The sequence below is a fragment of the Somniosus microcephalus genome, chromosome 21 (genome assembly GCF_052327205.1).
Source record: "Somniosus microcephalus isolate GS21.2 chromosome 21, FLI_Smic_1.0, whole genome shotgun sequence".
In the NCBI taxonomy this organism is placed as follows: Eukaryota; Metazoa; Chordata; class Chondrichthyes; order Squaliformes; family Somniosidae; genus Somniosus; species Somniosus microcephalus.
In genome coordinates, this window is record NC_141007.1 from 16,852,956 (window position 1) to 17,088,833 (window position 235,878).

Genomic DNA, 235,878 nt, shown 5'->3' on the forward strand with positions numbered 1-235,878 from the left:
GGAAGGAGGGAGGGGAGAGGGAGAGGGAAGGAGGGAGGGGAGAGGGAGAGGGAAGGAGGGAGGGGAGAGGGAGAGGGAAGGAGGGAGGGGAGAGGGAAGGAGGGAGGAGAGGGACGGGGGAAGGAGGGAGGAGAGGGACAGGGGAAGAGGGGAGAGGGACGGGGAAAGGGACAGGGGAAGGAGGGAGGAGAGGGACAGGGGAAGGAGGGAGGGGAGAGGGAAGGAGGGAGGAGGGAGGAGAGGGACAGAGGGAGGAGGGAGGAGAGGGACAGGGGAAGGAGGGAGGAGAGGGACGGGAAGGAGGGGAGGGGAGAGGGAAGGAGGGAGGAGAGAGGGACGGGGGAAGGAGGGAGGGAGAGGGACAGGGGAAGGAGGGAGGGGAGAGGGACAGGGGAAGGAGGGAGGGGAGAGGGACAGGGGAAGGAGGGAGGGGAGAGGGACAGGGGAAGGAGGGAGGGGAGAGGGACAGGGGAAGGAGGGAGGGGAGAGGGACAGGGGAAGGAGGGAGGGGAGAGGGACAGGGGAAGGAGGGAGGGGAGAGGGACAGGGGAAGGAGGGAGGGGAGAGGGACAGGGGAAGGAGGGAGGGGAGAGGGACAGGGGAAGGAGGGAGGGGAGAGGGACAGGGGAAGGAGGGAGGGGAGAGGGACAGGGGAAGGAGGGAGGGGAGAGGGACAGGGGAAGGAGGGAGGGGAGAGGGACAGGGGAAGGAGGGAGGGGAGAGGGACAGGGGAAGGAGGGAGGGGAGAGGGACAGGGGAAGGAGGGAGGGGAGAGGGACAGGGGAAGGAGGGAGGGGAGAGGGACAGGGGAAGGAGGGAGGGGAGAGGGACAGGGGAAGGAGGGAGGGGAGAGGGACAGGGGAAGGAGGGAGGGGAGAGGGACAGGGGGAAGGAGGGAGGGGAGAGGGACGGGGGAAGGAGGGAGGGGAGAGGGACGGGGGAAGGAGGGAGGGGAGAGGGACGGGGGAAGGAGGGAGGGGAGAGGGACGGGGGAAGGAGGGAGGGGAGAGGGACGGGGGAAGGAGGGAGGGGAGGGGGAAGGAGGGAGGGGAGAGGGAAGGAGGGAGGGGAGAGGGACGGGAGGGAGGGAGGGGAGAGGGGCAGGGGAAGGAGGGAGGGGAGAGGGACGGAGGGAGGGGAGAGGGACGGGGGAAGGAGGGAGGGGAGAGGGACAGGGGAGAGGGACGGGGGAAGGAGGGAGGGGAGAGAAATGGGGGAAGGAGGGAGGGGAGGGATGAGGGAGGGCGAGGGAGAGGGACTGGACAATCACCTGCAGTACAGCAGCAGGATATTAAATCAAGACAAAATGTGCTGGTAAACTGGAGCGGGGATCCTGCCCGCTCCGGAGAACAGAGATTTCCCTGTGATCACAGCGGGGGCCAGGGAACAACACTGGCGATAAATCTTGAGGGAGAAGTTGTGAAACAGCACGAGAACCTGCCGCTCTCGTCCCTTGATCAACTGCTGCGATGTGTCGTAACCAAAAGTTTCCTTAGGTTCAACTTAAAAGAAAAATTGTATTTTTACAAATAGTTACGTTTTTAAATGTTGATGAGTGCAGCGCTCAGCGGACACTGACTGTAGATTCCTGTCGGCTTCACTTGTAAACGGCAACTGATGCTGCACGGGTTAGATACAGAGTAAAGTTCCCTCTACACTGTCCCATCAAACACTCCCAGGGCAGGTACAGCACGGGTTAGATACAGAGTAAAGCTCCCTCTACACTGTCCCATCAAACACTCCCAGGGCAGGTACAGCACGGGTTAGATACAGAGTAAAGTTCCCTCTACACTGTCCCATCAAACACTCCCAGGGCGGGTACAGCACGGGTTAGGTACAGAGTAAAGCTCCCTCTACACTGTCCAATCAAGCACTCCCAGGGCAGGTACAGCACGGGTTAGATACAGAGTAAAGCTCCCTCTGCACTGTCCCATCAAACACTCCCAGGGCAGGTACAGCACGGGTTAGATACAGAGTAAAGTTCCCTCTACACTGTCCCATCAAACACTCCCAGGGCAGGTACAGCACGGGTTAGATACAGAGTAAAGTTCCCTCTACACTGTCCCATCAAACACTCCCAGGGCAGGTACAGCACGGGTTAGATACAGAGTAAAGCTCCCTCGACACTGTCCCATCAAACACTCCCAGGGCAGGTACAGCACGGGTTAGATACAGAGTAAAGCTCCCTCTACACTGTCCGATCAAACACTCCCAGGGCAGGTACAGCACGGGTTAGATACAGAGTAAAGCACCCTCTACACTGTCCCATCAAACACTCCCAGGGCAGGTACAGCACGGGTTAGATACAGAGTAAAGTTCCCTCTACACTGTCCCATCAAACACTCCCAGGGCAGGTACAGCACGGGTTAGATACAGAGTAAAGCTCCCTCTACACTGTCCAATCAAGCACTCCCAGGGCAGGTACAGCACGGGTTAGATACAGAGTAAAGCTCCCTCTGCACTGTCCCATCAAACACTCCCAGGGCAGGTACAGCACGGGTTAGATACAGAGTAAAGTTCCCTCTACACTGTCCCATCAAACACTCCCAGGGCAGGTACAGCACGGGTTAGATACAGAGTAAAGCTCCCTCTACACCGTCCCATCAAACACTCCCAGGGCAGGTACAGCACGGGTTAGATACAGAGTAAAGCTCCCTCTACACCGTCCCATCAAACACTCCCAGGGCAGGTACAGCACGGGTTAGATACAGAGTAAAGCTCCCTCTACACTGTCCCATCAAACACTCCCAGGGCAGGTACAGCACGGGATAGATACAGAGTAAAGCTCCCTCTACACTGTCCCATCAAACAATCCCAGGGCAGGTACAGCACGGGTCAGATACAGAGTAAGGCTCCCTCTACACTGTCCCATCAAACACTCCCAGGGCAGGTACAGCACGGGTTAGATACAGAGTAAGGCTCCCTCTACACTGTCCCATCAAACACTCCCAGGGCAGGTACAGCACGGGATAGATACAGAGTAAAGCTCCCTCTACACTGTCCCATCAAACACTCCCAGGGCAGGTACAGCACGGGTTAGATACAGGGTAAAGCTCCCTCTACACTGTCCCATCAAACACTCCCATGGGAAGGTACAGCACGGGATAGATACAGAGTAAAGCTCCCTCTACACTGTCCCATCAAACAATCCCAGGGCAGGTACAGCACGGGTTAGATACAGAGTAAGGCTCCCTCTACACTGTCCCATCAAACACTCCCAGGGCAGGTACAGCACGGGTTAGATACAAAGTAAGGCTCCCCTCTACACTGTCCCATCAAACACTCCCAGGGCAGGTACAGCACGGGATAGATACAGAGTAAAGCTCCCTCTACATTGTCCCATCAAACACTCCCAGGGCAGGTACAGCACGGGTTAGATACAGAGTAAAGCTCCCTCTACACTGTCCCATCAAACACTCCCAGGGCAGGTACAGCACGGGTTAGATACAGAGTAAAGCTCCCTCTACACTGTCCCATCAAACACTCCCAGGGCAGGTACAGCACGGGATAGATACAGAGTAAAGCTCCCTCTACACTGTCCCATCAAACACTCCCAGGGCAGGTACAGCACGGGTTAGATACAGAGTAAAGCTCCCTCTACACTGTCCAATCAAGCACTCCCAGGGCAGGTACAGCACGGGTTAGATACAGAGTAAAGCTCCCTCTGCACTGTCCCATCAAACACTCCCAGGGCAGGTACAGCACGGGTTAGATACAGAGTAAAGTTCCCTCTACACTGTCCCATCAAACACTCCCAGGGCAGGTACAGCACGGGTTAGATACAGAGTAAAGTTCCCTCTACACTGTCCCATCAAACACTCCCAGGGCAGGTACAGCACGGGTTAGATACAGAGTAAAGCTCCCTCGACACTGTCCCATCAAACACTCCCAGGGCAGGTACAGCACGGGTTAGATACAGAGTAAAGCTCCCTCTACACTGTCCGATCAAACACTCCCAGGGCAGGTACAGCACGGGTTAGATACAGAGTAAAGCACCCTCTACACTGTCCCATCAAACACTCCCAGGGCAGGTACAGCACGGGTTAGATACAGAGTAAAGTTCCCTCTACACTGTCCCATCAAACACTCCCAGGGCAGGTACAGCACGGGTTAGATACAGAGTAAAGCTCCCTCTACACTGTCCAATCAAGCACTCCCAGGGCAGGTACAGCACGGGTTAGATACAGAGTAAAGCTCCCTCTGCACTGTCCCATCAAACACTCCCAGGGCAGGTACAGCACGGGTTAGATACAGAGTAAAGTTCCCTCTACACTGTCCCATCAAACACTCCCAGGGCAGGTACAGCACGGGTTAGATACAGAGTAAAGCTCCCTCTACACCGTCCCATCAAACACTCCCAGGGCAGGTACAGCACGGGTTAGATACAGAGTAAAGCTCCCTCTACACCGTCCCATCAAACACTCCCAGGGCAGGTACAGCACGGGTTAGATACAGAGTAAAGCTCCCTCTACACTGTCCCATCAAACACTCCCAGGGCAGGTACAGCACGGGATAGATACAGAGTAAAGCTCCCTCTACACTGTCCCATCAAACAATCCCAGGGCAGGTACAGCACGGGTCAGATACAGAGTAAGGCTCCCTCTACACTGTCCCATCAAACACTCCCAGGGCAGGTACAGCACGGGTTAGATACAGAGTAAGGCTCCCTCTACACTGTCCCATCAAACACTCCCAGGGCAGGTACAGCACGGGATAGATACAGAGTAAAGCTCCCTCTACACTGTCCCATCAAACACTCCCAGGGCAGGTACAGCACGGGTTAGATACAGGGTAAAGCTCCCTCTACACTGTCCCATCAAACACTCCCATGGGAAGGTACAGCACGGGATAGATACAGAGTAAAGCTCCCTCTACACTGTCCCATCAAACAATCCCAGGGCAGGTACAGCACGGGTTAGATACAGAGTAAGGCTCCCTCTACACTGTCCCATCAAACACTCCCAGGGCAGGTACAGCACGGGTTAGATACAAAGTAAGGCTCCCTCTACACTGTCCCATCAAACACTCCCAGGGCAGGTACAGCACGGGATAGATACAGAGTAAAGCTCCCTCTACATTGTCCCATCAAACACTCCCAGGGCAGGTACAGCACGGGTTAGATACAGAGTAAAGCTCCCTCTACACTGTCCCATCAAACACTCCCAGGGCAGGTACAGCACGGGTTAGATACAGAGTAAAGCTCCCTCTACACTGTCCCATCAAACACTCCCAGGGCAGGTACAGCACGGGATAGATACAGAGTAAAGCTCCCTCTACACTGTCCCATCAAACACTCCCAGGGCAGGTACAGCACGGGTTAGATACAGAGTAAAGCTCCCTCTACACTGTCCCATCAAACACTCCCAGGGCAGGTACAGCACGGGTTAGATACAGAGTAAAGCTCCCTCTACACTGTCCCATCAAACAATCCCAGGGCAGGTACAGCACGGGTTAGATACAGAGTAAGGCTCCCTCTACACTGTCCCATCAAACACTCCCAGGGCAGGTACAGCACGGGTTAGATACAGAGTAAAGCTCCCTCTACACTGTCCCATCAAACACTCCCAGGGCAGGTACAGCACGGGATAGATACAGAGTAAAGCTCCCTCTACATTGTCCCATCAAACACTCCCAGGGCAGGTACAGCATGGGTTAGATACAGAGTAAAGCTCCCTCTACACTGTCCCATCAAACACTCCCCGGCCGTACACACCAAGAAGATGGCGGGTGTCGTTTCTGGATTGTGGGTAAGGGTGATACAATTGACCTCACTGTCATTTCTTGTTGGGAAATCAGCCAGTGTTCCCACTGCTGAGCCCTGTCCAGCTACAGCTGTGGAAGTGTGTGCACTGCGTGTGTTGAGTGAGGCCGAGATCAGGCCCTGAGATCCCCATGACCAAGCAGCCTGTCATCATTCATTGCCCAGGCCTGCACTGACCAGAAATTCTGAAAGGAGTCGTTGAGGGGGAAAAAAACACTGACATGAATCTCCCAAAACACCAATTTGAAAACCCTGGAAAATCCTAAGCAACAGAAATTTGGTTTATTCAGGATTGTTAATCCAGTGGATTTTCATTATAAAAGGTTAGATTGAGTCTACAGCATAGAAACAGGCCATTCGGCCCCACAGGTCTGTGCTGGTGTTTATGCTCCAGATGTTTATGCCTCCTCCCATTTAAGACTGAGATGAGGAGAAATTTCTTCACTCCGAGGGTTGTGAATCTTTGGAATTCTCTGCCCCAGAGGGCTGTGGATGCTGAGTCTTTGAGTAGATTCAAGGCTGAGATAGATTTTTGGACTCTAGAGGAATCAAGAGATATGGAGATCGGGCGGGAAAGTGGAGTTGAGGTCGATGATCAGCCATGATCTTATTGAATGGCGGAGCAGGCTCGAGGGGCCGTGTGGCGGAGCAGGCTCGAGGGGCCGTGTGGCGGAGCAGGCTCGAGGGGTCGGTGGCGGAGCAGGCTCGAGGGGTCGTGTGGCGGAGCAGGCTCGATGGGGTCGTGTGGCGGAGCAGGCTCGAGGGGTCGTGTGGCGGAGCAGGCTCGAGGGGTCGTGTGGCGGAGCAGGCTCGAGGGGTCGTGTGGCGGAGCAGGCTCGAGGGGTCGTGTGGCGGACTCCTGCTCTTATTTCTTATGTTCTACCGCCCGACTTCATCTCAGCCTATCAGCTGTAATAGGATTCTCATATCACAGCTAAAATCCTGTTAGAAGAGCGGGAATTTGACTCATTCAGCTCACCATAAACCAGCAGCCCTCCGTCGCCTGGTGAGATACCAGCAGCCTGCTGGGGCCGGTATCCCAGCGAGGAGTTGGTGGTTTCGGGAGAGGGCAAATCAACTGAGACAGGGTGAAAAAAAAGGTGTATTTTATTTTGAAACAAAAATGGGAGTTAACGGTGCCGAGTCACAGACACTAACTGCGATCCTGGCATTGTTTCGACAGTTTGCTGTGGGTGTGGGTGTCTTTTCACAGCTTGTTTTCTGTATACCTGGTAATTAAAACATATTGGATAAATACTGGGATGTCCCCGCCGAGATTAATGGCCTTTAACATGTGCCAGAGTGTTCACTGTTTGCCTTTAAGCATTCCTTTTGTTAATCAGATTATCTGGCGTGTCCTTAACATTTTTGCTGAGTTGATGGGGGAGTTTGCACGCTGTGTGAGCGGGCAGGGTCTTTGAGTTTCTGTGGGCCATATATTCCGATCCGTACGGGCTGTGTCCTTGTGCACCAGTCGCTGAAGGTAAGCACGCAGGTGCAGCAGGCGGTTAAGAAGGCAAATGGTATGTTGGCCTTCATAGCGAGAGGGTTTGAGTACAGGAACAAGGATGTCTTGCTGCAGTTGTACAGGGCCTTGGTGAGACCACACCTTGAGTATTGTGTGCAGTTTTGGTCGCCTTATCTGAGGAAGGATGTTCTTGCCATGGAAGGAGTTCAGCGAAGATTCACCTGATACCTGGGATGGCAGGAATGATGTATGAGGAGAGATTGGATCGATTGGGTTTGTACTCGCTGGAGTTTAGAAGAATGAGAGGGGATCTCATTGAAACTTATAAAATTTTGGCAGGACTGGACAGACTAGATGCAGGAAGGATGTTCCCGATGGTCAGGGAGTCCAGAACCAGGGGTCACAGTCTAAGGATAAGGGGTAAGCCATTTAGGACAGAAATGAGGAGGAATTTCTTCACCCAGAGAGTGGTGAACCTGTGGAATTCTCTACCACAGAAGGCAGTAGAGGCCAATTCATTAAATATATTCAAGAAGGAGTTGGATATATTTCTCAAGGCTAAAGGGATCAAGGGATATGGGGAGAAAGCAGGGACAGGGTACTGAATTTGGATGATCAGCCATGATCTCATTAAATGGCAGAGCAGGCTCGAGGGGCCGAATGGCCTACTCCTGCTCCTATCTTCTATGTCTATGTGTACACACCCGTAGGGACACCGGAAATGCCGGTTTCAGGCATGCACAGCGCATGCGCTGGAAACCGGCATTTCCGATCTGTCAAGAATGCTCTCGACAGATCGGACGCCTGCCCTGGAGAAGGACCTCTGTGGGGGGAGAGTTCTGCTTTCTGGAGATCCTCCGCCCACAGAAAACCCTTAGAAATCTTACATCTGGTAAAAAGCAGGTGTAAGGCCTGCTTCTACCAGCATAAGAGTCGAAAAAAGTAAAAATAAAAAAAAAATTCACCCATTTATCATTTTAAAATACTTTAAAAAAGGTAAGTTTATTTTTAGCCCCGTAAAAAACTTTAATTAAGTTTTTCAAATATTACATTTTTGTTTAAAATATTTAATTTATTGTAATTTCAACTCATTTTAAAAATGTGATTTTTAAAAAATGTATTTAATGTTTTACTGTGTTTTTGGGGTGATCTCCATTCATATATTTGACAGGTCGATCTGTCAAGTGTATGAAGGGAGATTCCCTTCTCCTATTGGCTCCCCATGGCCCATGGGATCCCAGGGACATTTGCGAACCACCTGCGCCTCTGGGATACGTGGGCCCTGCGCATTTCGAGTTGGAGAGGCCCAGGATCGGAAGTATCCGGACCTCGGGAGCTGTTAAATCTGTGAGTTGTTCAAGTAATTAATACTCAGACTTAATCAGTAACAATAAAACAGGTCTTTACTGGTTGGAGGTAGGGACTATATGTAGGTCTTTACTTCATGCCCACAGGCGGGAACTGAGGGGAGATCAGTACCCACAGTACTATTTATACCCCTATGGCCAGGAGTGGTACTGCGTATCACTACGCCCTACAAGTAGTGCAGTCCTGTCCATAGGTTCAAAGTAGCACACATATTACATACACAACATTCCTCCCTTCTTAGCTTTACAGTCATCTCCCCATTTAACATAACGTAATAACATATATACATATATAACTTCAGGTTTACATAACAGAATAACATAGATACATAGATAACTTCATGTCAAAACAGATCACAGATTCAGTCTCTGCGGAAAACAGTTCACAGATTCAATCTCTGTGGTGTAGTCGGTTCACGTTGCTGGAGTGACTCATTCAATAGTCCTTCCATGGATTTAACAGTTTGAACTTCCGAACTGAATTGGCTCCGTTCGGAGGGACCACGTGTGTGATCTGGTAGAGGTAATAATGGTTCAGATGGGTCATCTTCTGTTTCGACTTTTCCTTTTCTGCTTCTTGGAGACTCTCTGGGCTCCGCTGTCAGCTGCCAGCTGCATGCGCAGTTCCTCCTTCTCTTCCTCCTTTTTCCGTAGTAGAGCCACCTTCTCCCGATGTTCCGTAGACTTTCGGTGCTCCTCCATGATTTCTGTATGGTGGGAGTCGAAGTTACAAGTTGGGCAGGACAGGACATAGTAATATTCGGTGTCGTCCTGATCTAGGCCAGCGAGAGGGTCTTCTATTTCCTCCATACCCAGCTGGGCGTTAGCCAGCTTTTGTTCCAAGTCCAGACATCTTTCCTGAAGAGACTTCTTCATGCGTACCTCTTCATCCAGCTTTTTCTGGGCTTTCAGCAAGTCGTTTACTAATGACCTCATTTGAGATTTTACTACTTCAACTTCTTTTGGAGATTGATTGATCGGACTATTCAATCCCTCTACCGGAGCAGCTGTTTCAGCGGTCTGTTGTTCTACGTTGACGTGAGTCAGCATACTTTTGGCATCCAAGGGCTGCTCTGTTGCAGTCATCTCAGTCTGTGTTGCCACCTCAGCTCTTCCAATAACCTTTGAGAGCTCCGAACCCCTTTCGTTTGAATATTGAAGTTCGTGTTCAAGTTTTTCCCATTTCAGAGTCCTGTCCTTCAGCATATGCAGGAGTTGGCTGACCGTTAACTCCTCTGACATCAGACGTTTTGTGTGCTCCTGCTCCATTTTCTCCATCAGCTGCTTCTGTTGTCTTTCCAGATTCTCCAACTCTATATCAAAGAACTCTTTCGTTGCATTCAACTCTTGCTCAAAACGGCGAAGCATTTGTTCTAATTGCTGTTGTAGTTTGAAATGGAGTTGAGTTCGAGCCCAGTGTCCCTCAAAAATGTGCATATCAGTAGACTTGACAGACTCAGAATTCTCTGTTAAACTATGTTGTTGTTGCTCAGTGGAATTCTGCGCTGAAACTTTGTCTTTTGCACATGGGTTGGTCTTACCATCATCAGTTCTAGAGTCTGGGCTGATTATCTGCACCGAGTTCTCACTCTTTATGGCTTTTAGCGAATGCCAGTCCATATTTATGTTTCTAAACCACTCCCGGCCTAGTAGTGGTGGACCTCCCTCCGGTAGCACATATAAGTCCATTATTTGACTTCCTTCGCCCTTGTTGGCCACTGCAACCTTTATTGTCCCGATGGGGTACACTCTCTGCCCCGTGTAGGTTGTCAATATAATCTCCGTATCCTGTAGGGGAATATGTTGGAATAACCTTCCATAATCTTTCTTATTTATGACCGACAATGCCGATCCAGTGTCCAATTCCATTTTTACTTGGACTCCTTCTATTTGAAGAGTGACCCAAATTGTCTGGAGGTCTGCACCCTTACCAACGTTGAGTACCCTTAAGCTAGCCAGTTCAATACTGCTTAAGCCAGCCAGTTCATTACTGCTAGCGTCTGAATCGGACTCCTGTTCGGCCACCTTGTGTACCTTTGCGTATTTCCCTTGCGGTGACTTCTTGTTGCTGGTCTTCTTCCCTGACCTGCATACTCTAGCTATATGTCCAAGCCTACCACATGTTCTACATTCTTGGTTTTTAAACCAACACTGGTTCTGATCATGCGTTGTCTTTCCACAACGATAACATTTGCCAGAACTCACACCCAATTTGTGTGCACTGAGCTCCGGTGACCGTAGCTGCATTACTGCCGTGCCTCTCGCTGCGGCTTCGTGTGCTGCTGCCATAGTGACCGCCTTCTCAAGCGTCAGCTCATTCTCCTCGAGCAGTCGCTTTTGTGTATCCTGTTTAAATAAACCACACACAAATTTGTCTCGTAGTGCATCTGTCAGTCCCGTTCCAAACTGGCAATATTTCGCTAATTTACGCAATTCCAGCAAATATTCAGCATTGCTTTCATGCTGTAGCTGCCTTCTGTCGTAAAATTTAAATCGTTCCGCTAGCATCAGCGGCGTGAGGTTTAGATGATCTTTCAGGACAGTAACAATCTCATCGAACGTCTTATCCGCCGGTTCATCTGGTGATAACAGGTGTTTCAATTGCCCGTATGTCTTCGCACCCATTAAATTTAATAATGTTAGAGCTTTATCTTGGTCACGAATTTTATTGGCCTTACAATAATTTTTTACTCTTTCAACATATATGGCCCAATCTTCGAGGTCACTATCAAAGGTGCTAATATTCCCGTGTTTAGGCATTGTAGATTTGCAATTTCTCAGATTTTTTTTTTTTTTTACTGCTATCCAAGATGGCGGCTTCCCGCTCTTGCCGTCGTCCTCCGCCCACAAAATGGCGGTTTTCCCACGCTTGGCGGTCTTCACCCGTCCCCCAACGCCGTCTCCCTTCAGCCCCCGAGTGCGGCCCTTATCTTCGCCGCGATCGCCCGAGTGCGGCCCTTATCAGCGGATGCGATCGCTGGATCGCGAAGCGGCTCTCGGCTCTTATCAGGAGATGCGATCGCTCTGTTGAAACGCCTCCCGCTCGAAGCGGCTCTCGCGCCCTATTCCTCCAGCTCCCCCAGCCCCGTTCGTGCGGCCAACGCGGTCGACTGCCTGTCGCGTCGCTGCCCGGCTCAGACAACGGCTTACCCACCACCAAGCTGGAGAAGAAGCTGACGGTCGCCGATGGAGGCTCCGAGGTCAGGATGTCTTCCAGTGGGGTGGAGAGGGTGGAAACCTCTCTGCAACGTCCTGGCTGTGGACGAAGCTGCCGTGGAGTGACTGCCGCAGGGTCCGAATCAGACTCGTCGCCAGTGTTAAATCTGTGAGTTGTTCAAGTAATTAATACTCAGACTTAATCAGTAACAATAAAACAGGTCTTTACTGGTTGGAGGTAGGGACTATATGTAGGTCTTTACTTCATGCCCACAGGCGGGAACTGAGGGGAGATCAGTACCCACAGTACTATTTATACCCCTATGGCCAGGAGTGGTACTGCGTATCACTACGCCCTACAAGTAGTGCAGTCCTGTCCATAGGTTCAAAGTAGCACACATATTACATACACAACAGGAGCCCTCCGGTAAGTCCGTAGATTTTTTCCAGATCAGAAGCCTCCGCACGCAGGAAGATATGGGCCAATGTGATACCGACCAGAGATCCTAGCTTCGATTCGCAGTCTGTGCCGAGTTGGCAGATGGCAGTCCAGGGTAGCGGCGGTGAGGGGGCTACACTTCCCCTCAGTGCCCGTGGGTGAGGTAGGGGCAGTAACCCAGCCAGGGATCCCTTTCCCGATCACTATCCAGTGCCATCTCTCCCCCGCCCCCGTTAGAGACTGCACGTGTGTGGATGTCAGCTGAAGTTGGGGAGCAGCTATGATTCCCTCAATGGCCAAATAATCCTGACAGTGTTTGTGGTACCGCACCTCACTACAGGTCAGTGCCTGCAGGAGTGGAGCAAGAACATTGGGGGAAAAACATTGAAAAAGGCAAGTGTCACGGGAAGTAACCAGTGCAAGACAGGACATGAGGGGAGAGTGGGAGCATGTACTGGATTGCCTGAAAATGCTCTCAGCCCTGGCTCACTCTCGGCTCTGAGTCAGAAGATTGTGGGTTCAAGTCCCGCTCCAGAGACTTGAGCACATAAATCTAGGCTGACACTCCCAGTGCAGTGCTGAGGGAGTGCTGCACTGTCAGAGGTGCCATCTTTCGGATGAGATGTCTGCTCTCTCAGGTGGATGTAAAAGATTCAACAGCACTATTCAAAGAGCGGGGGCGTTCTACCCCAGTGTCCAGGGCAATATTTATCCCTCAACATCACTAAAGCAGATTATCTGCTCATTATCTTGTTGTGGGATCTTGCTGTGTGCAAATTGTCTGGCCCATTTGTCTACACAAGTGACTACACCTCAAAAGTACTTGATTTGCTGCGAAGCCCCTTGGGGAACTTAGAAGATGTGAGAGGTGCTATATAAATGCAATTTATTTCTTTAAGGGTAGGGATGACGGCCAACATCCTTCCCAGCTGTCTGAGTGTCCGGCTCCCCGGAATAAGATCCAAGGAATTATGAGCCAAAAAAAAGTTCAAGGCTTGGATTGGACAGAGTACAGAACATCCAACTCCCTGTACCAAAGGCTGCAGCCAAAGACCCTTCTGTACCTAAAGCCTGTGTTATTTGAGTTAAAGGTTTATATGGACATTGCATCCTTAACAGCTGCTGACACTCAATCCATCCTTCAGTGACGTGACCCTGAGCCAAGTACATCCCCGAGTTCACTGTAGAATCATAAAATGACAGAAAAGAAAGACTTGCATTTATATCACAACCTCAGGACGTCCCAAAGCACTTTACAGCTGATAATGACCAGATCGACTTTTTTAGTGATGTGGGTTGAGGGATAAATATTGGCTCAGAACTCCGCATCTCTTCTTCGAATAGTGCCATGGGATCTTTTACATCCACCTGAGAGGGCAAACGTTTCACATCTCATCCCCTCCGACACTGCAGCACTCCGCATCTCTTCTTCGAATAGTGCCGTGGGATCTTTTACATCCACCCGAGAGGGCAAACGTTTAACATCTCATCCCCTCCGACACTGCAGCACTGCGCATAAAGCTAGGCTGACACTCCAGTGCAGTGCTGCACTGTCGAAGGTACCGTCTTTCAGATGAGACGTTAAACTGAGGCCCTGTCTGCTCTCTCAGGTGGATGTAAAAGATCCCAGGGCACTATTTCGAGGAACAGCAGGGGAGTTCTCCCTGGTGTCCTGGTTAAAATTTATCCCTCAATCAACATCACTAAAACAGATGATCTGGTCATTATCACATTGCTGTTTGTGGGACCTTGCTGTGCGCAAATTGGCTGCTGCGTTTCCCACATTACAACAGTGACTCCACTTCAAAAAAGTACTTCATTGGCTGTAAAGCACTTTGAGACATCGGTGGTCGTGAAAGGCGCTATATAAATGCAAGTCTTAATATATCTTAAACTTTTGCCCCCTCATTGACATCTCACCAACCAGAGGAAAAGAAAGACAGACAGACTTGCATTTACATCGAGCATTTCACGACTTCAGGACATCCCAAAGCGCTTCACGGCCAATGAAGTAGTTTTGAAGTTGTAATGTACGGAATGCAACAGCAAGATCCCACAAACAGCAAATCCCTCACTAACATTTTTCATAGTTGGTGCATCATCTGGAAGGTTCGGTGCTGGCTAGAATTCAGTCAAACGTAAGAGGCTTCCTGGAGGACAAACAATGAGCAGAGCTTCTGGCCCCATGAGGGCCTGTGCCAGCAAGAAGCCTCCTCCCAAACTGCTGATTGGAGGAGGTCTACAGAGAAGTACTTTCCCTATAATAGTTTATGTTGTGTCTCGAGACCATGCTGTGGATGCTTTCAACTCCTGATCCCACGCTGTGGATGCTTTCAACTCCTGATCCCACAAGACAGTGGGTCGTTGGAGTAAGGCTCATGGAGGGGAGGTGATGTAATGGCCTATAAGCTGAACTTGGTGATGAAGTGTGGGAGATCGAGGGTTAGCCACCCAGCAGCTCGAGCTCAGCAACGCAAGGTCTCCCGCAGCCTTTGCAGCGCTGTGTGTGTTCTCTGTGCGGATTAATTCCTTTAATAAAATCTGTACTATTGTGACTCTCCGATTAGAACCTGAATTGCTGGCATGGAGACAACAGATCCAAGCTGGTTCCTCCAACAGTACAAATCAACACTGGGCTGGGATGTCCTTCATTCTGCTAATGCATTCAGCTATTCACAATATATATTAATGATCTAGACGAGGGAACTAGATGTAATATCTCCAAATTTGCAGACGGCACAAAGCTGGGTGGGTGTGTGTGCTGTGAGGAGGATGCCGAGAAACTCCAGGATGATTTGGACAGGTTGGGTGATTGGGCAGAAGCATGGCAGATGCAGTATAACGTGGATAAATGTGAGGTTATCCACTTTGGTGGCAAAAACAGGAAGGCAGATTATTATCTGAATGGCAATAGATTGGGAGAAGGGGAAGTGCAACGAGACCTGGGTGTCCTTGTGCACCAGTCGCTGAAAGTAAGCATGCAGGTGCAGCAGGCGGTTAAGAAGGCAAATGGTATGTTGGCCTTCGTAGCGAGAGGGTTTGAGTACAGGAACAAGGATGTCTTGCTGCAGTTGTACAGGGCCTTGGTGAGACCACACCTTGAGTATTGTGTGCAGTTTTGGTCGCCTTATCTGAGGAAGGATGTTCTTGCCATGGAAGGAGTTCAGCAAAGATTCACCAGACTGGTACCTGGGATGGCAGGAATGACGTATGAGGAGATTGGGTCAATTGGGCTTATATTCGCTGGAGTTTAGAAGAATGAGAGGGGTCTCATTGAAACTTATAAAATTCTGACAGGACTGGACAGACTAGATGCAGGAAGGATGTTCCCGCTGGTCGGGGAGTCCAGAACCAGGGGTCACAGTCTAAGGATAAGGGGTAAGCCATTTAGGACAGAAATGAGGAGGAATTTCTTCACCCAGAGAGTGGTGAACCTGTGGAATTCTCTACCACAGAAGGCAGTAGAGGCCAATTCATTAAATATATTCAAGAAGGAGTTGGATATATTTCTTAAGGCTAAAGGGATCAAGGGGTATGGGGAGAAAGCAGGGACCGGGTACTGAATTTGGATGATCAGCCATGATCGCATTGAATGGCGGAGCAGGCTCGAGGGGCCGAATGGCCTACTCCTGCTCCTATCTTCTATGTTTCTATGTAATGCTCACAGTCCAGGCTCATGAAGAATGTTGCTTGGGTGAGGGGGCGGAGGGAACCTGCAGAGGTGTGAACCAGCCAGGGTCAGTGCCTCCAGAGGAGGGGAGGGAAGTGGAGGATAAAATCCTTAGCTTATATTAAAGACTCTTGTTTATCTTGTCATTCTGTAGTAGTAGAGCTGTAGCTTTATCTCACGTGCCAGTGTTGGTGGATCTGGGCTTTGTCCATTGAACGTGAGCTACACATCGTACTGCAGGCTGGAACTTTTAAGTGTCGGAAACTGTCCTACCACCACTCGGGGGAAGAGAGAGAATGTGGGATCCAGTCAGGTGAATGATGCAGGAGTCATGGGTTCAGGAGCCCAGCCTTTATAGGACAGTTATACCCTCAGAGCTCATGCACCTCCTGCTTAGTTTGGGCTGTTAGGTAATAGAGGAACAAAAAGCAGCTCAGTGAGAAATACAAATTCATCCGATTACAGCCAGCTTCGTCAGACCATTATTCCTGGATAATTTTCTTGTTACATACAAAGGATAATGGCACTTTTGTAGTTCGGCTCAGTGGGTCGCACTCGCTTTCGAGTCAGACGTTTGTGGGCGCAAGCCCCATTCCAGAGACTTAAGCACATAATCTAGGCCGACACCCCCAGTGCAGTGCTGAGGGAGTGCTGCACTGCCATCTTTCGGGCGAGACGTTAAATCGAGGCACCACCCGTCTGTGCTGGTGGTTCGCGGGAACAGGGCAGTGTTTGAAAGAACAGGGGTGTTCTCCTGGTGTCTTAGCCAACATTCCTCCCTCAAGCAACATCACCAAAAGTAGACTCGCGGGTCACACATCTTGCGTGTGGGATCATGCTGTGCATAAAATGGCTGCCTACATAAGATGTAGCTGTGATAAGGCCGCTAAAAACTCAACTTCATTCTAAATCAGAGAACAATGATAGACAGATAAATTCAAGCAAAAGAAAAAAAAAAACACAACTCAAACATTTCTTTTTTTTAATTAAAAATACATTGTGCTATAAATATTTGCGGTATGAACCATCCACACAACAGAGGCAATTCCAGTAGATACACAACCATACATAAAAGCTTTAGAAAGGATTCAAGGTGTTTCACTGATTCAGCATTCACCTCAAACCTCTTTTCCTGCCATTGTTCTCCTGTCTCCCGAGTTACTGACTGTTGCCGGGAGCCCCTTGTACCTCACTCCTGTCACCACTGATATGCAAGTCTCGACGCTAAGTGTCAGGAGGCTATTTGACCCAAGAGCATCACAGGCGAGCCTGGTCCTGTTGGCCTATGCCCAACAAGCAGCACTTCCCAGCAGGGGTGACTGAGTTTCCTCTGCTCCTGAGACTGGCTGCAGCCGCCATTACCTGATCCACTGGCTCCGCACCCACTGGGGTTCAGACCTGGGACCTTGTACCGCAGGTTGCCAGGGCTTGTGATCCAGAGGTAGTGGTTTGGACACCCCTGCATTACAGTACGTCGAATATACATCTGAACAGTGCGGTCAGTTAAAGACCTCCACCGCTCCCCAGAACTCTAGCTCTTCCTCCACCTCAAGTGGAAACTCCACAGCAGTACAGCACTGACCCAGAGAAAACTAAATAAATAGTGATGGGAGTTGGCAATCAGTAACCTCAAAAGCGTGACTTGCCAAGGATATATATATATTATATATACACACACGTTAACATAAAAATGCAGACAAAAAAATGGCAAGCAGGTTGCTAAATACGTGCATCTTTATAGAAAAATAAATATTAAAATAACCTCTCGAGCTTTGAGTTAAATCTGAGAATAAGGACTTTTTAAGCTTTCCATTTAAAGTAACAACTGAGCGTTCTTGGATTCTCACGAGGCACACTCCGAACCTCCGCTCACGACTGCGGGAGGTTCAGTCAGCTCCACTGACCCTGAAAGAGCAACAGTGCAAAGAGTCTCTGTGGAGCTTGAGGGGATCCCAAAGGGACATTATCTTTCCCAATGAATCGCAAGACGAGCAGCGCGCTCACACACTTGTGCGTGCACGCACGCGCACAATCAAAATAGAACACGGCGCCAAGTTTGGGCTAGTCAAGGAAAGGGAGCCGATTGTTTGAAAGGAGTCGGTTGAATGTCATTGTGAGGGAGTCTTGTGTTGGGGAGCTTTATTCAGATGCTGCTGGAGTCCCGAGCCTGTCCTCCGTTTATGGTCGCTCAAGATATCGCAGAACAGTTCATACCAGAAGAAGATGAATCCAGTGGAGATGGCTGCTTTCAGCATGCTGGGCGACAGGCCCTTGAAGAATCCGCTCAGTCCCTCGCCCCGAGCCACTTGAAACACACAGTCCAGGAACCCGTTGTAGGTCTGTACCTGGAACACAAAAACCACGAGGGGGGTTAGCTCTCTGGAGAACTTCTAACTTTGATTTATGCGGCGCACTTAATGAAATTAAATCCCCTGAAGCTTTCACAGGGACGGGGTCCCAAACACTGAGTATTGAGGGACCAGGGCAGGGGTGGGGAAAGAGCAGTATCTAGCTTTTTGACATGGTTGACCACACCATCCTCCTCCAACGCCTCTCCTCCGTTGTCCAGCTTGGTAGGATTGCCCTCTGCTTCATATCTATCCAGTCGTAACCAGAGAATCTCCTGCAGTGGCTTCTCTTCCTGTTCCCGCACCGTTCCCTTTGGAGTTCCCCATCGATTTCTCATCTCGGCGACATCATCCAAAAACACGTCAGGTTCCACATGTCGACCAACTCTCTCGACCCCTCCACTGCCTCTGATTTGTCACACTGCTTGTCCGACATCCAATATTGGATGAACAGAAGATTTCCTCCATTTAACTATCGGGAAGACTGAAGCCATTGTCTTCTGTCCCCACCACAAACTCCGTTCCCTAGTCACCGACTCCATCCCTCTCCCTGGCCACTGTCTGAGGCTGAACCACACTGTTCACAAACTTGGCATCCTATTTGACCCACAGCTGAGCTTCTGACCCCATATCCTCGCCATCACCAAGACCGCCTCCTTCCACCTCTGGCACTGCCTCAGCCCATCTTCTGCTGAAACCCTCAGCTATGCTTTTATTACCGCCAGACTTCACTGCTCTCCTGGCACTACACTCCTCTCCCACCTTCCACCCTCTGTAAACTTGAGTTCATCCAAACCTCTGCTGTCCGTGTCCTAACTCGCACCCAGTCCCGTTCACCCATCACCTCGTGCTCGCTGACCTACATTGGCTCCCAATCTGACAACGCCTTGATTTTAAAATTCTCATCCTCCTGCTGAAATCCCTCCATAGCCTCGCCCCTCCCTATCTCTGTAACCTCCTCCAGCTACATAACCCTCCTTGCATTCCTTCAATTCTGGCCTGTTATGCATGCCCCCCTTCGCTCTACCATTGGCGGCCCTGCAGCTCTCTGGGTCCCAAGCTCCGATATTCCCTTCCTAAACCTCTCCGCCTCTCTATCAGACACTCCTGCGAACCTATCTCTTTGACCAGGCTTTCCACATGTGTCCCAATATGTCCTTGTGGTTTGGTGTCAAATCCTGTCTGATAACACTCCTGTGAACCCCCTTGAAATGTCTTAGTACACTAAAGGCACTATATAAATGCAAATTGTTGTTGAGGGGCTTCCAGAAACTGAGACCAGGGTGGGGTGGCGGCAGGGGGGGGGAGCGGAGCAGTTTCTAGGGAGGGGATCCAGAGCAGTGAGGGGGAGCGAAAGAGGAGTATATAGGGAGGGGATCCAGAGCAGTGAGAGCAGGGGGGGGGCCGGGGGGGAAAGAGGAGTATATAGGAAGGGGATCCAGAGCAGTGAGAGCGGGGTGGGGTGGCGGCACGGGGAGGAAAGAGGAGTATATAGGGAGGGGATCCAGAGCAGTGAGAGCAGGGGGGGGGGGGAAAGAGGAGTATATAGGGAGGGGATCCAGAGCAGTGAGAGCAGGGGGGGGGGGGGGGGAAAGAGGAGTATATAGGGAGGGGATCCAGAGCAGTGAGAGCCGGGGGGGGGGGGGGGGGAAAGAGGAGTATATAGGGAGGGGATCCAGAGCAGTGAGAGCAGGGGGGGGGCCGGGGGGGAAAGAGGAGTATATAGGGAGGGGATCCAGAGCAGTGAGAGCAGGGGGGGGGGCCGGGGGGGAAAGAGGAGTATATAGGGAGGGGATCCAGAGCAGTGAGAGCAGGGGGGGGGGGGGGAAAAGAGGAGTATATAGGGAGGGGATCCAGAGCAGTGAGGGGGGGCCGGGGGGGGAAAAAGGAGTATATAGGGAGGGGATCCAGAGCAGTGAGAGCGGTGGGGGAGAGGAGTATATAGGGAGGGGATCCAGAGCAGTGAGAGCGGGGTGGGGGCCGGTGGGCGGGGGGGAAAGAGGAGTATATAGGGAGGGGATCCAGAATGCGAGGTGGAGTCTGTTTTGCTGCTCCACTTCTGGTTCGCTCAGAACAATTTTAGGCTTTATTGATAAAACAAATCATTCAGGACTTCGAAGCCAAGGTGCAGTGAGGTTTGCAGAGCAGTCTGACAATGGCGCGAACTTTATCGTGGTTTTTGATGTCATCTCAACTCCTCGAGGCGTTGTAGCCTCAACAGTTCCTGGTGTCAGCGGACTGCTGTGTGTACATACAGGCTGCTATAGCTGGGCCGGGTCATCACTGTGATCCTTTAAAAACATTTTATTTACTCATTTGAGATGTGGGCGTCGGCCTTTTCCTTGAAACATAGAAACATAGAGATAGGAACAGGAGTAGGCCATTCGGCCCTTCGAGCCTGCTCCGCCATTCAATGAGATCATGGCTGATCTTCGTCTGAGATCATAGCTGATCTTACCAGTTCAGTACCCCGTCCCCGCCTTTTCTCCGTAACCCTTAATCCCCTTAGCCTTCAGAAATATATCCAATTGAAGCACTGGTAGTGATTTTGACACAACCAAGTGGCTCGCTCGGCCACTTCAGTCAGCCATGTTGGTATGGGACCGGAGTTACATATCGACCCAGACCGAGCAAGGACGGCAGGTTTCTTGCCTAAAGCACATTGCTTAACCAGTTGGGTTTTTATGCCAATTCAACAACTTCACGGTTACTGTTACTGAGACCAGATATTTAAAAAACAAAAATCGAATTCAAATTCTCAAAGTGCCATGGTGGAATTTGAACTGACGTACTCTGGATTATTAGTGCAGTAACAGACGCACTGCAAACCTGACAAACTATTCCGTCATCATAACAGAACACGTATGAGAGAAGGAATGACTCAGTAGAGCATTAAAAAAAATTCGTTCATGGGATGTGGGCGTCGCCGGCAAGGCCAGCATTTATTGCCCATCCCTAGTTGCCCTTGAGAAGGTGGTGGTGAGCCGCCTTCTTGAACCGCTGCAGTCCGTGTGGTGAAGGTACTCCCACAGTGCTGTTAGGGAGGGAGTTCCAGGATTTTGACCCAGCGACGATGAAGGATCGGCCGATATATTTCTAAGTCGGGATGGTGTGTGAATTGGAGGGGAAATTGGAGGTGGTGGTGTTCCCATGCGCCTGCTGCCCTTGTCCTTCTAGGTGGAAGAGGTCGCGGGTTTGGGAGGTGCTGCCGAAGAAGCCTTGGCGAGTTGCTGCAGTGCATCTTGTAGATGGTACACACTGCAACCACGGTGCGCCGGTGGTGGAGGGAGTGAATGTTTACGGTGGTGGATGGGGTGCCAATCAAGTGGTGCCTGATCATGTATTGAATGGGAATGATCTCAGTATTATTCCTTATGCTGTATTGTGCCGTGAATATCCCCTTAACCACTATGTGTGTGTGCCATGGGAATTAAGGGTTACGGGGAGCGGGCAGGAAATTGGACATGAGTCTGGGTTCGGAATGGTCATGGCCCTGTGGGTAGTGGAGCGGGCCCAGGGGCCGTGTAGCCTTGTTCTGCTCCTACTGTGTTCTAATTCTGTTAGATTTCAGGAGATGGTTTTATTCCTGTTCCTGGCTGGGGTGGAGATCGCCTTTACAGAAGGTAAGTACTGTAGAAAATATAGGGACAGAGTGATCTCCTGGAAGAATTTCGATCGCCTAGATGGGTCGGAGAGGAATTTCCCAGATTTTTTTCTCCCAAATTGGCCATTGGGTCTTTATCTGGTTTTTTGCCTCTCCCGGGAGATCACATGGGTTCGGGTGGATGCAGAGTGATAGAAGATTTGAGGTTAGGATCAGATCAGCCATGATCTTATTGAATGGTGGAGCAGGCTCGAGGGGCCGATTGGCCTACTCCTGCTCCTATTTCTTATGTTCTTATGTGAGCAGATATGGTACAGACATGCAACGCCCTCACAGATCACTGGGATTGGACAGACTGCGATAGTGCCTGCCCTGGGTGCTGGTGGCTCTTACTTTGAAAACAAACGCTTGTACACATTGAACAGAAACCTGTAAGACCATGCAGGGTGTACAGTAATTGACAGACCCCCCCTCCTCCCCCTGCTGACCAGGGTGGGAAGAGCTGGCGTTCACACACCAGGCTGGTCAGACCCCAGCGGCTTTCCATATCCCAGTCGAGGGGTGCTCACACATACAATGGAGGCAAAGCTCCAGGGGTGCACGGCCCTGCCAAGCCCTCACCTGTCCAAAGGCAGCTCGTGCCTGCTCAAAGCCCTCCACCTGCAGTCTCTTCTTCAGGAGGTCGAAGGGGTACGTCAGGGTTTTACTGATGACCCCTGCACAGCTGCCACACACCAGATTCTGTATACTAGCTGACAAAAAAAGAACAAGTTAAAGTAGGTGAACAACACAATGGTCTTTCTCTTTACTTTCAATGCATCAGTCGTGGCTCAGTGGAGCACTCTCACCTCTCGAGTCAGCAGGTTATGGGTTCAAGTCCCACTCCAGAGACTTGAGCACAAAATCCAGGCCGACACTCCTGATGTAGTGCTGAGGGAGTGCAGCACTGTCGGCGGTGCCGTCTTTCAGATGAGACATTACACCGAGGCACCGTCTGCCCTCTCAGAAGAGATCCCATGGCACTGTTTGCAGAGTTGGGGAGACATCCCGGTGTCCTGGCCAATATTTATCCCTTAACCGACACCTAAAACAGATTATCTGGTCATTATCACACTGCTGTTTGTGGGAGCTTGCTGTGCACAAATTGGCTGCCGCGTTTCCTACATTACAGTGACTACACTTCAAAAAGTATTTCATTGGCTGTAAAGCGCTTTGTGATGGCCAGAGATCGTGAAAGGTGCTATATAAATGCAAGCTCTTTATTTTACTTTTACTGAGCCCGCCCTCCATCCAGAATAACACTCACTGGGAGACACATTATAAACATCGCTCTGTCAAGCTAGGTAAGGACGGAGGTGTTGAGACAGGACGAGAGTCCTAGTCTGTAATTCCTCACACGGAGAACTCCCAACCTCAGTCCGCCCGCACATACGCCGAGTGCCCTCTGACTGAGGGGACGAGAGGGAAATCAAGGCAGAGACAGCCACAGGGCTGGATCAAAAGCTGCTTTGCCAAAAGCAACTTGGCTACACTAGGGCACAGCGAGGAGATGCGGAGATAAAAAAATAAAAGCTTTAACATGTTTTTAATAAGTTAACACACAAAGGGACTGTTGCGTGGAAAAAATACAAAACCAGTGACATATCCCACTCATCTTTAAGGGAAACTTTGGTATGAGGAACAGCAGCAACTCCCCCCTCCTGCCTGTAGATGGTGGTTGACATAAGTCCTTTCTACATAAATGGCACGATTTATGAAATATACTGGGCGGCCTGCTGGTGGCGCTGTCCAGGGAGAGTATAAATACTCGGGCACGGGCCCAGCTTGCTCAGGGACATTTTGTATACAGGAACTAGTGAAGGATAACTAGACCTCCATGTCGTGAAACAGTCGATTAAAGCCTTGTTTAATACTCTGCCAAGTGCCTAGTAGTTTTCTTACGTCAGTGTGATACCTTTAAAGGAGGCAAGTGCCGGGGGCAGGTCGCGGTATGATCAGCCACAATGCGCAGCAACACCTGACCCACCAGCTCAGCAACCAGCCTGTTCTTTACGCAACAGTCTCAGTGTTGATTGACGGTTAAATACCTATAGCCTCCAGTGATTTCTTAGTTTCCCTGCCTGCCAAAGTCTCACAAAAAGAAAGAAGTTGCACTGGTCACCTTAGCACAGACTCGGGATGTCCCAGTGCGCTTCGCGTACAACGGGTTACTCTGAAGTGCAGTCATGGTTGTGATGCAGGCAAAAAGCAGCACAGTAAGATCCCACAAGCATGAGAGAGAGGATCAGTTAATCTGGTGTTGGTTGAGGGAGGAATGTCGCCCAGGACACTGGGAGAACTCCCCAGCTGTTCTTTGAATAGTGCCGTGGGATCTTTTACGTCCACCTGATCAGGCAGATAGATTCTTGATTTAACGCGTCTTCCAAAGGACCTCATTTCTGACAACACAAGCCTCCGTCAGTACTGTGGAACCGCAGAAAGCACAGGAGGAGGCCATTTGGCCCATCGCGTCTGTGCCGTCTCTTTGTTGGAACAATCCGACACTGCCCCCCCCCACCACCCCGCTCGCTCTCCATAGCTATGTACCTGCTTCAAATACTTAGCCTCCCTACACTAAACTGTCAGCCGAGGTTGTGTGCTCAAGTCGTGGAGCAGGAGCCCAGAATCCCAGCCAGGCCAAGCCAACAGCAAGATTGTTACAGAGACACAGACGGTGAAAGTATGGTCCTGTGCCCAGCAATCAACATGTGGCTGGCCAATGAATATGATTGAAATTGGGCCAGTGCTGGTCTTGGTCTGGATAGGACAGGTCAGGAAACAGGACCAACTTTCCCTCCCCTCTCCTCCAGGTTCAATTCCTGGTCTGTGCCATTCGCTGACCCCAATAGTAGGGACACTGTGACTGCGAGTGGTGAGGACCTAGAACTCGCTGCCGACGGAAGTGGTGGAAGCGGAGACACTCAATGTTTACAAGGGGAGACTGGATAGGCACTTGAGCGAAATAAACTTGCAGGGCTACGGGGATAGAGCGGGGGAATGGGACTGACTGGATTGCTCTACAGAGAGCCGGCGCGGACTCGATGGGCCTAATGGCCTCCTTCTGTGCCGTTATGACTTTATGACTGCTTCAGCATCTCTGAGACAGGGGGGAGAGAGCCAGTCAGGGACCCAGCTCCTGGCCAGTCTGCAGTGACTCCTGCCTGTGTGTGTGAGTGGATGCTGAATGAGGACTGGATTGAGTTTAGCTGTGATGCCCTCCCCAGTCAAATTGCTGGAGACGCTTACGGTCGGGGCTCACGCGGGAACAATGGTCATCTCGGCAAAGTACCGGCGCCGTGGAATCTGTACTCCAGCCAAGTATTCAGGATAGATGGGGTAAACCTGAAGTAAAAATAATCCCAGTATCTCTCAACATCACCAGTAATGTGTATTTATACCACACCATTAATCGTGAATGTCCCAAGGATATGACAGAATCACAGAAATTGCAAAAACAGATGGAGGCCGTTTGGCCCATTGTCTTGTACTAGCTCTTCAGCGAGTTGTCTAAACTAATCCCATCTCCCTGCCCTTTCAAACGATGTTCCCGTCTCTGCCTCAACAGCTCCTTGTGGAAGGCATGCCATGTACCAAAACCTTTTTCCTGGAATAATAAAACAGCTTCTAACTACCCACTCTGTGCTTCCAGCGATAATCCTCAATCTGTGTCCCACCGTTACAGATTCCCCAACTAGTGGGAACAAGCTTTCACTCTTTACCCGACACAATCCTTTCAGAATTTTGACACCCTCGATTAGATCCCCTTGGCCTTCTTGGTTCCAGTGAAGAAAGCCACAATTTTTTGAGCTTTTCTTCATATCTGTAACCGTCAGTGCAGTGAATCTTCCCTGGCCCCTCTCCAGAACTCCAGTATCCCTTCTAGAGCAGGGTGCCCAGAACTGCACACATTGCCAAACACATTCATGGCAGTGAGGAAGCAGGCGCTGAGCATCAGTAGCAGGAGGTGACTGAGGCAGGGTCAAAGAGATCAGTTTGATGGGGGGGCTTTTCAAGGTGGGGAAAGGGGTAACAAGGGGCTGGAATGGAAGTGCTGAGTGGGGCAAAGACAGCTGAAGGCAATAGCGATGTAAGAGACACGCAGGAGGCTAGAGTCAGGCGATCGGAGGGTGTGAGCTGGAATAGAGGGCTGGAGGAGGTTGCAGAGGGATGGAGGGAACAAGGCCACAGGGGGCCAGGGGCCTGTAAACAAGGACTTGGAATTCAAGGTGTTAGGGATTGGGGAGGCAGTGAAGGGCAGCGAAAAATAAGGGTGATGGATGAGTGGGAGCTAGTGTGGGAAAGGGCCGGGAGGTGTAGGGTGGAGCTTTGGAGATCAGTGAGTGGGGAGCTTGGTGAAGAGAGGACTGGAGGAGAGCAGTCTGGAGACAACAGAAGCACAGAGGACGGTTTAATCAGTGGCAGAGTGTGGTTGGGTGGAGATGGACGTAAGTAGTCGTGCTGATGGATAGGATGGGGGCTCTGAAGTTTAGCTCAAGGTCAAACAGGACACAGATGTTGCAGATCATTGGGTCCAAGCAAGCAAGCAAGAGACTGAGTCGAGGAAAGGATACGGAGAGTTTGGTGGGAGTCAAACAGGGTGGCTTCAAACTTGCCAATATGAAGATGCAGAAAGTTCTGGCTCAATCATGACTTGATGCCGGACAAGCGGTCAGACAACAATGTCTGAGGGGGTCTTGGGTCGAGGGTCAAGCCGGGTGGACGGTGGGGCCAAGCCGAGTGCTGTCGACGTACACATGGCACTGACCCCCCCCAAGCCTAATGCTGCCGAGGGGCAGTATGTAGGCAAGGAGTAGAGGGCAGGCAGAGGATGGGATCTTGATGCATTCCAAAGGTAACCAAACAGGATGAGGAGGAGAAGCCATTGCCGGAGAGGTGCTGCCTGGGCTGGAAGCGAGGGCTGTACCCCAACATGGACCGAGAGGGAGAGACAGTATAGGACAGAGTGCTAGGCCAGGTAGACCCAGCAGCCAGAAGGGGTGGCACACCTTGAATATCCAAAGGGTGACTGTGCCCTGGCCAATCCCGGTGCAATGGGTGGGAAGGAAACCATAACAAAGGTATTCGAATAAGGAATTATGGGGGAGGCGAGCACAGAGAGGTTTAGCAACGATGTGGTCAATGGCCTCAAAGAGGAATGGGGGTTAGAGTTGGGGCAGTGTTTGGAGAGGATGGCAGGGACAATAGGGTGGGCTTGTTGAGGTGGTGATGACGACCAGTTGTTTTGGGGATGTTGGGGGCACTACTGCTTGGTTAGAACTAGGGCAACACAGCTCCAGTAATAAAGAAAGCACAACTCTGCCTCCTGCTTAACCCGTGGCACTCGAGCAGTCGAGCCAAGAGGGAAGGGAGCGTGACCTCCTCCAATGCAGCTCTGGAAAGTCACCCACCGTCAGGAGCAGAGTGCGGCTTCCCCTTTTTGCCTGCTCCCTCTCTCAACTACCCAAGACCAGTGCCTTGCTATGAGCTTACATCTCCCCCACCACAGGGGCTCTCCTCTCCCGCTTGGCCAGCGTGCTTCAGCCGATACCCTCCCCCTGCCGCCGTTCACTCACCCGTGGCGGTGCTGCCCGGTGTCACAGCCCATTCGGAGATACGATGAAAGATGTTGTAAAAGGCAAACTGAAGCCCGGCGTAGGGGAAGACGGCTACGATCGTGGGAGTGAGGCCCCGGTAGAACGCCAGGGGTCCTTCTTTCCTGTACATGGTGACCACTGCGTGCCAGAAACTCCTGTAAACCTGCAAGACAAAAAGCTATAGCCTCACCACAGTCCGGGGACAACCAGCAACTCTTAAAGCAGCACACACATCGTTTTAACTACAAGAGAAAACTTCTCCATCTCTACAGCCATTCTTCATATACAAGCCTAATTATCAAGAGTTGGCATGCTTCTCGGCTATGGCGGCTTCACTTAAGCCCAATTCTGTCCCCCTCCCCCCCACACACTTTCTACATTGTAAAGGAATATAGGACAGTAAACAGGATAGAAAACGTAAACCCAGATAATGCAAACTAAATTGTAAGCATTGGACAAGGCAACACAGGTTTGAGCTAGTAAACAGTGAATATAGGCCTGACATCAAGAAGCTTGTGTGTACATAATTAGACAGCAATGCTTCAAGGCACTACCCCCCTCCCACATTAATCCCCCTCCCCGTGCTAGCGCTCAGTTCCACAGACGCCAGCCTCCCTTGCCCAAGCGTCCATCCTTCGTGTTAAGTGATGGCGGGGCCCTCGACTATGAGGGGCTGTGCACCCAGATCCCAATTCTGTCTCCAGCCAACATGCACAATCTCCACAGCAGGGATAGTGACCAGAAACAGAGGCCGACTTTCTCTTCCTTAGCCCAAAGGCCGAGGCCAACTGTAGCACCCCCGCCGCCCACCCCACCAGTCCGCAGACAACCAGGGGAACAGCTGCCTCGATGTCGGAGAGTAGCAGCTTCCTGCTGACCCTGATTCGACACTCGCTTCATACAGGATCTGGGCGCCTGTGTTTCGCTGCCGTGCCTCTTCCACCCCAGTTTACCACTGCAATCTCTCCCGGTATTGGCAGCCCTTCCTCAGCTGCCACCCACCCGTTTCTCCAAACCCCCACTTCCTCACCTTGGGCTCTCCCTGTGCCACGAATCGGGTGCGGAGTGTGTCGAGGGGCTGCACAGTAACCGTGGCCGAACACGCCGCCAGGCCCCCACACACAAAGTGCATCGAGGGATTCCTTGAGTCGTACAGCGTGGCATTGTGGACAAACTTCGTTAGAAACTCAAAACTCACAAACTGGAGGAGGAAGAAAAGAAAAAAATGTTAAGAGTAAATTAGCCACCTTGCAACAAAAAGAGGATCAAAAATGGAAGGAACTTGCATTTTAAATCCAGTGCTCCACAGCCAATGAAGTACTTTTTTTGAAGTGTGGTCACTGTTGTAATGTAGGAAACGCGGCAGCTAATTTGCGCACAGCAAGCTCCCACAAACGGCAATATGATAATGGCCGGATAATCTGTTTTAGTGATGTTGGTTGAGGGATAAATATTGACCAGGACACCGGGGAGAACGCCGCTGCTCTTCTTCAGATAGTGTCCTGCGCTCTTTTACGTCCACCTGAGAGGGCCCTGGTTTAACGTCTCATCTGAACACATTGGCACTCCCTCAGTACTGTACTGAAGTGTCAGTCTGGAGAATGTGTTCAGGGCCGTGAACCCACGACCTCCTGACTCAGAGGCCAGAGTGCTACCACTGAGCCACACTGGAGAATTTTCCAACCAAGTATAACAAATAGAAAATTTTTAGGATTTAAAAATCTGTCGATCACAAACTGCCATGGTGGGATCTGAACTCCTGTTCTCTGGATGACTAGTCCAGTAACGTAACCACTGCACTGTTGAAACCCCGTTCCATTCTCCAGCACTCACACCCCTCAGCTCAGTAAGAACAAAAATTCACACACAATAAGTTTTAAAAAAAACAAAGTAAGGGAAGTGATGCTTTGCCACATGTTAAGATGCTCTTAAAGGGTTCTGGGAGAGAGATGGAAACTTGCATCGCACCTGGACACCTCCGTAAGAGATGGAGAGTAGCTGGGCTGGGACGTGGCCTTTCCAGAACGCCCGCAGGCCCTCCTCTCCGAATATCGTTCTCGTTGCCTGCAGGATGCCGTGATACTTGGCCGTCGGCTCCAACAGTGACAAGCGCTCGATCTGAAGCTGGGAGAACAAAACCAGAGCAGCGGACATGAGAAGAGCCCTGGGATCAGCGGCCACACAACGCGGGTGGGTAACGCAGGAATCCGCTGCAGGCCAGTTTCCAAATCTCCATCAAACACAGGAGCGGGTTATCACCGTGATCCACGGCGCCTTCAATCTCTATACTGAAAAACGGCAAACCCATTTCAATTAAAACGATCAATCAAAGCCGGCCCCTGGCTGAACCCTACCTGACCCACCAATCGCCCCACACTGCAGGGGGCCACACAGACCCTACCCCCATCGCTGACCGACACTATTCCCAGTATCTCAGGCACCCTCTTCTCCTTCTCTGTCTCACACGCAAGTTCTACATTGCGCAGCCATTCTCTTTCACACTCTCTCCAGTCTCATACATCCTCACTATAGTGCATGATGCATGTCCATACGGGTGGGTGTCTGTTCAGCGTGCGTGTCTAATGCAAGGTGCGAGTATATATCTGATGCAATATCTAATAGAGGATGTGGGGTGTGTATATGCATGTCTGGTGCACACATCAGATACACGGTGTAGAGTCTGATAGAGGGTGTGTGTACACCCACCTAGTGCAGGTGTTTATGATACGGACTATATACACCATTGACTCCCACATGGGGTACATATACACATAACTTGTATCACACAACCAAACCCAAGACGCCCACAATCAGTATATACACACACAACCTGTAGGACACCTACACCAGAGTGGCTCCGGAATAACAACAGAAAACGCTGGAAAAACTCAGCAGGCCAGGGCAGCATCCGTGGAGAGAGAAACCGAGTCAACGTTTCAGGTCGATGACCTTTCGTCAGAACTGGAAACAAGCAGGAAATGGAAAGCAAGTTTAGGGGCTGGGAAAAGGGGGAGGGATGAAACAACAAAAGGGAAGGTCAGTGATGGGATAGAAAGCAGGAGTGACTCCAGACTTGTCCTGTGAATTATTTACCTGTCTGGTTCTGTGGCTATATTTGCCCAATGTTGAGTATATAGACCGACAATACTGGGTGTTTTGTGTGTATTCTTGGTTGTGCCTGTATTATTGGGTGTGTAAACATACTTTTGAAAATTCAAATACATTACATCTAACACTTTACACTTGCCTAATCTTTGTTACTTCTTCAAAGAATTCAACAAGGTTGGTCAAGCATAAACTTCCCTTTCAAAATCCATGCGGACTGCTCTTAGCTACCCCATTGCTGGGTAGATACCCGCTCCCTGTATGGTTACCCGGTATTACTCAAGAAGCTCGACACCATCCAGGACAAAGCAGCCCGCTTGATTGGCACCCCATCCACCACCTTAAACATTCACTCCCTCCACCACCGGCGTACCGTGGCTGCAGTCTGTACCATCTACAAGATGCACTGCAGCAACTCGCCCCAGCTTCTTCGGCAGCACCTCCCAAACCCGCGACCTGTTCCACCTAGAAGGACAAGGGCAGCAGACGCATGGGAACACCAACACCTCCAAGTCACACACCATCCTGACTTAGAAGTCTCTATCTTTTCTCCCCTTGTCCAGTCTCTTCCCACCTACATCCGCGACTCTTCGGACGCCCTCCGCCACTTGAACAGTTTCCTGGCCCCAACCGCCTCCTTTTCACCATGGACGTACAATCCCTCTACACCTCCATCCCCCACCAGGATGGCCTGAGGGCGCTCCGTTTCTTCCTTGAACAGAGGCCCGACCAGTCCCCATCCACCACCACCCTCCTCCGCCTGGCTGAGCTTGTTCTCACATTGAACAACTTCTCCTTTAACTCCACTCATTTCCTCCAAATCAAAGGTGTTGCTATGGGTTCCCGCATGGGTCCTAGCTATGCCTGCCTTTTCGTGGGATATGTGGAACACTCTTTGTTCCAGTCCTACTCAGGTCCCCTCCCTCACCTCTTTTTCCAGTACATTGATGACTGTATCGGTGCCGTTTCCTGCTCTCGCCCTGAACTAGACAATTTCATTCACTTTGCCTCCAATTTCCACCCTTCCCTCACCTTCACATGGTCCATCTCCGACTCTTCCCTTCCCTTCCTTGACTTCTCCGTCTCCATCTCTGGGGATAGGTTATTGACCAACATTCACTACAAGCCCACTGACTCCCACAGCTCCCTGGACTACATTTCCTCCCACCTCACCTCCTGTAAGGACTCTATTCCATTCTCCCAGTTTCTCCGTCTCCGCCGCAGCCACCTTCCACACCGGTGCTTCCGACATGTCTTCCTTTTTCCTCAACCGAGGATTCCCTCTACCGTGGTTGACACGGCCCGCGACCGTGTCCGTTCTCTCTCCCGCACTTCTGCCCTCACCCCTGCCCCTCCCTCCCAGAACCACGATAGGGTTCCCCTTGTCCTCACCTTTCACCCCACCAGCCTCCACATTCAACGGATCATCCTCCGCCATTTCCGCCACCTCCAACGTGATCCCACCACCAAACGCATCTTCCCCTCCCCTCTCAGCATTCCGTAAGGACCACTCCCTCCGAGACACCCTAATCCACTCCTCTATCACCCCCAGCACCCTTTCCCCTTCGCCCGGCACCTTCCCGTGCAAGCACAGGAAATGCAACACCTGCCCTTATAACTCCCCCCTTCCCACTGTCCAGGGCCCCAAACACCCCTTCCAGGCGAAACAGCGATTCACTTGTACTTCTTGCAATCTAGTATACTGTATTCGCTGCTCACGATGTGGTCTCCTCTACATCGGGGAGACCAAATGCAGCTTGGGTGACCGCTTTGCGGAACACCTCCGTTCAGTCCGTAAGGGTGATCCCGAGCTTCCGGTCGCCTGTCATTTTAATTCTCCGCCCCATTCCCACTCAGACCTCACTGTACTCGGGCTCTTGTATTGTTCCACGGAAGCTCGAGGAACAGCACCTCATCTTCCGATTAGGCACTTTACAGCCTTCCGGACTCAATATCGAGTTCAACAATTTCAGATCATAACATTTTTACTTATTTTTTATCCACACCTTTGTTTTGTGCCCTTCCCCCTTTTTCTCTCTCCCACATGGCAGCTGTCTCCCATTCTGCCAGCGCATTTCACACCTAATCTAGAGCCGTCTTTTGTCTCCACTAGTCCTATCACCATCTCATCTCGTTTTGAATACCTCTTAATGTCTCTTCACTTCTCTTTTGTTCTCTCCCAGCCTGGCCTTTTAATCTGTTTCATTTCCTGTGCTTTTCCAGTCTTGACAAAGGGTAGTGACCCGAAACATTGACTCTATTTTCTCTCCACAGATGTTGCCTGGCCTGCTGAGTTTTTCCAGCATTTTCTGTTGTTATTTCTGACTTAGAAGTATATCGCCGATCCTTCATCGTCGCTGGGTCAAAATCCTGGAACTCCCTCCCTAACAGCACTGTGGGAGTACTTTCACCACACGGACTGCAGCGGTTCAAGGCGAAGGCGGCTCACCACCACCTTCTCAAAGGGCAACTAGGGATGGGCAATAAATGCCGGCCTTGCCAGCAACGCCCACATCCCATGAATGAATAAATAAAACATTGATGGGTATTTACCCGGGGTCACTGGGCATTTACCCGGGATCACTGGGCATTTACCTGGGATCAGGGGTTATTTACCCGGGATCACTGGGCATTTACCCGGGATCGGGGGTTATTTACCCGGGGTCACTGGGCATTTACCCGGGATTGGGGGTTATTTACCCGGGATCGGAGGTTATTTACCCAGGGTCACTGGGCATTTACCCGGGGTCGGGGGTTATTTACCCGGGCCGCTGCTCTCCTTTACCTGGAACCGGATTTTGAGGACATCCAGCGGGTTGATGAGGATTCGGGTCAGGAGCCCGGACACCGACCCAGCCGCCGCCACCTCGATCGCAGACAGGCCGTGGCCCACTTCACTGGCCCGCGGGTCATAGCCGACCATCGTGGCCCGCGGACGGCTCCAGCCCCGCTCCCGCACTCACTCCGCCGCCACCATGGCAGCGACCTCACAAGGGCACGGCCCGCCACCGCCTTGATTGATATCCGATCCGACCAATTAACGAAGACCTTAGCCGACGGTCCCGCAGCTCGCGGCATGATTGACAGCTCTTTCAGCCACTCACAATTTAGTTCCCATGACAGATAGCCAATCATATTGTGAGGGGGCGGGAGACGTCAGGAGCCCAATCCGAGCGCGCACCGGACTTTCCCAACGCCCAAGATCTGGAGGGGAGGCAGAGATAATTATATAAATATTATTAGGCTCTAATTAGATAAGATATGGTAGAGTATTCATTAGATAAGGATTGAAATCAAAGTGCCAATTATTACTGTCAAAGCATACTGAGTTCTTATTTTACCTCAGCTGTTGCCAGCGCTACTTCATGGATTTCCCCCACCGGGTCAGTCGTGCAGTCTGAAAACATTTCCTGCCGTTTCTCACACGTGGTTTCTGCTGCGCGGCACCGTCTCTGCCGGGCCACAGGGGGCGCTGCGGGAACACAAACCGCACCACAAGTCCCAGGGGGCACTGCAGACAGCTGCGCATGCGTAGGGCCTCTGGGTCCCCAGTGCACTGGGGATAGAGGATAAGGGGGAGTCCCAGTATCAGTGAATGTTCTGGGGGGGAAGGGGTCCCAGTATTAGTGAATGTTCGGGCGGGGCGGGGCGGGGAGGAGGAGGAGGAGGGTCCCAGAAATAGGCCATTTGGTTCATGATGTGCTCAACTGGGTGTAAAAGATCCCATGGCACGGTTGGAAGAGCAGGGAGCTTCTGTTACCTGGTCAACTGTAATGATATCAGCAAATAGAGATGGTATTTGCCTGTTTGATTATGATGCCTTACCAGCATGTTTGCATGTATTGATTGCTTGTGCCTGACCAGCAGAGGCCATGTGACAGAGACAAGCAAGGCAGTCTAGTTTAGTTTCAGTTTTGTTCTAGATGCATCACTAGCCTGATGTCTCCTGTAAATGCTGTTAAAAGAGTTGAACAAGCTTTAGATTAAAAGACATTCTCTTTCATAAATGTCTCGTCATTGAACCCACAAAGAAATCAATACAGTCAACATCCCCCCTTCAACCAACACCACCATAAACAGAGTAGCTGGTCATATATCTCATTGCTGCTTGTGGGATCTTACTGGGCACTAACTGTCTGCAGCATTTGGCCACATTTACAAGTGTGACTGTGATTCACAAGTAATTCATTGGCAGTAAAGGGCCCTGATACATCCAGAGATGTGAAAGGCGGTATGTAAATGTAAGTTTATTCTTTTCTTAATGAATTTTCCTTTCCCACTTTAACAGTTGACAGATATTTTGATCTTAACATAATTATAGGAAAATAGGTAACGTAGTTAGCAAATTGACCAGACCCACACTTTCCCAAATGTGACAGCAGGAGTCACGAAATCTGGAACACTCCTCCAAAAAGCTGTTGAGTCAATCGAAAATGTCAAAAACAAGATCGATCGATTTTTATTAGGCAAGTGTACTAAAGGTTACAGAACCGAGTGGAGAATGGCCCACTCCTGATTTCTTGAGTATATTCAGGACAGTTTTCTGGAACAATATGTTCTTGAACTAACAGGAGAACAGACCATATTCGATTTAATATACAGATATGCACGCCGGGTGCGGGGGGGTCACCTGGTCATGCAGCCACCCATGGTTGAACAGCTTTGACATGCTAATTTTTGGCAAACATAAGATCGGGCACAACATTCAAATTTATAAACTTCACGAGCTCCACTCCGTGCTGGGTGCCCGCCTGATCCAGCCCATTTTGTTCACCATGCTGAGTGATGGGCTATTCCATGTCAGCCGTGCGTCAGCGAGTAACACTCTCACCTGTGTCAGAAGGTTGTGGGTTCAAGCCCCACTCGAGAGAATTGAGCACAAAATAGAGGCTGACACTCTAGTACAGTACTGAGGGAGTGCTGCATTGTTGGAGGTGCCGTCTTTCAGATGAGACATTAAACCAACTACGCTGTCACATGGACGTAAAAGATCCCATGGTACTATTTCGAAGAAGAGCAGGCGAGTTCTCCTCGGTGTCCTGGCCAATATTTATCCCTCAACCAACATCACTAAAACAGATTATCTGGTCATTATCACAGTGATGTTTGTGGGAGTTTGCTGTGCGCAAATTGGCTATTGCGTTTCCCACATTACAACACTTCAAAAGTACTTCATTGGCTGTAAAGTACTTTGGGAGGTCCTGAGGTCTTGAAAGGTGCCATAGAAATGCCTTTAACAGTTCTGAGGAATCTAGTTATTCTTCGAGTTATTCGCTACTGCCATCGTGTCATTTGCAAATAAGGCCATCTCTGACCATTTTCTCGTATCACTCTCCACCCACATCCCCCACCCAACCCTACTTCCTTCTGTGTCCGCCACTGGAAAAAACTCTCTCCCAACTGCACCTATGAAATCCCAACTGTCCAGCCTCTGGCCCTCCATTCACCATGACATTTTTGCAGCTACCGATCTGCTCAACCACATCCTCACTGCTATCTTTGATGCCCTAGTCCCATCTAAAACAATTACCCTCTCTCACCCTGGCCGCTCCCCCTGGTACGGCTGTCATCTTGGCTCCCTTAAGTCCAAGGGACGCAGACTTGAACGGATATGGCGGACAACTGGTTTAACCATCTGCTAACCGTCTTCTTAAACCACTCTCCTGTCTCCTCCACCCTCACCTCCGATAACAAATATGAGGAGCTCGTGGACTTTAGTCTCTGAGATTGAGACCATCCGTTGAGCTGCCTCTGCCACTTCCTTTCCTTCCACTAGCCCACTGGGCAAAACTTCCTCTAAGGCTCCCCCCCTGCCCTAGCCCTGAACTCATCTTTCTCCAGTTTCTCTCTGGTCTTCCCTCACGAGATCTCCGCACTCATCTTCTCCATGAGACCCACCTCCTGCTCCCTCGACCCTATTCCCACCAAACTACTGACCACCCAACTTTTTTGGCTCCCATGTTAGTTGATATTGTTAACGGTTCTCTCTCCTCAGGTACTGTCCCCCTCTCCCTCAAATCTACAGTTACCACCCCTCTCCTCAAAAAAAACAAACCTTGATCCCTCCGTCCCTGCAAACTACTGCCCCATCTCCAACCTCCCTTTCCTCTCCAAAGTCCTTGAACGTGTTGTTGCCTCCCAAATCCATGTTCATCTTTCCCGCAATTCCATGTTTGAATCCCTCCAATTAGGTTTCCGTGTTTGCCACAGTACCAAAACGGCTCTCATCAAAGTCACACATGACATCCTTTGTGACTGTGATAAAGGTAAACTCTCTCTCTTCGTCCTTCTTGACTTGTCTGCAGCCTTTGACACAGTTGACCACTCCATCCTTCTCCAACGCCTCTCCACCGTCATCCAGCTGGGTGGGACTGCACTTGACTGGTTCCATTCTTATCTAATCGTAGCCAGAGAATCACCTGCAATGGCTTCTCTTCCCGCTCTCGCATCGTTACCTCTGGGGTCCCCCAAGGATCTATCCTTGGCCCCCTCCTATTTCTCATCTACATGTTGGCCCTTGGCGACATCATCCGAAAACACAGCATCAGTTTCCACATGTACATTGACGACACCAAGCTCTACCTCACCACCACGTCTCTCGACCCCTCCACGGTGTCTAAATTGTCAAGACTGCTTGTCCGACATCCAGTTCTGGATGAGCAAAAATGTTCTCCAATTAAATATTGGGAAGACCGAAGCCATTGTTTTCAGTCCCCGCCACAAACTCCGTTCCCGAGCCACTGACTCCATCCCTCTCCCTAACATCTGTCTGAGGCTGAACCACACTGTTCGCAACCTTGGTGTTATATTTGACCCTGAAATGAGCTTCCGACCCCATATCCGCGACATCACAAAGACCGCCTATTTCCACCTCCGTAACATCGCCCGTCTCTGCCCTTGCCTCAGCTCATCCGCTGCTGAAACCCTCACCCATGCCTGTGTTACCTCTAGACTTGACTATTCCAACGCACTCCTGGCTGGCCTCCCACATTCCACCCTACGTAAACTTGAGGTCATCCAAAACTTGGCTGCCCGTGTCCTAACTCGCACCAAGTCCCGTTCACCCATCACCCCTGTGCTCACTGACCTACATTGTCTCCCGGTTAAGCAACGCCTCGATTTCAAAATTCTCATCCTTGTTTTCAAATCCCTCCATGACCTCGCCCTTTCCTATCTCTATAATCTCCTTCAGCCTCCCCCCCCCCCCACCCCCGAGATATTTGCGCTCCTCTAATTCTGCCCTCGAGGCTGATGATAATCGCTCCCCCATTGGTGGCCGTGCCTTCTGTTGCCTAGACCCTAAGCTCTGGAATTCCCTCCCTAAACCTCTCCGCCTCTCTTTCCTCCTTCAAGACGCTCCTTAAAACCTACCTCTTTGACCAAGCTTTTGGTCATCTGCCCTAATTTATCCTTATGTGGATCGGTGTCAAATTTTGTGTCTTAAAATACTCCTGTGAATAAATAATAAATCAAATAAATCAACTTTTATTGTCATTGTTAGTGCACAAGTGCAGTACAACGAAATGTAGGCTTGCGGCTCCCGAGAGTGTACATTTAGATTAAGACATTTAAACATTCAACATTCATTTGGCTTGTAATACATTAACATGAACATAACCATAATAAAGTGCATTGGCAGATGTGCAGACTTGAGTTTATTTGTGGAGTTCAGTAGGATGACAGCCCTGGGAAAGAAGCTGTTCCTAAATCTGGTCGTACGGGTGCGAATGCATCTGTAGCGTCTCCCAGATGGCAGGAGGGTGAACAGACTGTGGCTGGGGTGGGTAGGGTCTTTGATGGATCGACCGTGACCTCCGTAGACAGCGTTTCTGGTATATGTGCTCCATGGTCGGTAGCCGGGTGCCAGTAATGCGTTGGGCAGTTTTGACTACCCGCTGCAGGGCTTTCCGGTCATAGTAGCTACAGCTGCCATACCATACTGTGATACAGTTCGTCAGGATGCTCTCTATTGTGCAGCGGTAAAAGTTAGAGAGGATCAGGGGTGACAGGTTACATCCCTTCAGCCTCCTTAGGAGATATAGGCACTGCTGGGCCTTCTTCACCAGAGAGGAGGTATTGAGGGACCAGGAGAGGTCTTCCGCGATGTGGACTCCGAGGAACTTAAAGCTGTCTACCCTTTCCACCACAGTCCCATGGATGTGGATGGGGGTGTGACTTCCGCCTTTAGACTTCCTGAAGTCCACAATGATTTCTTTGGTTTTCTTGATGTTAAGGGCCAGGTTGTTATCGGCGCACCACTTCACGAGATGCTGGACCTCCTCCCTGTAGGCTGGCTCATCGTTGTTGGTGATCTGGCCTACTACCGTGGTATCATCCGCAAACTTGATGATGGTGTTGGAACCATGAACAGCCACACAGTCGTGGGTGAAGAGGGAGTAGAGGAGGGGGCTCAGCACACATCCTTGTGGGGCCCCCGTGTTCAGGGTCGGGGGGGGGGGGGGGGGGGGGGGGAAGGTGTGGTTACCTAATTTGACAGACCGGGGTCTGTTTGTTAGGAAGTCCAGGGTCCAGTTGCAGAGGGAACTGTTCAGGCCAAGAGTTAGGAGGCCAGCTTGTTGGGGACGATAGTGTTGAATGCTGAGCTGTAGTCTATGAACAGCATTCTGATGTAGGTCTCCTTACCATCTAAGTGATTCAGTGCCGAGTGTAGAGCAGTTGTGATTGCATCTTCAGTTGATCTGTTTGCACGATAGGCAAACTGGTGTTGGTCAAGAGAGGCGGGAATACTGGCTTTGATGTGAGCTAAGACCAGTCTCTCGAAACACTTCTAATGAGTGTGAGTGCGACAGGTCGATAGTCGTTCAGGCACGTCACAGCCGTTTGTTTTGGCACAGGAATAATGGTAGTGGTCTTGAAGCATGTAGGGACTACTGCCTGGGCCAATGACAGATTGAAGATGGCGGTGAAGACATCAGCCAGCTGATCAGCACATTCCTTGAGTACCCGTCCAGGGATGCTATCCGGTCCAGCAGCCTTTCGTGTGTTCACTCCGCGTAAAACACCCCTTACGTCGGAGGTCGACAGAGTGAGCACCTGGTCTTCCGGGGGTGGCAAGGCTTTGGTAGCCGGCTCCCTGTTGTCCCTGTCGAAGCGAGCGTAGAAGTTGTTAAGCTCCTCCGGAAGGGAGGCATCGCTAACCAGGGGGCTGGTGTTTTTGCCCTTGTAGTCAGTGATGGACTGGATGCCTTGCCACATGCGCCGGGGGTCCGAGTTGTTGTGGAAGTGATCCTCTATCCGCAGTGTCTGTTTCCTTTTGGCAGTCCTGATACCCTTTTTTAGGTTGGTCCTAGCTGCACTGTAAGCCGCCGTGTCACCAGATTTAAAAGCTGCGTCGCGTGCTTTCAACAGCGAGCGGACCTCTCCGTTCATCCAGGGTTTCTGGTTGGGGTATGTTCTGATATTTTTATGGGTCGTGACGACCTCGACGCAGCTGTTAATGTAGAATAGCACTGTGGATGTGTATTCCGTGGGACGTTTTACTACGTTAAAGGCGCTATATAAATACAAGTTGTTGTTGGTGTTGAGTTTAGTCTGAGGTGAAGAATGTGTTGGTCATCTTGCTGCAATGAGCTGGTGTGACCCCAACTGCAGAGTCCCTCAGTGACACTGAAATAGGAAGAAAACAAGAGGGGGATTAAACCCGATCTCAATCCAGTGACTTCTGCTGCCAAGTGTGTGCGCGTCGACATCAGGCAAGGACCGGATCGGGCTGAGCTGTGATGCCCTCCACGATCAAATAGCCTGCTGCCCCTCACTGTCCAGGCTCACACAGGAAGAGTGGTTGAGATGATGGCGGATCACCAATGCCCGTGGCACTGTACCCCAGTGAGAGTCAGCAAATTCAGGAGGAAGGGGGGGGGGGGGGGGTGGGAATGTTGTCAGGAAACAAGTTGAGTACAAATCTGATCAGCACGTGTTTCTGTAACAAGTACTCAATCCAGGTGTTTGTAAGAATCGGTGTCACCATCGGGTCCCCCTGAAATGTCTGTATAAAGGAAATGACCCAGGGGCCTACGTTCCTCCTCCGATCAGTCGTCGGAGTTGTGTTAGGAGACACTGAGATGCTGGAATGGCTGAGTTACGAATGGAATTGAATTAATGGAGTAAAGCTCCCTCTACACTGTCCCATCAAACACGCCCGGAGCAGGTACAGCACAGGTTAGATACAGAGTAAAGCTCCCTCTACACTGTCCCATCAAACACGCCCAGGGCAGGTACAGCACAGGTTAGATAGAGTAAAGCTCCCTCTACACTGTCCCATCAAACACGCCCGGAGCAGGTACAGCACAGGTTAGATACAGAGTAAAGCTCCCTCTACACTGTCCCATCAAACACGCCCAGGGCAGGTACAGCACGGGTTAGATACAGAGTAAAGCTCCCTCTACACTGTCCCATCAAACACTCCCAGGGCAGGTACAGCACGGGTTAGACACAGAGTAAAGCTCCCTCTACACTGTCCCATCAAACACTCCCAGGGCAGGTACAGCACGGATACGGTAGCATAATGATTATGTTACTGGACTAAAAATCTGGAGACGGGAGATCAAATCCTAAAATAGCAGTTTGTGAATTTGAATTCAGTTAATTAAATAAATATGAAATAAAAAGCTAGTATCAGTGACAATTAAGTTATCGGATTGTCTTAAAAACCCAACTGGGCGCAGCTCCAACAACACTCGAGAAGCTCGACACCATCCAGGACAAAGCAGCCCGCTTGACTGGCACCCCATCCACCACCTTAAACATTCACTCCCTCCACCACCGGCGCAGCGTGGACCATCTACAAGATGCACTGCAGCAACTCGCCAAGGCTTCTTCGGCAGCACCTCCCAAACCCACGACCTCTTCCACCTAGAAGGGCAAGGGCAGCAGGCACATGGGAACACCGCCACCTCCAAGTTCCCCTTCAAGTCACACACCATCCTGACTTGGAAATATATCGCCGATCCTTCATTGTCGCTGGGTCAAAATCCTGGAACTCCCTCCCGAACATCACTGTGGGAGTACCTTCATCACACGGACTGCACCACCACCTTCTCAAGGGCAACGAGGGAGGGGCAATAAATGCTGGCCTTGCCAGCGAAGCCCACATTCCGAGAATGAATTTAAAAAAAAGATAAAGTAAAGCTCCTTCTACACTGTCCTATCAAACTCTCCCAGTGCAGGTACAGCACGGGTTCGAGTAAAGCTCCACACTGTGCATCAAACACTGTCTGTAAAATCAGGCTCATTAACCTCAATTACTCCAATTCAGTTCAGACCCAAAAACAAAGAACATCTCTAAACAACACACACATGTTTAAAGTTATAGAACAGCACGTGCTTACAAATACCCAGTAACTTATAAGTCGTCCTCCTTTTGTTCTTACTTCAGGCGCCTTTCCAAATGACTGTAAAAGAAAACTGAATATAACTGAAGAAAAAGTTAGCTTTCACAGTTAAACAAACATTGAAATCTTTGTAACATTCTTAATGTGAACTAAAGTAAGGCTTGCACAAAAGGGGTTAACATCTGCAGGCTGAAACGTGGAGGACCCAGCTGCAGCTTGTAGGCTCCGAAAAAGTCATTACTCTCAGCACGGTTGAAGCAACAGTACACAGAAAACAAAAGAAACCCGCTGCCTTTTTATTTGTACTGTTTTCCTCCCCACAACTATTTTAATTTCTCATGCTGACTGTGAGGTTTAAACCTCTCTTTGTCCTAACTTTGGACAAAGGGAGGGCAATAAATGCTGGCCTTGCTCGCGAAGCCCACAGGGCACCGAAAACAGGATGATGGAGGCATTGGGGGCACCAGATGACAAGTCAAAGGTTACTGCATCTGTCACTGCTGTTTCAACCCGAAAACCATTGTGCCTTCCTCGAAAACATGCTTACACTCCTCACTGAATTTATTACAGTGTTGAGCACTGTTCTAACTGCTTGATCAAGACAGGACAGGTTGCTTGACCAACCTTATTGAATTTTTTGAAGCGGTAACAGAGAGAGTAGACAAGGGTAATGTAGAAGATGTAATTTATCTAGATTTTCCAAAAGGCCTTTGATAAGATACCCCATAATAGACTGCTCAACAAGGTCAGAGAATGCGGAGTCGGGGGACAAGTAGAATGGATGGATTGCTGGCTGGCTTCAGGACATAGCTATTCACAGTGGCAGAAGGTGGGTAGTGGTGTTCCACAAGGATCAGTGCTGGGACCACTGCTGTTTACAATTTACATTGATATAGACTTTGGAATTAAAAACACAATTTCTAAATTTGCAGATGACACCAAATTGGGGGGGGGGGATAGTCAATACTGAGGACTACAAGTTACAGGAGAACATTAATAAACTTGCAGAATGGGCATATAATTGGCAAATGAAGTTCAACAGAGATAAATGTGAGGTGTTACATTTTGGTAGGAAGAATAGGGAGGTTACTTATTACTTGGAGGGTGCGAGTCTGGGTGGGGTAGAGGAACAAAGGGATCTCGGAGAACAAATACACAAATCACAAAGTAGCGACACAGGTTAGCAAGGCCATAAAAAAGGCAAACCAAGCACTAGGGTTTATTTCTGGAGGATAGAATTGAAAAGTAGGGAAGTTATGCTAAACCTGTATCGAAACTTGGTTAGACCACACTTAGAGTACTGCGTACAGTTCTGGTTGCCATATTATAAAAAGGATATAGAGGCACTGGAGAGGGTGCAGAGATTTACAAGGATGATACCAGAAATGCGAGGGTTGGATGAACAGGCTGGGTGTCTCTTTTCTCTTGAAAAAAGGCAGAGGGGTGACATACTAGAGGTCTTTAAATTATGAAAAATTTTGATAGAGCGGATGCAGAGAGAATGTTTCCACTTGTGGGGAAGAGCATAACTAGAGGCCATCAATATAAGATAGGCACCAAGAAATCCAATAGGGAATTCAGAAGAAACTTCTTTCCCCAGAGAGTGGTGAGAATGTGGAACTCGCTACCACAGGGCGTGGTTGAGGCAAATAGTATAGATGCATTGAAGGGGAGGCTGGACAAACATATGAGGGAGAAGGGAATAGAGGGTTATGCTGATAGATTTAGATGAGGAAAGACGAGAGGAGGCTCGAGTGGAGCATAAACGCTGGCATGGACTGGTTGGGCCTGTTTCTGTGCTGTATATCCTATGTAAATAACCCTTGGGCCATCGGGCCCTTGTAGGTCTTAGGACCCCCCAACAAAGGGGGCTTTGACCCATTTAAACGAGTCTTTGTGTCCAAGGCAAATTGTGATCCTTGATGTAAGATATCACACAACACCAGGTTACAGTCCAACAGTTTTATTTGAAATCACAAGCTTTCGGAGCGCTGCTCCTTCGTCAGGTGAAGTGGAGAAATGCATAAAGACACAACTTATATCGTCAGAGAATAATGTCAGATGTTTACAGGTAATCTTTCCAACTGCCATTTATCGCACCTCGGCAGAGAGATAATCACAGCAGTCAAAGGTGTGAATGGTGTCCAAACAGGTCAGTCAGGAAAACATTACATCAAAGAACATGCAGATGCTGGGGTCTGTATGAAAAACAAAAAAAGACAGAAAACATTTTTTTTGCTGGAAATCACAGCAGGTCCGGCCGCATCTGTGTAGAGAGAACAAGCCAATGTCGACTCGAGTCTGGATGACCCTGCGTCAGGTGGGGTTACATGTAGCATGACATGAACCCTGGATCTCGGTTGAGGCCGTCCTCATGGGTGCGGAACTTGGCTATCAGTTTCTGCTCGACAATTTTGCGTTGTCGTGTGTCTCGAAGGCCGCCTTGGAGAATGCTTACCCGAAGATCGGAGGCTGAATGTCCTTGACTGCTGAAGTGTTCCCCGACTGGGAGGGAACACTCCTGCCTGGTGATTGTTGCGCGGTGTCCGTTCATCCGTTGTCGCAGTGTCTGCATGGTCTCGCCGATGTACCATGCTCCGGGGCATCCTTTCCTGCAACGTATGAGGTAGACAACGTTGGCCGAGTCACATGAGTATGTACCATGTACCTGGTGGGTGGTGTCCTCACGTGTGATGATGGTATCTGTGTTGATGATCTGGCATGTCTTGCAGAGGTTGCTGTGGCAGGGTTGTGTGGTGTCGTGGTCGCTGTTCTCCTGAAAGCTGGGTAATTTGCTGCGAACGATGGTCTGTTTGAAAGCGAGTAGTGGAGGCATGGGGATGGCCTTAGCGAGGTGTTCGTCGTCATCGATGACATGTTGAAGGCTGCGAAGAACATGGCGTAGTTTCTCCGTTCCGGCAAAGTACTGGACGACGAAGGGTACTCTGTTGGTTGTGTCCCGTGTTTGTCTTCCGAGGAGGTTTATGCGATTTTTCGCTGTGGCCCGTCGGAACTGTCGATCGACGAGTCGAGCGTCATATCCCGTTCTTACAAGGGGCATGGTACATCGGCGAGACCATGCAGACACTGCGACAACGGATGAACGGACACCGCGCAACAATCGCCAGGCAGGAGTGTTCCCTGCCAGTCGGGGAACACTTCAGCAGTCAAGGACATTCAGCCTCCGATCTTCGGGTAAGCATTCTCCAAGACGGCCTTCGAGACACACGACAATGCAAAATAGTCGAGCAGAAACTGATAGCCAAGTTCCGCACCCATGAGGACGGCCTCAACCGAGATCTTGGGTTCATGTCACGCTACATGTAACCCCACCTGACGCAGGGTCATCCAGACTCGAGTCGACATTGGCTTGTTCTCTCTACACATTTGTGATTTCCAGCAAAAAAAGTGTTTTCTGTCTGTTTTTTTGTTTTTCATACAGACCCCAGCATCTGCATGTTCTTTGATGTAATGTTTTCCTGACTGACCTGTTTGGACACCATTCACACCTTTGACTGCTGTGATTATCTCTCTGCCGAGGTGCGATAAATGGCAGTTGGAAAGATTACCTGTAAACATCTGACATTATTCTCTGACTATATAAGCTGTGTCTTTATGCATTTCTCCACTTCACCGGACGAAGGAGCAGCGCTCCGAAAGCTTGTGATTTCAAATAAAGCTGTTGGACTATAACCTGGTGTTGTGCGATATCTTACATTTGTCCACCCCAGTCCAACTCCAGCATCTCCACACCGTGATCCTTGATGTTCAAGGATAAGTGTCTCTAAACTTTCATTTAGTTTAGCGTTTGATTCTGCCGTGGCAGAATAATCTAGTGCAACGTGCCAGTGTTAAAAGTCAGTAGCTGGCTTGGAAGACTACTCTATCTAGCAGAGAGATCAGGTAACGATCTTCAAGCGTCTGTTCTATGACACATCCACATTATGCTCCATTATCTGGGTGTGCCAACTGTTAGAGGATGGGTGCTTATACTTACATGTTTATAAGTTACTCCTGAAAATAATAGGATTCAAAGCATTGAATGCTGACATCCATAGAATATTAAGCATCTAGTAATAACAATTATTGACAATTATTAAACATAATCTAACACTTACGGCAAAACCTTGAGTTCACCGGAGAATTCAAACACGTTAAACTTCGAGCTCGAAACTAATAGGCTCATCAGACCGTAGATAATTTGGAGGGCTCGCTCCGGACACCCATTTTACAACTGGTACGTTACAACAACAACTACTTGTATTTATATAGCACCTTTAACGTAGTAAAACATCCCAAGGCACTTCACAGGAGCGTTATAAAACAAAATCTGACACCGGATTTGACATAAGGAGATATTAGGGCAGATGACCAAAAGTTTGATCAAAGAGGTAGGTTTTAAGGAGCGTCTTAAAAGGAAGAGAAGTGGAGAGGTTAAGGGAGGGAATTCCAGAGCTTGGGGCCCAGGCAGCTGAAGGCACGGCTGCCAATGGTGGAACAATTAAAATTAGGGATGCTCAAGAGGGCAGAATTAGAGGAGCACAGATATCATGGAGGGTTGTGGTGCTGGGGTGGGGTTAGAGAGATAGGGAGGGGTGAGGCCAAGGAGGGATTTGAAAACAAGAATGAGAGTTTTAAAGTCGAGGTGTTGCTTAACCAGGAGCCAATGTAGGTCAGCGAGCACAAGTGTGCTGGGTGTACGGGACTTGGTGCGAGTTAGGACACGGGGGCAGTGAGCACAGAGGGTGATGGGTGTACGGGACTTGGTGCGAGTTAGGACACGGGGCAGCCGAGTTTTGGATGAGCTCAAGTTTACGTAGGGTAGAATGTGGGAGGCCAGCCAGGAGTGCGTTGGAATAGTCAAGTCTAGAGGTAACAAAGGCCTGGATGAGGGTTTCAGCAGCAGCTGAGCTGAGGCAAGGGTGGAGACAGGCGATGTTACGGAGGTGGAAATACGCGTTATTAGTGATGTCGCGGATATGTGGTCGGAAGCTCATCTCGGGGTCAAATATGACCCCAAGGTTGCGAACAGTGTGGTTCAGCCTCAGACAGTTGTCAGCGAGAGGGATGGAGTCAGTGGCTGGGGAACAGAGTTTGTGATGGGGACCAAAGGCAATTCGCATGCATCATTAACATTACCTAATCCCATTTCTCAGATCAATAACTTTAGTTTCAACGAGTACCATTCCCCAAACTTTGGTATGGTTGACTGAATTATTAATCCAATCAGTAAACGAGAGACAATTACAGAGAGATTAATGAACAAAGGCCCCCTACGGGCAATGTCATCATTTGTCCACATTCCTTACGCAGATGTGGCTGTGGGGGAGTTAAAGCCCCTAGAATATTTTTCTATCACACATGAATATTCAATTGAAATGATATTGCCTTGGCTTGATGGTGAAAATATGTCTTTGCTCAATATATCCTGGGGGGACATTTAGCTGCCATATAGATGTGGCACATCTTTCCCCTAACCCCTACAAAGCTGAAGGTATATGGGGCTAGAAACAGCTAATCTATCTCAATCCTCAACTGAACAAAGGATGCCTGTTTGCCCGATGTTGAATCTCTTATAACCTAAAGTTGCCTGACTTCCTTTGCCTGGCATAATTTTTAATTCCCAATGTCTGATCTGAAACATTGCTAAAATATACATTCATTCAAAATAAAGCAAACCTGTCTCATAAGTAATTTTCTGTTCGAAGAATGAAAATGTAATCAACAGTCAAAAGCTAAGAGTTATTATTACAATATAAGGAGACTTCAAGACAGTTTAACCCTTTCCTTACAGGGGGCACCGAGCGAGGAGGCGCGGGGGGGCACCGAGCGAGGAGGGGCACCGAGCGAGGAGAGGCGGGGGGGCACCGAGCGAGGAGAGGCGGGGGGGGCACCGAGCGAGGAGAGGCGGGGGGGGGCACCGAGCGAGGAGAGGCGGGGGGGCACCGAGCGAGGAGAGGCGGGGGGGCACCGAGCGAGGAGAGGCGGGGGGGCACCGAGCGAGGAGAGGCGGGGGGCACCGAGCGAGGAGAGGCGGGGGGGCACCGAGCGAGGAGAGGCGGGGGGGCACCGAGCGAGGAGAGGCGGGGGGGCACCGAGCGAGGAGAGGCGGGGGGGCACCGAGCGAGGAGAGGCGGGGGGGCACCGAGCGAGGAGAGGCGGGGGGGCACCGAGCGAGGAGAGGCGGGGGGGCACCGAGCGAGGAGAGGCGGGGGGCACCGAGCGAGGAGAGGCGGGGGGCACCGAGCGAGGAGAGGCGGGGGGCACCGAGCGAGGAGAGGCGGGGGGGCACCGAGCGAGGAGAGGCGGGGGGGCACCGAGCGAGGAGAGGCGGGGGGGCACCGAGCGAGGAGAGGCGGGGGGGCACCGAGCGAGGAGAGGCGGGGGGCACCGAGCGAGGAGAGGCGGGGGGCACCGAGCGAGGAGAGGCGGGGGGGCACCGAGCGAGGAGAGGCGGGGGGGCACCGAGCGAGGAGAGGCGGGGGGGGCACCGAGCGAGGAGAGGCGGGGGGGGCACCGAGCGAGGAGAGGCGGGGGGGCACCGAGCGAGGAGAGGCGGGGGGGCACCGAGCGAGGAGAGGCGGGGGGCACCGAGCGAGGAGAGGCGGGGGGCACCGAGCGAGGAGAGGCGGGGGGCACCGAGCGAGGAGGGGAGCAGGCACTTGCCAACGAAAGAAAGAGCCAGATCACTTCATGAAGAATACACAGCATTTTATTATTCAGTTAATTTCTACCTACCAAATGCATTGAGAGTCAAGGGATAAGTACACAGGCCTTTCCATTTTAACATTGATTTTTTTTATATATACATGAAATGTCTGCAAGGCTTATGATATACACCAATTCAAAAAAAAGTAAACAATCAAATGGTCCAGGTGCCGAATGCTCTTTCACACAGTTCAATAGTTCAGGTGACAGTGTGCAGAGGAAAGCTCAAACTCCCTAGTCTCATCGTTTCTTAGCAGTTTTCCCAGTGTAAGGCAAAAACAAACTCAAGGAAATTAAACTTAAAAATATATAACTGGACTGCAGGAACCAAAACTCCATTTCAGATCAAGCTGCAGCACTGTCAAACTTCCCAGCATCCAGTACTGCCCACACCCTGACCCCAGAGTATGGCTGGCATCACCAGACTTTGATCAGATCTGTGACCAGTCGGCAGGATCAGCTCCAAGAATTCTCCCCTCCTCCCCGTACACATTCTCCAGTGTGCACCAGACCCGGTGCTGCATTCCATGGACTGTACATGTGTACCGTTCACCAGCCAGTGTGTGTAACCATGTATTTTATCCCCTACTAGAGTTTCAGTGTAATGATGGACATATAAAGTGTTAATTGTCACTCAAAATGTGAAAACAGCCAGCAGTCCAATTAGTCTGTCTTACCAAAAGTGGGGCGGGTCTGTCGTTGCATAATATTAGGGTACAGTACTGGTGGATACAGGTCTGTCATTATTACATTGGGGTACAGTACTGGTGGGTACAGGTCTGTCAATGTACATTAGGTAACAGTACTGGTGGGTACAGATCTGTCACTATACGACATTAGGGTACAGGTCTGTCACTGTATAACGCTGGGGTACAGTACTGGTGGGTACAGGTCTGTCACTGTAACACTGGGGTACAGTACTGGTGGGTACAGGTCTGTCACTGTAACATTGGGGTACAGTACTGGTGGGTACAGGTCTGTCACTGTATAACACTGGGGTACAGTACTGGTGGGTACAGGTCTGTCACTGTAACATTGGGGTACAGTACTGGTGGGTACAGGTCTGTCACTGTATAACACTGGGGTACAGTACTGGTGGGTACAGGTCTGTCACTGTATAACACTGGGGTACAGTACTGGTGGGTACAGGTCCGTCACTGTGTAACACTGGGTTATAGTACTGGTGGGTACAGCTCTGTCGCTGTACAACACAGGATACAGTACTGATGGGTACAGGTCTGTCACTGTATAACACTGGGGTACAGTACTGGTGGGTACAGGTCCGTCACTGTGTAACACTGGGTTATAGTACTGGTGGGTACAGCTCTGTCGCTGTACAACACAGGATACAGTACTGATGGGTACAGATCTATTAGTGTATAACACGGGATGCAATACTGGTAGGTACAAGGCGGTCACTGTATAACACTGGAGTAACACAGCTTATTGCTGGTGACTGGGAGAAATTTGAGGGGATGAGTTACGATCACACAGAAAGTGCTTTACACAATATTAAAGTGTATTGACTGAAGGACAATTTCCTCTCTTCCCCCCCACCCCCCCCATTCCGGAATAGGATATTGGTACCAGAATATCTTAGCCAAGCCCAGTTGCAGTGTTGAACGCTGTGTTACTTACAGATTTATGCAGCTAAAAAATTTAACAAATTTGCACCACCTGTACATAATTCTGTATAACAGCCATGATTGTTGTGTCATTTGTTTCTAGTGCTGGTTATTTTATACACTGTTTGATACAACATATTCACGAGTAACAGGCTGGGGAACAGAACACGTGACATTACAGACACGCAGTGCTGGCATCAGTCACTCACAGACCGTCTCTGCCACACCGCGAACAGTACACCGTGTTCCCACACCAGGCATCCTCCTGCGAGTCTCTGAACGAGTGTGCCAATTTGCGGGTAGTTTTATGTGGTGAATCACATCGTCACATGGCATCCTTTCAGTTTATCAGTTCAGGCCAAATCTGGACCCAGCCCCCAGAGGTGACAGTCATAACCAATAGACCCAGTCCCCGGAGGTGACAGTCATAACCAATAGACCCAGTCCCCGGATGTAATGCTCAGCTGTTTCGGTCTGGGTTAGATGCCGTGCACCACGACAGTTGCTCTCTGATTCAACCACCGGGACTTGGCCAGTGGGTCCCGTCCCACTCGCCATTACTGAGGCTCAACTGATGAAACCGATGCCAATTGATGTGTGTGCTTCCACACAGTGGTTGCAAATGTTTGGGAACTCTATGATGCGGCACCACGTCCACCCCACCCCCACTAAATGGTATAACCCACCATTCGGCTCGTGGGCTTTCAATCACTACCGAGCATCAGTTCACTCATCAGAGCTCAAAACATTGGGTTCCCCATTAAAACAAGTGATATGCTGACGATCTTTAAGAGTGCACGCAGGAGATTGGACTGTGCTGGTGCCGAGCCAGATGCCTCCTTGCCCACGGACTTAACACATAGATGGTGCTTCCAGCTGGGCACATCAGCAACATTGAACAGAAAGCAAACAGCAATAAACAGACAAGCTGCCGTTCACAATTCATTACATACATTTTAATGTCAATGTGCTACATCACTTACAGGCATGGTAAGGGAGACGGGGGGAGAAACAGTCCACGACAGCCAACTACACAGGGGTCCTGGTCATATTATACCAGGACACGGATCAGAGGATGGCTTTAGTTACCACCTGTCTTGCTTTGGGGCCAGTCTCAGTGTGTATCCAGGCCTCTGTTGACTGCAGAACTGCTACCCGCCCCTCCCCTCCGCGTTTGGTGAATTATCTTGTCCGCTTGGATCCGCGAGTTTCTAATCCAGTCTGCTCTTCAAACAGTCGATGCATCTGCAAAAGGTTCTGAGGAATCGGTTTCCATCCTTGGCCTTCTCAATTGATGCCTGGAGCCATTCTTAACATTATTCAGGAACTAACCGTCACCCTGCGTCAGTGCAGAGACTGCATATACCACCATTAGCAAAACTGACCAGATGGGGGTCAGAGGTCCATAGCGACACCCTGGGAGGTACTAACTTCAACCCGATTCCTTATTTATAGTGGATGTCGATGGCAGTGGCTCCAGACTTGTCCGGAGTGAAAACTCTGTGGACATCCCTCTTTCCCTGGACTGGTAAATTCTGGTACCGATCTATCCTACGCTCACCATTTCTCTACCCAAAGTTCCTGCACATTCCCTTTATGTTGAATGAAAGCACGTCCACTCGTCCCCTAAGATCCCATTGCCAACACTGGTGGGCACTCAGCTAAGGCACGCCTTGTTATAGGGGTGACTGTGCCCATCTAGCCCGCCTGCCTGCCCCCTCCTCCCATGGCGAGATGCTCCTCTATTGCCAAGCATTAGCCACGCTGGCAGTTCCATGGCTGGCAGAATCGGACCGCTGGGTGGCCCTGGTTGGCACTCCGAACCATCGTGGGGGGTGGGCGGTCACGTTGGTGGCTTGAGTGCCGCGTTACCGGGACAGCAGGAAACGAATCCTGCAGATGACCAAGAACATGCCACCACCCCCAAAATACCAGGCTTGCAAATGGTGGCGGTTTTGGCAAAGTGTAACTGGGCTGGGGTCACCCAGCACAAGGAGCGGTAAAAGGCGTGGTATCCATGGAACTATGGCAACTGGCCAGGCCTGAACAGCAGTAACTTGTAACATCGGTTCAGTTCGAGCTAATCGCCATGATCAGTTGATCATCAACAGTCACGCGATCCCTCTCGCTTAAAGCAAAATTGCCAAAGAAATTGATTAAATTATTACAGTGTTCACTTGTGATAGAAACAAGCAACAAAAAAGGAGCATGTTTTTATTTAAAAAAAGCAAGACAGCTTTTAAAACAACCAAAGTTCATTAAGAACTAGAATTTCTCAGTTATGTCGTCAGATAGTGTGTTCAGTTCAAGATAAAAATCAAACTCCTATTGTTCAGGGTGGGCTGGGTGAGACTGCGCACAGTCCCGTCTAATACAGCAGAGCCACTGCTGTTGTATATAAATATACAAGTCTGGCTGGAGGGATGAGCTGGACTGAATGGTGCAATAACCAGCAGGACTACCACTGGCTGTGGAGAGAAAGGCGGGGTTACTGTACTTACCCCACTCCTCAGCAGAGCGTATTTGTGGCCCCAGAGACCACACACACCAGGAATTCCCTGCTGACAGAGGCCGAGGAATCGCCCCATTGTGTACTAATCTGCCGCCTTCAACGCGCATCAGTTACACAACCCCCTTCCAGTGCCGCCAAGGGTTTAACTTGCCAGGGCACCCATGGCTTATAAATAGAACGGACATAATCCACAAGAGCTGCTCTGTCACTCGATCCCAGCCTCAGCTTGCAGTGGAGAGCAGAGACAGAGGGCTGTTCTTTTTGCAGCGAGTGAGCAGAATACAAAAACCACGCTGCTGGATTCTCCGTGTCCAGTCTTTCATTCAACCAGCCAGCCACGGGACAGAAGGCCAATGGCACCGCAGCATGAATTGCCCAGAATCTGCCCGTCATCTCTGACCTAACCGCGGCTCGCAGTTATCACGGTGAATTGGAGCAAGGGATAAGTTATTAGCCAGGGTCTGTGTGTTGGTATATTAAACAAATAAAAAACCAGGAAATTAAAAAGGCACTATGAAGACAGAATTCAGAAAGTGCTCAGCCACACACCTTTAAGACCACAAGGAGCCCAAACTCCTGTATAAACTCCTAGAACATGCCGTTGATAAAAGCAGTCAAGTTATTCTCTGAAATTACAAGTCATCTTGACAATTTATACATGGTTCCTAAAGCTGCTAGCTGCTAAAGGAAACTTTAGGTTTATTTCCAAGGACAAGCTAAATTAACATAATTTGTACAAAAACGAGGGGGGAAAGAAACCAAAGCCGGAATTCCGTGTCTGAAACGCATAAGGCCAAGAATGAATTTTTTCTTTTAAAAAGACCCAAGGCAAGAACTGTTACTGACCTCCGGTCTGTGTTACATCGCTGATAAGATTATCCAATATTTGCATAGAGAAAAAACATTTATATTCTACAACAGGATTAGAGTAATGGAATTATAACCCATGCACAGATTGACAGGGGGAAGAGAGAAGGGGGGGGGGGGGGGGGGGGGGGAGGGTGGGGAGTAGCTTTGGAAACCTATTGGTAAAACCGCTCAGCTTTTCTGTTCCCCCCCCCCGTCCACCTGTAGAATTGGTTTTGGCGCTCTAGTTTGAAGTTCCATACAGACTGCGAAGTTCATGGGGGGGGGGGCTGCGACCGCCTTCAGGTATCAGCACAGCTGTCCATCAGATGCTCCTGTTGACCGGGGTGACGTAATTGCGGGGAAACATGCCCGACTGCCCGTGGCAGCTGCCCTTCCACCAGTTGGGGTCAGAGTTGTCGAGAACCTGGATGAAGTCGCCACGGCGGAATCCGAGCTCGCCTTCCTCCTGCGGATCGAAGTCGAAGAGCGCCTGCACGTATGTGGGTTGCTGCGGGGAGGGGGAGGGGAGGAAAAACGAAGGTGGAGTTAACCGGGCAGGCGGGATGCGTTTCAGTCCAGGTATTGGACACGGGCGGTCAACTCCACAACGGTGGGAAGGAGCTGGCCAGTTAATAGGCGACAGCCCTAGCTCAGTGGAACCACTCTCGCATCCGACTCCAAGATTTGGGATCATCCTTCCTCTCGTGGGTCGCAAACTGAGAGTGAAAGGGGCAAACCCCATCACACCATGTTGTGACCTAGACCTGTGTGGGTGCCATGCACCAGCAGAGACCCCCGCTACACTGCTCTGTGGCAGACAGTGTGCTACGTCTCCAAGCCATTCCAGACTGACCATAGTCTGGACTGGATCAGGTTTAAACTTCTTTTGAAGCGAGCTGGTTAGTGCTCAGACCCACTTCTCCTTTAGGAGTTGTTGGGTCAGAGAACACCAGCTGCAGTCCCTTGGAATGCAATTCCTTTTTAAAATGTACTATCATGCTCAAAGTGGTGAGAGATATTAGTGATAAACATTCTCAGCACGGGTTAGATACAAAGTAAAGCTCCCTCTACATTGTCCATCAAACACTCCCAGGGCAGGTACAGCACGGGTTAGATACAGAGTAAAGCTCCCTCTACACTGTCCCATCAAACACTCCCAGGGCAGGTACAGCACGGGTTAGATACAGAGTAAAGCTCCCTCTACACTGTCCATTCAAACACTCCCAGGGCAGGTACAACACGGGTTAGATACAGAGTAAAGCTCCCTCTACACTGTCCCATCCAACACTCCCAGGGCAGGGGTTAGATAGAGAGTAAAGCTCCCACTACACTGTCCCATCAAACACTCCCAGGGCAGGTACAACACGGGTTAGATAGAGATTAAAGCTCCCTCTACACTGTCCCATCAACACTCCCAGGGCAGGAACAGCACGGGTTAGATAGAGATTAAAGCTCCCTCTACACTGTCCCATCAAACAGTCCCAGGGCAGGAACAGCACAGGTTAGATACAGAGTAAAGCTCCCTCTACACTGCCCCATCAAACACTCCCAGGGCAGGAACAGCACAGGTTAGATACAGAGTAAAGCTCCCTCTACACTGTCCCATCAAACACTCCCAGGGCAGGTACAACACGGGTTAGATAGAGATTAAAGCTCCCTCTACACTGCCCCATCAAACACTCCCAGGGCAGGTACAGCATGGGTTAGATACAGAGTAAAGCTCCCTCTACACTGCCCCATCAAACACTCCCAGGGCAGGAACAGCACGGGTTAGATACAGAGTAAAGCTCCCTCTACACTGTCCCATCAAACACTCCCAGGGCAGGTACAGCACGGGTTAGAATAAAGCTCCCTGCCATCGCCTATGTGCTTTAGCCCCCAAACTCAAGAGCGCCCCCTGTTGTGCCAATGTGACATTTTCCATTTGCCACCTCTGATACCAGATGCCCTTTTGCACTGTGGACTGATGCTTGGAACTGGACTGAGAATGCCCAAAGCCCACTACATGTAGGACTGAGAGCCAGCAGACAGAGGGGCTTTTCATCTCGTTGATTGGATTTTAAGTCAGGTACAAGAGGTGAAAAGCCAGTGTCTAACACACGACACGACCTACTCCTGAAGTAATTGCTAACAATCCCTCAGACTCCTCTCTACCTCAGACATGTCCTTAATCGCACTGCAAGTTCCTGGTTTCAACTATACCAAGTGTGGGAAGCAGGGGTGCTGAAGCCAGTGTGCAAACACCGAGGGCTCCCCTCCGCTTCATCCCCCATTCAGTACACCCACCGAGAGCTGGAAACAAGAGACGGTCCTTCTCCACGTTGATATGAAATTTGCTTTCTCCTCACATCTTCCCCCTTATTTTTATTCCCTCGTCCCCCAAAGGTAGAACTCAATATCTCTCGAGGGTCAAATTGGACAAGTGCCTTGAAGAAACAGATCGATTACAACTGCAGGAAGGCCCATTAGAGGGACAAATGGTCTTTCCTGGTTGAAATTTGCCATGTTTCTAGGAGCTTACTATTGCTGCGGCCATTCTTTGTGTGAGCCGAGATAGTGACCATCTGCTGTTTATTCAACCATGTGGGTCATCACAGCTGAGCCGATCCTGACCTCGCCCAATGTCCACATGCCCAATGTCCCTCCTCCTCCCTTCTCCATCCTCACAATATCCCCATTTTCAACCCTTCCAACTCCGTAATGCTCAGGCCCTTTGGGACAGTCCGACCAGCAGCCAACAGTCCACACTGGGCAATTGGAGACACACCATCCCCTCGCCATTTAAGCAGCAGGGCTGAGCTCAGCCACGCAAGGGGACAAAGTGGGATTGGTGCTGAAGTGTGGGAGCTGAAGCAGCTCCTGCCCCAGTTCGTGGAGCATTCCGGCCTTCGAACTGGAAACGTTGCTGCAAAAAAAAATCAGCTGGAAATCTGCAGCAAGAGATGTGCAGCTCCATCGAGAACTGGGAGGAGCCAGTCCTTTAACCTTTGCTCCTTGGCCCGCCAGTGCGATCACTTCCCCCTCACCTGTGGGACCTGCTCGATGTCACGCAGGAAGATCTGTTGGTTCCGAGACACGGATGTGGATCTGTGATAGTCCACCAGTTCATTCAGAGAGTTAAACTTTACTACCCACAAGAAGTACTTCCCTGCTCCGTCGCGCAGTACTTTAAAATGCTGCACGTCATTCCCAAACCTGCAAGGAACAGAGAGAGGAAATCATTGTTTTTAAAAGCCACTTACACGGAGGACTGAAATTTCACGATTCAAGCTACACTCGGACTCTGCAGCGGCTTTAGTGATTTTCCTCCCCCTCCCCTCGTCTCCCAAAGGCACAGGCTACTGCTGGGCTGTATACCCAGAAGGACAGGTCACCCACTGGCCCCTCGGCCAAGTAACCAATCTTCACGCAGGTGGTGGTGGCCTCCAGGCTATTTGACCATGGGGAGCATCGCGGCTGTCCTCGCCTGGCATCGACGCACACTACTTTCCAGCGGGGCGGGGGGGGGGGGGGACCCTGGCCGATCACTGCCCTCCCCCCACCCTAGTCCTTAACCAAGCAGCGCAGAGGCCTAATGTAGTTCCCTTCACTGCTGCCCCAGCCTCAACATTTCTCTGATCGGTCTCCAGAATTAATGGGGCTTTTATCTCGGAGCAAAACTCTGCAATCAAAGGTTTCCAAATCCAACAGCCGCCTGTACTGTTCACACCGCTAGGGGGCAGCAGTGAGCTACAGTTGGTCATTCCTGCCCCGGTTACTCCAGAACCTAAATGTCCAGATTTGTCCACAGACATAACTAGGGGTTAAAAATTCCCTGGGTTGGTGAGGCCGGCTCGCAGTATCGAGACCGCAATGCTCTTGATCCCAGCCAGGCTATCCGAGGGGAGCCACAAAGAGAGGGGCTGAGAAAGTAATTCAGTCCTCGCCACAGAATAACGCACAATGACTCAAACTGGGGGGAAATTTGGTTGAAAGATGTACTTTGAGTTCTTTAAAATTAAATGAAAGACGCCAGGATAATTGAGCCTTTGTCCCACTTCCATACTTTTTATATCGAAAGGAGTAAAAGCCCCTGGCCGCAGAGACCTGGCCCACTGCACACGTAGAATCTCTCAGCACAGGAGGCCATTCAGCCCATCGTGCCTGTGCCAGCTCTTTGAAAGAGCGATCCAATTAGTCCCACTCCCCCACGTCTCCTTCCCCACAGCCCTGCAAATTTTTCCCCTTTAAGTATTTATCCAATTCCCTTTTGAAAGTTACTATTGAATCTGCTTCCACCACCCTCCCTTTCAGGCAGCGCATTCCAGATCATCATAACTCGCTGCATTAAAAAATTCTCATCTCCCCCCCTGGTTCTTTTGACAATTATCTTAAATCTGTGTCCTCCGACTCTGTTAAAGGGGCTTCAGGCATTTCAGTTGTTTCTTGATGGAGGGGTGTCCTTCGAGGAATCCCAGTGTGGGAGGAGAGCGGGGAGGAGGAGCAAGTGAAAGGAGGAGTATGCCCGAGGAATCCTTACTCTCTCTCTCGGGGCTGTCACAGTTGTGTTCACACCCAGCAGGAACAATTTGCCATCTCCCAAGCAAACTCCAAACTCTACTCGTACCAGACAACACCACGTGGTGGGAAGAGGACTGTACTGTCAAGCCCCCCAACCGTCAATCTGTTGTCACACGTTTGTGTAATAGACAGGACATGAATCGAGATAGCTGGTCAAAACAAAAACAGCTGCCCCGCCGCAGACCTGGGACAATGGCTCACAATTATCTCATTGAAACGCATAGAATTCTTCGAGGGCTTGACAGGTTAGATGCTGAAAGGCTGTTTCCCCCCCCCGGCCGGTGAGTCTAGAACTGGGGGACACAGTCCCCGTGTAGCCTGATCCTGCTCCTATTTCGTGTGTCTAATTCTGTTAGATTCAGGAGATGGTTCTGTGATAGTAGATTGGCGGTTAGGATCAGATCAGCCATGATCTTATTGAATGGCGGCGCAGACTCGAGGGGCCACATGGCCTACTCCTGCTCCTATTTCTTATGTTCTTATAAGACAGCCAGCAGATGGGAGTGCCCATGGAGTGAGGGGAGGGGGGGGGGGGGGCAATTCCCCCCTTGGACCCTCGGTGCCTGCTGATACTCACTTGACCGAGAGCGAGAAGTCGCCGGGGGCACTTTCACTTTCCCGTATGAGGAAGGCTCCGTCGTGCCTCTGTTTGCTGAGCAGCTCCTCTGCCTTTGCTCTGGAGATTTTCCCGAAGAACCATCTGTAAAAAAGGAGACAGAGGGGAATCACTCTGGTGCGCTGGGAGGTGCAGGTACTACCACACGTCTCACACCAAAATGATCACAACTGCTTGTATTTATACAGCGCCTTTAACGTAGCAAAACGTCCCAGGGCGCTTCACAGGCGCGATTATCAGACAGAAATCGACACTGAGCCAAAGGAGGAGACATTAGGGCAGGTGGCCAAAAGCTGGATCAAAGAGGGAGGTTTTAAGGAGCGTCTTGGAGGAGGAGAGAGAGGCGGAGAGGTTTAGGGAGGGAATTCCAGAGCTTAGGGCCCAGGCAGCTGAAGGCACGACCACCAAAGGCTGAGCGATTAAAATCAAGGAGGCCAAAATTGGAGGAGTGCAGAGATCTCAGAGGGTTGTGGGGCTGGAGGAGATTACAGAGATAGGGAGGGGCGAGGCCATGGAGGGATTTGAACACGAGGATGAGAATTTTAAATTTGAGGCATTTTAGGGCCGGGAGCCAATGTAGGTCAGCGAGCACAGGGGTGCTGGGTGAACGGGACTTGGTGCGAGTTAGGACACGGGCAGCAGAGATTTGGACAAGCGCAAGTTTAAGGAGGGTGGAAGGTGAGAAGCCGGCCAACAGAGCACTGGAAGAGTCGAGTCTAGAGGTAACAAAACATGGATGAGCGTTTCAGCAGCAGATGAGCTGAGGCAGGAAAGAAAGTAAGTTTGCTCACCCAGCCCCTCCCTCTTTCAGTGATCACACCCACCTCCTCACCATACCCCTCAATCTTTCCACAAACACACCCAATTGTCACTGTTGGCTTCAATGTCCTTGTTTGATCATTTCTTCCACAACTTTAACCCCTTGATTGAAGAAGTTCCCCGACTCCCTTCCTCAATCCAACTTCCTCATTTTTCACCCATGTCCCTGGGATTTGAACCTTTCGCCACAGAGTTTCACAAATTCACCTTAAGATTAACAACAGTGGTTGGCTTCACCGCGTTAGCCTCGTCTCCAGGCCCAGCATGGTCTACGCTATAGGCAGGCCTGCCTGTAGAGCGCTGCCACTGCTGTAGAACCAGCCAGCTGTTGCCACCTGGCAGCTACACGTCCCCACAAACAGCGACGGCTGCCCTTCAGCGAGTTTGGGGCAGTCGCCCATCGTGGGTGCTGCTGCCATCTCTTTAAGTGCCTGACCTCGGCAGTAAATGGCTGCTCTGCCACGTGATCTGCCCCAGCGGTTGCTCAGTCTGGGCCGTGCAGTCAAGAGGCAAAGCACTTTCCCCACAGGAAGGGAAACCAGAGAGCGAGAGGAGCCCAGGGCTGCACTTCCTTAGTGCCTACAATAATTGGCCCAGGGCTAGTCACGGCTCACCTACTCACTGTGGGAGGCCGAGCCAGGAGGAAGGAAACTCTTTTCACTGAACTAATCAAACAGTGTAAAATAATTAACAGATATTCTTCACCCAGAGTGTTCGGGGCAAAACAGCAGTGTTACTTCAGGGATTAAATCCTCAACTGTGAAGCAACCGACATCAGAACGAAGCCTGACTTCCCGATCTAAATGGCAGTTCAATAGGAACAGGAATCGCACAAGCCATAATTGAAGGTTTCCTCCTGCCTATGACAGCACTGAAGCTAAAAATACACGCTTTACAACTTCTGAAGAATCCTCGTGATAAGTGAAAGGATCTACATTTACCGAGCTGATTAGTTTAATTAGCCGTCACTCTTACTTTCCCTATAGCCCCGGTGCGGGTTACTGGGAACCAGCAGCACTACAGTACACAGCAGTCCTGACATTCATTATTCAGAGCCATTATTTAAACAAGTGCACACCTACTGAAGGAAGACTTAAAATAACTTGCATTGATAGAGCATCTTTCACCATCTCAGGACGTTCCAAAGCACTTTACAGCTAATTTAATACATTTGAAGTGTAGTCACTGCTGTAATGTAGGAAACGCGGCAGCCAATTTGCACACAGCAAGCCCCCACAAACAGCAATGTGATAAATGGCCAGATACATTTTTTTAATGATGTTGTTTGAGTGATAGATTTTGTCCAGGACACCGACCAGCACTGACAGTGAGGGGAGACACCATGAAAGCGACCTCTTAACCCTGGACACAAGAACCTAGTCTCGAGCGAGAAACAGCCACCAGCTGATCAAGCGTGTTCCAGAGTGCGTGTATGATTATTCCATCATTCTCTTCACCCCCACACCACCTGTGGATCCCCTACTTTACTGACTCACTTACTCCCCAACCTCTCGTGAATAAAAAAAACTCAAGCAGTGCTCTTAATATCTCTCTAACCTTGAACCGCACTTCACAAACTCTGGTCCAGCTCCTTTAAAGGGGCGCGAATTGACCCCAAATCAACTCCATTCTCAGTCTTTCCACACATCCACTGTCCTGTGAAGAGAACGGTCCCCCCCCCCATCTTGAACTGTGTTTGAGGCTTGTGAATGTCTCGCATTGTGGTATCACCCCCAGGCTGTGAGGCAGGGCCAATGGCATAACTACCGAAAACGTTGGAAATACTCAGCAGGCCAGGCAGCATCCGTGGAGAGAGAAACAGAGTTAACGTTTCAGGTCTGGGACCCTTCATCAGAACTGGAAAAAGCTGGAGATGTAACCGATAATAAGCAGGTGCAGAGACAGGAGGGGAGGAAGGAATTGAAAGAACATCCTGCACTTTTGTAAGAGGCAGGAAAGATAAAATGTTGCAAATGGGAATGGCAAAAATCATACTGCATGAAAAATGGGGGCAGGGATAATTATCTGAAATTGTTGAACTCTATGTTGAGTCCGGCAGGCTGTAAAGTGCCCAATCAAAAGATGAGGTGCTGTTCCTCGAGCTTACGTTGAGCTACATTGGAACAATGTAATAGCCCGAGGACAGAGAGATCAGAGTGGGAGTGAAGCGGTGAATTAAAGTGACAGGCGACCGGAAGCTCAGGGTCACCCGTACGGACTGAACGGAGGCGTTCCGCAAAGCGGTCACCCAATCTGCGTTTGGTCTCCCCAATGTAGAGGAGACCGCATCGTGAGCAGCGAATACAGTATATTAAATTGCAGGAAGTACAAGTAAATCACTGTTTCACCTGGAAGGGGTGTTTGGGGCCCTGGACAGTGGGAAGGGAGGAGGTAAAAGGGCATGTGTTGCATCTCCTGTGCTTGCACGGGAGGGTGCCAGGTGAAGGAGCAGGGCTGTTGGGGGTGATTGAGGAGTGGACCAGGGTGTCGCGGAGGTAGCCGTCCCTTCGGAATGCTGAAAGGGAAGGTGAGGGGAAGAGGTGTTTGGTGGTGGGATCACGTTTGAGGTGGCGGAAATGGCGGAGGATGATCCGTTGAATGTGGAGGCTGGCAGTCTGACTGATGGGCCAAAGGCAGGTTTAATCCCACATGCAGACAAAATTTCACTTAATTAACAGACGATTTTCAAGAAAATGATTTGCTGTAAAGGAAATGCCACGCGAGGTGGATGGAAGAAAAGGAGGACTCTGAGCGAAAGTCTTCAGAAAAGAATATTTTAACTCCCAATTTAAAAAAAAAAATCAGTATGTGTGTGAACCATGGTTTTTACACAATGACCGAGGAGCCCTTTTTCGTGGCTTTTAAGATATTGGTTCCCGTTTCCTCCAGAGTTATAGAAACATAGAAACACAGAAGATTCCTATTCCCATTCGGCCCTTCGAGCCTGCTCCACCATTCAATGTGATCATGTCTGATCATTCAAATTCAGTACCCTGTCCCTGCCTTCTCCCCATATCCCTTGATCCCTTCAGCCTCAAGAAATATATCCAACTCTTTCTTGAATATATTTAATGAACTGGCCTCCACCGCCCTCTGTGGCAGAGAATTCCACAGGTTCACCACTCTCTGGGTGAAGAAATTCCTCCTCATTTCAGTCCTAAATGACTTACCCCTTATCCTTAGACTATGACCCCTGGTTCTGGACTCCCCGGCCATCAGAAACATCCTTCCTGCATCTAGTCTGTCCAGACCTGACAGAATTTTATAGGTCTCGATGAGATCCCCTCTCAATCTTCTAAACTCCAGTGAGTATAAGCCCAATCGACACAATCTCTCCTCATACGTCATTCCTGCCATCCCAGGTATCAGCCTGGTGAATCTTCGCTGCACTCCCTCCATGGCAAGAACGTCCTTCCTCAGGTATGGTGACCAAAACTGCACACAATACTCAAGGTGCGGTCTCACCAAGGCCCTGTACAACTGTAGCAAGACATCCTTGTTCCTGTACTTGAACCCTCTTGCTACGAAGGCCAACATACCATTTGCCTTCTTAACCGCCTGCTGCACCTGCATGCTTACCTTCAGCGACTGGTGCACAAGGACACCCAGGTCTCTTTGCACTTCCCCCTTCTCCCAATCTATTGCCATTCAAATAATAATCTGCCTTCCTGTTTTTGCCACCAAAGTGGATAACCTCACATTTATCCACATTATAGTGCATTTGCCATGTTTCTGCCCAATCACCCAACCTGTCCAAATCGTACTTGATTTTCCCGACATCCTCCTTGCAGCTTACCCTCCCGCCCAGCTTTGTGTCATCTGCAAATTTGGAGATATTACATCCAATTCCCTCATCCAGATCATTAATATATATTGTGAACAGCTGGGGTCCTAGGACCGATCCTTGCGGTACCCCACTAGTCACTGCCTGCCACTCGGAAAACGACCCGTTTATTCCAACTCTTTGCTTTCTGTCCGCCAACCAGTTCTCTATCCAAGTCAATACCTTGCCCCCAATCCCATGTGCCTTAATTTTGCATGCTAATCTCTTGTGTGGGACCTTATCGAAAGCCTTCTGAAAGTCCAAATACACCACATCCACTGGTTCTCCCTTATCTATTTTACCAGTTACATCCTCAAAAAATTCCAGTAGATTAGTCAAGCATGATTTACCTTTTGTAAATCCATGTTGACTTTGTCCAATCCTGTCACTGCTTTCCAAGTGCTCTGCTATTACATCTTTTATAATAGACTCTAGCATTTTCCCCACTACCGATGTCAGGCTTACTGGTCTATAATTCCCCGCTTTTTCTCTACCACCTTTTTTGAATAGTGGGGTAACATTAGCTACCCTCCAATCCATGGGTACCGTTCCAGAGTCTATCGAGTTCTGGAAGATGATCAGTAGTGCATCTACTATCTCTAGGGCCACTTCCTTAAGTACCCTGGGATGTAGACCATCAGGCCCTGGGGATTTATCGGCCTTCAGTCCCATCAATTTTCCTAACACCATTTTCCTACAAATACTGATTTCTTTCAGTTCCTCGCTTTCATCAGACCCTATGTTCCCCGGCATCTCTGGGAGGTTATTTGTGTCCTCCTTTGTGAAGACAGAACCAAAGTATGCATTTAGTTGGTCTGCCATTTCCTTGTTTCCCATTATAAATTCCCCCGATTCTGACTGCAAGGGACCTACGCTTGACTTCACTAATCTTTTTCTCTTCACATATCTATAAAAGCTTTTACAGTCAGTTTTTATGTTCCCTGTTAGCTTACTCTCATATTCTATTTTCCCTTTCTTAATTAATCCCTTTGTCCTCCTTTGTTGACTCCTAAACTGCTCCCAATCCTCAGGATTATTGCTTTTTCTAGCCAATTTATATGTCCTCTCCTTGGATCTTATGCTATCCCTAATTTCCCTTGTTAGCCACGGTTGAGTCACCTTTTTTGTTTTATTTTTGCGCCAAACTGGGATGAACAAATTCTGTAGCTCATCCATTCGGTCTTTGAATGTTCGCCATTGCCTATCCACCGTCAACCCTTTGAGCGCCATTCCCCACTCAATCCTGCCCAACTCGCTCCTCAGACCATCGTAGTTTCCTTTATTTAAATTGAGGACCCTTGTCTCTGAGTCAACTACTTCATTCTCCATCTTAATGAAGAATTCGATCATATTATGATCGCTCCGACCCAAGGGGCCTCGTACAACAAGATTGCTAATTAATCCTTTCTCATTGCATAATACCCAGTCTAAGATGGCCTGATCTCTGGTTGGTTCCTTGACATATTGGTCCAGGAAACCATCCCGTAAACACTCCAGGAATTCCTCCTCCACAGTATTGTTACTAATTTGGTTGGCCCAATCTATATGTAAGTTAAAGTCACCCATGATGACTGCTGTGCCCTTATTGCACGCTTCTTTAATTTCCCTTTTAATGCCATCCCCAACCTCCACCTTACTGTTTGGAGGTCTATATACCACTCCCACTAATGTTTTTTTCCCCTTAGTATTTCTCAATTCTACCCATACAGATTCCACATCATCAGAGCTAATATCCTTCATTACAATTGTATTAATCCCTTCTTTAACCAGTAATGCTACCCCACCTCCCTTTCCTTTTTGCCTATCTTTCCTGAATATCGAATACCCCTGGATGTTGAGTTCCCAGTCTTGGCCATCCTTGAGCCTCGTTTCTGTAATCCCAACCAAATCGTATTTGTTTACCTCTATTTGCGCAGCCAATTCATCCACCTTATTACAAATGCTCCTCGCATTAAGACACAAAACCTTCAGGCTTGTTTTTTTAATGCTCTTAGACCTATTAGAATTATTATTTACTGTGGCCACGTTTGATTTAAACCATTGATTTCTCTGACTGCCACTTTTGTTTTTCTCCTTCCTATCTTTTGCTTTTATCCCTGTTTTCCTTTCCTCTGTCTCCCTGCTCAGGTTCCCAACCCCCTGCCATTTTAGTTTAAACCCCCCCGAACAGTGCTCGCAAACCTCCCCGCAAGGATATTTATCTCACTCTGGTTCAGGTGCAACCCGTCCGACTTGTACAAGTCCCACCTTTCCCAGAAGCAGGCCCAGTGATCCAGGAAACTAAAGCGCTCCCTCCTGCACCAACTCTTTAGCCACACATTCATCTGCTCTATCCTCCTATTCCTATACTCACTAGCACGTGGCACCGGGAGTAATCCAGAGATTAGAACCTTTGAGGTCCTGCTCTTTAATCTGTTACCTAGCTCCCTAAATTCTTGTTGCAGGACCTCATCCCTCTTCCTGCCTATGTCGTTGGTCCCAATGTGAACCACGACCTCTGCCTGTTCCCCCTCCCCCTTCAGAATGCCCTGCAGCCAGTGACATCCTTGACTCTGGCACCAGGGAGGCAACAAACCATCCTGGAGTCACGTCTATGGCCACAGAACCGTCTATCTGTTCCCCTTATGATAGAATCCCCTACCACTATTGCTCTCCCACTCTTTTTCCTCCCTTCCTGAGCAGCAGCAACACCCCCGGTGCCAGGAAGTTGGCTGCTGCTGCCTTCCCCTGGTGAGTCATCCCCCTCAACAGTATCCAAATTGGTATACCTGTTTAAAAGGGGGATGGCCACAGGGGTCTCCTGCACTACCTGCCTGCTTCTACTGCTCCGCCTGGTGGTCACCCATTTCCCTCCTGCCTGTGCAGCCCTACCCTGCGGCGTGACCAACTCATCAAACGTGTAATCCGCGACCCTCTCAGCATCGTGAATGCTCCACAACCCATCCATCCGCAGCTCCAGCGCCTCAATACGGCCCATTAGTAGCTGCAGCTGGATGCATTTCTGGCACACGTGGTCATCAGGGACACTGGCAGCATCCCTGAATTCCCACATAGAGCAAGAGGAGCATAACACGGGGCTGGGCTCTCCTGGCATGACTTACCCCTTTAATTAATTTAAATTCATTCAATACCACCAGTTAAAGATATACTCTAGGGCGCTTATTTACCAACTGTCCCCACTACACCACAGAGACCCAAGAAAATATAAACCGCAGAATTTAAGCTTGTAATAAAAGAGATACTCACCAACCAATCACTTACCTGCTTCCTGGTGACGTCACACTTGGATTACTTTTTACCTCTCTCCTCTGCTGTTGAATTGGTGCGCCTCACCTCGCAACTGCCGCCGCTTTTAAGCTCTGCCGCCGGTCACTGCCCCCTCACAGGTCCGATGCTCTGATCGGGCCTCACCTCGCAACTGCCGCCGCTTTCAAACTGCCGCCGGTCACTGCCCCCTCACAGGTCCGATGCTCTGATCGGGCCTCACCTCGCAACTGCCGCCGATTTCAAACTGCCGCCGCTTTTAAGCTCTGCCGCCGGTCACTGCCCCCTCACAGGTCCGATGCTCTGATCGGGCCTCACCTCGCAACTATTTACTGTGCTCAGTGACAGCTGCCAATCAATCTGAGGTACAGGTGTGTCAGTCATTGCTGCCGTCACTGATCGCAGTGTGTGTGCACTGTAGTGTGTGACTGCACACTCAGTCTAATGCTGTTCATTTAAAGTCATTTCTACTTAACGAATTTTAATTATCCAGTAATTCGAATTAAGCAATTTAAAAACAACACTGGGGCTTTATTTTGATGCGGGGCGGGGGGAGAGGGGGGTTGTTGCACGGTTTCAATTCAAATGAACAGATCATACGGATTAAGCAACTTCCTAATGGTGGGAGTGGAGTAGAAAGAGCAAGAGGAGGAAGAGGGGAGCCTGGCGCTCACTCCCAGAACTGGACCCAGCTGTATGCTGAGCAAGCTGGTCTGAGCTGTGGCCTTGGCAGGGGTACTACTAACCTTAGTGGCCCTGGGCTTGGGAAGTACACCCACTGCAATTTGCCCAGTGACCCATACTGGAAAATGCTTGTGTGGGAGGCATCCGGGGGTAACGCACAGTGACATGAATTTGGTCATTCATGTGGCAATGACTTATGAAATAATACTGGGCGGCCTGCTGGTGGCGCTGTCCAGGGAGAGTATAAATACTCAGGCATGGGCCCAGCTTGCTCAGGACATTCTTTAGCAGGAACTAGTGAAGGAGACAACTAGATCTCCATGTTGAAAAATAGTTGATTAAAGCCTTGTTTAATACTTAGACCAAGTGCCTAGTAGTTTTCTTACGTCACACAGGTTAACATGTTTCTGTATACACACACAGTCCATCAGCAGTTTAATTTAACCGGTTAACGGACATCTTCTAATACGGCCCAGAGGGATTGTACTCGCGCACATTAACCAATGCCCTACCAGAGAGCAGAGGATGGGACCAGGCTCATCCGTGCCGCCTCCACGGCTGAACAGCCTGTCCATTCTCACAGTGAAGGCCGCGTACGAGGAATGGCCACTATGGGTGAAGGTACCGATGGGCTGCCAGGGTCTGTGGCATTGTACCTGCTTGAATAATCTTCATTAGAACCAGGGAGCCAATAAGAAGGATGGGAGAGGAGGTAGGGTTGCAAAGGGGTGGAAAGTTTCCGGTAAATTTCCAGAAATTTTCCACGGGAAGTTTAGCTTGGGAATTTTGCCCAAAAAAGCACATGCTAGCATAATATTGTTTTTTTTGTATTTCTTTCTTTTTTTTCCCCCACAGGTCCTCTCTTAAAATTACTAACAGAGATGGAATCTTAATTATTAAGGAATTTATTAATCAATATATGTTTATCTTCTTACTTGGCTTGTTTTAATAATTACAAGTTTTGTGTGTGACTGTGAACAAATGTGTCCTGATTGGTTGGATGAGTGGATGAGCGATTAGCTCCCTCTATTTGTAATATTTGCATATCGAATTGTGATTGGCCTGCAGGCATCTGTAAGACTGCTATAGTTTTTTTAAGCTCCAGGTTAGGGGTCCTGAGGGAGGTCATTTTGTTTTCTGATGTTGTGATGATGCAGTAAGTAAATCAGACTTTATACCAAATAAACCAGTTACTTGTTGAACTCTGTTGTCCTTCAATTTAAAATATACAAAATAATACACTATTGGTGATGTAGCGTCGTGTGTGTACAGGTCATGCTTCCATCACATGGAGCATCAGCAAAAATGTACTCACCCTGTTGCAATCGTGCTGATCGACCGCAGTTCGACACAGAGATAAATGCCCTTTATTTCTCAGCATAGAACAATGCCACGTTTACCGTCGGATGTGTGGAAGCATTTTACCCCAGGCATTAAAGATGGAAAGACTGTGTACATGTGCAAACACTGTAGAAAGCCATATGTAAAGAATGCCACAAAGATGCAGCAGCATTTATCCAAATGCAACAACTTCACTCAAAGCTCACAGCAGTCAGCCCAGAGTTCCTCTGCTTCCATTCAAGAAGATGATGGTTCTCATTCAGCATCAGGCTCCTTATCATCAGCAACTCCTGACCCACTTGGAAGGTTCTTTGATACAATGGATAACCATAGCCAGAAGAATGCAGATGAGTGCCTTGCTCGAGCTGTATATTAGGGCAGCACGGTGGCATAGTGGTTAGCACTGTTGCCTCACAGCGCCAGGGACCCGGGTTCGAATCCGGCCTCGGGTAACTGTCTGTGTGGAGTTTGCACATTCTCCCCGTGTTTGCGTGGGTTTCCTCCGGGTGCTCCGGTTTCCTCCCACAGTCCAAAGATGTGCGGGTTAGGTTGATTGGCTATGATAAATTGACCCTTAGTGTTAGGGGGATTAAATACGTGGGGTTACGGGGATAGGGTGGGATATGTGTTGGTGTAGGGGTTACGGGGATCGGGTGGGATATGTGTCGGTGCAGGCTCGATGGGCCGAAATGGCCTCTATCTGCACTGTGGGGTTTCTGTGATTTCTGTGATATGCAACAGGCTCACCCCTCATGCTCACAGCCAATGTGTACTGGAAGAGATTTTTCAATGTTATTCGCCCTGCATACTGTCCTCCCACCAGACATGCTTTGTCTACTTATTTGCTGGAGGCTGAGTATAACAGAGTCCAAGGAAAGCTCAAAGAAACGATAGCGATGGCAGACTGTGGTGCAGTTATCTCAGATGGGTGGTCAAATGTACGAGGGGAGGGCATCATAAACTACATCGTCTCCACTCCTCTCCCAGTGTTCTTCAAGCGCACAGACACAAAGGACAACAGACACATACATTGCTGATGAGCTGAAAGCGGTCATCAACGATCTTGGATCACAAAAGGTCTTTGCAGTAGTTACTGACAATGCTGCAAATATGAAGGCTGCTTGGGCTCAAGTGGAGGAGGCCTACCCTCATATTACATCTATTGGGTGCGCAGCTCATGGGTTTAACCTGCTCCTTAAGGACATCATGGGTTTGAGAACCATGGAAGCACTGTACAAGAGAGCCAAGCAAGTTGTTAAGTATGTCAGGGGAAAACAGGTAGTTGCAGCAACCTACAACTCCAAGCAAATGACAAAGAACAAGAACACCACACTGAAGCTGCCCAACAACACTAGATGGGGTGGTGTTGTCATAATGTACAACAGCCTTCTGGAGGGTAAGGAGTCGCTGCAAGAAATGGCGATATCCCAGTCTGGGGATATGGAAACCACCATCAAGAAAATACTGCTGGATGATGTGTTTTGGGAGAGAGTGGTTAGCAGCCTTAAACTACTCTCACCAGTAGCATCTGCAATTGCTCAGATTGAAGGAGATGACGCTGTCTTGTCAGATGTTCTCAGGCTTTTTACTGATTTAAAAGAACAAATCAGCATTGCCCTACCCACATCCCTGCTGCTCAAAGCAGAGGAGAAGGCAATTGTTCAATTCATACAGACGCATCAAGAATTTTGCGTCAAGCCGATTCATGCTGCAGCATACATGCTGGACCCAAAGCATGTTGGGAGACCAATACTTTCTGGAGAACAGATCAACAGCGCTTACAGTGTGATTTCTACCCTCTCACACCATCTCAATCTGGATGTGGGCAAAGTTCTGGGAAGTCTGGCAAAGTTCTCTACCAAGCAAGGTCTTTGGAATGGGGATGGGATATGGGAATCATGCAAGCATATCAGTGCACATACCTGCTGGAAGGGACTTTGTGCATCTGAGGCCCTGTCACCTATTGCATCGGTGATACTCCAAATCCCACCTTCATCAGCGGCCTCTGAACGAAACTGGTCACTTTTTGGGAATACGCATACAAAGGTGCGCAACAGGCTGACTAACAAGAGAGTGGAGAAACTGGTGGCTATCCGGGCGAACCTACAACTTATTGAGCCAGATACAGAAGTGTCCACCACACAGCTAGACACTGACACAGAGGAGGAAATGGACACGTCAGAGCCAGAGTATCAGGAGGAGCAATGAGGAGTAGAATGTAAGATTCGAAATTTTCAGCAATAATCACGCAAGAAAACAGGATAAAATAAGACAGTTTATTAACCAAAGTAAGCTTGCACAGAAAAACCTTTGATAAAAGGTGATATACCTATCAATTCATCCAATGAAAAGCGACGAGTTAAGACAGTAACTATAGGTTTTTATTGGCTAAATAACAGAGCCCACCCTCGTGGGTGATCGGATCCAACAAGGAGGAATACCAGCCAGTCGACCACCTTTATACCTGGGCAAGTAGGTGGAGCCATGGGCGGAGTCAGCAGTGGTCAGCCCAGGTATAACAGCGTGACAAGAGGCGACCTCGTGTAGTGATACAACAGTGTAAACAGTGATAACCATAGTGTAACGATATAACAGTGATAACCATAGTGTAACGATATAACAGTGATAACCATAGTGTAACGATAGTGAACGATAAAAGTGGTTTACCACAAAAGGGCATACAAAATGGCCACCAGGCCTTGTGATCAGTTTCTGGACCATTTGATTTCTGTTACCGCAAGCCAGACAGGCTTGTGGATTGAAAACAGTAAGCCCGCGAAAGCCAGTATCGGGAAACCGAAACTCAGGGAAACAGCATACATATTCAATGGATTCTAAGTACAGGACGGTTTCAGGCAAACAGGATGGGGCCCATCAAGATATGGGCGGACAATGCATGAACACTTGTACCCATTTAATGTACAAAGGAGAAACCGTTTAACAGCCATCAAGGGAAATCTCCAGACCGATCAATATGCGAACCGAGTCACGGTGACAAAGTAAAAGACATTAAAGGACATTGTCGGCCAGGAAGGCCAGTTGGGTTATCACCGGCTCCCGTTACAAGACAAAGCGCCCCTGCAGAGATTTCTGCCCGCCAAAATTAATACAAAGACGGGACTATGATTTGGCGGGAGATAAGACTGTCCCAAAAGGGTATAACTATGGATTGAAAGTCCATCAAAGGGGCGGTTACGGTTACACAGATCCAGGATCAAGTTCACGTTTCACTTCTTCGGAATTCGACCAAGACGTTTCTTCTTTTCGAGGACGCTTCGGACGGACTTTTCAGTGTAAGGCAGCACTTCGATTTCGGGACACGATCGGTGTTCAGCCAGACAAGGCTCGGCCACGACGGGAAGACGACGAGGGTGGCCCGGGTGCTGTTGTCGGGAGATCGTCGACGACCCAGGCCGAAGGAGAAGACACCCTCGGGAAAAACCGACGATCCAGGTCGGATAAAAAGGACATTCCGAGCCTAGCCAGACAAGGCCTCGACACGTGCATCCATTTCTTCAATATCACATTGGTGGCAGGGACTGCTCCACGAACCCAAATCGAAACTAGTGGATCTCAACCTTGACGAGCGCTCATCGAGGCTGTATCTACCCTGCCGCCTTGAGAGAGGATATCGACTGCGCCAGAAGTTTCCAGATCCACGTGACGACGGAAAGCTGTGCTAAAAGATTGCGAACCCCTTTTTGCGATTCTGATAGCGGTGAGCATGATCCCGAGTTCCTCAAATCGAAACTTAGTTTAGGTATAGGGGAGGAAGGTTAAATCGTAATGTGTTTCCCCTTTTACGACGTGCCGTGTGTTCCCCATTTCCATAGAGTCAAGTTCATAAATTTGTGCATGATTGTAGTTACTTTAATCTGTGCCTATGACATGTATTTTGTAATGCTTCAAACTGTTTAAAAATAAAAGCATCCATTTCGTGCTATTCAACCTGGTCTATTGAGTCCTTTCTCTGCACTACTGTTCTCTGCATCTAAGTCCAAGGTCTAGAACCGTAGGGGAGAGTGGGTCGAACCACTCAAGGGTAATTATTGCACAAAGCCTGGCAGGAGACCAGAACGAGCAAGAGAAACCCCCTACAAGACTCAGAAGACTCATGAGTAGAAGACTCAAAGGGACAAAATAAGGACAAGTTACAGGCTAAATAAGCTGACGCTCTTTTTATTTTATTTTAGGTGGGTCTTTTTTGTGAGGGTTCAATAAAGTTCAAAATTATAACCTAAATAAAGTTTTGAAAGCCTGTTTTTATTTGTATGGAACAGTATGTCTATTTTGACGACAAAGATAATATAAGGGTCAGAGACAAAAACCATCAGTGTGCAAAAAAACTCTAAATTCCCAAAATTCCCATGGAAAGTTTCCTCTTTTAAAAATTCCCAGAATTTTGCAACCTTAAGAGGAGGCGTAAAAAATTGGTCAACAGCTCCCATCCTTAGTAATGTAGCCAAGACTCAGCCTAGGCGTGTGTTAGTGACTGATCCTATACAGCTTCTGGGGCAGTAAAATATCAACAGCAACTGAGAGAACTGGTTACCATAGTTTACAGAAGTGTATGTGACGAGAGAGGTTGGACTTTAAAAAAAAACTTTAGATGCAAACAGAACCAGACAATATTAATTCTTAAGCATTTTCTATTTCTATAAAACCAGTGAGAGGAGAAGCGGCGGGGTGGAGGCGAGGAAGAGGAGCGGCGTTAGCAGTGTGCTCGCCATCTTACCGCTGCCCATTAGGGCACTCACTTCCCGAGCCGTGGCTCAGTGGGTAGCACTCTCGCCTCGGAATCAGGTCGTGGGTTCAAGTCCCACTCCAGAGACTTGTGCACAAAATCTAGGTCGACACTCCCAGTACACTACTGAGGGAGTGCTGCACTGTCGGAGGTGCCGTCTTTTCGATGAGACGTTAAATTGAGGCTCCGTCTGCCCTCTCAGGTGGACTAAAAGATCCCATGGCACTATTCGAAGAAGAGCAGGGGAGTTATCCCCGGTGTCCTGGCCAATATTTATCCCTCAATCAACATCACTAAAATAGATTATCTGGTCATTATCTCATTGCTGTTTGTGGGAACTAGCTGTGCGCAAATTGGATGCCGCGTTTGCTAGGCTACAACCGCGGCTAGGCTACAACCGCGGCTAGGCTACAACCGCGGCTAGGCTACAACCGCGGCTAGGCTACAACCGCGACTAGGCTTCAAAAAGTACTTCATTTGCTGCAAAGTACTTTGGAATGTCCTGAGGTTGTAAAAGGTGCTATATCAATTCAAGTCTTTCTTTTTATCTCTGTGACATGCCTATGGAGCTCACAGCTCAGCAAGGGAAAGCTGGCTGGCCCTATACCAGTCTGGTATTCCTTACTCAGATCACCTGACAATCTGGGGGCAGCTCAGATGAGAAGTCAAGCAAGACTGTCTGAAAGAGAAATGAGCACTCAGCTCAGCTGTTCTTATAGTTCCACTCTGGATTTCAACGGGTCTTGGAATAACAAATGTTCCATACCTCGAACACTCTGCTGACATTTGGGATGGGTCAGATGAGATTGATAGGGGCAGTCCCAATCAGGTCACCACTGACCCATCACCAGTCTCAGGCCTCACCAAGTTACATCACGGCAATGTGTCGGAACGTATTAAAAACCCAACATGTTTTTAGTCACGTGCGCCAGCACCTGATTAGCGGAAAGCCTGGAATCATTTAACAGGCTGCTGCAGTGGGGGGTCTTTAGGGGCTTGCTGGATGGAAGGACTAAGATGGGCCGAATGGCTGGCCTCATCTGTCAATCTTGAGAACTTGCATTAGGCGGCCAGGTTGAAGGGACTTCAGGCTTTTTCTGCCTCTTCCACTTCCCTGCTGTTCAACCCATCAGGTGTCTCTTTGTAGAGGGAGTTAAGAGTACGTGCACTGTTCAACCTTCCCGCTGCTAGGGTCAGTTTTGTAAAGGGTCTCCCCGCCTCCTTTTTCCAGCTGTGACAAAACTTCCAACCAAAATATTAACCCATCTTTTCTCTTCCAGGCGCTGTGTATAGCTTGAGATAAGAGGCCTCGCAATGAAGAACGTACATCTTTAAAGGTAGCCTTCTGGTCACGGAAATGGGGCTGATGGGATTAGCCAGCAAGGTCAGAGGAAGGACAGTGCTGAAGAATCAATCACTGGCAGCTCAAACAGAACATTCTCCAAATTCAAGCATCAACTTGACCGTCCCAAATGTTCAGTAAAGTAGATAATGCACAAGATCAGTTTCAAAATTATCTTTGTCCATAAAAAAGGGAGTGGCAACCCTTTGTTTTGGGTCTAGAATTCAAAAGCAACACTTGAGTTGGGTCGCAGTTGGAGTAGTGTGCAGAGTTTTGGACACCCCTTTACAAGAAGGATGTTACCGGGGTGAGGGGGTTAGTTATGGAGAGGGGTTCGAAACAGTGGGGCTTTTTTCACTAGAACGGAGCAGGTTAAGGGTTGGCCTGATAGCGGTCTTGAAGATTCTGAAGGATTATGATAGGGTAAATGGTGATAGATTGTTTCCACTGGTCAGTGGGATGGTAACCCCTTACATTACAACAGCGACTACAGATCAAAAGTACTGCACTGGCTGTAAAGAGCATTGGGATATCCTGAGGTTATGAAGAACTCCAACCACACTCAAGAAGCTCGACACCATCCAGGACAAAGCAGCCCGCTTGATTGGCACCCCATCCACCACCTTAAACATTCACTCCCTCCACCACCGGCGTACCGTGGCTGCAGTGCGAACCATCTACAAGATGCACTGCAGCAACTCGCCAAGGCTTCTTCGGCAGCACCTCCCAAACCCGCGAACCCTTCCACCTACAAGGACAAGGGCAGCAGGCGCATGGGAACACCACCACCTCCAAGTTCCCCTCCAAGTCACACACCATCCTGACTTAGAAGTACATCACCGATCCTTCATCGTTGCTGGGTCAAAATCCTGGAACTCCCTCCCTAACAGCACTGTGGGAGTACCTTCACCACACGGACTGCAACGGTTCAAGAAGGTGGCTCACCACCACCTTAAGGGCAATCAATGCTGACCTTGCCTGAGACGCCCACATCCCATAAATGAATAAAAAAGGGCAGAAATTTGAGAGTCGCTAATAGAATTGAAGGAGAAGCTAGAACAAACTTGTTCACAGAGGGGATAGTTAGAATGAGATTCTCGACATGCTTGTTGAAGCAGAGTCAATGAGTTCTTTTAAAAGCCCAGCCTGTTCAATCTTTCTGGATTGTTATCACCTCCCATTTCTGGGATCATCCTTGTGAATCTTTTTTACACCTTCTCCAGTGCCTCTTTTTGTAACATGGAGACCAGAACTGATCACAGTACTAAGTGTGGTCTAACCAAGGTTCGATACAAGTTTAACAGAACTTCTCTACTTCCCAATTCTATCCCTCGAGAAATGAACCCCAGTGCTTTGTTTGCTTTTTTAATGACCTTATTAACCTGAGTCACTACTTTTAGTGATGTCTAAATGGGGTACAGATTCACACTCTTATTTTCTAAGGATTATGTGGCCTCCTTATGCTTTCTACCAAAATGCACCACTTCACAACTTAACTATCGTGAAATTCATTTCCACACCCATTCTGCAAGTTTATTAATGTTGATGTCAGAGTTGTATTGTGTATGTAGGGGAATCAGTGACAACCCTGGATAAAATATGGCCGGCGTGAAATGTCTCACACATCTGCTGCTCGCTCCTGGCATGTCCTTCGGTATGTCATTTGATGATCTAGTCAGGGCTTACCTTTCCCATTACTCCTGCAAAGGGACAAGAATGACCAAACAAATGACAGCAGTCCTCTCGCTCGACTACATGGTTCACATCCATCAATATCTTGAAGTGGGTAGCTTTTTTTTTTAAAAGGAGGGGAACTCCCTCTTTTAAGATATTACAGGTGACCAGGTAACTTACTCCTAGGCCTGTCCCTAATCCACTTCAGCATCAAGCACCCTTGGAAACACAGTAAAACTTCCTGGAACTCTCGCCTCACAACATTCCCCAACACCGACTTAACAGCACCGACTACACCAGCGTGAACTCTTCCAACTTCCCTCGGCATCCATTCTCAAGTCCCAAATGAGATTCCCAATTTAGCGCAATTAGTCCTGAATTCAGGGTAGTTTTGTGCTGTGGACTGGATTGAGATGGAACAAGCTCACTATGCAGGAGTTTTATAGATAGTAGAGGGGAGGGGGGGGGCGCGAGGGAGAGGGGGGGGGCGAGGGAGAGGGGGGGGGCGAGGGAGAGGGGGGGGCGAGGGAGGGGGGGGGCGAGGGAGGGGGGGGGGCGAGGGAGAGGGGGGGGCGAGGGAGAGGGGGGGCGAGGGAGAGGGGGGGCGAGGTGAGAGGGGGGGGGCGAGGGAGAGGGGGGGGCGAGGGAGAGGGGGGGCGAGGGAGAGGGGGGGCGAGGGAGAGGGGGGGCGAGGGAGGGGGGGGGCGAGGGAGAGGGGGGGGCGAGGGAGAGGGGGGGCGAGGAGAGGGGGGGAGAGAGGGGGGGCGAGGGGAGAGGGGGAGAGAGGGGGGGCGAGGGAGAGGGGGGCGAGGGAGAGAGGGGGGCGAGGGAGAGAGGGGGGGGCGAGAGAGGGGGAGAGAGGGGGGGGGCGAGGGAGAGGGGGGGAGAGGGGGGGGCGAGGCAGAGAGGGGGAGAGAGGGGAGGGGGGGCGAGGCAGAGAGAGGGGGAGAGAGGGGGGGGGGGGCGAGGCAGAGAGGGGGAGAGAGGGGGGGGACGAGGGCAGAGAGGGGGAGAGAGAGTGGGGGGGGCGAGGGAGAGTGAGGGGGGGCGAGGCAGAGAGGGGGAGGGGCGAGGGAGAGAGGGGGGGCGAGGGAGAGAGAGGGGGGTGAGGGAGAGACGGGGGGGGCGAGGGAGAGAGGGGGAGGGGGGGGGCGAGGGGAGAGTGGGGGGGCGAGGGAGAGAGAGGGGAAGAGAAAGAAAGAGAGCGAGGGGGTGGGGGTGGAGAAGAGAGAGACAGAACTTTAATCTATTAATCTAGACTAGAACTGTGGGACTTGGGTTAGGTGAAAGGGCGGTGTAGGAACTGACTCGCTGAGTACTTGCAATTCAAAGCCTCCCAACTATCGTCATGGCGGAGATCTTGGCCCTTGGCACATGCAGCATCCTCGGCATCAAGCTGTGCCCCACCCCTGCACGATACTGGGGGAGTTGCACATGTTACACACCAGGCCCATTAAAGTGGCTACTTGCTTGAGTAGAGGATACAATGAACACAGAGATCACGTCACAGAGCCAAGGTGGAATTTGATGAATGTGAACTCAAAGCCAGCACAGGATACGAGAGCAGTGAGGGCCCAGGCCTGGCCCCACTGACGATGATGTGTCAACAGCCAGACGAGGAAGGAATCATCCACTTCCTGTGCTCTTGGAGCGTTGGCACAGTGACACTGAGCAGCAGCATTGCAGCAACTGTACATTCTAACATACAACTGTGCAACGTGCAGATTTTAGGGCAGGAACATTTTGGGGAGAACATTTTGGGGGGCTGGATGGGGGAGGTGCGGAAAGAGAATGTCAGGGAGCTAAAAATAAAAACTTAGTGACTATTCTGAGTGACCGGCTGGGTTTGGAGGTAGCTTGCATACACACCCGTGTTCTGTTTGACACGTGCACATTTCAAAATACACAGCCCTGGGCCCTCTGGATTTGGGCTGGAGAACAGGGGTCAGCTCGACTTTCTTCTAACACGGCCCGCCCAAGATACTCTTCCTCATATCTCCCCCCAGGGGGAGGGGAGGCCACCCTGCTTTCCAGGAGCACTGCTTAGTGGGATATTCACGAGGTGACTCTCTTTCGCTCTCCTACTCCCCCCTTAGCCCCAAAGTCTTGGTTCTGTGTCTCCTTCGGCACCAACTCAGCAGGTGGCAGACTGAACTATATTAATAAGTCTATGGCACACGGGGCGGCAATTGTACCATCGCATCGGCAAACGTTAGGCCCGAGCCTTACGCTGGTTCTCCAGCCCTGCCCTGGGGCAGTTCCCCATTGGCAGGGGGTTTGCAGTTGTACAGGGTCTTGGTGAGACCACATCTCGAGTATTGTGTGCAGTTTTGGTCGCCTTATCTGAGGAAGGATGTTCTTGCCATGGAAGGAGTGCAGCGAAGATTCACCAGACTGATACCTGGGATGGCAGGAATGACGTAGGAGAGATTGGGTCGACTGGGCTTGTACTCGCTGGAGTTTAGAAGAATGAGAGGGGATCTCATTGAAACTTATAAAATTCTAACAGGACTGGACAGGCTAGATGCAGGAAGGATGTTCCCGATGGCAGGGTCAGTCTAAGGATAAGGGGTAAGCCATTTAGGACAGAGATGAGGAGGAATTTCTTCACCCAGAGAGTGGTGAACCTGTGGAATTCTCTACCACAGAAGGCAGTAGAGGCCAATTCATTAAATATATTCAAGAAGGAGTTGGATATATTTCTTAAGGCTAACGGGATCAAGGGATATGGAGAGAAGGCAGGAACAGGGTACTGAATTTGGATGATCAGCCATGATCTCATTGAATGGCGGAGCAGGCTCGAGGAACCGAATGGCCTCCTGCTCCTATCTTCTATGTTTCTATGTTTCCCTGCTGTGTTGCCCGGAGAGATGCCAAGCTGATGCACGTGGAACCACCACAAGGCAGGTTTGTCACCCTGGGCATGCTTGCAAGCATCATATTGGGTAGTTGAAGAGCTGGTGGGCAGCAGCTGCTTGGGTCGGGGTGGGGGGGGGGGGGGGAAGGAGGAGGGAGGAGATGATAACAGAGAGAGGAGAAGAACAACTAAATGATGGAAAATAGATTGAAGAAACACCCACTGACATAAATGCAAACAATTTTTGAAGTAGACAGGAAATGTTTATTAGCGTGATAGTGAATCGGAGAACACTTCAAAGAAATGCTATTTCCAACTACAAGGGAATCAGAGAGCTGATAAGTAAACAAGTAAAATGCAGAGCTTCAACGCTTCTGGCAGTCGGTCTAGTTATGTGAAGATCTTTCTGCGTCTATCCAAAAGGACCAATGCTGAGGTACAATCCCACACCTTCCCTGTACCTCGGCCAAGTGGCATTGTCGAGGTGTGAGCAGAGGTAGTGGGAGGTTATTATAGTGAGTGGGGACACGCACACACGCACATCACTTGGTAGTGACCAGTGGAACAGGAACCCTGGCTGATTTTCCTTTCTCCCCCTCAGGGGTAAGGAGACTATCTACAATGCCCCGACATCTGCCCCAGCGGAGGTCAGCTAACTCAGCAGAGATTGGGAACTGGAGCCTCCGACCGGTTTAGCTCAGTGCTACGCTCGGCCAGTGGAGGGAGCTGAGGCGAATGTCTGATTTCAGCAAAACTGCATTTCTCGAGAGGCCCTGCACTGTATATTCTTCAACATGGGTAAAATTCAACACTCTTCTGTTTAAAAACAGCTGCTGGAAAATCCTGCACACCAACACGCGGCTCCTAGGCCCCAAGCTCAAGAATTCCCTCCCTAAACCTCTCCACCTCCTGCTTCTCCTTTAAGGTACTCCTTAAAACCTACCTCTTTGACCCAGCTTTTGAGTATTTCCTTCTTTGGCTTGGTGTCAATGTTTGATTATGTTCCTGTGAACTTTTTCCTACATTAAAGACGCTATATAAATGCAATCTGATCTTGTAATCCTGACCCAGCCTAGGTGCAGGCCCAGCCGAGCTTCTTTTAAAAAGACACCAATCCACAACTTTTGTTGTCCGGTTTCCATCAGAATTGAAGTTATTTGGTTCAAAAACTAGCACAGTGCAGCCTCAACGCTAACATTAAAAAAAATTTGTTTACAGCCATCCCTAATTGGCCTTGAGAAGGTGCTGGTGAGCCACCTTCTTGAACCGCTGCAGTCCGTGTGGTGAAGGTACTCGCACAGTGCTGACTTTGTCGCAGCGGTTTGTTACAACGGAGTGGCTCGCTGGGCCATTTCAGAGAATAGTTCAGAGTCAACCACATTGCTGTGGGTCTGGAGTCGCATATAGGGACCGGGTAAGGTCGACAGATTTCCTTCCCCAAAGGACGTTAGTGGACGACGTTCAGGCTTGGGCCGATAAGTGGCAGGTAACATTCGCGCTACAGAAGTGCCAGGCAATGACTATCTCCAACAAGTGAGAGTCCAACCACCGCCCCTTGACATTCAACGGCATTACCATCGCCAAATCCCCCACCATCAACATCCTGGGGGGTCACCACTGACCAGAAACATAAATACTGTGGCAACAAGAGCAGGTCAGAGGCTGGGTATTCTGCGGCGAGTGTCTCACCTCCCGACTCCCCAAAGCCTTTCCACCACCTACAAGGCACAAGTCAGGAGTGTGATGGAATACTCCCCACTTGCCTGGATGAGTGCAACTCCAACACTCAAGAAGCTCAACACCATCCAGGACAAAGCAGCCCACATGATTGGCACCCCATCCACCACCTTAACATTCACTCCCTCCACCACCGGCGCACCGTGGCTGCAGTGTGTACCATCTACAAGATGCACTGCAGCAACTCACCAAGGCTTCTTCAGCAGCATCTCCCAAACCTGCGACCTCTTCCACCTAGAAGGACAAAGGCAGCAGGCGCATGGGAACACCACCACCTCCAAGTTCCCCTCCAAGTCACACAGCATCCTGACTTGGAAGTATATCGCCGTTCCTTCATCGTCGCTGGGTCAAAATCCTGGAACTCCCTCCCTAACAGCGCTGTGGGAGTATCATCACCACACGGACTGCAGCGGTTCAAGGCGGCTCACCACCACCTTCTCAAGGGCAATTAGGGATGGGCAATAAATGCTGGCCTTGCCAACGACGCCCACATCCCATAAACGAATAAAAAACAAGATGGGTTTTCATGACAATCCAGTAGTTTCATGGTCACCATCACTGATACTAGCTTCTTAATTCCAGGTTTTTTTTTAAAATTAACTGAATTTAAATCCCCAGCTGCCGTGGTGGGATTTGTACTCACGTCTCCGGATTATTACTCCGGGCCTCTGGATTACTAGTCTAGTAATATAACCACTATACTACCATAGCCTCAAGAAAAGCAATGCTTCAACCACTTTGCTGAACTCCCTTCCTGAAGGCACTGACTCTTGCACTGCCACAGGGCACCGACAGCCAGTGGCCAGTCATCGTGTGAAGTTAAGATTCACGAGCATGAAGAGCATCACAGCCGAGCCTGATGCTGTCCTCACCCCATGGTTGAACAGCCTCACTTTTCAGCAGGGGTCAGAGGGCAACAATCAGGAGCGGTGACCTTGGTTGATTTACCACCCCGGCCTAAGATCAACTTGACTGCTCAAATGGCTGAGTTCAGCTAACTCAAGGCGGACATGGGACCTTCTTGTCGGTCTAGTTTAGCCCTTCAGCTTTATCCACCAAGCTAATGGCAGGAATTAAGTTTGATTTTTCGTTTATAGAAATTTGTCTAAAGCAGTGAGTGATGGCATCAGCCAAACCGGCCTGGAGCCACTGTCTAGTGATACAGAGCAGCAGAATCAATATTAGTAGACAGAGTCATTAATCACAGGTTCAGCACGATTCAGATCCTGTGCACCATCTGACCCAAGGACTGATGATCACAACTTCCTGACTGATATTCAGAGCACCTCACTAATTAAAGTCATCCAGAAATGGACACACAAAAGAAATTTCAGTCTCAGCTCCTTGAAAATGGTGGTTTAACAGGGTCCCGACAGCAAGACCCCTGTCCTTAAGGCACTGCAGTGTGAAGCAAGTGGGGGCCCTGATCGATGGGCAGTGTCAGACCGCCTGTTAAGATCGCAGCGCAGTGACGCAAGAGGAGTTTCCTCAGTTGTGGTGGAAGTGATCCAACATCACCTCAGCATTGAAGTCACCGCCGTCACAGAGTCTCCATTACAGCCTACATTACTCTCGACTAGGAGGCTGTGACCCCCACTTCTGTTGAGATAGACGTAACAATTCCACAATCCTGTAATAACCCGGCTTTCATTGCAAGCTGCCAACGCGCCAATTATTCTCTCTCCTCACCCACTCTCAAAATAAGTCCGTGGTTGCTCCAAGTTAAAAGGTAAAGTCCATCACCTAGGCACTTTCATCCCATCTCCTCTCACCTTCACTAAATGTTACGCTATATTAAAAATAAGCCACCAAATTCAGCACAAATACAACAAATCTCTAATAGCCTTGTTATGTACATCACTCTTTGATTGCATGGCTGGCAAAGGTGGCATTTAACTGAGCCACATAGATCAGGAAAGCCCTGGGTTAGCTGATTTCAGCAAACGAGGTAGCTATAACTGAGCTTGGTGCTCTTGGTTGTGGGAGGGGTAAACCCCAGGGTCCCACTTCTGATGTGTACGTATGCGGACAAGCTCAGGCTTTGCTGTAATACCCCACCCAGAGTGGAATAGCCTACTGACACATCTAGGCTCACGCAGGAAGAATGAGCACGTAGGGGTATTAGAGGGTTGGCAGCACCTGCTGAGCCATCCCTCCGTCAGAACAGACAACTTACTGAGGGAGGGGATAGAGAAGAGAAAGAGAGAGAGAGAAAATTGGCCCAAAAAGCTAGTTACTAACTACATACTGAATAGCCAGATCTGACTGGATTACAAAGAACTTACACACAAGTCGTTCAGACTCGGCTTGTTTAAGAGTTGACTTGGAGGCAGCAACACTCTGGATAACTGATCAGCCCTATTCAGATCACATTACACGCCTATACAGAGAGTGGGCGAGAAACAGTACCTTACATGTGCCCTGCTTTTATTAGCTGGACTAGCAGACGGTGCCTGGTGGAAGTCTCGGTTGCTGTCATAAGCTCACTGCATCACACAGTATATCAGAACAATTCAGGATCGCCACCTTCGAGCAACTTTGAGAAAGAGCATGGTAGAGGTTTTAGGATCTTCAGCAAGCTTCTCACAAAGTTAGAGGCTTACCAAAATGAGCAGTGGTCTGCTTCCATCAGCAGTGCCTATGCACCTACTACAGTCCATGAACGATTGACCGGTCTACAGCCATCTCGAGGAAGCCACTGCAGTGGTTAAATGGGAGTGATGAGTGTGCAAGGTGGCACTGACATCACCCGTTCTGGATGGTTTAAGCCACAAAGGCAACACATCACTGCTGCCCAGCCAGTGCCAGAACACGAAAAACACAAGCTTTTGCCAACCTGTCAAGGATAAGATGTGTTGGGTGAATCCATGCTCAAAGCATTGGCCTCTCATTGGCTATGTCACAGTTTGACTGTGATAATCACGGGACACCAAAACCACCAGGACAGAGCCTGAAGACTACTGGACTGGTCCCTGCATGCTTAGGTCAACATTGCTGTTGCTCACGGTTCAACCTCATCAGGAAGTCCGCTGCGCTCCTTGATCAAGAAATGCTAGCTTGTCTCAGAGGCAGATTGGAGAGAGGGATTGTCTCTCTTGGGTCAGCATGGTGTCAGGTTTCACACTAAACTCGAAGTACCTGTATCACATAGTTGTGACCTCAACTCTATGTTGAATCTGGTCATAATATCCCTGTCACATCAAACAGCTCAAGTTGCACCTGGACCACTATTGACACAGATGACATAAGGAATAGGAGCAGGAGTCGGCCACGCGGCCCCTCGAGCCTGCTCCGCCATTCAATAAGATCATGGCTGATCATCTACCTCAACTCCACTTACCCGCTGTATCCCCATACCCCTCGATTCCCTTAGTATCCAAAAATCTCTCGATCTCTGTCTTGAATATACTCAACGACTGAGCCTCCACAGCCCTCTGAGGTAGAGAATTCCAAAGTTTCACCACCCTCTGAGTGAAGAAATTTCTCCTCATCTCAGTCCTAAATGGCCGACCCCTTATTCGGAGACTATGACCCCTATTTCTAGACTCCTCAGCCAGGGGAATCATCCTCCCAGCATCTACCCTGTCAAGCCCCTTAAGAATTTTATGTTTCAATGAGATCACCTCTCATTCTCCTAAACTCTAGGGAATACAAGCCTAGTCTATTCAATCTCTCCTCATAGGACAAACCCCAATTCCCAGAAATCAGTCTAGTGAACCTCATCGAATGCTTTCTGAAAATTCAAATACACTTCAATCAATACAAATAAGGACAGACTTCCCGTGGGTTTCTGTGAACTCAAACGCGCCAAGTGTTCACAGGGAGACAGAGGAAAGGTTTTAAGGACGTATTGAAGAGCAACCTGAATCGGTGCAGCACTGAAACAACAGCAAGCACGCCAGGCAGCTTTTATCGCAACGACAGTGGGCAATTCTGGAATGAAGCACCATAAACACCAGGAACAATTGCTGCAGAAACAACCAAGTAATGGAAACACTGCCAAAAGCCCTGCCCTTCACTGACTGGATACAATTCCAAGAATGGATCCATAGGGAGTCACTTGCAATCTTCCTGATTGAAGCCCTAATGACCATTTGGGGACAGGATAAAACATTTCCAGGATAAGTGAAGGAAACTACAGTATACAGTGCAAATGCAGATTGAAAAAAACCTGCAGTGTTAACAGAGTAGATCAATCAGGATAACACAGTGAGAGGTGTAGGGGAGAGCCAGAGTGCACTGTGGGGGGTGGGGGAGAAGAGAGAATACATGGGGGAGAACCCTCATTTGGAGTCCATCTCAGTCTGCCATACAAGCCAACGCTGACTTTGCTACGTGCCAGCCTGCAAAAATTAACATGCAGGTACTCTTCTCTCTTAGGCAGTCCCTCGGAACCGAGGATGACTTGCTTCCACATTAAAAATGAGTTCTCAGGTGACTGATGAGTCCAATGTGGTACCTACAGTCTCTGTCACAGGTAGGGCAGACGGTGGTTGAAGGGGCGGGTGGGTGGGGTGCTTGGGTTGACGTGCGCTCCTTCCGCTGTTTGCGCTTGGCTTCCGCTTGCTCCTGGCGAAGAGACTCAAGGTGTTCGGCGCCTTCCCGGATGTTTCTCCTCCACTTTGTGCGGTCTTGGGCCAGGGATTCCCAGGTGTCGGTGGGGATGTTACACTTTTTCAAGGAGGCTTTGAGGGTGTCCTTGAAGCGTTTCCTCTGCCCACCTGGGGCTCTCTTGCCGTGCCGGAGCGCCGAGTAGAGCGCTTGTTTTGGGAGTCTCGTATCGGGCATGCGGATGATGTGACCCGTCCATCGGAGCTGATCGAGCGTGGTCAAAGCTTCGATGCTGGGGATGTTGGCCTGAGCAAGAACACTGACGTTGGTGCGCCTATCCTGCCAATGGATTTGCAGGATCTTGCGGAGGCAGCGTTGGTGGTACCTCTCCAGTGCTTTGAGGTGCCTGCTGTACATGGTCCATGTCTCTGAAATATACAGGAGGGCAGGTATCACTACTGCTCTGTGGACCATGAGCTTAGTGCCGGGTTTGAGGTCCTGGTCTTCAAACACTCTCTTCCTCAGGCGACCGAAGGCTGCACTGGCACACTGAAGGCGGTGTTGGACTTCGTCGTCTGCCCTTGTTGACAGTAGGCTCCCGAGGTATGGAAAGTGGTCCACGTTGTCCAAGGCCTTGTCGTGGAGCACAGCAAGGCTTGTACAGCAAGTAATTAGGAAGGCAAATGGAGTGTTGGCCTTTATTGCAAAGGAAATGGTGTATAAAAGCAGGGAAGTCCTGTTACAACTGTACAGGGCGTTGGTGAGACCACACCTGGAGTACTGCGTACAGCTTTGGTCTCCTTATTTAAGGAGGGATATACTTGCATTGGAGGCAGTTCAGAGAAGGTTCACGAGGTTGATTCCTGAGATGAAGGGGGTTGTCTTATGAGGAAAGGCTGAGCAGGTTGGGTCTATACTCATTGGAGCTTAGAAGAATGAGAGGGGATCTTATTGAGGGGGATTGACAGGGTGGATGCCGAGAGGATGTTTCCCCTCGTGGGGGAATCTAGAACTAGGAGGCATAGTTTCAGGATAAGGGGTCGTCCATTTAAGACGGAGATGAGGAGGAATTTCTTGAGGGTGGTGAATCTTTGGAATTCTCTTCCCCAGAGAGCTGTGGAGGCTCAGTCGTTGAGTATATTCAAGGCTGAGAGACAGATATTTGTGCTACAGGGGAGTCGAGGATTATGGGGAAACAGGCGGGAAAGTGGAGTTGAGGCCAAGATCAGATCAGCCATGACCTTATTGAATGGCAGAGCAGGCTCGAAGGGCCGATTGGCTGACTCCTGCTCCTGGTTCTTATGTACAGACCTTCTCCTAATCATGGAATGTGCTGGCCAGAGTGGTAAATGCAATTTTGCCCAGCCGCATACGCCCAAGATTTGCATCATAGCAGTACTGTTACATCTGCCACCTTGCATAAGACTTGCACACGTGCAGTGTTCTCCTTATTGCCAAATCCACCCTCCCGGTATAAAGGGGGCAATTGTGCAGCGCAGGAAGCAATGGCTTAGAAGTGCTAACTGTTTGGAGTTTGAAACAGTTTGCCATTGCCTTCTGAGTGCAGTGTAATCAGTGTCTGATGCAGTGCAGAACAGGAGACAGGAAGTGTTTTCACCTTTGCAAAGGCTGCTTCCAAAACAAAGCCCTGTTGGACTGCACAAAGAGACACAGCTAAAGAAAGCCTGAAAATTAACCACAAGCAAATACACCTCTGATCAAATCACAGTAAGTGCAGCAGGAAGGTTTTAGTGGTGTTTGTAGCTGAAGTCTGAAACCGATATATATTTAAAAAGAACCTCCCTGTTGTTAGTGTGTACAACTCCAACTCCACCACACCAAGCACGCTCAGTTGGATCTGTTCAGTTGAGTCAAAACATCACATTTTCATTTTACTCTTCTTACCAGTTTCAACCCCTCCTCGCCTGAAGCTGTCAACTCCTTGCTGGGATGCAATTTAATGGGCCCTCCTCCTCCCCTCACAGGCTCCTTGCCTGAAAGAGCCTATACAGCCTTTCATGGACTCAAGATGCCCCAAAGTGCTTCGCAGCCAATGAAGTACTTTTTTTTTTTTTTTTTGAAGAGTAGTCACTGTTGAAACGTGCCACCTCTGTTGAAACAAGGAGGAATAGGCAATCCCGGCAGGTACACCAGAGAAGCAATGGAGAGCGGTGGAGTGGTTGACCATGTTGAATGCTGCGGAGGACAGGGAGGGATAATGCACCCTTGGTTGCATACACATGCCATCTGTGACTTTGACCAGGGCGGACTCTGTGCTCTGGGCAGGACGGAAGCAGACTGAAGGGATTTGAAATGGGAAATTAGGAGAAACGAGCACAGAGTTGAGTGCCAACAATGTGTTCAAGGACCTTAAAAAGGAAAGGGAGGCTAGAAATGAGACAGAAGTTGGAAACGATACAAGGGTTCACAAGAGGACACATCCAACACTCCCCAAAGGGAAACTTAGTAAAGCTGCAGCAGACAGGCTCAGACAATGCCAGCGCCTATGATATTTCAAAATAAAGAGATTCACTGCAAGTAGCAAAAAGATTAAGTTTACTTGACAGGATGCCGAGTACAAGCTCTAGACCTATCTAAAGGCCTGTTAATTTGTGGGAATTTGGCAGCAGAAACACAGCGCTCTTGCTTTCGACAGCTCCCAAGTATAATGGCGATGAACCCAGAGTTCTGACAGTTAAATGCTTACTCCTTATTCAAGGCTGCCTGGGTTCAAGCCCCGTGTGCCAATGGGGGGAATTTCTATTTTTTGGAAGCGTAATGTGTTGTAATATCAGGTCACAATCAGCCACAGTACACAATACAAGTGGGTGAGAGGAGGCAACTGTGCCGTTTCAGTGCTGCTGTCTCATGGTCCGATCAATATGGTAAAAGACAACAAAGTGTGGGGACTCAAGACAATTTTATTAAGTGATGATTTCGTTAATTATGTTAGGTCCTACGATCACACCAGTACAGGATCAAGTTGGCTGCATATAGTGACACCACTATTTCCGGGCAGAATGAAGATGATTGGGTAATTCCCCCGACAATCACGTTGCAAGTGGCTGGGATTGATTGTACGCACATCATTCGTATTGTGTAACTATCCTCCACTCACTGCATTTTGCTGGAGAAATCATCCTGCTTTTATTGGGAGATGTTGCGGTCATGAGTTTTGTTTGCTGTAATTCATAGAGATTCTTTTTAAATAGACTCTAGTCTGTTTGCTGAGTAAATAGACTTTGTTTGCTGTAAATTCCAACCCCTCCAAATCTGGCTGACACAGTGGTGTCAATAGACACTCTGGATCGGGCAAGTTACTGTCTGGTGACCATCAGTTCTGACCCATCACACCAAATGGGACTACTTAAATCTGTGATGTGCAACACCCTGCAGGTGAAGCTGATGTGATCAAGGGGAGTGATCATGCAATGGTAGGAAAGAACTTGCATTTATATAGGGCCTTTTGTCCCAAAATACTTCACAGCCAATCAATTACTTCTGAAATGCAGTCACTCACCGTCATTGGGTAAGCAAACACGGCAGCCAATTTCTGCTCAGCAAGGTCCCAAAAACAGCTAACTGAAAAAAATGACCAGATAATCTGCTTTTGGCGGTGTTGGTTGAAGTATGAATATTGGCCAAGACACCAGGAGAACTCCCTGCTCTTCTTCAAAAAGTACCATGGGATTTATCCCCACCCAAAGAGGCAAATGGGCCTCAGTTTAATATCTTACCCGAAAGACGGCACATCTGATAATTCAACACTCCCTCAGAGCTGCACTGAAATGCCAGGCTAGATTATGTGCTCCAGTACCTGGAATGGGGCTTGAATCCACAACCTTCTGAATCAGGAGGGAGAGCGTTACCACTTTCGGCGTAAGCCGACTTTCGGATGAGATGTTAAACAGAGAATGTTTAACGTTACATTGGTGACCCAACGATGTGAGTACGGGAGCTCATCAATTCCAACACTACAATTGGTGAACCCGTATCCGTGAATGATTTTCATGGTAGCAACGCGCGCCTGAACCTTATCTTCCCACAAGACGACCGACGCACAACCGACGAACAACCACGGAACAGCAACCGCCTAACACTGATTCCTCCAAAGGCGACCCCGTCTTTGCGAACGTATTCGCAAGGTAAGCGCAGCCTGGAGCAGATCCCGTTTGACACGGACAAAACTCAACCGGACCCTGTTTTTTTTTTTTGTGAGCAATTTTCACAGAAGAAGCACGCCATGGAAGCACCAGCCGTTTTGCTGTCGCTACCGCAATCCAGGGAGCCACAGTCTCCCTCGTGCTTTATACCGGTAGAAGCCCCGTTCGACGAGAACATCGATGCGGCGCCGACCACGCACTTGCTCACGGTCCCCGTACTCATCTTTCCTACCGTCACACGGATCGTCCGCCTCTACGTCTAAAGCAACAGCAAGTATACATCTCTCCAAGCGCAGGGTACAGCATGTTCGGGCCCACAAAATCGGAGCGTGCCCTGCGGGGATACCACGAGGACTCACCCCCGCGAACCACGAGGACCCATCCCTCGCAAACCACGAGGATCCATCCCTCGTGAACCACGAGGACCCTGCCCTCATGAAACACGAAGACTCGTTCCCCGCCGACGACGCACCAGCCCGTCAGCCTGCTGGTTGTGTTACCTGCTACACGTTTAAGTGCGAACGAAAAGCGTTGCCGCCCTCACGGCTGTTTTCTCCTAAATCTACAACAACTACAAGTGTTGCCGCCCTCCAGGCAGAGTTTACCCCTCCCGAAAGCAACAACAACCTGGACCGTTGCCGCCCTTTCTCCAGTTTTCCCTTTAACAAATGCGAACGTCTACTGAAGCTGCACACATCGAGGACGGGCCCAACGGGCATCCTGCGGCCGCGATCAGCCACGTGAAAGTTGCTGGCCTCACCGATCGCTGATCAACGCAGCAACTCTTCACCCTCCGTTGTGTTATTGTCATAGCACTATGGCACGCACCGTTCCGTGCGTTCCAGCCTCCCGAAGGTTTCGCTCACCTGTCGGCGAGTTCACCGACCTCGCCTGTCAAGTCCTTCTGGATCGCTCGTTTGGCATTCCTGCAGAGTTCGTCAGAACAAGGACTTGTTTCAACATCAACGGAGACATCGCCCGCGTCCGCCCAACCTGCCCGTCACTCTGACAAGGCCTGCTGTTTCGCACGTCTCCACGGTCCTTCGCCTGATGGATACGTTTTATTCGCCACGACGCGCGTAAGGATCCGCTCACGAGCAGCATCTTCAGACCTCGCCTACCAAGTCGAGACAGCACGACCGCCGTGACCACCAGCTCGTCAGACCATCTCATCCTTGGACTTTCGTTAAAGCGAATTCTGGGGGGGCCTATGTGGCGGTACCACCGGTTGTCCCTTACATTGAGATACATAATTCCCTTTAACTTACCTTACTGTATGTCTGTTACTATACTCAGGCTTCTCTCCTGTACTCTGACGTCAGAGCTCGGAACCTTCCAACAGTAGAGCTCGGAACCTGCTGGCAGTTGAGCTCGGAACCTGCTGGCAGTTGAGCTGGAAAACTTCTAGTTAGTCCTCGTGGCGTCCCTGCTGGGGAAAGACCTACACCACGGTGCTCCTACAGTCAGCCATCTTACCTGCTACCTTACCTGTTGTATTTAACCTGTTCCTGTAAATAAACAACTTATTTATAGTTCGTCGAAGTCCAACTCGATTATTTAGTGGTGATGCACTCGAACCGCTACAGATGTCTGCCCTCTCAGGTGGACCCCATGGCACTATTTCAAAGAAGAGCAGGAGAGTTCTCCCCGGCGTCCTGGCCAATATTTATCTCTCAACCAATATCACTAAAAATAGATTATCTGGTCACTATCACATTGCTGTTTGTGGGAGCTTGCTGTGCACAAATTGGCTGCCGCGTTTTCCACATTACAACAGTGACCACACTTCAAAAGTACTTCATTGGCTGTAAAGTGCTTTGGGACATCCTGAGGCTATGGAAGGTGTTGTATAAATGCAAGTCTTTCTTTAAAAAAAAATCCCGATCAATGAATGTACTTGCAGTTTTACACCGCCTTACTGCATCTCCAAGTCTTTCACATTCAATAAGCCAACTTTTCGAATTAGTCACTTACATAGGCAAACATGACCACGGTGAGGATTGTCTCCAAATCACATGGCTCAGAAGAGGAAACATGAATTGTATGGTTAGGGAAAACCCATCTATGTTTGGGTGACGTGAATCAGTCTGAGCTCTGCTGCTCCGCCTTCTTCCTCTTCCCTCTACCGAACTGCTCATGTGAATGTGAAGCTGGGGTTCTGCTTTAGTTGTACCAAGTGTGTTAAACACAAACACACAATCCCAGGCTGTGCATCGGATTCATTGCTGGTTTTTTGAACGGAATTCCAGCACCAGTTGTGACACCTTTTCCTGCAATGGTACCTTTATTGGTCTGCAGATTGACGGGTCACTCACTCAATCCAAAACATTTAGCAAGCGATACTTCAAGCATTCGACTTCATCACTGCTACACTTGAAAATAGCCTGTCACTCACTCGGGACAATAACCCAGCCCCCCTCCCACAAACAACAGGCCCCAAAGAGTTTGGGGTGGGGAGGGTGAAAGAAAAATAAAATCCTCTCAACGAACAGTAAACGATTACAGTCGACTCCTCTTAATTTAAAGTTGCTTAATTCAAATTACAATTCAATTTTTCCAACACGACATAACTAATTTGGGGTGTTATTTGTAATGAAGTTTACCCGTCTGGCTACACCTTTCACCACGTGCCTGCCCAAACAACCAACTCCACTGGCACCTTCTCCTTTGAGCATCTCACCTCGTTCCACCCCCCTCGCGCCTCATTTAAAATCCTCACTCTCTACCGCCCACTCACATTTCTCACCGAGATATCTTCACCGCTTTCCTCCCTCAACCTCTGCACCGAGCGACTTCTCGCCCTCGGTGATTTCAAGCTCCATCGCAACTCATGCTCATTCTCCTGCGTTCACTGCCTTCCTATCCTCTGTAAAGCTCTCCCTCAATATAAACTCCACTACCCATATTCACGGCCACCCCCTCGACTTCACCATCTCACGTGGCCTCGCTACTCCTGTTGTGGCAATCACAGATAAGGCCATCTCTGATCACTTCCTTGTATCACTCTCCATCCATATTCCCTTTCCGACCCCACTTCATTGCGTCTGCCCATGGAAAAAAAACTCTCCTGCAAGTCACTTACATCTGCACTTTCAAAATTCCAACTTTCTAGCCTTTGGCCCTCCATTCACCACAACATTTCTGCAGCTACCGATCTGCTCAACCACACCCTCACCTCCACGTTTGATGCCCTTGTCCCCATTCAAACCATTACTCTCCCTCATCCTGGTTGTTACTCCTGGTATAGCCCTCATCTCTGCTCCCTTAAGTCCAAGGGATGCAGACTTGAACGCATATGGTGGACAACTGGTTTAACCATTCATCGACAGATTTGGCTGGACCACACAACGCACTACCGGGGGCCCTGCTCTCTTTTGCCAAAAGCGTTCACTATTCCAGGTTCATCCAGGAATGCAGAGATAACCCCCGACTTCTCTTCTCCACTACAGTCTTCTCAAACCCCATTTCCCTGCCTCCTCCACCCTCATCTCCTACAAGGAGCTCATGGACTTTGTCACAAAGATAGAGGATCATCCGTTCAGTTGCCTCTGCTGCTTCCCTCCCTTCCACCGGGTCAAATTTCCCCTAAGGTTCCCTTCTGCCCTGGTCCTGAACTCGCATCTTTCTCTAGTTTCTCCCCTATCTCCCATCATGCCCTCTCCGAGTTCATCTCATCCATGAGACCCACCTCCTGCTCCCTTGACCCTATTCCCACCAAACTGCTGACCACCCAACTTCCCTCCCTAGCCCCCATGTTAGCTGATGTTGCTAACGGTTCCCTCTTTGAAGGTACTGTCCCCCTCCCCTTAAACTCTGCCATCATCACCCCTCTCAAAAAAAAAACCCTTCACCCCCTCTGTCCTTGCAAACTTCTGCCCCTGCAAACTACTGCCCCATCTCCAACCTCCCTTTCCTCTCCAAAATCCATATCCATCTTTCCCACAACTCCATGCATGAATTCCTCCAATCAGATTTTCGCCCCTGCCACAGTACTGAAACGGCCCTTATCAAAGTCACAAATGACATTCTATGTGACTGTGACCGTGGTAAACTATCCCTCCTCGTCCTTCTCGACCTGTCTGTAGCCTTTGGCACAGTTGACCACACCATCCTCCTCCAACGCCTCTCCACCATCGTCCAGCTGGGTGGGACTGCACTCGCCTGGTTCCATTCTTACCTATCCAGTGGCAGCCAGAGACTCACCTGCAACGGCTTCTCTTCCCGCTCCATTACCTCTGGTGTCCCCCAAGGATCTATCTTTAGCCCCCGCCTATTTCTCATCTACATGCTGCCCCTCGGTGACATCATCCAGAAACACATCAGGTTCCACATGTACAGTGACGACACTCAGCTCTACCTCACCACTACCTCTCTCGACCGTCGGCCGCCAAATACCCCCCACTGATTTGTCACACTGCTTATCCGACATCCAGTGCTGGATGAGCAGAAATTTCCTCCAACTAATTATTTTGAAGACCAAAGCCATTGGCTTCAGTCCTCGCAACAAACTCCGCTCCCTAGCCACCAACTCCATTCCTCTCCGTCAACTGTCTGAGGCTGAACCAGACCATTCGCAGCCTTGGTGTCGTATTTGACCCCGAGATGAGCTTCCAACCACATATCTGCTCCATCACCAAGACCGTCTGCTTCAACCACCATAACATCATGGATTCTGCCCCCACCTCAGCCCATCAGCTGCTGAAACCCTCATCCATGCCTCTGTTACCTCTCGAGTTGACTATTCCAACGCTCTCCTGGCCAGTCTCCCATCATCCACCCTACAGAAACTTGAGCTATCCAAAACTCTGCTGCCCATTTCCAAACTCGCACCAAGTCCCGTTCATCCATCACTCGTTGGCCTATATTTGCTCCCAGTTCAGCAACGGCTGAATTAAAAACATTTCATCCTGGTTTTCAAATCCCTCCATGGCCTTGCCCCTCCCTATCTCTGTAATCTCCTCCAGCCCTACAAGCCTTCAAGATTTCTGCACTCCTCCAATTCTGGCATGTTGCATATGCCCGGTTTTAATTGCTCCACCACTGGCGGCTGTGCCTTCAGCTGCCCAGGCCCTAAGCTCTGGAATTCCCTCCCTAAACATTTCCACCTCCCGCTCCTCCTTTAAGACGTTTCTTAAAACCTACCTTTTTGACCTAACTTTTGGTCACCTGTCCTATTATCTCATGTGGCTTAGTGTCAAATTATGTTTGATAATGTGTATAAAATTATGAGGGACCTAGATAGAGTGGATAGGAAGGACCTATTTCCTTCAGCAGAGGGGTCATTAACCAGGGGGCATAGATTTAAGGTAATTGGTAGAAGGATTAGAGGGGAGTTGAGGAGAACTGTTTTCACCCAGAGGGTGGTGAGGGTCTGGAACTCACTGCCTGAAAGGGTGGTCGAGGCAGAGACCCTCATCACATTTAAAAAGTACTTGGATATGCACTTGAAGTGCCGTAACCTCCAGGGCTACGAACCAAGAGCTGGAAAGTGGGATTAGGCTGGAGAGCTCTTTCTCAGCTGGCACAGACACGATGGGCTGAATGGCCTCCTTTAGTGCCGTAAACTTCTATGATTCTATGAGCACGCCTGTGAAGCACCATGGGATGTTTTACTATGTTAAAGGCGCTATAGAAATGCAAGTTATTGTTATTTATCTAGCTTCATTCAATTTATTGGATGATTCAAGTTCTTTCAGCACAAAGAGCTTCGAATTATCAGGAACGGACTGCAACAGTCTGCTTTTTCCCCCACTCCTAGTGCACGATTTGGAACCGTGCCCTTGGGCTGCGGTGTTGGCCAAACAGAGAAGCTGAGTTGGTACAGGGAAGTCACAAGTACAAAAATAGAACGCTGTTTTACCAGATCAGAAAGAAAATCCAAAGGGCAGGTTGAGAGGGAGCTTTGTACACGTAGGTAGCTCATTCAGAAATGCCTACGGCAGTTAAATTATATACTGCCTCAGACAACCTCTATAAAACAAATTACATCAAAATAGCTCAGCAAACTGAGGTTTGATGACTTAAAACCGAGGCTGGTTTGGAGCAATGCCCTGAAACGTTAACTCTGTTTTTCTTTCTCCGCGGATGCTGCCTGACCTGCTCAGTGTTTCCAGCATTTTCTGTTGTTATAACAAATCCCCTGGACCTGATGACCTGTATCCTAGGGTTTTAAAAGAGGTAGCTGCAGAGATAGTGGTTGCACTGGTTTTAATCTTCCAGAATTCCCTAGATTCTAGAACAGTCCCCAAGGATTGGAAGGTAGCAAACATAACCCCGCTATTTAAGAAAGGAGGAAGAGAAAAAATAGGGAACTCTAGGCCCGTTAGCCTGACATCAGTAGTAGGGAAAATGCTAGAATCTATTGTTAGGGATGTGGTAACAGGGCACTTCAAAAATTATAATATTAGGCAGAGTCATCATGGTTTTATAAAAGGGAAATAGTGTTTGACAAATCTGTTAAGAGTTTTTTGAAGATGTAATGAGTAGGATGCATAAGGGGGAACCAGTGTATGTGGTGTATTTGGATTTTCAAAAAGCATTCGATAAGGTGCCACAAGAGGTTACTATACAAAATTAGGACTCATGGATTGAGGCTTGGTTAATGGACAGAAAACACAGTAAGAATAAACAGGACTTTTTCAGGCTGGCATGCTGTAACTAGTGGGGTATCGCAAGGATCAGCGCTTGGGACTCCGCTATTTACAATCTATATTAATGACTTGGACACCTTACACTCAGACCCTTCATCCCCTTCATCTAAGTTTGCTGATGATACAAAGTTAGGTGGGAAAGTAACCCGTGAGGAGGACACAAAGAGGCTGCAGAGAGATATAGACAGGTTGACTGAGTGGGCAAGAACATGGCAAATGGAATACAATGAGAGGAAGCGTGGTGTTATCCACTTTGGTAGGAAAAAACTAAAAAGCAGAATATTTTTTGAATGGTGAGAGACTGGTAAATGTTTGCACTCAGAGGGACCTGGGTGTCCTTGTACATGAATCACAGAAAGTTAACATGCAGGTACAGCAAGCAATTAGGAAAGCAAATGGTATGTTAGTTTTTGTTACAAAGGGATTAGAGTATAAGAGTAAAGAAGTCTTACTACAGTTATACAGGGTATTGGTGAGGCCACACCTGGAGTACTGTGTACAGTTCTGGTCTCCGTACCTAAGGAAAGACATACTTGCCATAGAGGGAGTGCAACAAAGGTTCACCAGGCTGGTTCCTGGGATGGGGGGATTGTCCTATGAGGAGAGATTGAGTAGACTGGGCCTATATTCTCTAGAGTTTAGAAGAATGAGAGGTGATCTCATTGAAACATAAAATTCTTAAGGAGCTTGACAGGGTTAATGCTGGAAAAATGTTCCCCCTGGCTGGGGAATCTAGAACATGGGGTCGGCCATTTAGGACTGAGATGAGGAGAAATTTCTTAGAGGGTTGTGAATCTTTGGAATTCTCTAGCCCAGAGAGCTGTGGATGCTCAGTCATTGAGTATATTCGAGACTGAGGTCGATAAATTTTTGGGAACCAAAAGAATTATGGGATATGGGGATAGTGTGGGAAGGTGGAGTCGAGGTAGATCAGCCATGATCTCATTGAATGGCGGAGCAGGCTCCAAGGGCCAAATGGCCTCCTCCTATTTCTTATGTTCCACCCTACACACATCCAGGAAAAGGGCCAGAGCAACTACATAACTGCAGCCTGTGCACAACGAGACATGGAACTGCCAGCAAAAAAAAATCACACTAAAACAGTCCAACAGTGAGTGCGGCTGTGCCTTTAGACTGCACAAGTGAGGGTTCAGCCAGCAAAGACCCTTGAACCAACAGTAAGCTTAATGACAGAAGCTCACCTAAAATGCAAACCAATAGCCAAGAAATAATCATCTATTGCTGTGGGGTTTGGCGATGGTTGTAAAACATTGAAGGATTGTTAAAGGGAACCAGACACAGGAACTTGAACTGGTCAACTCACACACTTCCACTTACTGTGAAACCAACAGTCATTTCAGCCCTTTCCCACTTCACTGGCTACTCAGCAAACCAAATCCTCCTCTAGTCATCGGGCCTGGATGTTTGGAGCCTTGGGCACCGCCCTGAAGTCAACTAACCTCCATGGACTCCGGTTTTGATGAACAGACTGCCTATACTCTGTGGGCACACTGAGAAATCAACAGCTGATCCAGTGAGCTATACAGACCAGGATAGTCTAGTGCTGAGCTAACTGGTGGCAGAAGGGGCACTGCAATTGGTCTCAGTGACCCTGAGCAATGAGGAAAAGATTAGCCTGGGTTCCTGCTCCTAACTGCGATCAAGCAAACCCTACCGAAGTGTGTATGCGCAGATGTTAGGCAAGGACAACGCCCTCAAGAAATGACTCTGCTGCAATCACTGTCGAGGCTCACGTGAAGGGCCACATGGGCGAGACACTAAAGGGCACCCCACATTCATGGAACTATACTGCAGCAAAGAACTCATGCCTACAGCATGGGAGAAAATTAACAAGGGAAAAAAAAAAAATCGTGTGTCCAGGTTTAAACCACTTACACCTCTAATTCTGCACAGCCTAGCTAGAAGGGACTAGAAATTAACTGGTCCAGTCTAAACCCCGGCTACTTTTGTATGCAAATCAAATTGTATGCATGCAATTCCAATGTACCCTGAATACTTTTAAAGTGCATTCACCGAGTACTGTTTGGTCCTAAACTCCAACCTTCCACTCGCCCTACCCACTGCCCAACCGCCGCCCTCTCCGCCCACTGACCAAACTTCCGCCCTCTCTGCCCACTGACCAACCTTCCGCCCTCTCCGCCCACTGACCAACTGTTGTCTCTCAAGGGGTTTTATACCCTTACCTTTATAACAATTAAGGAGGACTCCGGAGTGGTGTCTTTAGTTAACGGCCATTTTATTTATAATGTGCTTCTTCACTCAATGCACTACATTTCCCATAGTGCATTGCAAATCACCACTACGGTATCCCCTGTGGACAATTCTAATACACATTCAAAATACACAACATATTTCCTCCCCCTTAAAATAGAATGTCCACAAAACAGAATAACTGAAAATGACTATAACTTTGGAAGAGAGGGTAGACTGCCTCTACATTCCGCTAACCCTGGGGATTATTCTGCCCCATGCACACAGGTTAGCACTAACTGTAACTAAGGCGCTCTGGAGGCTGCCTTTCTCTTTGGGGGGTAACGCCTAGTCTCAGGAGCTGGCTCTCCCGTGACCCTGCAGGCGTGGCTTCCTCCCTCGGTGGCACAAGAGTGGATGGTGCCACCGTCTCAGGGTCGAACGACCAGTCCCTGCTGGAGCCCCCAGCAGGTCCTTGATCCTCTGTTTCTTGGGTTACCTGTGGCGACTGTCTTGGCAGTAACTGGTCTACATGCCGTCTCCATGTTCGGTCGTCTCCGGTGCGGACTCGGTATGAAACGGGGCCCGTCTTTTGAATGACCGTAGCCGGGACCCACCGCTCCAGGGTGGTGTAGTTACGTGCGAGGACTTTGCCCTCCACCACAAAGTGTCGTTCTTTGGACCGTTGAGTTCGTCTGCTGACTTGATCCTACTGATTGGCATGCACCACTGCTTCTGTGGACGTTGGCCTCAGCGGGTCAAGGCGTGTCCGTAGCTGCCTTCCCATGAGTAGGTAAGCAGGAGATGCTCCAGTCATAGCATGAGGCGTGTTTCGGTATTTCAGCAAGAAAGCATTCAGGCGCTGCTTTAGAGGAGCATCACTTCTTGCCGCTTTCAACGCGTGTTTCAGCGTTCTGACAAATCTCTCCGCCAATCCATTCGTGGATGGATGATAAGGCGCGGAGAACGTGTGCTGGATTCCATTGCTCGAGGAACTCCTCCATCTCCTGGGATGTGAACTGTGTTCCATTGTCGGTTACGATCTGCTCCGGCAGACCAAATCGCCCGAACATCTCTCTGAGTCTCGATGGTTTTCTCCGTAGTGGTAGTGGACATTACTGCAACCTCCGGCCATTTGGAATGGGAGTCCACCGCGACCAGGAACATCGCTCCTTCCACTGGTCCCGCGAAGTCCAGATGGATCCGTTGCCACTGTGTCGCCGGCCATTCCCATGGATGCAGTGGCGCTCCTCTTGGCGTATCCCTGGTTGTCTCGCATGATGGGCATGATTTCGCTTCAACTTCAATTTCATGATCCAGACCGGGCCACCAGAAGTAGCTTCGTGCCAGCTCCTTCATCCGGACAATACCACAGTGTCCTGAGTGCAGCTCGTTGAGGACATGTTTCCGCAGCTTTGGTGGTATGATCACTCGCATGCCCCAAAGGAGGCATCCTGACGTGACAGACAACTCCTTCCCTCTTGACAGGTAAGGTAGGAGCTCAGGTGGTGCGTCTGACACCCGTGATCCGTCTCCTCGCATCACCCGATCCAGCACCTTGGATAGCGTAGGGTCCACTCTGGTCTCTTTCTTGACCTGCCGGGCCGTGACAGGGGCATTGCTCACCAATTCAAAGTAGAAAATCTTCTGCTCGCAGCCTTCGGAGGGCACAGGCAGCGGAAGTCTTGACAATCCGTCCGCATTGCCATGTGCTGCTGACCTCTGGTATTTGATGTTGTAATTGTGAGCGCTTAACATCAGGGTATTCCTGTGTGTGGACCAGAGATCGATGTCAGAGGACGATGATCCATCAGCAAGGTGAATTGCCTTCTGAACAAGTAGTGATGGAACTTTTTGATTCCAAAGATGATGCCCAAAGCCTCTTTTTCAATCTGCGGGTATTTCACCTCCGCCTTGCTCAGGGACCTTGACATGAATGCAATCGGCTTCTCTTCGCCTGAGGGAAAGATGTGGGACACGATCGCGCCGACGCCATAAGGCGACGCGTCACAGGCCAGCTGAATCTGCAACGACGGGTCAAAGTGCGTCAACACCCTGGGGTCAGTCAAAGCTGCTTTGGCTTTCTTGAATGCAGCTTCGCACTCCTTCGTCCACGCCCAGGCCTTGCCCTGACACAGCAACTCATGCAATGGCTTCAAAAGTGATGCCAGCTGTGGAATAAACTTTCTGTAATAGTTCAGGAGACCTAAGAATGACCGCAGCTGGCCGACATTTGTAGGTGCAGGAGCGTCAGCAATGGCTTTCGCTTTCGATGGTGCTGTGTGTAGGCCGTCCGCGTCGATGACATGGCCTAGGTACTCCACTGATGGCTTGAAAAATTCGCATTTGTCCTTGCGAACGCGTAAGCCATATTCTTCAAGTCTTCCCAGCGTCTTCGTCAGGTTCTGCAGATGCTCGTTGTCGTCCTTTCCTGTGACAAGGATATCGTCGAGATAACATTGTACCCCTGGAATGCCGCTTAAGATCTGGTCCATAGCCCGCTGAAACAATGCTGGTGCTGACGTTATACCAAAGGGTAGGCGGCAGTACCTGTAGAGGCCCTTGTGGGTGGTGATGGTGAGGTACTTCTGTGAGTCCTCTTCTACATGCATCTGCAAGTAGGCTTGGCATAGATCAATCTTGCTAAACTTCTGACCGCCTGCTAGACCCGCGAAAAGATCTTCAATGATGGGGAGGGGGTACTGTTCAGCTGAGAGCACAGGATTCAGTGTTACTTTGAAATCTCCACATAAGCGAACCGCGCCGTCACTCTTCATCCCTGGTACCACGGGCGTGGCCCACTCACTGTGCGAAACCGGCACCAGGACCCCGATCTTGACCAGACGCTCCAGGTCAGCCTCCACCTTTGGTCTGAGGGCGTAGGGAACATTCCTGGCCTTCAGGAATCGTGGCTGGCTGTCAGGCTTCACCTTGAGTTTGACCGTCATCCCCTTCATACTCCCCAATTCTCCGTCAAAGACAGCCGCATGCTTTGTCAACACTGCCGCTAGCCCCGCCTCTTCGACTGACACCGCATTCACTTTTTTCCAATCCAGATGAATTTTCTCCAACCATGGCCTGCCCATCAGGGATGGATAGGCACCCTTGACCACGTAAACTGGCAGCATCACGGTTTGTCCATTAAGCTCCACCTTGACCTCCGTCTTACCCAGCATTGGGACTGTTTCCCCAGTGTAGGTCTTTAAGATGAGCTTGGCCGGCGTCAGTGATAGGTGGTTCAGTTTTTCTTTGAATAGCTTCTCTGAAATCAAGTAGACAGCAGCCCCTGTATCCAGCTCCATTTTGACCGGTATGCCCTCTAGTAGTGGAGTGACTCCATAGCCTGATGAGCCTCCATTCACCGTTAACACATGGAGATTCAGCTCCCCATCAGAGTCTGTGTCACTGTCTTCCTGTTCTTGTTTCACCATGTGTAGGTTTTTCTTTTTAGAACGCCAGTTGGATGTGTTTCCTTGTTTGTTTTTGTGTGTCTCTGTGTAGGATTGTTTGCTTTGCCCTTTACACACACGGTCAATGTGTCCTTTCTTTTCACATTTCCGACAGGTCAGGTCTTTACACCAGCAGTCAGATGGCTGATGACCTGACCTTCCACATCTGTAACACTCTCTGGCGCATGTTTATCCGGTGTAGCTGCTACCCTGTGCACTCTTGTTGCAGCCCCCAACAGCTGTGCATCTTTAGCTGCTAACTCCATAGACACAGCGAGCTCCACTGCTGATTTAAGCGTCAGTTTGTCAGTCGTGAGCAAGTGCTTCTGTGTTGCTTCACATCTTAATCCACACACAAACCTATCACGGACAGTGTCATTTAGAGTTTCACCAAACTCACAATGCTCAGTTAGCTTCTTTAGCACTGCAACATATTCGGCTGTGGACTCACCCTCCCCTTGGTTTCGTTTGTGAAACCTGGACCTCTCGGCAATCAGCAGCGGCTTGGGTGCGAAATGTGTTTCCAATACTTCCACAATCTGATCATATGTCTTAGCGCCGGGCTTATCCGGGTGCATCAAACTCCGTAACAAGCCAAATGTTTTTGCTCTGATCACACTGAGGAACGTCGCCACTTTCACGTCATCTTTAATGCCATTTGCAGTCACGAAAATTCCGAAACGCTCTGTATAAGCACTCCATTGCTCCGCCGTTTCATCAAATGGTCCAAACGCTCCGGTTAGCATAGCCATTTTGTTATTTTTTTTTTTTTCTTTACAATCCTTTTCCTCCACTTTTTTAAAATTATTTTTACAGTCCTTTTCCTCCACTTCGTTTCACTGTATCGTTACTCTCCCCTTCTTATTTGTGTAACACACGAACCGCCACCTTTACGAGGCGATTGCATCAGCACTAAACTGCGGGCGCCATTAAGAAAAGACAGGAACTTCTTACTTTAAACATCGCCGATTCCAGTGCAAAGTGATGCGCAAGTCCGTCGTCCTCGTCGCCAGTTTTGTTGTGTCTCAAGGGGCTTTATACCCTTACCTATATAACAATTAAGGAGGACTCCGGGGTGGTGTGTTTAGTTAACGGCCATTTTATTTACAATGTGCTTCTTCACTCAATGCACATTTCCCATAGTGCATTGCAAATCACCACTACGGTATCCCCTGTGGGACAATTCTAATACACATTCAAAATACACAACACCAACCTTCCGCCCTCTCCACCCACTGACCAATCTCCAACCTTCCGCCCTCTCCACCCACTGACCAACCCTCCGCCCTCTCCACCCACTGACCAATCTCCAACCTTCCGCCCTCTCCACCCACTGACCAATCTCCAACCTTCCGCCCTCTCCACCCACTGACCAACCCTCCGCCCTCTCCACCCACTGACCAACCTTCCGCCCTCTCCACCCACTGACCAACCTTCCGCCCTCGCCACCCACTGACCAACCTTCCGCCCTCTCCACCCACTGACCAACCTTCCGCCCTCTCCACCCACTGACCAACCTTCCGCCCTCGCCACCCACTGACCAACCTTCCGCCCTCTCCACCCACTGACCAATCTCCAACCTTCCGCCCTCTCCACCCACTGACCAATCTCCAACCTTCCGCCCTCTCCACCCACTGACCAATCTCCGCCCTCTCCACCCACTGACCAACCTTCCGCCCTCTCCACCCACTGACCAACCTTCCGCCCTCTCCACCCACTGACCAATCTCCGCCCTCTCCACCCACTGACCAATCTCCAACCTTCCGCCCTCTCCACCCACTGACCAATCTCCGCCCTCTCCACCCACTGACCAACCTTCCGCCCTCTCCACCCACTGACCAACCTTCCGCCCTCTCCACCCACTGACCAACCTTCCGCCCTCTCCACCCACTGACCAACCTTCCGCCCTCTCCACCCACTGACCAACCTTCCGCCCCTCTCCACCCACTGACCAACCTTCCATCTCTCCACCCACTGGCTAATCTCCAACCTTCCGCCCTCTAGCATGGATTGAGGATTGGTTAACGGACAGAAAGCAGTGTATGAATAAACTGGTCATTTTCAAGTTGGCAGGCTGTAAACTAGTGACGTACCGCAAGGATCAGTGCTTGGGCCTCAGCTATTCACAATCTGTATCAATGATTTGGATGAGGGGACCAAATATAATATATCCAAGTTTGCTGATGATACAAAGCTGGGTGGGAATGTAAGTTGTGAGGAGGATGCAAGGAGGCTTCAAGGGGATATAGACAGGCTAAGTGAGTGAGCAAGAACATGGCGAAATGTGAAGTTATCCACTTTGGTAGGAAAAATAGAAAAGCCGATATTGGGACATGTTGGTGTTCAGAGGGGCCTGGTTGTACTTGTACACAAATTACAAAGTTAACATGCAGGTACAGCAAGCAATTAAGAAAGCAAGTGGTATGTTGGCCTTTATTACAAGAGGATTTGAGTACAAGAGTAAAGATGTCTTACTCCACACCTGGAGTATTGTGTACAGTTTTGGTCTCACCTAAGGAAAGATATACTTGTCATAGAGGGAGTGCAGCGAAGGTTCACCAGACTGGTTCCTGGATTGGGGGGATTGTCCTGAGGAGAGATTGAGTAGACTAGGCCTATATTCTCTAGAGTTTAGAAGAATGAGAGGTGATCTCATTGAAACATATAAAATTCTTACGGGGCTTGACAGGGTTAATGCTGGAAAAATGTTCCCCCTGGCTGGGGAATCTAGAACCAGGGGTCACAGTCTCAGAATAAGGGGTCGGCCATTTAGGACTGAGATGAGGAGAAATTTCTTCACTCAAAGGGTTTTGAATCTTTGGAATTCTCTAGCCCAGAGAGCTGTGGAGGCTCAGTCGTTGAGTATATTCAAGACAAAGAGCGATAGATTTTTGGATATTAAGAGAATCAAGAGATATGGAGCTAGTGCAGGAGGGTGGAGTTGAGGTAAAAGATCAGTCATGTTCTTATTGAATGGCGGAGCAGGTTCGAGGGGCCGAATGGCCTACTCCTGCTCCTATTTATGTTCTTTCTACCTACTGCCCAATCGCCAACCTTCCACCCACTGCCCAATCACCAACCATCCACCCTCTCCACCCACTGCCCAATCTCCAACCTTCCACCCACTGCCCAATCTCCAACCATCCACCCTCTCAAACATCCTGCCCAATCTACAACCTACTTGCTTTCTGAAGTGCGTGCCTCAACTCTGCTCTCATCGCTCCATGTTCCTAGCCCTTCTATTAGGCTTCCACCCAGTCACAACATCAAGAATGCACCAGTCACAACATCAAGAATGCACCAATCAATGTCGCCAATTACACTTTGTGACTGAATCAGCATCTCTCCTCAACTTCTCCACACTGTAAACCACTGCATTCACAGTGAACATTTCTCCTCTGTAGTCCACCTCCACCACACTGCTCTCGTCTGGCGCTACTCCTACTTGTCGCACTGCAGACATTACATTACTTCCAATAGCTTCTCCACCTGTGCCACACTTTACCTCTCTGTTGCCTCAGGACTCCATTCTTGGCCCTCGCCTCCATCATCATTTATATGTTGTCTTCTGTAATGTTATACTGGGTCAGCTTATGCTGATGACATTCAGCTCTACATCAGCACCTCCTCCATCGACCGACTGTTGTTGCCACCATCTCCAACTGCGATTTGATATCAAGACCAGGAGGAGCTAAAACTTACTTCAGCAAACCTGAAGCAATTTCTTGGCTCCTACAAACACCTATGTGCCTCCTGTCTCGACTCCATCCACCTCCGCGACTGTCACCTTAGGCTAAGTCTGAAGGTGTGGAACCCGGTTATGGTGCTCGACCGCGAGTTCTGCTTCTACCACCACATCCTTTCACTCATCGAGACTGCATGCTTTCACTTCCCTAAACTCACCCTCAACTGCTCCTGTACCAAAACCCTAATCCTATGCTTTCAGTAGCTCAGGGCTGGGATTCTGCAACACTCTCCATGCTAGCTTCCCTATTTCCTTCAGCCATAAACTGCAATTCATTCAGAATGCTGCAGCCTATGGCCCTCACACACAACTCATCACCCTGGTACTTGTCGAGCTTCACTGGCTTCCTGTGTCCCAAAGATCAAACAAGATTTCCGTCCTCGCCTTCAAGTCCTACCATGGCCTTGCCCCTCTCTATGTGACCTCCTCCAGCTCCATGGCCCTGTACGCACCAACTGGTCCTCCAGCCTATTTCTTGCTCCCCACTCAACTACTGGCTGTAAAAAGAAAAAAACAAAGACTTGCCTTTATATAGCGCGTCTCATGACCTTGGGACGTCCCACAGCCAATGAAGTACTTCTGAAACAGTCGTAATGTGGGAAACGTGACAGTCAATTTGCGCACAGCAAGGTCCCACGAACAGTAATGAGATAATGACCAGATAATCTGTTTTAGTGGTGTTGATTGAGGTATAAATATTGGCCAGGACACCTGGGCGATCTCCCCTGTTCTTCATCGAAATAGTGCCATGGGATCTTTTACGTCCACCCGAGAGCAGATGGGGCCTCGGTTTAACGTCTCATCCAAAAGATGGCATCGCCAACTGTACAGCACTCCCTCAGCACTGCACTGGAGTGTCAGTCTAGTTTTTTTTTTGCTCAAGTCTCTGGAGTGGGACTTGAACCCACAACCTTCTGGACTCAGGCAAGAGTGCTACCCACAGCTGTCCCTACTCAAGCCCTCGAAACTCCTCCCTCAGAATCTCTGCCTTACCACTCCCTTCTGACTTTCAAAAGCCTCGTAAGATGCCCCCATTGTTGGTCATGACTCCTGACCTTCTCTTTCCACATCCGTTTGGTGTCCACTTGCTATCCGTTGCCTTGTAAACTTCTGAGGAGCCTCCCTATGTAAGGAGCACTAGAGAAGTGCAAATTGTTGATCCATTTAACCACAGTGTCCAGGAGCACTCCTGACATTTTTCAACGTACAGGAAACTTTGGTTTATCCGGAGGTTAACTGTCCGGAATGCTCAATCCACCTGCAAAATTCAGGAGTCGGTTCAGTTAAGTTTTTTTCTTTTCGTTGCTTTTTTTCTTCCACCAGTCAGGCTCTGCAAGGTCTAGCTAAAGCTGTTGCTTAGCTACAGACACGCTTGCAAGCTACAGCCGACTGTTTAGAAGCTGTAAGCAACAGGGTTTGTTGCTAGATACGGAGCTCAAAAGCTTCCGTATGTTTTAACATTAGCTTTGGTTTGTCCGGCAGTTTTAACGGGACGGCAACAGCTCGGTCCCGTCGGTGCCGGATATCACAAAGTTTCCTGTACTTGCAACAGGAAAGGCCTCACACATACATCACAGAAATCACAGAAACCTCTCAGTGCAGATAGAGGCCATTTCAGCCCATCGAGCCTGCACCGACACATATCCCACCCGATCCCCGTAACCCCTACACCAACACATATCCCACCCTATCCCCGTAACCCCACGTATTTAATCCCCCTAACACTAAGGGTCAATTTATCATAGCCAATCAACCTAACCCGCACATCTTTGGACTGTGGGAGGAAACCGGAGCACCCGGAGGAAACCCACGCAAACACGGGGAGAATGTGCAAACTCCACACAGTCACCCGAGGCCGGATTCGAACCCGGGTCCCTGGCGCTGTGAGGCAACAGTGCTAACCACTATGCCACCGTGCTTGAGGAGTTTTGTCTTTTGGCTTCTCTTCACCTGGTTGCTGCTAAAGGTTGTCTCAAGAGTGAAGACACAGGAAGTGTGCAAAATGTCTGCACTGCTTTGCTTTGATTTGCCGATTTGCTGCAGTGTCGGGTGCATGGAACTTAAACTGGTGGGGTCAGATCAGTCCGGGCATGTGGAGCTTTCGTTTATCTGAATGGAAGACTAAAACCTTTCGGGGGTGGGGTGTGAGGGGAAAGAAAAAGTAGAGAAGCAGGGGAACGATGGAACAAAATATAAAATTTCAAAACTGCTTTGGAAGGGAGCGCCTAACCCTGCTGACATAGGCATAGGTAGAAAAACAAACTGCTAAAGGTTATTTCCTGAAATTAACACTTGATTGGCCAAATTAGCGATTAATTTGGATGCAGATTAAACAGATTATAAACCCAGTTTCATTCAATGAGTCAAATCCTTGATGCTTCACCAGTAACTGGAAATAATCCAGCCACAATGACATTTAAAGTGCCGAATCAGGCAGCAGGTCCCCACAGAAATGGAAGGAACATAGCATGCAATGCCTGGGTTATGAGTGAATATAAGAAATAGGAGCAGGAGTAGGCCATTCGGCCCCTCGAGCCTGCTCCACCATTCAATAGGAACATGTCTGATCTTCTACCTCAATTCCACTTTCCCGCCGTAGCCCCATAGCCCTTGATCCCCCTAGAGTCCAAAAATCTGGCCATGGGTTGCAACATGATCATAGAACCGTAGAGCACGGAAGGAGACCATTCGGCCCATCGTGCCTGTGCTGGCTCTGAGTTACCAATTAGCCGCACTCCCCTGCTCTTTCCCCATAGCCCTGCAATTTTTCTTTTTCAAGTATATATCCAATTCCCTTTAGAAAGTTACTAATGAATCTGCTTCCACCGCCCTTTCAGGTGGCGCGTTCCAGATCACAACTCGCAGCGTAAAAAAATTCTCATCTCCCCATGGCTTTTTTGTCAATTACCTCAAATCTGTGTCCTCTGGTTACCGACCCTCCTGCCAGTGGAAACATTTCTCCCTATTTAATCTATCAAAACCCCTGATAATTTTGAAAACCTCTATTAACTCTCCCCTTAACCGGCTCTGTTCTAAGGAGAACAATCCCAGCTTCTCTAATCTCTCCACATAACTGAAACCACTCAGCCCTGGTCCCTGATATGAGATAGCAAAGATCAAGATGGGTTGTAGAGAAATTTTAACAGGTGCAGTCGTGATGTTACTGGACTAGTAACCGGTGGGCTGGTCTAATAATCTGGAGAATGCAAGTTCAAATCCCACGGTTGCTGGCCAGGGAGTCACTGCCTGTGACAGTCCGCACTAATGACCAGGACCCACTTGCTTTAAGCTCATGCGGCGATATTAGGACTGTGAAGCCTATTTATCACACGGCACCACAGGGTGTCACAACCATGAACACTCTACAAACCATTACCTATCTGTGTGCAAACCGAATTTCAGCCTAATGCAATCTGAATGGTGTTCCTCTCCAGTGAATGTCTTACAGAATAAGTAGCTCTGCAATTAGAACTTCATAGCAGACATTGTGGGCTGCAAAGCCCAGCGGGCCAATCAAAGCTTCCACTGGCTCTGATCAAACTATTAAAGGAGAATATCTCAATACAGCCAGAACCCAGCCCATTGCCTCTGCAGTGTTTGACATCAGTGGATCCGAACTCCGTTATACGTGGACACAGGCACTGATTGTTTTTTTTATAAACAGGAGAAGTTTACTGTCCTTGGTGGATGTTACAGCTACATCTGCATTATAAAGGTAGACTAATGCAGAAGGACAGATGTCTCAGCTGATGACAGGCCTTCACTGACCTGCTGAAATGATAGCAACTGAAACAGACTGCGTGAAAGTAGCAGCGGCAGGTTTTCTACAGATATTAAACTAAAAGATGCATGCCAAGACAGAAAGTTGTCAACCTTCCGCTGAAAATGCAAAACCCATGAGTGCGTCTGTGACAGAGTGCATGGTATAAATAGGACTGCTATAAACAGTATCACCACAAGTGTACACAGAACTGGGTTGTCCCATGCAAACAACATCAGTGTACACAGAACAAACTGGACTGCCCTGTGCAAACAACAGTGTACACAGAACGAACTGGACTGCCCTGTGCAAACAACATCAGTGTACACAGAACGAACTGGACTGCCCTGTGCAAACAACATCAGTGTACACAGAACAAACTGGACTGCCCTGTGCAAACAACATCAGTGTACACAGAACGAACTGGACTGTCCAGCTCATTCTAGGGCACAGTTCCACACGTGCCTAAGGCTTGGGCTGATAAGTGGCAGGTAACATTCGTGCCACACAAGTGCCAGGCAATGACTATCTCCAACAAGCAAGGGTCTAACCACTGCCCCTTGACATTCAACAGCATTACCATCGCCGAATACCCCACCATCAACAACTTTTTGGGGGGGGGGGGGGGGGGGGGGGGGGGGGGGGGAGAGTCACCATTGACCAGAAACTTAACTGGACCAGCCACATAAATACTGTGGCAACAAGAGCAGGTCAGAGGCTGGGTATTCTGCGGCGAGTGTCTCACTTCCTGACTCCCCAAAGCCTTTCCACCATCTACAAGGCACAAGTAAGGAGCGTGATGGAATACTCTTGTCTGGATGAGTGCAGCTCCAATAACACTCAAGAAGCTCGACATCATCCAGGACAAAGCAGCCCGCTTGATTGGCACCCCATCCACCACCTTAAACATTCACTCCCTCCGCCACCGGCGCACCGTGGCTGCAGTGTGTACCATCTACAAGATGCACTGCAGCAACTCGCCAAGGCTTCTTCGGCAGCACCTCCCAAACCCGCGACCTCTACCACCCAGAAGGGCAGCAGGCGCATGGGAACACCACCACCTCTAAGTTCCCCTCCAAGTCTCACACCATCCTGACTTGGAAAGATATCGCTGTTCCTTCATCGTCACTGGGTCAAAATCCTGGAACTCCCTCCCTAACAGCACTGTGGAGCACCTTCACTACACGGACTGCAGCGGTTCAAGAAGGTGGCTCACCACCACCTTCTCAAGGGCAACTAGGGATGGGCAATAAATGCTGGCCTTGCCGGCGATGCCCAGATCCCATAAATAAATAAACAAACAAACAAATGCCAGTCTCCATGTGTAAGCCTAGACAGTGAATTAAGACCATGGGAGCCTCACAACCAAGCTCGATACTGCCCACCCTATTTACATGAGCCCAACTCATTTTTTATTTGCCCAAATGATCAGAGGCCTGCAGTGAATGACTGAATTTCAATGACTGAATGACTGAGTTACAATGAAGTACTGCCATCTTACTGGCCTGCTGCTGTGGGTAACCAGGAATTGCAACCATATTTACTTAATACTGAACAGATGCAAGAATGAATGATGTATGTCTTGCCACAACTCCTGGCTTGCATCACTCTACTCCCCAAGAATCAGCAATCTTGTTCAAACTCATCTGGTCCAATGGGACGAAGGCTTCCTCAGTGTGGCAGCTGTCGGGTCCTATTGGAGGGACTTTAGACAGCCTCAAGCCAGGCCCCAAAGAGCATGGATTCAGCACAACAACGCCCTAACTCGGGACTGATGGGCCAGCTCACTCAGTGTGGGTGGCTGGTACAGGAAATGGAATATCCAGTGCAGTAGGGGGGTACATGCTTGTAGATGGGACAGTGTAGAGGCATCGATTCCATGGTGGATGTGATCTGGGAATGCTTGAAGTGGAGTGTTCCATTGGATAACACCCATTATCTTCATAGGCACAAATAAACAAAAAGGATCAGGAATCTCGCCACTTGCAATGATGGACTGGAGCTTCCAATGCCTGAAGCCACAAATGGCGAGAAGTGACGTCCTCCCAAGATTGTTGCTGGGGCCCCAGTTTGTCCAATGCTTATGACCTGAATTGAGAATAGAGTGGAGTACATTGAAGTTTGCAGAGGATACTGAGCTAGGAGGGGCAGTGAACTGCAAAGGAGGGCAGGAACATGCAAAAATATAGATACATTAAGTGGGTAAAACAATAGCAAATGGAGTTTGTTATAACAATGCATGGGTTGAACACTTCGGACACAAGAATGGCAGAGGGAAATAGAGTGTAAGTGGGGAAACACTGGGACTGGGTGGCAATGAATACAGAGTAATTGAAAGTTATCTCACCGCAAAAGGTGTCACAGGTGGATGGGTTCCATCACAAGGGTACAGAATATAAATGTACGGAAATGTTGTTGACACCTCATCTGGAATAGAGTGTTCAGCTTTGGGCACCCTACTTTGGGAAGGATATTCCAGCCTTGGAGAAAGCCTAGGGATCAGGATGACAACTGGGATGGAGGGACTGAGCTGTGATGAGAGACTGGATGAACTTGGGTTATATCCCCCAGAGATGAGGAGGTTATGGGTCGATCTGATCAAGACGTTTAAAATAATTAAAAGGAATTGACGGGGTAGATAGGAAGCGATATCCCCTCTAATAGGGCCAGTTTTGTCCAATAGAAATCGCTGACCAGCCACAGGTGAGGCTACAGCGACGCCAACGTTCCCTCGAATTTTTTGGCGCAATTTTTGTATTGAAAAGCCGGCTGCGCGGGAGCCTTGGAGTGCTGCGTGGCCGCACAGCTTGCAGGGAACATTTAGCGACACCGTTTTAGCCACATGCACTAATTTTAGTAGAAAACACCTTACATACACTCTCACAATACAGGTAAATGCACATCACGTGTGTATATTTAACAAATATCTACCACCATTCAGTAGCCAAGGAAGTAAAGCACTCACAATGATCAAAACATTTTTTTTTAACCAACAAATGCACAAAAAGGTTATAGCTCATGTACATATACTGTGCGAATGAGTATTGAGATCACAGGCCCAATGACGGTATCTATTACTCATGTTTATTTACTAGTCAGAAATACAATTAGCCAGATCTGGCTCACCTAACATATTGGTCAACACTAGTAGGTGAATCCAGAAGGGACAGGATCTCAGAATTAGAGCTATATCAGGTTAAAAGCAAATCCAGGGGAATTCATTCTTCACCAAGGTTCTGAGCTTCTGAAACATACTGCCCCAGGAGGCCACAGATGAAAAATCAATTGAGCTGTTTAAAAGGGAGATCAGTGCTCACTTGAGAAGCAAGGGTACTTAGGGATACGGAGAATGGGCAGGGAATTAGGATCAGATAAAAGACCCTCTATGGTGACATGACGGAGCAGGTTTACTGGGCTAAATGGCCAACTCCTGTTCACATCACAAAACACAGATTGGTGCCAACTCTTGCCCACAGGGTCAGTTTCTAATCTCAGCTGTGCTATTCCAATCGAGTATACGTTCACCACTGACTGCTTCCAGTGGCAGAAGGGTCGGTAACCAGAGGACAGAGTGACGGTAACTGGTAAAAGAACCAGAAGAGGAGGAGAATTTTGTTTACAGCGAGTTGTGGTGATCTGGAATGCGCTGCCTGAAAGGGCGGTGGAAGCAGATTCAACAGTAACTTTCAAAAGAGAACTGGATAAATATTTGAAGGGGGAAATTTTGCAGGGCTATGGGGAAGGAGCAGGGAAGTGGGATTAATTGGATCGCTCTTTCAGAGAGCCGGCACAGGCATGATGGGCCTCCTGGCCTCCTATTGTGCCATACGATTCCACGACTGTCAGTCTATTCCAACTGAGTGTATTCACCACTCTGTCGGACTACCTCCAATCGAATCTGCATTCAACGCAGTCAGTCTATTCCAATCAAGTCTGTACTCAGATTGCGATGCAGTAGTTGCTGTTTAGGGGTCACGTAGCTCATGCTCTTAGCTGCCAAGCGTTCCAAGTTCCCTTCAGCTTATTTTGCCAGTTATTTTTCCTGAACTAGTAGAAAAGTTTGACCTGAAGATAGGAACAGGGGGAGGCCATTCAGCCCCTCGAGTCTGTCCTTCTATTAGATCTTTGCTGATCTGTATCTCAACTCCATTTACCAGTCATTGGTCCATATCCCTGGATACCCTTACCCAACAAAAGTCCGTCGACCTCAGCCGGGAAAATTTCAACTGTCCCCCAGCATCCACATCCTTTTGGGAGAGTGTTCCAGATTTCCACTACCCAGTGTGAGAAAAAGTGGGTCCTGATTTCACTCCTGACTGGCTCTAATTTTAAGTTGCGCCCCTCATTCTGGATTCCCCCAACCAGAGAAAGTAGTTTCTCTGTATCTCGCTTATTGAATCCCTTTATCATTTTAAACACCTCGATTAGATCACCCCTCAACCTTCTAAATACAAGAGAAAATGAACTGCAAAACACACCCAGAAATGAGCAGGCCCTTTAACCGTGCAATTACCTTAAACATGAGCAACAAAGTACCTTCCTAGCACCATCTGTTGAGGCGTTGGCCCTGGCTGGTTTGCACGTCGCCCAATAACCACTGGGCTCTACCTTGCAATTGTCAGGGAGATAGTGGAGCACACAAACTAATCATCATGGTGAACAGCACGAGGAAGAAAACTGAACAGCTCCAGATCCTACCTGAATGTCTCAAGATGCAGAATCTTCAAGATATGATATTCAAGTACAGCATTACACAGACAGGGTACACCAAACACCGCAGGTTCCAGTTAGAGACAAGAGCATTTCAACATACGGTTAAAAATGAGCAAGATATATTTTCACACAACAGAGGACATATACGTGTGCACCAACAAGCCCGCACCATGAAAGCTGCCAGTAAGTTACTTCTATTGAAACAGCTTTAAAGAAAGGAGAATGGAACTTTACTCCACAGAAATTAAGTGAAGCCATTTCCTGTAAGGGAGTTTTGATGGGGGACACGGTGTACAGGAATCACACCGTGCCAGTAAGTGCCACAAGATTACAGACAACCCAACACTACCCACCCCATGAGTGTTGGGGAAGGCTGGCCAAACACTCTCACTTACGGGTGTGGTTTCATTTCGATGTAGTTCTTGGGGATGAAGCCATCTTTTCCATTCAGCTCAGCCTTGTACCAGTTCTGATCACACTCCTCGTTTAAAACCTGCAGAGATAACACACAAAGTGACAGGTTACACTAGGCAATGGACAGTTACACTGCAGTTTACAATACACTTTGCTTTATTTGAAATAAAGCTTCAGATTCTGGCCTGACTGAAGGGTCCCGATCCCAGGAACACACACGTAAAAATAGTCAGGACAAATCAGGCAGAAACTTTTCACCCAAAAGGTTATAAGTAATCTGTCGAAATGGACAGTATAAATGGGATCGGGGGTTTGGATTGAGGGACATACTGTGAAGGTGAGGCTGATCGGAGAGAGGGAAGTGTTGGCTAGGCTAATTCCTATTGCTAAAAACTTTTGTACTCTCCTGCGCTCAGTTATTTGTCTCTCTCGGATACACGATAGCCCGAGCTCGGGTGGGCAGCCTGCTCCAAGGCAATGTTGCTCTTTACTGGGGCAGGGGGTGCAGAAAGCGAGCATTTCTGGTAATGCTGGCCCTCAATAATCATTGCCCTAGATGTGCTGGAGGAACAGTATTGTTCAGAAACCGAAGCTCCGTTTGTTACGTTATGCCCTTATAATAAGCACCTTTCATGTCCTCAGGACGCCCCAAAGTGCTTCACAGCCAACAACGTCCTTGTTTTTGGAAGCGTAGTGACTGTTGCAATGCAGGGATGCCAACAAACACGACAGCCAATTTGCACACAGCAAGATTCCACAATGAGATAAATGACCAGATGCTCTGCTTTAGTGATGTCAGCCGAGGGATAAGTATCGGCCAGGACACCGGGAGGATGACCCGGCCAGGACACCGGGAGGATGACCCGGCCAGGACACCGGGAGGATGACCCGGCCAGGACACCGGGAGGATGACCCGGCCAGGACACCGGGAGGATGACCCGGCCAGGACACCGGGAGGATGACCCGGCCAGGACACCGGGAGGATGACCCGGCCAGGACACCGGGAGGATGACCCGGCCAGGACACCGGGAGGATGACCCGGCCAGGACACCGGGAGGATGACCCGGCCAGGACACCGGGAGGATGACCCGGCCAGGACACCGGGAGGATGACCCGGCCAGGACACCGGGAGGATGACCCGGCCAGGACACCGGGAGAATTACCCGGCCATGTTATGTCCACCCGATGGGGCCTCAGTTAAATGTCTCACCTGAGAGACGGCACCTGACAGTGCAGTACTGCACTGGAGTGTCAGCCTAGTTTATGGTGCTCAAGTCCTAAAGTGGGGCTTGAACCCACCACCTTCTGGCTCAGAAGCACGTGTTCTGCCACTGACCCAAAAGGTTATGAAGCTGGTTCACGCTTGGCCCATTGGCCATGCAAACACAGGGCCTGGATCCATTACCCTGGCACAGCTCCCTTCCACCCACTCTCGTATCAAAGCCACAAGTAAAAAAGATGTCTGTGTATGCATTCGCAGAGTTATCTATTTTTTTTTTTTTTTTTTTTTTGAGTCCCACTTGTAGTGCAGCGCTATGGTTTCACGACATCTACTTTAAAAATCCAGGCCAGGTGGGCAGGTCAGGATACCAGCACCAGATCAACACAGAAAATTCAATCGGAGGAGTGAAGAGCGAGCTCTTCAGTTAATTCTCCTAGTGTCCTGGAGCCACCGACTCTTTCTGGGGACGGTTTCTCAGGTGCTGTACTCCAAGTGGTCAGTGTTATAAATCTCATCATTCATCAAGAAACTACTCGTGAAATAACGCTGGACGGTCAGCTGGTGGCGCCGTCCAAGGAGTATAAATACTCGGGCGTGGGCCCAGCTTGTCAGGGACATTTTGTAAGACGAGGAACTAGTGAAGTACAACTAGACCTCCATGTTCTGAAACAAGTTGATTAAAGCCTTGCTTTATGCTCAAACCAAGTGTGTGGTGAGTTTTATTACGTCAATCAGTCCCTATGCGAGGACCAAGGCAGTGAGTGCTGACAGGCTATTCACCCATTGAGGGGGGGGGCGGGGGGGGGGAATCAGCTCCAATTCACATCCTCACCCAATGCCCATTTTCCAGCAAGTCTCTTTGGATTGCGATCAAGCACGTGGGATCCTGGCTGACTTCCTAGCCCAGGGTGGCAGAGGCTAACTGCTGTGCCTGTGCTGCTGCCCGAGCTGATATTGGCCAACTCAGTACAGACAAGGGGTGAATTTCAGCCTGTCTACATATGGCTCAGTTCCTTACTAGAACTTGCACTTACTAACAAGCCATGGAGAGCTGCTGTCTTGGATTTCTGAAGTATGCAGAACACTGAACGCCTATCTGTAATGTTCCGTTTTAATTTTAAAAAACATCAAACTGTCATGGATTTTGATCGAGTGCGATTAAATTTTCTCAAATTGCTGGAAACACTATCCATTCAGTAACCGCAATGTTCACTCAAATCCAAGGCACAGTCACTCAACATTTCTTTACAAGAGTTTTTTTTGCGTCACAGATCTCCACAGCAGACACTGCGACTGTTCACCTCGCTTCAGGTTTAGCTCCGATTTATAACGGGCAAGTTCACCTGACTTTTTAACTGCTGTCCGTCATTCAAAGAGTACGTAGGTAGGCAGTGCAGTAGGAAAATGACTTGTAAATAGAGTAAAGGGACTGTGATCCAGTGGGTTAACCTGTCCTTTCACCACATTTGTGTTTCAATCTAGTTGACGCGTCTCCGGGTCTCTGATAGGATCACTGGGCTGCACTTGTGAGCTAGATGGGTGTCGGAACTTTACATGAAAGCGGTCTGGATAATTCCAACTCTGGTGCTGGTGGACATGATCCCAGAGCACGACCCCGCAACCCCCACCCTGCAATTTCAATTGGAGAGGCCATAGAACAGCTAGGGTGGGAACTGAAGATGCTGGACTTGTGCCTCGGAGATGTTTTGAGGTGACAAATGAGGCTCGGTGTCGGGGAAGAGCAGGGGGAGCTTTGTGAGACTTCACGAGTGCTTGGTATCAACCCGTAAACAATAAAAGCCTCCAAAATTTTCATTCCCAGGCATCAACATCCCTCCCTTAAGGGGGTGAACAAGCTATTAAAAAGGTACATGTCATCTGTCCACAGGCACTCACTCACTACACTGCTGTCAGCGTGTGCAACACGATTGAACAACAAAAACCTTCCAGCAACAAGCCGTGTGGGTATTTTTCCAGTCAGTTATTTTTAAATCGATGTTTGAAGCCAAGACTGGGGCCGGGGGGTGGGGGTGGTGGAGAGAAGAGGGGGTGACAGGGTGGCACCTCCCTTAAAGCTGTACTGCAAACATTTGTTCACTAGTTTATCGCCCCTATGTAATCCCCCTGTTCTCACACATAGCCCCATCTAATCATTACAATCCAGAGTGGGATGTTAAAAGACCTGTCAGAATACCAGAACAAAATGTTTTACTGCTAGAGGCTATGGAGGTGGAGACTATCATTTAAAAGGGATGCGGGTAAGTTTCTTGAAAGGAATATAAAAGGATACGGGGAAAGGGCAGCAAAATGGGCTGAGAGTAGACAGCTCCAGTTGAAGAGCTAGCACAGGCACGGGTGCATGGGGCCGAATGGCCTCTTTCTGCGCTGCAAATTCTACGATTCCAACATCTCCAACAAGCCTTGAGGCTAGAGTTTGATCCCATTTTACAGATAAATAGCTGGCAATAGTTGCTACTAACTTGGAGCAGTGTCCTCTCACCGAACCCATTGTCAGCTCGAGGTCACCAGTTCGAGGTCACAGCACTGCAGATACATTTGGAATCAATTTCACGTCTGAATTTTTTTTTTAATAACTTATTGCCTCCACCTCTTATGGGCAGGCATAGCAGGATACTATCCCAGTGACCAGCAGCCCTCTCATGCCTCATCCTAGTTGCCATTCATCGGGACAGTATAGGTTACTCAACCAAGGGTGTATCGCAGACTGGCCTGGCCTTCCTTCTTCAGCAGGTGCATAGCTGCACTTCTCGGCAGGAGTCAGCAGCCAGCAATCAGGTGCATGAACCCAAAACTCCCCACCCTCAACGCTTGAAGCCACCAGCGGCACATATTCAATCACCACAGTGCACAATAAATCTTCAACTTCGTAGAGGCATTAGAGCCAGAGCCGTTTCATTTGAAGGCTGACACAGAGTTGTGGTTTTGATACGAGACCGTCAGCGGAAGCCTGCATTCTCATATCTGCTTCATCGGTGGCTGTAACATTATCTTCACTCCTACTTAGGCACACAGCCCATCCCAAGTGGGGCTGGTGACAGCCATCTCCCACACACAAACCATTTTGAAACTGAACCCCTTGAACGACTGAAATCAGCAAGCTTAACCCCTCCTCCGCACATGTTCCTCCGCTGCCACTCCCACTCCCAAGGTGAACAAGATATTAGGCTCCGCTGCCAGGAGTCCAGCAACAAAGCTCCATTTATACTGGTTTAGATGAAGGTCACATTTGAAACATCAGACTATCTCTGCGGTTCTGATGCTGACCATGCCGCAGTGTTTTATTCTAGATTACCAGTGTTTCATGTTCCTATTTATTTCTATTTACAGTAGCAGGGAAAGAGACATCGAGGAAACTAGAAACAAGCTTTGGGTTCCGGTGGAGCTCAGTTAGTGCCAAGGGATCTTTCACATCTACTCGAGCAAGTAGACATGGCTTGTTTAACCCAGAGTTATAGACAAACCGGTCAGTACTGTACCCCAGTGTAATACAGCCACAGACCTGTACCCACCAGTACTATACCCCAGTGTTCTACAGTGACAGACCTGTACCCACCAGTACTGTACCCGTGTTCTACAGTGACAGACCTGTACCCACCAGTACTGTACCCGTGTTCTACAGTGACAGACCTGTACCCACCAGTACTGTACCCGTGTTCTACAGTGACAGACCTGTACCCACCAGTACTGTACCCATGTTATACAGCGACAGACCTGTACCCACCAGTACTCTACCCCAGTGATATACAGTGACAGACCTGTACCCACCAGTACTGTACCCATGTTATACAGCGACAGACCTGTACCCACCAGTACTCTACCCCAGTGATATACAGTGACAGACCTGTGCCCACCAGTACTCTACCCCAGTGATATACAGTGACAGACCTGTGCCCACCAGTACTGTACCCCAGTGTTACCGTGACAGACCTGTAGCCCACCAGTACTCAAAGTCAGAGTTATACAGCACAGAAAGAGGCCCTTCGGGCCATTGTGTCCATGCCGGCCATCAAGCCCTGTCTATTCTAATCCCATTTTCCAGCACTTGGTCCGTAGCCTTGTATGCTATGGCGTTACAAGTGCTCATCTAAATGCTTCTTGAAGGTTGAGGGTTCCTGCCTCTACCACCCTTTCAGGCAGTGAGTTCCAGAATCCAACCACCGTCTGGGTGAAAAAGATTTTCCTCAAATCCCCTCACCTTGAAACTACACCCCCTGGTTATTGACCCCTCTACTAAGGGGAAAAGTTCCTTTCTATCTACCCTATCTATGGCCCTCAAAATTTTGTACACCTCAATCAGGTCCCCCCTCAGCCTTCTCTGCTCTAAGGAAAACAACCCCAGCCTGTCCAATCTCTTTTCATAGCTGAAGCGCTCCAGCCCAGGTAACATCCTGGTGAATCTCCTCTGCACCCTCTCCAACGCAATCACACCCTTCCTATAGTGTGGCGACCAGAACTGCACACAGTATTCCAGCTGTGGCCTAACTAGCGTTTTGTACAGCTCCATCATAACCTCCCTGCTCTTATATTCTCTGCCTCGGCTAATGAAGGCAAGTATCCCATCTGCCTTTTTAACCACCTTATCTACCTGTCCTGCTGCCTTCAGGGATCTATGTAAATGCACACCAAGGTCCCTCTGATCCTCTGTCCTTCCTAGGGTCCTACCATTCATTGTGTATTCCCTTGCCTTGTTAGTCCTCCCAAAATGCATCACCTCACACTTTTCAGGGTTAAAATCCATTTGCCATTGTTCTGCTCATCTAACCAACCTGTCTATATTGTCCTGTAGCCTGAGGCTTCCCTCCTCACTATTTACCACTCCACCAATTTTCGTGTCATCTGCGAACTTACTGATCATACCTCCTACATTCATATCTAAATCATTAATGTACACTACAAACAGCAAAGGACCCAGCATCGATCCCTGCGGTACACCACTGGACACAGGCTTCTAGTCACAAAAACAACCTTCGACCATCACCCTCTGCCTCCTGCCACTAAGCCAATTTTGGATCCAATGTGCCAAATTGCCCTGGATCCCGTGGAATCTTACCTTCTTGACCAGTCGCCCATGCGGGACTTTGTCAAAAGCCTTACTGAAGTCCATGTAGACTAGATCAACTGCACTACCCTCATCCACACATCTAGTCACCCCCTCGAAAAATTCAATCAAATTGGTTAGACATGATCGCCCTCTGACAAAGCCATGCTGACTATCCTTGATTAATTCTCGCCTCTTCAAGTGGAGACTAATTCTGTCCCTCAGAATTTTTTCCAATAATTTCCCTACCACTGATGTTAGGCTCACTGGCCTGTAATTCCCTGGTTTATTCCTACTACCCTTCTTGAATAATGGTACTATGTTAGCTGTCCTCCAGTCCTCTGGCACCTCCCGTGGCCAGAGAGGTTCTGAAAAATTGTGTTAGAGCCCCTGCAATCTCCTCCCTTGCCTCACACAGCAGCCTGGGATACATCTCGTCTGGGCCTGGGGATTTATCCACTTTTAAGCCCGCTAAAACCGCTCGTACCTCCTCCCTCTCAATACTAATTTGTTCAAGTATATCACAATCCCCCTGCCTGATTTCTATGCCTACATCGTCCTTCTCCATAGTGAACACAGATGCAAAATATTCATTTAAAACCTCACCTGCATCTTCCGGCTCTACACACAGATTGCCATTTTGGTCCCTAATGGGCCCTACTCTTTCCCTGGTTATCCTCTTGCCCTTAATATACTTATAAAACACCTTGGGATTTTCCTTTATTTTGCCTGCCAGTGCTTTTTCGCTCTCCTAATTTCTTTAAGTACCCCCCCTGCACTTTCTATACCCCTCTAGGGCTTCCACTGTTTTTAGTCCATTGTATCTGCCAAAAGCCTCCCTTTTTTTCCTAATCCATTCTTGTATATCCCTTGACATCCAGATTCCCTGGGCTTGTTGGTCCCACCCTTGACCTTTACGGGAACATGTTGCCATTGTACTCTCTCTATTTCCTTTCTGAAAGACTCCCACCGCTCTGATGTGGATTTTCCTACAAGTAGCTGATCCCAGTCCACTTTGGCCAGATCCTGCCTTATCATATTAAAATCGGCCTTCCCCCAATTTAGAACCTTTATTTCTGGTCCATCTTTGTCCTTTTCCATGACTACCTTAAATCTCACCAAATTATGGTCACGGTCACCAAAATGCTCTCCTGACACTTCTACCACTTGCCCGGCTACATTCCCTAGAATTAGGTCCAGTACTGCCCCCTCTCTTGTAGGACTTTCTACATGCTGGCTCAAAAAGCTCTCCTGGATGCACTTTAAGAACTCTGCACCCTCTAAGCCTTTCACACTCTGACTATCCCAGTTAATATTGGGGAAGTTGAAATCTCCTACTATTATTACCCTATTATTTCTACACTTCTCTGAGATTTGCCTACATATCTGTTCCTCTATCTCCTCCCGACTGTTTGGGGGCCTATAGTACACTCCCAGCAAAGTGCTTGCCCCCTTTTTGTTTTTAAGTTCTCCCCATATGGCCTCATTAGAGGAACCTGCTAAGATATCATCCCTCCTTACAGCAGCAATTGACTCCTTGATTAATATTGCGACACCCCTCCTCTTTTACAACCCCCCACCCCCCCTCTGTCTCGCCTGAAGATTCTATACCCCGGAATATTGAGCTGCCTGTCCTGCCCCTCCCTCAACCATGTCTCTGTGATAGCAACAATACCATACTCCCATGTGTTCATCAACACCTTCAATTCATCTGCCTTACTCGCAAGACTCCTTGCATTAAAATAAATGCCATCCAGCCTTGCCATACTCCCTTGTGCCGTTACATATTTGTTCTGCCTTTCAGGCTGACTTGTTTTTTTCTCTATATGCGGCTGTGCATCACCCCCTACTATAGCTCCACTCTGTATCCCATCCCCCTGCCAAGTTAGCTTAAATCCCCCCAACAGCACTAGCAAACCTCCCTGCAAGGATGTTGGTCCCATTCCGGTTCAGGTGCAACTGTACTGTATCCAATGTGTTAGTGACAGACCTGTACCCACCACTACTGCACCCCAGTATTATACAGCTACAGACCTGTACCCACCAGTACTGTACCCCAGTGTTATACAGTGACAGACCTGTACCCACCAGTACTGTACCCCAGTGTTATACAGTGACAGACCTGTACCCACCAGTACTGTACCCCAGTGTTATACAGTGACAGACCTGTACCCACCACTACTGTACCCGTGTTATACACTGACAGACCTTTACCCACCAGTACTGTACCCCAGTGTTATACAGTGACAGACCTGTACCCACCAGTACTGTACCCCAGTGTTATACAGTGACAGACCTGTACCCACCAGTACTGTACCCGTTATACAGTGACAGACCTGCACCCACCATTACTGTACCCCAGCGTTAGAGACAGACCAGTACTGTACCCCAGTGTTATACACTGAGACCTGTCCCCACCAGTACTGTACCCCAGTATTAGAGACAGACCTGTACCCACCAGTACTGTACCCCAGTATTAGAGACAGACCTGTACCCACCAGTACTGTACCCCAGTGTTATACAGTGACAGACATGTACCCACCAGTGCTGTACCCCAGTGTTATACAGTGACAGACATGTACCCACCAGTGCTGTACCCCAGTGTTATACAGCGACAGACCTGGACCCACCAGTACTGTACCCGTGTTATACAGCGACAGACCTGTACCCACCAGTACTGTACCCGTGTTATACAGTGACAGACCTGTACCCACCAGTACTGTACCCGTGTTATACAGTGACAGACCTGTACCCACCAGTACTGTACCCGTGTTATACAGTGACAGACCTGGACCCACCAGTACTGTACCCGTGTTATACAGTGACAGACCTGGACCCACCAGTACTGTACCCGTGTTATACAGCGACAGACCTGTACCCACCAGTACTGTACCAGTGTTATACAGTGACAGACCTGGACCCACCAATGGTGCAGCCTGGTTTTATATAAGTTAACATTTGACAGAAAACCAAGATTTGGAAAGAGCACAATTTGGAATTGTACGGTTGGGTAACTGAGTTGAAGTGCTCATCTGGCAATTTCACAGGCACCGTGTCATACTTTTAACTGGCATCCTAGTGACAGCTCTGCTGATGCTCAGCTCTGGGCTGAATGCACTTTTCTCTGGCTCTTTCATCCCACTTATAACTGCGTCTTCCCCAAATTCAGCAGCTCTGTGACTGTTGCAGCAGCTCTTGCCCAGGGCAGGAAACCTTTATGCAAATTATTGTGAATGGGAGTCCTGACCCACGCTCAGTGCACAGCACTCGGCTGTACGTTAAAATTTAGGAGCCCAATAGAACACCCATGAATCCAGAGTTGCCCTACACACAAATAGTGCAATTCTGAGCGGACAGGGTTCACCTGCAGTGCAATCGTTGGGTTTCCTGCAACACAGGCTTTGCGGTTATCTGTAAAACCAAACCTGGCGACACCACCATGCATATCCTCACTGCTTCCATCTAAGAGGCCAGCTCAGGCATTGCAACTTGAGATTTGTGTTTGAAATGGCATTGTGCTTAAACATCTGAACTGTATCCCGTGGGACAGTCCAAATGAAGCATACTTTAAGCAAAACCAGGTTACGTGCACACAATCCAAGTTTCTCATTATGACCAAAAAATGGTACCGCTCTGGGGAAACTTCCCGAGGACCGTCATCGCCACTCTGATCAGCAAGCAGTACACATCAGACAGGCAACATCCCAAAATTAAACAGTCTAGACGCAAGGTTAGCTCTATCTATTCATATTTCCCAGTATTGCGAAGGTCTCAACAGTAACTTGCATTTATATAGAGCCTTTAATGTAGTAAAATGTCTAAAGGCACGTCACAGGAGCGTTATCAGACAAAGGCTGATAAGTGGCAGGTAACATTCGTGCCAGGCAATGACTATCTCCAACAAGCGAGAGTCTAAACACCGCCCCTTGACATTCAATGGCATTACCATCACCGAATCCCCCATCAACATCCTGGGGGGTCACCATTGACCAGAAACTTAGCTGGACCAGCCACATAAATACTGTGGCAACAAGAGCAGGTCAGAGGCTGGGTATTCTGCAGCGACTGTCTCACTGCCTGACTCCCCAAAGCCTTTCCACCATCTACAAGGCACAAGTAAGGAGTGTGATGGAATACTCTCCACTTACCTGGATGAACGCAGCTCCAACACTCAAGGAGCTCGACACCATCCAGTACAAAGCAGCCCGCATGATTGGCACCCCATCCACCACCTTAAACATTCACTCCCTCCACGCACTGTGGCTGCAGCGTACACCATCTACAAGATGCACTGCAGCAACTCGCCAAGGCTTCTTCGGCAGCACCTCCCAAACCCGCGACCTCTTCCACCTAGAAGGACAAGGGCAGCAGGCACCTGGGAACACCACCGCCTCCAAGTTCCCCTCCAAGTCACACACCATCCTGACTTAGAAGTATATCGCCGACCCTTCATCGTCGCTGGGTCAAAATCCTGGAACTCCCTCCCTAACAGCACTGTGAGAGTATCTTCACCACACGGACTGCAGCGGTTCACCACCACCTTCTCAAGGGCAACTAGGGATGGGCAATAAATGTTGGCCTTGCCAGCAACGCCCACATCCCATAAAAAAAACCAAATAAAATAAAAATATTGACAGAGTCAAAGAAGGAGATATTAGGTTGCCAATGGTGGAGTGAAGGAACTGGGGGATGGGCAAGAGGCCATGGAGGAACGCAGAGATCTTGGAAGGGTGTAGGGCTGGAGGAAGTTAGAGATAGGGAAAGGCAAGGCTATGGAGGGATTTGAGTATTTTAAAATTGAAGTGCTCGATGACTGGGAGTCAATGTCGGTCAGGAATCACAGGGGTGAACAGGCCTTGGTGCGAGTCAGGATACGGGCAGCAGAGTTTTGGACGAGCGCAAGGAGGGTGGAAGATGAGAGAACAGCCAGCAGAACATTGTAATAGTCAAGTCTAGAGGTAACAAAAGCATGGATGAGGGCTCCAGCAGCAGATGGGCTGAGGAGGCGGCGGCGACGTGCGATATTACGGAGGTGGAAGCAGGTGGTCTTAGTAATGGAGAGGATATGGAGGCGGAAGCTTAGCTCAGGGTCAAATCAAACGCTGAGGATGCAAACAGTTTGGTTCAGCCTGAGACAGTCGCTGGGGAGCGTGATGGAATGGAGTTTATGATGGGGACCAAAGACAATGGTTTTGGTCTTTCCAATGTTTAATGGGAGGAAATTTTGGCAAATCCAGCACTGGATGTCGCACAAGTTTGACAACACAGAGGCAGAGGAAGGCGCGAGAGAGAGAGACAGGTGGCGGTGAGGTAGAGCTGGGCGTCAACCACCGTCAACGGATATGATATAATTGGGATTACGGAGACATGGTTCCAGGGTGACCAAGACTGGGAATTCAACATCCAGGGGTATTCAATATTCAGGAAGGACAGGAAAAAAGGAAAAGGAGGTGGGGTAGCATTGCTGGTTAAAGAGGAGATTAACATAATAGTAAGGAAGGATATTAGCTCTGATGATGTGGAATCTGTATGGGCACAGCGGAGAAATACCAAGGGGCAGAAAACGTTAGTAGGAGTTGTATACAGACCCCCAAACAGTAATGCTGAGGTTGGGGATGGCGTTAAACGGGAAATTAGAGACACGTGCATTAAGGGCACAGCAGTTATCATGGGTGACTTTAATCTACATATAGATTGGGCTAACCAAATTAGTAACAATACTGTGGAGGAGGAATTCCTAGAGTGTATACGGGATGGTTTCCTGGACCAATATGTCGAGGAACCAACTAAAGATCAGGCCATCTTAGACTGGGTATTATGTAATGAGAAAGTATTAATTAGCAATCTTGTGCGAGGCCCCTTGGGGAGGAGCGATCATAATATGATCGAATTCTTCATTAAAATGGAGAGTGAAGTAGTTGACTCAGACACTAGGGTCCTGAATTTAAATAAAGGAAACTACGATGGTATGAGGCACGAGTTCGCTAGGATGGATTGGGGAACGTTACTTAAAGGGTTGACAGTGGATAGGCAATGGCAAACATTTAAAGGTTGCATGGATGAACTACAGAATTTGTTCATCCCTGTTTGGCATAAAAATAAAACAAAAAAGGTGACTCAACCGTGGCTAACCAGGGAAATTAGGGATAGCATAAGATCCAAGGAGAGGACATATAATTTGGCCAGAAAAAGCAGCAAATCTGAGGATTGGGAGCAGTTTAGGATTCAGCAAAGGAGGACAAAGGGATTAATTAAGAGGGGGCAAATAGATTATGAGAGTAAGCTTGCAGGGAACATAAAAACTGACTGTAAAAGCTTCTATAGATATGTGAAGAGAAAAAGATTGGTGAAGTCAAGCGTAGGTCCCTTGCAGTCAGAATCAAGGGAATTTATAATGGGGAACAAAGAAATGGCAGACCAATTAAATACATACTTTGGTTCTGTCTTCACAGAGGAGGACACATAACCTCCCAGAGATGTCAGGGAACATAGGGTCTAATGAGAGGGAGGAATTGAGTGAAATCAGTATTTGTAGGGAAATGGTGTTAGGGAAATTGACGGGATTGAAGGCCGATAAATCCCCAGGGCCTGATAATCTACATCCTAGGGTACTTAAGGAAGTGGCACTAGAAATAGTAGATGCATTGATGGTCATCTTCCAAAATTCGATCGACTCTGGAACAGTTCCCATGGATTGGAGGATAGCTAATGTAACCCCACTATTTAAAAAGGGTGGTAGAGAGAAAACGGGGAATTATAGATCGGTAAGCCTGACATCGGTAGTGGGGAAAATGCTAGAGTCCATTATAAGAGATGTTATAGCAGAGCACTTGGAAAACAGTGACAGGATCGGATAAAGTCAACATGGATTTACAAAAAGGTAAATCATGCTTGACTAATCTACTGGAATTTTTTGAGGATGTAACTGGTAGAATAGATAAGGGAGAACCAGTGGATGTGGGGTATTTGGACTTTCAGAAGGCTTTCGATAAGGTCCCGCATAAGAGATTAGCGTGTAAAGTTAAAGCACATGGGATTGGGGGTAAGGTACTGTCTTGGATAGAGAACTGGTTGGCAGACAGGAAGCAAAGAGTTGGAATAAACGGGTCTTTTTCTGAGTGGCAAGCAGTGACTAGTGCTAGGACCCCAGCTATTCACAATACAGGAAACTTTCTGGTATCCGGCACTGATGGGACCGAGCTGGTGCCGTTAGATCAAAACTGCTGTATAAACCAGCGCTAATGTTAAAACAGAGCTTTTCAGGTCCGTGTGAATCAACAAACCCTGTTAAACAGTCGGCTGCAGCTGCAAGCGTCTCTAACTGAAGCTGTTGCTTAGCTACAGGCCTTGCAGAGCCTGACTGGGAAAAAAAAAGCAACAAGTAAATAAACTTACAAAAAACGGCTCTTGAATTTTGGTGGTAAATAGGACTTTTAACCTCTGGTTAAACGAAAAAGTTTATATATATATATATGAGCTAGACGAGGGAACTAGATGTAATATCTCCAAGTTTGCAGACGACACAAAGATGGGTGGGCGTGTGTGCTGTGAGGAGGATAGAGAGAAATTCCAGTACGATTTGGACAGGTTGGGTGATTATACTGCATTTGCCATGCATCTGCCCAATGTGGATAAATGCGAGGTTATCCACTTCGGTGGTAAAAACAGGAAGACAGATTATTATCTGAACGGCAATAGATTGGGAAAAGGGGAAGTGCAACGAGACCTGGGTGTCCTTGTGCACCAGTCGCTGAAGGTAAGCATGCAGGTGCAGCAGGCGGTTAAGAAGGCAAATGGTATGTTGGCCTTCATAGCGAGGGGATTTGAGTACAGGAGCAAGGATGTCTTGCTGCAGTTGTACAGGGCCTTGGTGAGACCACACCTTGAGTATTGTGCGCAGTTTTGGTCGCCTTATCTGAGGAAGGATGTTCTTGCCATGGAGAGAGTGCAGCGAAGATTCACCAGACTGATACCTGGGATGGCAGGAATGACGTATGAGAGATTGGGTCGATTAGGCTTATATTCGCTAGAGTTTAGAAGAATGAGAGGGGATCTCATTGAAACTTATAAAATTCTAACAGGACTAGACAGACTAGATGCAGGAAGTGTTCCCGACAGCGGGGTAGTCCAGAACCAGGGGTCACAGTCTAAGCCATTTCGGACTGAGATGAGGAGGAATTTCTTCACCCAAAGAGTGGTGAACCTGTGGAATTCTCTGCCACACAGGGCAACTGAGTCCAATTCATTAAATATATTCAAGAAGGAGTTGGATATATTTCTTGAGGCTAAAGGGATCAAAGGATATGGGGAGAAAGCAGGGACAGGGTACTGAATTTGGATGATCAGCCATGATCTCATTAAATGGTGGAGTGGGCTCGAGGGGCTGAATGGCCTACTCCTGCTCCTATCTTCTAGGTTTCTATGTTTCTATGTAACCTGACGTCATGTTTTCGGATGATGTTGCCGAGGGGCAGCAAGTATACGAGAAATACCAGCTCGGTATCTACCCAAGTACTGAACAAACCATGTCTAATGGAAGTGAAGGAGCTTCACCGCATTCTTCTTATTCAAGTTCCACCTGTCCACACATGGCAATACCAACAGCTTGTAGTTTAAGGTTCATGGTCAGGTTCTTCGCTCTATTTTCCAATGCTCCATCTTAAAGGACAACTGATGTCACACAGCTTCAGCTCTTGTTCAAGTACAACACTAAACCCAATCTGACATAGGAACAACCACCTGGGGACAAGGGTGGGGAAGGAGATGAGAGACACCCATCTGTTCCACTTCAGAGACTTGAGCATGCAATTCAGGCCGACGCTCCAGTGCAGCACTGAGGGAGTGCTACACTGTCAGTGATGTCGTCTTTTGGATGAGATGTTAAACCGAAACCCCGTCTGTCCTCTCAGGCGAACGTAGTGGATCCCATGGCACTATTTTGAAGAGGAGCAGGGATGTTCGTCCCAGAGTCCTGGCCACTATTTATCCCTCAACCAACAACATAAACAGAGTATCTTGTTATTATCACACTGCCGTTTGTGGCAGCTTGCTGTGCGCAAATTGGCTGCCGTGTTTCCTACATTACAACAGTGACTGCACTTCAAAAATAAAAAAAGTACTTCATTGGCTGTAAAGTGCTTTGGAACATCCTGAGGTCGTGAAAGACGCTATATAAATGCAAGTCTTCTTTTCTTCAACAACATTTTTACTTCTTTATTCACATGCTCCAAATACTGGAACTGCCCTAACGGTTGCCACAACTGTACGTGTGGATGCACCTCTGAACGGTTAAATCAAACCGGGGAATGAGAGATTGAGAGAATACAAATACGAGAAAGGGCAAAGCAGATACTGACATGGTCCACAGAGACAGACAGCCCCGTGGGGCTCCAGCACAACACCGAGGGTAGAAGGAGCGGTGGTAACTTGGTGAAGGAAGACAGCTCATCAAATTGAAGTCAAATTAATAGACACAGACTTTCAAACTGCTGTGCAAAGGTTACTGCAAAATAAATCTGACAAATTTAAACAAGTTATATATACAGGAAGCAAAAAACAAACATGACAACCAGCAGGTGCAGCTCAAACATACGATCGACAGTACCCTGTAGTGAACTACACACTGCCAGAACAAGCCAGGAGTGGAATATTACCAGAGCCATGGTGATGTAAATAGACTACTGAGCACTTGGTTTGAGTTTAAAACAAGGCTTTAATCAACTGTTTCACAAACATGAGATTCTAGTTACATCACTAGTTCCTGGTTACAGAAACATCCTGAGCAAGCTGGGCCCACGCCCGAGTATTTATACTCCTTGGACGGCGCCACCAGCTGGCCGCCCAGTGTTACTTCATGAGTCATGATAAGATTCATGACACCTGGCATCTGCAACCTTTTCGAAGTGATAAGCTGTTAGCATTCCATTTAATAGTCGAATCTCTGATAAAACACTGCCCTGACAGCACCAGAGCAGAGAGCGGCAATAGTTGAGATATGGAGAATCTCTTTCCCACCACCAGTAACCCTTCCCAGATAACTTCCAGGTACAGTTTAAACACTGAGAAAACATAAAATCTGGTTCATTTTTCCTGACACTTGATCAATGTGAATCTAAGTCACCAAGGTATCTTGGCCAATGCATGACCCTTTGTGCATCTACACTAGTGAGCGACCGAATAATGCAAACCCACCGATTCCTAAGCTTCAAACGAAGCTGCTTGCCTGGCGCGGTTTACTGGTAAACACTTCAGGATGGTCACATTGTTGTGTTTATCTGTAAACATCGGTGATTATAGAGATACCAGTATCGGTCACTTCCGAACGGTTTGGATGGGATTTGACACGGGAGCGCATATTACTGCGACATCCAGGAGGAAGGCACGACATTCTTCCAGCAGAGGGGCTGGAAACCAGCCCACTGGGGGTGCGAGGAAAGTCATTTTGGAAAAGTAGAAAATTCAATATGTACAAGTTTTCCACGATTTAAGTGCTGCTCTTGGTCAACCACGGAAAATAGCAGGTGTCAAAATATTTCAAACCCCCCCCCCCCCCCCCCCCAAATATTGTGTATAAAAGCTACAGCAGAGTCTCACCCCGACAGCAAGTGAGTAACTAGTGAGTAAGATAGCAAAATACTGCGGATGCTGGAAATTTGAAATAACAACAGAAAATGCTGGAAAAACTCAGCAGGCCAGGCAACATCCGTGGCGAGAGAAACAGAGTTAACGTTTCAGGTCGAAACCCGTCGTCAGGACTGAAAAAACACAGGAAATGAAACAGATTAAAAGGCCAGTTTGGGGGCTGGGAAATGGGGATGAAAACAAAAGAGAAGTGAAGAGACATTAAGAGGTATTCAAAACCAGACGAGATGGTGACAGGACTAGTGGAGACAAAAGACGGCTCTAGATGAGGTGTGAAATGCGCTGGCAGAATGGGAGACAGCTGCCATGTGGGAGAGAAAAAAGGTGTGGATAAAAAATATGTAAAAATGTAATGGGGGCCGAGGTTATGATCTGAAATTGTTGAACTTTATATCAAGTCCGGAAGGCTAGTGAGTAACCCTGTCATTCAATCAGCTGGGGAAAGATTGGGTTACTGCTACGCTAAACTAGAAATGCTCCCTTAAATGTGGGCAACAAGCTGCTAAATAGTTTTTTTTTTTATAAAGTTAAAATTATAAAGGACAGTCAGATAGGTGGACTAGAGAAAACCTTGAATGCAGGGAATAACTGGTCAGATTAATGGACAGAAAACTGTGGCAGAGCGTGGAGCTCTGCACCAGGAGCACTGAAGATGAAAATGTAGTGCAGAGTTACAACCCGACCAAGTTGGAGCTCCATTCTGGGGACAGGAAGATCTCTTATTGACAACCTGCGTTTCCCAGAGCAAGTCCAGTAAGAGTTGCACTGAAGGCACTATATGAATGCAAGTTGTTGTTGCAGATGACCACACTGCAGGCAGTGCCCAGAGGCGCAGCCCGACACTATTTTTATTTCTCACACCAGGGAAATTCCCTCCACAGCCATCTTCAGATATCGGGGAAAGCTGCCTGATCTGGGTGGAATTCTGGAGAGGCTCTGCGCTGTTCCCACTGGGAGCTGGGTTGCTGCTGAGCAAATCCGCTTTACTTAAAATGCCGTGCATTTATACAACGCCGTTAGCCTGGCAAAAACGTCCCGAAGCACTTCACAGGAGTGCAATCGGACAAAACAACCGACACCAATCAAAGGAGGAGATATTAGGACAGGTGATCAAAAGTTTAGTCAGAGGTAGCTTTTAAGGAAGAGAGGTGGAGAGGTTTATGGAGGGAACCCCAGAATTTAAGGCCTAGATGTCTAAAGACATGGCCGCCAATGGGGGGGCGGGCAAAGGAAGTCGGGGAAAAAGAATGCCCACCTTGGGAGCTCAGGTTTCAATGCAGCCCACAACAAGGGAATGAAAGGACAGAGTTCCAACCCACTGCACCACCCAAAAGCGAGATAGAAAATAACTGGGAAGATAAAGGTTTTAAATGCACTGAAGGCAAGCATTTCAATTCCCTCTAATGTTGCATGACGCAGCAGCAGAGCCTCGCCGTGAAGGCTCGCAGTGACTGCACTATTTATATAAAAATGCAAATGTATTCTACGCGAGTGCTTTTCATGTTAATCGTCCTGTCCCGGGGGCCCGTCCCAGTCAAATGCAAAACCAAGAAAAACTTTCCTTTACGATCATTAAGTCGTCAGCCAGAGCTCCGTGGTAAGTGCGTCTGACATTATCAGCCCAGTCAGCCAGTTTACAGCACTGTGCACAATCCAATGCCAGTTACAGCAGTCCTGGCACAAACATACTACAGGAAACTCTCGTTTAAACGGCACCTAAATATCCAGAATTCTCTATTAACTAGCAAAATTCATACTCCGAAAACACCACCTCAATAACCGGCAATGTTGCCGAGTCCGAGTCTCCCGCGGTGGCCGAGTTAGTCAGTGGGGGTAGTTCTCCAAACTGCCACTACTTGGCTTCTTGGCGCTGTCGGAAGTCGGAACACCTCAATCCCCCTGTAACAGGAGTCTGACTCTCCCGCGCTGCCGGTAGTCTCTTCTGATCCGCCATTTTACAGGGGTACTGTGTGTCTCCCACGCTGCTGGTAGTCACTGCATTGCATTACCCTCAACTGGCAGTACTGTACTTAATCAAGCATCTTCCACCATCCATTTAACACAACATTCTGTAGGTGAGTACCCAATTACTGTATACTGCACATTTCGATTTTTTAATTTTTCTTAGCCTCGGTAGATAACCCTCCCAGTCATCCGGAATTTTTGATCAACCAGCAACATGCCGGTCCCGTCGGTGCCAGATACCAAAGAGTTTCCTGTACAACAAACCCTGCATGGACTCCTTGCTCTCCCCTCCCCCGCGGGGCCTGCACGGGGTTAGTAGAGTTCGGAGGCTGCCCGCCTCCTGCTTGACTGCTCAGATTATACACTGCCCGTGCTGAAAACAGACAGCAGCGACGCAGCATTCCTTCAATTTCAGTTCTCTTTCCTTTCCAAGTATTTAAAAATATTAAATCCAGCTGAAAAAGTCAGAGGAAACCGCGAGTATCACTGGATGAAAACTGGGGAACATTCATAGTGACAACGAAACTCAAAGTCTCCTACACACTCACTCAATTAGGGAGCACCAGCCCTGTAATTGAGGCAAGTCAGCATTGTACTTTCTGACAATGGACTGCAAACAACTCACTCAGGTTTTGATTGTTCGACAATTTCCACATCCCTTTATATAGAATTACAGAAATTACAGCACGGAAGCAGGCCGCTCGGCCCAACCAGTCCGTGCTGGCGTTTATCCTCCGCCGGAGCAGTAATCCTAATCCCATGCTTCCACTCTGTCCCATATCCCTTTTTTTCCCTTTTCCTTCAACCACCTAACATGTTCTTAAATGTTAACATGGTCTCTGCTTCAATCACTAACTCTGGTAGTGCATCCCATAGCCTCAAGCCTCTGTGGAACAACTTTCTCCTGCTGTCTGTCCTAAACCCCTTGCATTTAATTTTTTATCTATGTCCTCTCGCCCCAGACCATTCAATCACCATCAACAGCATGCGGGGAGGGGGGAAGACAAGGAAATGCCATTGTAAAATAACCTGGCACAATTAGTTTTCCATAAACCTGAATATAAAAAGCCTGTTTTTACAGGGCAGTCTATTCCTCTTTGTTCAAGAACGGATACCTCGAACCTTTGGGGTACATTTGGAAATATTGCATTGGTTCAGGTATACTCTATATTGCATCACCAGGTAAGACATTGCCACTCCGCTGTACTGCAGGGCACTACTTTCGAACAAAGTTGAAGATGTTCAAATACTGAGAGACTTGGACTCGTACCCAGCAGACACCAGCCTTTCATGGGATCAGTCTGGATGAAGAATGCCTTTCAGCTCACTTGTATCCAAATGACGGCACCTGTGACAATGCAGCATTCCCTCCGTACTGCATTGATGTGTGGGTCTACATTATATGCGGGGCCAGAGCTTGAGCCTATAACCTACTTACCCAAAGGTGAAACTGAGCCACGCTCAGACTGAGGGGACAGGGCCCCGTCAGCTGGCTGCAAGAGTCCAAAGTGAAAGAAGTTTGTGCCGTGTCCATCTGACTCAGTGGGCCTACAGCACAAAACCATTCCCAACTCAGCTGGCACCAAATTGGAACTCCAAATCAGAGAGGCCACATCCAACCCTGACCCGAGGGTTGGGTGCCTGAAAGAGTTCCATTCCCCAGCAGTGACATTGCTCAACAAAATGACCAGAAAAATGAATCAGTACTTTAGGGAATAAGCTCATCAGAAGCGCACCAACAAGTAAAAACAGGAGACTTCATTTGAAAAACCAAAGCCATCGTCTTTGGTCCCCGCCACGAACTCCCTACACTTGCCACTGCTTCCATCCCCCTCCCTGGCCACTCTCAGGTTGAACCAGACTGTTTGCAAACTCAGCAACCTGTCTGACCCCAAGCCGAGTTCTCGACCCCATCTCCTCTCCATCACCAAGACCATAAATAGCGCCGGTCTCCACCCTTGCCTCAGCCCATCTCCCTCTGTCAGTTCATCCAATTCTCTATTTTTATTCCATTGCTTGCCCTCCTCCCCCAAAAGTACTGACTCTTGCTGTGGTTCAGTTCCAGATGCCAACAACCCTCTGGTAGCTCATCGAAGCGGCCATTCTGCATGGGTGGCCCTCGGCAGCGAGTGTTGGGAGGCTAGTCAACCATAGAAGACGTCACATTTGAACCCAATCATTTCCTCACTCAAATGTCCACATAGGTGCTCTTCCCAGCAGGGACTAGACAGCAACTGGGAAATGGAATACTGCCCGATTTCCCAGCCCTATCCCTGAGATATGATGGTCAACTGTAACGCACATCAGCCAACGGTGACATCAGCTAACTCAGCAGAGACAGGGGATTGAACCTGGTACTTTCTGGTCTGTATTGCACTGGCAGTGTCTTTACCCACTGACACCCCTTGGTCCACTATCCGTATTACAATGGCATAGGAATTAGCTGGAAACCAACTGGGATTTAATTTGCTCTGAAGTAAATAATTAATGAGCTGGGAGATCCTAACTGAAATGCTTTTCACAATTTCCTCCATACTCAGGTTATGTCAGTCCACGGTGCTCCTGATAAAGGCGCGCTCTCTCACCAGCCCATCTAACTCAATGGCTACAGCTAACACGAAGCGTCACGATCTGCGGCATGATGTGACCGACTGTAACGACATGCTCAAAGTGCATGGCCTCACACCAGGAAAAAGCAGACTGCACAGGACCAGGAAATGCAATGAGTCGGGCGCCTCCTGGGAATTTTCCACAGCCAAGTGCACGCTCCGCTCTTCCCCTTCCTGCGTTTCCCCATACTCAGCCCTCCCCCTTCAGTCGGAATCTTCACCCCCGGGGGAGGGGAAGCAACAGCAGGCAGTGTTTGATATGGACTACATCTTTTAAAGAAGTCCGCATAATTCAATTCCAAAGACGGGCACATTGAAAATCTACCCAAATGCAGCGTTTTCCCACTAAACCGTGCTCGCCCCAAACATTTCCAGCGGATTATTGTGCCAGTGTACACTGCAAAACAAAGGTAGCCCTGCAGGTCACAGATTTTCAGTCGCTTTCTATGTGTGTTACTGCACCGCGCTCTGCTTTAATTCTCTCTTGTAATAGATCAGAGTAATATCACAAACAGTGATACGTTCTACACTAATCACCTGGGGAGAAGGAGGGGACGAGAAATGGATTTCTATTCTTCATTTACTCCCCCAGCGCAGACACATGTCCGAACCATTTCTAGCACATGACTTTCCATGCTTGAAAGAACTGTACTTTGGGTCAGTTGGTGTTGGCTGCTCCCAACAACACACTTCCAGTGCCAACCTGCTCACTTTCCAGATTTAGCCTGCTCAGTGGCCGTGTTGCTCCTTGCACATCTAACCCGCCAAGCCGGGCAGAGGGATTATGACCGTCCTGGAATAATCTGCATTGCAGGTGGCAATATTTTGGAGCTGCATTCAATTGCAGAAACCATTGTTGGAGGGATCCCAGGGAACATTAACAGAGTGGGGAATGTTTGTGTAAAAAATGGAGAGTTTGGTTTCTTTTTATTAATTTAAATGTTTTCACCCTCCCAAATGATTTCACCATGACAAAAATCTAGGCTGACACTCCAGTGCAGTGCTGAGGGAGTGCTGCACTGTCAGAGGTGCCGTATTTCGAATGAGACGTTAAAAATCGAGGCCTCGTCTGCCCTCAGGTGGACATAAAAAAATCTCATGGCACTATTTCGAAGAGGAGCAGGGGAGTTCTCCCCAGTGTCCTGGGGCCAATATTTATCCTTCAATCAACTTCACTAAAACAAATAATCTGGTCATTATCACATTGCTGTTTGTGGGAGCTTGCTGTGCGTAAATTGGCTGCCGTGTTTCTTACATTACAACAGAGACTACACTTCAAAAGTACTTCATTGGGTGCAAAGCGCTTTGGGATGTCCTGTGGTCATGAAAGGTGTTCTATAAATGCAAGTCTTTCTTTAAGGAAACTACTAATCTGTTTCTCTCTTTCCACCCCCCCCCCCCCCCCCCACACCAGCTGAAGCCGTGCCCTCAGTGGGCCAGGTCTCCGGTCATACACTCAAATGTGCAGCTGAGGGACATGTGGTACCAGAGCTAGACTGGGTATGGTACTGTAGTGGTTATGTTATTGGGCTAGTAATCCAGAGGCCTGGACTAATAATCCAGAGAATACAAGTTCAAATCCACCATCGCAGCGTGAGAATATGAATTTTGTTTTCAAAATCTGGAAATTAAAATGGCATCAGTAAAATTGACCATGATGTTGTTAGATTGTCGTAAAAATCCGTGCTTACCCGGTCTGGCCTTTGTGACTCCAGTCCCACACCAACGTGGTTGGCTCTTAATGGCCCTCTGAAGTGGCCTAACAAACCACTCAGTTTACTTACTACCTTCTCAGGGAAACTAAGGATGGACATTAAATGCCGGCCATGCCAGCAACGCACACATCCCGAGAATGATACAAGAAAATATATATTTACTGTATTATGGCCCAGCCCAGGCTCTGGCTGATTCCCTGCCACACGATCAGTTCTAGCCAAAATGCAGTCAGGAAACAGCCAATGGTTTCACCAATATTGGCCAGCAATGACTGTCCCTCGCCCAGTGTACCATCCATCTCCAGATGCTGGGACTTCCTTATTTTAATATCAGGTCTTTCTTCCTCTCATCCCCCCGCCATTTTCTCCTCCTAACCCCAACTGAGGGACACTCTTGACTGGCCTGAAGTGAAGTGAGGAAGTCTCAATGGCACGATGATTAAACTCCCCTGTCCTACCACCCTTGCAGGCTGTTAACCCACTGATGAACTGAGACACTATTGATTCATTATTACTCAAAATACTAGATCTCCCGTGGCAATGCTCAGAGTTGGGGGATACGCGAGTGTGACAGGAAGTGCGCGCTATGTACAAGAGTTAATATATTCAATAGGTAAAAGGTACTTTCATTTTAAAAACCACATTTGGGTCACCGACACCATATCCTCCTCCATGGCTGTTCTCAACAGCTGTGTTTCTGTGGTTTAGGCTATCTGCAGCCTTCAGTTAAATTACTGCCTCATTTCTTGCTCAGGTTATCAAAGGTGAGTATCAAGTACTTGCACTTATATTGCACCGCTCACGACTTTGAGACGTCTCAAAGTGTTTTGCAGCCAATGAAGTACTTTTGAAGTGTTAGTCACTGTTGTAATATAGGAAACGTGGCAGCCAATTTGTGCACCAACAGCAATGACCAGGTAATCTGTTTTGGGTGTTGGTTGAAGGTGTTGACCAGGATACCGGGGGGTGAACTCCCCTGCTCTTTGAAGTGCCATGGGATCTTTTACGTCCACCTGAGAGGGCAGAGGGGCCATTGGTTTTGTCTGAAAGCTGGCACCACTGGTGGTGCGGCACTCCCTCGGTGCTGCACTGGAGTATCAGCCTCGATTATGTGTTCAAGCCTCTGGGGTAGGGCTTGAACCCACGACCTTCTGACTCAAGAGGCGAGAATGCTACCAACCACTGGGCCAAGACTGACAACAGTGCACAAAATAGAACACGTTCTTCCCTCTTTGCCCAGAATCAACCTCAAGCACTCCCAGAACCACGGATGCTGAGCAGCAATCCTACTTGAATGGATGAGACATTGCCACTTCCTACACCAGACATCCTTGTAGCATCCGTATGAATAGGCTATCACTGTGAGCTTCTATATGCCAGGATCCGAACTGAGAATGCTGCAGACTCATTTGACACAGGATCCGCCCAACTAACCACACAAAGGAAAGTTTCAGCCCACCAGTCTACGTTCAATTTGAACCAAAATCCCAGAGGTGAGACAGCGCGCTAACACTACACCAACCAGCCCTTGTTTATAATCATACAAAAATGCTTCCAGTCACACTGCACTTTTTCTATGATGGGTCTTGGTGGTTGTGCACCAGCACTCTTGCCTCAGTCAAAAGGGCTTGAGGCCATAATCTGGGCTGACACTCCGGTGCAATACTGAGGGGAGTGCTGCACTGTCGGAGGTGCCGTTTTTTGGATGAGACGTGAAACCAAGGCCCCCCATCTGCCTGGTCATGTGAATGGAAAAGATCCCAAGGCACTATTGGAAGAGGAGCGTGCAAATTCTCCCAGTGTCATGGCCAACATTCCTCCCTCAATCAACATGCCAAAACAAATTCAGGGGTCATTCATTTACTGTTTGTTGGGGATCTTGCTGTGCACAAATGGATCGAGGTAGTTCAGCAGCAGCACTCGTGCCTCAGTCAAAAGGACTTGAGCCCATAATCTGGGCTGACATTCTAGTGCACTCCAATGGCAGCATTTGCCCACAGCCGTGACTGCAAAATCCGAAGTCATTTAATGGCCTGCTGTACCTTGGGACTTCCCGAGGAATTGAAAGGTGCATCCTAAACCCAAGTTTAGAAAGTATTCGCTACAGGTGGAATACATGTTAACAGCAGTTTTGCTTGCTTGGTTTTATTTCCCCTTGCAAACTGAAAAACGGGACATGCTTTCCAGCGTTCCCCAAACCCACCTTAAACAGGACATTCTTCGCCCTATGGTAACTTCAAATAAATGTGTAAAAAAAACACAAGGAAAAAGGCAACAGGAAATGGAATATCAAGTGAGGCTGGTCTAAAAATACATTTATGGCGGGGGGGGGGGGGGGGGGGCAAGCGATACTTCAGGAGGTTAGATTCAAGTCAAGAGCTATTCGTTCTGAAGCCAAGCCAGTCTTGCTCAACACAAGATAAAATCACCAGGGATGTTGCAGAGGAAACACTGCATGAAACATCCTTCCTCGAATGGATGAGTCTACATTCAACTGTCAAACAATGGAGCGAGCCTCACACTCAGCGCACAGCTCCAGCCTTCCAGCTGCAGCTCGCCGGGCTGAAGGAGAGAAACCTTGTTGACAAGGGAAAATAAAAAGGAACCTTCGATATTGCCTCCCCACCAGCCCCTCCCATTTTGCTCGGGCCCTGGCATGATTCTGCCGGGATCGTTTCATCAGAAGTACACTGAAGTTCCAGAACGTTACTCAACTTGTGCACTGATAAAACTCGAGGGTAAAATGGGTGGAGTTTGTCTCCTCGCTCCCCAGTGAGGGAGCTTCAATGAGTTATAAAACCCCCCCAAAAGATGAAAAAGTGTCAAGCTTGGCACACACAGTTGGTAGCACTCTCTTACATCACAAGGTCACAGGCCCGACTCCAGGACTTGTGTGTACAGTCTAGGCAGACACTTTAGTGTAGTACTGAAGGGGTGCTGCATTGTTGGAGGTGCTGTCTTTCAGATCAAGCTTTAAACTCGGGCCCCTTCTGCGTGTTAATCGCACTTGCTGTGCTGAAACTGCCTGCCAGGTTTGCCTATGTAGCAACAGTGGCTATGCTTCAAATAGCAAGTGCCTGAAAGATGTGATAAGGCGCTTTATAAGAAAGAGAAGAACTTGCATTTGTATAGCGCCTTTCACGACCTCGGGACATCCCAAAGTACTTCCCAGCCAATTAAGTACTTTTACAATTAAGTGTATGAAGTCTAGAAACTTGTAATAGAGAAAAGCGGCAGCCAATTTGCAAACAGCAAAGTCCCACAAACAGCAATGAGATTAGTGACCAGATAATCTGGTTTGGTGATGTTGGTTGCTGGATAAATGTTGGCCCAAGTGAGAGGGCAAAGCTACAGCAGATGGAGTTCAATGTGCAGATGTCAGAGTTCACCAACCGGATTGAGAAAGACAAATTGGAATACGTTAATGGCGAGAAGCTAGGAGCTGTGGTGGAGCAAAGGGATTGGAGTGTCCATGTACACAAAATCACTAAATGTTAGTGCCCGGGTACAAAAAGTAATTTAAAAAAGCTAATGGGATGTTGGTCTTCATCTCGAGGGGGCTGGAATACAAAAGGGGAGGACGTTGTGCTTCAGTTATACAGAGCCTTGGTCAGACCTGATCTGGAGCACTGCGTTCAGTTCTGGACACTGCACCGCAGGTGACACTTCCAAAGCAATTCACATTCAAACCACAAGGATGACTGCGACATTTGACCCTGCTTCAGCAGCATTTGGCCAATTTAAAACACAAGTTGGATTGACAGAGCACCTTTCATGTCCCAAAGCACTTCCGAGACATGGGGAAAATGGACTACGAGCCCAAGGATAAGAATTTTCAACTCGAGGCATTGAAGGGGTTGGGGGGTGAGGGGCTGGTGAAAGATGTGCAGGACGATACAGAATAAGATATGGACAGCAGAGTTTTGAATGACTTAGAATTTATGGGGTGGCAGCACGGAGAGCATTGGAGTCTGAATGTGGAGGTGGCAAAGGAGTGTTTCAGCAGCAGATGGGCCGAGGTAGGGGTGGAGGTTGAAGTAGGCAGTCTTTCTGAAGTAGTTCTAAGGTTGGAAACTCAGTTTCGGGTACTAACCCCTAATCCATCCAATTTAGAATTTTTGCTTCTTAGTCAACAATCCAGTTTGACGTGTTTGCGGTCCATTCGGCAAGGGACGAGCGGTGGGATGGCATTCCCACTGATTTTCAGGAAAGCTCCGCACGCATCGCCCATTGGCGATTTTGAGGCTCCCCAACGCTATTTGGCTCAGAGAGCTTATCCAGCGAGTACCTAAACCACACAGACCAGGACGGTTGCAGCTCCAGTCCCTGGTCCGTGCCGAGTTGCACATCTCAGCCAGTGCGGAGGTAGGAGTTTACAGCTGTCCTCGACACTCCTGGGTTAGTGGGGCAAATCTTGGCACAAATAATATCGGACGTACACATGCAAAAAGCTGGGCGAGAACAGAAATGTATTTGACCATGATGCTGCCCCATCAAGCAGTCTACCAACATTCAATGCAACATGTGAATAATAACCACTTGAGGTATCCAAGTGGAAATGTATCCCAGCAATGAGTTAATGCCTTCAGGGAAAGGGTCAGAGGAAGATAATGACACGGAAAAAACAGTGGGAGAAGGTTATGTGGGGGGAGGGGTGAAAAGAACAAACTTTGTGCAGTCACATATCGTATTTTTTTCAGATTATACTGACTGTCACCCTAATTCATTCTCCCGGGACTGCAACACCAGAGCAGCGAACTTCTGCCCAAGGCTTTTGGTCGCCTGTGCTGGTCCCCACCAACAGCCCAGATAGATCATGGGCATGAACCCACGCCATGCCACACACGAACCCACGCCATGCCACACACGAACCCACGCCATGCCACACACGAACCCACGCCATGCCACACACGAACCCACGCCATGCCACACACGAACCCACGCCATGCCACACACGAACCCACGCCATGCCACACACGAACCCACGCCATGCCACACACGAACCCACGCCATGCCACACATGAACCCACGCCATGCCACACATGAACCCACGCCATGCCACACATGAACCCACACCATGCCACACATGAACCCACGCCATGCCACACATGAACCCACGCCATGCCACACATGAACCCACGCCATGCCACACATGAACCCACGCCATGCCACACATGAACCCACGCCATGCCACACATGAACCCACGCCATGCCACACATGAACCCACGCCATGCCACACATGAACCCACGCCATGCCACACATGAACCCACGCCATGCCACACATGAACCCACGCCATGCCACTCAAGGGTGCCACGTGCTGGGGCTCCAAGCAGTGCCATTTTCAATTGATTTAAAAAAAATTAATTAAACTATTTTCTGCAAACGCTTGAAGCTCCCCGCCAAGTCGCACAGGACATATCGCCAATCCGTCATGGTTACTGGGTCAAAATCCTGGAACTCCCTACCCAACAGCACTGTGGGAGTACCTTCACCACACTAGCAGTTCAAGAAGACGACCCACCACCGCCTTCAAGCTCAACTAGAGAAGGACAATAAATGCTGCTTTTGCCAGCAATGCCCATATCCCTAGACTAGAATTTAAAAACATGCTGCGGTGGGGTTGTTATACAGTCACTGTATTAATAAGGAAGCAGAATAAAATACTTGCATTTATATAGTGCTTTACCACACTGACAAAAAGCTTTACACAATGAACTACTTTGAGTGCAGTGTGGGCCCAAAGCCATAACGAGTTATAAAAGGTTGTAGATAAATCCAAACACACTGTATGGAGTATAGCCGGGCAGAGCACAGCATTGTTAGCCAGCACTCAGCATTAGGTTGCAGCTTTGCCCGATCCATAAGTTCCCCATGCACAAGTGGCTCAGAACCAGTTTCACCCACACCAAGGATTGCACGTCAAAGTTCAAGAACTGAAGTCACAGTTTTATTGTGCTTAGTGGGTGTTCGTGTCACTGCAGCCAACAGTACTGCAGAATAAACTTGCCATATTTACTAAAGCAAGCACCAGGGACCATTGCTGCATGAAGGGGGGAGGGGGTTATTGCAGAGAGCCTGGGGTCCTGGGCCACATTGGTAGAACGTGGACCCTTCACACAACAACCTGGAGAGCCGTTTCACACCAGCGCCTTTTAAAAGGCAGTACAGTGCTGCGGGAGCATCTCCGTCCTATTTAACAACCTAATACGGCTGGACAGTCAACTGATGCCTTCCCCATCCAGAGCCTCTGGCCAACATGCAGGTGCGAGCCAACACACTTACGGTCTGGCTCCTCCACAACCACCAGGAACTGGCACCGCACCCTGGCCTGGAGCGCGACAGGAATATTACTCTGCGTCTCGCCTGCCCCATACCAGCATGCGCTTGGTGCCGGTGCGAGGAGCAAAAAGCTGTTCCAGTCCCCAGCACCGACAACCCTCACTCAATAATGACTCATTTAACAAGAAGTGCTGCTAAACAGTGTACCGTATTGTCAGGGAGTTAAGCAAATTAAAACAGCACCCCGCCGCCCGAGAGTCCAACAAATACACCAACTTTAGCAACTGTAAAATCGTTTTAGCACTGTAAACAAACGACTTATTCAAAGAAAATATGTACTAATATCTACGCTATTTAACGCAGCTGCAATTAACTGGAGAGCATCTAGTCGCAAAAATGTAACCGAGGTTCAGTTTGCCAATCTGGTGTCACAGTGAAGATGAGGAGCGTCCCGTTCAGCACCAAACACAAACGTGATAAAGAGCAGGGCCAACATCTGGCAGCACTACACAGCGTGTGCCTCTGAAGGACAGAGGGTGGGGTAGAAATCTGCATGTGCGTGGAGGATGAGGGTGTTAGGAAGACGGAAGGGAGGAGTAGAGGAGTGTGCCTGCGAAGGACGCGAGTGCGAGGCAGGGTGGAGGTTTATATTTTACAAGACACGATCCACCCAAGGCAACAGTTCAAATGAAGGATATTTGGACACTCCTCAGAATTCAATTCCCGTCCTTTCCTAACACCACCTTTTGCTGCCAATGTACAGGCAGAGAGCGCTTTAATTGGCCCCGGGTACAAGCGCCATGAATCAGACAGCATTAAGTCAGCAGCACAGGATGTCACATCAGCTGAGCTGCTCATTCCAGAGCACGTCTCCCCTGCACAGTGATCCATTTCCTGTACGATAACTGGCTACAGCACTTTCTAGATGGATTTAACTCTTACGCTCAGTTTGTGACCTCAGGCAGAAGTAAAATAATACAATGCTGCTGTAAAACTGGTATACCGAGGAATCGGGTGTCAGTGAACTCGAACACCCTCTCCACTTAGGGGACTTCGGTCTGAATCTTGTCCAGAGGGAGGGGGCAGAGGGTCTCGCACTCCCCCCAGAGGGAGGGGGCAGAGGGTCTCTCGCACTCCCCCCAGAGGGAGGGGGCAGAGGGTCTCTCGCACTCCCCCCAGAGGGAGGGGGCAGAGGGTCTCTCGCACTCCCCCCAGAGGGAGGGGGCAGAGGGCCTCTCGCACTCCCCCCAGAGGGAGGGGGCAGAGGGTCTCTCGCACTCCCCCCAGAGGGAGGGGGCAGAGGGTCTCTCGCACTCCCCCCCAGAGGGAGGGGGCAGAGAGTCTCTCGCACTCCCCCCAGAGGGAGGGGGCAGAGGGTCTCTCGCACTCCCCCCAGAGGGAGGGGGCAGAGGGTCTCGCACTCCCCCCAGAGGGAGGGGGCAGAGGGTCTCGCACTCCCCCATAGAGGGAGGGGACAGGGGGCTTCTTGCACTCCCCCCAGAGGGAGGGGGCAGAGGGTTAACTGTGAAATTAGTCTATGCAGTCTCAAACCAATTTCTAGTGATCTGAGCAACAGCACAAAACCACAATTAGCAAAGAACTAACATAAGATGTGTCATATTATACAGAGGGCACTGTGCGGTCCAACAGCTATTCAAGTTTTTGCTAGCTGTCTGTATGCAATCACAGTTTGAGTGTTATGGTCATCATATATCACTGCAAGAGCTTTTTAGGGATACCAGGGAAAGGGTAGGGCCCATTAGGGACCAAAGTGGCAATCTGTGTGTAGAGCCAGAGGATGTAGGCGGGGTTTTAAATGAATTTTTTGCATCTGTGTTCACTATGGAGAAAGACGATGCAGACATAGAAATCGGGCAAGGGGACTGTGACATACTTGAACATATTAGCATCGAGAGGGAGGAGGTACTAGCGGTTTTAGCAGGCCAAAAAGTGGATAAATCCCCAGGCCCGGACGAGATGTATCCCAGGCTGCTGTGGGAGGCAAAGGAGGAGATTGCAGGGGCTCTGACACAAATTTTCAGAACCTCTCTGGCCACAGGGGATGTACCAGAGGACTGGAGAACAGCTAACGTAGTACCATTATTCAAGAAGGGTAGCAGGGATAAACCAGGGAATTACAGGCCAGTGAGTCCAACATCTGTGGTGGGGAAATTATTGGAAAAAATTCTGAGGGACAAAATTAATCTCCACTTGGAGAGGCAAGGATTAATCGGGGATAGTCAGCATGGCTTTGTCAAGGGTAAATCATGTCTGACAAATCTGATTGAATTTTTCGAGGGGGTGACTAGGGGGGTGGATGAGGGAAATGCTGTGGATGTGGTTTACATGGACTTCAGTAAAGCTTTTGACAAAGTCCCGCATAGGAGACTGGTCAAGAAGGTAAGAGCTCATGGGATCCAGGGTGCCTTGGCGCGTTGGATCCTAAACTGGCTGAGTGGCAGGAGGCAGAGGGTGATGGTCGAAGGTTGCTTTTATGACTGGAAGCCTGTGTCCAGTGGGGTACCTCAGGGATCGGTGCTGGGTCCCTTGTTGTTTGTGATCTACATAAATGATTTGGATGAGAATGTAAAAGGTATGATCAGTAAGTTCGCAGATGACACGAAAATTGGTGGGGTGGTAAATTGCGAGGAGGAAAGCCTCAGGCTACAGGACGATATAAACGGGTTGGTCAGATGGGCGGAAAAGTGGCAAATGGAATTTAACCCTGAAAAGTGCGAGGTGATGCATTTTGGACGGACAAATAAGGCAAGGGAATACACAATGAGTGGTAGGACCCTAGGAAGTACAGAGGGTCAGAGGGACCTTGGTGTACATGTACATAGATCCCTGAAGGCAGCGGAGCAGGTAGATAAGGTGGTTAAAAAGGCATATGGGATACTTGCCTTCATTAGCCGAGGCATAGAATATAAGAGCAGGGAGGTTATGATGGAGCTGTACAAAACGCTGGTGAGGCCACAGCTGGAGTACTGTGTGCAGTTCTGGTCGCCTCACTATAGGAAGGATGTGATTGCTTTGGAGAGGGTGCAGAGAAGATTCACCAGGATGTTACCTGGGATGGAGCGCCTCAGCTATGAAGAGAGGCTGGACAGGCTGGGGTTGTTTTCCTTGGAGCAGAGAAGGCTGAGGGGGGACCTGATTGAGGTGTACAAAATGATGAGGGGCATAGATAGGGTAGATAAAGAGGAACTTTTCCCCTTAGTGGGGGGGTCAATAACAAGGGGGCATAGATTCAGGGTAAGGGGCAGGAGATTTAGAGGGGATTTGAGGAGGAACTTTTTCACCCAGAGGGTGGTTGGAATGTGGAATTCAATGCCTGAAAGGGTGGTAGAGGCAGGAACCCTCACAACATTCAAGAAGCATTTGGATGAGCACTTGAAATGCCATTGTATACAAGGCTATGGACCAAATGCTGGAAAATGGGATTAGACTAGACAGGGATGGATGGGCGGCGCAGACACGATGAGCCGAAGGGCCTCTTTCTGTGCTGTAAAACTCTATGACTCTGACATCCTCAGCCCAACCATCCTAAGCTGCTTCATCAATGTCCTGCCCGATGTCACAAGGTCAGGAGTGGGGATTCCAGTGTTCAGCTGAAAATGAAGCAGCACATGCCAGCCTACAACAGGTCCTGGGTGGCATCCAGTCTTGGGATGACGAACAGCAGATAACATCTGCATCATTTAAGTACCAGGTTATGACCTAAGCACCTCCCCTGGATCTTCAGTGGTACACCATCTCCAAATCCCCCACCAACACCTCGGGGGTTACAATGGACCAGAAGCTTCAACTGGGCATGCCCTATCCAGACCTTGCCTACAAAAGCAGGGCAGAGGCTGGGTCCTCCTGACCTCTCAAAGCCTCTCCACTATCTACAAGTCTCAAGTCAGGAATGTGAGGGAATACTGACTACTTTCCTGGATGGGTGCAGCTGCAACAGCACTCAGGAAGTTTAACACCATCCAGCACCGACTAAACCGCTTCACTGTTTGAGGTGTTAGCCTGACTTAGTAACTAGCACTCTTGCCTCGGAGTCAGATGGTTGTGGGTTCAAGACCCCGCTCCCGAGACAAAATCTAGGCCAACGCTCCAGTACATTACTGAGGGAGTGTTGTACTGTTGGAGGTGCCATCTTTCAGATAAGATGTTAAACTGAGGCCCCGTCTGCTCTCTCAGGCAGATTTAAAAGATCCCAGGGCACTATTTCGAATAAGAGCAGGGAAGTTAACCCCGGTGTCACAGAAATCACAGAAACCACACAGTGCAGATAGAGGCCATTTCGGCCCATCGAGCCTGCACCGACACATATCCCACCCGATCCCCGTAACCCCACGTATTTAATCCCCCTAACACTAAAGGTCAATTTATCATAGCCAATCAACCTAACCCGCACATCTTTGGACTGTGGGAGGAAACCGGAGCACCCGGAGGAAACCCACGCAAACACGGGGAGAATGTGCAAACTCCACACAGACAGTCGCCCGAGGCTGGATTCGAACCCGGGTCCCTGGCGCTGTGAGGCAACAGTGCTAACCACTATGCCACCGTGCTGGTCAATATTTATCCCTAAACCAACATCACAAACAGATTACGTGGTCATTATCACATTGCTGTTATTGGAACTTGCTGTGCACAAATTGGCTGCTCCCACTACCAGATTTGTACCCAAGTGTTCTACAGTGACAGACCTGTACCCCCCAGTACTGTACCCGTTATACAGTGACAGACCTGTACCCACCAGTACTGTACCCGTTATACAGTGACAGACCTGTACCCACCAGTACTGTACCCCAGTGTTATAGTGACAGACCTGTACCCCCCAGTACTGTACCCCAGGGTTATAGTGACAGACCTGTACCCCCCAGTACTGTACCCCAGTGTTATAGTGGCAGACCTGTACCCCCCAGTACTGTACCCGTTATACAGTGACAGACCTGTACCCACCAGTACTGTACCCCAGTTATAGTGACAGACCTGTACCCACCAGTGCTGTACCCGTTACAGTGACAGACCTGTACCCACCAGTACTGTACCCCAGTTATAGTGAGACCTGTACCCCCCAGTACTGTACCCGTTATACAGTGACAGACCTGTACCCCCCAGTACTGTACCCGTTATACAGTGACAGACCTGTACCCACCAGTACTGTACCCCAGTGTTATACAGCGACAGACCTGTACCCACCAGTACTGTACCCGTGTTATACAGCGACAGACCTGTACCCCCCAGTACTGTACCCGTTATACAGTGACAGACCTGTACCCACCAGTACTGTACCCCAGTGTTATAGTGACAGACCTGTACCCACCAGTACTGTACCCGTGTTATAGTGACAGACCTGTACCCACCAGTACTGTACCCGTTATACAGTGACAGACCTGTACCCACCAGTGCTGTACCCCAGTGTTATACAGTGACAGACCTGTACCCACCAGTACTGTACCCCAGTGTTATAGTGACAGACCTGTACCCACCAGTGCTGTACCCGTGTTATACAGTGACAGACCTGTACCCCCCAGTACTGTACCCGTGTTATACAGTGACAGACCTGTACCCCCCAGTACTGTACCCCAGTTATAGTGACAGACCTGTACCCACCAGTACTGTACCCGTGTTATACAGTGACAGACCTGTACCCACCAGTACTGTACCCGTTATAGTGACAGACCTGTACCCCCCAGTACTGTACCCCAGTTATAGTGACAGACCTGTACCCACCAGTACTGTACCCTTGTTATACAGCGACAGACCTGTACCCACCAGTACTGTACCCGTTATACAGTGACAGACCTGTACCCACCAGTACTGTACCCGTGTTATACAGCGACAGACTTGCATCCACGAGTACTGTACCCGTTATACAGCGACAGACCTGTACCCCCCAGTACTGTACCCGTTATACAGCGACAGACCTGTACCCCCCAGTACTGTACCCCAGTTATAGTGACAGACCTGTACCCACCAGTACTGTACCCCAGTTATAGTGACAGACCTGTCCCCACCAGTGCTGTACCCCAGGGTTATACAGTGACAGACCTGTACCCACCAGTACTGTACCCGTGTTATACAGCGACAGACTTGCATCCACGAGTACTGTACCCGTTATACAGCGACAGACCTGTTCCCACCAGTACTGTACCCCAGTGTTATACAGTGACAGACCTGTCCCCACCAGTGCTGTACCCCAGGGTTATACAGTGACAGACCTGTACCCACCAGTACTGTACCCGTGTTATACAGCGACAGACTTGCATCCACGAGTACTGTACCCGTTATACAGTGACAGACCTGTACCCACCAGTACTGTACCCCAGTGTTATACAGTGACAGACCTGTACCCACCAGTACTGTACCCGTGTTATACAGTGACAGACCTGTACCCACCAGTACTGTACCCCAGTGTTATAGTGACAGACCTGTACCCACCAGTACTGTACCCCAATGTTATACAGCGACAGACCCGTACCCACCAGTACTGTACCTCAGTTATACAGTGACAGACTAGTACCCACCAGTACTGTACCCCAGTGTTAGTGACAGACCTGTACCCACCAGTACAGTACCCGTTATACAGTGACAGACCTGTACCCACCAGTACTGTACCCGTGTTATAGTGACAAACCTGTACCCACCAGTACTGTGCCCCAATGTTATACAGCGACAGACCTGTACCCACCAGTACTGTACCCCAGTGTTATACAGTGACAGACCTGTACCCACCAGTAATGTACCCCAGTGTTATCCACTCAGTGTTCTCTTCAGACTAACTGCTGGGCGTTCTTCACAGTTCAAGTGGACACAGAACAAATATGCCTCATGCCCACCATTACACTTCACTGAAATCCTGGTGCTAACACTGCCATGCATTTAGTCAGGTGAGCAGCTCTTTTTTATTTACTTTGAATGCTGCAATATCACTTGACCTGAAGAGTAGGTGGTAGCAGGATTATTTGATGGTATAATGTGCGTACAGGAAAACATGCAGATGCTTGAACACCTCTGATTCAGCTACCTGCCAGATGAGTGTTCATTACAAAGGTCCCTTCATGGTACACCAGTCAGGTTATTACTAAATTCCAACAAACCAGTTCTTCTACACAAGTAGCCATTCAGAAATAGAAAGACTTTGCCCTCAGATCCATTTTTTGGTTGGCCATGATGCATAATATGACTAGCGTGAAGGAAGTAGTGAATCAGCTTTATTTATCTCCCCAATGTTGACTGATAATCCCCCATTGGCCATTTGAATGCTGTTCCTGGAGCAGAAACACAAGATTAATCTGTGACCTGTGTGTCTCAACATAGAAACATAGAAGATAGGAGCAGGAGTAGGCCATTCGGCCCCTCGAGCCTGTTCCGCCATTTAATGAGATCATGGCTGATCATCCAAATTCAATACCCTGTCCCTGCTTTCTCCCCATATCCCTTTAGCCTTAAGAAATATATCTAACTCCTTCTTGAATATATTTAATGAATTGGCCTCAACTGCCTTGTGGTAGAGAATTCCACAGGTTCACCACTCTCTGGGTGAAGAAATTCCTCCTCATCCCAGTCCTAAATGGCTTACCCCTTATCCTTAGGCTGTGACCCCTGGTTCTGGACTCCCCCGCCATCGAGAACATCCTTCCTGCATCTAGTCTGTCTAGTCCTGTTAGAATTTTATAAGTTTCAATGAGATCCCCTCTCATTCTTCTAAACTCTAGCGAATACAAGCCTAATTGACCCAATCTCTCTCCATACGTCATTCCTGCCATCCCAGGTATCAGTCTGGTGAATCTTCGCTGCACTCTCTCCATGGCAAGAACATCCTTCCTCAGGTAAGGCAACCAAAACTGCACACAATACTCAAGGTGTGCTCTCACCAAGGCCCTGTACAACTGCAGCAAGACATCCTTGTTCCTGTACTCGTATCCTCTCGCTATGAAGGCCAACATACCATTTGCCTTCTTAACCGCCTGCTGCAAGGAAGAGGAGGAGGAAAGGAAGGAAAAAAAGGAAAACCAGACGTACCAAAGCATTTTATGGCCAATGAAGTACGTTTGAAGTGGTCACTGTTGTAATGTAGGAAACGCGGCAGTCATTTTGTGCACAGCAAGCTCCCACAAACAGCAATATGATAATGGCCAGATAATCTGTTTCAGTAATGATGGTTGAGGGATAAATATTGGCCAGGACATCGGGACAACTACCCTGCTCACCTTTCAATAATCAACAGCTTCTTTTGTATGGTCGTAGCAAAGCAAATCAGATGTCAATATCTAAGCCAGATATCCAGGCCAAAGCTTCCGGTGTCACAGCGTGGCTAGCTTGTAGGCTGCCTGTGAATTTCCTCTGAGGGCAGTGCTCAGTGATGGGTCTGATCAGGAGCTCCACAGTCGCACGATGGGGATGCTTTAGTCTTCCATCTATTCCACCTTTCAATAGTGTCACAGCATACTTTACATCCACCCGAGAGGGCGGATGGGGCCTCAGTTTAATGTTTCATCCAAAAGATGGCGTCTCCGGCAGTGCAGCGCTGGGTCAGCCTGGATTATGTGCTCAAGTCTCTGGAGTGGGACTTGAACCAGAGGCGAGAGTGCTGCTACTGATCCGAGCCACAGCTAACACCCTCACTGTGTCTCTGGTGCCCCCATGCTCACCAATATTTTAGCTGATATATTTATCCAACCATCACAGAGATCTCACCCATTACTAGTGAGCTGCACTGTTGGGTACACACATCGGATAAATATCGTATCCAATTGCCTCTGGCTTTGAGCACTTTTGATATGGTGCTGGGATGCCAAAACCTCAGTGTGTTGTACCCGCTCTTTTAACAGTGGTTATTGTGGGGCCATTGAAGAACCAATAGTAAGGAAGGAAGCAAATAGTTTGCACTGCCTCTGGAAGCAGCTCGAGATCCATGAAAAGTTTGTTCTCGGATGTTACCTGTGTCCACAGTGGGAGTACCGTACTCCTGCCGATGGCGCGTGTTGATGTAAAAGCCACAGTTAAAAGGAATGAGCCACGAACCCAGCCAGTGTTTCGCAAAAATCGAATTAAAATCGAACTTGGCCTTAAAATGCAAAACACCATCACCAGTCGTCAGCCTACCTAACGCTTGCCCAAAGTGCAGCCCTGCTACATTCATCCCAAGTTTCAGATGCTACTATTGGGCAGCGGAGACCCAAGTCATTGAGCCCCGGTATAAAACCATGTCTTAGAATGAATCAGACCACCACCTTCTGAACCCCCAGCCACTATGTACACGCCTCCCGCCCCCCATTAAGGGAGAATTGACGAGGTATGGAGTTGCATCCGAAACACCACCATCTGCAGCAATATGCATGAAGGCCAACTTAAAATCACACATCCCATACAAACTCCAAACATCTCATCCCTCCATGTCAAACGACCGCTGGATGGGCTGTGGCCAGATGAGACCCTCCTCCACACACTCTGGTCACATCCCCACATTAAAGCCATTCCGTAGAGCAGTCCAGGAGCCAACTAGGGACAATCGATCTTGCAATCCCAGAGGACTTCACTCAGCCTTAGCTGGACCTGCCCACTGGAGAGGAGAGTCCCTGACGATGAGCAGGCTAGGACAATGCTCGCTACCAGCCGCAGGAATATGCGTGCTCCTTTGGGGCAAGGTGCAACACCCTCCTCACAAGTAACATGGCTAAAACAGATGCAGAACCTCTTCACGGAACCGGGGCGATACCGAGGCTCTGGGGCGCATTTTTGGAGGCTCGTAACATAAAATTGCCCCCCTTCCCCCCAGCAGAGCCCACAAGGGGCAGCGAGCTCACCGACCCCCCTTGTTCCAGGTCTAGTTAATGCCCAGATCCCAAAACAAAACAAACTGCTTCATTTTCCCTCCCCGCCCAGCTTGTTTCCAATACAAGTGCAGTCAGCCGGAGTAACCCAGACGTGACGATGCATTCCGACCTCAAACATGCGTCAAAATGTACATGGACTTCAGAAAATGTGTCACCTAAATACAATAGCCTCAACATATACATACCAGTGTACATCTTAATGTACAACAGCTTTATATAATGCATGTGAATATACACCTAAAATATACAATGGCCTCAAGAAATGTGTGAATATACACCTATACGTACAATAGCTGCATTAAAAGTGAATGTACTTTGTAAACCCAATTTAAAAAGCAGCTTCTCTGTCTGATCAACCCAAGATGCATGGCAGAGAATACACTGATCCAACTGCACGTGTCAAAAGGCTTTGCTAAGCCACAGGTTAGACATTTGTGATGTTTCTGGGATACAGCGCAGATGCTCAGTTCCTCCGTGAGACAGCCTGGATTAACAGGTCCTTGATTGGAGACAATGTGGTCAAATAATTGAGTCATATTCTAGTAGAGTCAGGTTTGTGACCAGTGTCATTTGGTCTACATGAAGCTGTTAAACCAGCTCTCTTTCTCTTAAGCTTCTTTCGAATCACTTTTTTAAAAAGCACACATACCACTAGATTGCGTGGGAACCAAACATCTAACCACAGAGTAAAACCAGAACCAAAAAGCTCACCGTGTATCCGGAGACCCACCCAACCTGAAATGATGAGTTCCAGCAACTGCCCGAGCTCTGAGCCCCTAAAGTCTGTTCCAATGGGATCCATGGAAATTGTGCCATTTTAATTCAGCCTGCTGTGATCTATAGCACGAGTTACATCAAATGAGCTGCACACGTTCTGTACAGTGCGAGAAGGGATTTGTTTTAGGGTACAAACAAGATGAATTTCCACAGATCAGCCTGCCGTACCTCAGTCTAGGCTTGTGACCTAATCTCACCTTTACTGCCCTATCTTGGTACAGCCTCAACTGCTTAATGTCCCAATTCAATCCAACCTGATGACACGTTTTTAATAGTGGAGATTACACTAAACCAATTTACAACAGGGTGGGTTCATGTGGAACATGTCGGATTGTCTAGTACCTGGACAGCCGAACTGTTCTCCATTAACTATACCTTCCTGTAAAGACATGCAACCGATGCCACTGAACAGCTTTTAATGTCAAACCCTGACATGTTTTGCTTGAGTGAGAAACTGTACCGACTATACTCAAGGAGTTAGGGAAATCCAAGAGCATTCAGATTGAGTAGAAAGTTGAAGTACTGTTTTTAAACTTTGTTTTTACCTCCATAAACTTAAGCTCATCCAAAACTCTGCTGCCCGTATCCTAGCTCGCACCAAGTCCCGTTCACTGATCACCCCTGTGCTCGCTGACCTACATTGGCTCTCGGTCCAGCAACACCTCGATTTTAAAATTCTCATCCTTGTTTTCAAACTCCTCCATGGCCCTCACCCCTCCCCCATCTCTGAAACCTCCTCCTGCCCTACAACCAATGTTCCCCCTACGGTGCGTGGGCGCGCATCAATCGGGAGGTCCCGCGCTGGCCCCTCATAAGCTGGTGCCACTGGAAAATTTAAAAGGACCGCAAACGGGAAAAAAAGAGGGAACATTGTCTGCAGCCCTCCGGGATCTCTGCGCTCCTCCAATTCTGGCCTCTTGCGCATCCCTGATTTTAATCGCTCCACCATTGGTGGCCGTGCCTTCAGCTGCCGAGGATCTAAGCTCTGGAATTCCCTCCCGAGACCTCTCCACCTCTTTCCTCCTTTAAGACGCTCCTTAAAACCTACCTCTTAGGACAAATGACCCAGAGTTGGTCAGACATCTCACGTGGCTCGGTGTCAAACTTTGTTTGATAACACTCCTGTGAAGCACCTTGGGATGTTTTACTACATTAAAGGCACGATATAAATGCAAGTTATTGTTGTAATGCAACCAGAGCAAATATAGGCTTGTGCGGGTCCAGCTATTGGCCCAGTCTATCACACAGCTGAATGCTCGGATAAACTTTGGAATGGTGTGGCCCACAGGGGTTTCTGAAGCAGTTACAGATCAGCTCAGTGTATTACCTTAGCTGCTTCGTATAGGGACGGTGCCTCAAAACCTTGTGACCATTTACACCTTCTATTAATAGAGCTTACTCATGGGTATATTTGGCTTGGTGACTCAAGAGTGCATCTTTTTTTTTTTAAAGATACGTCAGTTCCCAGGATACTTCCCTCTGGAAGGAGAAGATAGGATAAGTTCAGTGCAGCATATGGAACAGAACAGGAATGCAGCCAGAATTTACAACTGTTGACAATTATATCTCAGAAATCTCTTCTGACAGCTAGTGAAGTGCAGCGCAAGGCTGGTCCAGTGCTTCACTATTCAAAAGGCCGTAAGCACTCTCATGACAGGCAAGTAAATTAACTTTGTATCTGAATTGATCGCTTCGTGCTCCCGTGAAGCTGCCCTGCACTGCTGAGCTCCCTCCAAAGGACATGGTCACATGCATCACCAGGTGCACTTACAAATCAACACCCAATGGCTGAGATTCCCATTCATAAGATTTACACCAAGAAATGCTTCAAGCACAATTATGGGGGGCTGCTGAAGTTACGTGCATTGACTTGCAAAAGCAAATTGATGATTGTTGGGTGGGGGAGATGTTGAGCAGAAAGCCATTGGAGAGGGTTGAGAGACAGTGTGCAAATTCTTTCCATAAGATGTAAATTAATTTGGTTAACAACAGTCCGTTACCCACGTGGAATTCAGGAGAACCTTCTTTACCGAGAGTGGTGAGAATGTGGAACTCGCTAACTGATGGAGTGAGTGGTTGAGGCGGATAGCATAGATGCATTTAAGGGGAAGCTGGATAAACACATGAGGGAGAAAGGATTAGAGGGTTATGCTGAAAGGGTGTAATGAAGTAGGGTGGGAGGAGGCTCGTGTGGAGCATAAACACCGGCACGGACCAGCTGGGCCGAATGGCCTGTAGGAAATCTGCCCAGCCAGAGTGACTCACACAAGTTACTCCTTCATCCATGTGGAGGACCCTCGCACCTCTGCCCTGCTGTGGCCTATTCCAGAATTAGATGGCGGGAGGGGGGGGGGGGGGGGGGGGGGGGGGCCAGAGCAAGATGGAAGCCAGAAGTCACACACTGGAACATGTGCTAACTTCATTTTTGGAGTTTTGATACCACCACTGGGGGTTAGTCAGAAATTAGACAGGGTGGACTAGATAAGAGAGACACACATTAAAAGGAAAGGCCACGAACTCGTCGATCACTTCCAATCCCCCCCACACCCTAACTCTCAGCATCCACCTGTATTGTGAATAATCCTGGTGTTTCTGCTTTTACTGCTCTGCCTGGCAGATTAATCCAAAGGTGCATCACCGTTTGAATAAAGGCCTTCTTCCTAACTTACCTGTTCTAAATTTACTTTTCACTAATTCAAATTTAGATCCTCTGGCTGTACTTTGGAATACTATCCTGGATTTAGCCCCCACCTTAGTAACTTCAAAGTCCTTTATAATTCCATTATTTTATATACAGGTAGAACATCCCGAATCCGGCAACCTCAGGACCGAGGCCGAGCCGGTTTTCTGGACTTCGGAATGTGTTTCTAATGTCCAAAGTCCAGAAGCGCCCAAGCCCAGGTTGCGATGTTTCTGGACTTCGGACACCAGAAACACGCGCCGAGTCCAGAAATGCCTGGGCCCAGGTTGCGCTTTTGGCAAGCCTCCCTCAGGGTGTCCGGATTCTGTAACATTTTACGGATTCCGGACCCTTGCCACCAATCGTCCCGGAGTCCGGAACTCCAGATTTGGGACACTCAACCTGTATATATTAAAAAATGCTAGAGTGTCAGCTGTGGCTCAGTGGGTAGCACTCTCGCCTGAGTCAGAAGGTCGTAGGTTCAAGCCCCATTCCAGATACTTGCGCCCATAATCTAGGCTGACACTCCCAGTGCAGTACTGAGTGAGTGCTGCACTGTCGGAGGTGCCATCTTTCTGATGAGGCGTTAAAACAAGGCCCCATCTGTCCTCTCAGGGGTAAAAGATCCCATGGCACTATTTTGAAGAGCAGGAGCGTTATCCCCGGTGTCCTGGTCAGTATTTAACCCTTGCTGCAAGCAAAATGGCCACCAAATTTACCAGGTCGCTGCTCAAAGCAATGCATTCTACGTGAAGCTCTTTGGGATGGTCGAGGCAGGTAATAAGACACTAAATAAATGCAAGTTTATTCATCCTTCCTTCCTTTATCCAGATAAGCAGTGATTCACCCTGGGTTTAACTAACTCGGCGCAGAGTAGCGAGCAAACCTGGAATTTTCCAAATAGCTCAGCTCCTGGTCGTCAGCACAGTGGCCTATGTTGTAATGTTGAAGTCTCCTAACCTGCAGATGTGTGGAGATCACCTGGGCTGACAGTCCCATGTCAAATCATAGAATGGTTACAGCACAGGAGGCCATTCGGTCCGTCGAGCCCGCGCCGGCTCTCTGCAAGAGCACTTCAGCTAGTCCCACTCCCCAGTAGCCCTGCAAATATTTTTCCATCAGGTACTTATCCAATTCCCTTTTGAAAGTCACGACTGAGTCTGCCTCCACCACCTCTCAGGCAGTGCATTCCAGATCCTAACCACTCGCTGCATAAAACAGTTTTTCCTCATGTCGCCTTTGGTTCTTCTGCCAATCACCTCAAATCTGTGTCCTCTGGTTCTCGACCCCTCTGCCAATGGGAACAGTTTCCCTCTATCTACTCTGTCTAGACCCCTCATGATTTTGAACACCTCTATCAAATCTCCTCTCAACCTTCTCTGCTCTAAGGAGAACAACCCCAGCTTCTCTAGTCTATCCACGTAACTGAAGTTGCTCATCACTGGAACCATTCTAGTAAATCTTTTCTGCACCCTCTCCAAGGCCTTCACATCCTTCCTAAAGTGCGGTGCCCAGAATTGGACACAATACTCCAGTTGAGGCTGAATCAGTGTTTTATACAGGTTCATCATAGCTTCCTTGCTTTTGTACTCTATACCTCTATTTATGAAGCCCAGGATCCCGTATGCTTTTTTAACCTCTCAACCTGCCCTGCCACCTTCAACGATTTGTGCACATATACCCCCAGGTCTCTCGGTTCATGCACCCCCTTTAGAACTGTACCCTTTAGTTTATATTGCCTCTCCTCATTCTTCCTACCAAAACGTATCACTTCGCACTTTTCTGCATTAAATTTCATCTGCCACGTGTCTGCCCATTCCACCAGCCTGTCTATGTCTTCTTGAAGTCTATCACTCTCCTACTCACTGTTCGCTATACTTCCAAGTTTGGTGTCATCTGCAAATTTTGAAATTGTGCCCTGTACACCCACGTCCAAGTCATTAATATACATCAAGAAAAGCAGTGGTCCTAGTACTGACCCCTAGGGAACACCACTGTACACCTTCCTCCAGTCCGAAAAACAACCGTTCACCACTACTCCCTGTTTCCTGTCACTTAGCCAATTTTGTATCCATGCTGCCACTGTCCCCTTTATTCCATGGGCTTCAACTTTGCTGGCCAGCCTATTATGTGGCACTTTATCAAACGCCTTTTGGAAATCCATGTACACCACGTCAACCACATTGCCCTCATCAACCCTCTGTTATCTCAAAAAACTCGATCAAGTTAGTTAAACACGATTTGCCTTTAACAAATCTGTGCTGGCTTTCCTTAATTAATCTGCACTTGTCCAAGTGACTGTTAACTTTGTTCCTGATTATCAATTCTAAAAGCTTCCCAACTACCAAGGTTAAACTAACTGGCCTGTAGTTGCTGGGTTTATCCTTACACCCTTTTTTGAACAAGTGTGTAACATTTGCAATTCTCCAGTCCTCTGGCACCAGCCCCGTATCTAAGGAGGATTGGAAGATTATGGCCAGTACCATCGCAATTTCCACCTTTACTTCCCTCAGCATCCTAGGATGCATCCCATCCGGTCCTGGTGACTTATCTACTTTAAGTACAGACAGCCTTTCTAGTACCTCCTCTTTATCAATTTTTATCACATCCAGTATCTCCACTACCTCTTCCTTCACTATGACTTTGGCAGCATCTTCTTCCTTGGCGAAGACAGATGCAAAGTACTCATTTAGTACCTCAACCATGCCCTCTGCCTCCACGCATAGGTCTCCTTTTTAGTCCATCAGCCCCACCCCTTCTCTTACTACCCGTTTATTATTTATGTCTATAGAAGACTTTTGAATTCCCTTTTATGTTAGCTGCCAATCTATTCTCATACTCTGTTTGCCCCTCATTTTCTTTTTCACTTCCCCTCTGAACTTTCTATATTCAGCCTAATTCTCACTTGTATTCTCAACCTGGCATCTGTCATACGCACTCTTTTTTCTGCTTCATCTTACTCTCTATCTCTTTCATCATCCAGGGAGCTTTGGCTTTAGCCCTACCTTTCCCCCCCTCGTGGGAATGTACCTCGACTGTACCCGAACCATCTCCTCTTTAAAAGGCAGCCCATTGTTAGATTAGTTTTGCCTGCCAATCTTTGATTCCAATTTACCCGGGCCAGATCCGTTCTCAACCCACTGAAATTTGCCTTCCTCCAATTAAGTATTTTTACTCTAGATTGCTCCCTGTCCTTTTCCATAGCTAATCTAAACCTTATGATACTGTGATCACTGTCCCCTAAATGTTTACCTACTGACATTTGCTCCACCTGACCCGCCTCATTCCCCAGAACCAGATCCAGCAATGCCTCCTTCCTCGTTGGGCCGGAAACGTACTGATCAGGAAAGTTCTCCTGAACACACTTCAGAAATTCCTTCCCCTCCCTTTTACTATCCCAGTCTATATTAGGATAGTTGAAGTCACCATTATCACTACTCTATAGTTCTTGCACCTCTCTAATAACCCTGCAAATTTGCTCCTCTATATCCTTCCCGTGAGTTGGTGGCCTATAGAATACACCTAGTAGTGTAATGGCACCTCTGTTAATTCTTAACTCTACCCAAATAAATTCTGTCCTTGATCCCTCCAGGACATCCCCTCTCTCCAGCACTAACATTCTGCTTAACCAATACTGCCACACCACCTCCTTTCTTTCCTTCCCTATGTTTCCTGAACACCCTATAGCCAGGAAAATGTAAAACCCAATCCTGCCCTTTTTTGAGCCAGCTCTCAGTTATTGCCACGACATCATGTTTCCACGTGGCTATGTGCATCTGCAGTTCACCAACCTTATTTACCACGCTTCGTGCGTTTACACTCATGCACTGTAAATCTATCTTGGACCTTCTTGTACTCTCTCTTAGTCTGACCCCACCTAATACCTTACTGTTTCTTACTCCAGTGCTATCTGTCTCTCCTAATCCTTTGTGCACTTTGTTTCTCCTTCCTAATGCTACATACTGGTGCCCACCCCCCTGCCAAATTAGTTTAAACCCTCCCCAACAGCACTAGCAAACCCTCCCGCAAGGATATTGGTAGCAGCTCTGTTAAGGTGCAACCCATCCAGTTTGTACAGGTCACACTGTCCCAGGAATCTGAAGGCTTCCCTCCAGTCACGTATTCATCTGCTCTATCCTCCTATTTCTAGAACTCGCCAGCTCGCGCCACCGGGAGTAATCCAGAGGTTACTACCTTTGAGGTCCTGCTTTTTAATCTCTTTCCTAGCTCACTAAAATCTGCCTGCAGGACCTCATCCCTCTTTCTACCTATGTCGTTGATACCAGCATGGACCACGACCTCTGGCTGTTCACCCTCCCCCCTCAATGTTCTGCAGCTGCTCAGTGACATCCTTGACCCTGGCACCAGGGAAGCAACATACCATCCTGGAGTCACGTCTGTGGCCGCAAAAAACGCCCGTCTGTTCCCCTAACTATCGTGCTTTCCGGTTCTTCCTCCTCTTTCTCCCACCCCCCCCACCTCCGTACAGCTGAGCCACCCGTGGTGCCGTGGACTTGGCTCTGGCTGTACTTCTCAGAGGAATCATCGCCCTCACCAGTAATACTGGTTGGAGAGCGAGGTGCACTCAGGGTACTCCTGCACTACCTACCTGGTCCTCCATGTCTGTCTGGCAGTCACCCATTTCCTCCCTGCCTGCACACCCTTATGCTGTGGGGCGACCACCTCCTGAAACGTGCTATCCACGCAGCTCTCAGCCTCACGGATGCACCGCAGTGATGGCCAGCTGCTGCTCAAGCTCCAAAACCTGGAGCTCGAGTTCCTCCAACTAACGACACTTCCTGCACATGTGGTTGTCTAGGACACTGGAAGCATCCTGGAGTTCCCACATGGCACAAGATGTGCATTCCACGGGACGGAGGTGCCCTGCCATGCCTCTACTTAATAGATTAACTAACCTAACAAATAAACTCAAGGCTTAAAAAAGAACAATCACCAGCTGCTCACCAATTTGGGCTTTTTCTCTTCAGCTCCTTCCCTTGTGCCGACGTCATTTACCTCACTCCCTGACGCTCGCACTCCCTCCGGACTCTTGGGCCTACCTTTATCTCCAGCCGCTCCTCTTTCCCCCTCAGCTCCCAATTCCCACTCTCTCCAAATTCCCAATGTAGCACTGTGTCGAGAAGTACTCCATTTAAGATCACTCTGTGTAGCCCACTCTCTGTGCAGGACACGACCCTGATCTAATACTGCTGCGACTTTGACAATCTTTGGAGGGGGTCGACGAGTCTGCCATTGGGACAAAGGAGCCAGATTTACCGGCTTGTGGACGCTAACCTCCATCAACCTTTGAACTAAAGCAAGACCAGTGTAAAAGCAGCTCAGGTTACTAGGTGCAGATAGCTGTGTACGGTGTCGGCTGGTTACTTATGGATGGTGTCACCTATTTTGACAGATATATCAAACATCTGAATGTTGTTGTAATGTTAAGGGTGTTGCACAATATAGCAAACCAGGTGATCACACCTACAAACCACTTCCTGTTACTCAGTCCTTGGCTCAGAGATGCATCAATTTTCCCCATGCATAACTTCTCCGAGAAGTTTGCAGTCACACACTGACACAGGCATGGCTGCCATGATTTCCTGTTTTCCAAAGTTGCAACACAAATGACTGCGTTGGGAAACTCTTGGATTTCAATCAGTTTTAGACTTATTTCAGTGAAAGTAGAAATACTTTCAAATGCTACTATTCAACCGGCGAGTTAATCAGGGCAGCACTCTCACACCTAGCATCTGGCTCGAGTTGGACAGAGTTAGAGTCTGTGTGTGTGTATACTGTACGCCTATTGTTCCTACTGTCACTGCTCCACAGATGATCAGCAAAATGGCAGGCAACTCTCACATATGAACGCTAGCCTCCCTCCTGCTGAATCCAGAAGCAAGGTGTGCGAGTGGTGCCCAGATTAATCGGCGGGCGAGTCTTCCCTCCGCCCCAATTCAAGCCGTGGGGAGTCGCAACCACAGTTATTCATGACAACGTGTGTTACAGGGCAGTGCCTGTTTCTAAGATCTTTACAAGCTCATTCACTGCTTTTTGATGTCAGAACGCTTGCTAAGTAAAGAATTTCCACCTGACCTTTTGTGACTTCAACAAGACTTCACATTTGAATTTCTACACAGAATAATTGTACTTTTTTGGGCCGATTTCTCCCCCCGCCCACCCCCAGTGCTGGGGTACGAAGTGTCAACAGCTCCTCTGCCTCCACCAAACCCAGCCCCTTTTTGATATCACCTACGGGCTTGAACCTGGTCAATAGTGCCATGGACACCAGGGTTCTCCTGTGGAAGGGGAGCGCACTACACGAGTCATAAACACGCAGTGCTGCCGAGTATTTTATCTTATTTCATTTAGAAACAAAGAAAGGCATGACACTGCCACGGTTGAGCAGAGTAAAAAAAAAGACAATGCAAATTGAATAGTACAGGAAACTCTTTGGTATCCAGCACCGATGGGACCGGCGTGATGCCGGTTGATCAGAAATTCCTGATGACGGAGAGGGTTATCTACCGAGGCTATTTTTAACAAAGAAAAATTAAAAAATCAAGAAATGTGCAGTATACAGTAATTGGGTACTCACCTACAGAATGTTGTGTTAAATGGATGGTAGAAGATGCTTGATTAGGTACAGTACAGGTAGACTACCCTTTATCCGAACTTCCGAAAACCGAAACCCTCTAAAAACCGAAGGTTTTTTCGTTCAGCGTAAGTCGTGCGCACGACCCCCGCCGGCCCCGACCCCCCGCCGACTTACGTTGAGCGTCAGCGTAAGTCGTGCGCACGACCCCCCGCCGGCCCTGACCCCCGCTGGCCCTGACCCCCGCGGACCCCCCCCCCCGCGGACCCCCGCCGACTTACGCTGAGCGTCAGCGTAAGTCGTGCGCACGACCCCCCGCCGACCGTAAGTCGGCGGGGGTCGGGGTCGGCGGGGGTCTCGGCGCCGGCGGGGGTCCGCGGGGGTCGGTGCCGGCGGGGGGGTCGTGCGCACGACCCCCCGCCGACCCACCTTCCGAAATTCTCCGAAAACCGAAACACGGCTGGTCCCGAGGTTTTCGGATAAAGGATAGTCTACCTGTACTGCCAGTTGAGGGTAATGCAATGCAATGACTACCAGCAGCGTGGGAGACACACAGTACCCCTGTAAAATGGCGGATCAGAAGAGACTACCGGCAGCGCGGGAGAGTCAGACTCCTGTTACAGGGGGATTGAGGTGTTCCGACTTCCGACAGCGCCAAGAAGCCGAGTAGCGGCAGTTTGGAGAACTACCCCCACTGACTAACTCGGCCACCGCGGGAGACTCGGACGCGGCAACATTGCCAGTTATTGAGGTGGTGTTTTTGGAGTATGAATTTTGCCGGTTAATAGAGAAGTCCGGATATTTAGGTGCCGTTTAAACGAGAGTTTCCTGTAATTAGATGACTGGTTTAAAAGCCTGAAGAGTTCAGGAGGAAATGAAGATCGAGGGCGATAAGGATGTACACAGATGGTATTGTGGATTCAGACCCTCAATCAGCCCAAACTGCTAAGTTCCCAAATCAGCTGCATTGCCATGTGGAATGACAGAGATTAACAGTTGCGTGTTTTGGCCCGGAAAGCAAGTGGGGGGGGGGGGTTGGAGAGAAGGAGACGAGGAACATACCTACTAGACAGGTTGGGAAAGAGTCATACCACCGTGCAATTCTCAGTTCCCTCCTCGGTGAGCAGGACAGGCCATTAAGCATATGGAGACGTCACATTTTGGGTCAATTCACATTAGGATAATGCTATTAAGTTAAACTCAACTCACAAGGGGATTAAATCCACAACATAGTCTGAATTCTAATCTGCATTTCAGGAAACTGTGTGTCTGCCCAGAATGGTGCATCCGTATACTTCATCAGCTTCAGAGGTTGGATGAAATCTTCTAATAAACAAACAGTCACTCATGTTGGAATGGCTTCATTCCACTGAGTGCAGTTGGGGGAGGGACAGCTGCCAGGGGCATCCACCCAGGAAGGGTGCAGATTTAACTAGCATCTGGACTGGCTCATCCCAGGGCAGGGAGAGCTGGAGGAGGGTTCAAAGAATCATGTCTTTGGTTTTCTGGCCAGCTAAGAAAAGACTGGCAGTAGAGATCGAGAAGGCAGGCAGACACACTCGAGTACGGGTTCACTGCTCTAGTTCAGAGCCGATGAGCTACAGAGAAAATTACTAGAGCGGAAAAGTGTACTTAGCCCACTAACTGGGACACTGTGGTGTGCTTGCTATTTTCCAAGTGCAAATCAGTGAGTTTGAACATTTTTTTTCATTAATTCACGGAATGTGGGCGTCGCTGGTAAGGCCAGCATTTATTGGCCATCGCCAATTGCCCGAGGTGGTGGTGCCGAGCCATCTTCTTGACACGGACTGCAGCGGTTCAAGAGGGTGGCTCCCCATCACCTTCGAGGGTGTACATCTCTCCCAAGTACAATGCTTATCCCTCTCCCAGAAAACATGTTGCCAAAGATAGATTTAGACCCCACTCCAAGACCTCATAAATCACCAACTGATGTGAAACTAGCACGACAGCATTAATGTGCAATATGTCTGAGCCACAGACCCAGCCAACCAAGGGAGTCGCGGGATCTCCCTGCTGCGATGCCTGTAGCCATACTGCACTGTATATGGTGCAATGGCTTGAGTTGCAAGTGAGGTTTTATTTCCCCGGCTCTGCGCCTGGAGAAAGCTGTTTAACAGGAGGAACAGCGCACAACAACCAAACAATACCTCAGCTGGCAGTTGCAATAAAAAGTTAAACAACAAAGCTTTGTGTGTTACTTGGACTTTATGCGAAGTCTGGTTCTGCAGCAGAAATTGTGCAACGGTAATAGTTCAATGGCGTAGCTTTCTGTGCTACTTGCCTTATGCCTACAGTGTGCTCCCACTGGTCACAGGAGACGGACTCTTTTGGACTGCACCCTTCACATTTGAAACTTCAGCAGGGAAACCAGAGCAAGTGATCTGGCCAATGATGCAGTAAAATAAATAATGCACGTTTATTATTCTTAGTTTTAGAACTCAAAGGGAAGCTGTATCCCTACACTAAGCTTTGAATTTAACAGCCGCTATGCTAACGGGAACTCTGATCGTGTCAATCGATAGGTTAAAATTTGCACTCAAATAGACTTGTAAAATCCACACAAGCAAACTCATGCTAGTGTTGAAATATACTCAAATCACATAGGAATGCAAAGGACTGGACGAAGCCACCTGTAGGGCCAGCTTGGCTCGGTTGGTAGGACTCTTACTCAGAGTTCGACCTGCTGTGATTTCCAGCAAAGTTTTTTGGGTTTTTTCTGTTTTTCATACAGACCCCAGCATCTACAACATTTGACCCCTTGTGAGCCCACCTCATTGTTCTTTGATGTAATGTTTTCCTGACTGACCTGTTTGGACACCATTCACATTGCTGTGATTATCTCTCTGCCGAGGTGTGATAAAGGGCAGTTAGAAAGATTACCTGTAATCATCTGGCAGTGTTCTCTGACACTATATATGCTGTGCCTATTTGCATCTCTTCACTTCACCTGACAAAGGAGCAGCGCTCCAAAAGCTTGTGATTTCAAATAAAGCTGTTGGGACTATAACCTGGTGTTGTGTGACTTCCCACATTTGTCCGAGTTTGAAGGTTGTGGGTTCAGGTCCCATGACAGGACTTGAGCACGTGATTTAGGCGAACACTCCAATGCAGTACTGAGGGAATAACAACAGAAGACGCTGGAAAAACTCAGCAGGCCAGGCAACATCTGTGGAGAGAGAAATAGAGTCAACGTTTCAGGTCGAAACCCTTCTTCAGAACTGAGGGAATGCTGCACTGTTGAAAGGAGCCATGCTTCAGCTGAAGCATTAGATCAAGGCCTGGCCTGCCTGTTTAGTGGCTCAAAGTTCCTAAGATGCTACTTGAAGAGCAGAGTTCTCACTTCGTGGTCAGTCAATATACCTCCTCACCCAATACCCTCAAAAAAAGTTGAGCGCAAAATTTGCCTGAAATAACAATCTAAACAGTCTGCTCATCTTCAATAAGGAACCCCTTCACCCCCTCCTCCAGCTCTTGCTTCTCCGGTGTAAATGACTGCAGTCTCTTGTAGCTGCCTCCTACAGCACTGGTGCATACTCCAAGGTTCACAATACGCTTCAATGCCAGAACATCCCCACTGTATCACTAACCAGAACTCTGCACAGTACTCTGAATGGGGCCAAACCCATGCTTTATACAATCTCATCACTTCCTGCAACTTATGCTCCATTACTCTGACTGTACACCCGAAGTTAGTTTGTTTTCATTTCTGTTGCCACACACTGTACCAACAGTCTCAATAAGCTATTTACAAGTACCTCCACACCCCTCTCCCGTGGCTTGCGCTATAGATGAACACTACTTCTCTTACTCTCACCACATCACATTAATATGCATTAAAACATCAGCCACTCGTCAGCCCAGCTTCCTGGTTTATCTCCATCCAGTCTACTGGTTCCAAGTTATTTGTGTTTACCAGTTCTTCCCTTACCTGCAGGACTAGCAGTCAGACATGCTGCACAGATCTGTTTGAGGACAAGAGCCTATCGCAACCAAAGGCACACAGCAGGGGTATAGAGTAGACGAGGTTGAGATTATTGTTGACCATGTGCTGCAGTAACAGAAGTTACGCACATTACTAAAACTATTTCTATCCCAGTCTCAGAACGGGTGCCACAAATAGAGAAGCAGCAATTGTGAACTTGCACATAGCAGTGGACACATGCCTTAAGTGCGTGACTGCAGCAGCATATCCTGGTCTCTAGGGAAAGAATTTCACCATCACCTCCTATAAATGGCAGGCTGCTATAAACACCAGTCGCAGACAGCAGCGCGGTGTTGGAGCACAAAGTGATCGGCTACTTCCAAGGTCTTCATTCCACATTTACACAATCCCTGTACTGCAGGGCCATGCACAACTCAACTTCCTCAGCTTCTGCCACCTCAACTCTTGATCCCACAACTTACAAATCTTGTACAAAACAGGTCAATGTCACTGGCTCTCTCATGCCCATTGATTATAAACGCACTCTTTATTGGTATATGCACATTATATGATCGCTTCAGTTTCCCAGCCACTCAACAGATGGCTCATCTTAGATTTGTTCTGTTCATTCAGTACAATCATTTCTTTGATGACACACTTAAGGCTCCAGACAGTGCAAGTGTAATAATGCTTCGTTGACTATGATCCTAACTGAGGCAGTACCATTGTGAAACTCAGCTATAGGCCTTACACCCTTCCATGGAGGCTGCAATGTAGTAAAACTTTATTGTACTCCTCCTATATACCAGAACTTTTGATCCAACAAAACACAGTTTACAGTACAACCATTAACAGCTTGCCCACAAGCATCCTCCGACACTGCATTTTTGTATGGCTGCCAAGTACAGCATTCTAGAGCAAGCTTTTTCTCTCCATGGGGCTTTTCCGCTAAATATTTACAACAGTGGACCACAAAACGGATTATACAGCAGAGGCGCGAACATTTTGGTCCTGGTATATACAGGGAGAATATTCACCTACAGAAGTACTCATCCTCCGCCAATCTAGCCTGGAATTCAGCTAACGGTTCATTAACACTCGCAGGGAAGCATTCCAGCAAGACGAGCACGGGTCTGCTACCTCCAAGGATGCTGAGCGAGGAGATTCGGTGCTCATTTAATCACATTCAGCATGCTAAACTGCTGGGACGGAGCCACTCGCCCTGGCCTCGCTTCCAATCAGATATTAGCTAGTTACTGAGTCAGTAAGACACGCTGCCTCCCAAATGAAAATGGAAATTCTTGGAAATTCTTGGCAAAATTGAGTTTGATTTTCAGCCTGTTCTCCAAAAATTCTTTAATCAATCACTGCAGTGGGACAATGCATTTCATTAGTAGACTTATCTGTTGTATCAGAGGCAGGACTCCTTCAGGGGAGAACACATGCACTAGGCCCTCAAACTGTAGAATATCACTGCATTTATGAATAAACTTTGTATAAATGTATATTTTATAGTTCCACAAAGATATGAAATTCTCATACATGTAGCTTGTAAGGAACATTTGAACCAAACCTGCCGCCATGACACTCCGGGCCACGGCGTCCATGGCGAGCACGTGAGGATAGAGGTAAAAAGGGCCTCCCCTCTGCTCCTCAACCGAGGTCTGATGGGCAGGAGTCCGAGATGGAGGGAAGGGAAGTGGTGAAGCTGAGCCCTTACCATCAGTCAACTGTTGAGCCATCTCTTACAAAAGACTGGCGAACATGACCATGCCATGGTGACCATCTCTCCCAGCATGCTATATTTGGCGTTCAGTTTTTATAAACAATCTCTCTCATTCTGCTCCTGCGCCGTTCACCTTCCAGTTTCTCTAACCCAGCACCTAAATGCCCCTCAACCATGACCACGTCTGCCCCCACCAATACACACCCCCGGGCCATCCAGCTTTCTACAGCCAAGGCTTGCTGAGATTCCAGATCCCCAAGTAAAATGGGCACGGTGACAAAGTGCCAACCAGAGTGGTTTTCAGCCAGTGTTCTAGACTGGCGTGGGTAAACTATTTGGAACAGCCGAGGTACTCAAGACTCAGGGAAATTAAACTGAAAGCAAATTTCAAGAGAGAATAATTGTGCAACAGCATTCAATCATGTCGAGACACAGCTACACAATCAATCCCTCCAGCTCCATATCTCCCAGCCCCACCTACCGACCACTTCACCATATCCCCCAGCCCCACCTACCGACCACCTCACCATATCTCCCAGCCCCACCTACCCGCCACCTCACCATATCCCCCAGCCCCACCTACCGACCACCTCACCATATCCCCCAGCCCCACCTACCGACCACCTCACCATATCCCCCAGCCTCGCCACCTCACCATATCCCCCAGCCCCACCACCTCACCATATCCCCCAGCTCCAACACCTCACCATATCCCCCAGCCCCGCCACCTCACCATATCCCCCAGCCCCACCTACCCGCCACCTCACCATATCCCCCAGCCCCACCTACCGACCACCTCACCATATCCCCCAGCCTCGCCACCTCACCATATCCCCAGCCCCAACACCTCACCATATCCCCCAGCCCCGCCACCTCACCATATCCCCCAGCCCCGCCACCTCACCATATCCCCCAGCCCCGCCACCTCACCATATCCCCCAGCCCCGCCACCTCACCATATCCCCCAGCCCCACCACCTCACCATGTCCCCCAGCCCCGCCACCTCACCATATCCCCCAGCCCCGCCACCTCACCATATCCCCCAGCCCCGCCACCTCACCATATCCCCCAGCCCCGCCACCTCACCATATCCCCCAGCCCCGCCACCTCACCATATCCCCCAGCCCCGCCACCTCACCATATCCCCCAGCTCCAACACCTCACCATATCCCCCAGCCCCGCCACCTCACCATATCCCCCAGCCCCACCTACCCGCCACCTCACCATATCCCCCAGCCCCACCTACCGACCACCTCACCATATCCCCCAGCCTCGCCACCTCACCATATCCCCAGCCCCAACACCTCACCATATCCCCCAGCCCCGCCACCTCACCATATCCCCCAGCCCCGCCACCTCACCATATCCCCCAGCCCCACCACCTCACCATGTCCCCCAGCCCCACCACCTCACCATATCCCCCAGCCCCACCACCTCACCATATCCCCCAGCCCCGCCACCTCACCATATCCCCCAGCCCCGCCACCTCACCATATCCCCCAGCCCCGCCACCTCACCATATCCCCCAGCCCCGCCACCTCACCATATCCCCCAGCCCCGCCACCTCACCATATCCCCCAGCCCCGCCACCTCACCATATCCCCCAGCCCCACCACCTCACCATATCCCCCAGCCCCGCCACCTCACCATATCCCCCAGCCCCGCCACCTCACCATATCCCCCAGCCCCACCTACCCACCACCTCACCATATCCCCCAGCCCCACCTACCCGCCACCTCACCATATCCCCCAGCCCCGCCACCTCACCATATCCCTCACCTCGGCCCCACCTACTCACCACCTCACCATATCCCTCAACCCATTTCATGAAGTCTTTCATTGAAATCTATTGAAACTTGCAGTGCCTTTATTCTGTGCCTGTAACATGTCTTGCCAGAAGTTTTGAAGCTCGTTCACTAGCTGCTGTGATTCTGGGCCTGTTCTGGTTTAGATTACAGGAAAGCAGTGTTCACATGCATTTACACTGCTACCTCCAGATCCCTCATCACAGCAGCAGGTTCCTAGACTGTTTTTCATGGGTCTACCATTCTGCCATAAGAAAAAGAGACGAGAATTTAGAAACGTAAATTCACATGAGAATGGCCACCGATGCTGGACTTCCAGAATCCGAATTAAAGCCTAGCAGCCCGAGCCAGAAGAGTGCGAGTTCAAGCCCCTCTCCAGGACCCGAGTACATAACTAGCTGATTATTCAGCGCAGTACTGAGGGAGTGTGGCAATGTCAGGGGGGCCCGTCTTTTGGACTGGACGCCAAACCAAGACCCTGCCTTCCTGATCAAGTGGATGTAAAAGGCACCATGGCATTAATCGCAGGAGAGTAGAGAATTATCCCAGTGTCCCGGCCAGGCCAACATTCCTCATTCAATCAACCCCCCACCAAAAAACAGATCAACGGGTCGTTTTACTCATTTGCTGTTTGCGGACTGCCCGTATGCCTATGTAACAATGACTACACTTTAAGAGTAAAGCACTTTGAGGCGTCCTGAGGATACGATAAGACTATATAAATGCCAAGCTTTTTCTTGCTTACCTCTAACACTCGGCTTGTACGGCAAGCGGCATAGAGTCCAGAAGGGAATGCATTCTGCTCAGCAAAATCAAAATTCCTGACTATCTAATGGTTCCCTGGACAACCAGTACTCGCTTATATTCTTCAGCTGTCAGTTCCAGTGCTGCATTTCCCCTGCCACCAACAGCAGCAAAATTAACTTGCAGGATTTTTTTTCTGAAGCAGCTACCCAGAAAACCCCCTTAAAAGTGGGCCCTCCTAACTGCTGTCAGTCTCCCCCGGGCTGGGTAATGTACTGCTCCAGTAGTGATGTCAATGTGTAAACACAGATATTCTCTCTACTAGTAGTGGGCTCAATGTATGGACATTGGCACAAACACTGTGCAAACCATCAGTCAAGCTGCGCGCGCGCGCACACACACTGAACAGGGAGTCCCAAAGTGCAGCAATTTACAGGCCAAACTGCCACACTATCTGCAACACAATGCGGCCAAGCAGTGTAAACATAGGAGCAGGAGTAGGCCATTCGGCCCCTCGAGCCTGCTCCGCCATTCAATGCGATCATGGCTGATCATCCAAATTCAGTACCCTGTCCCTGCTTTCTCCCCATACCCCTTGATCCCTTTAGCCTTAAGAAATATATCTAACTCAGTAGTTAGCCCACTCTCCATAGACCTGGACTGCGATATAAAAGGCAACTAGCAACATGGTGAGAACTGATGCACCCGGCCTGAAAGGCCATTATAAGAAACAAACAAACCAGCCACCAGCCTTCAGTTAATGCAGCTAAATAAGGCATCAATAAAATTAAATGAGGCAGTTAAGTTTAATTAGCTGACAACCTAGATGAGACAACACCAATAAACTACCCAAGTCCATGGCTGTGCTCATGTGTGCACAAAAGGCAACTTCTGTTAAGTGTCACATTTCAAGCTCCAATGTTCCACTGTCTGGTTAAGCATGCAAAAGGGCAGCATTTGCATCGCTCAAGTGTTCAACCAGACTAAAATGTTACTCTTTACGAGCTTTACTTTTACCAAAGGGCTGCCCTTTCTCCCTTCTACACACTCGGCCTTCCTACATTACAGCAGTGACTACAATGCAAACTTACTTCATTGGCTGTAAAGTGCTTTGGGACGTCCTGAAAGGCACGGTGTCAATGCAAGCTTCTCTTTGCAGTGACCGCCACCAGATTGGATAACATCTTTTGTTGACTCCCTCAACTACATGCTGCCCCTTGGCAACATCATTTTCAGACATGGAATCAGCTTCCACATTCATGCCAATAACACCCAACTTCAGTCCACCTTTCAACTCTCCGCTATCTCTGTGCTGTCAGGCTGCCTGTCTGACATTCAGTCCTGGATCAGCCCCAACGTCCGTTAACTAAATTATGGGGAAAACTGGCCAGTATCGTTGGCCCTCTGCTGCAAATTCTGCAGCCTCGTCACCGACCCCATTCCTCGCCCTGGCCAGTTTCTCAGGCTGAACCAGAGTGTTCATAAGCTCATCCTCACATTCAACCCCGAGCTGAGCTTCGGACTCATTGCTGCCCCATCATGAAGACTGCCTACTTCCACCATTGTACCACTGTCCTGACCTCAGCCTATCTGATGCTGAAACCTTCAGACTCGATTACACCAATGCACTCCAAGCCGGCCTGTATCCTATTCCCACACCAAGCCCCACTCTCCCAACACTTCCGTCCTTGCTGCTGTATACTGGCTCCCACTTCCCCCAACACATCAAATTTAAAATTCACCACCTCGCGTTTCAATCCCTCCATGACCTCGCCCCTTCCCATCTCACATTTACAACCTCCCCCACCTTCTCTGAACTCACCATTCCTCTAGCTCTGGCTTCTTGTGCATGCCACCACTAGAAGCCAAGCCTTCAGCTGCCGAGGACCCACACTCTGGAATTCCCTCTCGAAGCCCCTCCATCTCCCTCTCTCCTTTTAAAACCCACCTCGATGACCAACTCTTGGTCACTGTTCCTAGTCTCTCTCTCTATTTGGCTCTGGTGTCCATTTTTTCCCCTCGTGACTCTGAAGCACCTTGAGGCATTTTTCTATATTAAAGACATGGCAGAAGTACAAGTTGGCATTGATGACCGTTGACTCCAACTCACTGGTATCCCCAAGTGTTATTTTAATTGACATTTATTGCGGACTCTTGCGCTGTTACAATGACGCACCATTACCATACTTCCCGCTGAAAACAGCTGGCCTTCGGCTAACCGCAATTTAACCGTGAAGTTTGAAATATTTCAAAGTTACAGCGCTTCATAAAATGCACAGCCACGATCCAAACTTCTCCTGCAGCGATCTTTCCCTGTTCCTTAGCTTCTGACTGCAAGCGAAGGAGCCAAGACAGTGAACACGTAGAACACAGAGTGCGCCAGCTGGAACATGATATCCAGCCGGCTTGGAATTCCTCAATTTAGTTGCACAGCTCAGAAAACGATCCCCACAGTATTTAAAATTCTACTACAATATGCTCCTTACCTCCATCAGTCTTTGCTTCCTCCTACAATCTACAGGCTTTTAAAATCTAACTTAACCACTACTATTTCATCGATCGTGTCTCGTCTCTCCCCTCGGCAATCACCCGGCTTTCTTAAAAAATAATCTGACCAGAGAACGGGCCACTCGCAGGTTGGGTACAATTTAGCTCAGAAAAGAAAATCCACCCCCCCCCCAGGGGCCACGATGACACCCTACAGCCCTGTGTAGCAGGCTACCCAAGCCAACAACTTGCATTTATACAGCGTCTTTAATGTAGTAAAACGTCCCAGGGCACATCACAGGAGCATTATCAAACAAGATGTTGCAAGGCTGGAGGAGGAACCAGGTTTAATATCTGCAGCTGTTGTGCCACACACGAGCTGGTACTGCACATCTCAGTCTAGTCGTGGCTGCACGCACGCGCACACTAATTCAGCAGCAAGGTACATCGAAAGTCGCAATGAGTCCGAAATTCACTCGCACATCAACCTGATGGGGTTTACAGGACTGCACGATTAACAAATGACAACGTGCCAGCTTACATGCACTTGCCACATGCATAAAAGATGCCAGTAAGATGATGTTTGGTGAGCCCTGGTTTGGCTCCTACAGTAAACTTTTCTTGTTTAAAAATAGTTAAAATTCCAGAGTTAAAACTTGGCCGCCAGCTTGTCAAGTTCTAGAATTGCTTCTTTTTCCACACAGCTGCTGCAGTCAAAACCCATGACTAATCATTCCAATGTCAAACATGAAATTAAGAATGAGGAGTATTTATAGCTGCAGTTTCTTTGTACTTCTGACCGTTGGTAATGGGCTCTGTAATATCGGTCAGTCATCCACTCAATGCCACCATTTGACAGAGAAACAAAGCAAGCAGGGAGGCTTTTTAAAAAAAAGTTTTGGACAGAATCTATCACAGCCCTGGAGGAACAAGATGCAAGACGTATAAAATGAGGCTGGATGCAGACTTGGACAGATGTTGTGTGTGGATCAAACATTTCCGAGAATGTCCTGCTTGAAACATTTCACACCTACAGTTACACATGACTGAAACACTGAAGGCAGTTCATAATCTGAACCATCACATAGCAAACTTTTGCCCAGGTGGCATAGATCATGGAAACATCCTGCAACTCCATAGAACCATAGGAGTCCACACAACACAAGAGGCAGCCATACGGCCCATTGTATCTGTGCCGGCTTTTCGCTGCGACATTTCAAAACTAATTCCACTGACCTCTGTGCTCCCTACAGCCCTGCATCTTGCTCTGAAGATTAACAGACAAAAAAGTAGGAAGATGGTAGGTATGCCGTCTTTTTAAGGTTATATCACAAATATACCATCCAAGACAAAGCGGCCCGCTTGATCGACACTTCATCCACTCCCTCCATCACTGGTGTATCCTTAGTGCAATACGTACGATCTGCAGGACCCTAGCAACTCGCCAAGGCTTCTTCGGCAGCACCTTCCAAACCTGCAACCTCTTTCACCTAGAAGGACAAGGGCAGCAGGCGCATGGGAACACCACCACCTCCAAGTTCCCCTCCGAGTCACACACACCATCCTGACTTAGAAATATATCGCTGTTCCTTCATCGTCACTGGGTCAAAATCCTGGAACTCCCTCCCTAACAGCGCTGTGGGAGTACCTTCACCACACGGACTGCAGCGGTTCAAGGCGGCGACTCACCACCTTCCCAAGGGCAACAAATGCTGGCCTTGCCAGAGACACCCACAACCAAAGAGTGAAATATTAAAAAATCAATTTCAAGTTAATATGCAAACACATCACTGGCACAGCTGCCCATTTGCCATGGTAGCATGTAGTGTTTGCGCTGGGTTTATGATCCAGTCCATTTACTGCCTGATTGAAGTGTTGCTGGATACAGCTCATTTACTGCTGCTGGAATAAGAAAGTGTACACATTTCTGATGAGGAGCCAAAAGACCCACTCAGTCATTGGTCCTGGGCTGTTATCACCCCTAGTCACAACTTAAATACATTTCCACCAGCACGTAATGCCTCACTCGCATACCTGAGGAATGCTCCACTGAATACTCAATGCAATTCACTGCGCACATTTCAATTTATAGCTCGGGCTTGGCTGGATCTTCACAAAAAAATGGTAGATGATCAAAAGTGCAGGTTTGATCTTACACCAAATCGCTCTGCTCAAATCCCTCAGTCAGCTTTGCTGAAAGGCTAAGAGCAGTACAGTAGCGTTTAATAAATCCATGTTCTCTTTCGCAGAGAGCCAGAACATTTTAAAATACATAATGTCTGGATTAGCCAACATACACACAGCAAGTTCAAATTCCCAGACACTCCAACCATTCTCTCTCCAATAAAGGAGGTGAAACAAGCATTCTAAAAACAAATAATGGGATATCTAGGAGTTAGCATCTTTTTTTTAAGCATCACTCGTTCATATTCTTTGTCAAAGCCCACAATCCCAAGCAATGTCCTACTTTCAGCGCAGTACTGAAGGAGAGTTGCATCGTTAAAAGCCCAATCTTTCACGGGTAGCATTTTCGCCTTAAGCGTCAGAAGATCATGGGTTCAAGCCCTACTCCAGAACGTGAGCACGTAATCCAGGCCGACACTCCCAGTGCAATACTGAGGGAGTGCTGCACTGTCGGCAGTGCCGTATTTCAGATGAGGGGTTAAACAGAGGTCCCGTCTGTCCTCTCTCTCAGGTAGAGGTAAAAGATCCCATGGCACTATTCGAAGAGGAGCAGGGGAGTTCTCCCAGTCCTGGCCAACATTTATCCTTCGACCAACATCACTAAACAGTTTAATTCGTCAGTTGTCACATTGATGTTTGTGGTAGCTTGCTGTTCGCAAATTGTCTGCCACATTCCCGACAGTACAACAGGGACTGCACTTAAAACAAGTATTGTGTTGGCTGTAAAGAGCTTTGGGATGCCCCACCACACTACATAAAGGCAAGTTCTTTCTTTGTATATTATAGCGTGATAGTGGGAATTCTGCACAGGCATACTGCAGAACCCGTACAGAGACTGAAAGGGTTAAGGGGGGGGGGGGGTGGAGAGGAGAGAGAGGGGGGAAGTACGACACAGGCATATTGTAGGACCTGTAGAGACTGAAAGGGTTAAAAGGGGGGGGGGGGGGGGAGGAGAGAAGAGGGAGGGGGGGGGGGGGGGAAGTACAACACAGGCATATTGTAGGACCTGTAGAGACTGAACGGGTTGGGGGGGGGGGGGGGGGGAAGTACGACACAGGCATATTGTAGGACCTGTAGAGACTGAAAGGGTTAAGGGGGGGGGGGGGGGGGGGAGAGAAGAAGAGTGAAAAAAGAGGGGGAGTACGACACAGGCATATTGCAGGACCCGTAGAGACTTAGACTGGGAGGGGGAGCACAGCATAGGCATAGCGCAGGACCCCTACATACACTGCAAGACACTGATAGGGAGGGGTGGCGGGCAAGACAGATATCAAGAGACTCGAACTAGCATCACACAGGTTCCAACTTCCTCAATTTTTCCAATTCTGCGAACTATCTGATCTTAATTCAGTGTAGTGGATGACATTCACATGGAAAGCTGAATCATTGTGACATTCAATAGCAAGAGCCGATAGTCCACTGGCAGGAAATAGCAAGGAAGACCATGCTTTATTTTAAAATACTGAATACATCAAAAAGATAGGAATCTCTGGATCAGAAATAGAAAATACTGGAACCACACGCTCAGTCTGCACCCACAGATGCCTGCTGAGCATTTTCGGTTTGTTTCCCATGTCTGACAGCTGCAGTTCCTTTGCTTAGAATCGCAGGAAAATGGTTTCTTCGCTCACAAACACAATAACCTTTCAAAAATTTGCATTGCAACAAGACTAATGGCAGATCTTATCTCTAGGTTACCTGCAGGTAATTTGGCTAGTAATAAATTATTCGCTAGTTCCTCCAGTGAGATTTTGATCTTTGTCCCCACAAAGTTAACTAACCGGGTTGGTTTCCAAGAACTTTTTAAAGGTAAAGTAGATGCGATTCAGTGCGACATGACAGAGCCGCAGACCATCCACCCTCACAATTAAATAAGAGATGATGGTGCAACTGTCATTTAATCTCTCCTGCCTTCCACCCTGATCAGACCTTCTCTTTTGTTCTTTCCTTCCCCCTCCCCCCCAACCTCACCTCCCCCCGCCTCTGCACTTGCTTAAAATCTGTTACATCACTAACTTTTTCCAGTTCTGATTAAAGGTCATCAACCTGAACCGTTAACTCGGTTTCTCTCTCCACAGATGCTGCCTGACCCACGCTGAGTACAGGAAACTTTGTGCTATCCGGCACCGAGCTGTTGCCGTCCCATCAAAACTGCCGGACAAACCAGCGCTAATGTTGAAACATATGGAGATTTTGAGCTCCGTATCTGGCAACAAACCCTGTTGCTTAGCAACAGCTTCTAAACAGTCGGCCGTACCTTGCAAGCGTCTCTGTAGCTTAGCAACAGCTTCAGCGAGACCTTGCAGAGCCTGACTGGTGAGAAAAAAGCAACGAAAAGAAAAAAAACCTAACGAAACGGCTCCTGATTTTTGCCGGTGGCTCGAGCATTCCGGACAGTTAACCTCCGGATAAACCAAAGTTTCCTGTAGTTCCAGCATTTTCTGTCTAAAGTGCCAGCCATGGTCCAGTTGGTAGCACCCTTGACTGAGTCAGAAGGTGGTGGGTTCAAGCCCCACTCCAGAGACTTGAGCACAAAATCCAAGGCGACACTCCCAGTGCAATACGGAGGGAGAGCTGCACTGTCTGAGGTGCCGTCTTTCAGACGAGGGGTTAAATTGAGGTCCCGTTTACCTCTCAGGTGAACGTAAAAGATCCTATGACACTATTTCGAAGAGGAGCAGGGGAGTTATCCCTGGTGTCCTGGCCAATATTTATCCCTCAATCAACATCACTAAAATAACAGATTATCTGGTCATTAAGTGGCTGCTGTACATGGTCCATGTCTCTGAAGCATACAGGAGGGCGGGTATTACTACTGCTCTGTAGACCATGAGCTTGGTGCCGGGTTTGAGGTCCTGGCCTTCAAACACTTCCTCAGGCGACCGAAGGCTGCACTGGCACACTGAAGGCGGTGTTTGTGGGAGCTTGCTGTGCGCAAACTGGCTGCTGCATTACCACAGTGACTACACTTCAAAAAGTACTTCATTGGCTGTAAAGCACTTTGGGATGTCTAGTGGACATGAAAGACGCTAGAAATGCAAGTCTGTCTCTCTTTTATAATCTGCCCCACTGTGGGCTTTGCCCCCTTATTCAAATTCGAGATGTTCTGCAATTTCTTCCCATTTCCCCATCCTCTGCCACATCCTGTTCTCAAGTCTGCCTTTCTCCAATAAAAGTTTGATTCCGAGTGCCTTTACTGAATAACGCAGCGTAAGTGGTGAAGATACCACTGCACTGGGAGCTCTAGATACTGAAGAGCTGCTCTTACTTCCATAAGGCAGTGGAAACCAACCCAAAAACTGGCTTTCATTAAGCAGAGCAAGTTGGAAAACAGTGTAGCAGCAAGAATGAGGGCGCAGGCCATTTGGTAGCTGACACTATATCAGAAGCTACAACAGTATGCGCTATTGAGATTCATTATCAACTAATTCACACCTTCAGTCTATTAATACATGGAGACCTTTGTTAAGGGACTGTGGAATCATTAGTAGGTGATTCATGGGGTAGACTACCAGACAAAGGAGCAACGGTCACCTTAGATCACCGGATTGCAGTGAGGAGCAAGAACACATTCAGAAACAAATAGAAGGTTTAGAGCAGGACGGATGGTTAAAAAAAACTGTTCAGTGCTGTCTGCCTCAGAGACATGGACCATGTACAGCAGGCACCTCAAAGCACTGGAGAGGTACGACTAACGCTGCCTCCGCAAGATCCTGCAAATCCATTGGCAGGATAGGCGCACCAACGTCAGGGTTTTGCTCAGGCCAACATCCCCAGCATTGAAGCTTTGACCACGCTCAATCAGCTCCGATGGACGGGTCACATTGTCCGCATGCCCGATACCAGACTCCCAAAACAAGTGCTCTACTCGGAGCTCCGACACAGCGAGAGCGCCCCAGGTGGGCAGAGGAAACGCTTCAAGGACACCCTCAAAGCCTCCTTGAAAAAGTGTAACATCCCCACCGACACCTGGGAATCCCTGGCCCAAGACCGCACAAAGTGGAGGAGAAGCATCCGGGAAGGCGCCGAACACCTCCAGTCTCTTCGCTGGGAGCAAGCGGAAGCCAAGCGCAGGCAGCGCAAGTCAACCCAAGCACCCCACCCACCCGCCCCTTCAACCACCGTCTGCCCCGCCTGTGAGAGAGACTGTAGGTCCCGCATTGGACTAATCAGCCACCTGCGAACTCATTTTTAATGTGGAAGCAAATCATCCTCAGTTCCAACACAAATTTAACAAAGAAAATGTCATCAGAAGCCAATGTCTGAAAAGAAAGACTTGCATTTCTATAGCGCCATCCATGACCTCAGGACATCCCAAAGCGTTTTACAGCCAATTAAGTACTTTGAAGTGTAGTCACTGTTGTAATGTAGGAAACGCGGCCAAGCTCCCACAAACAGCAATGTGATAATGACCAGATAATCTGTTTTAGTGATGTTGGTTGAGGGATAAATATTGACCAGGACACCGGAAAGAACTCCCCAGCTCTTCTTCGAAATAGTGCCATGGGATCTTTTACATCCACCCGAGAGGGCAGACGGAGCCTCAGTTTAATGTCTCATCTGAAAGACAGTGCAGCACTCCCTCAGTACTGCACTGGCGTATCAGCCAAGACTGTGCGCTTGGGACTTGAACCCACAACTTTCTAACTCAGAGGCGAGTGCACTAACACTCAGCTAAGTTGGACACCTTGAGCACCACCAGGAGATAGGAACCTAATAGCACAACTTGCTCAACTCTAACCACACACTTGTAGGACGCTGATCAAGTGCCTGTGCTGGGCTCAGACTGACTAGACCCCTGATCCTCTCTAACTTTTACCGCTGCACAATAGAGAGCATCCTGACGAACTGTATCACAGTATGGTATGGCAGCTGTAGCTACTATGACCGGAAAGCCCTGCAGCGGGTAGTCAAAACTGCCCAACGCATTACCAGCACCCGGCTACCGACCATGGGGCACATATACCAGAAACGCTGTTTATGGAGGTCACGGACCATCATCAAAGACCCTACCCACCCCAGCCACAGTCTGTTCGCCCTCCTGCCATCTGGGAGACGCTACAGATGCATTCGCACCCGTACGACCAGATTTAGGAACAGCTTCTTTCCCAGGGCTGTCATCCTACTGAACTCCACAAATAAACTCTAAAGCCTGCACATCTGCCAATGCACTTTATTATGGTTATGTATTACAAGCCAAATGTATGTGGAATGTTTAAATGTCTTAATCTAAATGTACACTCTTGGGAGCCGCAAGCCTACATTTCGTTGTATGACAATAAAGTTGATTATGATTAAAGTCCACATGCTGCAGTAATGGAATCAAAAATTACGTTTTTTTTGGAGCATAAAGGTGTCTGCAAAATTGGTAAATTACTGAGACAATTTAACCCAAAGCTTCTGGCAATATCTTCAGTCAGCAGGCTATCAAATCAAACATGTAAAATGAAGGCTGAGATGGATCTCAAGCTGGATTTTTAAACAGGTAAAACACCAGCTGGATTATTGTCCCTTCTCCTTGCTGGAGTAGGAGCTCACAGTTAGACAATGACAGTAATGATAATTTAAGATTACTATGTCCTGTAATTCACAGCAACATTTTTCCAGAATTTTATCACTAAGAATTGGTCTGGGAGATTTGATTTCTCCCCGATTCCCAAACAACTGTAAGAAACAAGTGATGCAAAAAGACAAAAATCTCAAGTAAATCACCAGCACATTGGCCGCACAATTTAAGGCTGGCTATTGATAGAAGTTTTTCGATTGAATAACTGGACACCACCTTGGTCAGCAAGTGGCAAGAGACAAGATAGTGTGTCGAAGACTACGACAATCTCAACAAATCAGATAAATGTGTGAAATGTCACCATGGTTCAGTGGGTAGCACACTCACCCAAGTCAGAAAGTCATGGGTTCAAGTCCCTCTCCAGAGACTTGAGCACATAATCCAGACTGCCACTCCCAGTGCAGTACTGAGGGAGTGCTGCACTGTCGGAGGGGCCGTCTTTCAGATGAGACGTTAAACTGAGGCCCCGTCTGCTCTCTCAGGTGGATGTAAAAGATCGCGAGGCACTATTTGAAGAGCACGGGAATTCTCCCATGTGCTAGCCTATATTTATCCCTTAACCCATCACCAAAACAGATTATCGTGTCATTTCTTTCAATGCTGTTTGTGGGATTTTGCCGTGTGCAAACTGGCAGCGGTGCTTGCCAAGAGTGATTAGTTTAAAAAAACCTTCTGCTGTAAAGCGCTTTGGAATATCCTTAGCTCATGAAAGTTTTAAAATGGACTTAAATCCATTTCAGTTCATTTCTAATCTGGTAGGGCGGCACACACTGTACACATGCCGCCCCCCCCCCCCCCCCCCAGCAACAAGCACATAGGAATAACCTCACCCCTCCCCCATTTGCGACAGGTTCCAGGAAGTAACTCGAGCTCTGCACTGTGTCTCAACGACAAAACAAATGCAACTCAGTTAAAAGTTATTTTCAGAAGTTGAACCAAGTGGAAATTAACCTCGACAGCATTTGGCATTGCAACTGCTTCTGGTACTGAAAGTATCCCAAGCAGGGCCCTGGGTTTACAACTGCACCGATAGCAAACTACCTGACCTGCAGAAGTCACTGCCCAGCGGACCATCACGTCGATGGAATTGAATTAGCCAATCATTTTAAATTAAGCCATGTAAACGCCACAGCAAATTGAGGGGGGGGAAAAAAAAAACCTGCTTTGCTGGAAATCTGACAGAAAAAAAACTGGAAGCACTCAGCAGGTCAGCCAGCACCTGTGAGGAGAACAGGCAAGTTCATGTTTCAGGTGCAGCCCCTTTACTACCTGAAATGTTCTCTGTTCGCTCCACTAACTGACGACCTTGCAGCATTTTCTGGTTTTATTTCAGCAAAGTGGGAATTTAGTGCTCATGAAAAATGGAATTATCAGACAATTTGAAAAGTGACTGAATCAAGAGCAGTCTGTGCTGTCCTTTAGAAGCGAGTGGTTCTAGCAGGTCCTGCTTCATCATCTCCTGCTATATTCTACAGTTCTAGCTAAGCAACAGGGTTTGTTGCTTTACACGGAGCTGTCAGCTCTCCCTATCTTTTACTATAGCGTTCGGTTATCCGGAATTTTTGATGAACCGGCACCACGTCGGTCCCGTCCGTGCCGGATAAAAGAAAGTTTCCTGTAGTACATGAATACAGCCTTTCAGAACTACAAGGCAGCTCACAACAATCACGTTAAATAAGGCGTCGCTATCAGCTCACCACCTTAAATGTAATCTATGTTGGAATGTTTATAGATGATCATGTTTTCCAGCACCATAGACAACAACCTGGATTTATACAGCACCTTTAACATAGGAAAATGTCCCAAGGCGCCTCACAGAAGCATAATCAGACCAGCTTTCCTACTCCGGGTAGTGTACAATTATATTATTCAGACAAGAATGGGATGGGGTTTGGCCGTGGGGCCCTGACGCCACCTGTTCCAGGTCACTAATGCGGGCGAGGTTTCAGAGGATGCCGGCACCTGTTGAACACGACCCAGTGCATCACCATCATGGCTTCAGAACAAGGAGTAGAGGACAAAATTGGGGGATGTAAAAGAGGATTCAGGGATCCTCGAGGTACCAGCCTTTTCAAAGCACAAAAGAAGCGTGCATGACTAGACTGCATTGGTCAGACATGAAGAACATGTATCCCTACACTGTTGGTACGCACCCAGGATGAGAAAACACCCTGCCCATGTGTACATGCTCCATTTATGGTCGGATCTCATCCCCACGTGCCGCCCCTCCTTCTCTCCCCACCACCTCCTAGGAGAGACAAAAAAAAAACACGAGTCCTGAAGAAAATTCATTGTACGAACACACCATCAGTTTCACACTCGCGCACAGACCAGAGTTTGTGGATGTGTGTCGCATCAGACATATCAATCTACTTCTGAAGTGATAGTCATTCAATTGGGTCACTGTGTAGAGCGAAGACTCCATCTTGGGTGCAGAGACTGTAGCCCTGACTAGTTCCCATCTTCACTCAATGTAACTAGAAACCAAGGAAAAAAAGTTCTGCTCCCGAAGCTTTTTAATCCTACTTAAAGAATTAGAATTAAGGGGGATTTTAAACTAAAATTGACACCAAGTATCCAAGTCTTAGTCGGGAAATATTAAACTGTAAAAGTCAACTTAGTGCAACAGACCAATCATCCCGCAGGCTGACTGCAGCTTTAGTGTTTTGACGTCCACCTCACATTGCAGTTCATTCAGTGAGTCGCCATAATGCTGAACACTGCCAAGAATGTAATGAGCCACAAGACATCAGATTACATCAGTGCACCAGCAGCTGAGCTCACCACACAATTGAATTATACTCACTGCAGTGCAGACTAGGAGTGGCTGCCAACAAGCAGTCTGCAAACCCTTCCATCAGCAAAGAGAGAGAGACGGGGAGAAAAGAGGCAAAGGACCCCATACGGGTTTATACAGGAGAGAGACCCAATGCAACTATCATCTTCATAATCTTGTAAGGTGCAGAAGAGAATTCCAGCAGCAAACACAGGCAGCCGTTGTGCTTTCTGACAACTATCAGCAAAGGCAATGGCCCAGGCCGATGACACGTTAATGATCTCCAGTGCGGAACTGAGGCGTTGTAGGAAGCTCGGGCTGTCATCCATCAGATCAGTTAATCAAGTCTGCTTCTTCAGGTGGATGCAAGCGGTCCCAAGACACTAGCTGAAGAGCAGGGAGTTCCTTCCAGTGGCCTGGCCAATAGTCTTCCCTCAACCATCAACAACTTTCATTTATATTGCACCTTTAACGTGGGACACCATCCCAAAGTACTTTACAGGAGCATAGACAGACAAAAATTGACACCAAGCCAAAGGAGATATTAGGATGGGTGGCCAAAAGCTTGGTTGAAGAGGTAGCTTTTAAGGAGGGTCTTAAAGGAGGAGAGAGGTGGTGCGGTTTAGGGTATTCCGCAGTGTAGGGCCTAGACGGTTTTAGGCACGGCCACCAATGGTAGGACAAAAGGAGTGGGTGATGCATCAGAGGCCAGAGTTAGAGGAATATAAAATTCTCAGAGGGTTGTAGGGCTGGAGGAGGTTACAGAGATAGGGAGGGGGGAGGCTATGGAGGGATTTGAACACAAGGATGAGAATTTTAAAATTGAGGCTTTGGGAGACCGGGAGCCAATGTAGGTCAGCAGGCACAGGGGTGCTGGGTGAACAGGACTTGGTACGAGTTAGGATAGTAGCCATTTTGCATGCAGCAAGATTCTACAAGGTGAATGACCAGTTAATCTGTATTTGTTGCCGTCCTATTTGACCCCGATATGAGCTTTTGACCCCATATCCGCTCCATCACAAAGACCCACTTCCGCCTCGGTAACATCGCCCATCTCTGCCTCAGCTCATCTGCTGCTGAAACCCTCATCCATGTCTTTGTTGCCTCCAGACTCGATTATTCCAATTCTCTCCATCTTCCTCTTTCAAATTTGAGTTCATCCAAAACTCTGCTGCCTCTGTGTTCAGTTCTTTGTGGTCAGAAGTCATGCATTTGGGGCTGTGCTAAGACACTTAAATAAATGTTAAGTACTTTAGTAATATCCCACCACTGAGTGGGGACCCATGTCTACCACTGAAAATCCCCATTCAAAACCAGTTTGCTACCATTGCGTTTCTGGGTCTTTCCTACCCTCGTTATTCTAGATCGGTTTGGATACCTTGGGTTACACTTGTATTTTTGAGAGTACCTTCAAGTCTTAACGTCTAGGTAAGCTTTTGGTAACGGGCCCAGGATAACGAACAGAAAACTTGTTAACTGCTAACATCTCGAACAAGTGGAAAAACAGAACAGCAGACTTCACTTCAGACTTTTCCCCCCCCCATTAAATAAATTCACTTATAGTTAAACAAGTGAATAAATAACAAATGTATTTACAGTACAAATACTGTCTAGCTTCTCAAAAGGAAATATCAAATGTCTGCAATCACTACTAAATTACTATTCTTTCCAACCGACGTTTTATCACTAAAAGGTGCTACTTGCACTTCCCACCACTGCAGGAGCTACAATGGTCTGATCAGAACTCTTTCCAAACTGGTTCTTGGTGATTTGAACAATTCAATTTACTTAAGTACACTGAAGGAGTTGTCAGGGTAATTAAGTAAATTGAATTTAAATAACTGACAACTCAATTCGAAAAGGTCAGTGACGCACGTAACTGAACCCTTTGTTTGAATTATGCGGCTCAGTTATCCCCGCAAGCCTGTAACCATGGAGACAATTGACCAAACCTAGCAATATTCATATTGAGTAAAGCTGGGGAAATGGAATGCTTTTACACACCGAAAGTATTATGACTGGATTTAAAAGAACAAGTTTACTCGATTAATACCTGGAATGGGTGGGTTGTCTTATGAGGAAAGGTTGGACAGGCTAGGCTTGTATCCGCTGGAGTTTAGAAGAGGAAGAGGTGACTTGATTGAAACATATAAGATCCTGAGGCAGTCTGGACAGGGTGGATGTGGAGAGGATGTTTCCTCTTGTGGGAGAATCTAGAACTAGGGGTCGCCCATTTAAGACCGAGATGAGGAGAAATGTTTTCTCAGAGGGTCGTGAGTCTTTGGAACTCTCTTCCTCAGAGGGCAGTGGAAGCAGAGTCTTGGAATATTTTTACGGCAGAGATAGGTAGATTCTTGATAAGCAAGGGGGTGAAAGGTTATCGGGGGTAGGTGGGAATGCGGAGTAATCAGATCAGCCATGATTCTAATGAATGGCAGAGCAGGCTCGAGGGGCCTACTCCTGCTCCTAATTCGTATGTAACCGCCAAGCCCAAAATTGACAAAAATACTCTATTTTTGTCACAGGCACATCCCTCCTATTTTTCCATTAGAGACAGCCCACCTAGGCTTCCGTCACATCCCTTAGTGGACAGAGAAAAGTATAAAACTATGCTGTGCAGACACTGCCCTGCAGTACTTGGGGGAGGTTTGGCGGGCGGAGAAAGAGAAGGGCAGAAAAATACATTCAGGGGCAGAGTTGGGGAAAGGGGTAGGAGAAAGTTAGTGAAACAAGTGCTAATTAAAAGTAGTCATTATGGAATTTTCCAGTGTAACTAGATTTGCATCACCTATTTACATTGTGGGGAGATGCAGTCACCACCACACTCACCTGGAACTCGGTGCTTTTCCCCTCTCTGCCCGGGGCAATTTTCTCCTCTCCTCCTGAAGGCAATGCTGAAATTCCTCCCCATGGGCAGGGCCAGCCCTCCAGAACTCTGCCCAAGGGACCATTCTTTCGGTATGAGCCTGGTCAGCAAATGTTGGCAGGTTATTTGACACCCATGGCCAATCTTGCACCAGAGGCACTTTAACTGCAAGAACCATGGTCGGTTTCTCCCCTGCCTAGCCCGGGAATGCTGAGGCCATCGACTGTGTCCTCACTGCGACTCCGGTCAAGATTGGTCAACTCTTCACAAACTAAGGACCTCCCTGGTCTGTGGGGCTCAATGCAAAACCGCCGTGCATATAGATACCCACCATATTAAAACAGGCCTTGAACCGGCTTATTCACTAAACCAGCAGCGTTTAGACACCTGGTCTAACTGAACCCACACGCAATCAACTAGATTTACACAGCAAGTCTCTAATTTCAATTCACATCTGGCCGAGACCCACTGAACACACACAGGCGCTTGCATTCACCTTCTGCCTTGGCTCACCGTGTGCTGGAGAGCACCAGATCATCAAGCTCTGCATTACCAAACCACACAAAGGGACAGGCAGCGTGCATTAGAGTTATTCCACCCGAGTGCAGAGCCCCATGTGAGCCCGCACAAACTCAGCAGCCCTCGACACGAGCTCCAAACTCTAGGGCTAATAATCTGTGCAGAAAACAAAATTGGCCCTTCCTGCGAACCTGAACGAGTCTCCAGTATCTGCTTTTAAATACATTTCTTCGTTGCCAACACGGCGAGCGCATCAATATATCTGGTGCAAGGACACACGAGCCCGTTTGTACGGTATGGCAATGGTGCCTGCAACAAGTACCAGCCACATGCTGTCATGAGGGTGGCTGTAGCAGACATCAGACTGACCACCGCTTCCCCCCACCCCCGCCCCCTCCCAATCACATAGGTCATTCGATGAACCCTTTCAAATTGCTCCCCATTAGGACAAATGGGATTCCCCTCCAGTATCCTCGGAATGGGAACCCCAGAATTTGTTTGGAGCTGGCTTGTGGATACTCCGTTATGTACCTTGTGCTCAGCGGGTCAGCAGCGGCTCAGCGGGTCAGCAGCGGCTCAGTGGTAGCACTGGCTCAGTGGGTCAGCAGCGGCTCAGTGGGTCAGCACTGGCTCAGTGGTAGCAGCGGCTCCGCGGTAGCAGCGGCTCAGCAGCGGCTCCGCGGGTCAGCAGCAGCTCCGCGGGTCAGCAGCGGCTCAGTGGCAGCACTCTCGCCTCAGAGTCAGAAGGTTGTGGGTTCAAGACCCATTCCAGAGACTGGAGCACATCATCTAGGCTGACACTCCAGTGTGGGAAGGCCGCACTGTCGGAGGCACCGATTTCAAATCAGACCTTAATCCGAGGTCTTATCTGCCCTCTCAAGTGGAGGTCAAAGATCCCATGGCACTATTCAAAGAGCAGGGGAGTTCAGTGTGCTGACCAATATTTATCCCTCAACCAAGATCAATAAATCATTATCTGGTCATTATCACATTGCTGTTTGTGGGATCATACTGTGCACAAATTGGCTGCCACTTTTCCTACATTACAACAGTGACTACACTTCAAAAGTACTTCATTGGCTGTAAAGCGCTTTGGGACGTCCTGAGGTTGTGAAAGGCGCTATAGAAATGCAAGTCTTTCTTTTATAACCACTGCTGTAGACACTTAGCATCTCACTGAGATACGAGTCATAAATTCATGCAAGTTTGAGCGCGGACAGGCCAGCAGGAATCGGACGCGGTTTTAACGGGACACAAGTTAGTGATCAGAGGAAGTTTGTAACAGGACATTGATGGTTGTAAAACAAGTCACTGCACTGAACTCCAAAAAGTTATTCTTGTGAAGTGTTGAGACATTTACCCTAGTGTTCTCATGAGGCACAGGGGAAGTACACTTCAAAGCCAGCATTGTATAGAAAACCAGGAATTAAAATTCTCAACATTAATTCAGATCAAACTATTTGTATATTGCTGCAGCAGAACCAACTCCACTGTGAATTTCTAAATAAAAACTAAAACGCACCAGTTTTTTTTTCCACACGAGGAATAAATGACCAGTAATAAACCTTTTACTGATAAAAGCTCCCTCGTTGTCATGACAATCAGGATAACCTAGAACGAAGAACACAGAAGCACCTTATGTTGCATTTACTTTACTGCTGCTGCCACCGGGAGCCCTGACCGGTTGGCAGTGCTGTAATGTGGCACAGTGCCTCTTCAAAAGACAGACTCGCCCTTCCCCCACACCTCACCGGCTGCCACCCGTGGCTCACCCGAGTCAGAAGGTCGTGGGTTCAAGCCCCACTCCAGAGGCTTGAGCACAAAATCCAGACCGACACTCCCAGTGCAGTACAGTACTGAGGGAGTGCTGCACTGTCAGAGGTGCCGTCTTTCAGATGAGAGGTTAAAGCGAGGTCCCGTCTGCTCTCTCAGGTGGATGTAAAAGATCCCATGGCCCTATTTCGAAGAAGAGCAGGGGAGTTACCCCCAGTATCCTGGCCAATATTTATCCCTCAACCAACATCACTAAAACAGATCATCTGGTCATTATCTCATTTCTGTTTCTGGGAGCTTGCTGTGCGAAAATTGGTTGCCACGTTTCCTACGTTACAACAATTATTACACTTCAAAAGTACTTAATTGGCTGTTTTGGGATGTCCTGAAGTCATGAAAGGAGCGATATAAATTTAAGTCTTTCTGCCAATTTTTTTTGGCCACACCGCTCTCTGGTGCCATGCCCATGTTTGAACCTGGTCATCAACAGGCTGTTTGACCAGGGGAGGCACCACATCAGAGCCCGATCCTATGCTCATCTGTGTCCACACCTATGCACTTCCACCAGAAGTCCCTGGGCTGTGATTGGAAGTGAGCATTCTGCCCGATTTCACCCATCCTAACTCGGGGAAGTGAGGCCAGCTGCAGCATCCGTAGTACTTTCCTGGCCGAGGCCAGTTACTGACTGGAGGTCGAGATTGCAATTAAACTGCATGTGCACATTAGTCGCTGGGTTGCCAGTGGGACTCAGGAACCCACCCACAATGCAACTGAGGGGAATCCCAGAGCACCCACAGCCAAGAGAAAGAGTCAATTCTACAGAGTGTGGTATTGAAATCTTTGCTCGCACCGCAAAATATACATCAGCAGGTCCAAAGTCTGAAAATAGGGCAGTCGCTCGTGAAACTTGCAATAGACGTTAGTTTCAGCCTGTTCTTGCCCCACGGAACTTATCTCTTCCTATCTCGACTATTTTTTCTCCTTGTCCAGTCTCTTTCCACCTACATCCGCGACTCTTCCAACGCCCTCCGCCACTTTAACAGTTTCCAGTTTCCTGGCCCCAACCGTCTCCTTTTCACCATGGACGTACAATCCCTCTACACCTCCATCCCCCACCAGGATGGCCTGAGGGAGCTCCGCTTCTTCCTTGAACAGAGGCCCAACCAGTCCCCATCCACCACTACCCTCCTCCGCCTGGCTGAACGTGTTCTCACATTGAACAACTTCTCCTCTGACTCTACTCACTTCCTCCAAATTAAAGGTGTTGCTATGGGAGCCCACAGGGGCCCTAGCTATGCCTGCCTGTTCATGGGATATGTGGAACATTCTTTGTTCCAGTCCTACTCAGGTCCCCTCCTTCACCTCTTTTTCCGATAGTCATCAATGTATCAGTGCCGTTTCCTACCCTGAACTAGATAACTTCATTCACTTTACTTCCAATTTCCACCCTTCCCTCACCTTCACATGGTCCATCTCCATTTCTGGCGATCGGCTTTCGACAAACATCAACTACAAGCCCACCGACTCCCACAGCTACCTGGACTACACTTCCTCCCTCTTCTCTTAGGCAGTCCCTCGGAACTGAGGATGACTTGCTTCCACATTAAAAATGAGCTCACAGGTGGCTGATTAGTCCAATGTGGGACCTACAGTCTCTGCCGCAGGTGGGGCAGACAGTGGTTGAAGGGGCGGGTGGGTGGGGTGCTTGGGTTGACGTGCGCTCCTTGCGCTTGGCTTCCGCTTGCTCCCGGCGAAGAGACTCGAGGTGTTCGGCGCCTTCCCGGATGCTTCTCCTCCACTTTGTGCGGTCTTGGGCCAGGGATTCCCAGGTGTCGGTGGGGGTGTTGCACTTTTTCCAAGGAGGCTTTGAGGGTGTCCTTGAAGCATTTCCTCTGCCCACCTGGGGCTCTCTTGCCGTGCCGGAGCTCCGAGTAGAGCGCTTGTTTTGGGAGTCTCGTATCGGGCATGTGGACAATGTGACCCGTCCATCGGAGCTGATTGAGCGTGGTTCAGAGTTCGATGCTGGGGATGTTGGCCTGAGCAAGAACACCGACGTTGGTGCGCCTATCCTGCCAATGGATTTGCAGGATCTTGCGGAGGCAGCGTTGGTGGTACACCGCTCCAGTGCTTTGAGGTGCCTGCTGTACATGGTCCATGTCTCTGAGGCATACAGCAAGGCAGGTATCACTGCTGCCCTTTAGACCATGAGCTTAGTGCCGGGTTTGAGGTCCTGGTCTTCAAACACTCTCTTCCTCAGGCGACCAAAGGCTGCACTGGCACACTGAAGGCGGTGTTGGGCTTCGTCATCGACACCTGCCCTTGTTGACAGTAGGCTCCAGAGGTGTGGAAAGTGGTCCACGTTGTCCAAGGCCTTGTCGTGGATTTTGATAATCGGGGGGGGGGGGGGGGGGGGGCAGCACTGTGTGGCGGGGGCAAGTTGGTAGAGGACCTTTGTCTTACGGATGTTTAGTGTAAGGCCTATGCTCTCGTATGCTTCGGTGAAGGTGTTTACGATGGTTTGGAGTTCGACCTCCGAGTGAGCGCAGACGCAAGCATCGTCTGCATACTGTAATTCGACGACAGAGGATGGGACAACCTTGGATCGGGACTGGAGGCGACGGAGGTTGAACAGTTTCCCGTTTGTTCTGTAAATTAGCTCCACTCCAGTGGGGAGCTTCCTGAGGGTGAGATGGAGCATTGCAGCAAGGAAGATTGAGAAGAGCGTTGGTGCGATGACACAGCCTTGCTTGACACCGGTCCATACGTGAATTGGGTCTGTGGTGGAACCGTTGGTCAGGATCACGGCTTGCATGTCGTCGTGAAGCAGGCGGAGGATAGTGACAAACTTTTGAGGGCAGCCGAATTTGAGGAGGACACTCCATAATCCCTCACGGTTGACGGTGTCGAAGGCCTTTGTGAGATCAAAGAAAGCCATGTACAGTGGTTGGTGCTGTTCCCTGCATTTCTCTTGTAGTTGACGCGCGGTGAAGATCATGTCCATTGTGCCCCTTAGTGGGCGGAATCCACATTGCGACTCTGGAAGGAGCTCTTCAGCCACTGGGAGAAGGCGATTGAGGAGGATTCTTGACTTTCCCTGTGGCAGATAGCAGGGAGACTCCTCTGTAGTTACCGCAACCGGACTTGTCACCTTTCTTGAAGATGGTCACAATTACGACGTCTCTCAGATCCCCTGGCATGCTTCCCCAGGAGTTCTCCCAGGAGAACTTCCTCCCACCCCGCTTCCTGCAAGGACTCTATTCCATTCTCCCAGTTTCTCCGTCTCTGCCGCGTCTGTTCTGACGATGCTACCTTCCATAAGAGTGCTTCAAACATGTCTTCCTTTTTCCTCAACTGAGGATTCCCCTCTACTGTGGTTGACACGGCCCTTGACTGTGTCTGTTCCATTTCCCGCACTTCTGCTCTCATCCCTTCCCCTCCCTCACCTTTCACCCCTCCAGCCTCCACATTCATCGGATCATCCTCCGCCATTTCCGCCACCTCCAGCGTGATCCCACCACCAAACACATCTTCCCCTCACCCCCCCTTTCAGCATTCCGAAGGGACCACTCCCTCCACGACACCCTGGTCCACACCCCAATCACCCCCAACAGCCCTTCTCCTGGCACCTTCCCGTGCAAGCGCAGGAGGTGCAACACATGCCCTTTTACCCTTCCCTACCCACTGTCCAGGGCCCCAAACACCCCTTCCAGGTGAAACAGCAATTTACTTGTACAGGAAACTCTTTGGTATCCGGCACTGGCGTGTTGCCGGTTGATCAAAAATTCCGAATGATGGAGAGGGTTATCTACTGAGGCTATTTTGATCAAAAATCAAGAAATGTGCAGTATACAATAACTGGGTACTCACCTACAGAATGTTGTGTTAAATGGATGGTGGAAGATGCTTGATTAAGTACAGTACTGCCAGTTGAGGGTAATGCAATGCAGTGACTACCAACAGCGTGGGAGACACACAGTACCCCTGTAAAATGGCGGATCAGAAGAACTACTGGCAGCGCAGGAGAGTCAGACTCCTGTTATTGAGGTGTTCCGACTTCCGACAGCGCCAAGAAGAGTATTGGCAGTTTGGAGAACTACCCCCACTGACCAACTCGGCCACCGCGGGAGACTCGGACTCGGCAACATTGCCAGTTATTGAGGTGTTGTTTTCAGAGTGAGAATTTTGCCGGTTAAGAGAGAATTCCGGATATTTAGGTGCCGTTTAAACGAGAGTTTCCTGTACTTCTTGCAATTTAATATACTGTATTCGCTGCTCACGATGCGGTCTCCTCTACATTGGGGAGACCAAACGCAGATTGGGCGACCGCTTTGCGGAACACCTCCGTTCAGTTCGTACGGGTGACCCTGAGCTTCCGGTCGCCTGTCACTTTAATTCTCCGCTTCACTCCCACTCTGATCTCTCTGTCCTCGGCCTATTACATTGTTCCAATGAAGCTCAACGTAAGCTCGAGGAACAGCGCCTCATCTTTCGATTGGGCACTTTACAGCCTGCCGGACTCAACATAGAGTTCAACAATTTCAGATAATAATCCCTGCCCCCATTTTTCATGCTGTATGATTTTTGCCATTCCCATTTGCAACATTTTATCTTTCCTGCCTCTTACAAAAGTACAGGATGTTCCTTCAATTCCTTCCTCCCCTCCTAACCCCTCCCCCCTGTCTCTGCACCTGCTTATTATCTGTTACATCTCCAGCTTTTTCCAGTTCTGATGAAGGGTCCCAGGCCTGAAACGTTAACTCTGTTTCTCTCTCCACGGATGCTGCCTGGCCTGCTGAGTATTTCCAGCATTTTCTATTGTTATTTCAGATTTCCAGCATCCGCAGTATTTTGCTATTGTATAGACGTTAGTTGTTTGGAAGCTCGTAAATGAGGAGCCATGGGGCCAAGTTTGTGGAAATGCTTCCTATTCGGGCCCATCGAGAGATACCGCCACTGGCTCCACTTACAAAAGCGGTGTGTGATGTGCTTGAGCAATCAGCAGCAGAGTCGCAGCCTGTTGCAACCCCAGGTCACTATCTATTACAGGAAACGACCATGCCATCGCCACGAGTACAGAGCAGCAGAAAAATGGGCCTCCAAGCCTCTTCAATTAACCCTTAGAATGATGACGGCACTTTTCTTATTTAAATCAGGGTTATTACAGGCCTCTGGCTGAGCTGAGCCCGAGATATTGGAGAGTATAGACGAGAGGGCCTCTCTGATCAGAGAGAGAGGATAATGTAAATGGATGCACCGTGGACATAACATAAATGCTGCATCTAGCTTCTTAATTCTACTTTCCTGCTCAGTTCCAGTATTCTGAAATTTAAAGAGTCAAAGTGCCGGTGACCACAACTCAGCCAAACTTAGTGTGCCAACAGGATCTGTTAATGGTACCTTTATATCGATAATGTGCTACCGACACCAGACAGACATTCCCACTGCTGGTAGCCACCAACATAAAAGGTGAGCTCTGTGCCTCCAGCAGCTGATGTTTCTCCCCCCCACCAATCACAATTGCATCACAACACAAACACTCCCCACCCCACCCGGAAGTGATGCAATCTCCTGGGAGAGGTGAAAAACCATTTTAAAACCTAGACCAATTAGGGATAAGAAAATCTGGAAAGTTCCTCTTCGACCTCTTTAGGTGATCGAAACTAGTCCAGATCATCACACTGGTGCTGATTTACGTTACACGCTGCCTACCTCTTGTACACCGAAGTGATCTCCGCCCTGGCCAGAAACAGGTCCAATTCTCATTTGAAGCAGTACAGTGGATCAGTGTTCAGTGCACGAGCCGGCAGTCTGGTCCACAGATCCACTACTCTCTGGGAAAAGGTCACCTAACATCCAATCTGGTTCTGCCGTTACTAACTTGTAAGCATGACACCCTGGTCCTCCCTACCCTATCCAGATGAGATAATTGGTCTACATAATCAATTAGATCATGGCTGATCTGTACCTCAACTCTACTGAACCATATCACTTGTTCCCCTTACAGGAGAGCCATGCTCGTAGCCAGACTCCCTGAAGTCCTACCATCAATATCAAAGTGCCTTTACTGAATAAAACTGCATACAAAACAGTAACACAAAACAGCTAATAGTTGACTTCTTCATATTAAATACATCACAGGATTTATAAGCAGCTTTCAATTTCATTTTCAGATTTCTCATCCTCTGCAAATATTGTACATCTATTGCAATAAAATGATTCGGAGATACACCACTCAGCACGGCTACAAAACTCAATTGGCTCAGAGTACCCCACTCAATACACTGGTAAGTTTTGGAGAGGCCGAATAGTCTCTTAAAACACCTTGGAGCAAGTATGAGCCATGACACAATCCAACTTCTCAACAACAGAGACCAGCTAGCTGTAAAACAGTCAGGGGTGACAACTCCAGCCTCCCCAGAACTGTTCACATGTCCATGGCAGTTTCCATAAGCAGTGCGCCTTATTAACTAAAACCCACGCTCCTATTCACAGCCGTGCCCCGGTTTAACAATCGAGTCCTAATTTCTTACGGAGGACACATGGGATGGCCACCACCTCTGAACATGGAAAGTAAATGTCAGACCACTGCATACAGGCTAAGCTATTTAATCATACTTATTTACAAAATAAATAATGCACAGAAGCAGAAGGTACCAATGCAGCACAATAACCAAGTACAGGAACAGGTCTGACCTGTTAAAAGGTCAAGAGATCCTTGCAGCTTTTCGCAGCAAGATTTTTTTTGATGGCAAGTTACATGTACAGGAAACTTTGTGCTATCCGGCACCCACGGGACCGAGCTGCTGCCGTTGCCTCAAAACCTCCGGATAGACCAGCTAGGAGCTTTTCATCTCCGTATCTGACAACAAAGACTGTTGCTTAGCAACAGCTTGTCAACACTCGGCCCGTGGCTTGGAAGCGTCTCTGAAGCTGTTGCTAAGATACAGACACACCTTCCAGAGCCTGCCGTATCTGACCACAAACACTGTTGCTTAGCAACAGCTTGTCAACACTCAGCCCGTGGCTTGGAAGTGTCTCTGAAGCTGTTGCTAAGCTACAAAGACGCTTTCCAGAGCCTGCCTGTGAAAAGAATGCTAGGAGAAGAAAAAAAACCTAACCAAAACGGCTGCTGATTTCTGCCGTTAGATCGAAGCTGCCGGACATTCAACCTCCGGATAGCACAAAGTTTCCTGTAATAAGGGGTCATCCATTTAAGACAGAGATGAGGAGAAATGTTTTCTCAGAGGGTCGTGAGTCTTTGGAACTCTCTTCCTCAGAGGGCGGTAGAAGCAGAGTCTTTGAATATTTTTAAGGCAGAGGTAGATAAGATTCTTGGTAAGCAAGGGGGTGAAAGGTTATTGGGGGTAGGCGGGAATGTGGAAGTGATCAGATCAGCCATGATCTTATTGAATGGCGGACCAGGCTCGAGGGGCCGAGTGGCCTATTCCTGCTTCGTATGTTTGTAATACATGTAAATGATTCCTAGTGTATTAGCAGGCAAGCCAAATAGGAAACCAAGGACCCCGAGAGGGTCTCCAGCTCATATAGGCGATTATTTGATGTAAAAGGCAGCCCTTAAACACACCTCAAAACAAGGAGGAGTGTCTTCCCAATGGTGATCACACTTTCCCAGTTGGACTGGCTACAGTACTGACAGTAATTGGAAAACACAATTACCCATGTGACTGAAATGGAATCAGCCTACGAAAGACACTTCATCCTTCAAAAAATATCGAATTTAATATCTGGATCAAAGCTTACTGGGGGCTTTGAACCAGACAGAGTCTTCGGACAGCCAACAGATTGCCAAGGATGCACTTGGACACCATTTTAAATTCCGCAACTTCTTTACTGGCTTAATTTCATATTTATAAAACCAAACTATAATTGAACATACCAATCAGCAAGAACCAAACAGGAATCAAAACCAATCAAGTACAAAAAACAACTTACATTTATATAGTGTCTTTAATGTAATAAAACGTCCCAAGGCGCTTCACAGGAGCGTTATCAAAAAAAGATAAAATTTGACACCGAGCCATATAAGGAGATGTTAGGTCAGATGACCAAAAGCTTGGTCGAAGAGGTAGGTTTTAAGGAGAGTCCAAAGATGTGCGGGTTAGGTTGATTGGCTATGATAAATTGACCCTTAGTGTTAGAGGGATTAAATATGTGGGGTTACGGGGATAGGGTGGGATATGTGTTGGTGTAGGGGTTACGGGGATCGGGTGGGATATGTGTCGGTGCAGGCTCAATGGGCCGAAATGGCCTCTATCTGCACTGTGGGGTTTCTGTGATTTCTGTGAGAGTCTTAAAGGAGGAGAGAGGTAGAGGGGCAAAGAGGTTTAGCGAGGGAATTCCAGAGCTTAGGACCCAGGCAGCTGAAGGCACGGCCACCAATGGTGGAGCGATTATAATCGGGAATATTCAAAAGTTTGGAATAGGCAGAACGCAGAGGTCTTGGGGGGATTATAGAGTTGGAGGAGATTACAGAGATAAGGAGGGGCGAGGCCACGGAGGGATTTGAAAACAAGGATGAGAATTTCAAAATCAAGGCGTTGCTTAACCAGGAGCCAGGGGTGATGGGTGAACGGGACTTGGTTAAAATGAGGATATGGGCAGCATATCAAAATCAGTAAAAGAAACCAGATTGAACGAACTATTTTTTGGCCATCTTGCGTTTCCCTACTAAGCTGAGCACTTGTGATTATTAATAAGGCTCGACATAAAATAAAGACTGTAAAAAATTACAACATTTTACATAAATGTACCTATACAATATTATTCCCTGTGTATGAAATGCCAGATTATAAAATTTACAAAAAAGTGACTTAATTTTTTTTAAATTGTAAAGTTTTTTTCAAAAGCCCCAAGACAATAAGGTGGTTAATATGCTAAATGGAAGTTGTTTTTCCCAGAGCCTAAACAATAATCAATTTGCTGGCTTTGTCTGGGTAATTGAAAACCATTTCACACTCCGTGTTGGAACGTCCCTGTGCAGATGATATATAAAGACAGGGACACAGGCAGCGGGGCTTTCTGAAACAGGAACGAGACAAGTCAGGTTTTTATACAGAAAGCCTCAAAAGCTTCGAGAGGCTCAGTGAGTCTGAAATACTGGAGGAACATTTAGGAGACATCTTGCTTACGTCAAGACAAGACAACCCACTGATGTGTGGAAGCATGGTGTATTCTTTATTTTGTATAGAAACATAGAAGATAGGAGCAGGAGTAGGCCATTCGGCCCCTCGAGTCTGCTCCGCCATTCAATGTGATCATGGCTGATCATCCAAATTCAATACCCGGTCCCTGCTTTCTCCCCATACCCCTTGATCCCTTTAGCCTTGAGAAATATATCCAACTCCTCCTTGAATATATTTAATGAATTGGCCTCTACTGCCTTCTGTGGTAGAGAATTCCACAGGTTCACCACTCTCTGGGTGAAGAAATTCCTCCTCATCTCAGTCCTAAATGGCTTACCCCTTATCCTTAGACTGTGACCCCTGGTTCTGGGCTCCCCGACCATCGGAAACATCCTTCCAGCATCTAGTCTGTCTAGTCCTGTTAGAATTTTATAAGTTTCGATGAGATCCCCCTCTCATTCTTCTAAACTCCAGCAAGTACAAGCCCAATCGACCCAATCTCTCCTCATACGTCATTCCTGCCATCCCAGGTATCAGCCTGGTGAATCTTCGCTGAACTCCTTCCATGGCAAGAACATCCTTCCTCAGATAAGGCAACCAAAACTGCACACAATACTCAAGGTATGGTCTCACCAAGGCCTTGTACAACTGCAGCAAGACATCCTTGTTCCTGTACTCAAACCCTCTCACTACGAAGGCCAACATACCATTTGCCTTCTTAACCACCTGCTGCACCTGCATGCTTACCTTCAGCGACTGGTGCACAAGTACACCCAGGTCTCTTTGCACTTCCCCTTCTCCCAATCTATTGTCATTCAAATAATAATCTGCCTTCCTGTTTTTGCCACCAAAGTGGATAACCTCACATTTATCCACATTATAGTGCATTTGCCATGTTTCTGCCCAATCACCCAACCTGTCCAAATCGTACTGGAGTTTCACGACATCCTCCTCACAGCATACCCTCCCACCCAGCTTTGTGTCATCTGCAAATTTGGAGATATTACATCCAATTCCCTCGTCCAGATCATTAATATATAGTGAACAGCTGGGGTCCTAGGACCGATCCTTGCGGTACCCCACTAGTCACTGCCTGCCACTCGGAAAATGACCCGTTTATTCCAACTCTTTGCTTTCTATCCGCCAACCAGTTCTCTATCCAAGTCAATACCTTGCCCCCAATCCCATGTGCCTTAATTTTGCATGCTAATCTCTTATGCGGGACCTTATCGAAAGCCTTCTGAAAGTCCAAATACACCACATCCACTGGTTCTCCCTTATCTATTTTACCAGTTACATCCTCAAAAAATTCCAGTAGATTAGTCAAGCACGATTTACCTTTTGTAAATCCATGTTGACTTTGTCCGATCCTGTCACTGCTTTCCAAGTGCTCTGCTATTACATCTTTTATAATGGACTCTAGCATTTTCCCCACTACCAATGTCAGGCTTCGTTTTCTCTCTACCACCTTTTTTGAATTGTGGGGTAACATTAGCTACCCTCCAATCCATGGGTACTGTTCCAGATTCCATCGAATGTTGGAAAATGATCAGCAATGCATCTACCTATTTCTAGGACCACTTCCTTAAGTACCCTAGGATGTAGATTATCAGGCCCTGGGGATTTATCGGCCTTCAATCCCATCAATTTCCTTAACACCGTTTCCCTACAAATACTGATTTCTTTCAGTTCCTCCCTTTCATCAGACCCTATGCTCCCCGACATCTCTGGGAGGTTATTTGTGTCCTCCTTTGTGAAGGTATCATTATGTGAAGATAAGTTGTACTAATTGACTTGAGCCCAATCATGATTGCTGTTTTGGTCCAATCATAACCAAGTGTTTTCTCTGTCCATCTTCAGACAGACTGAAAAAGCACCCACACGAAAGGCACAAATTCAGATTACATGGGGATATAACCGTTATGTCCCTGGGTTATAAGGCATGATACAAGTAGATATAGGGGAGTGAGAGTCAACCCCATAAAAGTAAACCACTCAAGCCTCTTACAGGAGCAACTGACACCACTGAACTAGAGGAGGTTTCTACATCAGACCTGAAATCATAACTGTGCAGGCTCAGAGATCCCAAATGCATCTTAACAGGAGTAAACAAAATGCCTCCCAGCTCCTCCTAAACATATCATGTCTTTGCCTAATTACAGAAATGGTCAGTTTCACTTTCATTCCTGGTTGTTTCCACCTGCAAAGAGGCCCTAGAAAGCGAGAATTTCATTGTGTATACACTGGCATCAAGACTATTTGCTGTCAATCACCTCTAGATAATGAAGGCAGCGAGTGAGCTCCGCTCGACAAAGTAATCAACTCCAACATTTTATAACCACACGCACACATCCTCCATATTGGATAGCAAAATAACACTGTTTCTCTCTCCACCGATGCTGCCTGGCCTGCTGAGTTTTTCCAGCGTTTCCTGTTGTTATTCCTCCATATTGGAGCCACTTTGGTTCTCCCGATGGACATGGGGTGAAGGTGCCAAGTGTAGCACTCAGCCATACAAACTAGAATGTCCCAGGTTCAACTCCTGGTCTGTTATGAGTAAGATGAACAATTGAGTCACTACAATTGGTCTTAGAAAAAAAACAGCCAGGGTCTCGCTCCCGATACCTAGTGATTCCTGTGTGAACATTGGATGAAAATAGGGTTGGGTTTGGTGATGCTGTCCACAGTTGAACAGCCTGCCAATGCTCACAGTCTGGTGTCTCATGCCAATAGTCACAGGCCAAAGCTTCAGAAGACACCTAGCATTCATGAAACTATACCCCAAGCAAGAGCCAGTGTCTTGAAGAAGGGATGAGAAAGTTCATATAATTAAGTACCTCGTGGGGGGTGGGGAGGGAATTTACACCCCTTTCATCTCTCCTCAGAATTAGTTCACGGTGGCATAGTGGTTAGCACTGTTGCCTCACAGCGCCAGGGACCCGGGTTCGAATCCGGCCTCGGGTGACTGTCTGTGTGGAGTTTGCACATTCTCCCCGTGTTTGCGTGGGTTTCCTCCTGGTGCTCCGGTTTCCTCCCACAGTCCAAAGATGTGCGGGTTAGGATGATTGGCTATGATAAATTGACCCTTAGTGTTAGGGGGATTAAATACGTGGGGTTACGGGGATAGGGTGGGATATGTGTTGGTGTAGGGGTTACGGGGATCGGGTGGGATAAGTGTCGGTGCAGGCTCGATGGGCTGAAATGGCCTCTATCTGCACTGTGGGGTTTCTGTGATTCTGTGAAAGGCTGATACCACAGATCAGCCCTGCCAACCTAGTGCACCACAACAGCATGACTCCACCTCACTCCTGTGATCACGGACACAGCACATTCCTGGTCGCGGCCAGGTGAAGGGAATCACTCAGCAAATAAAACCTTGCGCACTGGACTCAACCCAGTTACCAAAGGAAGTACAGTCCCAGCACTGAACTGCACCGACACACAGACAATGGAACGTCACAAAGTAGGAGAACTTTGTAGGGCTATAGGGAAAGAACAGGGACATGGGACTAATTGGATGGCTTGTTCAAAGAGCCAGCACTGGCACGACGGACCGAACAGCCTCCTTCTGTATTGTATGATTCTATGAGCAGTAATGGACATCGATCAGATGTAGGGAAAAAGTTAAGAGTTGCCAAAGAAGGTTTCGAGGAGGCTTTGGAAGTTGTTTTGGGGAGGGGGGGGGCGGGAGGGAAAGAGAGGTAGCTCAGGGTACAAGGTTGAGTGTGCCGGCTAAAGACTATGTCGCTGTTGGAGAAATGGGAACATGAAGTAAATCGGTGTTGGAAGAGTGGAAAATTCATTCTGGAGCAGGCTGCAGAAATAAAATGCACCACGGTCAGGAGCTAAGACGAGGAAAGAAATTTAACGTCAATGTGCTGGGAGACAGGGATCGAATGGAACTCGGCAAGGATGGGGTAATCGATGTACGGGATTGGAAGTGGACTACAGAGGTCTGAATTTGGAGCTTCTAAATGAGGTGTCAGCTAGAGGGGCTCATAAGGGCAGAGTGTGAGCAACAGAGACGAGACATACTGATGCAGCAAGGGCTCGACTCTTTTGAGATCAGGGAGGAAGGACAAATGAAAAAAATCAGTTCGATCAATTACCCAGCAGCAGTAGCACTCTCGCCTCTCAATCAGAAGGTCGTGGGTTCAAGTCCCACTCCAGAGACTTCAGTGCATAATCTAGGCTGACATTTCAGTGCAGTACTGAGTGAGTGCTGCACTGCTGAAGGTGCTATTTTTCGAATGAGAGGTTAAACCAAGGCTCCCTCTGCCCTCTCAAGTGGATGTAAAAGATCCCACGGCACTATTTCGAAGAGCAGGGGAGTTCCCCTCCCAGTGTCCTGGCCAATATTTATCCCTCATCCAACATCACTAAAAGCAGATTATCTGGTCATCATATTGCTGTTTGCGGGACCTTGCTGTGCACAAACTGGCTGCCGTGTTTCCTACAGTACAACAATGACTACACTTCAAAAGTACTTCATTGCTGTAAGGTGCTTTGGGGCATCCTGAGGTTGTGAAAGGCGCTACAGAAATGCAAGTCTTTCTTTTCTTTTTACACAGGCAGAATGTCATAGGACTAAAAAAATTCTACTTACTTTAAATCTTGCTGCTACAGATGCACTGTGAGCTCTATACATCGCTGATCATGCATAGCCAACTAAATATAAAATAGGCAAACAAAATTTTACATCAGCATTTCAGATTATTTTTGTACCTATAGGGTTGATTATTTTCTGAGCACTATAGATCACTCTAAGGAAACATGGCAATGCTGACACTGGGCTTGTTTAATATCCTGACACCAGCACGCTACAGGAATATCTGGGGCAATATTCTTCAATAGTGTGCAGTATCCATAACTCGTTGCCATAAACTGCTACCAGCAGTCCCAGACTAATTTCATCCTGTGTTACCTGATTTTCAAGCTGTGAACTAGATAGATACCATGACATGGTTCGAAGACGTGCAGGGAGTTCCCCAAGTGAGCGGGATAACATCCCCCACCCCTAAATCAACAGCAAAACACATTCAATGGTCATTCCTCTTATTTGCTGTTTGTGGGATCTTGCTGTCCACATATTGGTTGCTGCATGTGCGACTGCATCTCAAAAATAATCAGTTGGCTGTGAAACACTTCTGGGCATCCTGAGAAAATGAAATGGTGATATTAAATGCAAGATCTTTCTTCAAATGTTCTCTGCAGACTCGGCCCAAGTTTGGAAAGGCAGAATCTACAGTTGTACTTGTGTTTTTCACAGTCCAAGTGGACACAGTGTGAAAATTTCACACACCTGCCCATCCTCGGAACAACACTGCATAAAAACATTGGGAGAACCAGAGTGTTAACAAACCGCATTAGCACAAGGTTTATTCAGCCAAGAACAACTGAGACTTAACTACTGCTGCCATATCTGGGGACGCTGCTCCAGCACCTCTCATACCACTGGACAAGATACAAGGAAAAGCCGATAGGCAAGATCCTTCTCTCACCTCTAGCCTCTCCGTCGCAAACTCTCATCATTTGGTATTGTGTTGATACTATGGCCAGAGCTCCACCCCTCTGTGCTCCTACACTCTCTTCTCTTGCTCCATTTCCCTACCTCCTTGCTGTTTGAAGACTCACCGCACCACCATCTACTCATCAGTCTTTCCCAGGATCTCAAAACTATGCAAGTCCGTTCCTCCCTCGGTCCCCCATTCCTCCTACATCCCACAGGCTTTAACATCCCAATCTTGGGTACCACCTAATCAGTACATCCTGGTGTGGTCCTGCACTCTGAGCCTTGACCCCACCTTCGCAATAACATTTAAAAAGTGAATTGGTACCAACACTCTACACTGAAATAGATCACCCCTAGCCAATCCACTTCTTCCACAATAGGTCAAATTCACCAGTTAATACTCTCTAGAAATAATCCAAGCTTGGAAGGACAAAGTCTAAGCTAATTATACTCTGGATATTTTTGCAGTTTAAATGGACATAGAAACATTTCCACATTCGCATTACACTACACCAAAGTTTGAGGGATATGGTGAGAAGGCTGTGGCGGGCCGGAGGCAGCGGGCTGAAGGTTATGATGAGATGGCAGTTAGGTAGGGTTGACAGGACAGGATCACTGCATGGAAGGGTGTCCGTTTCCATGTGCAGTGGATGGACACACCCACAGAGGTTTTTTTTTAAACTGAGGAACAGCTCAGGCTACACACAGACCTGCCAGGAGACAGCTGAGCAAGTGTTACCATGTGAGATTAATCCTTTTTGCTCGTTTCCTCCCCTCTTTTCCTGAAGGCGCTGACATCTGTTAAGACCCTACTTAAGTCACCATCAGCCCTCCGGTACCTCGCCCCAATGGGCCACTGCTCGTGTGCGAGGCTCGTGTGCCTGCAGGGTATTCGACAATGGAGGTGGTCGTGGCTGAACCCAGATCCAATTCCCAGTCTGTGCTGAGTTAGCTGATTCTCAATTGGAACAGCACGCAGAGGTGATGTCAGTCAGGGCTCCCGCCCGATTACTATCTGCTGAAAACATACGCATGAAAGCAGACCGGCCTCCGCAGTTAATACCTTGCCATCCTTCACTGTCTAGACTTGCATAGGAAGGCACCATACTACGGAAACAGGAGCCTAGTGGTTATGGCACTGGACAAGTGATGCAGAAGTCGTGAGTTCAAGTCTCACCATGGCAAGTTATGAAATTTAATTTAATACGCCCATGGAATCATACCGTCCTAACAGTGATCACCGACTGCCACCCTACTCGAGAGCAGGCAAGTCATCACAGATTGGGGATCAAACATGGGACCCTCCTGCTCCGTACAGCTTAGCTGCTCACTACCTTAAACAGCTCACGCCATGAGTGGGAGCTTTACTTAGCAAAACTAATCAAATATACAACCAGAAAGTACAATGTGTAACTGCAAGGTTGAGGCACAGTGCGTTAATTGTTTTATCAAATGCACTACTGAAGATAGGTAATGACAAACCAGCGTGCACGAGAATACAGGATGAGCACTAACCTTGAAGCTGGCTGCCCTGTGTACGTCATTAACTTAGTAATTATGAAACCACCTTACCTCACACCTCCCCAAACAAAATATACAGGTTTGAAAAAACAAAAGATAAAGAGAGAAAGAAAAACAAACAAACTTAATACAGCATCTTTCATGACCTCAGGACGTCCCAAAGCACTTTACAGCCAATGAAGTACTATTTGAAGTGTAGTCACTGCTGTAATGTAGGAAACACGGCAGCCAATTTGCACACAGCAAGCTCCCACACACAGCAATGTGATAATGACCAGATAATCTGTTTTAGTGATGTTGGTTGAGGGATAAATATTGACCAGGACACCGGGGAGAACTCCGCTGCTCCTCTTCGAAATAGTGATCGTGGGATCTTGTACGTCCACCTGAGAGGGCATTTTTGAAGTTACAAGAACCCCAGTGTCTGTAGCTTGCGATGGGGAGTTTTTCTATACACATTCCAAATGACTGTCTCCCTTTAAAGATTTTTGGAAGAGATTTGTACGAGCATATCAGGTACAAGACATGGCAAGAATAACATCAGTGGAAGAAACTTGCATACAAGACAATTGATTTGCTTAGAGACAAAGAGGTGTGCTTAGATTAAGTTTTACATAATTAGTCGATGCAAAGCGTAACTCCCAAAACGTGACTCGCGTGGAGGAAGTTCAGGAAGAAATAGGGATATAAATTTCTATACATTCATCTATATCTATCTTTCACATTAATCTCCTGTGGCATTGCTCAACGAGTCTGAGGTATTTCACAACATGGGCACACTTAAGCTCCTAGAAGGGTTTCTCTCCCCCCTCCCCATCCCTAAATCTTGCCTGCGTTCCAGAGAGTATGAATCTCAACTCAAACCGCCCCCCACCACGAGTATATACCCCTCTTGCATCTCACCCCATGCTCAATAGATTTTCTTTCACCCAAAGCCCTCTATTAGGGTCTATTCCTTCATCTGTTTCAGCCTTCTCCAGAGTATCTGAGACTCCGTCAAGCTGCACTCCCCACTCACACACCACTCCTTTCCCTCTTTCCACCCACATCCCTGGGCTGCAACGCTGCTGAAACAAAGTCAGGAGTTCATGCAGCGGAAAGAGACTCCTGCAATTAAGCTTGGCCGTGCCCGCTGCCCCGCACCCTTTTGAGGGAAGCAAGGGGGGAGTTGATCAGGCCACAGAAAAAGAGGGGGGGGGGGGGGGATCGGGAGGATGCACGTTATAAAATAAGTGTAGCGTGGGAGATGTTTGTTTGAATTGCAGTCAGGAAGATGATGAACAAATTCCAGTAGTCTGACAGTGATTGAGGGGGTAGTTCCATCCACTTAGGGGCAAATTGGAGAAGCTCTCAATAGATAATGTCTCTACTGATGTCATGGGATAATAGTTGCATGTGACTGCTAGACATTTTAAAGGTTAAAAATACTTGCCTTTCTGTAGCATCTTATCACCAAGACATCTTGAAGTACTTTCACACGATGAATTTTGTTTGAAGTGCAATGACTTGTGTAGGGAGCATGACAGCCACCCTGTGCCAGCAACGCCCACAATGAGATGAACGAGCAGTTAGTGTTTTTGGTGCTGGTTGCGGGCTAAGTGTTGGCCTGGACACTGGAAGAACTCCCCTCCTCTGAATTGTGTCATGGGATCCATTACATCTACTTGAGCAGGCAGACAGGACCTTGGTTAACGTCTCATCCAAAAGATGCAGCACTAGCTCAATACTGCACTGAAGTGTTAGCCTAAATCATGTGCTCAACTCCTGGAGTGGGGCTTGAACACTTAACCTTCTGACTCCGAGGCAAGAGTGCTACCACTGAGCCATGGCTGACACCTGTACTGTCCGGTGCATGGTAAATGACATCTTCTCTGGGTTCACAGCTGTGGCGTTGCCTACATTACAACAGGGAGAAATGTCCAGTAACTCAGCAGTCATGACAGGAAGATTGGGTGCACACATCAGATGAGTAATTTAATAAAGATTAATGACTTAGACGAGATTAATGTGAGCAAAACCTCCAAATTTGCAGATGAAACCAAATAAGGTTTGAAATCTAGACCAAGGGTAGCCAACATGCCGCCCCAAGTCCCAGCAATCCAGCCCACGAAGCCCAGGAAAATCAGTCCCATTTATACTTGTGCAGCTCGCTCGCTGCTTTGTCCGGTTTGAATTTTGAAGCCCTGGAGGTTTATAAAAGGGGATGATTTTAGCGCTGTTGCCTCATTGGTGGAAAAATCCCAAGTCAGAACATCTCTTGGTATCAGAAAATTATGGGGAACAGGGATTTAAACTCTCTATTTGGCCCACAGAGACAGCACAGTTCTCGGCAAACAGAGCAAACAAATTTATCGTGGGCTAGTTATAAATAGTCAGCGTGGGAGGATGAAATCAAAAGAGGCAGTGTGTGCAAAATGGAAGTGTTAGGAGTGCCAATCAGGAAAGAGACGCAAGGGTTATATAAAACAGTGAAACGTTGCAAAAGGAAAAACTTGCATTTATATAGCACCTTTCACAGCCTCAAGACGAATCAAAGTGCTTTACAGCCAATGAAATACTTTAGAAGTGTAGCCACTGTTGTAATGTAGGAAACGCAGCAGCCAAATGGTGCATAGCAAGCAGCACTGTGATCATGAACAGATAATCTGTTTTAGTGATGTTTGTTGAGGGATAAACATTGGCCAGGACACCGTGTGAACTCCCCTGCTCCTCTTCGATATAGTGCCATGGGATCTTTTATGTCCACCTGAGGGGGCAGACAAGGCCTCGGTTTAACATCTCATTGGCACTGTGCTTAGTTGTTACTGGGGCTGCACTAATAGTGGGAGAGAGGACAAATGCAAAGAGGTTGTATTGCTGCTGTATAAGGTGTTAGACCCCGCCTGGAGTACTGCGCAGCTTCTGATCACCTAAGCTCAGTAAGGGTATTATTGGCAAGGGGGGGGGGGGTGGAGAGGAGCAATGATGATGGGCCCAAGTAATAGGAATTTAATCATGGGGAAAAGTTAAGCATTTTGGGCTTATTCTCTTTGGCAAAGAGGAGACTTCAAGGTGACCTGACGATGAAAGGAATTGATAAAATTGATCCACGTAAATTGTTCATGGTGAGGAGTTCAAATCTCGGGGGGATACGAGTCAAAAATGAGGAAACCAGGAGTGAGAACGGGAACCTTTTACTCAAAGTGTAATCCAGTTGTGGAAAGTTACCAGAGAACAATATAAATGGGTCAAGGGACAATGAGGTGGGTTTCTGACAGACACAAAGGAATATGCTGAGAAGGCAGGCTTGGTGGGAGATGGTCTCTGAAAAGAGGACGAGATTATTGCATCCAATAGTGTTGCTCAGGTCCTAACAATTCCTAATGTCAGGAGATGGGAATGTGTGTGGTAGAGTCTGTGATGAAGTACACAGTCTGTGGAAGAAGTGGGCATAATGTGATGTATGGACCACTCTCAGTCCATGCTTTATGTCCCAACACATGACAGCACCGAATACCCAGCCTGGTAGATTTTGTTGAGCCTAGATATGGTGGCGCTAAAACCTCAGCAGAAACCTCAAAGCAGAGGATGGCCCATCTTCCAGCAGCACTGATGGTGATCCTGTCCCAGATCGGCCCATCTTCCAGCAGCACTGATGGTGATCCTGTCCCAGATCGGCCCATCTTCCAGCAGCACTGATGGTGATCCCGTCCCAGATCGGCCCATCTTCCAGCAGCACTGGTGGTGATCCTGTCCCAGATCGGCCCATCTTCCAGCAGCACTGATGGTGATCCTGTCCCAGATCGGCCCATCTTCCAGCAGCACTGATGGTGATCCTGTCCCAGATCGGCCCATCTTCCAGCAGCACTGATGGTGATCCTGTCCCAGATCGGCCCATCTTCCAGCAGCACTGGTGATCCTGTCCCAGATCGGCCCATCTTCCAGCAGCACTGATGGTGATCCTGTCCCAGATCGGCCCATCTTCCAGCAGCACTGATGGTGATCCTGTCCCAGATCGGCCCATCTTCCAGCAGCACTGGTGATCCTGTCCCAGATCGGCCCATCTTCCAGCAGCACTGATGGTGATCCTGTCCCAGATCGGCCCATCTTCCAGCAGCACTGATGGTGATCCTGTCCCAGATCGGCCCATCTTCCAGCAGCACTGATTGTTACCCTGTGCCATTTCAAACCATGACTGCAACGTTTCCATTAATGGGTAGAGCTGAAGACTGCTAACAATCACTGCACCCAGGGAGGGGCGGAAACTATCAGCTTCTGATCTCTGCCCAGTTGCGTGTGCTACAGAATGTATCTGTGGATATTGGATGAAGACAAGATCAGGCTTCGCTGTCAGGGCCTCGACAGTTGAATATCCGGGCACCAGTCATCGCCCAGGTTCACACGGTAAAATGGTCACTCAGACAAGGAGAATGCTCATGGAACGGTAATCCAGCGACATTTTTCAGGAGATGCAACGATCTTTCACAAAATTCCTGATTTACAACGATGCCACCTTAACAACATACCATTACAGAGGCATAAAAATCTCACTGTGGCACTCCCAATGAGAAAAACCCCCCAGACACTAAATCTCTTCTGGGCTCCTGTCTCCCCCCACCCACCCCCAAAATGGTAACGCTCCATTGATATATTACAGCATGGCCTGCAGGGACGGCCGTATAATAAACAAGGCCATGCACAAGTTATTTTGGTTGGCAGGAAACACCAGCTCACCAGGAGGCTTCATTCCCAGCCACCAGTCACCCACGATGCTGGGAACACCATTGTCTGTGTGTGTGGAGCTCTGTCTGTCCTCACCGGTCAGTAATGGCGTTGTGGTGCAGCCGGTCTGCACAGCTCTCTGCTCCTCTACCACCCTCCAAACAAGGAAAACACACAACCAAAATGGCAAAGCTGCTCGCCAGTAACTGCGCTCGCGAATTTCTCGCACATACGCAGTTGTCCCGTTGCTGCTGTGGGCCTCTGAACGTAGCCTATAGAATTCAAACAGGCAGCCACGTCATACTGCACAATCTAAACAACTTGCATTTATATAGCACCTCTAACGTAGTAAAACAGCCCAAGGCGCTTCGAACGAGCATAAATCAGGCAAAATTTACCGAGTCACAAACAGATATCAGGACAGGTGACTAAAAGCTTAGTCAAAGAGGTAAGTTTTAAGGGGCATCTTAAAGGAGTGAGGTGGAGAGGCAGAGAGGTTTAGGGAGGGAATTCCAGAGCTTAGTGCCAAGGCAGCTGAAGCACAATGGTGGGGCGATGAAAACCAGGGATGCGCAAGCGGGCAAAATTGGAGGAGCGCAGAGATCTCAGGGGGTTGTAGGGCTGGAGGAGATTACCGAGATAGAGAGGGGGCGAGGCCATGGAGGGATTTGAACACGAGGATGAGAATTTTAAATTTGAGGTGTTGCCAGACCAGGAACCAATCAGCGAGCACAGGGGCGATGGGTGAACAGGATTTGGTTCGTGTTAGGATACGGGCAGCAGAGCTTTGGATGAGCTCAAGGCGACAGGACTATATATATATTTTCAGTCCTCGTCCTACAGTACAGCAGAAACATTAAAAGCCAGCTGTGATTGAGAACACGGAGTGGCAGCAAAATCAATACATACAAATTGAACAAAATCCACTGGGGCGCAGAGCAGAGTGGATACACTGCTAATACAGTACACAATAGACTCGAGCTTTCCGAAATCCATCGGGTCATCGCTTACATTAACTACATTTACCCACAACCCAGCACAGGATCATTGAACGGATTCCCTGGAGTGGGGGAAGCTGGCAGGTTTCCCCCCTCCCCCCCTTTGAACTAGAGGTCAAACAGAGAGGGCTCAACCCTCGCATCGAACATCCAGCACAAGCATAAAGAGGGCAGGAGCCAGAAAGGCGAGCAGTGTAAGACAAAGCAGAAATGATTCAGTGGCTCATTGTAGGCCTTAAAAATGGCTTCCCTCGTCAGATCAGTACAGAGATTGTAACCTGTTACATCTTAGTACAAAATGACCAAATGAAAAACACCCACATCTTAAAATCCAACCGCTGGACTGTTGGAAATCACCAGCCCTTCGCAACCCCACCCCCAAAATAAATACACATTACAACTGCTCACTGAAATCTGATGGCCCTGCTGTGTACACAAACAAGAAATGGGACAAGCAAATCATTAGACAAGGGTCAACAGACCATTAGTAGAACAGGGCAGCTTAACCACAGTGCTACAGAGAGCCAGCTCCAGGCCAGCATTCTCACTGCAGTAACCCTCTCCTAAAGATTTCAGGGATATACGACTGGACACAAACACAACCAGTCATCGCTGCAAGCCAGCTGGGATAGAAATCCAGCCCTGTGAAAAGCGACTCTCGGTTTTGAAGGGCCTGCACTCAAAACATTAATCTGTCTTTTCGCCTGACCTGCTGACTGTTCCAGCATCTGCAGCATTTTGCTTTTTACCCGATTCATTAAAGACCGATTTAAAGACAGGGACTTGAGCCCATAATCCGGGCTTACACTCCAGTGCAGTACTGAAGGAGTGCTGCACTGTCGAAGGTGCCATCATTTGGATGAGGCGTTAAAACCAAGGCCCCATTTACCCTCTCAGGTGGGCATAAAAGATCCCATGGCACTATTTGAAGAGCAGGGGAGTTCTCCCAGTGTCCTGGCCAATATTTATCCCTCAACCAACATCACTAAAACAGTATCTGGTCATTATCACACTGCTGTTTGTGGGAGCTTGCTGTGCGCAAATTGGTTGCTGCGTTTCCCCCATTACAATGACTACACTTCAAAAGTACTTCTTTGGCCGTGAAGCACTTTGGGACGTCCTGAGGTCATGAAAGGCGCTACATAAATGCACATCTTTCTTTCTTAAATGACAACGACCGCGGCTAATCACCTGCAAGCACAAAAATTCCTTTAAGCAAGATTGTCGTTTACAAAAAGAGAAATGTTTTGTTAACAGGTGCGTCAGTTTATGAAAAACACTGAGCATAAAGGAAAGATAGCTGGTAGCAAGTAAATGCGTCACAACATCCCACATTTACCAAACTGAATATTCTCAAATTTATAACAACAGCAGAAAATGCTGGAAAAACTCAGTAGGCCAGGCAACATCCGTGGAGAGAAAATAGAGTCAACGTTTCGGGTCTAACCCTTTTTCAAAATTCTCAAATTTATGTTCCGAGGTTCTGAATGAAGCTGGTATCACAGACTGATTCAGCTGTGTTCAACTGTTGATATAATCCAGGGAGGTTGAATTGAGAGGAAGGGGGAGAAAGAGTGGAGAAAATCAGCCCAGGCACCGGCTCCTGCTCCAGTTACTCCTGCTGGGAAGTGTGTGCAGGCGGGGTACTGGATCAGAGTCGACTGTGATGCCTGCTAAAGTTGAATCGCCTTCCAACACTCACTGTATAGGCTCAGCTGGGCGAGGTAACAGGGAGCACTGTACCCAGCAAGCGGCAGGACCTTCGGGTGAGGAGAGGAACCCACGCCACTATTCCCACACTGTTAAAAACTGGTTGGCCACCTCACTGCTGTTTGTGGGATCTTGCTGCACGCAAAATTAATGCCGCAATTTCCGACACGGCAAATATCACTGAACTGCAAAATAATTCATTGTACGCGAAGCACTTTACAGGATATTTCCAGAATGTAATAAAAGGCTAGAGTTCACCTCTCTCCAAGCAGGTCACCATTAATGCTCCATCTAAACGTTCGACAAGAGGTTCAACCCCTCATTAATTCCACTCTGCTCGACACAGGGCAGCTGTTCAAACGGTGCGAGGCACTCTAGAAACCAGCTCCCAGCAAACAAAGGCTCTATTAACTACACGCAGACTACACGCGCCCGCCCCCAACATAACCTACCCGTGCACGGCAAGTGATGGAATTCAAATACAAAACACCTTCACTGCAATCAAACTACTGTATAATCAGGGAGAACGTATTAGCGGAGGAACGGAGCAAGTTATTTTAATTTACTTTCAAGATGTGGGCGACACTGGTAAGGCCTCATTTATTGTCCATCCCTAGCTACCATTTATTGTCCATCCCTAGCTACCATTTATTGTCCGTCCCTAGCTACCATTTATTGTCCGTCCCTAGCTACCATTTATTGTCCATCCCTAGCTACCATTTATTGTCCATCCCTAGCTACCATTTATTGTCCATCCCTAGCTACCATTTATTGTCCATCCCTAGCTACCATTTATTGTCCATCTCTAGCTACCATTTATTGTCCATCCCTAGCTACCATTTATTGTCCATCCCTAGCTACCATTTATTGTCCATCCCTAGCTACCATTTATTGTCCATCCCTAGCTACCATTTATTGTCCGTCCCTAGCTACCATTTATTGTCCATCTCTAGCTACCATTTATTGTCCATCCCTAGCTACCATTTATTGTCCATCCCTAGCTACCATTTATTGTCCATCCCTAGCTACCATTTATTGTCCATCTCTAGCTACCATTTATTGTCCATCCCTAGCTACCATTTATTGTCCATCCCTAGCTACCATTTATTGTCCATCCCTAGCTACCATTTATTGTCCATCCCTAGCTACCATTTATTGTCCGTCCCTAGCTACCATTTATTGTCCATCTCTAGCTACCATTTATTGTCCATCCCTAGCTACCATTTATTGTCCATCCTTAGCTACCATTTATTGTCCATCTCTAGCTACCATTTATTGTCCATCTCTAGCTACCATTTATTGTCCATCTCTAGCTACCATTTATTGTCCGTCCCTAGCTACCATTTATTGTCCATCCTTAGCTACCATTTATTGTCCATCCCTAGCTACCATTTATTGTCCATCTCTAGCTACCATTTATTGTCCATCTCTAGCTACCATTTATTGTCCATCCCTAGCTACCATTTATTGTCCATCTCTAGCTACCATTTATTGTCCATCCCTAGCTACCATTTATTGTCCATCCTTAGCTACCATTTATTGTCCATCTCTAGCTACCATTTATTGTCCATCTCTAGCTACCATTTATTGTCCATCTCTAGCTACCATTTATTGTCCGTCCCTAGCTACCATTTATTGTCCATCCTTAGCTACCATTTATTGTCCATCCCTAGCTACCATTTATTGTCCATCTCTAGCTACCATTTATTGTCCATCCCTAGCTACCATTTATTGTCCATCCCTAGCTACCATTTATTGTCCATCCCTAGCTACCATTTATTGTCCGTCCCTAGCTACCATTTATTGTCCATCCCTAGCTACCATTTATTGTCCATCCCTAGCTACCATTTATTGTCCATCCCTAGCTACCATTTATTGTCCATCCCTAGCTACCATTTATTGTCCATCCCTAGCTACCATTTATTGTCCATCCCTAGCTACCATTTATTGTCCATCCCTAGCTACCATTTATTGTCCATCTCTAGCTACCATTTATTGTCCATCCCTAGCTACCATTTATTGTCCATCTCTAGCTACCATTTATTGTCCATCCCTAGCTACCATTTATTGTCCATCTCTAGCTACCATAAGAAAGTGGTGGTGGGCTGCATTCGAGTGACTGTTTGGACAACTGAGTGGCTTGACATGCCACATCAGACAGCACCAAGAGTTAACCAAGGAGTCTAGGATTGGAGTCAAGCATAGGTCAGGCTGGGTCAGGGCGACAGGCTCCCTTCCTCGAAGGACATTAGTGAACCGGTTGGGTTTTACAACAATCCTTTCTTTCCCCCTGGTGCCAGCCCACAAATTACTAAGTTTCATAACGTGCCAAGCTGCGATGCAAACGCACCACCTCAACAAGTTGCATTTATATAGCGCCTTTAACGTAGTAAAACGTCCCATGGCGCTTCACAGGAGCGTTATCAAACAAAATTCAGCGCCAAGACACACTAGGAGATACGAGGACAGGCTTGGTCAAAGTAGGTGGTTTTAAGGAGCGTCTTAAAGGAGGAGAGAGAGGTAGAGAGGCGGAGAGGTTTAGGGAGGGAATTCCAGAGCTTGGGGCCTCGGCAGCTGAAGGCACGGCCGCCAATGGGGGCGCGATTATAATCGGGGGTGCTCTAAAGGTCAGAATTAGAGGAGTGCAGAGATCTCGGAGAGTTGTAGGGCTGGAGGAGGTTACAGAGATAGGGAGGATAACACCAGAACCACTATAGCAGCGTAATCTACTGGAAACTAATTCTGGGGAATTGATTGCATTCTAAAATCTCTCAATGACACACATATAGCCAGGTGCTGAGACCCATAGCCTGGAGCCCACCTTTGCAGCCCTGCGTCTCCTCAGCCACTCCTGTATGTTTGAAAATAGCAGCTTATACTGAAGACTGGTTGGGTATCCAACGATGGCTGTACCCACAACAGTTGACAAATGTTAACGTCCTCAACCCACAGCAAAGCATCTTTCTGGGGTCTTGTTCCAGATGCCTTGAGGCAGAACACTTTATAGCAGAATTTTAGCGCCATGTTTCACGCGACAGGTTTTGAATGTAGCACTCAACACTTCACGGCCTCTCACTGTGGCAATCAGAGCCGTCTAGCACATTAACACACATTCATAGGTCTGAGGAAAGGTTTTATTCCTGAAATGTCAACTGACTCGTGTTTTCTCTCTGAATGTCTCCAGCATTTTCTGTTTCAGATTTGAACATCTACACGAGTTTGCTTTTAATACACAGCCTCCCGGGGTTTAAACGGAAATTCAGAATAAAGCATACTGTTTGTGGCCAGTCGGACAGGTTTGAAGATGGTTCCTGAAGGAGCACCCTACCATTAGTGGAAATTGAGAAGAGGAAAGGGTGAGCTACATCAGTGAGGGCTATCACTTGGGTGACAGCAAAGTGAAATTGTGGGCATGTAACATTCTCATATTGTGTCCACTCGAGACACCAGTACAGTTTTGTCCCACCACACTTGGGCATACGGCTGCAGAGCAATGGTCCCTCTAAGCTGTGCGAGTGCGGGGCCGCGCAGTAATCAGCAAGGGCCCTCGCAGGCCGCTCACAAGCTTCGACATTGGAAATAGCGCAGAAATTTAAAGGGACTGCGCATTGAAAGAAACAGGCCGCAAAGAATAAAGCACAGCTCGCAGGGTTCATTACTGCAGAGGGCATGTTGTTCTGTGTAACACTGGGGTACTGTACTGGTGGGGACAGGTCTGTCACTGTATAACACTGGGGTACAGTACTGGTGGGTACAGGTCTGTCCCTGTATAACACTGGGGTACAGTACTGGTGGGGACAGGTCTGTCACTGTATAACACTGGGGTACAGTACTGGTGGGTACAGGTCTGTCCCTGTATAACACTGGGGTACAGTACTGGTGGGGACAGGTCTGTCACTGTATAACACTGGGGTACAGTACTGGTGGGGACAGGTCTGTCACTGTATAACACTGGGGTATAGTACTGGTGGGTACAGGTCTGTCACTGTATAACACTGGGGTACAGTACTGGTGGGTACAGGTCTGTCACTGTATAACACTGGGGTACAGTACTGGTGGGTACAGGTCTGTCACTGTATAACACTGGGGTACAGTACTGGTGGGTACAGGTCTGTCACTGTATAACACTGGGGTACAGTACTGGTGGGTACAGGTCTGTCACTGTATAACACTGGGGTACAGTACTGGTGGGTACAGGTCTGTCACTGTATAACACTGGGGTACAGTACTGGTGGGTACAGGTCTGTCACTGTATAACACTGGGGTACAGTACTGGTGGGTACAGGTCTGTCACTGTATAACACTGGGGTGCAGTACTGGTGGGTACAGGTCTGTCACTGTATAACACTGGGGTACAGCACTGGTGGGTACAGGTCTGTCACTGTATAACACTGGGGTACAGTACTGGTGGGTACAGGTCTGTCACTGTATAACACTGGGGTACAGTACTGGTGGGTACAGGTCTGTCACTGTATAACACTGGGGTACAGCACTGGTGGGTACAGGTCTGTCACTGTATAACACTGGGGTACAGTACTGGTGGGTACAGGTCTGTCACTGTATAACACTGGGGTACAGTACTGGTGGGTACAGGTCTGTCACTGTATAACACTGGGGTACAGTACTGGTGTGTACAGGTCTGTCTTAAATGTGATCTCTCCTATCATGCACTGTATCAAGATGTCAAATAACCTGCATATCAAAACTGTCGGGTCTCCCAGCATCCTATCTGGCACAGTCGGCAGCACTGCGTTCCTGAGCTCACCGTCTATCCAGGATGGTCACCTCCAAAACCAAGTGAAGCAAATTCTTCAATGTGTCTTCAAACAAAAACTAGGAACCACCCCCACCCCACTGAAAATTACTACTAGAGATAAAATACTGAACTGTGCCTAACATTGGTGTTTTATATCAAGAAACTGAAATTGCATTTTGGTGTAATATAAATTGCATTGCGTTGGCCAGTCAGCTTTGCGGATATTTTGACAGCGACATAATCCTCTCAATTCACGCTACAGAATCTCGAGTAAAAATGTTTGACGCCACTGGCCGAAGGCCTATGTAGCCATATGTGGTTTTAACACAGTTGCCGTCTCGATATCGATCACCAATAAATTGAGGCCCCGTCTACCTCTCAGGTGAACGTAAACGATCCTATGACACTATTTCAAGGAAGAGCAGAGGAGTTATTCCCCGGTGTCATTTTGAAGTGGTTGTTGAATTAGTGATTCTTAACCCACTGAGGCCGCAGGCACAAAGTCCAACCTTCATTTCCCTGTCGTGGTTCCGTAACCCTTAAAAGAGCTCTTCCCTGGTACCAGATGGCAGCATTTGGATTGCTAGCATCTGGGTCAAAAGTGCTGGTGTTTCAGTAGCGCACCAATAAATGGCACCAGGTCCAGGATTCCGAGAGCTCTGACCTCGCAGGTTACAGCTTCGATACCCACAACAGTACAAAGGTTAATTCAGGTGATTTAAATGCAAGCTGTTGTCACTGCACCTGCCTGTGAAATGTTCCTTGAGAAACAGAGAGAGAGATGGTTTGTATCCATGGTTAGGATGTCAGGTGGGGAGGGAAAGGACTACTTTTAATATCAGGGCCATGAACCGAATGAAAGAAATGGCAAATTGGAGGCTACCACGGAACTGGTGCCCCAAGGGCGGGAGCATCCATAGGGCAATAGTTCATCAACGTCACCCCGGCGGCAGCTGCTCCTTGTATAGTTGAAGCTTGGTGCTGGCCCTCAGCTGCTTGGCTCCTGCTATAATCAGGTTTGTAGCATCAGTCAACCTCAACGCACACAATGCCCCAACTAACTGGGAGGGTGCAGTGCCAGATAGGTCACCTGGGGCCGTTTACTTCGGAAACAAACACCCGCAAGGGTTAGGCAGAAAGCGAGAAAACTGTACAGCCAAATGAGACTGTGTTCCGTGCAGACTGCCATGCACCTTCACCAGTGTCAACAATATCAAGCTCACCAGCGGTCAATCTGGACCTAGGAAACTTGTGACGGGCCAGTTAGCCTCAGTGCTAGGGGCAACGAGCATCAGCAACAACAACTTGCACTAATATAGCGCCTTTAACGTAGTGAAACATCTCAAGGTGCTTCACAGGAGCTTTATCAGACAAAATCTGACACCGAGCCACAGAAGGAGATATTAGGACAGGTGACCACAAGCTTGGTCAAAGAGGTCGGTTTTAAGGAGCAGCTTAAAAGGAGGAGAGAGGTAGAGAGGTTTAGGGAAGGAACTCCAGAGCTTAAGACCCAGGGAGCTGAAGGCACGGCCACCAATGGCTGAGTGAAGGAAATCGGGGATGCGCAAGTGGCCAGAATTGGAGGAGTAGAGATCTTGGCGGGTTGCAGGGCTGGAGGAGGTTACAGAGATAGGGAGGGGCGAGGCCATGGAGGGATTTGAAAACAACAATAACAATTGTTTTTTAAAAAGGTGTTGCCGGACCAGGAGCCATGTAGGTCAGTGAACACGGGGGTGACGGGTGAACGGGACTTGGTGCGCGTTAGGATACGGGCAGCAGAGTTTTACATGAGCTGGTTTATGGGGGTGGTATTGGAACAACGGCCATTTTTTGATCACCTGACTATCAACAAACAGTGGCAGCTGTTACTTCCTTTTAATAAGACACCAAGTTATTAGTCAAAGACCAGTCACATCTCAGTACAATCCCCCAGGTAACTTCAGTGCTGCGCAAGGAAAACAACATTGTCAGGGTACAGCCCGCAGAACATAACATAAGAAATAGGAGCAGGAGTCGGCCATTCAGCCCCTTGAGCCTGCTCCGCCATTCAGTGAGATCATGGCTGATCTTCTACCTCACCTCCACTTTCCTGCACTATCCCCATATCCCTTGATTCCCTTAATATTCAAAAATCTATCGATCTCCGTCTTGAATATATTCAACGACTGAGCCTCCACAGCCCTCTGGGGTAGAGAATTCCAAAGATTCACCACCCTCTGAGTGAAGAAATTCCTCCTCATCTCAGTCCTAAATGGCCGGCCCCTTATTCTGAGACTGTGACCCCTGGTTCTAGACTCCCCAGCCAGGGGAAACATCCTCCCTGTCAAGCCCTGTAAGAATTTTGTATGTTTCAATGAGATCACCTCTCATTCTTCTAAACTCTAGAGAATATAGGCCTAGTCTACTCAATCTCTCCTCATAGGACAATCCCCCCATCCCAGGAACCAGTCTGGTGAACCTTCGTTGCACTCCCTCTATGACAAGTATATCCTTCCTTAGGTAAGGAGACCAAAACTGTACACAATACTCCAGGTGTGGTCTCACCAGGGACCTATATAATTGCAGTAAGATGTCTTTACTCTTATACTCAAATCCTCTTGTAATAAAGGCCAACATACCATTTGCTTTCCTAATTGCTTGCTGTACCTGCATGTTAACTTTCAGTGATTCGTGTACAAGGACACCCAGGTCCCTCTGAACACCAACATTTCCCAATCTCTCACCATTTAAAAAATACTCCGCTTTTCTATTTTGCCTACCAAAGTGGATAACTTCACATTTCTCCACATTATATTCCATTTGCCATGTTCTCGCCCACTCACTTAGCCTGTCTATATCCCCTTGAAGCCTCCTTGCATCCTCCTCACAACTTACATTCCCACCCAGCTTTGTATCATCAGCAAACTTGGATATATTACATTTGGTCCCCTCCTCCAAATCATTGATTTAGATTGTGAATAGCTGAGGCCCAAGCACTGATCCTTGCGGGACCCCACTAGTTACAGCCTGCTAACCCGAAAATGACCCGTTTATTCCTACTCTGTTTTCTGTCCATTAACCAATCCTCAATCCATGCAAGTATATTACCCCCATTCCCATGAGCCCTAATTTTGTTTAATAACCTCGTGTGGCACTTTATCGAATGCCTTCTGAAAATGCAAATACACCACATCCACTGGTTCCTTCCCGCTCATCTATTCTGCTAGTTATAACCTCAAAAAATTAACAGATTTGTCAAACACGATTTCCCTTCCATTAATCCATGTTGACTCTGCCCAATCCTATTATTATATTCTAAGTGCTCTAGCATTTTCCCTACTACTGATGTCAGGCTGACTGGTCTGTAGTTCCCCATTTTCTCTCTCCCTCCTTTCTTAAATAGTGGGGTTACATTTGCTACCTTTCAATCTGCAGGAACCGTTCTAGAATCTATGGAATTTTGTAAAATGACAACCAATGCATCCACTATTTCTGTAGCCAACTCTTTCAAAACCCTAGGATCTAGGCCATCAGGTCCAGGGGATTTATCGGCTTTCAGTCCCATTAATTTCTCCAGTACTACTTTTTTACTAATATTAATTTCTTTCAGTTCCTCATTCTCGCTAGACCCTTGGTTCTCCACTATTTCCGGGAAGTTTTTTGCATCTTCTTCCTTCAAGACACAATCATGTCCCCCCTCAGCCTCCTCTGCTCCAAGGAAAACAAACCCAATCTGCCCAGTCTTTCTTCATAGCTGAAGCGCTCCAGCCCTGGTAACATCCTGGTGAACCTCCTCTGCACCCTCTCCAAAGCGATCACATCCTTCCTGTAGTGTGGCGACCAGAACTGCACACAGTATTCCAGCTGTGGCCTAACCAGTGTTTTATACAGCTCCATCATAACCTCCTTGCTCTTATATTCTATGCCTCGGCTAATGAAGGCAAGTATCCCATATGCCTTTTTTACCACCTTATCCACCTGTTCCGCCGCCTTCAGGGATCTGTGTACTTGCACACCCAGATCCCTCTGACCCTCCGTCTTGCCTAGGGTCTTACCATTCATTGTATTCCCTTGCCTTGTTAGTCCCCCCAAAGTGCATCACCTCGCACTTTTCCGGGTTAAATTCCATTTGCCACTGTTCCGCCCATCTGACCAACCCATCGATATCGTCCTGCAGACTGAGACTACCCTCCTCGCTATTTACCACCCTACCAATTTTTGTATCATCCGCAAACTTACTGATCATACCTTTTACATTCATATCCAAGTCATTAATATAGACCACAAACAGCAAGGGACCCAGCACCGATCCCTGTGGCACCCCACTGGCCACAGGCCTCCAGTCACAAAAACAACCTTCAACCATCACCCTCTGCCTTCTGCCACTAAGCCAGTTTTGTATCCAACGTGCCAAGGCACCCTGGATTCCAAAATTATGAGGGGCATAGATAGGATGGATACTAAGGAGCTTTTTCCCTTAGTAGAAGGGTCAATAACTAGGGGGCATAGATTCAAGGTAAAGGGCGGGAGGTTTAGAGGGGATTTGAGAAAGAACTTTTTCACCCAGAGGGTAGTTGGAGTCTGGAACTCACTGCCTGAAAGGGTTGTGGAGGCTGGAACCCTCACAACATTTAAGAAGCATTTGGATGAGCACTTGAAATGCCATAGCATACAAGGCTACAGACCAAATGCTGGAATATGGGATTAGATTAGACGGGGCGTGATGGCCGGCGCGGACACGATGGGCCGAAGGGCCTCTATCCGTGCTGTATAACTCTATGACTCTATGACTCGATACACAAAGTATTTGTTTAATTTCTCTGCCATTTCCTTATTCCCCATTATAATTTCTCCTGTCTCAGCCTGTAAGGGACCCACATTTACTTTCGCTAATCTTTTCCTTTTTACATACCTATAGAAGCTTTTACAGTCTGTTTTTATGTCTCTCACTAGTTTACTCTCATATTCTATTTTCCCTTTTTCAATTTCTTGGTCCTCCTTTGCTGAATTCTAAAATCCTCCCAATGCTCAGGCTTACTACTCTTTTTGGCAGCATTATAAGCCTCTTCCTTTGATCTAATCCTATCTTTAACTTCTCGTTAACCACGTTTCCTGTAGGGTTTTTGTGTCTTAAAGGAATGTATATTTGTTGTAAATTATGTATTAATTCTTTAAATGCTAGCCATTGCTCGTCCACTGTCATACCTTTTAATATAGTTTCCCAATCTACCTTAGCCAACTCGCCCCTCATACCTACGTAGTTTGCTTTGTTTAGATTTAAGACCCTAGTTTCGGATTTAACTAAGTCACTTTCAAACTCAATATAAATGGTCACTCTTCCCTAAAGGCACCTTTACTACAAGATTATTAATGAACCCTTTCTCATTGCACAATACTAGATCTAAAATAGCCTGTTCCCTAGTTGGTTCCTCAACATACTGATCTAGAAAACTATCGCATACATGCCATGAATTCGTTCCCCACACTATTACTGCAAATTTGGTTATCCAGTCTATATGTAGATTAAAGTCCCCCATGATTACGGTGTTACCCTTGTTACATGCGCCTCTAATTTCCTGATATATACTCTGCCCTACGTTACAACTACTGTTTGGGGGCCTATAAACAACTCCCACCAATGTTTTCTGCCCCTTGCTGTTTCTTAGCTCCACCCAAACTGACTCCACTTCTTGATTTTCACAGCGAAGATCCTTTCTCTCTCCTGTCTTTATCCCATCTTTTATTATAAGGCTACCCCATCTCATTTTCCATTTTGTCTATCCCTTCTAAAAGTTATGTATCCTGGAATATTTAGTTGGCATGGACATGAGTGTTTAAATTTCAAACGTAACCTGCAGTCTTCAGACCAGAAGCTAAACTGCAGACCTCAGGCTCCTGGCATGGCCTGGACTGTGTAGTCCCCTCAGCATGGGCCATCAGAACACACCTCAGAGAAACTCCTGCAACAGTCAGGGCATCACTGCAGCCGATATTTGGAGCTGGAGCTGCCTCTGTGCACTCCACCGATTGCATTCTGCACCAAACATCAGACACATGCGCTCTCGAGCAAACTCACCAGTCAATCATGTTACGTGCTTTAGTGCAGTAAATCCCATCTATTATTTTTCGTGAAAAACTGGAGCATTATAAAACCAATCCAACAGCTACATAAGGAATAACAACAGAAAATGCTGGAAATACTCAGCAGGCCAGGCAGCATCCGTGGAGAGAGAAACAGAGTTAACGTTTCTCTCTCCAGGGTCCCAGACCTAAAACGGATGCTGCCTGGCCTGCTGAGTATGTCCAGCATTTTCTGTTATTTCAGATTTCCAGCTTCTGCAGTATTTAGCTACAATAAGGACTTGAATGCGCAGTTTGCTGGCTGCTTTGGGGGGGGGCTCGGAGTTGACAGTATGTTATCTACCAAAGGTGATTTTCTGCAGTATGCTGGCTGCTGGTCCAGTTTTAGCCCAAGTGGTCTCCCATTTTAAAGGCAAAACCGCAATCAAGACATTAAAAATATAACTCTTCTCTCCTCTCCCGCACCCCCCCCCCCCCCCAACCCCCCGTGTATTCAGTGTTAATGAGTACGGCAGCTCGTTTCAGAACTGGTCCAATACCAAAAAACAGGTTTAAAAAAGCTCCCCCCGCCCCCCAAAAGGCCCCACTCGAGGAGATACTAATCCACGCACACTTAATAGCAGCAGCTCCAATGTGACCTCTGCAGTCAAATACCCGTCGGACACACACTACTAAGGAGAACAGCCACTTGGGTGCTGCACCAGCGAGCATTCAGAGCCTGTGGAACTCGTAGCACAGCACGAGTCTGTACCCGACCGTACTTTCAGCTGTCTTAACCGCCTTAAGACTCGGGCTATCTGCGCACTACGCCATTTGCATTCTGTGCTCTCTTGTGCAAACTTTTCAGTCAATCATGTTGAGAGCAGGCAGGCAAATAGGAACAGGAGTAGGCCATTCAGCCCTCAAGCCTGTTCCGCCATTTGTTTAGATCATGGCTGATCTGTATCTTAACTCCATTTACCTGCCTTGGTTCCATATCCCTTGACACCCTTGCATAACAAAAATGGAGTCAAGGTACAGATCAGCCACGATCGAATTGAATGGCAGAACAAGCCCAAGGGGCTACTCCTGCTCCAGAGGGTGGGGTGAGGGGGGGAAACAGGGCACAAAAGCAGAGAAGCTAATCATCACTTCACATCACCCAAAACAACCCATGAAAAGCTAATTAGGTTTAATGGCGCCAGCTACAGAAATCCAGAAAAAGAGGCCAATTAATCCAATTATTCCTATTCCCATCTTAGGAAAGCTCTTTAGATGAAGGATCCCTTTAGGAACTGAGACAGGACTGAAAGGTGCTGCTTCCTTCACAGCCTGAATCCGAGCCAGCTTGAACCTGAACTCGTTTAAGCCTAAGTATGAAATCTGAAACCCTTTTTGAAGGAGAGCCCTCCCTTTGACAGAGCAAAGCTCCTTCTCTTCCAAAAGGCACTTACAGGAAACGGGTTATAGGAAGTTACACAGCATTTCAAACCAGAATCTTGGTAAACTTACTCCCAGCTACAGCACTGCACTCAGTAAACACTCTCCTCTGCCATTTCATGCTGCCATGGTGACTGTCTAACCCCATTAACAAGCACTACCAGACTCAATAGAAATAAATAGACACATTTATTGAGAATTCCTTATTCCCCCATTTTACCTCGAGCAGCTCCCTTTACTGCTAGAAAGCAGTTTAATTTGCTTTCACTACTTAATAGAGGAAGTGCACCACAGCTAATGCTATCCCCGAGGTACCACCGCCCTGTCACATCCACTTTCGCACTCAATGCTATGCAATAGGCAAACAGAAAACGGGGTCTGCAACAACTCTTGTATTCTGTCCAAAAAAAACACAAAAATACACAGCAGGGCATTGGAAGAGAGAAGAAAAAACAGGTTGCTTGAGGGGGGGGTGAACCTCCATCAGAACTCGGACGTTGGGATTTCCAGCACTCCGAGTTTACTTCAGCTTTCCAGATCTTGCATTTATCCCCGTGTTATCTCAATCGTTTGGGCCAACCCTTTCACGGTTCAGTGTCTTGGTGCGAGATGCAATCACAGTGCAGATTCCAGTCAACGCAAGGTACAAAGCAGGAGCAAAACCCCAAGTAACAGTGCAGCGTAATATCTGGTTTTAGACGTGCCCCAGCGCAGGTAAGCCGGACAGGATTCTCTTTCACCGGTGGCTGGGTCTCCCCAAGAGACAGGTCTGGCAAGCTAACCTTTGGTGTGCAGCCGTGTATGTCAAGCTTGGTGTGTGCTGGAAACCTGTGATGAGAGCATGTATCCCACACAGTTACAGAAGCAGCTTAAAGAACGGGGACAGACCTGGGGCTGCCTCGCTGTTCCACCCCCAGACCAGGAGTTTCTGATCTCAACCATGCCCACCCAGTGGGCGAAGCAAGGAGGGAAGCTGGGGTGCTTCCCCACAGGAAGATGGGACAGCCAGACACACCTCCCGGAAGGCTGCAACAGAGTATTACTGTGAGGAGGCCTGGCAGTAGGCCAACTCCCCTGGCCTGGCAGCGAGTGCTACAAGACACAGCAAGCATAGCTGCTTCGGGGGAGGGGGGGGGGGGGGGGGTTATTCCTCACTTGCACTCAAAGGAGCAAAAAGCCAGTTCCCCGGTTCGTCGTTCTTTACATGTCAGCTGTGGCTCAGTGGGTAGCACCCTCACCTCAGTCAGAAGGTTGTGGGTTCAAGTCCCACTCCAGAGATTCGAGCACAAAATCTAGGCCGACACTCCAGTGCAGTGCTGAGAGAGTGCTGCACTGTTGGAGGTGCTGTCTTTCAGATGAGACGTTAAACCGAGGCCCCGTCTACTCTCTCATTTGGGCGTAAAAGATCCCATGGCCACTACGTCGAAGAGGAGCAGGGGAGTTTATCCCTGGTGTCATGGCCAATGTTTATCCCTCAACCAACATCACTAAAAATAAATGATGATCCGGTCATTATCACAATGCTTTTTGTGGGAGCTTGCTGTGTGCAAATTGGCTGCCACGTTTCCTACATTACAACAGCACACTTCAAAAGTACTTCATTGGCTGTAAAACGCTTTGGGACATCCAGAGGTCATGAAAGGCGCTATAGAAATGCAAGTCTTTCTTTCTTCATACAAGACACGTACAAGGATCAATGATTCCCGACACCTGGGCCTTCCCAGCCAGCAGCTTTAGAGAACCTTGCTTTGCTGTCGACTTTCCAAACGCTGGAACAGTCACGTGTTTGGACCTTGGACAGGCCGAGTCCACTACAAGTCCAGTCACGAATCACAGGAGGCCTCCCCATAGCACCAGGGAACAGGATGAAACCAGATGGCTAACGCAACAAGAATGTAAAAGGATAATGGGGAACAGGCAGGGACCAGGTTAGATGGCCACGGTTGGTGAGTTAGCACAGCCACGTTAGCCTGAATGGCCTCCTTTGGTGCTGTAAGCTCTGGGATTCGATGGACCCACTTCCTCTGCCACTGCAGTTATTGCCCCCGTGAGTATGAATTAATTCAGTGAAATCAAATTTACCCAACAACTCGAGCAGTGTGGGTCCCAATATATTTCACTAAACAATCTCAATTTTTTAAAAAAAACTTAGTTTCACCCACCTTTCCTGACGGTGCTATCATTGGGGCTTGGCCCCCAGTGCCTCACTTTAGTGGCCATTCCTCATATGTGAGCCTAGAAGAGTGTCCACAGGTTATTCAACTGTATAGTGCATCATAAAGAGTCCAACCCTGTCCTGTCACTCTCTCACACATATTACAGCAGGATGCAGAGATTGGGAGCATGAATCGTGGCTGATTTCCCCCCACCCCACCTCCCTTCCCTAGTTGGGACACGCTGTCCGTTCTTGGCACCCAAGCCATGATTGAGCGCAGCTAACTCAGTAATGCAAGTGAAGCCCTTGTGGTCTGTACATCTTAGTGCGTCGATAGACAGTTCCTTTACCCACCGCACCATCGGGGAGCTCAGTCACTCTACAATACCGACAGCTCCGTCCCCTCACTCCCCCGGGCCAGCTAGGAATCACCCAGCCTGGCCGTGCACTCCCCAAGCCACAACATGCAATACCTGCACAAAGCAATGCCCAAAACCATTAACAGGAGCCCAGTGCTCACCGGGTGAGTTAGGAAGGCCAAGCCATACTACGACAGACCCACACAAGTTGTCAAACAGTCTGAATAAAGCACAGCCATTAGAGAAACAAAAGGAGTCTTCTGTAATCTTCAGACAGATTATGTGGACAGGGCAAGTGTAAAAACTGATCTGAAAATTTCTACTTAATACTTTACAATGTTGTGCGGTGCGCCTCAAAATGACAGTGACAGACCTGTACCCACCAGTACTGTACCCCAGTGTATTACAGTGACAGACCTGTACCCACCACTGTACCCCAGTGTATTACAGTGACAGACCTGTACTCATTAGTACTGTACCCCAGTGTTATACAGTGACAGACCTGTACCCACCAGTACTGTACCCTAGTGTTATACAGTGACAGACCTGTACCCACCAGTACTGTACCCCAGTGTATTACAGTGACAGACCTGTACCCACCACTGTACCCCAGTGTATTACAGTGACAGACCTGTACTCATTAGTACTGTACCCCAGTGTTATACAGTGACAGACCTGTACCCACCAGTACTGTACCCTAGTGTTATACAGTGACAGACCTGTACCCACCAGTACTGTACCCCAGTGTTATACAGTGACAGACCTGTACCCACCAGTACTGTACCCCAGTGTTATACAGTGACAGACCTGTACCCACCAGTACTGTACACCAGTGTTATACAGTGACAGACCTGTACCCACCAGTACTGTACCCCAGTGTTATACAGTGACAGACCTGTACCCACCAGTACTGTACCCCAGTGTTATACAGTGACAGACCTGTACCCACCAGTACTGTACCCCAGTGTTATACAGTGACAGGCCTGTACCCACCAGTACTGTACCCTAGTGTTATACAGTGACAGACCTGTACCCACCAGTACTGTACACCAGTGTTATACAGTGACAGACCTGTACCCACCAGTACTGTACCCGTGTTATACAGTGACAGACCTGTACCCACCAGTACTGTACCCTAGTGTTATACAGTGACAGACCTGTACCCACCAGTACTGTACCCTAGTGTTATACAGTGACAGACCTGTACCCACCAGTACTGTACACCAGTGTTATACAGTGACAGACCTGTACCCACCAGTACTGTACCCGTGTTACAGTGACAGACCTGTACCCACCAGTACTGTACCCGTGTATTACAGTGACAGACCTGTACCCACCAGTACTGTACCCGTGTTATAGTGACAGACCTGTACCCACCAGTACTGTACCCTAGTGTTATACAGTAACAGACCTGTACCCACCAGTACTGTACCCTAGTTATACAGTGACAGACCTGTACCCACCAGTACTGTACCCTAGTGTTATAGTGACAGACCTGTCCCCACCAGTGCTGTACCCGTGTTATACAGTGACAGACCTGTACCCACCAGTACTGTACCCCAGTGTTATACAGTGACAGACCTGTACCCACCAGTACTGTACCCCAGTGTTAGTGACAGACCTGTACCCACCAGTGCTGTACCCCAGTGTTATACAGTGACAGACCTGTACCCACCAGTACTGTACCCGTGTTATACAGCGACAGACCTGTACCCACCAGTACTGTACCCCAGTGTTATACAGTGACAGACCTGTACCCACCAGTACTGTACCCCAGTGTTATACAGTGACAGACCTGTACCCACCAGTACTGTACCCCAGTGTTATAGTGACAGACCTGTACCCACCAGTACTGTACCCCAGTGTTACAGTGACAGACCTGTACCCACCAGTACTGTACCCCAGTGTTATAGTGACAGACCTGTACCCACCAGTACTGTACCCTAGTGTTATACAGTGACAGACCTGTTCCCCCCAGTACTGTACCCCAGTGTTATACAGTGACAGACCTGTACCCACCAGTACTGTACCCCAGTGTTATACAGTGACAGACCTGTACCCACCAGTACTGTACCCCAGTGTTATACAGTGACAGACCTGTACCCACCAGTACTGCACCCCAGTGTCAGTGACAGGCCCTTACCCACCAGTACTGTACCCCCAGTGTTATACTGTGACAGACCTGTTCCCACCAGAAAGAGGGGTCAGAGTAGGGAAAAATGGCAAAAAGAAAAAATTAAAAGCTCTATATCTGAACGCACGCAGCATTCGTAACAAGATAGAGGAGTTGACAGCACAAATAGTAATAAATGGGTACGATCTGATAGCCATTAGAGACGTGGTTGCAAGGTGACCAAGGCTGGGAACTGAATATTCAGGGGTATTTGCCATTTCGTAAGGATAGGCAGAAAGGAAAAGGAGGTGGTGCAGCTCTGTTAATAAGGGATGAGATCAGAGCAGTAGTAAGAAATTATATTGGCCTAGAAGATCAAGGCACAGAATCAGTTTGGTGCAGATAAGAAATAATTAGGGGAAGAAGTCACTGGTGGGAGTGGTCTACAGGCCCCCAAACAGTAGCCACACTGTAGGACAGAGTATAAATCAAGAAATAATAGAGGCTTGTAAGAAAGGTACGGCTATAATCACGTGAGATTTTAATCTTCATATAGATTGGACAAAGCAAATTGGCAAAGGTAGACTTGAGGAAGCGTTCTTAGAGTTTGCGGGATGGTTTCTTGGAACAATACGTTGTGGAACCAACCAGGGAGCAGACTATTTTAGATCTGGTAATGTGTAACGAGGCTGGATTAATTCATGATCTCGAAGTGAAGGATCCTCTTGGGAAGAGTGATCATAACATGGTAGAATTTCAAATACAGTTTGAGGGTGAGAAAGCTCGGTCTCAAACTAGTGTCCTGAACTTAAAGAAAGGTAATTACAAAGGTATGAAGGCAGACTTGGTTAAAGTGGACTGGGAAAATATATTACAGGGTAAGACTGTAGAAAAGCAGTGGCAAACATTTAAGGAGATATTCCATAACTCTCAGCAAAGATATATTCCAGTGAGAAAGAAAGACTAAGAGAAGGATGAACCATCCGTGGCTAACTAAGGAAGTAAAGGATGATATCAAATTGAAAACAAAAGGCATACAATGTTGCGAAGAATAGTGGAAGGCCAGAGGATTGGGAAATTTAAAAAAACCAGCAAAGGACGACTAAAAAAAATGTTAGAGAGAAGATTGCTTATGTGAGTAAGCTAGCAAGAATATAAAACAGATAGTAAGAGCTTCTACAGGTATATAAAAAGGAAGAGTGTAGCTAAAGTAAATGTTGGTCCCTTAGAGGATGAGTCTAGGGAATTAATAATGGGAAACAGGGAAATGGCAGAGACTTTGAACAAATATTTTGTATCGGTCTTCACGGTAGAAGACACTAAAAGCATCCCAATAATGGATAATCAAGGGGCTATTGGGGGGGGGGGGGGGGGGGGGGGAACTTAAAACAATCACTATCACTAGAGAAAAAGTACTCGGCAAACTAATGGGACTAAAGGTGGACAAGTCCCCTGGACCCGATGGCCTACATCCTAGGGTCTTAAAAGAAGTGGCTGCAGAGAAAGTGGATGCATTGGTTATCTACCAAAATTCCCTGGATTTTGGAGAGATCCCAGCAGACTGGAAAACTGCAAATGTAACGCCCTATTTAAGAAAGGAGGGAAGACAGAAAGCAGGCAACTATAGACCAGTTAGCCTAACATCTGTCATTAGGAAAATGCTGGAGTTCATCATTAAGGAAATGGTAGCAGGACATTTAGAAAATCATAATATAGTCAAGCAGAGTCAGCATGGTTTTATGAAAGGGAAATCATGTTTGACAAGTTTGCTGGAGTTAAGGATGTAACAGAGCAGGGTGGACAAAGGTGAACCAGTAGATGTGGTGTATTTGGATTTCCAGAAGGCATTCGATAAGGTGCCACATAAAAGGTTACTGCACAAGATAAGAGCTCACGGGGTTGGGGGTAATATATTAGCATGGATAGAGGATTGGCTAACTAACAGAAAACAGAGAGTCGGGATAAATGGGTCAGGTTGGCAAACGGTAACTAGTGGGGTGCCGCAGGATCAGTGCTGGGGCCCTCAACTACAGGAAACTCTATTATCCCGGCACCAACGGGACCGGCGTGGTGCCAGTTTATCAAAAAAGTCCGATTACAGAGAGGTATAGTTAAAAAGGTACGAGAGCTCCGTACACAGCAACAAATCCAGGCTTCCTGTTGCTTAGCAACATGTGCAGGAACTCCGGCCACAGACCAAGCGTCCCTGCTGCTTAGCAACAAGTGCACGAACCCCAGTTACACAGCCACAAATCCAGGAACTGTCACTAATAGGAAGTAAAACTTACCTGAACCTACTCCTGAATTTTGCCGGTTAACAGAGATTTCCGGTGCCGGTAAAATCGAGAGTTTCCTATATTTACAATCTACAGGAAACTCTTTTTTATCCGACACTGATGGGTCCGGCGTGGTGCCGGTTTATCAAAAAGTCCGGATTACAGAGAGTTATAGTTAAAAGGTACGAGAGCTCCATACACAGCAATAAATCCAGGCTTCCCTGTTGCTTAGCAACAGATGCAAGAAGCCCGGCCACAGACAAGCGTCCCTGTTGCTTAGCAACAAGTGCAGAAAACCCCGATTACACAGCCAGGAATCAAGAAATGACCACTAATATGAAGAAAAACTTAACTGAACCTACTCCTGAATTTTACCGGTTAACCGAGATTTCCGGTTGTTTGGGTGCCGGTAAATCGAGAGTTTCCTGTATATTAATGACTTGGATGAAGGGACTGAGTGTAATGTAGCCAAATTTGCTGATGATACAAAGATAGGAGGGAAAGCTAATTGTGTGGAGGATGCAAAGAATCTCCAAAGGGGTATAGATAGGCTAAGTGAGTGGGCAAAAATCTGGCAGATGGGAGTATAATGTGGGAAAATGCGAGGTTCTCCACTTTGGCAGAAAAAATAAAAAAGCAAATTATTTAAATGGAGAGACACTACAAAATGCTGAGGTACAGAGGGATCTGGTGGTCCTTGTACATGAAACACAAAACGTTAGCATGCAGGTACAGCAAGTAATTAGGGAAGGCAAATGGAATGTTGGCCTTTATTGCAAAGGGAATGGTGTATAAAAGTAGGGAAGTCCTGTTACAACTGTACAGGGTATTGGTGAGACCACACCTGGAGTACTGCGTACAGTTTTGGTCTCCTTATTTAAGGAAGGATATACTTGCATTGGAGACAGTTCAGAGAAGTTTCACGAGATTGATTCCTGAGATGAAGGGGTTTTCTTATGAAGAAAGATTGAGCAGGTTGGGCCTATACTCAATGGAGTTTAGAAGAATGAGAGGGGATCTTATTGAAACATATGGAATTCTGAGGGGATTGACAGGGTCGATGTTTCCCCTCGTTGGGGGAATCTAGAACTATGGGGCACAGTTTCAGAATAAGGGGGCACCCATTTAAAACGAAATGAGGAGGAATTTCTTCTCTAAGAGGGTCGTGAATCTTTGGAAATCCCTTCCCCATAGAGCTGTGGAGGCTGGGTCATTGAATATATTTAAGGTGGAGAGAGGCAGATTTTTGAATGGTAAAGGAGTGAAGAGTTATGGGGAGCGGGCAAGGAAGGGGAGTTAAGGTCAGGATCAGATCAGCCATGATCTTACTGAATGGCGGAGCAGGCTCGAGGGGCTAAATGACCTGCTCCTGCGTCTTATGTTCTCCAGTACTGTAACCCCAGTATTATACAGTGACAGACCTGTTCCCCACCAATACTGTACCCCAGTGTTATACAGTGACAGACCTGTACCAATCTCAGAGAAATGTGCAAATAATAGGGTAATAATAATGGGGGATTTCAACTTCCCCAATATTAACTGGGATAGTCAAAGTGTGAAAGGCTCAGAGGGTGTAGAATTCTTAAAGTGCATCCAGGAGAGCTTTTTGAGCCAGCATGTAGAAAGTCCTACAAGAGAGGGGGCGGTACTGGACCTAATCTAGGGAATGTGGCCGGCCAAGTGGAAAAAGTGCTAGTAGGTGAGCACTTTGGTGACAGTGGACCATAATATGGTAAGATTTAAGGTGGTCATGGAAAAGGACAGGGATGGGCCGGAAATAAAGGTTCTAAATTGGGGAAGGCCGATTTTAATTAGGATAAGGCAGGATCTGGCCAAAATGGACTGGGATCAGCTACTTGTAGGAAAATCCGCATCGGAGCAATGGGAGGCTTTCAGAAGGGAGATTGAGATCATACAATGGCAACATGTTCCCGTAAAGGTCAAGGGTGGTTCCAAAAATCACAGGGAACCTTGGATGTCAGGGGATATACGAGAATGGATTAGGAAAAAAAGGAGGGCTTTTGGCAGATACAAAAGGCTAAAGACGGAGGAAGCCCTAAAGGAGTACAAAAAGTGCAGGGGGATACTAAAAAAAAAATCAGGAGATCAAGGAGGGGCCATGAAATAACACTGGCGAGCAAAATAAAGGAAAATCCTAAGATGTTTTATAAGTATATTAAAGGGTAAGAGGATAACTAGGGAAAAAACAGGGCCCATTAGGGACAATAAGTGGCAATCTGTGTGTGGAGCCGGAAGATGTAGGAGGGGTTCTAAATGAATTTTTTGCATCTGTTTTCACTATGGAGGAGGACGATGTAGACATAGAAATAGGGCGGGGGGACTGTGATATGCTCGAACATATTAACATCGAGAGGGAGGAGGTATTGGCGGCTTTAGCTGGCCTAAAAATGGATAAATCCCCAGGCCCGGATGAAATGTATCCCAGGCTGCTGTGTGAGGCAAAGGAAGAGGTTGCGGGGGCTCTAACACATATATTCAGGACCTCTCTGGCCACAGGGGATGTGCCAGAGGACTGGAGAACCGCTAATGTAGTACCATTATTCAAGAAGGGAAGTAGGGAAAAACCGGGGAACTACAGGCCAGTGAGCCTAACATCAGTGGTAGGAAAATTATTGGAAAAAAATCTGAGGGACAAAATTAGTCGC

The 235,878-nt window shown here is 48.5% G+C and overlaps 2 protein-coding genes across 9 annotated transcripts; both read right to left on the reverse strand.

Moving 5' to 3' along the window:
• Positions 1-16,829: 16,829 nt before the first annotated feature.
• On the reverse strand, positions 16,830-33,596 carry slc25a19 (solute carrier family 25 member 19). Its single transcript, XM_085963269.1, has 6 exons — positions 33,337-33,596; positions 29,415-29,570; positions 28,477-28,647; positions 27,426-27,609; positions 22,435-22,565; positions 16,830-18,206 (listed from the first exon to the last, which is right to left on the reverse strand). Exons 1-6 carry the CDS (start codon positions 33,472-33,474, stop codon positions 17,970-17,972), a joined length of 1,017 nt encoding a protein of 338 aa, XP_085819395.1. The 5' UTR covers positions 33,475-33,596; the 3' UTR covers positions 16,830-17,969.
• Positions 33,597-38,020: 4,424 nt separating this feature from the next.
• On the reverse strand, positions 38,021-204,295 carry LOC147102620 (growth factor receptor-bound protein 2). 8 transcript variants are annotated; one of them, XM_085963278.1, is made up of 7 exons: positions 168,050-168,180; positions 167,130-167,287; positions 114,695-114,792; positions 58,734-58,856; positions 56,623-56,791; positions 41,906-41,962; positions 38,021-40,178 (listed from the first exon to the last, which is right to left on the reverse strand). In XM_085963278.1, the coding sequence occupies exons 2-7, from the start codon at positions 167,187-167,189 to the stop codon at positions 40,170-40,172; spliced, it is 516 nt and encodes a 171-aa protein (XP_085819404.1). In that variant the 5' UTR covers positions 167,190-167,287; positions 168,050-168,180; the 3' UTR covers positions 38,021-40,169. The 8 variants fall into 8 exon arrangements, with proteins under 8 accessions (XP_085819404.1, XP_085819403.1, XP_085819396.1 ...); XM_085963277.1 differs by having other exon boundaries at positions 41,900-41,962; XM_085963270.1 differs by lacking the exons at positions 38,021-40,178; positions 41,906-41,962 and adding an exon at positions 48,599-54,104 and having other exon boundaries at positions 168,050-168,165.
• Positions 204,296-235,878: the final 31,583 nt, after the last annotated feature.

Coding starts and splice junctions, on each gene's coding strand:
- slc25a19 (XM_085963269.1), bottom strand. CDS start 33,474: ATGGTCGGCTATGACCCGCGGGCCAGTGAAGTGGGCCACGGCCTGTCT. Junction 29,571..33,336: donor TCCTCAAAATCCGGTTCCAG/GTAAAGGAGAGC, acceptor TTGTTCTCCCAG/CTTCAGATCGAGCGCTTGTC. Junction 22,566..27,425: donor ACCGGGCAGCACCGCCACGG/GTGAGTGAACGG, acceptor TTTTTTTGTCAG/CTAGTATACAGAATCTGGTG.
- LOC147102620 (XM_085963270.1), bottom strand. CDS start 167,189: ATGGGACCTGAACCCACAACCTTCAAACTCGGACAAATGTGGGAAGTC. Junction 56,792..58,733: donor GACTTCTCGCTCTCGGTCAA/GTGAGTATCAGC, acceptor TGTTCCTTGCAG/GTTTGGGAATGACGTGCAGC. Junction 54,105..56,622: donor ACATCGAGCAGGTCCCACAG/GTGAGGGGGAAG, acceptor CCCTCCCCGCAG/CAACCCACATACGTGCAGGC.